Below are 288358 nucleotides of genomic sequence, written 5' to 3'. Positions count from 1 at the left end.
GCAGTATTTGCCTCAAGGGGTGATTAAGTTTGTTATAAAACAGAGAGAAGAGTTTATATATTGAGTTTTTCTCTGCTAAATACAAAAAGAAGTGAGGCACAGCTGTCACTGTATGAGCACCACAGTGATTTCCTCTCTTCCTTTACATCCTAGCATAAACACTTACGATTGAAAGTTAGTGATATATGAATTGCAAAGCTGACCAGATGGTTAGGCTAGGCAGGTAACTAAGTGAAATGAGCCACATTCAGTGTTGTATCCTACCAAATTCATTTGGCAGATATTATAAAAATACCCTCTCTTAGGAATAATCTGGCACTGTGAAGTGCTTCCACCTCTGACTGAATTGTAAATGTTTTCTTCTCTACCTACATCTGTGGAGCTACTGAGCCTTCACTGAAGTGGATGGTGTCTCACCCAGCATAGAGTCTTTCCCATTCCTGTCTGGGGACAGTTTGTTTAGTAGTAGACCTCTGTACCCTGTAGCTAAGAGCACCTGCTATGGAGCTGGAGTCTACAGAAGTGTAGTGTGTAAGACGTGTTCTGGATTTTTGCACAGGCAAAATCACAGAGAGGTGAATGTCTGTTAGTTACACATGTTGCCTTCCATCTTGCCACCTGTCACAAATGTAAGCACCTAGATGTCTCAATAGACACATTAGAGGGAAAAAAAAAAAAAAAAGAATAAAAAAGGAGGGGGGAGTAAATTAAAATGTGCTTATTGAGGTGACCCAAAGCCTCAATGACACTGATGGACCAAAGTCACCTGGTGTAGATAGTTCTTGTAATACACTGTGTAGGTGTGGATTTGAATTCTAGCATTGCATGAGCCGGAACTTTTTTAGCAAAACACTTTTTCTTTTCAAAACTGAAATGTTATGAATCATTGTGAACTTCATTCCTACTCCTATTTCGGCAATGATTATTTGGGATGATTACGTGGGACATTTTTGTTTAATGACTTTTATCTGATAATCATCTAGCAGATAGACATCTATCAGCAGTGCTCTATGCTCTTTCCTCAGAGCTTAAAGATGGACTAAAAGACTATTTGAGTTTCTATGAGCATTGCAATACCGTGTCAGGATCATAATTTTCTGATGGAAGAGTTCCTTGTGTGCCCAATCTAGTCACAAGTGTGAAACACATATTCCCTTTCGATTAAAATGCCTAAATAATTAAGAGTAGAGTTAGACATCTAACCATGCTAAAATGCCAAGCCCCACTTTCAGAACTGATGAGGAGTCCAGCTGATTTGCACAGCTTCTCATGATCCAGGAAGGCTGAGACTTCAGATACACATTCCGATGACATCCATGTGTCAGCCAAGTCTCCATGCCCAGCTGAACATGCATCCCTTGCATGTGAAAAGCAGCAGCAAAACTTACTAAATTATCATAATTTAATCATGAAGCTAAGCCCTGTATCTCCTTTCAAAATAGCCCATGCTTTCCTATGTTGTTCAGGAGCTTCTGACAACTTCACTCTTTGTGCTGTTAAATAAAGAAAAAGGTGGAAACTTAAAAGCTGCCCAACCCTTTGTGTATCATCTTAAGCCACCTTCTGATAGTCTGGAAAATCACAAGAAGCATGCCAGAATGACCACTTTCAATAACAGCCATTAATGTTCCTCAGTAAAAGTAACTTGCATCTCAAGAAATAGAAAGTAGGTATTCACTTCACAGATGAGTTTTTCAAATTAAGCTCTTCCTATCATTCCAGGAACATAAGATCCAATTTTCATTTCCCTGTTCAAGGTCTAATCAACATCTGCAGAGACAGCACTGTGTTATTTGTGTTTGTAGAAATGTGAATGCACCTCCCTTAACTAATGAGCTGAAAGGTTTTATATTGATACATCTGAATTTGCTATTAGGGGTTATAATGAAGTTAGCAAGGCAATGGATTAAAGAGCTGTGTAGTTTCCCAAAATATAAGCAGAGGGTTCGCATTGCCTTTGAAGAGTGAGGCTTCTTCTGCAACTTGTACAAACACTAGGACTCAATATCAAAATGGAGCACAGAAGGTTTTATTTGTAATCTTTGACTCAAAGTGGTTTAAGTTCAAACTGCTTGAAGTGAGGGTCTAGTCTAAGCAAATTCTCTGGGTTTCTCCCACAGATAGTGAAGAATGGCAGGTAGTTTCAGGTAAGAATTCATCCTTCTCATCTTAAGAAGGGAGTAGACTGCCTGTTGACAGTGCTTGTCTTTGTTTGTGGATCATAGATAGGCTATAGGGACTATAGGGATCAGAACAAGTAACTTTTCGGTGCTTATTTCTCAGACATACGTAATCAAAGTGGGATTAATCCTAGCCCAAAATGAAGGGCTGTTGAAACAAAATTACTGGAGGCAAACACACTTTGAGGTAACACAGAAACCATTGCCTAATACAGTTGAAAACAAATTCCAGAAAGAAAGAAAAAAAAATCAAAGCAACTGTGTATAATACAGACTACAAGGCTCAGCCCCATTCTCCACATACAGACATCCTGGTAAATAGCTCTTCTTAGAACTGCCAACCTTTTACAAGTGGGAACCCCCAGGGATCACTACTGGACCTAACACTGTTTAATATCTTCCTAAGTGATCTGGATGATGGGATCAAGCTCACCCTGATGAAGTTTACTGATGATACCAAACTGAGTGGGGAAGTGGACATTTCAGAAGCAAGCGCCACCCTCCAGGAAGACCTGGATAGTCTGGAAGAGTGGGCTAAAAAGAACCTTATGATGTTCAACAAGGACGAGTGTAGGGTCTTGCACGTGGGAAAACAAAATCCAGGAGTGGAGCACAAGCTGGGGTCTACCCAGCTGGAGAACAGCTCTGTGGAAAGGGACCTGGGAGTCCTGGTGAACAGTAAACGCAATATGAGTGACAACTGTGCTGCTGTGGCAAAGAAAGCCAACAGGGTGTTGGGCTGCATTGGTATCATGCTGGGCATCACCAGCAGAGACAAAAAAGTCGTTATCCCACTCTACTCAGCGCTTGTCAGGCCACACCTGGAATACTGTGTTCGTTTTTGGTCCCTGCTATACAAATATATGTGGGCAGGCTGGAGAGTCCAGAGAAGGGCCACAGATATGGTCAAAGGACTGGGAAGCCTGACTTATGAGATTCCAACTGGACACAGGAAGAAAATCTTTCACAATGAGAACAACCAGCTACTGGAATATTCTCCCCAGGGAAGTGGTGGATTGCCCAACATTGGACACTTTCAAGATTCAGCTGGACAGGGCCATCTCGTCTAGACTGTCTTTTTACCAAGACAGATTGGACCAGATGATCCTTGAGGTCCCTTCCAACCTGATATTTTATGATTCTGTATCATTTCAGGTACTATACCAAAAGTCAGCCACTCCCCAAGAAGTGTAGGGGTCTCCTGTGAGTTTTGAGTCATGTCCTGCTAATCTTGTCCCTACTAGATGGATAGTTCTGTCCCTACCGAAGAGACTCTATAATATCTCTAAAGGCAACAAAAGCCCATGTTTGTGTAACTGGATCCCCTCCACAGTACGCTCTAGCAGCCAACTACCCCTTCTTCGATAGCCTCAGCTCTGGGAGTTTTTGCAGGTATGGAATAGGAGGAGATACACCAACAGTATTTGAAACACAGACCCAGATGAAGCTTGCAAATGCCTGAGAATGGAGTATTTTGAAAGCTCCTGTTATTCTGGCTCTTCAAGTAAGCTGCAAACTTTATTTATGTATGTATTTATTTATTTATTTCCCCAGACACAGAGAGTTTCTCTTCAGTTTCTGTGTCAATAGGAGATTTCTCCACAATAGTGTTTGAAATCCCAGGTATAGCTGCAGTTTGTATTCATGTTTAGGAAGGGATTTAGGCTGAAAAGTGAAACTGTGTAAGAGTGTCTCTCATTTGTCAGCAAAAAGCACATTGCAGCAGGATGCTGAAAAATGGGTTATACTGAACAAAGGGTTATTGGAAACCAAAATGCCTCCACCATCCACCTTAACACACTGTCTTTCTCTTTGATCTGTGATAGGCAAACCTCTGACATTTTTGACATCTGCGAATGTAGAAAAGAAACAAGTGGTATCTCCCATTGAAGGAGGTGAAAACTGGCCCAATTTTCCTCTCCCACACATAAGAAAACAACATGATTTTTTTTTTCAAGTTATGCCTATTGTTGCTTGTCTTTTCCCAGGCCAGACCAGCTTAGATTATTTCAAACAAGTTCACAATGAGTCACTAAGGGAACTGACAGGAGGATAAAAGGAAAATAATTATTAGAGAGCTAAAAAGTAGAGAAATAAGAAGCTTTGGAAGTTCACCTTGTGCTTGAAGGCATTTTGGTTATATCAGTACACACACACACACACATTTCTGATCTACTGAGATGAGATGTCAGCAGCAGAAGCAAGCAAGAAACTTCAGAGAGATTTGCAATCAAAAACAGCAGCATTGGAAAAAAATGTCACTGGGACATTCATAAAACAAAACCAAAACCAAAACCAAAACAATACAGATGCAGTGCTTAAAGCACTTACCAGAAAAAACAGGGTCAGACAGCCTTGTCTTATAAAGATTGCCTCAACATTAGAAAAGTTCTTGAAATGTGAATGACATACTAGGTGACATCTACTGGTTCATCAGCTTTACAAAGGCTGCTTCCCCAGAGTCTCCACCTGCTTTATCCTGCATTTCTTGCACAACCATCAGTGATAGAAAGACACAAATGACACTGCAGGAGCATCTGTGGCCTTCTGATCATCCATAGTAACTAATGTCAACAAGACTAGTGAGTGCCACAGTTGCGTGTGAAGAGCAAACTGAAATTCTTCTGCCCTGCAGCTGAGGAGATCCCCTTGAGGGGTAAGAACAAATTGTTCCGGGTACCAGGTCACTTGGAAGCATAAGCACAACATATGCACAGAGACATGCAAAATCAGTTGGGTTGGAGGTGATTCCAGTGCCTGTTGGCTGGGTAACCTGAGTGTGGGAAAGAAGCTGAATTTTGCATTCCTGCAGGAAGTAAACCAAACCACATATCTACTTGGGGTCTAGGCGAAGACCCCAGAAACTTGCCAGTTTCTAACCATTTGCCATTTTCTTCTCACTGTCTCTTGTTTTCGTTCAACTGTGTGTGAAAGCACTGAAGCAGCTTGTTGCTCTGCTACGATTGCCAGCTGTCTGAGTATATGTGGCACAAAAGCAGTTTTGGTGCTTGGATAGGAAAATATTGTTGGCTGTGTTGGATAATGGCAGATGGCAATTTCCCTTTTTCTGTCATCACATAACACATTTTCAGTGAGGTGTTTTAGCCAAAAAATGAAAACAGATCATGTGCTATAAGTTTGTCTTGACCAAATCTGAGTCTCTTTCTCTACCCTCATCCATTGTTACATCATTTCAGTTCACAGTATCACAGTATGTTTGGGATTAGAAGGGACCTCAAAAGATCATCCAGTCCAATCCCCCTGCTGGAGCAGGAACGCCTAGGTGAGGTCGCACAGGAACATGTCTAGGCGGGTTTTGAATGTCTCCAGAGAAGGAGACTCCACAACCTCCCTGGGCAGCCTGTTCCAGTGCTCTGTCACCCTCACTGAGAAGTTTTTTCTCAAATTTAAGTGGAACCTCTTGTGTTCCAGCTTGATCCCATTGCCCCTTGTCCTATCATTTTTTGCCACCGAGAAGAGCCTGGCTCCATCCTCATGGCACTCACCCTTTATATATTTATAAACATTAATAAGGTCCCCCCTTAGTCTCCTCCAAACTAAAGAGACCCAGCTCCCTCAGCCTTTCTTCATAAGGGAGGTGCTCCACTCCCTTAATCATCTTCGTTGCCCTACGCTGGTTCCCCAGGACCTGGACATGGCTGCAGCCCCCAGCAAGCACAGGTTATTATCCATGGGCAATATCGACAGCTGCCTGGGAAGACTGTCATCACCTGGAGGTACCCTAGAAATCTGCACCATTTCTCTGTGCTTATTTCCATTTCTTTTTCACTTTGGTGAAAAATGCCTTCTGCAGTATTTATTCCTTCAGTGAGCACATCCTGTGCTGAGTCAGGAAATGGCAATATATGAGGTAATTGTACACAGCAGGCAGCGCTAAAGGGCTGTGATACTCGCCAAGTAATGAACTACAGTGATAGAAAGTAGGGGGTTGTTGCTCCCCCTGTGCAAATGACAACAACCTGTTATTGCATGACTGCACAGTTTTATTTCCACAAAGCTCTGGCTGGCACACAAAGTGGATGGTATCCAGTTTATGAGTAATCTTACAATTTTTGTTGTCCTTTTGTTTTTATTTACCAAATGCTGTATAAGTTCAGTTCTGAAAAAAAAAAAAAATAAAAATGACATATTCTTTTCTTTGTTGGCCATTATGTGGCATTTATGACTACAGTTTTTAGCATTTGACAAATGCTATTTTTACTGTGGTCCTTCAGGTCAGAAAGGGACCCTCCTCACTCCTATCAGATGAAGTGTGGCAGAGGTAGATGGAAGAAGAACCTTGCATGAACACTGTTGTCCTGCTAGCTGATGGCATGAGCCTCAGGTGCAGCAGGAGCAAGGCTGCCTTCCAGCCTCCTCTGCTGCACCCACACGATCCAGACATCAGGGGCTCCAGCTCATCACCTTAGCAATAGTCACTCCACAGTTCATGGCTATGGCAGAACTGGGCTTGTCTTCTTCAGCAGGGATAGGGAGAGAAACCAGCTCTTGGGAACTTCATTCAGGAATCTTGAACAGGGCAAAGGGGACCATTCTCCTGCATGACTTGCTTTGCTGTTTTCCCATAGACTGTTGCTTTAATCAGAGGTGAAAAGTTGCATCTTAAAAGCAGCAGCTCCATAGACTGGTCTATCCTGGGTGGGAGATAAGACCAGAGTTCTCTGGAAAATACAGGAGATGTGATAGAGACAGTTAGCAAGTTGGTTCCTCACCAGAAGGTAGGGAAGTGGAGTAATATTCAATGTCTTTGGTGATTTCAGTGTTAACATAGCTAAGGTTTAGCATTTTACTTTGAAAGATTTTTTTTTTTTAAATGTACCAGATGCATTTCAGTTTAGAACACAGAGTAGTTCTACCCTTTTATCACCTAATTGTAGGTGATATATTGTGTCTTAGGCTTTTAAAATATGAATGGGAAAATGCAAGGACCTTTCCTCTTCCCCTTCACCACTGCTCGGGGATAAAACAAGGTCCCATTCACATCAGATGGGCTCATTCAAGGACTCATTCAAATCCATGTGCTACAGTGCTGGGCCTTAAACACAGTGTCTTTGCTCTGGCTTAGTGCCTGAACTCAAGGAAATGCCCTTCTAGGAAGCTGTAGGGTCATGACAGCTTTTAGTGTCATCTTGCACTAAGTCAACAACGGGGTAGGACACTCAGGCACTGGGTAGCATTGTGGTAGCACCTGGCCTGCAGCTGGATACCCATGAAAAGTGCTGTACTATATAAACCCTGCAGACTAGGAGCTATGAGATCTGAGTGTAGCTCAGCTCACAAACCACTTAAAAATACCATTATCTGTTATTTTTCCCCTTTTCCTTCAACCAAGGCATTTCCTTTTCTCCCTTATTTAAAGCTGACAAAAATAGAGAAAACAACTTTGTAAACATTTTGTCATATCAGGCTTCAGCTTTGTCCTAAATTTTGTATTCTTTCATGGCCAGATAAAACCAAACACTTTGTTTTATTTCAAGTAGTTGCAGTAAATTTTGGCATGATTGGTATGACTTAAAAACAATATTTGGTTTCTCTAATTTATTTTTTTTCCATGAAATAAGTTATGTCTATTTTTTGCTGTTTTATCCCACTCTATGTGCCATTCTTTTCCAGTCACCTTGACAACAGCAAGGCTAAATGCTGAGCATCAGAAGGCTGTTTCTTTCATATGGTGCTATGAAAAGTTCCCCAGCTAGCTGGAGTGATTACTGTCAGGCTGATTATTGCCTGATGACCAGATTGTTCTGTGTCTAAAAAGAGGGTACAAGTATTCTTCTGTGGGCGTTTTCCTTAATGAGTCTACATAGGACGCAGTTGTCGTTGATGATGTTGTGTTATCATTGAAGGGATCCGACTTGTGAAGTTTTCTACTTCGAAATATTTTGGGTTTTTTTTTCTGAGATTTTAGCTAAATTAACGTTTCTACATTTTCCGGTGTGCACTCTCTAACCATTCCTTTAAGTTTTCCTTATTCTATATGCCGTGGACATATATGGCAACTTAAGACAAGAAAAATTATGTTGACAATCCATGGTTTATTTCCTATATGTAATAAATGTTAGTCTAGACCTGGAAGAAGTAGACCCATCTGCCTGAGGTACAGCCAGGTCAGGTTTTTTAATCTGTGCCAGAACATCTACTTAAATATGAGTAAAACAGAAATTAAGCAGTTGGACTTCTGTGCATTAAACCAGCTAAAGAAATGGTAAATATTCATTATCACTATATTGATATTTTATGTCTGTATAATCTTAAAATGACAAAACACTAAAACAAAGTTATCAAAATTCTAAACATAACACACCACTAGCAACATATGGAGCACTTTTGAAACCTTTCTTGCTGCATGTGACAAGTAATAGGAGAAAAAGTAAGCTCTAGAGAAATAATTTCCTATTTCATTTTATTTATATATTTGACCCAGCTGTTTGTTGTAATGAGCAGTAGATGTTATCAATATATAGGAATGCAACCAAACATGCATTTAAGTGTTGAAGCAGCAATGCTCACCTGCACCTAACTAGGTAACATTATAAACATTAATATGAGATCAAATCATGGGGTTCCAACATCTGTTTTACAACATTAGCATATGTGTGCAAACACACACCCTGCTGTATTGCCTTTCACAGCCTTTCTAAAAGGAAGCTGTATTATTTGCCAGAATAATCTGGGTGTTTCTAGAGAAAGGCCACTTTTGTAGAAGGCTAAGGCCCTTTGGATTTCCAGAAATTTGGGTGTTCACCTCCATCTCTGAAGCATCAGACTGCATCTCCGTGGTACCAGGGGTGCAAGGCTGTGAGTTGTTGGGGTGGTGGACACGGATGCTCCACCTTGCTGGGATGGAGGTGCACCCTGGCATGCCAGATGGCACAACAAAAAGCCGTGAAGCTCCTGAAACCCCCACCCATTCCTGGACACAGAATGGCACTTTCAGGTTGTGCCTCCAACAGCTGGTGGGGGGGGTTAGCCCCTGGGACACCCTGTGACGCAGGTAGGACAGAGGTGGCAGGAGGGTGGCAGTTAGGAACAAACAAGCTACATGAAGCTGTGGACCATCATCCATCATCTAAGTAGGTCACCCAGAGCCTCCTGAGGGCCTGGTCGCCCTTCCATCACAGTGCCACTTCTGTATTCAGGGCCGCAGCCTATTTAATGATAGCAGCTGGGGAGGGACAGCCGTCTGTCTCTCTTGGTCTCTCTCTGACTAACCTCAGGCAGCTGACGCAGTTTTGAAAATCGAGGAGAGGCGGCTGACTCACTGTGACGCTGAGAGCATCGGAGGAAACGTGCCAGGGACACCTCAGGGATACAGATTTTGGTCCCAACAGCTTCACCCTGTACCTCCAACAGCTAACCTCAGCAGCACAAGTTGGCTGGCCAGGGTATTTTTATTACTGAAACATTTATTTTTAGCATTTGGTCTGTGATAAGGCACTAAGTCCTAATGACCACAAACAATGCATGATTAATGTCCCAAGCAGGGCAGACTGCTATAAAATTATATATTGCATTTTCTATTTGAAGATCCTAACTTAGTGAGTGAAGTACCCATCACTGGGAGCCCTGGTACTCCCATCTGGACAGAGGCAGGCTAAGGAAGAGAAATCAATAAGCTCTTGAGGGAGAAAATAAAAGATGAGAGACCTGGAGAGGAATTAAGTGACCGAACAGAAAAAAAAAAGAAGGAAGGAAATGAGGTTTTTATGGTGTAACACTCTTGCTCACTGACTTTCTTCACTACTCACTTAAGGATCCCAATGGAGCTGCTGTCATGGCTATGCACAAAATTGAGTAAGAGCAGGTTTTTGTACATATAAATATTAGAACAGAAGTCTGATCAAGCATTAGGTTTCTTTTCTATTTCAAAAAAAATGTTTCTTTAGCCGTTTTCTTAGTATTTCCTTCTCTTAAACAAAACAATTCAGTGACGCATTGTTTATAAAACCCAAGCAGTTTCCACTCAATGTGGTAGGAGCATACGTGTAACAGCACAATGTTCGTCTGGACCTCTCCTGCTGTGTTGGGAATGGGATTATGTGCATTTCCCAGGGACTCTGGAACATAAATGTCTCAGAGGTGACCAATTCAGATTATTTTATAATGATTTTTACAGCTGAGCAAAAGAACAAGAAGGGTGGCTGCTCACAGATCTAGAACTCTTCACGTTGCCTCTGAAAAACTTAAACCAAAAGCTCACTGGGGAAAATGAAAGTGATGGTGAGCAGTGTAATGTGACTTTCCAGTTTCACAGAGAAAATGTTACCTGCATTATGCATTCCCAAAGCAGCACAATGTGAGGGTTTGACAGCTTTCTGTTGTGATTTTAGTTTAGTACTTCTATTTTGCCTCATAATGGTGAAGGTATCTTGATTTGTTTATTTAAATACCCACTTAAAAATGCAAACAAATAATTGTATTTACATTTGTGTTCTGTTGTATCAATTATCTTTCTTCCTGTGAAAACTGTAACCACAAGTTGACACAGCATTAATAAGCTACTGTCAGTGTAATTAATATGAAGAAGAAACACATTTCCCAAAAGAACACCTAATCCTTTTCATTTCTGTTTATCACAGCAGGTTACTAGTAAACAAATCTGTGTTTATTTTGCTCTGTTTAACCTGTAGCACTCTTATTTCCAAAACAGCCTGCTACTATATCTACTAGGCTACCTATATGTACAGCAAGAACTGTGTCATCTTCTCATTTGCTTCTGTAGGGGGAAACTAATCAGTGTGGCCATAAAGGAGCAAAGTCTCAATATCTTACCTGACTGAAGGAATGAGCATTGTTTTAATGTGGCAGATCATTTTAAGAAACAAGAATAATGACAAGATACTTTATGATATTATTAGTAATAGCATATAGGTTTGACACACAGGAAGACACACAACTTCAGTATTCTGTATGGTTATACCTGCACTTTGTTGTCCTGGTGCAGGTAATTTCTTTTTGCACAGCTAAATAAGAGTTGTGCAGCTGAGAAAGTGTTTGTTTTTGAGGTTTTTTTACAGCCTTCTGAGGACTTTCATGCTGATGCAAGAATTCTGGAGTCAGTAACACGTCATTCAAACCCAGCTTTTGCCTCAGTGTTGATAAGCAAGCTCAAGCAGCAAGCTTGAGAGGAGCCCTGCAGGCACCCCACGAGTGCAAGGATGGGTGATGACCTGTTCCTCTGCTGCAGTGTCTGCTGGCTACCTCTGAAGCAGCTGTGCCAGCCATTTCCCTCAATTCGAGAGGTTAAGGATGTGAAAACGTAATAGAAGATGAATGGTGCTTATGTGGACGTGGAATAATAGTGTTACTTATAAACACTGAAGCAGACACAGAAAGTCTAAGAGCAATATATTAAAGGAAAATTTAAATGCAGACTGCTAAGTCAGAGTTTTTTAATATCAAAAAGTCACTTTTATAAAAAAAATTATCTGTCTGCCAGTCACTGTAGAGATATTCAAAATGCAAATGCATTATATTGAGATAGCATCTGGTATTTCCAAAAAGAAATGCAGGGCACAGAGCCAGTGAGTTGCAGGGTTTCTGTGAGGATACAATGCTGATAGTCAAGGCTTTTGAAGTGATGTTCTACCCAGAAGAGAATCACTCTCAGCCTGACTCGGGATGTTACTGTTTCACCCCAAGCAATTTCATGCCACAAAATCACGGAAGTGATCTGCTTGAACAGGTGATCATCTTCATCCAGGTCTTTCATCCAAGCTCTGCTACCCATTAACTACTAAAACTACACTGTGCCACTTCTCAGAAGCCTGAAAGTGACTGTGTTTTGGTGGTTACTCTTAGGCTTGATTCTGCATCTGTGAAAACGACCAGGGAACAGTAAGTAACTCTGTTGGCAGTACTGGTACTATTCAAAGAAAACCAGTGCCTGTGGCACCATGAGGAAGCACTGTGCATCTGCTTATCGCTGCACAGCACAATTCCAGCTTCCCTCATGGCTATCGATCTACCAAGAAAACACTCGCAAGCTGGAAGACTACAAAACAGCTTGTGTCAGATGACTAAATTTTTATCTTACCAGCCTGTCACACACTGTCCAAGTATATTTCTAATACATATTCCGTCCACTGTCCCAAACACGATTCATTAAGGTTAACGATTCTTCTGTCTGCATGCATCAGTCATTCTAAGCTGCATTAGTTCAACTCCAGTGTATTTAAGGACTTATCATTAATTAAATACAATTCGTACCGAGATTTGTAAATGTAAAGTGCTATCTAAAGACTAACTATTAATAATTGTCAGTTCCTTGTGAAAATTATAGAAGCACATTCATATTTCCCCCCCATCTTTGGGAGGGGATGTAATTTTTCCATCCTTGGGGGATGGAGGCAATTTCTCCATCAAATTTAATCTGGAGAGAGATGGGTGTGAGTCCTACAGAGCAATTTCCTTCACACTCCTTTGTTGGGTACAAGCTGTGTGTTGCACCACATAACCCCCTTCCCTGTCTATTGCCTCATTTCTGTGTGCGTGCTCAGCAATAGTGTGCATTTTCTTGGGAGCCGGGGCTTTCACCTCATCTTTCTGGAAATGTCAAGTGCTCTTCATCATGGGATTTGTGTTTTCTGTACTGTCATTATGGCTTCATATGTGATTTTGTTCATGAAGGGGCAGTGTGGGACAATTGTCCTGCTGCTCCCACAGTCCACCTGCAAATGGCCAGTCAGCCCAAGCATCACATCTTGCTCACACTGGGCATTGCATCCACTTGCCATTCAGAGAAACAAAAACAAAGGTAACTATGAGACAGAGAACTTCTTCCTTCGGGAAGATGCAGCAGTGGTGAGGATACCAAATTGAGAGCTGCTTGTTAGACCATTTCCACACTTCAGGCCCCAAAGTTTGTTGTTGAGGATTTGCTGAAATGAGATGCACAGACCATTTGCTTTAATGATATTTGTGGAGGAGCATAGCACTGTATTCCAAAGCTGTTATGATTTCTGTGGAGAACTTGCCTCAGGGATATTACTGCAAGGTTGAATGAGTCAGTGTTTGGCAAGTCAGAGCTGCAGAGCTCCACAAGTGACTGACTTTGGCAGAAGGTAAGTAGATTTCATATTATCCTTTCAAACAACGCAACACTTAAAAAACTTCTAGTTTAGATGAAGAATACTTCACCTAGGGGATTCCTAATTTTGCTGTGGGCAGGCAGGACATGCCACATTTCCACTCCTTTTCCTGACCATGTTGTCTACTGGAGTGAAGAACTCTTCCAGTCAACTTACTTCAGGGAAGATGCTTCCACATAGGATGTCTTGATGGGAAATAAATTTGCAAAGGAATAACCAGCAGCAAAAACTAGGAAAATAAGAAATTCTTATCAGAACTAGTAGCGACATTTATTTCATTCCCTATTTTGGTGTTGGTTTGGTTGGTTTTGTTTTGATTTGTTTTCTTATGTTTTGTTTTGTTTTTCATTTCCCATCACATCCTTTCACATGTAGATCATTTGTTCTGACAGTGGATGACAGTGTCAAATTTTCCTCCCCGCTTGAGGAGAGTTTGGTGGAGCTTTGTTTCTATTTTCAGTATCAACATGTCTTCTGTAGCACACAGCTCATCACTACTGGCCATCAAATGTTTACCCCAAAAAATATATACAGTGCACTGGTAGACATCATCACCCATTAGTAACTTGTTTTTTTTTAAAAAAAAGTATATTAAAAATAATTAATGATAATTAATGCCATTTATGGGACATATAAAACCATTTTTACATGAGATCATTAAATATTAAACTGTGACATTTGCCACTGCTGCACATATTAGGTATATGTGCATGTTCCAACCAGGAACTAGAAGGTTTGACTTTTAACTAAGGAAAACTTTACTTTCTGTTGTTGTGTATGCCATAAAGTATAAAATATCTTTGATTACATTTCCTGCACTACTAGAACTTGAATGAGAACTTTTGATTTGTTGTGCAACTCGAGAATCAGTATCTTGTTTGTTCATAGAAATATTATTCTTCAGTCAATTCAATACAAAACAGACCTGTAAATTTAAGCATCCTCATACTATTAAAAATAAGGCAAATAGTTATTTTGAGTAGCCCATCACAAATCCACTCTTAATTATGAAAATATTGATAGTGGTTCTTCTATTGTTTTTTGTATGTGTGAATTTTTTTCTCAAACTGTTGAAATAGTACATTTATTCAGCACAATAAAGAAACCTTTAATTAAAATCTAAACCACCCAATCTTATGAAACAACCTTCAAGCACATTTGGCTTTATACTGTCACAGGTAAAACCTACACCTGAAAGGAAGCAAACAATGAGACAACAGAGAAATATTAATACAATTGCTGCCGCTGAGAAAGTGTTTCAGCTACAAAGACTGTGAGTGAAATAGATTTGACAGAAAGGAAAAATGAAATGTAGATTTATCATCAGAAAAGAAGAAATACACAGCAAACAACTTCCTGATGATACTAAAATGTAATAAGCAAGTTTTAATATGGTCTGTTTGAACAATTTTAATCTTTTTATTACACTTTTGGTTATGATTTTTCTTCCAGGCCGTTTCCCTTCAAAATCCAGACAAACCACTTCATAGTGTATTTTACAATAAATATGACTAGGAAAAGTCTTCAGTGAACAAGTTGGTTTAAGAATATTCTTCAGCGGATGGTATTTGTTTTCGTGGCTGCTACTCACATTTTCTCAAAGCTCTGGGGAGTTCATTAACACTTTTTCAGCTCATACTTTTTATCTTTCAGCAGTTAATTTCTGCATGCAGAGAATTAATACTACACACCAAAATACTTTAAAAAAGAGAAAAAAAATGAATGAATCCAAGTGCTCAACAGAAATGGCAAATTAATCCCACCTTTACTAAATATATGTTGTGAAACCTGAATAAATTTACACTTAGGAATATGATTTATCTCTTTTTTTGCTTCACCATCACCATCATCTTATAACACATCTTCATTTGGTGGGACCTCTCTACAGAAATCTTTTCAAGTCTTATCATTTGCCTTTGATCCACATTTGCTTGGTGAATCCCATCCAGTCTTCATCTGATCTCCATACTCTGTCCTCATCTTGCCTGCCACCCAGGAATAGCATCACACAACTGTATGTGTGCACGGTGGTTCAAATAGAGGTGGATGTTTGTGAAGGGTTTAGAAATGCAAGTTGAGCACACAGATACATGCACACAAATATGTGCATGTGCTTACATTGATTTATTATTTTAAAGAAGAATTCTGTGGTGTAGCTGTAAGTTTTTATGATTCATTAACTGGTTCTTTAATTTATTCATGTAGTTTCACTCTGAACTCTTAAGCTATCACAGATATTTTATATGATAGTACTTAATTGTGTTCATCCACCAGAAATGCTGATTGAAAATTAAAATGTTCCTGTTCATTTCTTTCTGGAGATATGCACCCTGAAGATTAATAGATTCATTTTTATTATGTACATGAAAAAATGGGCCTTGGTAGCATTGCAAAATGATTAAATTAATAGTTCTATAACTAGAAGTCCTACCTGAAGCCATTAGTTTGGGTTTTAATGGGTGTTCCAATTTAGCCATGACCAGCTCACTAACAGTTCTAGTACTTGAGCTTTATCTTCATTTATTGGTTTAGTGACCTGAAGAAAAAAAGATCAAGTTAAATTTCCATGAAGAGGTGCTTAAACTCATTATAGGTAAAGTAAATCCATTAGGCAAGCGGTAAACTGCCTTACACAGCCTTCATCCTGGTGAGGCCCATTCCTACATTTTCCTGGGAAAGGAAGAGTGGAGGTGGAATGAGGGATCCCATAACATACTGCATTAGAATAGATGAAGGGTATTTTCATTTCAACACATCGCACCACAATATGTCGGTGCCGGTTGAGTGAGCTGAACAGATGGCAAGGCTGTCCTTGGTCCTCTCTCTCCTGTCCTCAAGGTTGGCCTCAAGGAGCTGTGAGAGCCATCTCTCACCTCCTCTCCCCTCTGCCTTCTTTCTGGAGAAGTGATGTTTGCATTCCTTTCCCTTACAGAAGTGGACCAAGGGGTTTGAGGGGCAGAGTGAGTGCCAAAGCTTCTTGAGAAGAAAAGATCCTGCAAGGCTTGAGCACCCTATAGCCGCCCAGGGCTACCTGACAGCAAATATTTCCCTTCTGACTGTCATCCTCTCTGATGTAAAGAGGGGTAGAGAAAAATGAGACTGAGTCTGAGATTCACAGAGCTCCCTGCTCTTTCCTGGCTGAGGGAAGTTGCATCACAGTTTCAGTGTCAAAGGGCGGGATTCATTCACTTTTCCTTCTCTGCTGAGACTCAAGGGGAGAAGGTGTGATTGGAAGAGAGTGCTAGAGAGGCACTGCCTATAAGGCAAGCATATCAGAGAAATAAGACCTAAAGTCATGACCTGCTGAAAATCTGGGGCCCTCCTGAGCATCTAGATGTGGCATTGCCACTTTGGGCAATTACCAGGCTGAGCTGAGGGAAAGGAGAGGAAAGGGAAGAGGAAAGGGGAGAGGAAAGGGGAGAGGAAAGGGGAGAGGAAAGGGGAGAGGAAAGGAAAGGAAAGGGGAGAGGAAAGGAAAGGAGAGGAAAGGAAAGGAGAGGAAAGGAAAGGAGAGGAAAGGAGAGGAGAGGAAAGGAAAGGAAAGGAAAGGAAAGGAAAGGAAAGGAAAGGAAAGGAAAGGAAAGGAAAGGAAAGGAAAGGAAAGGAAAGGAAAGGAAAGGAAAGGAAAGGAAAGGAAAGGAAAGGAAAGGAAAGGAAAGGAAAGGAAAGGAAAGGAAAGGAAAGGAAAGGAAAGGAAAGGAAAGGAAAGGAAAGGAAAAAGGATGGAACATTTGGTATAGCTACCCATTTAACTCCAGCATGCCTTTGACCTTCAAAGATAACAGCAGATTGTTAGCTTTCAAATTCAATGGGTCTTTCCTAGTTGAGAACTGAATGTTAGGTATCTTTGGCTGTCAGTAAACTCATTTATGACTGAATTAAAATGAAAAGGAGTTAACATGGTACATTCTCCCAAGCAGATGTCAGTCAAAAGGCTGGGTTTAGTATGTTGGGCATGCAACAAACGACTGTGAAAACCCTTCACTTGCAAATAAATTTGTTTCCAGACATTGTGTTTTTCCAAGTATTTCAGCGTTTGAATACCACGCATCCTACAATGTAGTCATGTACTGTCTTCCTGTGCCAAATCAGAATTCCTGGTTGACTAATGGAAAAGATTCTGTTATTTCTCGGATTTTTTTCTATCCACATTGCATAAGATCAGTCATTAAGGTCTTCACTAATACAGTTTTTACCAAAAATGTAATTCTTATGCTTGAAATTAAGTTAATGTGTGTGAAATGTCTTCTTTTGCTGGAATAGATTTACCTACTGGCCACAGGCAAAGAAAATCAAGAAAAGGAAATACCCTTCTGATTTCCAGAATCAAAAGAGAGAGCAAAGGGAAAAATTGAGTATGTTTCTAGATTTTATGGTTTGCCCTCACCCCTAACATTGGGACTAGCAGTCATGCACTATGTAGAAGCAAAGGCAGGTAAAATATCCTGAGCACCAGATCAAAGTGGTTTTGGTAGCTTCATTTGGAATTACACCAAAACACACAGAAGGAGCATTGTATCTATTTGCAAATGTTAAATATTTAAGAATTCAGTGTGTCTCTCTTCTCTATATGCACAGGTATTACTACTGGGAAAAAGTGATGCTAGTCCTAAGTTCAAGCCTCATGCCCAACATTCCCCAACTGGCAAGTTTTTAATTACATTAACATTCACATCTGTTTGCTTCAGTGTTCCTAAATTGAAGATTAATTGTCATCATGTTGAAGTTCTCAGTGTCACAGGATTTCTATAGTCATCATTCACAATACTTTCCAGGAAGTAATTATGAAAGAAATTCCAGCTGTTGGTGTGGAACTCTGGAAGTTGATGAGGAATAATTGCAGGGGGTGGGTATTAATGATTTATACTAACAACAAAAAAAAAATAACTTAAAATACTTCAGCTGCTTTATTAATGTAGTTATTAATTCATTTTTGTTATGCTTATGAAGAAAGATGCATTATCTCATAAACATCCTTTCCTAAAGACTGTGCAGTAACGGAATGATGAAAGAGGCAATGGTTGCAGCAGCAGGTAGGAATAGGAAAGATGTTGTTGTGCAGAACAAGATAATGAACACCTCAGACTCAGAAACAGCATCAGAGACTCTGCATTGCTGCTACAGATTTCAACCTTTCCCTGCAACTGCAGCTGCTTTCCTGTTTCTCCTTTATTTCTTGTTGATTATGTATTACAGGCAAACTTAGCAAGCTCTTGAAGTCCAAGGGTCAGCAAACCAGGCCAGGTAACAGAAAGCTCAGCAACTACTACAACAACTCCATGTGTTGGTATACAACGAGCACCTGAGCTGCCATATAAGACACTGTGAAATCTTTCCAGAATATGGATATTTGCTGTTGATTTTTTTTTTTTTTTTGTCAAGGAGAAAGTCTAGACGCTGGTGTTGGTGACTTAAATACCTGACGTTTATCTCATGAGAGAGTGAAGAAGGCCATGTTCTGGTAAGGCTTGGATGTGCTGCCAGTGCAAAGTTCAAGCTTAGTGCCTATGGCACTGAGGCTTTCAAACTGTTGCTATGGGACTTGTCCCAAAGCCAGTCTCAAGCAGAGATAGGCTGTCTCTGTGGTTGTATGAAACCCCATGTAACCTTCACCCCGCTGAGTTACATCATCCCACAAAACTGCCCTGCACCAGCATTTGTTCTGAGCTGACAGAGAAGTAGTTCAGCTCCTAATTACCTTACCCAGGTACGCTCCAGGTGAAGAGAAAGGTACTGCAGGCATTTCTCACGGGGCTGCTCACATATGTTAACTTGGTCCCTTGTGAGGCAACAGCTCATGGTTCCCATGCTTGCTCTGCATGACCCTTTGTCAGGACTAAACTCTCACAAATGCTTCACCCTGGGGGTGTGGACACTAGGCAGACATAACATGGGGAAATCAGAAAGCAGAGGACCAAGGTGGTGGAAAGGCAGGGCTATGTTCTGAAGTCATGCATTAGAAGGAGGACAAAAATTGGACATGTTCATGGATCAGCACTTGGGAAGGAGTTTAATTTCCTTTGTACAGAAAAATTTAGCATCACACTTCCTTGGATTTTACCTGCTGTTCTTTCCCATGGTGAAACTTTCACAGGCAGAACTACAAGAAGATGGCTGAGCTTCAGCCATCAATCTTAACTAGGTCTCATCTATTTACAGAGGTCACGTTCAGTGTCTACCTGCTGCTGTTACTTCTCTGATGCTTGGTCGAAACAACTTCTGCCTGTCCAACATCCTCTAAAACATGCAGGAGTGCCTGCTGCTTAGAAAAGATTTGTGCTGCACCTGGAGTGCATCCACTAATTTGTGCTATTACTAGTTTGAAGGCTTTCAGCAAGATTCTTCTCGGTGTATTTGATCCTCTTTGGCCTGCAGACAGCAGAGGACTTCTGTCCCTCCAGGTTGCCACTTCAGCAGGCAGCCTGGCTATTGCTCTGCACTGAGATGCACTGGCAGAAGGGGTGTCCCCTCTGTGTTTTACTGCCCTCTTACTTGCATGACTGTGAGGCAGGCACAGAGACCTGAAACCACCAGCTGGAAGAGGGAACAAGACATTATTTTCAGCAGCCTTAAATGAGGTTAAACTGAAATTGCAGCCTCCATATCAATACAAAGTTATTCCCATATACTTAGCAGAATTGGTCCATTTGAGCTATGACCTTGTTTGTGGGGCAAGTCACATCCAAACAATATGAAGTTCAGGTTTTGATCTGTCCATTACATGCTGGATTACAACTATTTCACCAATTATCTTTCAACAAGAATGTTCTATTCATGCCTAATCAAAGTACCGATATTTCATTGCCATCACAGCGCTGCCGTCTCTGTTCCTGTCAGGGGCTGCTGAGTATATTGTGACAATAATCGAGTTCCTCACAGCCTTGTCTGAAATTCAGCGATTTCAGTGCACAGAGGGATTGCTGGGACTGCCTGGATCAGAGCTGACTACCAAAGCCCACTGCTGTATCAAGATTACTTTGTGCTGGAAGCAATCAGCTGCTGGTTGAAGATCATTCTGTGCTGCCTGCAAGGATGAGGATTTATAGGGAAGCCATATATTTTGAGCATTTGGACAGAGTGGAGAGGGAGATGGTTAAAGAGACATCATAAGATCATATCTTTATTAAGCATTTTAGGAGTAATCGATTACTTTCAAGAAGAGCAATGAAACCATTTTAGGAGCCTCTGTTTTCAATTTGCTTGTATCTGGCAATCAAAAGGTATAATAAATCTGTGTGGGGGCACGATTGACAGGCTGACTTGCATTATGACATGCTGGAATATCATAAAAGCTTGATCTGTTTACTTGTGTTAAAAATTGTAAAATATATGCTGACTTTTTGGAATCAGTGGCAAGCACTGCATACTGGTTGGGCACAAACTCTCCATGTCTCAGAAGACCAGCAGAGCCTGAAACCACAAACTGGTACCATTTGCCCATGTGGAAATGCAACCAGAATAATCTGTTTGAGACATATCTGCCTGGAACCTCTTACAGTTTGTCAGAATGCACTTATCTCATACCTGAAGCCTGTTTTAAGGAAATGAATTTAATTAAAGTGTGTGGTAAGGAGTTTAAAATGCAAAGAAATCACAAAATTCCCAGTGTCACAAACTGAGAGGTGGCTGGTGTATATTTTCCAGAACATTTGGGATTCAGATACATACCTGTTAAGGTCTGCAGAGGTATCACAGTGAGCTGAAACCCACAGAAACAAATTACAAGCTATTTCAGAAAACCTCCTTAAATGCAGAATCAATTTCTTTAGGAAACCAGTGGTTCCAAAAATCTTGTCCACTTCTTATATCTACACATGCCTATACAATGCAGAAAACAGCTCTAAGGCAAAGGAAGGAAATTTTGTGCAAATCAATTCTTTCCCATAAGTGATTTGGATGACCAGAGTGAGTTTTAGTATCTGATCCATTACTGGTAAATAGTTGAGCTCTAGCCTTCAGGATGGTGAAAAGTTTTTGAAATATTCCATCCCACCCCTGTTTACAAGGGCATTAGTTTTTTACATTTTTATAATCTTCTTTTTAAAAGAATCAGGGAAGGTTCAAAAAGATTCACTACAAAAGGTTGCAAAAGGTTTAATACAGTATTACAAATAATAATTGCATAAATAAGACCTTGATGGTGAATGCAAATACAAAGTCACCCTAAGTGATTTTTGTTCCACTTGATTGTGTTGGTTTGTTAGATTTATTATTGGTTTACAACATTTTGGCTTCATTTCTATCTCTTCAGTTATTGTGGCATCAAAAGCTTCCCCTCCCCTACCATTGAATCATTAGCATCCTCCAAAAAAACTCTAATGTACAAGCTCTACCCCCAAATTAACATCTAGTGACAGATAATAGCAATGAGTAGTTAGTTAGCAATCCTTATCATTGTGACTTGGAAAGCTGGATGCTGAGCTAAGCCATGTGGCCTGAAGCTATAGAAATACAGATTTTGTTGCCTCCCACAACAGGTGGGCACTGAGCAAGACAACTACAGAAAAGGTCTTTTTTTTTCCCAGAATCTCTCTTGCTTGTTGTGTTGGGGGATGTCAGAAATACTTGCAAAATCAGACTTGGTTTAGTAGCTTAACTAATCATAAGAGGGACTGAAATCCTGGATTCCTGATGATTTTGGTGTTCAGTGAGGACCTGTGATCTTGGATAGATCTGGGGTGGAAGGTGCCACCGAGATGACTCTTTTAGTGAGTGTCAGATCTAGCAGGATCCTGCCTGGTGCCTCAGAGAATAGCAGAAGAGACGAGTTAATTCAAGTGGGACCCTTTCCACTCAGCCACCCGCCCAAGCCAGAAATCATTACAGCAAAGCCAGATTGTATTGCCTGAGTTACAGGGGCAGCTTTGGTCAGTGTACGTCTAACACTGAGACTAAGCTGCCCCCAAACCAAACCACAAGCTGGCCTAAGCACAGAGGAAACTGAGAAAAAAAAGGAATACGAGACATTTCTATGTTGAATGTTCACCCTAGCTGCAGCAGTGTTTGATGGACTTCTTGTTCAGCAATTGTGACTGAAGGCACATCCTACTGGTTAGGTTCTTGCTAGTGTTGATATGAACAATTATTTTAGCCCTGTCAGTAAATATGGGGATGAGATTTTTCCATGCTACGAGGATGCCTCAGATTAACTTGTTTGTATTTACTTGTTTGGAGACAGGAGGAACATAATCTCAGCTGATACAGTTTAGCCATTTCCAAAAGTGAGACAGAAATTCTGGAAACCTTTATCTGAAAAGCTCCGTCATGTTAGTGTTCATGGGTCAGCTTAGTCCTGTTAATTGTGTATAAAATGTCTGACCTGAATGGGATCAACAAAAACCACTACTGATAGGATGGTGGGCTTGTTCTCCAGGACTTTATCTGGATGGGATATACTAACAGTTGTGTCATATAAGGCTTTGGTTTAGAAGGTGACTTTGTGCTGTTCAGCATGACTTCACTTCTTGGCTAACTCTCCAGTTTTACTTCACACTTTGAATAATGCTAAGCCATAATGACTGGTGCCTGGCTTTTTCTTCTCACAGTATTGTTCTTCCTGACTAAATGTCCAGAAGACAAGTTTGCTTCCTATCTCACCTGACTGCACTGCACTTAGCGAGGTTTGTTTTTAAAGTCTGGTGTCAGCTCAACACTTTTCCTAGAAATGACAGCAACACCACTGAAGAAGGAATTAGCAGAAAAAGATCTACTGATGACCCTTGCAAAAATGTTGTAGAGAGAGAATCTCACACTGAGATGCCTTTGTGGTCTTTGCAATGAGGGATAAAACATAACTCCTTTGTCTCCCTAGGTTTCAAGTAATACAGCACTCTTGGAGGGGCAAAGGTTTGTTTCTACTATTTTAGTATGAATTTCCAAGCTGAGAATGCTTTGTTTGGTGTAAAGTTTGACTTTTTTTTTTTTTTTTTAAAGGAGACTGATACACCTTCGCACCATCAAGGTTACATCTGAATTTTGTAGTGCTGGGGCTTTGTGTCACTGAAGGGTATGGTCTGATTGCTGAAGACTGCAACCTGCTGGAAAAGGCAGCCTGTACTGTAGGAACACTAGGACAAGGAAATGGAGAGGAGGATTTGGAAGTTTATGCAGCAAAGACGTTTAATTCAAAAATCTCAGTTAACTCAGAAAGTGATACCATACTGCACTGCTTAAAAAGAGAATCTACACAGAACAGAGAAGACTGATGCAAAATCCATTGTCAGTAAAGAGTTACTCTTAAAAACATATTTTGAACTTGATTTCTGAGACAATTGCAAAACTAAGAGTGTCAATTTTTAATATACTTCCTCCCACCAAAGAAATCCCTCAAGAATGGGTCACAGCACCTGTTTATAGGTTAAATTAGTGATGATTGCAGTAATGCTACACGCCAAACTGCTACATAAAGCTTGTTCAAGTATTACAAATTGACAGTTATTTGTAACTCAGTGGTCTCTGAAGGTCTCTGAAGTGATGCACAGCGTTATGGCAGGAGTACCAAAGCATCCTCAAATTTATTGGCATGACGGAGAGAAAAGGCAGTGAATTATTCTCCACAGTCTACGACTTACAACATATCAGACAACAGTATGTGATTTTTATTATGAAGAGTTGATTGTGGGCCAATCAAGCTCTATTATGATGCACTGGCCGCTGGCATTTATAAGAAATTGTGGAAAAATATTCTAGATAAAGGAATGCAAATGGACATGGAAAAGCAAAACAGAAAGAACAATGAGGCACGTAGAAAAAAGACAAAACACATAAGGCAGGAATTTTTAGGAATCTGCTGATCTTCCAGGGTTCAAATGAGAGAACATTCTGCCACCTGTGTGGTCTGAGACAGTGTACCTTCATGGGTCATGCTGAAAGCTTGAGGTCCAAAATCAGGCACTGGATGCATCTGGTCTCTGTATGTTACTTTTTGTTAGTTTTTAACAAAACAACTTCCATGATTTCACTGTGCATCTGCTCCTATCATGGGGCTAGGATTCATGCTATGTCATGCTATAAAAGTAGTGTTGCTACCGTAACTAGCTGTGAATTACCATACGGGTAACCTCTGACTGAAGCTGGCATTGCAACAGAGCAGGAGGCAGGATATGGCTAAAGCTGCAACAGAGGCAAGAGGCAGAATAGAGGGAACTGTGCTGAAGTTTGATTACTTCGCCAGTAGTTAGTTACAACCCTCCCAGTAAATCTGGCTGTGCTGCTTACCTTATATTTCTCCACATGCACAAGCTGATTTTAAAGGCAGCATTTGGGGAACAGCCTGTGGTCATATGTGATTAAAAGAAATAGTGGGTCATGCACTCATGCAGACCAGTGGCAGAGGAAAGGGTGCATGTACACTTGGAGCTGAATGTTTCCTTTTCTTACATGACCACAGTAATGTGCATGAATAATTCCCTACTAGGGAAAATAAAGAAAGAAACAAGCTCTCCCAGATTGCAAAGCATGGCAGTTCCTTAAAGAAACTGCCTGCATAGATGGTCCTTGAACACCCCCTGGAGATATGTGCCTGACAGAGGGTTGGAGTTCTTGCAGCATCCAAAGACAGGGTGGGAAATCTTACAAAACATGCACTAAGACCCCTTAATCTTAGGTCACTGCACTTCTCTAAAACCAGGTTGTAGTGTGGCATTTGGATTTCTAGGTCACTCTGGTCACACTTTCACTGATACACAAGGTCTTTGTGGGGTTTCAGGCTAATCTGCCTTACACCAGTGAGGTGGTCAAAAAAGTTCTCAGTGTGAGGCTGCTTATCCATGAGCTGTTCTTTGTCTTAGTCAGCAGCACTGAAATGCAGTTTCATTTCTCTCAGAGGCTTCAAAGTGGGATTGGCAATCTGAGATGTACAGTAGCAAGCTGCTTTAGCACAAACTCCTCTTTGCTGTCTCTTTAAGTTGACCAGTGTTAGTTTACGACATGTTTTTCTGGACATGGGGTTATCATCTGCTCTGTCACTTTGACAACAGAAGCACTAAACAGCTGGGGTTGGAAGGGACCTCTGGAGACCACCTAGTCCAACCTACCTGCTAAAGCAGGTTCACCTAGAATAGATTGCACAGGAATGTGTACAGGCAGGTCTTAAAGGTCTCCAGAGAAGGAGATCCACAACCTTTCTGGGCAGCCTGTTCCAGTTCTCTGGCACCCTCAAAGTAAAGAAGTTTATTCTCATATTCAGATGCAGCCTCCTGTGTTTCAGTCTGTGCCCCTCATCCTATCACTGGGCACCACTGAGAGGAATCTGGTCCCACTTTTGAGACATTGATAAACATTTATGAGATCCCCTCTCAGCCTTCTCCAGGCTGAACAGACCCAGCTCTCTTAGTCTCTCTTCATAAGAAAGGTGCTCTAGGCTCCTAATCAACTTTGTGGCTGCCACTGGACGCCCTTCAGTAATTCCTTGTCCTTCTTAAACTGGGGAGCCCAGAACTGAGACACAATACTCCAGATGTGGCCTCACCAGGGCAGAGCAGAATGGGAGGAGAACCTCCCTCAACCTGCTGGTCACACTTTTCTTAATGCACCACATGTCCTTCTCATCTGTGAGACATTTGCCAGCAACAAAGAGCCTTGTGTTCCCTCTGCATGAAGCAGGTAAGACCCTGTTCTTTCCAGTTACAAGCCCAAATGATGCTCATTTAGTGATTCTAGGTAGATGTTAAAAACACTGGCAATTTTAGAGGGAAAAATCAGCATGTAGCTGCTGTTATGGAGACAGGTCAATGTGTAGCTCAATTATTTTATACTCCACAGAACATCTTAATTTCTTACAGCACAATATGGTATGTGGACTGAGGGCAGCTCAGATTAACTAGGCTGTCTTTGCCCTGGAAGGAACTGAACGGTGGTAGTTCATCTCCAGCTGTTGTGGTGGAAACAAAGAATGCTTTTATTATCTGCAAAGCTTTTGTGTATGTGTCTTCTTATGCCTGGCTCTCATTTAGAGTCAGTCTTCTTTATGTTGCTGCAACTATTCAGAGGGAACTGAAATTTCACTTGCAACCACTTTTAAAGGTACTTCTGTGCTGCCAGAGCGGCCCCAGAGGCTAGTAGCAAGAGGACAAAGGCTAAATGGGACCTTTGCAGCACCTAACATACAAGAACCTCTCTGTGTTGGAGGAGAGACCTGTGTGTCCATCCTTCTTACACTGATGAGTTAATAGCATCTATCCTAGCCTGAGTGGGGAGCAGCAAAGTCACCTACAACCAGCCAATTTTGCATCCTGTTGCATCAGTCAGCCAATGCTTTAGGCACTGAGCAGGGGCTACAGGGGAGAAGTTCCATCTGCTGTGTAGGAAATTATCATGAGTGAAGGCACCTTATATCTATGCCTTATGAAAGAAAACCCTAGAGCAGAGCAAGAGTTGCTTACTGGTAGGGTTTTGTTTGGTTGGTTGGTTTTGTATGTTTGATTATTTTTGCTGTTACTACATAAAATACAGTAGCAGTCATAGAATCATTTAGGTTTGAAAAGACCCCTAAAATCACCAAGTCCAACTGTAAACCTCAAAGTCCTCAGGAATCAAACGCAACTTCTCAGCTGAATGCCCCATTGACAATACAGACTTGTGCATGCTCCCCATTTTTGTTAATCTTAAACTCTTTTCCAGCAAGGTGGCACAGCCTCGACAAGGAGGTGCAACCTGCTGATTGAGATGCTCTTGTTGGCAACTGAATCCCTGAGGGCAGTTGTCCCACTCTTAAGCAAACACTGTGACCTCTACACCTTGGAAAGGTCTAGGGGCATGGAAAGGGACAGTGCAACAGCTCGCACCACTGCTCTCAATGTCAGCTGCTGGTTTTTGTGCTGAGCTCTGTTCCTTCAGTTCAGCAGGCTCAGGCAATGATGACTGGAGGGAGCTCATCCCTTCCCATGGGCAGAAGCACCCTCAGCTCCCAGATTTCAGTAGGTTTCAACAGAAACAAAGGGTATGATCGCTTAGCCTAGCCAAGAGAGGAGCACCTTGTGGCACAGGGTTATGTCCAGAGCATAAGCAGTTTTTCATGTCGGACAGAGTAGACCCAGTCACCTTCAAGGCAGTGACAGTCAGGGTGTCAGAGGTATCGTTTTGGCTGTAGCTGAATTGAAGTGCTGCAGCCTTTGTCCATTTGAATTTATTGGATAAAATGCAAATCTAGTCCCTGTTCCCTTTTGGATAAGTGTGCATCAAAGCACTATCTTGCGAGGAGTCTGACTTCTGTGTGAAATGTGTCCACAATACATGAGTAAGTAGTAAATTTTGTGCCTAGGAACTAAAATGGTGAAAGTGCCCTACAGGCATAGCTTAAAATGAGCTACTCTCCTTCAGTACTTGCCGTATGCACACAATCAGGTATTCTTCATTTTCTGCTACAAGATTTGCCTGGTTTAATTTTCTCTTTGCTGTTGAAACCTATTAAAATAAAATGATGGAGCAAGCAACTAAAACTTATAGGTGTAATGTTCAGTTGTTTCCATAATCACAAGAAAATAAAGTCCAATGGATCATGTAATATAAAAATGAAGAAAATCTGAGCAGTGTCTCCAGCAGTATCTGTTTAATGAATATAAGATAGTGTTGAAGACAATATTTCTTGTTGCTGGCATTTTATAATGCGATGAGGACTGCATTATGCGCAATATAATTCTGGTATGTGTTTTTTAATACACTTTTAATGAAGAAATGTAGATCTCGTGGCTTTAAATGAGTGCATTCTTCACTTGTGGATACAAACAGGAGGAAGAAAATGGCTTTTGGGAAAAAAAAAAAAGGAAAAAAAAAAAGAAAAAATAAAAGGGAGCATCTTCTATTACAAAAGGAAGAGAATAAAGGGGACCTTTCATGGAAGGGGACATTTGGGATTTCCACCTTCTTTTTCACCAGCCACACAGATCTCTATGTAACCAAGACAGTTTTGGAAGATCTTCTAGTTCTGAAATCTAGCTTCAAACGCTTATTAGTGAGAACACATTCAGCTGCTGTTGCTTTTCAAAAAGCACTCTTACAGATCTTTTCACCATTGTATTGTCCGTTGGTTATATTCCTGCAGAGCCAGGGCTCTCATGTGAATGAGTCTATCCATGGACATTTATATGCATAAGGTAGTTGCTTCTAATTTGTTAGTTTGGGCTGATGTCAGCAGGAAACTGTAGCAAAAATGGTTGCTGGAATGCCTTAATAAGGTTCAAAGGGATTTCAGTTATAAATTATATTTTGAATGTAAAAAAAAAAAAATAAAAACAAACCAAAACTAAAACACAAAATTAGACCAAAAGTTGGTTTTTTTTAGTAGCTTCTTTGTCATTGTTCCAAATTTCACCACGGGAGGCATATACGCAGAAGTGAAAAATTCATAGTACATTGCCCTCTCTGTTGGAACTGTTGTCTTTCATTATATAAATAATTGAAATGAACTGTTGAAAGATTGGGTGGGTAGAGAAGGCCATCTTTTTCTTTTAATGTAATCCATTTTCCTTTAGTTCCTGTTACACATTAGAAGTATGTAGGTTAAAATACTTCCTGAATCTTTTCCCAGAAGTATCAATGTGAAGTTGCTTTTTCGTGCCTTGGTCACCCCAGCTGAGGAACAAAGCAGCAGTCTGCTGCAATTCATATTCTGTAACATTTTATGCTAATTAATTCCAACCCCAAACAAAACTAAGGAGAGAGAGAGAAGTAGTGAGTTAAAATAATAAAACTAATACTTATGCAAATAGGAAAGAACATTCCCCAGTGGCTGGCAGGGTTAGCACACAACTCATTTTTTCTTCTCCTTATGTTCCCTTTTGCTTCCTTGTTTTATTCATCTTGTTATTTCTTCAAGAAATCCTGGACTGAAGAGCGAAGCACAAATACAACCATTCAAGCACACTGACTGCATGCATGCTCATAGTGGGATGCTTCACTACACTGTGGTACATGATGATACATGCCTGTCTCAGTTGGGAAATTCCTAACCAGAAGGACGTTTTGATACAAATAAATGTGTGTTATGATCAATCCCAACCATACCTGTGAGCCTTCCCTTGGAAGTAAAAGTATCTGTATTTACTATGTTTTTTCTCTCTTAAAGACCCAAGTGGCTCTGCAGATGAAATCACAAAAGGTGATACTTGAACGGACAGCACAAGCCTAGGAGACCAAGTTGGCATTCCCAGACCTCAGGGAGACTCCTCAACACCATATCTTCAGGGTAATGCTATTTTGGTCTTCTTCCCTCATCCTTTATGTAGGGATTTAAGGGTGGTTAGGTAGCTAGGGAACATTCAGGCAATAAAATATAAATGAAAAAGCTCTGTTAGGGGTTTGGCCATCATTTTGTTTCTTCTTGCAAACCTATCCAAGGCACTGTATCTACAATCTTGTGTAATATATCTCAACTTGACAAAACAAGTGGTCACACCCTGTGTGGACAAGGGGCTATCTATTTTAAAGATGGAGGAAACCTGCATACCAATTTTAAATAACTTGATTTATGGCAGAGGTGTCTCATTATTCAAATTATGAGTGTTCCCATTCAAACCAGACAAACCAAGGAAAAAATTCTAGTAAGTCTTTCTTGCCACTGTATAGCCCAGATACATCCCAGCAGGAAAGTCCCTACCCCAAAGAAACAAATGCACAAACAGTGTCCTTGGCATGTGTGCATGTGGTGTACAGTGCATGGGGTCTTGATCACAGTTGCTGATGCTGCAGTACAGCACTTAAAAAATAATTGGAGCAGGTCTCCGCTGCTTAGCTCTGCTCAGTTCTGATGTGTTAGATCCATTATAGCTGATGGAAGTGCAAGCTAACAGTGAATTGAAGAGGTATGTGGACAGAAGAGTCCTTTGCCTTGCAGTTTTTGGGAACAGAGAACACCCTGCTTCTCCTATCTTGCAAATGACAGACAAGACATTTTCAAGCATAATGGATTTAAAATGCCAGGTGCAATCAAGGGTGAGACTGTGAATGCAAATTAACTGTTTTGATAAGTGCATTCTAAATACCAAAGACAAATTATAACTTCCCTCTCACAGCAATTCTGCTGTGTCAGGTGAAAGCAGCACAATATCCAGGGAGGCAAGCAGAGGATGCACATCTTTGCACTGCAGTTGGGGCATAGGCACCCTTTGTAACCTTGGAAGGCAAAGGGGTGCCGTGGTTATCCGAGAAAAGAGGGAAAGCTCTGATAAAAGTTGGACTGAAAAACTACACTAAAGAAAAAACAACACTAAACAAAAAAATTTCCTGATGTTTTCTTTAGTTACTGGTTCTGTCTTCTTAAAATATTGTGTAGCGTGCCTTGACTGGATGGAAGGCACCTTCCATCTGAACAACAAATAGGTGGTTGCAGATCCTGTCAGAAGAAGCCTGCTACAGAAGCCTGCTGTCCAGGCCTGCTGCTTGATGTATCACAGCTATTCCCCAGCACATGCCTGTTTCTTTTTTGGCATCACTGAATTACTCAAGCTGTGCTCTGGAGTCTGCCTTCTTCCCTACTACCACTTTGAAATTACTAATACTTCATTTTGCTTTAGAAAGACAGTCTTTCACAAAAGCAGAGATGGAGACTTTTAAATTATTCAACCACTCTATGCAAATAGTAACTAATTTTTGCAATGCCCTGGTGAGGTAGATAATTATATGTTATCCTTTCTGACAGGCAGAGACATTAAGTTTGAATCACTGGCTCCAGACCGGAGCAGAACTTTGAACTGTATTTTCCTGGGCTCAGGTGAAATTTTGGATGAATCTTTTGTTGATCAGAATACGGTTTTTCATTTTCCACTTCTGTCTTATCAAGAAACCAGGCTTGGAAGAATAATCTTTGGCTGAGCTGCTAGAATATGTTAATAAATGATTCATTTGAACCTTTCACAATCGAAAATGACACTGAGAGTATCATAGAAATAAATTTTTGAGGGTAGTTGAGTCACCTGGGTTTCATTGCAATTAATGACAAAAGCCGATTCTGTTACTCACCCAAATTTTATGTTCACTGCCGAAAATGCTATTCCTACAACCTCTGTGAGTGATCTGGCTGGATGGATCCAGCTATCTTTCTGGTTTAGGGTCTTGTTGTAGATGAGGTAATGTGGTTTTGGTGTGTAAGAACTGTGTAAACCTGGAGCGATGTGCACCCATGTTAGGTGCAGACCCTCAGTAATCCAAAATCAGCTTGTGGTCTGAAACAGGTTTTGCACCTCTTCCAAAATCTGCCACCTACAACAGCTCAATTATCTTGTGAGTGACTCACTGAGTTCTTGTGGCAGTGAGCTCCCACCCTAATTAAGGGAACAACAACCTGAAGTCTTTCCTTGCATAGCTTTAGTGTCCCCTTCCTACCTTCTCTGCTGTTCCTGACTTCCCTTTGACCTGTCCCCACCTGTTTGTACCCAGGCTAACCTTCCCCACTCATCACATTTGCATGCTCACCATCACTCTGAAACTCTTCTGCATGATTCGAGACGACCAGAGGGATGCGTGATGCAGCAACACAGGGGTTACACAGCAGTGCTATGAAAAAAGCACCATTTCTTCTCCATCATGATATCTTGCTAAACTGCTGGTCTTGAGACCAGAGGTGGTCTCTTGCTGGAGATGTCAGATTGCACTCACTGATGTAGGCAATCAGCTGTGCTGTTTGATCTCTAAGTACTCTGGGATAGCCACCTTCAGCCCTGAGCACATGATGCTCTGATACTTAATTACCACTACAGACATCATCTCTAGTTTCAAATCAAGGTAAGAATCATAGTCGTGAAGAAATAAGGGACTTGTCAAGCATTGCACAAAGCTTTGGTCTTTAAAAGTACACCCAGCCACATCCTCACAGCAACTCCAGCACTATAGAAGTCTTGAATATTTCTGAAATATTTTTTTCTGTTTGTTTGTTTGATTGTGTGTTTTTTTTGACAGGAACTTACAATTTTTACATACTTCGAATGCTCATTTTTGAAAAATAACAGTGTTTCCTAATGAAGTCATGCACAGATCTGTGCCTCAAACATCCTACAAGAGATGTCTTTAACCACATTTGATAGAGATGGAGAATATGAGGCACAGAAAGATGTAGCAATTTGATGAAAGTCATTCAAAGTCTGCTATGATGAATTAAAATCAAATTGAGAAGTGAGTTATCCTTCTGCTTTTCTGGTATGCTCTTCACTAAGCCACTTGGTAGCTGTGCTATGGTTCTGCTTGCTTACTTTAAATACAGCATTTAGAAAGCAGAATTCAGTTCCTCTAGCAATGCATGTATGCATGTACAAGCAGGTATAACATGTATCTCCTTAAACTTTATTTCCATGTCAATACATATCATATTTCCATGTCAATACAGAAAACTGCCATCTGTTGAGACACAGGCAATTTTTGCTACAATGCAGGTAGGGTTTAAGTTCACAGCAAGTGTACAGCGAGACATGCTCTTGCTTTAGTAGTATCGTTCATTCTGGATCTCTAAAATGGAGGATGGACACTTCCACTCCAGTATGGCAAGATTTTTTTCCCCATTCTAAAAATGCAAACACAAGTACTGTTTAAGATGACACTCTTATCAAATGGATCTAAGTCATCCTTTTTTTTGTTTCCAGTTCCCATTGTCAAGATAGGATCAAGGATCTGCCTGTGACTTAACTACCAACAAGTCAATACAGTTAAATACTAAGTCTCAAATTCAACAGATTTTGTGGGTCATTATAATAACTCAGGTCTTTAAGAGCACATCAAAGAGAGGATCTCAAGAGAGGTCCCACAAAGGACAAGCAGCCTGATTTATCTGGTTTTGCTGGAACCACCTCAACACATTTGCTGACTTAATAAACACTCTTTGCTCCTGCTGGCTGGACTCAGTGTTCACCACAGGTGATATTTACCTCTGAAATGCATGATGACTCCCAATTAGACTTCGGGAGAGGCACATATTTCAATAACAGATCAGTGTCTGAATGTGTCAGCAACTAATTTTACCTCATTCCATATTTAAGTCTTTTAATGCTAACACTGAAAACAAAGGTTCCGTTAACAGATTTAGAGGACTTATCTAGGACAAGTAAGAGCATATCAACCAAATGCATCGTTGCTACTCAGGCCAAAGACTCCTTAGCTCTTGGAAGGTGTTTGTCCCCAATAGTGCAGTTTTTTTTCCAGTATGGGTTTACCCATCTTGTTTTCAAATGCATTTTCTCACACAAGCTGCCGATATTTGGGCATTCCTGTAAGTGTATGCTTGCTACAAGATCTCTCTCTGGACATATGTCCCAGGGCCATATGTGGAACTGGGAGCATCAGCTGTCAGAAAGGATCACAAAGTCCTTGTTCTCATTATCAGAGAATTTCATCCTGGCCAGAGGATAAATGAAAAGCAGTACATAAAATTGCTGTGAGTAATGAAAAACAGTAAAATTCAAAATATTTTAAGTATTATGAAAAACATAGAAATCCAAATTCAAGCACATTTGTAGAAAATTTAGGCATACTATGCAGGTTCGGTAGGTCCACCCTTGTGAGCGGTATACCAGTAGAATGTGGTATTCTGGTGGCTTTAGATATTCACATAGATCTAACTTGGCTCAGGCTGGAAAACTGAGGAGCTTTGCTTTGTTTAAAAAATTGGGAGCTTGACACTTTCCTTTCTGAACAGAGTGAAAAGAAAACCATTTTTCTTAGAAAAGAGAACATAGGTAACAGAATACAAGAATGTCCACCTGTACAATGATAACCTGGAAATTACTCTGTGGACAGAAATCAGCTGAATGAGATGGTAACATAAATGTCTGGCTGTGCTCCCCAAGACCCAGGCAGCTTTTTGGACAAATAGGTATATGAAGTAATATCTTTCTCTCCCAGAAGGGATTATCCTATTTTATATGTTTAACCACATATTTATCAGTCCAAAAACAGAGGTGTGAATTTCAGTTTGAGTCTTCTATTTCTCAGAAGAATGCTTTAATCCTTGAGTATGAGTTGATATGAACCTCAGTCTCTTTTACCCTTGAAATCTTTTCTGGGCCTAGTAAGCCTTTTGGATCAATACACTGAGTTAAATGAACCTTTCCATGGAAATTTTCTGTTTCACCTAGCTGACAGATTTTCTTTGAAAAGACTTACAAAATAACTAAGTACCAGTATTACTCCATATATGCTGCATACATATGCCATCTATTCTGGCACCCTGTTTTCACAGATATATGTGGGTAGACCACAAAAGAGCAAACAGTATTTCCTCCAGTTGTTTTTTCTGATTCCACTTAGATGCTATACACAAGGGATAGCTGAGAAATTCCTTGTGCTGTATTTCCCCTCTGGAGAGATTTTTTTTCTAACTCTGAGCTGTTCCTGAAAGGAGATGAACAACCAAACCTCGAAAATACTGAAATGCTGCCCCTAAAAAAAAAAAAATCTCCTTCTAAAATAGAACAGCTCTAAATATCAGAAAATCTCTTAAGAGAAGTTCATGGTGTCCTGACAAGTCCACCTGACTCAGCATGGAATGGGAAAAGGATGACCAGAAACAGAGAGTCCCAACACTCTGTCATGAGTGGCCCAACTGTTTTATGATCTCTAATTTCCAGTGGTTTTGTAGCATCCTCATAATGCCTGACAGGTTGATTTCTAACTCACAAACAGAATTGAGACCTACATAAATGTGATGGTGAACTTGAGATGTCATTTGTCAACAAAATGTAGAGTTCACAAAAAATAAACAACAACAACAAATATATACATATAATGACACCAGGCACCATCACAAAAACATGGGTTTTCCTCCTATTTATGTATGTTCCTAATTGTTGTCCCAAAAGAAGGCTCCAATATCAGGTGGGTGATGTTAATGGGGATAATAGCTGGTGGATACAGAGGATAAGAAAGAAGAGGAAGGAAAGTAACTGTGAGAAAGGATAGAATTGTTTGAGAAATTGAAGTGTAAGTAGCCTAGGAAGAATAGCAAAAGTAGTAAAGAACTGCAGAAATACAGAAAGTAGGCTTTGGAGTAGTCTCTAAAATCCTCTTTGTCTAAAGAAGATAAAGTGCTTGAAGAGGGTATTTCACAATATGCCTGTAAGTTCTTGGTCTCAAATCTCAGGAGCAGAAAGCATGTTCCTCACACCTAAAATGGGTGTAGCTAAAGTGAATAAGTAACAGCCTCTTGGCTGTGTGGAGGACTGCTGGTCAGCTACCAAAAGAAATTAAAATAGACTGTTCACCACCTATACAAGAACAGAAGGTAGGATTTCTTCTCATATAAAAGTCAAGACTCAGATGTTACAACTCCACAGCTGTGGCAAATGACACAGACTTAAAATGTGCTTGTAAAAAAACTATTAACAATTACCAACTGTTTCAAAGCCTTCTCTCTCCCCTCTAATTCATGGATGTTTCTTAATCAGACTATTTTTCAAATGTGGTTACTAGTTAATGAGAACCTTCAAAAGAAAACAGAGCTAAATTGACTAAGATTGTAAAAAAATGCCTATTTTTTTCTTTTTAATTCTTGGTGCCAAACAAACTGATATTTTCCGTACTTTCATAACTTATTTTAGAAAAGTTAGTTGTCTCCAGAATGAGTCTCTGCAGACAAACAAGAAGACAGAGTTTGGTATCGACACACCCACACCCAGTCAAGTTTACATTCTCAGCTGCTCAGCATGGGTATATTAGTGCAGGAAAATAAGTACTTCTTACTGTAGCCACAGTTCATAACAGCACTGTAAGTATTTATCACTCATTCCTTTAAGCACACTTTCCCAATAATGTAATTATGGAGCTACCTATGAACCTTGTATTCCCTCGTGCACATTTTTATGAAAAATGATGTTTACAATGCTCTTGCTGCCCATGTATGAATTACTTAAACTTCTTTAAGCAGGTGTGAATTGGAACTTTACCGACTAAAGTGCACAGAGCAGTGAAGAGAAGCTTTTTCCCCTGGAGACTTTTTGATAGAAGGAAGCCCAAGAAGTATAATGCTGAGGGGCAAAGAAGAGGCACAGTTTCTGTCACTGGAATACATCCTAAAGAAAATGGATTTACTAGAACTGGAGGGGGAGAAGAGGGGAAAACAGGCAAGGTGCATGGCAGGAGCTAATTTCCAAGGAGGGCACTGCCACTGTAAGAGGCATCAGGGAAGAGTTAGGGCACCAGTGAGAAGTTAGAAAAGTCTGGAAAAAATATGATAGAGAATATAAGAACAGAAACCTAACTGAATGCTTTGAAGTTATGTCAAATGTTAGATAGAAAAAGGGAAACTAGTTCACGGGCCTAAAATGACCTACGAAGTGAAATTAAAAAGTCAGTGATCGAAAGAAATCCTTGATGCAGCTCAAACGTCTAAGAGATAAAGAAAGAAAGCCAGGAGGAAGAAACTGCAGGTTACAAAAACACAGATTAGCCCATGTTTCCCTGGGTATACCCCTTACTTTCTTCTTCCTAAAAATCTGTTACAGCTTAACAGTTCAATGTTTCTGGACTCCACCTGGCTTGACCAGAGGCACCAGGATCCCCAAGGTTCCTGACCCTGCAGACTCCAGGTTGGTGGCACCACATGGAAAGCTGATGCTGCCACCCACCCCCTGCTACCTTGCCACATAAACCCAGTGGTGGCTTGCACAGCTACTGTGCACCCTGCTTGATGGATGTGACACTTCCAGAAAACCACAGCTGGCAGCAAGGTGCCAGCATGCAGCAGCTCCATGGTGCATGTGCCATATTAGAGAGGTCCTAAGAGTAGTCAGGGTGGAAACTGGAACAGCTTTGATCACAAGTTAAGCAGAAGAAAAGGAGAAGGCAGGTATTACCTCATCTGTGTTTTTAAGACTCTGACGTTACTACCATTATAACAATTGGGATAAAACCCAAAGAGCATCACAAAGTGTAAGTGTCTCACTGTCTGCCCTGAGCAGTGGGACACAATTATTAGGATTCTTTGGCAATCTCCAGATTTTGGCTCACTAGCTTGGCTTGCAGGGGCAGGCAGTTGAGGGTAAGAGAAATTATGATGGTAAAATACAGGAAGGGAAAAAGATACAGCATGTCACTTTTCAGGGGGATTGTTAGTCATAAGGTAAGACAAATATGGTCTGTCAAATTCACGCTTTTCTGTGCTTTCCTACATACGTATCCATGTGCACACAGATATGTATGTAATCTTTCAGATGCTTAGTTATAATTCAACAATTTATTAGAAAGTTTCTTTGCTGATACTTTGCACGTTTTATTCCCAAGACAAGAGAAAAGAGGTGGAAACAAAACTGTTCTCAATACAAATCAGATCAGCCCCTTCAGTTTCTTTGTTATGGTAATTGATAATTACAGGAAAAAAAAAAATCTTAATTTAAGATGAAGATTGTTCCAAGTACCTTCCCTACACGTGATCTGTCAGCAGCCCACCTTTGGATGACACCTTTACTGGAGGTTAGAACAGGTCACACAAACTCTCTGAGCAGCCATGAGCCACAGGTCTCTGCTTCCCTTTCCCACAGCACCCAGGAAACAACTGATGCAATACTGAGACCTGAGACAGCTGACATGGGATCCAACAAGAGGCAGCTGATTGCCATAGTATGACATACTATGTCCCCACTGTTCCTCCCAGTGCTGCCAGTGAAACCACCGGGAAAGCTCTGGGCCAAAATCAAAAGCTTAAAGAGGGTTAACCCCTCTCAGGGAAGACTTGCTGCCTGGTCCTCCTCTGATGGAGCCAGACAGACGCTTGCCCCCATGAGGATGATGGCAGATGCAGGTAGGGGGTGCAGCGTCCATGCACACCTGCCCCCATGAACAGGACCTTCACAGTAGTTGAAAAATCCTACCAAGTTTCGTGCCCACCTTCTGAACTTCAGCAGGGCGCTCCCTGAGTGACTGCAAGTGATCCCCACCCTCCCCTGTCAGCCTATGTAAATGTCCCTGAGAGGAACTTAATATCCAGCTGGAGACATGACATGTTTCTGACCAGCGTCAGGTTATGCCAATTGCACTAACTACCAAATTCAGAGTTGGATTTTGTACCCAGTTTCTGTTTTCATCCTGGCTTGAAGCCTTGGTCAGAGTTACAGGGTTCTCTGTGGGCTTCCCATCAGTGCTCTTGACACTCCCCCAGCCTGCAGGTGAGTTTTCCTGACAGCCTGGGGTAAGCTTTGCTCCCAGCAATGTGGGGGAACTGCTCTGACAAGTACCCGGGGGCTTCAGTGGCAGTGGGGAAATGGCCAAGGTCTGAGGGAGGACTGTTAGAGATATTTCCCCAGCTGCTTAATTATCCGGTTGCCTTCCTGGCCATGTCCCCTCACCTAAGTGCAGGCACGAGTGCATGTTTGCACACACGCATGCGTGCAGAGCAGCCTTTTCTAAGTTCAGATTAGAGGGCTGCTATTCAAAACATAGATTTTTATTTTTTTTTTCCTGAAGCAAACAGGTGACATCAGTGACAGAGAGATTAGATTTGGATAAATTGGATGTAGGCCTAATATTAGGCACTTTTCAGAGCAGAACCAAACATTTAAAAAATGGTCCTGGAAAAGGGGAAACTGTTCATATTGCAGAAAATTACTTACTAACCCTGCTGAAAGGAGTCATAATTTGATTCAAGGATAGCCTTGTCTCTTTATTTCCTTCCAAACACTTTTGGGAGCTTGCTTTCTAATCTTGACAAGATACAAGTGGTTATGTATGCCTATTTTATACTTTTGTGCACTTTGGGTGGGTTTTTTTGTTTGTTTGTATGTTTTCTTTTCTTCTGAACTATTATAAAAAAGGAAACAAAGAAAAACTCACTGATGTGAAAAAAATTTCAAGCTGAACTTGGGTGTTTGACAGTGTGTATAGGTGTGCTGAAATAAAAATGCAGCCTCTCGGAAAATGTAAAACAGGCATTCCTGCACACTCTAGGATACAGCGCAAACAAAACTGCCAGTAGGTAATGAATATTGTCAGAGACTGCTGAAGCTCAAACAAATACTTTACACTGTTAACCAGGGGATGTGTGAACTCGCATGCAATCACAGATTCTACAGTACCATTTTATAAGACTTTGTATTTGTCCATAAAACCTTTAAATGTAAATGTAGAAGGAACTGACTGTGTATGTGCAGTGAAAAATACCTAGCAATTACCACACACCAACAGGAGATATTATAGTCTGGAACTGAGCGAAGTCGGGGTCAGACCTCACCTCCATTAAAAGGCTGAGCTATATTCCATATAGATAATGTGAGAAAAGCTAACATAACCTGATGTTATCTGAACTTTCTGGTGTGCAACAAACACTTTGTCAGTTACTGGTAATTTCTCAGTTATAATGGAGTTAAACTGGAATTGAATTGGTATTTTAACTAGCGCTTTTCAATCTGGTTTTGCTTTAGGAGGTTTTTAAAGAGTTGTTTTGGTGTTCCTATTAATTCTTTCCTTTATCGTAAAACTTACAACATTGCACTCTCTCACTATAGATTTTATTTGTACTGTGTTTATATAACATGTTGCATCAGAACTAAAGCAACAATTTGTGGTAAGTGGACTCATATGGGAACTTCTCAGAGTGTGTACTGCCCATGAAAAAATAGTCACTACATTAAAAATAATGTTTACCTTACAGAACCACAGCGGTTTTGAACTCTGAGTCACATGCTCTCTGTTTTTTTTTTTGCTTTTGTCCATTTGAGCCCCTGATGAGGGCCACCAACACCAGCATCCTGTATCCCTGAGAGCCGATTCCCCTGGCACCGAAATGCAAAGCTTTTTGCTGGAGCCAAGGCAGCCACTGTGGATGAGGAGCTCCTGACAAGGCAGAATTTTCCACAGAAACAAATATCAGGTCCTTCAGCTGCAGTCAGGCAACAAGGAGGGTCCCGTGACAAAATCTCTGACCAAGAGCTTGCCTTGGGAGTCTCACTTTCACCCATCAGCAGCACATTAAAGGTTAAGCTGTTATTACCTCCCAGCCACCCCTCACATCTTGCTTTATCAGGCCAGGCTGAAAACTCACAACCACTCAGTTGCTTATTTGGGAGCTGTTCCCTGTCCCTGCCAGGGCAGCATTGAGAGAGGAGCAGGACAGCCAGCTCCAAGGGAGTCATTCCACTCATCCCATTTTATCTGCTGCTGGCAGGACTGAAGCTGCTTCTCTGTCCAGGCTGCTGAAAAACTCACCGGTGCAGGGTGGCAGAGCACAGCACCAAGTCCTCACACATGTGAAAAGTATCTTGTGGGTTCCTGCAATAGTTTATGCTCTTTCCCCTGAAGAGTTTATGCACATCCTCGGCATTTCCTGATGCACAGCTGCCTCCCCATCTTGTATGAAGCCCAGTGTAAGCCATTCCCATTGGACGGCTCTCCCACACCATTAGTGAACAGAGTTGGGTCATCCATCCAGGAACCAGGACCACAGTCACAGCTGTCCCTACATTAAGCATGATGGCATCTAGCCTGAGATTTCATATGTCATAATTTATTTTTCATTTTGTTGGCAACTCTATAGTGCTACCACTTGCGTGAACTGTCCCTCACGTGTCCAGTCACAAACTCTGAGCATCCTTTGGAGAATCTGGACACACAGTCCAAGCACACCTGGGAAATTGGAGTGGTAGCAGTTGCTGTGACCTGCCTGCAGAGGTCCAGAAACAGCAGGCAGGCAAGCTCTGCATGTGCTGATCAGCTTACAGGGACAGGCAGATCAGATGAACAGCTTGTGCCCTGCACTACCTGCAACCGCAGTCAAGCCAGTGCATTTGAAATGTGTTCAGGCCATAGCTCATGGGGTGCATTGCATGTGCCCTCGTGTTTCTCTCCAGGACTTTCCAGCTAGTCTAACAGCAACCCCATTTCTGCAGCCTTGGTCTCTAGAGCTGCATGTTGCAACACACTGGCCTTCATCCTGGTGGGCTTTGTCCATGTTGTCACTGTAAAGGCCTATATTTTTCAGATATAAACAAATGTCAAGCATTAGGTCACTGTTTTTATAGAATCAAACATTTGGTGCAAAATCACATTCACACTTCATTTACAAGATTCCATAGCTCCAGAGAAATCAGGAGCATTTGTTCCAAACCACAAGAATATAACTGAGAACAGAGATGGGGGGCAACTGGGAGGGGTTATCTGAGTGTGTTTTAAAGCCAGTTTACAGGCCAGTAAATGCAGGTGTATTCGTTAAAGCTGTATCCAGAGGCTGCACAGAGAGAGGTGAGTGTACATTTGCAGACCGTAAAGCTTTCTAATGTTATTCAAGAAGTGTAATACTGAAATTGCTTCCTCTGCCCTTCATGAAGATGTAGTGTAATGTATGGCAGAGGAAAGTCACTGCCTTTGCTCAGAGACAGCTTACACTTTTTAAGTGGCTCCTGCACAGCTGAAGTCAACCAACTTATGCCAATGAGAGCAGAGTCAATACAGAAAATTGTATTTGTTTAGCTCAGGAGGCTGGAAGTACAGGTGAACAATGCAATAGCAGAGCTTGCGAGGGACCTGGACATCTTTTCCAAGGACAGACATTTGAGGCAGGGGAAAAATCCTTCTAATTTGGAACCAAGAGACAAAAATTTCAAACTTTACACTACCTAAAATTTCTGGGAAATGTTGACTTGGTACTTAATAATTCTCTTATGAGTCATGTTTTAGCAAGACAACCCCCTTTTTTTTTCTTTACCTTAGTGGTTAGTTTCATTTTCAGTTATGTCATACAAAATGTAATGTAAATTCCCATAAAACATTCAGTGGGAATCTCTTCTGCCTAACTTTTTGACTTCTTGCAAACGGTATACCTAAGAAATCATCACATTCCTGAAGAATGATATCTTTTATGCATATAACAGAGTTACAGTTCTGGATTTCTGGGTATAGTCAGAAACAAATCCTGCATTTGATAAATTGCAGTTTGGAGGGTCAGATTAGTTCTCTGTTGGAGCACATCCTGGGAGGAATAGGAAACACTTAAGGCAAGAGTTTCTGTCCTCTAAAGTTTTCATCAGTATTAATTTGCAGCTTCCTTGGTCTGTCTTGCTTCCATTTTTTCTCTATGAGCACTGGGAGAACTGGTCTGCTAGAAAATTTCAGCGAGATAGAGAAATGCAATATCAAAGCAGAGTGTAGCAATATGAATAGGTTTTAACAAGGCAAGAAAGGCTCAGGTTCTGCTTCCACTCTTCATAAATCTTAAAACCCTAAGAAACTCCACAGCACTGTGATTGCAACTGAGAAGTAAGTTTATTCCTGTGAGGTGAGGGAGGTGAGGATGTACTTGGGGCTGTCATTTTACAATACACAAAAAATAGCCATAAAAAACAACAAAAGAATTCCTGACACATAGATTGCCAGATCTGAGTGTCTCCTGGAAGGCCAGCATTGGTTCAGTGCATCAAAAACATCTCAGTAAAGGTGTTTGCTATGTGGAATTTGCTGTATTTCACATTCAGAGAGCACCCAACTGATTTAAAGTGTTATTTCTCACAACATGTAACAATACACCACTTTATAAAAATATTTTGTTTTTTATTTGCATTTCTTTGTACAAATGTATACAAACATATTTGTATGTGTATACTTATACAAGCTACATTTAGGGCAGTGTTGATAATTTGTTGGATTTTACCTTTCATTCCTTTACTTCTAGATTTGTGCATCTGTTTGGATTTCTCTGAGTTTACCTTGAATTAGTTGCCTGACATGGGGGTGCGATGCCTTTTGAGATGTTTTCTGGTCTCCCACCTTGCCTCCAGTGGCTGGTCCAGAGAAGCAGAGCTCCCAGGGACCTGCCAGTGCTGTGCAGACCTCTCTGCTACCCGAGGGTGCCTGAAATGGCACTAAACACCTGAACGGCTGAATCCTAATTTGCAACCCCCTTACTGAGGGAAATAATGGAGGGAGAGAAACATGAGACATTGACATGGAAATTCAGGTTTCTAGCTGCTGCTGCCCACGTTGCCGCTTTTGCAGCCTTGCAATTGCTTCCTAAGTGCTGCTGCTCCATGGCTTGGCTTTTTTTCTACACTGCTGTTAGAGCTGCCTGACAGGAGCTACAGCCTTTCTTTTTCCTGACTGAGTATGCTTGTGTGGGGTTGGATTTAATCAGGCTCCCCACGGGAACAGCTCCTAGGTGTTCTTGGTTCCCTTCCCAGCCTGGTTTCTCTCTGTGCTGCAGACACTGAGATCCAGGTGCTGGGATTACGTGCAGCGCGTCCCTGCAGTCCACACAGAGCAGGATTTATGATGCTCAACAGCATCAAAGAGCCTCATCTGTTCTGCTCACCAACTGCAGTGTCTTGCTTGGGCTGGAAATGGTTCTCTGCTTGCCCGAAGCCCACCACTCAGGGTGACCCCACCACCCTAACCCATCTCCTGAACCTTGATTTTGACTCCTCTCTCTCCCCAGTTGCTACTCAGGACAAAATTGTGTGGGTTTTTTTCATGTAATTTGAGAAAGCCTAACACTTGGAAAATACTTATGTGCCAGAACTGCATACATATTTGACTTCACTTACAGGAGACAACCATCACTGGCTCAGACAGAAAGGACCTCCCAAATATTTTGGGGACAGAAACGGAGGTGTGTGAATCACAGGACTTGTCAAGCTGGTTTTAACCAATGCTCCCTCTTGTCCCATCTCCTGTGTTTGGTGATGAGGCATCCCAGTGATGCTGGTGCTCCTTTCCAAATGGGAAAACATATCCTAGCCTCCTCAGATGGGGATTATTCTGTACCCTGAAACATGAAATTTTAAATTCCTCCTATAAGCACATTTTTTGAACCAGGAAAAAAGGGAGAATTATAAGAAGTAAAATATGTTATTAAATGGGAGCTGGCATGTGTCAGCCTTATTGATGGGAACTTGCATAAAATGTGATATTACTTCATTCCTGCTTTAATTGAAGATATTTTCAGCCTAAGTGATGTGTAACTGCTCAGTGATTTAGTTCTCTTTTATGAATAATTATATTACATGTATTCTCTCTGGATATTTCCATTGATACATAGGATAAGCATCTCTTAGAATAGCCTATAAAGGGGTCAGGCGGTTCTCACTTCATTGAATCTTTTTGAAAACAGCACATTTTGCCTTCTTAACGTCAATGGTTAAATTAATAAATACAATAAGAAACCTTTCAAATGAGAGGAACATTCCCTCTGCTTATGATCTAATTCCCTGGACACCCACTTACTAACGATTTGACAGGAGTAACATGAAGCTACAGCATTCACTATGTGGTTCATTTTTTATCAAACAAGACAGAAAGAATGAAGCCTTGTCTGTGTTTGAAAGCTGTATCGTGTTTCTGCCATTTCTTTAGGCAGTCTTACAGAAACCTTTCAGTTCTCCCGTTCTCATCTTCTGCAGGCTAATGTATTAGCAATAGCTTTTTAATGATTAACAAAATGATGGTGATTTTTGCATGAAGCATAGGAAGAATCTCATTCTTACCTGTGTATTCATGAAACAACCAATTTCAAACTGTGATTAAAACAGAAATAATTACAAACACTTCAACAAACAAAGAAATCTTGAAGAGCTATATTTAATATTAAACACCACACAGAAAATTTCCCAGGCAACAGGCCAAGCTGAGATTAACTGGATCTCTTTTAAGAGGCGTTTGTAATGTAAATTTAAAACCAAAGAGTAAAAAACACTTTGACAAACCTTTACATTATTGTCACAATCTGCATCAAGACCCAATAAAATAATAGACAGGAAGGCTGCCAGCATCCAAGCCATGGTATGCAAATGTCCTATTCTGCAGCTCACTGATAGCAGCTGGAGAGCTGAATTTAAAAGCACCACTTCAAAGCTTTCCTAGGAAATAATTGAACACTTAATGATTTAAAAGTTCCATGATCCATGATAGCTCTAATGCCAAATTGTTGTTTAAATTAATTTATTTAACTAATGATCAACACACATGTCTGGAAGATGCATCGGGGTGGGAGGGGGGGGCATCTATTATGGTGATGACTAAAATCAGGCATGTGGTGGGACACAGAGCTTGTCCCAGGGCACTTGGGCAATCTGGGTAGGCAGTTGGCTCTGGATGAGGTGAAGAGTCCCCCTTTCCAGATCACAGAGTTACTTCGGTATCATTTATTTGGTGCCAACTGGGTCTGCTTCCAGAACAGAGTGGGAGGGAATCTTTCTTCAAAATGCAAGAAAAGACCCAGACATGCCCACAGCAAAGAAGAAATGGATTTTACTTAAAGCATTGCTGGGTGCCTTTGGTGTTTCAGTGTCAGCTAAGTTGGCTCCTTTCAGCTTGGGGGAGAGAAGATGGGAAGGTCAACCAGCAACACCAGGATGGGGCAAGTAGAGGGATTTCCATCTCTGTGCTCGAGGTGTGGGACAGAAGGAACTCCCTGCAGAGCTGGCACAGTGGCCAAGGGACCCAGGGGGAGGCATCGCAGCAGGGAACACTGCTTGGGCAAGGGGTGTGAGAGTGTGCATGGGGAGAGTTGTTCAACAGATAAAGATCCACAGAAACTTCTACAGCTTGATCTAGCAAATCACCTCTTGCACAGTTTTGAGGCCATTTCCCCTTCCAGAGCAGTTATACTATTGCTTTCCTTTTCCCACCCTCTGTCTCTGGTTATTTAGATGAAAAAGTTGGTAACACATGGGCTGTGCCTCTGCAGGTGAGCTCAACAGGCTTAACACAGCTTTGCTCTGAAGTCAGTTAGCTCCTGTGGGAAGTGAGAAATAGCAATTTAAGGAGATAAACTGGGTAAGAGAAAACAATCAATCCCAGACTCTGATTCCACAATGCAGAAACCCTTCATTAAAACTTCAGTTGTATTTTCTCAGTGTACTGATGCTGTCAGTGAGGACGTACAAAATTTATGAGGATTCTTGATGGAGAAGTGAGGAAAAAGTGACAGAAGCCTTCATGCTCAGAAAAGGTGGGAGAAAGAGGCATAGGAAATGATAATTCACAATTTCTCACGTAGTGCTAAGGGGCACCCATCAAAATGATGAGGCAGCCCATTTAAAACAAAAAGTAACTCTGTTCCACACCACCTGTAATTGGAATGTGGCCTTCATCACCATGGTATGTGTACCTCCATTACATGAGGTGAAGATTGCCGTGACTTCCTCTTGTTTCTACTCACTTCCTGTGCCCCAAGGAAACTTTGTTTGCACCACATCTAGGTATCTGCACTACATGTGGTGTGACTTGCCACCTTTGCTACTCATCTCTTCTGGTCCCAGGGCTTGCTGTGACTTTGCCTGCCCTTCTATGGGTCAAGCTTGAAGTATGTTGAAGGGTTACTGCAAAGATGCTCATGGTGCCACAGCCAAAGTAGTACTTGCTTCATGGATAAATAGGAATTTTCAGCTGCTGGGTCTCTCACTTACAACACGTGGCCTCAAAAGGCTGTAAGTCATGTTTGAGAGCCTTGCAGCATGAAAGGGGGAAAGAGAAATTCCAGCTAGCCTGATCTTGTAGAGAGATTCACCCTTCTTTATAAATGAGTCTCTTTGTACCTATGAAACATGTTTGATCAGATTCCAAATCATGGCAGTGATTAGTGCCAAGTGGGAAGCTGAGGAATAGAGGGATGTCTTATATTTAAATATTTTACCAGCCCTTCATCTGGGTTAATATTTTATTAGCAGCAAATATGCCTCTCTTCTAAGGAGTCTACAACTACTGTTCACCATGGTGAGAGCCAGACTATGGATGGCCTTGCACAAAGGTAGTACAAAAGACAAAGAACTGAGGGAAACGTGGATGCCACTCATTTCTTCTTGTTTAAGGACGGACTGAACACATCCACATTGGTGGGAGCTTGCGTTCTCTGTTTCTTGATTTGCAAGTCTGAGCTACACAATTCATCATTTTCCCCATTCATGTTGCTTTCTGCAGTAGAATCATAGAATCATAGAATGTCCTGAGTTGGAAGGCACCCACAAGGATCATCAAGTCGAACTCCTGTCCTTGCATATGACAACCCCACAGTTCAGACCACGTGTATGAGGGTGTTGTCCAGTCTCTTCTTGAACACTGTCAGGCTTGGGGCTGTGATACCTCCCTGGGGAGCCTGTTCCAGTGCTCCACCACCCTCTGGGGGAAGAAACTTTTCCTAATGTCCAACCTAAACTTCCTCTGGCACATCTTCCTGCCAGTGCCTTGGGTTCTGTCATTGGTCACCACAGAGAAGAGTTCGGTGCTTACCCTTCCCCCTCCCCTTGTGAGGAAGCTGTAGACTGCAATGAGGTCTCCTCTTAGTCTCCTCTTCTCCAGGCTGAACAAACCCAGTGACTTTAGCTGCTCCTCATACAGCTCCCCTCCAAACCCTTCACTAACTTCATAGCCCTAATACATGCCAACCTTGTAGCCCAGTACATACCAGCCCCTATGTAGCTCTATGTAGCTGCATCATCCTAATGGCACCAGGCTGTTGGGTCTGTGCCTGATTAGGATGGTGCTGGCAAGTCAGCTGGCAGGTCAGTAGGATGGAGAGGTTTGCAACATTATATGTAAATGTAGTTCAAGCCTAGGTCCAACAAGGTGGTTGCCAGTGGGACAGACATGCACAGGATTCGTCTTCCTGTATTCACTAGCACGTTTCGTTGCAAAGGATTATTGGCCTCTCCTTTTGTAGGGAACTCAAGTGCAGTGAGCTCTGGCAAGAGGCAGACCACCAGGTCTCTGACAAGATCAGGCATGGATATAGTAGGTCCCTTGAACACAGCAGGTATAGGTAAGAACCACTATTGGGGGAAATCCTGCTTTTTTCTGTGGCTTAAATCTGTGAAGCTGAAGCCAAGCTTTCAGTTAGTTTCTTGAGTGGACTTTGCATCCAGAGGGGTGAAACAGTGGTGCCACCTCCATAGTCACCCATGTACCAACAGAACAGAAGTTACATATGTGACTGCACAGTCTGGGACATCTCCACTTCTGGAAAAGCAGGATGTTCTTGGTTCACCAGGCACTCTTAATATGGTTTCATCTTGGGATGTCTCTTTTCTTCTCTTTGCTCTCCTCTGTTTCTTCCATTTAAAGGAAAGCAATTCTGTGTGTGAAGAACAGGCTCTTGAAAGGTGGTTTGCTTAATGCTCAGAGCACAATGGCCAGAGCAGGATGCAGGAGTAGACTCTGTTTTGTGCTGCAACCTGATCCGGCCATGAGCAACCATCTTCAGTATAGAAAATGTACGTAATTGTTAAAAAAAAAAAAAACAAGACAGTTTCTCTGGCCAGCTGCCTCTGAGGATCGCATCAGTCAAATGGCAGCATAGGGGTGAGTTGGCAGGGTGCACGTATGGGGCTGTTTACAATGATGATGTAAATCATTCACTGAAAAAAAATGATATATTAAAATAGGTGACTGATATATTAAAGTAAAATTTGTTGAGGAACTTGACTGATTGTGTGATGCTACCAAATCCTGAAACCTTCATTTTCTTGTATTTTTGTGCATATCTGGCTAGCCAGTTACACACACTCTTATTCTCTTAGAAATACTGAAATTATTTTCTTCCATTATTTCAGTTGAGAAATACACAGCAGAATATCTGAAATTTGCATTAAATTTAGTATTTGTAGAGATTGTAGTAGACACTAGGGTCACCCTGCTTTAGCTGCTTCCTCCATTCTTTCATACTGTATGTCCTAATAAATTAATTAAAAAATTGGGGAGCCCTCCAGTGGCTAAAATTATAGAGCCTAAATTACCAGAGTTTTAAGGAGGTATCCAAACATCTGATGGTGTCTCCAGACTTCACAAAAATCTATACAATTTTAACATAGAATTTTACAAAATGTTACCTTTTTACAGAAGAGACAATTTAAAAAGGCCGTTTCAGTTAACTACACATGAGGTACTTTGGGAAAAATTTCCCTATAAGCTCTTTTCAGAAAACACCCCCAATGCAACATATAAAATACCAACCTCAAGTTCTTAGTCATCTCCTTTTAAATGTAAACTTCAGGAATTTGATAATGTTCTGCATTCAGTAATAAAATTGTTTTCCTACCCCTCCGACAGGTACTGGGTATTCTGCTTCTCATTCCCCCCCCAAAAAAACCTGACATCTATGTGTGGGGGAAGTCAGACTCTTGACACTTTGACAATATCTAGACTGATTCTTCAAAAGCCTATACATTGCAGATTTATCCAGAAATTATGCCAGCAAACGTTTCTGTTAAAAGAATGGAGAAAAGTATGCAAACCTAAAAGCAGGTTTGCAGACCAGAGGTATAGCTTATTGAGGTAAACAGGAAGTGCTGAGGGACTCTGCTCTGGATCCTCCTTGATCTCACTTCTAAAACGCACATTGATTTCCATGAGAGAGAGGAGATTTGGAATAAAAATCTGTGGGGAGGTGTTGTGAAGAAAAATACAAATTTTTGTCCTTAAGACAGTGACTATGTCCTACTACATGCTTTACTTTTTTTTTTTTTTAGATCAGCCATGAAATTAAGCACAGAGGGAAAATAAGCAATATTTTTATACACGAGGACATTTGGGACTATTTCATCTGTGCCTCTTTCCAACAAACTAGGAAACAGACGCAAAGCTCCTTTAAGTCGATACCTTCTGGCTCAGGCTCTTGGAGAGGGATAAGTGGATCAAACTAAGAAAAATTCTAAATCCCCTCTTGAGACAGGAGACCATCTTTGTGTGGGAAGCAAGTGCCAGGCTGCTGGTCGGCTTTGCTGTTGAGCAGGGTGGAGATACCCAGACCAGTGCCTGAGGTTCCGGACACCTACGGTGTGTTGTCAGCTGCAGAGCAGCTGTGAAGCAGAGACAGTCTGGTCACCAGCCCAGGAAGCTTCCTGCCTTCTAATTAGTAATGAAATTACATTGGTGCCTTGAAAGACTTCCCGGTACTATATGTTTTTTTCCCCCTCCTCTCACACATTGCAACAGGTTTCTCTTGCCTTGTGTATTGTTCCACACACTACAGGTGATCACAGCACTTTGTAGGCAGCCTGAGACAATATCCCATCTCTCAGAGCCTGCATGGTGGGACTGTCTTTATGCATACATTTCCAGTGATACATACATTTCCATTTCCATCATGTTCCTAAGGTACAACAGGAGGGCTGCCCCACAACAGTGGTTTATCTCAGGGTATCCATCACCAACCTTGGCAGCACTGGGCTGCAGGGAATGACAGCCACCATAAGAGAGCTGAGGCATCACCTTTAACCTGATGAAAACATCCTCCTTCCCAAGTATGACGATGGCAAACTTCTCCTATGGTGCACCATTGCTGCCAGCTGCTGCTCTTGGTTAAGAGCAGTCTTGAAGGCCCTCTTCTGACTGCCATCACTGTAGAAGGCCAGCAACTCTTCCCCAAAGAAAAGGAGGTACACAGCACAGCCTTCAGTCATCTGCACAGGCACAAAAATAGCATGGGGTGCCTACAACTTGAAAGCGGTCTGTGTCAAGAGCTGTCAAAAGCTGTGGTTGCCACAGGGATAATTGGTTTGTGCCAGCTGTAGTTGATGGATACCAAGCTGATGAAAGGAGACAGGATAATATGCCTTCTGTTCTTTAATTAAGGATTTTCTAAATCTGCATAAACTGAAAGCTCTGGATAACGAAAACCACACAAATTCACCCTGATATTCATAGTAATGAGAGAATCCTGGGGAAACAGCATTCCTCAAAAAATTTGTGTGTACCTACAGAAAGCACGCCCTGCACAAGAAAAGGCCATTTGACGACGCTCTTGCCCTTTATTTCCTGATGAACTGCTCCCTGCAGATTAATGCTTGTCAGAATCTTCCCTTATCACAAGGGCTGCAATCTTTACTTAATACCCTGAGGGAGGGACATCTTGGGTTATTTTGCACAGAGCAAGTGATTGAAATACGGCAGTAAACCGTTAACATGATCCCAAAAGTACTGGCTCACAGCCCAATATCTTTTCTACAGTCATTTTAAATAAGGTGATTAATAGAGTGTCAGAGAGCAGCTCTGTATACTGAACACTACTTGAAGGACTGTAAATAGATAAAACCCAACAATCAACAACCATGTGTTGAAATAAGGACAGGTACCCGAAGGGTGCTGGGAATCTCAGTTGTTGAATTCTACTTTTATTGTTGTTAATAGTAGGTATCAAGAGGGGATGAATAGCTCTCAAGTTAAATTTGCTGCTAATCTCATAGTAGGAGGCAAAGACTTTATCATGCAGGCAATAGCCTTATCTGGAGGATATAGTAATAAAATCCAACCTGGACAACACAAGCTAATACACGCAGAAGAAATAAAGAAATGTGTAGCTGCTTGACAGAGCTGAAGGTGTTTGCAAAGCAGCAATATTGGAAAAGTGCTGGAGGGGATGATGTAGGGCAAAGTCAGGAATCCATCAGTAAGCTCACAGTGTGGCATGGCAAAAAGACAGGGCAGTTTGTAAGAACAAGGCTTATGGTTGTGAGTCTGGGCAACATGAGAATGGTGACATTCACCTCACAGCACTGACATGCTGGGGAAAAAAAAAAAAAAGACCATTGCTGTGCCATCAAGTATTAAACTTGTGAAGAAGGGGATGTTGATCTCAGGGTGAAGGTTTTCTCTCTCACACACCTGTCTTGCTGAGTTCTGCCCCTGCACATAGCTCTCCCAATTTTGGGAGAAGGGACCTGCTCCTGGGGTCAACTCCATCCCAGGAGGAGCAGTAGTGGCAGAGTTGTCCACCCCAGTCAGGGTTCCTGGGGCACCTGCTGCTGCAGGGGGGCTGGTAAGTGCCCTGCAGCCCAGCTATGCTCTGGTCCTCAGCTGCAGAGGTGATGGGCATCATCAGAAGAGGTGACAGGAAAGGGAATCCAAGTGCAGCATTCCCAGCCACAGATAAAGCAGAATGGTTAGAGGAAAGGAAGAGGAGGAGAAGTGGGGCAGAGGAAGTCAGGCAGGCCTGCTCTGACTAATTCTGGACACAAGGCTGGTCTCACATCTATGGAGATAGTGCTGACACCTCATAACTGTGGTATCACTCAGCAGAGGGCACATCCATCCTCATCACAAATATGAGAAGATAGAAAAAGATTCAGAGAAGGGTAACCAGGATCTTCACAGGTGTGGAATGGCTTTTACACCAGGAGTAGCCAAAGAGACCAGGAGTCTCCAGGCGAGGAAAGGACATGTCCAAGGATAGATGTGCTAGAGGTCCACCAAGTGGCATGGGAAGATGGGTAGGGAATGACTTGTTTGTCCCATGTGAACTTGGTGTCCCACTGTGACCTGGTGACACCAGAGGGTGGCCAGGACAGAACTGGCAAAAGAAAATGACTCTTCACAGAGATGGAATAAAACACTCACATTCGATAAAAAACAACCGGGTGAATTCACAAACATACACTGCAGGCATTTCAATACGAGAATAACCCTTCTGGATTAGGAGCTGCAAATTTTCAAAGGCTGGAAGAATATTCTGGGAAAACATGTCTAACCTGTTCTTGCTTATGTGTCCGCTACGACCGTGGTCAGAGGCTAAATACTGGGCCAAACTGACAAATAGTCTGACTCAGTACGTCACTCTGATGTCTGACACAATGTATACATGCCACAGGTTTCCCTGTACATTTCCTCTTGCCACAGTCATAGAATCATAGAATGTCCTGAGTTGGAAGGCACCCACAAGAATCATCAAGTCCAACTCCTGTCCCTGAATCTGGCAAGCCCACAGTTCACACCATGTGTCTGAAAGCATTGTCCAGTCTCTTCTTGAACACTGTCAGGCTTGGAGCCATGACACCTCCCTAGGGAGCCTGTTCCAGTGCTCCACCACCCTCTGGGTGAAGAATCTTTTCCTAATGTCCAACCTAAACCTCCTCTGGCACATCTTTCTGTCATTCCCTCAGGTTTTGTTGTTGGTCTCCAGAAAAAAGAGATCAGCACCTGCTCCTCCTCCTCCCCTTGTGAGGAATCTGTAGACCGTGATGAGGTCTCCTCTTCTCCAAGCTGAACAAACCAGAAGACTTTAGCTGCTCCTTGTACAGCTTCCCTTCCAGACCCTTCACCAACTCATAGCCCTCTTCTGGACACTCTCCAGTAGCTTTATATATTTTTTATCCTGTGGCACCCAGAACTGCACACAGTGCTCCAGGTGAGGCCGCACCAGTGCAGAGCAGAGCGGGACAATCACCTCCCTCACCCGGCTAGCAATGCTGTGCTTGATGCACCCCAGGACACTGTTGGCTCATGTTCAACTTGCCATAGACCAGAATCCCCAGATCCCTCTCCACAGAGCTGCTTTCCAGCATCTCATTCCCCTGTCTGTATGTACAGCCAGGGTTGCCGTGTCCCGGCTGCAAAATCTGGCACTTGCCCTTGTTGAACTTCATGCGATGGGTCATTGTCCAGATCCCTCTGCAGGGCCTCTCCGCCCTCGAGAGTGTCAACAGCTCTTCCCAATTTTTTGTCATTGGCAAACTTTCTTAGTATTCCTTCAGCTTCCTTAGTACTCCATAAGTTCCTGTTGCCACAGTACAAGAGCTGCACCAGGTCACTCCTGGTGCTTTCCTTGTCTCTGCTTTTCTTGAGACACCTGGTCATGATCAAACTACATGTTTCTGTGCCTCCAGTGACTGTCTCTTCCAATGGTCACTATCTTCTCCAAGACAGGGCAGGAAATAACAGAGAGGAAACTGAGTATCTAAATTGTAGAAAAAGAGAGAGTTTTTTTTTCTAAAGATCTTAGCACTTGCATCTTCTTTCTGGTAGGAAGTCTTCCTGAAAATTGATTCTCAGTTTCCTCCACCTGTTCGTAGTTTCCTCCCCTTGTTCTGAAAACCACTTTCAGGTCTGGTTGATGGCACTTTGGTTGTAGTTCCCACAGTCCCAGCCTCGGTCAGTGCAAAGCAAGCCACAGACAGACCATTTTTCAGGGTTTTCTCCACAGCTTCCAAGTGATGAGTTGCTTCAGGTCCTAGACACTCCTCCAGCTAAAAGTAATGGCTCTTGCAGGACCCTGTCTTGTACCAACCACAAAAAACCCCAACATCCCCCAAAAGCATATGCTGTTTGACTGCACACTGCTACTGAGTCAGGTTATCAGGTTACGACCACTCTCCTGTCCCAGGAGCACTGGGCTTGGATCAATCCCTTGTTACTTCACAGGTGAACCTGGCACTGGCAGCTCCCCAGGGCATGCACTGCATATTCAGCTTCTCTGTTTCTGCCCCAAGATACACTCTGGCTGCTTTTGAAGCTTGTAAAAATAATCAATAATAGATTAAACTGCACGTTTTCTTCAGGCACTGGGTCTGCTTACACATAATGAGGAAGGCATCCTGAAACTACAGAAATGCTTTGGTTAAACCTAAACCTAGAGGTTTTTTTATCTGCTAGCTTTGTGATACTGATTTTATTGCACTTTGGGGATAAATTTAAATCACTAGCACAGTTTTGGATGGATTTGCTTTTATCACATTTGGAAACTGGGGGCTGTTACCCCCCTTACACTATTTCTTAATGATGTGCTTTTGTCAGTGAAGATGAGTTGGTAAAGACATGAGGATTACATTTAAATTCAGCTGTATTTGTAGTTTAAACATGCAGGAAATGAGATGAGAGGAAGAAGAGCTTATGCTAATCCAAACAAACGGGAGAGCTAGTAACATTTTCAGATGGTTTATTTGAAATCACATTAAATTCTGTTTGCAACCTGATGCATCTGTGGAACTAGGGCCAACAAAATACACTCACCTGTTGTAATACAACCAGTCCTGGGCTTTTAATGAATGTGCGCAGCCACAGGGATGCTTAAATCATGTGCTGCACACTTAAAGCACAATAGAATTTATTAAACTAATCCACAAAGCCCATCTTTTAACACATTCAGGTAGGCAAATGAAGGCAGAAAGATGGAAGTGACCAGCTTGTGGCCCCACAGCAAACCTGTTGGAGCTTGAACAACAGTGCAGGAGCCTGGCATCACCCTCCCAAGCCCCAGCTGTCCTCCCAGGACTGCGGTGAGACTGTGTGTTGGCATCCTGAATGAGCGATAAAGCACCATCAGCAAGCAGTGTGTCTCCCAGCTCTGAAGGAGAGATTACATTGCAGAGGTAAACAAACGCTGCCTGGGCAGCCAACTAATCACTTCTCTTTGAAAGGCAGTGTTGGCCTTGCTTCACACCACTTAAAAATCCGCTCATGTGCCTCTTTGGTTTGGCTGTTTCTGGGAGGTGACACTGGCTCCCTGTGCCAAGTGTTCCATCAACCCTAGTCATACAGCCTCCCAACTGAGTGGGACGGCTGATCTTGAAGCCACTGAGGAGATGAAAGCCACAGAGCCCCTCTACCATGAGCCAAAGATTTGACTTTTCTAGTTGCAGGGCTGGCAAGGGCAAGTGGGACTGTCTGGTTTGTGCTAATTTTGTCCTTCAAGCCCAAGGTAAAAGAAAATGGATAAAAGATGGGAACTAGAATAAAACATCCTGCCAGGGATTGGTGGGGTGTCTCTCTTTGCATGGGGAGCTGCTCCCGTTTAGACTCTGGAGATGCTGCCAGATCTACAGAAAGAGGACACTACCCGACATGTATTCACCTTTTCAGTTGGCCTGATGAGCATTTCTGGGAAGAATCAGTGAGGGAAGCTCACCAGCTTGCTCACAGGTGGTTCTCACTGCTCCTCAGTGTGCCCCCCCAACACAAGACACCAAAATGACACTATGCAGCCATTCAGAACTGTGCATGCAAAGTCCTTCTGAACAGAAAGTGGTTTTTTATTTTTGTAGGAAATCATCCTCTCCACCATTATGTGTGTTAAACTGATTGTTTGTCTAATAAACATATACCCATTTGGGATCTTTGGAAGCATTTTATGTACTTTTCTTTCTGTTCCTCCTCCTTAGTCCTTTAAAGCAAGTCTCCTGGCCTAAATTTGCAATGCTGAAAAAGGTGTAATGACATTTCCAATATTCAATATTTTTGTTGTAACCATCTTGAGAAAATATTTTTTAATGAAACACATTTACTATTTCTCATCTCTGTGCAATCTGTCTGATTTTCTAACTCTTTAAAATGACAAAAAAAAAAAAATACTGTTCAAAGATGCTGGCCCAAAGCCCATTACACCCACAAGCTGTAGTTTTATTACATGAAATGTATGTCTAATTCTCCATACCATGGAATTATAACCTTAGTTTAACGAAGAAAAAAAATCCGTTACATAAGTAATCCCACCAGAACATGGAATTAAAGGACAAATCCAATCTAGGCAACTCAGGGAAGTGGACCTGTATTTACTCTCTGAGATTACCTCTTAGCAAGTGCTAAGATACCACAGGGAAAGGTGCTGCTATAAAGAGAAAACACATATTGCTGGAGATAGAGCTGCTCCAGAGTATACCAGAAAATAATAATAAAAAAAAGCCCATAGTACCTAATTTTGCAAGATGCAAAACAGTTCAGGTAAATGTTAAATGATCTAAACTCTTGATTTTGGTAAAAGCTAAGAGTGCTTTGCTATGCCACCAGGCTAGGCAGAAGACGGAGGAGGATGTGCTCAGTGCTTTTAACAAGAAGCCTCACACATGCCAGCTTTCTACTGCTATGGATGGGATGATACTCAGGCGATATTTCTTGGTGAGTTGTGGGTAGTTCTGCAAATTGCTTTCATGACATTGCAGCAATTCCAACAGATAATATTTTTCTTCTCTTTCTTTTATAAATCACTCATTTGTGTCTTGTAGGCTTAGAAATATAATCATCACCCAGTTGCATTGCTCAGTATAACATTATGTTTCTTTCTCACGTTCTCTAGTGACCTAATCTAACAATGTACAAATACTTCTTGGTTTCACTGTATCTACTTTTCACTTCCTGATACCACAAACCACTCTCAAACAATAGATGAACTATTCCTGTAGCTCTTCTTTTCCCAAAAATTGATGTAGTATCTCCATTTTGAATATGTCAGTGTTTCCCAAACTGGCATTTTTCAAGGGTCTTCATGTTCTGCTTCTCAGCACGCCTTGTCTTGTGCTCCTGTCTTGACAATGCTGAGCAGCGCAGGGGCTGGTCTCTTATCTCACACCTTGCTTCCCTGGGGTGTCACCGGCCAGGTGCTCCTCTGCCTGTCCCACCAGCAGAGCCTAATTCAAGGGCAACATCAAACTCCTGCCCAGGAAAGTGCCACAATAGCCAGGTGTACATCACCTTTCTACAGGAAGGCACAGTCCCCTATTTATTAGTGCTGCTCCCCTTTGTATGGAACAAATAATTGAGGGCAAGAAAGAGCACAAGAATGAACTTGCCACAAAGCCAGAGTAAGCTGTAAGCTGGTGAGTCTGTGCATGGGGAAACAGGATCTGAGATGTGCTCCAGGGGAAGGGCTTGGAGTGCAGCCCGTCCTCTGACCCCAGAGGAATGCTGTGGCTGTGTTGTCCCTTGGTCACCCGTGAACTCTTTCTCTCTTCCACTTGGTGTTTAGCAATGACATGAAAAGAGTGACAGCTTCTCCGGGAGAGGCATGAGTGCACCAAGTCCCATCTTTCTGTGTGTTACAGCCTGGGGACGCAGGAGACACTGACCTAAGATATCTTGAGCAGGGGAGCCTTTTGCCACCTGGCTGCATGAGCCAGCTACTGACATATTCAAAACACCAAAATACTTCAAAATTACCAAAGGGAGGAAAACACAATTTTAAGCATTCATTTCCAGAAGATGGTACGAGTCTTGCAAACTTTTAAGAGTGATAGCTCCTGGCACTCTGCCCTGAGATGGACATGGCTTAAAGCATTCCCTCTCCTAAATGTTTTATTTGGGTTACTTTGTAATCTTCTCAGTAGGCACAGTGACTCCTCCAACACCCACCAGCTGCAGTATGGGTCACTAAGTCAACCTGGGCGCTACCCTACCTGGGACTTAGATCTTCTTAAACGTGAATGACCTCAGCTACCACTCACAGAGGATTCTAAAACAGAGAAGAGCAGCTGACCACACAGTGACATATGAAACAAGCCCCCAAGAAAGCAAGCACTGGTCATACAGGCCATGGTGGTGGCAGCCAACACAGAGAGGGCGTTGCCCAGTTTTGGTCTAACCACACTGTTTTCCAGCCCGTGGTGAGCATAGCTGCAAGTGGGTGGCCTTGCCAGCAGCACCAGCAAGGCATCAGGCAGATAGAGCCCATGAGCCATGCCAAGGGATGTACACAGCTCAAGAAGGAGTTACATTTCACAGCCGGTCATTGGTGGCTGCTTGGCCAGTAAGGTGCCAGTGGGCTGCTGCTTGCCAGGAGAAGAGGGGCAGCCAGCCAGCCAGCCCAGGGTTAAGACAGGCCCTTGGCAAGGACAGGCAGGCTAATTATAGAATAGAATCATGGAACAGTTTGAGTTGGAAAGGACCTTCAAAGGTCATCAAGTCCAACCTCCCTGCAATGAGCAGAGACATCTTCAACTAGATTAGGTTGCTCAGAGCCCCATCCAGCCTGACCTTGAATGTCTTCAGGGGTGGGGCATCTAGCACCCCTCTGCACAACCTGTTCCAGTGTTTCACCACCCTCATTGTACAAAATTCCTTTCTCATGTCTAGCCTGAATCTCCCCTCCTTTAGTTTAAAACCATTACCTCCTGTCCTACCATAAGAATCACTGCTAAAAAGTCTGTCCCCATCTTTCTTATGAGCCCCCTTTCAGTACTGGAAGGCCACAAGTTTCGCCAGAGCCTTTTCTTCTCCAGGCTGAACAACCCCAACTCTCTAAGCCTGTCCTCATAGGAGAGCTGTTCCAGCCTGCTGATCAGTTTTGTGGCCTCCTCTGGACCCTCTCCAACAGGTTCATGTCTTCCTGTGCTCAGGGCTCCAGAGCTGGATGCAGGACTCCAGGCAAGGTCTCACCAGAGGGGCAGAATCACCTCCCTCAGCCTGCTGGCCATGCTTCTTTTGATGCAGTCCACTGATGGAAGAAGATCCAATTTAACAGAACTTGGGTGCACCACCAAGCATGTGAGCACTTCTAGGGCAGGCACCTGTGTTCAATTAGAGCCTCACACAGCAGCTAGCTCAAGGGCTTCTCTCTCTGCTGAGCTGCTACTGGTGCTTCTTGTTGCTCCTGAATGGCTTCCTCCACAAACACCTACCAAGAATATACACAGAATATGCAGCAGGTAACCTTTAACTCCTCCGGACATGTGAATCTGCTTTTAGAAATGGTAGCAACTTCTTGCGCCTGTTTCATTTGTCAGAGAGCTGAAACAAACTAGTTATGTTGCTGCCTTAAATCACTGATGAACTTCAAGAGAGTCCATATTTTGCTATCTGAGGTTTGCAGGCAAAAGTATTATTCTCATATCAACTGGTATCATTTGAAAAATAGCCCAGGTTTAGAACATACAGTTTCTTTTTTAGATCTGGAGTGGAAGGAATTAATACATTTCTTTTGCAATACAAGTGAATCAAAGTGATTTTTTTCTCTTGTTTTGATAAAACTTTTTAATTTTTTTGCAGCTGACTTTCACATCAGGTAAACATCAGGAAAAAAAAACATAATGTTTTCAGTTTTCGTTAGTAATGGAATAAACATAGTCAAAGAAGCATTCACAACCAAAAGTCATTTTGCCATAAAGATTATATATTTATAACCAAAAAAGGCATGTTTCAGGCTGGAATCGGTTAATGAAAACTCCTCATTCAAAGAACATACACTCACAGCCATATTCAAAACCTATTGAAATCAGCAGCTGTATCTCAAAAGTTCCAAATGATCTTTGAACAGGTTCCTTTTAAAAACAAAAGAAAACCACAGGGCTATTAAGGTGAAGCTCCTCCTTTGTTAGCTCGATTAACAATAGCAATTACAAACCTTTAACTCCTTTCCTGGCTCTTGCAAGGAGCAAAGTAAAAGTTACTGTGGATATTTACTCTACACTGTAAAAGTTCAAAAGAGGTGTGGTACCAGATACTCCAAGTTGCACTGTAAGGGCTCCAGCAGCTCTGGAAGAGAGATCAGAACTACGATTGACTCTCACCCACTGCTGTAAATTCTCTCTAGTCAGTCACTGTCAGGGTTATTGTAGGAGAATGGCTGAGAAGCAGATGGTTCCATCTAATAGATTTTGCAGGCTCATTTTTAAACAAGCGAGGCAGTCAGCACGGATAGCAGCAGCACTAAAAACGTGATGCGTGTCCCCACTGGTTGGTAGGCTGGTCAGGTAGGCAACAGCAGCTCCTACTGGGATGGGTGACAGCCTGTTTCTCAATTCCTGCAACAGCAGCACAATTTTCTCCCATACCAGAAAATGTCTCCTGGGGATGGGGAGCCAAGAAGAAACCTGGCAGATAGGAAGAACTAAAAAGCATAAGGAACGTATTCTTCTTTAAACCATCAGCTTGGATCAACTTTGATGCTCACTGATACAACCCGGTGTAGGATTGACAGGTCCTCTTTAGTATGCATAACTAACTAGGGCTAATTGATAGATGGCGCTGTGGGTGGTTTTGCAGTTCTCTGTGAGTCTCTCTCTTTCACTTCCTGACATCTCTGGCAGCTCTTCTCAGCACTAGGTCAGGCAGGCCCAAGTGAAATGCCGAATATGCTTCCAATAGCTCTTGCCACCAATGGCACTCTCTTATATGTCTATACGCACATATGCATTATCTATGTGTGCATTACTATTAGACAGACCAGCTTTGCAGCTATGCCAAACGCCTTTCCTCTGAAGTGTGTACTGAACCAATTTGTGTTATCGGTAGAATCCAGGAGAGAAAAAAATATGTGTCTTTACAGATTCCTGTAAGTGAATTACTAACGTATTCTGGACACAAAAGTTATTTTTCTCACATTTCTTCTATTTCATGAATGAAGTAGTAGTGCACACATATTCATGAATATATTAAATTGATCGGGAACAGTTATTCTGTTTTGGGTAGTAGTAAAAATGGTTATGTTTTACCCACTTTTAGCCTGAGAATCACTGTGGAAATAGCCACTCAAATGTTTAGAAAATAGATACCTAAAAAACAGAGGATTCCTTGAGTTCCTGTGTGTCAGAACACTCTCTTCCTTTAGAAGGTCTGCAGATAGCATACGCAGGTTTCCATATTTTTTCCTATATTTTGTATAGACTACATTATATATAATAGTTTATGTAAATATATAATACATTTTACACATTTTTTAAAATATATAAAATGTACCATGAAGCAGGTAAATTATTATTACAGTCATTTTGCCTCAGAGCAGAAAGTCCCAAGAAGTTCTACATTGCAGGCCAGTGCAGATGGTGTGTTGCAGGACACTTGCCAGTATAATAAGGCAGATGTTTTGCAGGACTTCACAGTTATCCATGGGGAGAAGGAAAAAATTCAAAGAACTGCTAAGAAAGCTTCATAGCAAAATCACATCAAGATTTTTTCTTTATCTCACATTGCAGGTTATGAAATTTTTGAATTATTTTTAAGCAATAACTTCCTAACTAAATTTGAACATTTGTTGGTTTGCTCTCCATCTACATTTTAGTGTAAAAGCAAACCATTTGGCTGAACATCCTTGAAAAGCTATTTTTGGTATGTATAACTAACCACAACTTGCAAATCTTACATATCAAAATGCGACGCAGCATTTCAAACAGTTTAAATACCTTTAAATGTGTAATCACTTCCAGGTTGCAGAATGCTCCATGGGAAATGTTTAACATTTTAAATAGAGAGCCTTCGCTGCGAAATCAACCTTGAAAAACATGACCATTGAACACCTGATAAAAGGTCATTTTGCTCAAATACAAAGCCCAATTCACTGACAGACAAAGCAAAACTCTTGATACAACTATGTTATCTCCCCATTTGCCTAGACAAGCCCAAGCTAGTGCCAGGTGTGATGGCTACAGACAAAATTAATGCAAATTATGCACCACTGCAGGAAGGTGGAGTTTCTAGAGCTCACGCTCATTGCTGGCCTGTGCTTCTCCAGGCTCCACCTGTTTGAGGATACATTAATTATCTATTAAACACATCCTTTATATCTTTTCATTTGCTTCTGAGTTTTTCCTGTTAGAGTTCAAAGGCAGCTGATACCTTCTACCTTTGAATAGGAATGAAATATGTGGCAATTTTGGGAAAGGGAAGAAAAGGAAATCACCTCTCTCAAACTTCATGGTTGAAACTGCTAATGTATTAGTATTAGAGATGTTGTTTTGTGATAGATACTTTCTCTGATAACTGTTTCCCAACACATGCCTTCCTCAGGCTGAGGGAGAAAATCTGTAACTTCAATGAACAAGTGTCTAATATATCCTATATGCCCCAACACTATGGATTTACAAGTATATGCTCTTGCTTACATAAATATTCTTTGCTAACTAAAAATAGTTCACCACAGATATGAAAATGTAGAATCCAAATAGCATTTTTAATAAAATAGTGGTACGATTCAAACCCTGATGTGTTTGCTTACTGAAAAAAAAACCTTTACGTTTGTGGAGAGACAAATAATTTGCTTGCTTTCAATACACATCTTATGGACTGAGAATGCCCTTAATTACTATTTATGGAGCAAACCTTTGAAAACCGGAACATTTGTAGCAGCACTCAAAGCAGAAGTTATGGGCTTTTGCTGTTTTTTTGCGTATTTTTCCTATAGCAGGTGTTTGGCCTACAAAAATAAAGTAAGACAAGAAAGACCTGTGAGTCTTCTTCCAGATTTGAGAGATTTGGTCTATTATTGTGATTTCAGCACAGGCAGAATATCCAATTTTGCTCACAAAATGCAGACATGCACTCCTCGCCCCAGGAGAAATATGCTTCAAAGCCCTGATCTGACTTACAGATGTGGGCAATTCTATCCTTGCAGGTGATGCCATTGAAATCAGGGAGACTTCTGTTCTGATGCAGTTTCTAGCAGCTGGAGATGTACTTTTTGGATTTGGGCCCTTGGATATTATTTGAAACATGTTGTGATATGTTTACTCGTGGTGGGTAACACATTACTCTGTGTGGACTCCTGGTGACTTCAAGGAGTCTGCTCACAGTGCACGTACCCACTCAGCAGTCAAAATCTGGCTTCAGGCACAACCTATACAATCACAGCAAAAATTTCATTTGAGCTGTGTTTGGGGAAAGCCCTGTGCACCTCTGTGGGTGACAGTCATCAGTGTGTTCGGTGCTGCTTCCTAGCTATTTCTTAACATAGGAGGGAGGAAAATCAACATCAACTCTTCTTTTGAGGCTACAAGAATCACCAGCAGCACATTTCTTGCAAGATGCTGTGTGCACCATTCCTATCTCTTGTAGATTTCTAGGTCCTGATCAATGTGCTGCCCTGCCCCATTTAGAAGCTTGGGTGAAGATTTTCCTGTGCTTTGAGTGCATTTGGGGCACCGGAGTGAGATGCCTGGCACAGAAGGCTGAAGCTTCTAGCACAAATAAGAACCTCCCAGCTAAATTTAGGGGAAAGTCCACAATACTCTATTGATTTCTTTTTCTTCTCAGCACTTTATTCAATTTCACATTGCTCTAGAAGGATAACAAAATGATTAGACTCTGTGTCCCATTTACCAGGATGTAATTCCAATGGAGCAACTGCCTGCTTTTTAAAAGACGTGGGCTCTCCTCGACCATTTTGTCCAAAGTTGCCATGTGCACAGAAGCAGGTAAGAATTCCTATATTAATATTCAGTGAAACACTAGTGGTTATATGGCTGTGCAACTTTTAACAGAAAACACCAATGTTGTGCTTACAAATGCAGGGACTTCATCCTACTGAGACATTAGTCAACTTCTGTCAGAGTATAGACAGGTATTTTTCACATCAGATGCTTTCACATTGAAACCACATGATTGTTCAAAACAAACGTAATATAAAACAATGAAAATCCTTCTTTTGGAAAGGGAGAGGACGAAAAAGATTATGAGCATAAGAGCCTCTTGTTCCATCTTAAACATTTTGGTGAGAAATAAGAGTCTCGTCTCATGCTTAAGACTGAGATATAAATAATGTTAAGTTTTGGCCTCCAGGAAAACCATATGTCTACACTGCAGTCACCACAGGTCGTGTGAGTAAACCTGAGTTAGGCTTCAGCTCACTGGCTGGATTCTGCTCCCAGGCCTGACTTGGCAGCAGGGAGCTCAGTGCAGATTTCTCTCTCCTATCAGCCAGGTCCTTGGGCAGCATCACCACCACACCTCTGGTCCAAAGAGTGCCTAAGCCAGCTCATAGCTTTGTCTCTCTGACTCTAACCAAGGTGAAGAACCAGTGCAAACAGAAAAAAAAAGAAAAAAAATAGGGGGAGGAGAGGTGCAGGGAGGGCTGGGGGCGAAAAGGAACAGTGAATATTATAAAAACCAGTATTTTCCAGAACAAGGGCAGTCACAGCAGCTGCTCTGGGCTAACGGGTGAGCCACAGGTTAGGACTCTAACTCCCTTTGCTACTCAAGGTCATCGGTTTATTGGTCTGATCAGGCTTCCCTGTTTCATTTCTCCTTTCCAGGAGTGGCAGAACTGGCTGCCCTGAATGTTTTTCTCCCGCTGATGTAGAGCAGATCAAATGAAAGCTGAGAGAAAGGGGAAAGATAGTGGCAGCAGAGAGGAACTCACAAGGGAGGAGAAAGCAGAGCAAGGTCTTGGATGACTCACACTGGGGTTTCAGCAATCACTGGCAAGTGTGGCCACTGGTTACTAGTCTTTCATTTTCAGCATCTGAAGTGTAGGAGACCATGGACCTTGAGCAAACAGCAGCATTTGAAGGCTGAACCATGCTAGCTGTAGCATGGTACCCCTCTGCTTTTCATTTAATGTAAAGTATCCTTTCATTAACCCTGTCCCAGAAGATATCAATGGCAGAATAGCCTGTCCTCATTTTTGTCTCCCCCCTGCATCAGTTACACCCAACTCCTTACATGTCCATGGATTTCTGGTACCATTTTGGCCTTGTTTACCAGACAAAGGAAAATACCAGGGGGCTAAACAAGTCATTTTGTCTCCCTTCAGCACTTCTCCAAACATCAGCATTGAACATCCCATGGAAGTGAAAAACCTTATGGTCCCCCCACTGGGGGCTGTGGCTGCAGCTGTTGTGCACGCTCAACTGCCAGTGGGTTCCCAGGCAGGCTGGCAGGTGGTACCGTAACTCCTGAGGGTGGTGAAACACTGGCCCAGGTTGCCCAGAGAGGTGGTAGATGCCCCATTCCTGGAAACATACCACGCCAGGCTGGACAGGGCTCTGAGCAACCTGATCTAGTTGAAGATGTCCCTGCTCATTGAAGGGGGGTTGGACTAGATGACCTTTGAAGGTCCCTTCCAACCCAAACTATTCTGTGATTCTATGATTCAGGCACACAGGACAAAGTAGACACAGCGGAGTATTTCATAGCTATGAGATATGCAGTTACAGGCACAACCAGCTTGATGCTTAGGGTTATACAGACACAGAATTATGATGCAGTTTGTTACAACAGTCAAAGACAAATGAAACCCATGTTCCTCCTTCACTCACCTGAGGCCATGGCATACTGAGCTCCTGGCTTCGGTTTAAGTATAACTACCAAGGGGTGATACAAGTGAAGTTGAGATCCTGCCCTACATTTTTTTCTACCCCCTCCGCCTCCCTCTCCAAGTCAGAAAAGTAAATACAGAAAAAACTCCACAAGAAAATTTGAGAAGTATGTTTTTATAAAAGACTTTCCAGAAAGTAACCGGTGACTAGTATTACCAAAGCAACATGAATATAATAGGTGAACTTCAGCAGTAAATCACAACCATGATACCTATGCCTTAGGGTATTAAGACGTGATGTAAACTTGAGAGATTTAGAGGTGTCTGACTACAGGTATTTGAAAGCAGCATCTCATTAAAACAAGGGGACAAAAATGAAATAACACTTGAGTCTTCAAAAAGCAGCTGCATTCTGCCACCAAAAAAAAAAAAAAAAATAAAAGATATGTTCTTATCAGATTTCTGATGTAATCATGAGCCTGCAACATGAGATCCTGACAGTGCGCTACTGTGCTAAAATCCATACCGAAAAGTTTCTGTGATTTTTTTTTTTTCATTATTTTTAAACAAGGGAAAAAAATTACTGAGGGTGGCCACAACTAGGTGAAATGACACGCTTCTTTCCAGGGCAACAGTTCAACTGGTTCCAACTGGATATAAGGGAAAATGAATCATCTTAAGAAAATTAGGCATTGGATCAGGTTGCCCAGGGTTGTTATGCAATCTCCATCCTCAGAGCTGACCCTGATTGGAGCAGGAGGTGGGACCTTTTGTGTCTTTTGACCTAAATATTTTACGTTCATCTGAATAGGTGGGTGATGACCCTGCTTTGTGGTGGTTTCCTTTTTTAACATGTGGAAAGGGGTTTTCCTTTCTTATTGGGAAAAATTAAGCCTTTTGAACATTCACATGAAAATGGGAGGTGTAGGAGTGTCAGCTGCACCCATCTGAGCCTTCTGGCTAGGGTGGTGGCTCAAAGGTGTGAGACCCAGCTTCAAGTCTCTACTTCGTGACTCAGAGTAGAAGTTTGCATCCTGCATCACTCCAGATGAGCTGCAAACGGCACACCATTGGGTCAACGTTTGCATCAGCTTGTTAAGCAACCTTGATAGGTTTGCGGTCACCATTATGTTTTTGGCTCAGGGAGGCAGCATGGTTTGGGAATTCAGTCCTAATCCACCCCTGAACCCAGCAGCGGTCAAAGGTGGTACAGTGCCTGCTGTGGCCTGGCCCAGCCTCAGAGGCTGCTGTAACTTGTTTGTGGCCCATTTTTGTTCACAGGGCAGCTGTCTGAGACTCCACAATAGCCTGAGCAAGGTCACATTGCCGATTTCTTCCTTCTGTGTAGTACATACCTGGCATGGCTCACTTCTGGAAAATGAATATGGGATAAGAAGAGATGTCAGAGCCCAGATCAGTCACCTTTGTCAACTTAAATACAGAGGTTGTAATGGAACCCTAAGGAGGGAGCAGTGTTTTTAGCATCTCTCTGAGAGTCCTTTCAGTGCCTTCAGAGGCTGGCTTTGTTGCACAAAGAGCTCCCAATGGCTAATTCTGCCCCTAAAACTGTCTCCTGCGGCCTCAAGCACAGCATTTCACCTCTCTGTTGCAATTTTTTCATCTGTAAAATTGGGATAATGACATTTTACTAACTCACAGGACTGCTGTGAACTTTAATTAAGACAGGGTTTGTAAAATGCTTTAATGAGGGAAAGGACTAAGAACAAGTAGATTATTTGTTTAAGCTGGCTGATGTGGTACTGCCAGACTTGCCCGAATAACTCAGGATGTGTATGTACACACTACAGATTGTTATTTTGTATGCCTTCAAAGATAAGCATTGCAGGGCTTGGGTCTTGGGCAGGCAGGATTCAGTGTGGGAGTGCCTTTTCCTAAGCATACTGGTGCGCAGCACTTACATTCACTGCCCACTTTCTTTTCCTTTATTTCGCAGACAGCAAACAACTTCGATTAACTAAAAGCCAACTTAAAATGAGGTACAAAGCCAGATGGTGGGATAGTTTGCAATACCAAGGACTGAATGCAGAATGCCTTTTCTGATCCCCTGTTTCTGAATATAAGGAAAGCCACAGGTGCATATGCATTAAAGGCAGGAATCGAAACAATTTCTGTATTGCCATGGGAGTATTACAAGGTGACAACATTGCATCCAAACGCCTTTTCCTTAGTGGGAATTGTTGCTTGCCAGTCCTAGGGTTGCATGGCTGTTTTGCTGTCACCGCACAGCCATGGACCCTCCTCTGCCTTGGGCTGTAACTCAGGTAAAGTGGATGAGACAGTTTCTCGCAAGCGGCTCTCCACAGGAGGCTGCACTGAAATGGAAGGGACTGTCCTGCCTGCTGTCTCTGACTCTTCATATATGCTTGGACTTCATGTCACTCTCTTCATTATGCTCAGAAGCCATCCAGCAAGGCTTTGGGCTTCCGGTAGCACTCAGCAGAGGGGTGGGTATAGCATAAAAACAGTGTCTTGCAGGTATAAGTCTACCCAGACACTGCCTTTCATTTTGCACCTTACAGCAGGCAGTGTGTGATAACTCTGTCATCCTCACATCTTTCTTCCAACTCCTTTTGTACTTTGGGGGCTCAGAAAGACTTTACTGCTGTGAACAATTGAGTAAGTGGACAAAGCAAGGCATTCCCACAAGAGGCAGGACTAGAACCAGCACTTCCAATCTGACAGCCAAAGGTAATTCAGGCTGAAGCTGTGCCTCTGGTCCCTCAAATGGCTGGAGGCAGGCCATCACAAGGACAACACGCCTCTCTGTGGGGACCCGTCACTGTCCTTCTTCTACACCTACAGAGGTGGAGGTGGCACTGCAGCCTTGTTCAGGGACAGTCGCTCTGCTCTATTCCTTCCCTGCTCGTTCACCAGGAGCACGAGAAAGGACCAGACCTCCAGTTAATTCATCTGGAGCAGTGGTGAGGCTTGGGACTCCATATGCTTCTTGGAGGAAGATTTAATCAGTTTGGCTCTTAATACCAACTCGTTGCTCTTTGATCAAGGATTATTTAAGCTGTTATTGAAATATTGTGCTCACACTTCTATTACAGCTGGTATTCACAGGAACAATGCTCCTCTCTAGCTGAGCAAATAATGTTGAGCTGTTTGTTTTAGACAGAATTCCACATATTCACTTTATGTTACTTTCACACTGCTGGTCAGGAACAATGATACTTGTCCAGGGCTACAAATCATTACTGGGAATCATATTTTGGTGACATTTTCAGCAAGCTTCTGTGGTGCAAATCAGTTTGCAGCATTTCTAATTCTTAAGCATTTCTTTAGGAATTAGACATCCAATTGGCTTTGGGGTTTTCTCTTCTGACAAGTGCCAGACTTATTCCCTGGCTTTCCATTCTTTAAATTTTAACCATGTTTGCAAAATGTCAGACATCTAAAACAGTTTTCTTTTTTTTCAGATATGAAAGATTATTGTCTGGAAAAATCAGCAGCCACTTATCTAGCTAAATCCATGCTGTTTATTTGCTGACTCTACTACAGACCTCTTGGCTCCCAAGTATTCTCGAGATTAAGCATTAGCACAACATCTTTTTTTAATTTTTAGGCAAGATTGTTCAGAGCAGCAGATAGAGAGTCAGAGCAATGATTGCAGACCAAGACTAATGATTTTAAATGTTTTATGTCGCTGCTCAGTTTAGATCCCTACACATGGACACGCATGAGAGATGCTTAGTCCAGCCTGAAATATCAAGCTGCTGAAGTGAGCTACAAGTCAGGCATAACAAATTAGTAGATGCAATTGATAACCACAGACTTAGGGCAAAGTTCCTTTCAAGTTGTCGTTCTTGTTCTTTGGTTTTGTTTGTTTGTTTGTTTGAAGTGTTCCTGCGAAACACTTTGCTCCTCTTTTTTCTTTGTTTTTAATGAAGATGTTTCCAAGACATAGGAAAAATAAGAGAACTCCAACTGCTGTCCCACTTAACAGAGAGTATTTGCACTTGTTGAGATTTGTCATGCATTTGAAAACTATTGTGTGGCAAATCCAATAATCCAAATTGTTGCTTGCTAATCCAATTAGGCATTTTGATTAAACTGTGCAAAGTTCAGTGCTGCTGTGAGTTTTTATATCTGGGGTTTGATTCATTTTATTTTATAATTTTTGGGTGTCATCAGATGACAGAGCCCTAGCTCAGAAAAACAAAGGTGTCTGCTTATTGGCATACTGAGTGGGTAGCTCTCAAACATTCCTGTTATTTTTCCCTGAACAGCCAACCCAGATAAAATTGCAGATCCTATCATTAGCAAAGGCATTCAGTCCATTCCTCTGTCACCAGCATGCTCCTGGCTGTATATTTACTTCTGGTTCTTTGTGACCTTCACCTAACCTTCAAATCTGGCCAGAATACTCTTATGGGATCTGGGCCCAAACCTATGTGAGAGTTTAGTTACATTGACACAGCCCAGAAATACACTGTGGGTGGTGCATATGAACTCTATTAATTCCATCTAAATAAGGCAAATGGAAGTATAACAAAGCTGTAGTTGCTTTGTATTTGATAAAAGAGCCCTACTATTCAAACATAGCCGTCACCCCACAACATGTCTCCCTACATCAATTCTTGTGTTTGTGGGAGAGAACAGTAACTCTTCTACAGCCACACATGGGAGCCCTTTCCCCTCACACAGGAGACAGAGCAACCCACAAAACACCCTCCTCTTCCTAAGCAGAGCTAGGGGGAGGCAGAGAAGCAGCCTTCCCCCAGAGAGAGGTCTGATGAGCAGATACACCCCAGCGTGTTGCTTTCAGGGTCAGCATCAGCTTCAAGCCAGCAACCAACCAGGCTCCCAGGGTGCAACCTTTCCTCTTCCCTATGAACGAATAAAGACATTTCTGAACCAACTAGAAGTGATTGGCCATCCTGTTAGGCAAGCAAGTTGAACATGACTCATCGCCATCCACTTGTAGATGGGACATTGGACCTTGCCCACCTCTGGATGGATGGGAAGCAATAGCAGTTCAGCTCCCTACAGGCATAGGGGTGGGACAGGCACCCATATCCTCTGATGCTTCTGAGGAGGTAGACTAGTATGGCTTTAACTCACTTCCATGCTTCTACAACACCAGGTAGCCATGAGGGAGAATAGAAAGCAGTCCTATGAGCTCTGGTATTTTCTTTGCCATGCTCATACTGTCAGATTAATTTATTTTATTTTATTTTCTAAATAGTTTGATAATTTTATTTCAAATTATTTGGGATTTTATTTTGAATTATTTTTAATTTCTTTCATTTTGAATGGCCTTATACCTCCAAGTGTCTCCTCCAAATCTCTCTGTTTCAGGAAGACTATAAGGGGCTCTTTTCCTGCTGTGATGTGGCATGTTAGACAACCCTGCTGTTTGATGGGTGGAGAGCCAGGTTTCATGCTGGCAGTGGGGCTCTCATCAACCGCTGATTGAGATTTGTAAAACTATACATTAGCTGATATCTATAATTACGCTATTAACTATGCTTGCCAAAGGAGGCAGCAGGAAGACGGAAGTCAGAAAGCCAAATACGGAGCGTCATCCTTGTTAGCATGATCATTAGCTCTGTCCTGCACTGTCATTGGGGATGCACTTTACCTGGGACTGGATTTCAAGGTCACCCATAGACACCAGCAGCCTGGCTGCCTGTCCGTCATTATGTACTCCTGATGTGGAAAAATCAGCATTGGTGTCTCACAGGTTGTAGTATGTGCTCAATCGGTGGTTTTACTCTGTAGTAAGGTTATTTATGATCAGCACTGTGGCTACGTCTCTGCTCACCCTTTTCCCATGCCAGCTGCAGAAGCAGCCGGGGAGCTCTTCTCACTCCTCCTGACACTAGTTCTGTATCTCAGAGTGAGAGGTATTACCCCTGGACGGCTCCCAGCTCTCCCAATTGGCTGGGCACAGCTCCAGTTTTGGATCCAGTTTAGGACCGCTGCCAGGTTTATCTTATCTTTGGAGGTTTTTTGCCTGAAGCCAGGTCTGAAGGTTTTTCCATCCTTACGAGTAAGTGGGATTTTTTTGTCTGACATTTTATCAGAGGAGGCTATATCACTCTGAGTGCTCTTGCTTGTTTTTATGTAAACAGCTCCGTGGTCTGTGTAGATGTGCCTCCAGGCAGGTGTAGGCACACTTTAGGAACTGAATATATAACTCAACTACACATTTGATCTTGGCAAGCAGGGAGTTACTTCACTGTGCAAGAGAGAGAAGGCTCTTGTTATGTAGATAGATAAGAGGCAATTTTCCAGAGCTACATCTCAGTTCTGGCAATGTTCCTATCTGAGTTATTTGACTCTAGAGGAAGATGTTTCTGTTCAATGAGTTTTCACCCTTAATGAAAAACTCAAATTGTGATCATTGGGCCACAGAAAGAATAAATGCATGCTTAGTTTCAGTGTTTGAGGGAAGGGCAATGCACAACAGGCCACAGCACAACATTCAGAGAGAGCACACAGTGGCACAGTGATTTGGGCACTAGGTAGGGGCTAAGCACAGTCCCCTTTCTTCTGTTGCCCTTGGAAAATGAAATGGAATCATCTTTTCTCCCCGTGCCTAAGCAGGTCTTTCACAGACATTGACTGACTGAGGGGGCTGGGCACATTCATCCAAAACGCAATTTTCTGATAAGGTGGTCTCTCAAAGAACTTGTGCATCAAAAAGTAAACGCACATCTCTGTTGCATTTTTTTTAATCTGAGAGGTAAGTCTTCTTCCCACAGTGACGGAACCCTGGGTAAACTCCTTCTCAGGAGCCCAGCTGCTCCTAATATTAGCTTGCACCATTATGCAAAGGTAGCTCTGGTGTTCCCACACTCTGATCCCAATCCTGACCTACCACCACATCCAACAGCTGCCTCCAGCCCGTGCTCTGCCACCGTTTCTGACCCCATCACTGTGATCAGCTTCTGTCTCTGCTTCAGTTCTGACCTGGGTTTTTGTGGCTTCTGTCATACTGCGTAATTGTTGCAGCCTTGTGTTTGAGATACTCTGTGCTCCAGTTTTCAAATGCAGTCAAATATTAATTGCTGAGAATACACAACATCAGTTGCTAACATTTAAGAGAGATGGTGAAAGCAAGATTTTAATCGTAATGCTTTATCTCAATGTCTACATGTAAACGTAAATCAGCAACTTTCTGTTTACATTTTTGGGATAACTGTATAAACCTGCTCAGCCATTTCAAAAGGCATTAAAAAACCACAAAACTCTGTTTTTTTCATTTTTAAATTTAATCTCCCAGCAAAGCCTGAGAAGACACTAGAGCTCTTGACAAAACTCCATTTTCCAAAAGTCCACATTCAAGAGACATACCAGTAGCACACTGAAACTTTTTCACTCAGGTCAAATAAAATACATTGGCTCCAGTTCTCCATTAAATAGGATCCCAGTCTGAATACAATGGAGGTTGGGACATTTTCTTCCCACTCTTCAAGAGGCCCCCTCATCTCCCCAGAGCACAGGAGGGGAGCAGCCAATGACCCTCACTGCCTGCCACAGGCTCTGTTTCAGTGAAGCAACTAGAAATCTTTGTTGCGTATCACTGATCGTCTGCATTGCTCCATGCAGGCCAGACTCAATGGACAAATGTTTACAGCCCAGTCTATTTTCCCATTTCATTTTGCTCAGCTGTGATGGTGAGAATACTTAAATATACAAACAGAGAATACTTTTGGTTGCCTGCCTGTTAGGACAACATTTTTACGCCTGCCTCCAAAACTGTAAACATGGGAATCAAACATCTGTTGTGCTTTCAGCAGGAGAAGGGATTACAGTGATGCACAACTATTAACATTTTCTTTATTTCTGGCTTGGATTTTTTTTTTTTTTTTTAATTGCTAAGAGTTTTAACACAATGATCCTACACACAATATAAAAGAACCTACATTTAAATAGGCTTACAATTATTTTCACTATATATTAATAATTTGGATGACGCATGTCTTATTCTTTCATGAGCTGCCAGTGTAAAAAAAATCCTGTCTAGCCCAGCAAACTTCTCTCTGCATGGCTTCACACCAGTGAACAAGAAAGGAATGCTCCTTGAATCTCCAGGCTTCACCTCAAGCCACGCAGTGACTTTGCCACATCTGTAAGTGGCCCCATCTATCAGGTTTTAAGACAGATGTTTTCTGCACTGCAGCTGTTAGAAGAGTTCATATGTTCAAACTTGTAAAAGAGTCAGGCCACTGTGTTTGAAATATATCTGCACCCAGTCAACTGAGTTCAGGTGCGGCTGAAAAAATGCCAAGTATTTCAGAGAAAATACCTATGGGGCTTATTGTTCTTATAAAGAACGAAGGTGTGTAAATGGTTTTGTTCATTTCAGGCAGAATTTGCTTTGTCAGCCATGGGGTTTTTTAGAGTGACTTCATTTTTAGACAGATTTCGTGTATGCTTTGACTTAGACTACACCTAAGAGAAATTTAGGTAAACACAGAAATAGCAATTTCTGTCTTTTCAGCAATGTGTTACAATGTTGTCAAAGTTACCAAGCTTTCTTATGAAAATATAATAAAAACATTTATTTATAAGTGAGTATTGGGATATCTACAACATTAATTGTTGGAGCGAATAAAGGACCCTGCACTCCGATTCAATGTGAATCACGCTACAGCCATTTATTACAGAAACAAGCCTCCTTATATATGCAGCTGTTCTCTGATCACGCGTCCACGCTCCAAGCATGCATTCACTAATTGGATATCATCTATGTTCACGAGCTGCCCACGCACCGGAGTCTCACTGCTGATAGGTTCATTGATTTACGTCATGTTGAGGCCCTGTTATTGTAGAACTGCCTCACCACCACAGCAGGTCCTGTTTTCTGCTTTCCGAGGTGGTCTTGAAATTCCTTTGCGCCTGGCTAGTTCAGTAACAAATCTCCATCTAATAGAAACCCATCCACAATTAATCATCCTTTTTTTTTAACTTGCCCTCATCGAGATGTGGTACCCAGCACTTTGCTGTATGCCATTATGCCACCATGCCTTCTGACCAGAAGCAGTCCTTCATCAAATGTCTTTCGTCGTTTGTTTTTTAGAAAACACATGTCTTTCTGTATAACACTCTGACTTTTGAAAGATAAGACAAATAAATTGATTTCTCTGCATGCTCGGAACTCACTGTCTTTTCTCCTGATGAAATTAATACATATTAATACATATTTCCTTCCAGTGATGTAAGGAGGATCTTTCTGATCTTTCTGCATGCTCCAGCCAGTCTACATCACTCAACTTTTGTTTTTGGGAAAGGGCTTCTGAAAATCTGCCAGAAGTTTTGCCCAATGACTCCAACTAGTATGGTATGATTTCCCATAAGCATGGGAAGATCTCAAGAGGAAGAAGAACCCTTTACTACCCCCAGCAGCATCATGACTCTTTCTGTGGCCTAATTACCTCTCCACCTTACACTGCCATCATCTGACAGAAGATCTAGGGAGAATAAAAATGCATTTATGGGACCAGAGAAAGAAAACATTCTCAGAAGGGCATTAGAGTGCTTTGATGCCATTCTTCCAAGACTGCATAGGACAGCGTGCATAGCACAGTGCAAGGAAAGAACAAGAGGAAAATGTTGGGCAAGAAGGAACCTCTGTTGACAGTTTATGCACATATTGATATTTGACAGAAGAGAGGAAGGAAAGGAGAAGGATTCAGAAAATGTTTCCTTCAGCTAGTGCTGTACTTCTTGTGAAACAAAACCCCCACAAACACAGTCGGAAAGCAGCATGTCAGAAAACTTAAGTGATCAAGTAGCTGTTAAGTCATTTAACATCTTTAAAATATTTTTCCCCTCCAGGTCATATACTACAAAGACATGCTGCTCTCCAACCCTACATGGATTTTTTTTACTGTAAAATAAACTTGGATTTGTGTCTGACAACCAATCTGGGAAGTTAAAGTCCATATACACACAAGAGAGGACTGTATGCTGCTTCATCAATATGCCATGCAGCAGCAATGAAAAACAGTGCTACGGGATGAATAAGTGATTCAGTCCACCTTTGATTTTCCTCTTTTAAACATCAAAGAAAGTTCTACCTATGTGGCAGATTCTTGTTCAGTGAGGAGTAGATGGTGTTATTTCATTTTATAGTCAGATTATCAGACAGATAGAGACTACATTTTAATTAATATATATTTTATATTCTAAAAGGAGCCGTATACTGTCTAGGAAAATTCAGTTTCTAAAAAAACAAGAGTTACAGAACATTTTTACTTTATGAAGCAACTTTTCAATAATTCAGTAGTTTGATTCCACATCCCTCAGGTTTCTGCAAAAACTGTGCTAGACAATATAAGTTTACCATTTGGAAATAAACATGGTATTATTAAAAAAAAAAAAAAAATTTTGTTTAAACTATGGGCACTGACAGTTCAGTTTTTCAGTCCTGATTCTTCCTTCCTGTGTTCTTGTTAGTGGTAGACAAATAAACTAGCGGTAGGAGAAATAAACTGACTCAGTAGCCATGTCAGTGGCTGCATATTTTCCTTTTTTGTTGCTTTTCCCTTTCTGTTCCCTTAGAAATACTTTTCTTGACTCAGCTCTTCATTTGTTGACTGTCTTGTCTCCAACAAGTTCCTCCTCTTGTAAGTACAGCACCCTGTCCTTCTTCTGTCCCTTGTTCTCTGCCTCTGAAGAAGTCCAAGAGATGAAGAGTCTCCGTCTGCATGAGGAGAGGATCTCCTTTCTGCTGCCAGCATAACCTTGTGGTAGGGGAGTAAAAACTCTTGAGCATTTGACTAAAGCTTCTTTTAACACAGCATTGAAAACTTTTTCTTTAATGCTTTAAACCTAATAATAGGTTCGAATAGAAATAATTTCTACGCATCGAGGCCGGTACAAACCTGATGAAATCCAACTAAAGTAAAGAATATCTGATTCAGTCATATTGAACCTGCTTATTAGGTAGTCAGGATGCATTGCAAAGTGTTCACTCAGCAAGAAGCATTTTCTTTCTGTAGATTTTCTAATTGAAAGTGCTCTTACATCTTTATCAACAAACCTCTCTGCATATACTAGAACAGCTTTTGGAGTGGACACACTTATTCTGGAATGAGTTACTTTTTTTATTTATTCCAGCAGATTTTTTTTTTTTTCCAGAATACAAGGATTAACATAAACAGCAATATCTTCCAAAATTCATGCCTACTTTAAGACTGGTATTATTCTAAACGGAGAAGTATTAAATGTCTTTCTTCATGCAGTTATTTTGTAATACTTCAAGGAGACAGTTGATGTACTACAAAGGAAAACCCTGACTACCTATGATCATGTGGTGCCTTTTGCAGGAACACATCCACTAGCCCCAGTATCATGGCCACATGATTTGCATAATAACTTTCTGCCTATCCCCTTTCATATTTCCATTACAGTTGTATAAGAGAGAATCTTAGTATTTTTCTCTGCTGTTAAACAGCTGCTGCATTTCAGTGTTGGTGAAACAATTCTGCATATTATTTTCCTCTTTTTTAGTGATAGTGCTTTGGGATTTCTCTAGCTGAAAGATGGCACAGAAATGCAAATTATCCTTAGCTGTGTAACTCAGAATTACCTTTGCATTTTGTTCTTGATCTGTACCTCTATAGAAAGCAATCCTGAAAACAGTGACATTAGGTGTGCTCATATAACTGATATGCTTTTGGGGAAAATGAACAGATTGGACTGCCAACTGCCATATGAATATTGTAATCCAAGGAATGTTCGTGCTGAAAAGTATCCCCTTTAATGAATTTTTGACAAAACAATTTAATCTAATTTATCGGTTCAGAAAACAAAGCCCGGTAAATGTATGTCATACCTTCTCAAGTTTCTTTTTCCCCAAAATTAACAGAGACATTTGTGTTCACATCAATACTTGCTCTTTGAATCCTTTTATATAAGTTTCCTTTAGTAATGACTGTAATAAAATATATTGCAGCAGAGGCTTGTAAAATATAAGCCTGCTTAAGTTACTCAGTAAAGATAACATTTCTTCAAAACTGCAGGAAATCTATCTGCATGCAAATTAAATTTAGATCTCTCCTTTGCAGATAGTTAAAGTCTGGCAGACCAAGAAAAATCCATAAATATGATTGCAGTGACAGAAAGTAAAATAAGAAAGAGGTCTCTGATGTCCAGGCAGCACGTGTGCACCCAGCGCAGGAGAAGTCTCTTTGCAGGATGGTCAGTGGTTTGCTCCCCATCCCCATTAGGTGGCTGCCTCCACTACAAAGGTTTCCAAAAGCAACCAGACAAGATTTGAACAAAACCAAAACTCTGAATGAGAGGGCAAGAAAAAAGCGCTTATCACATTTTTATTGAGTTATTTAGCCATGACCAGCAATAGTGTCTACAACAGTTACAGATCTTCCATCTTGCTGCTACTACACAAATGTCAGCAACGATTTTGATAAATACTCTCTCATTTACATCCTGCTTAGTGCTATGGCAAAATCATGGGTAAGGCTGGTTACTTGCAGGGGTTGCTTCCACAACTGCAGTATGGGTTAGTACAAATGGTTCACCCAGGTCACCCCCTTTCCTCTTGTAGGACTCCCAGGGGAGACTGGAGTAGTCCACAGGAGGTAGATGTTGCAGTGGAGGGCTATTTTGACAAAGATTGAAAAGCAATGCTCGTAACTACAGCACAGGTAAGGGCTGAATGTAATTTTGGGACTGTACAAATGTAGGAGTAGTTATATTTACATAGTCCTAAAATTACATTTGGCCATTTGAAGGCAACCGCAAGGCTGACACGGCCCCCAGTGAAAATGAGTTTGACACCCCTGCTCTAGGGCTTGCCCATCTCTAAGAGAGTATGTAGATGGGTGGAATGTAAAAGTACAAACCCAAATGTAAATACTAGGTTAAATACCTCTCATCTTGCAATTAAAGTAATGCGTCATCCTGAGGACCTACAGTTGCTCAAGGATCTTTTTTCAGGGCTAAAGATAGCTCTGCGGGTAACATGAGACAAAATAACAGTGGAATTGTTTTACTCCAAGAGAGGCTGGGTACTAAGGAACCAGCTTTATTTCCTGCCAACACCACCTCCTTCCAGAAGATCCTTTACTGTGAGCCTTGTCTTCTATTGCTTAATATGAGATTTAATGGGACGTCAGACTCTCTATGGCTGTTATCTAAACACGGGACTGCTTCTCTGGTATGGCCACTGGCCTGCGTTATTTGTGTGCTGTTAATACAAGTCAAGCAAGCCTAGGTTTACGTATTTTAAAGTATTAAACTTCTGTCTTCATGTCAGATGTTGAAAAAGACAAAGGGCTGAAGCCTCACAGCTGAGTAAAGACAGCATTGCAAAAGACTTGCTCGGTTTTCTGCCAGGCCAGTCCTGAGTAATGCCAGACCTCCTTTACACTCCACTCTCCTTTGCACCAGAATTGCTGTAGCTCCCTCAAGAGACAATGGTATTTGTGCTGAATTTCCAGCCCTTAAGATCATTTGTGCTGCTTATGGCACACAAGCGAGCTTCATGGGACTGTGATACCTTTACAGTGTTCAAAGCAGTAAAAGAAGCCCAAGGTATGCTGCACCACTCAGGATCTGAAAGAAATTTCCAATTCTGCTTCCAGTGCAAAAGAAAAAAATTTGTTAACAACAAAAAAAAGTCTACTCTGGATTGTGAACATAGCAGGCAAAGATTAGCACCTTTTCAATCTGTTTCTACAAGCTCTTTTATGCTGCTATACAGCGCAGAAGGGCTGTGGATGCAACTGTGCCAAAGATCATGCAGTTTAGTGACAGTCTTGGCTGATGAGATACTTCAGACCTGATCCAGTGCCCTGAAGAAACACAGAAAAGGATGCAGAAGCAGCAGGCAGTTACCTAATACTATCAAGTCTCAATAAAAAATGACAAGGTGAGACATTTTGGCAGGCTTTCAGAATACCTAATAGGACAATGCCTGTGTAAACTGGCCTGGAAGCAAGGTTAAGGGAAATAAATCCACAACAGAAGAAAATTTCAGAAGCAGCAAATTATTTCAGTTCAAAGCCCCTTAGATTATATCTGACCATCGAGTGACAGAATTAGTCCCACCGATTGTTTCCACGAGACATGATTCACATCAAATATTTTATACATAGCAATTCAGCACAAGTGCTCCCACCCGAGCCAGAATACATAAATATTTAACTTACTGGCTGAGCGACTGCCAATTACGTGGTGTGACAATTTGTACCTATGGATTTGCTATGACACTTAAATAAACCCATACTCAGCCTCGCTTATGGCTGTAGAAACGAAAGGAGTCAAAACCCCTGGAAGCTCTGGAGGGTCTGATTTTTCCACAGGGCCACGTTCTCATATGTGTTTCCTTAAACCACCAGCCCACAGTGATCTCAAAGGCAAATGCGGGAGCACTTTCACCCACCGGGCAGCCGTGTTTGCGCACGGCGGGGGAACCGGAGAGGTGCTTCCCCGCTCCTCTCTTCGGGACCCGCCGCTTCGGGCTTCCCCAGCACATGCGGGACGTGTCCTGCTCGCTGCGCCCGGGCTCGTTAGTTCGCCGTCCGCCCCGTGTCGCTTCTTAGCTGGCTGTTAACTTCCCGCAGCCCTTCTCCAGCCCGTCCCACGGGCCGCATGCGGCAGACAGGGGGCAAACGTGGGCCAGCAGAGCCAGAGCAGCGAGCTCGGTATAAAGGACGGGCCGCTCCCGGCTCCCATGCGTGCGCGGCCGGGCGGCGGGTCCTGACGGGCCGCACTCCGGAGCAGAGGGGGCGCCCTGAGGCCGCAGGGCAGGCGGCAGGCCCGGCCGGGGGAGGCCCCGCAGCTCCGCAGGTGACACCGGGAGCGCCCCCTCCCCGCCGCCCCTGTCGCATCCCGGGGGCGGTGGCGAGGGGCAGCCACCGCGCAGACGCCGCCCCACCGGCCGGAGCGATCGTCCCACCTGCCGCGGAGCCTGGGCAGTTGCAGGAGGAGCGGCGCGGCTTGGCGCTTCCCCGCACCGCGCTGCGGCCGGCGGCGATCCGAGCTGAGGCGGAGGGAGCCGGCGGGCCGAGGGCGAGCCCTGCGGCCCCGCCACCACCGCGGCCACCACCACAGGTGGCTGCCTGTGGCCCGCCTCAGCAGCTCCCCCTGCCCGCCGCTCGGCTTCACCCGCCTCAGCGCGGCAGGAGGGGCCGTGCCGGCGGCGGGCGGCGCTGCAGAGGGCGGAGCGGGCGGCAGGGGCGGGCCGGCCGGCGCCCGGCGCGGGCTGGCTCCCGGCGGGCGGCGCTGCTGCGTTGCTCTGGGAGGCGCCGCGGGGCCGGGCGCGGAGCTGCGGGCTCGGGGGTGTGAGCGGCCGGGCAGGGCGCCCCCAGGATGCTGCGGTTCCTGCGCAGGACCTTTGGCCGGCGGTCGATGCAGCGCTACGGGCGAGGAGCCGGGCGAAGTGGGCTCGGCGGCGAGGGGGACGAGCGGGACGGGGGGCTGCGAGGAGCCGCCGCCGCTGCCGTCGGCTCGGGAGGCTTCCCCTCCTCGCCGCACCCCGGAGGGGTCGTGCACAGCGCCGGAGCCCCCGTCCACATCCCGGCGGCTGGCGGCAGTAAGCCGGTGCTGCAGTGCCGCGTCCTGCTCCTGGACGGGACCGAAGTCAACGTGGAGCTGCCGGTGAGTAACGTGCGCTTGGCTCCCCTGCCTGCGAAACAGCGCTTGCATCTGCCTTCTTCCGTCCTCTGCATCGTCGCCCCCTTCCTGGTGACAGGTACCTGTGTGTCCCGTCCCCCCCACGGCTGCACAACATTCGCTGTTCTCCGAACAAGCCTCGCTAGTTTCTTCCTCCCCTTCCCGGGCGTCCTCGCCTGCATGCACCTGCTGCCAGGTGTGCGGCGTGCCTCCCCGCCATGACCGCCGCTCCGCTCGCCCCCCGCTGCCCGCCCCCTTCGTGCTGCCTGAAACCGTCTGCGTCCTTTTTCCCGGAGCGAACGTGGAGGCGGGCACCTGCTCTCCTCCCCCGCCGCAGCCAAAAAACAGCCCCCTGCAGCGATGCCTTGAGCAGCGCCTTTCCCAGGAGGGGCCGCTTCTGTGGTGTCTGCCTGGCTGCTGGGGGGCGATTCCCGCACCCCCACCCGACGGCACCGCCGGCGTTTTAAGGGGCGGTGGGGAGACCGGAGCCACTGCAGGGGAGCGGTGCCTTTGGCTTCCTTGTCCTCCGGCTTGTAGCCGGCGGGGGCGGCCCGTATCCCCGCGGGCAGTACCTGTAGCGCCAGCGGGGGGAGTGGGGCGAGGCCGCGCAGTGACCGCCGCGGCGGGGGTCTGCGGGGGCGCCGCCGCCTATTTCTTGTTTTCTAACGCCCCCAGCGCCCCTCTGCCGGCGGCAGGCGAGCGGGGCTGGCAGAAAGGCCGCGGCGGCCTCCCTCGGGCGTGAGACGCGAAGCCGCGCACCGCCGGCGCTGCCCTCCGCTGGGGGTCGCCTGAGGAGCTACCCCCGTCCCGGGCAAGCGGCCGCCCCGTGCTGGGGAAGGACACTCGGGTGTGCAGGGCGGCGGTGCCGGGTAACCCCCCGGGACACGCCCGCCTGGCCCCCGCGGGTTCGTCCGCCCTCCAGCCGCTCCCCGCGGCTCCTTGGGGACGGTGAGGACCGGGGGCCGTGGCTCGGGCGGCTGCGTGGACGCTGCCGCCGCTGAACTTTTCCCCCACTTGCCGCTGTGCCGGGGGAATGAGGAAGGGACGGTGCCGGCCTGCGGAGCTGCGTGTGTTTACCTGCTTGGGGAAGTAGGGTGGCCTTTGTAGGTGCTTCGGTATCCCCAGAGCCCGTTGTGTGCCTTTTTTCCTCTTTTAAAGGAAGTTGCGGTGTGTATTACTAGCTTAGAGTTTGGGTTTTGCCAGACCTTCTTTCCTACAGCTGCTAAATATCAATACCTGTCCTTTTTGGCTGACCTTTTCCCTCCCTCTTGAAAATCAAGTTTCCCATGAAATAACTATGGAAGTTTATCATATTTGAAAAACATTTAATCATCTCTCCATTTCAACCCAATTAATCATCAGCGATTAAGCTTGGCCTACAAAAGCAGGTGGGGAAACTTGCTAATAATGAGTGTAACAACCTGATAAATTGCTCACTAATCTCCAATAGTGTGAAAGACAGGTTTTTTTTTTTTTTTTCACAGTACCTTTTGAATCTTGTTAGGTGGCTTTCATATTAAAAATTATCTGTGTATATCGGCATCATTTCACTAAAACATGGAATTTGGCAGCCCTATGGTTTCTGCTTAAGAGAAACTGAAGAGATCGAGTAAAGACTCATACAAGTGAATATAGAAGTATGTGAATGGAGCCACCTAGAGATACTTGCTGCAGTTATCCGGCCTCCCTTACCTTACAGACTAGATCGCGCATTTCCAGATATTGGAAATACTGATGTATTTCCTCACATCTCCTTCACAACTTGCTGCAGTCCTTCTAACATCGCGACACGAATCTTTTTTTAAAGAGGACTTGATGAATGTTATCAGCATGCTAAGGATTTACCTATAGAGGTCTATGTAGATAAGCTTAGTAAATATTTTGGTTAAGGTTGTACTCATGCTGGTTTATCAGAGTTCAGCTTTTGCTGGAGAGCCTGTTTAAGATGGTCTGTGTTTTTAAACCATCAGAAAATTAGGTAGTGGCACTCTTCTTAGTCCGTCAGGATTGAAAGTATATGGAAATATCTGCTTGGTCCTGTAAAGAAGCTGTGGAGCACTCTTGCTCGAATTTCACCTCTAAATGAAGCCTAGACTGCCAGTGTTTTCAAAATGTGACCTGCACATGTGGTGGTTGTAGTTCATTTGTCCAAAGACAGGGTAAGAAGTTGGTGTCTTTTTTTCACTGGAATCTGTAGGCTGGCGGATGACTCTGGAGCACATAATAGCTGTCAATGTTTTGAGGATTAAAAACTGTTCTGTTGAATTACATATCTGTTCCTCATGCTTTTTCCCTTTCTTTCACAGAAAGTAACGCCCACACTGAGAATTAGTAAAACTGAAAGAGGCGTTGCACCATTTATAGAAGTTGATCGGTAAAGTTTCTCTGGGCTTTGCAGCTCTAGATTTTATGGGATTAGAGTCTGAAACAGAACGTGTTTTAATACTCAGAAGCTGTGGTACATTACTGGTTAAGATGAATGAATTGAGTAACATCTTTTCCACTTAAAAAAAAATAGTGTGTGGTTGTTTCTCTCCATTTCAGCTCAAATGTCATGGAAAAGGAGGGAGTGTGGGCTTCATCACCAGTGAGCAGCTTACCCATGAAGTATGTAGATAATTGCAGAGGACTTCACTGTGACGCTGGTTGTATTCGCAAGCACTTCTTTCAGGAGTTACTGGCATCTGTAATATGTGCTCTTCTTACTACTTGCTAATGTTACACTCCAGTTGTCTTTCCAGTGGAAAAGGGAACTTATTGATATTAGGACATGATACTCTTGTAACTACAAATTTTTAGGCTGCTAAGACTTCACTTAAAAAGAATTGAAAGGTTTATTAGATATGAAGGACTACAGGGTCGATTTATTGTATGGAGTATTGGCAGAAAAGACATGACTATGGGAAAACTTTAGCTGTACATGTAGGAAAAAGTTTCAGGATTTTAGTTGACTTTTTTGAGTGGGTTTTGTTGTTGGTGGTGGTAGTTTTTTCATATTCAAGTAAAGCTAAAACCGTGAAAGTTTTGTCCAGATTAAATGTGTTGGGCTCTGCCACAGTGTTTTCTCATATGTAGGGGCTGGTGATGGTGTTGGAAAAATTAATCCTACATCAGTAGGTTGATAACTGACTTTGGGGTTAAGGTTAGCGTTTATGTGACAGTATCCGTAGTAGAAACTGTGCATCTGGTAAGCTCTTGTCTGCTCATGATGGTAACAGAAGTAGAGATCTATCCTAATCTCAGAGTCCTTCCTCAGCTTGTCCTTCTAGGCTGTACAGCAATATTGTGGGCATAGTCATGTTTTCTCTCTGCATTTCCACACCCACTCTCTCCTGGGGCATTTGCACTTTATTCTTTTTATCGTGCGTCCTCTGCCCTTGGACTGCCCCGCCTGCTCTCCTGCCCTCCCACGATGCTGTGTACGCTTTCACTTAAAGGTGTCCTCTAGCTTTCCTGAACTTGTTTCGTACCCAGCTTTTGCCATACAAATGTCAACATTAAATTATTCTGAGTACTGCAGATACCCCTGGATAATAGTTTCTATACTCAGCATCTGGCATGAAATTTCAAGGATGCTGGCTTTTCTGTTCACTCTTAAGGGAAGAATCGTGTACTTTGAAAGTATTCTTTCTAAATAGAATAATGTACTGTATGGCTTTTTAAACGCAGGAGTTCCTCAGGGCCCTGTATTGAATGTGGGATGCTATTAAGGTTGGAGCTGTTGTATAGGAGTGAGTGGCAGTTGACCAGTTCTGTTGCTGTCGGGTGATTTCCCATGGGAAGGGCAGCACAAATGGTGTCATTACTTCCTCTTGACCTGACACCACGTCTGCACATCTGAAATCTAGTTACCAGAATTGATGCAAGGAGAAAAATACTTACATTAGAAATGACCCTTTCCTCCCTCTCACATAGATATCGGTGTGTTTCTTTTTACCATTGAGAACCTGGTTAGTATCTTTTGTGTTGCATCTTTGCTTCCATTTGAGGCTGTTAGTTAGATTTTGGAACTCAGCTGTAGGTAGACGGAAGGTCACTTGCTCACTACTGTCAAAATAATCTTCCTTCTGTTTCTCCAGAGGACTCATGACTTGAACAGAAAAATGGTTATGGATGATGCTGTGTTCTTACATAAAGAATGCGGGGAAAGAGCATTGACATTTATGCAGCGATGATGATGCCTGCTAGTTAATATGTACATGGAATAGTCTATAGATGGCTCTCGGGTGAGGATTGTGGATGAGCCAAATTTTTGTTGACTTTAAGACATGGTTGCTGGCATTTCTAAAAACTGACTTTCTGATTTTTAATTCACTGCATCTTACAAAAGCTTAAAGGGAGGATATGAAAGATGGCTATTCAGTGGGACTGTCCAGAGTAGCAGGAATTAATATCCTTGTTCTTAATGCCACTGAAAGCAGTATTCTGTGATATGATGGGGGAGGATGGGGAGGAGAATAAATACATGTAGGGTGTTCTTGTGTTTGTTTGATCTAATGTAAGTTTACTCAACTGTGGAAGTCCTCATCCTGCAAAGCAGATACAGGATACCTTACGTTTTCTGTGATGTGAAGCCACAGCTGTCAATGTGTTGCCTGTCATCAGTACTCTTTTCTAAAAATCTCCTTGCTCTCATAAATTTCTGTGTTGCTATGAACATCATTACAAAAATGTGTGCAATGTATTATAAAATACATTATGTTTAATGATTAATTTAATGAATAAGTCAAATCTATGGATTGTTTTCAGATGGATAGCTTTTGTATTATTTCTTTGCCTTCCTTTGGTGTATCTGTTTATAATTATTTCTGCTGCTATGGAAACACTTCAGGATAGGGATAGTAAATGTTCTTCAGTACGTTTTTCTAATCTCTAATCTTCTGTATCATATCCCTTTCTTGTTGGAGTAAGACAAACATAACAAAACTTGCTATCTGGCCTCTGTGCTTACATCAAATGTAAATATTAAATTAACTCTTGAGTAGTCATCTCTATCTTGTGATTATTGGTTATTGTGTTTGGCTTTCTAAAGTTACATATATCAGGAGAGAAGTACAACTAATTTTTTCTTTGTTTTTCCATCACACATGGAAATGCACAAACATGTGTTTGTAAACACTTGGATTCAAGCCATCCTCTGGAGTCTCCTAACTGAGGTGCTACCTCCACCCAAACACATATATATTTTGCATTAGATGTGGGACAGGATTTTTTTTATTCTTTAAAGCTTTTATCACTTATGAATTTAATAATAGGCCTTCTTTATGAAGAAGTTACCTTTGAACAATATAACATTTTCCAGCAAGTACTCTGAATTTTAAAAGCACATTCGCAGCACTGGAGAGGCCTCTTATGTTCCCGGACTCCTGTGGGTACCAACACCTGTAATCCCCTTCATAAACTGACCAAGATCCATTTTTAGAAGGGGGTATTTTGCTTCTGCAGCTCATGTTGAAATGTCTGTTCATTACCTTACAGCTCTGATCAAGTAACTGTAGCTAAAACTCAATATGTGGTCCTCTGGCAGTAGCCTTTAATTATGTTACATATGTACAATATACTTTGATGCATTGCTGTGTATACTGCAGCTGTGTGAAAAGCATCCATAGTGGAATCATATACAGAATCAGGGACATTCGCAGCCCCAGAGAAATAGGAATGAGATGGGGTGTGCACATGTGAGTGCACCTGTGCTTCAGGTTAGGTTCTTGAGAGAGAAGAGGGAATTTTAGACGCTTGGCATGTTCAGCAAATGTGCCCAATAAATCTACAGCAGATAAAAGACATTTTAATAGTACATAGTAAAAGAGGGAGACAATGAACAGCATTTTGTTTTGGCATATGTTAGATAAATTCTGCTTGTGAGTTCCATTAGTTATTTATGGAAGCCAGTACCATTTTTCAGTGCAATACAGATAGACAGGATAACAGAATCGCTGCTGCAAAGAGCTGACAACCAGTGAGGGGGAGAAAGCCAATGATGAGAGCAGTATACTGCAAAGACAAAAGTATGAGCACCTGGTACTGATTCTGTGATGGAGAGCTTATGTGTTTGAAGAGATGGGGAGAAGATAAGGTGGTTGTATGCATTCTTTTGGAAGCCGTTTTACAATGGCCTAGAACACAGCTATACTTAGGAAAGTAACCATGGGAAATGGATGGCTGGCTTGTTAGCACAAAAATGTGTTTCAGTAGCAGCTGCTTGCACCAAACTTAACTGTGCAATCATGAACACTGGTGAAACTCTGAAGACCACCATGGATTTGAATGGACATGGTCAATAAGAAGGAAGCTTTCAGAACAGTAGAAAATGTGTTTATTTGTAAGCAGTGTACACCTAATACGTGTGGTGTTGTGAGGGGGGTGTTTGTTTGGTTTTGTTGTTGTTCGTTTGGGGTTGGTTTGTTTGTTGGGGTGTTTGTTTTGTTTTTCCCCAGTGGTTGTGTTTCTAGAGTAGATTGCTGGGTAGCAAACCTGTAGATTCAGGCTCTCTGTAGTGGTCCTGAAGAGGAAAAAGAATGTCCAGGATTGTAAAAAGTTCTTACAATGGAGGTTTTGTTTGGATTGCAGAAGGTAATACAGGAAGAAAAAGGCTGAAATGTTGAAGAAACTAGAAATGGTATGGAAAGTATGGCACGTCCTGTCTCTCCAGTTCTTTACAGAAACAGAGAGGGGGCAGAGATCTCTATCTAGTCTTGCTACTCTGTGCATGCTTTCCTCCCTCAGATGCTTCCTTGGGCTTCTGCTTGTAGCCCCTCTGTAAATATCTCTTCCCGTAACCATCTCCAAGAGGCTGACTTCATTCTGTGTTGCTCCTTCTCCAAGCATAGGTGCGTTTCCCTATTCACGGCTTCTGTTTTTAAATTCCCACCCATTCCCACCCGCCCTTTGCAGTTTCCTCCCTGAGCAATTTTCTGAACTTTTTGGTTTTGTATGTGTGTGTGTGTTTGTTTTCTTCCCACTCTGTTTTCCCTATCTGTAAAAGCAGTTTTCTTTGCATCCCAGGAGCAGCCACACAAGCTGTGTAACAGTTCGTCATGGAGAATCTCTTTGATGAGCACTAGGAGTTTCCTTCCTTCTGCTTTGGACCTCAAGCATACTTTTCTGTCCCTTTTCCTCCTACCAATTTGATCATTTTTGTGGCTCCCTGCAGTTGTCAGAAATTTGAAACGCTCTCTAGTCCTGGTCCTTCCCCAGAAAAATGCGTTTTCCCAGCTGTGGCCAGGGTTCTGAACCATGGAAGGTCTGGGGCTGACTCAGCTGTCCTGATGAGCGAAGCATCTGTGTGTATCAGTGCACAAATGGTGCAGGTGACCAATTGTCCTGAGCATTCCCAGTTGTAAAGCAGACATTAGGGGAACGTTGGTAGCAATTGGTAAAATAGTTAATCTGGAGGCAACAAATAGTGTGGGGAGGAGGTTGAAGGAAGGGAGAACATATACATCACTGAATTTGTAGACCCTTTGCAACGTGAAGTCTAAGTACAGATAATTTCTTTTACATTTTGCTAGAAGGATGAAGTCAACAACTGTTAACTGTACATACAGTGTTGCTGGGTCAGTATTTTAAATTACTTGAGAAACACTTGGGTTTGTTTTTTTTGTACCTGTTTTCCAATGCAGACTATGGTTAATGTTCTTTTATTCTTTCCACATTAGAAATCAAGGAGTTGAAGGGTACTGAAGTGTTTAGAGTGACCATCTGCTCTTCATTTGACTTAGTAGTTCTGTTTATTTCTGTGCATCAATTTAAATATGTCCTGGACCATTAGCTATATTGTGATGAGATTATTTTGAAATATTTGTTGGAGTTTCAGATTCAGACTCCACCTACAAAGCATGAAAACTATTAAGAGTTAATTTATATTGTCTGTTTATGTTTTTGGTCTGTACAAATTCAGGTTATTTCCCTTCCTTGTTGTTATGGAACCACAGATAGTTTATCCAAACAAATACCAAATGTTGTCTCTTTTTTTTTTTTTTTTAAGTATACTGACAAACACATTGAATTGAGATGTTACTGTATTTCATGTTTTTAATACATGCGGTACAGTTTATATGATAAAATAGAGACTGGAAATCCTAACAAAGTTTAATGTACACGAAGTACAACAAATAACGCTGCACAAATATGTGCAGAGCATATGGCCTTTCTGTTGAAGTACCTGGAATTGTATGAACATACAGTATCAAACACACAATTAGAAAAGCAGTGTTGTAACTTTGAGGTTGTGACCTATAATTAAATTACTGTAGACTGCAACATTATTTCAAAGGGCAGCATACTCGAAAACGAATTATTTTGTGGCTGTTTGAAAATAATGCTTTTCACAGTAGCTCTTCATAGTACTAAGGAATTGATTGTATGTGTTATTTTAATTGGTGTTTTATAAATACATATGAAAAAACAAATGTAAGCTTGAGAGGAATTTTGTAGCTTAGCAGTCTTGACTGGGAAAACACCTGTTTCTTTTTCTGCCTAAGCTGAGACTAAACAAGGAAACCTTTTCTCATTTTTAACTTGGAAGTTTCTTACTGTGTACATTTCACTATGTGACGGTCTTGTGGATTAGGTATTAGACAATATGCAATTTCAGTTGGCTGTGTTTAAGTTTAAACATTTTCCTAGGCTGTGAACAAATTCTCATTTTAATATTGATGGATAAAATAAACATGCTAACTGCATCACATCTTTTTTTGTTGGTGTTAAGTCCAAAGAAAAGGAATTAATGTCCAAATGTTACCTGCTTTAATTGTGCAAGTGAAAGTTTACACATTTTCTGAGTTCTATTAAATTTTACCTTATTCTCCCTTGTTCCCATCCAGAATTGGTCAAGCCTGTTTTCTGTCATTTAAATAAGTCTCTTTTGTACCTCGTTAGTGAGTCTTGGAGCTGTGATATGGTATGATTTTTAAATTGAGGGCTTAAATTTATGTAAAGAGATCAAACCCAAGAACTTCAATTTTTATAAGCAGATCTGAAAATGCCAGTACTCTGTACAATTGTTGTGTTGCAACAAAGATCGCTCTTCAGCATAGATGCGGATCCTTACTCAGTATTGTAGGTTTTGTATTCAGGATACTTACTGAGTAGAAATTCTTCCTGAATAATGAACCTTCCATGAGTGCTTGGCTTTGAGAGATGATGAATGATGAGTCTGTTGTCTCTTTGAATTAAGCAAATAAGTGAAGAGTGGTGGCGTTCTTCAAAATAGGTCGTATCCCTAGGACAGGCAGCACCCTGGAAGTGTAAAGTCCCCTTGCCTTCTTTGATGTTGTGATTTTTAGATGCTGATTATCTATCTGTGTGAATTCAGAAATCCTGCTGCAGCTCTGTGGAGGGAAGAGCTGGTTTAATAGAGCAGCAATATAACTTGTTTGTTGTGCAGAAGACTTAATTTTCCTCCCTCGTTCTGCTATTCCATGTATTGAGCTTGATTCAGTTTTTCTTTTTCTTTCCCTGCTGTTCAGCAATGAAGAGAGGGTGACAGAAGGTTTTCTTATTTGTTCCCAACATCTGCTTTCTCCGTGTTCCCAGCCCTGTTCCGTGACTGCTCCTGAGCCTGTGAGTCTCCCCCATGGAGGCCCCGTTGGTAGCTGGAGCTCAGCTCACCTGGCTGCACAGTGGCTCCATGTGTGCCCAGTGCTGCACCTTGGAGTTCTGCTCTTCCAGTTCGTTAGAGGATGTTAATTTTGATGGGTTTTCTTTTTAAAGGGGGGACCTGCTTACTAAGATAGCAGACATCGCTCATTCCTTTTACAGAAGCCGGTGAAGCCGTTAGATGTTGACTGTAGCACTTGCCCTTTTCTACTTTAAGCTGATAGTTTAACTCAGGTGTGTCAAACTCATTTTCACTGGGGGCTACATCAGCCTCACAGTTGCCTTCAAAGGGCTGAATGTAATTTTAGGACTGTATAAATGTAACTACTCCTAAAATGTAACTACTCCTGGCTTAACCTGTCATCTGCCTGTATGTCTGCTCTGCCTCCTTTCACTCCCCTCCTCTCATGCAATATTTCACAGTTGGCTTTTCTCTGTTGGGCAAACAGTTGCACAACTTGTAAAATAGAGAATCAAACCCTTGTTTTTAGGTGTGAAAATGGAGGGAGCCTTTGCGGCATCAAAATATGTGCCACACTTTGTTGCAAACAGTAGGCACTTGGAGGGGAAAATTCATTTTAGTTGATGGATTTTGGTAGTTCGTGAGAAGGTGTTTAATATATTTTAGGAGGACAATTGCACAGCATATATTTTTACAGTGTTCTTACATTTAGAATTGGAAATAAGCTGAGGTTACTCACCACTTTCACTTTTTCCTCTTGAATGCTCTGAGCCATCCGTTCTTTTGTTGGTGTTGCTTGCAATTGCTTTTTTCCTGTGTAGCTTGCTAATGCATTATAAATTTATCCTATAGTAAAACCTTACTGATGCATCATTTCTGGCTTTAAAAATAAAGGTGTTTACAAAGTATGGGGAAAATGAGGAAAGAGTTCGAGCATTTGTCTGTATACTAGCAAAAAATAGACTGAAGCTGGTGACTGTGTTTCTCAGGGGGGAGTAGATTAGAAAAATTTAGCATTGTGAAACAAAAACAAGTGGGTTTTGCTGTTTCTGAAACTTGCTGGCAGATATTCTCATTTTCCAGTTTCTGTGCTTGGATTTTGGTGTATTTTCATAGTAAACACCCTGCATATTTTAGTTTATAACTTGGTTATACAGTGTGCTTTTTAAAAAAGTTCAGCTGTTTTGGCAAAGATTTTGCTTTTAGAAATATGGCTATGGCCAGGAAAGGGGACCTTGATTTCTTCCCCCCGCATGTTATGGTATTAGGTACTGATAAAGGTATTAATATTTCTTCTAGAACAATTTCATCTTACTTTGATAGAGAGAAATGTATCATCTAATAGCATTTCCAGCATGATCATAATCTGAAGAAATTGTCAGACAAGGCAAAAATATGTCATCTTTCATAAACAGAAAACATTGCTCATCAAAAATTTCTTGCAGAAAGCAGATTTTTTTTCCCTGTTAAAATTTACAGTTTCTCAGCATTTGTGTGATACCAGGAATGGACAACTTTCACAGGTGTTTCAGTAAGCTGAGTGCTCGAAGGTTTCTAGTAAGAGAAAATAGTCTGAAGAAGCTCTATGACTTCAGAGTGACTTTCAGGAGCTGTTGAAAGTGGCGAGCTGAAGTGTGAGTGCTATCTTGAAGGACAGCCCTCAAAAAGAGCTTTGTTTCTTTCGCTTTCAGGATTTCCAAGGCATCCTACTGTTTACTGAAATAAAAAGTTATTTCTTAATTTAAGGCAGATAGAGCTTTTAAGTAATACCAAAATCTTCAGCAGGGTGTTCGGAAAAGCTGTTTTTTGCAAGCTACGGGGCAAATGAATGGCTAGGTTGCAAGGAAGATAGGGCAATATTTAAGGAGTACAAATTCCTCTTTATTGCATGTGCACTAACCTCAATAACAGGATAAGGCTGTCAAGACTAGGGCAGCACTAAATGACTTGCGGGAGCTACCAAATATAGATCCCGTGAAAAATCCCAGGCCTGCTAGAGAGAGCAGCTCCCCGAGCAGTGCCGCCTGCTTTCCTGCAGGAGTTTTGGGTCAGACTCTAAGAGCCTGTATGTATCTGGGAAGAAAGCTTTTCTCTCACTTTCCTTTTGTGAGTCTTAGAAAACTGCCAACTTTTCATACCGGTTTGTAAAATGGTGCAATATTCTGTTTGCATTGCAGAGCTCAGACAGGTGAGATGGAGAATGAAGTTGTTCTTTTGTTTCAGTGGTTTTGTACATACAGTGAAAGCACTCATTGGAAACAAGCAGCCGGTTAGTTGACTGACTCTGGTGCAATGCAAGAGCAGTTTGTGATGCTGAACTAATGTCCCTGAAGACAAAATATGAATTCAGTGCAGTTCCAGAGGGACAAGATGTGACTGCTTTGTCTGCTTCCAAGACTGTCACCTGCTTTGCTTTGTGTTCTGTGAAATTCCAGACTTGGATAACCTCTGCACAAATGGTAGTGGAAGCTCCTTGAGACATGAACCAGGGTGGGTGCAGGGCAAATGAGGAATGTGTGCTCTGGAGAATACTTCTAGTTCTGTCCTATATGTGGACATAAACTGCAGTGCTAATGAGCTTGGAGTGGTTTTATAGCTAAAGGATAAGTTATAAATGCAGAAACAGGCACTATAGTTAGTGCCAGGAGGCAAGCGTGCAGCTTTTGTTTCAGAGCTAAATGAATTTATGGTGCTATTCAAAGCGACTTTTGTATCTCAGAAGCCCTCGTGAGACTGACAGTTCCTGCTGGCAGTAAGGAATGGAATTGATGTTTGAGGTGGCTAGTATTTATGACATACTTTTTCTACTTTTGTGCATGAGTAGGTAGGGAGGGAGACAGTTTTCTTATGGCCTGACTAAATAAATACAAACTTACACATACTAATGGGACTTCTTATTTTTACAACCAATAATTTTTCAAAGGGAATTGTTAGAATGATTTACAGAAAATCACTAATATAATTATTGTTGCCTGTTTGTATTTTTTTCTTCCTTCCCTATGCCCCTCCTCTCTCTGAAGCCTTGGCGGTTTTATTACCACTTCAGTAGAGCTCCTGCATTTGCCAACTAAGAAAGTTTGCTTTGGGTAAGTGGATAGCAGAGGTTCCAGCTGTGTCTGTTCCCATTTGTTCCTCCTTTTAACGTATTTTCTTAAGGCTGTTATGATGATGTTAAATGGAAGTCAACTGACTGCTTTCCCTAGACATCATTTGGACTGTCTCTCTTGAAATTATATTGGAAAGTTAGTCATATGGTTGCCCAGTAAATGAAAAGGTTCTGAACTATAGTTCTGTTTTAGGTCAGAAAAGGATCATTGTGAACACTTAATCTGTTCTCCTTCCCTGATCAGTCTCTATAACTTCTTCCGAGAATGTGTTTTAAATCTGTCACTTTTCAGCATCAGCTCTCTCATTGGATCTCATTAGTTTGTCTACCTTTAAGAGTCTTTAATGAGAAGCAGTTACTTATTCAGGTTGTACATGGACTCTTCAGAATAAAAGGTCTTGTATTTTATCTGATATTTTTATAGTCCCTGTTATCCCCAGTCTTGGTACCTGAGCGGGCATGCAATAAAAAAAAGTCCTGGGACTATGGGGAAAAACATTGTCCACATGAAGATATGTGAAACTCCCATGCAAGCCACCTCTTAGTCTTATCTTTGATTGTCTAAATAGATAAAATGAAAAATTATTTACAGATGCATTTCAGACTCCTAATTATTCTTTGTAGCTCTTTGCTGACTTTTTGCATAGTGTGCAGACATTTGAGCTGGGCACAGCAATGTTGTTAGAATGGTTTGCTGAATGTCACATGAAATTGCGTTATTCCTTACTTAACGTTCCCTTGTTATGCATTGAAGTCTCATGTTTGCTTTCTTGGCTGCAGTTTTATACTGAGAGCTCATGGTCGATTGTTCTTCTGTTGTTACACCAGGGTTCTTAGTGCTGCTGAAATCCAGGGCACTGTCTTTGACTTAGTGCAAGGATGTCAAACTAATTTGCACCGGGGGCCACATCAGCCTGGCGGTTGCCTGCAAAGGGCCAAATGTAGGACTGTATAAATGTAACTACTCCTACATTTATAGAGACCTAAAATTACATTTGGCCCTTTGAAGGCAACCGCCGGGCTGATGTGGCCACCAGTGAAAATGAGTTTGATACCCCTGTCTTAGTGTGAAACTTCTGTTTCTTTGTGCGTGTGTGCTACAGTGTGTTGATGCAATTCTTTGTCCCCAAGAGATGGAAATCAGTGTGTACAACCAAGGCCCGTCATCTCCTGCTACCGTGCCAGTTTTGAAGAGTTCAGCAGGAGCGATTTTTTTATTAGTTCTCTCCCAGGGAATACTGTCTGGTGGTTGACTGTGAGCAAAACACTTCAGGATTGCGCTGACAGTATTGCTGGCTGTCTTCCCTTTTTCCCTTCCTGATTGTTTTTATTTTTATTTTTTTTTAAATCTGCCTGTCTTGGACTACATCTATTCTAGGAATGCTTATGCTTGCTTTTGCTGGACTGTCATAGGCTGTGTTTTGAGAGTACAGGTGTTTCATGGTCAATATGAGTTCAAAGAGTTCTTGGCTTCTCCTTCCCATCCCCGTGCTGCAGGCAGATACCTGCCTTTTCAGCTGTTTGTGTCACTGTGTTGAAAACCAGGTCAGGGATCAGATCCAGGGATGTTTCACTCTGTAATATGCTTTTGCAGCATTGAATGTCAGAGATTTGTTAAAGATAAGGCATAAGTAAGAGACCAAACATTAGGGAAAGACCTGACAAGCGCACAGGAAATCTTTAAGGCAGAAGTGCTGTAAAAGCCCCTGTGTTGTTGAGTTGGGCCTTGAGGGTATAAATAATCACTTTAGAAATTGTTTGATTCACATACTTAGTGCTCTCGTAGTTCAGTCATGTGAGTGCTCCTTGTCTGCCCCACTACAGTCAGACAGATCAGTATGAACAGGACAAGAAATGCTCAGTTGCTGCAGTGGTGTGGTTTAGTGATAGAAGTCATGGCAAGTAACTCAAGCTCGATATGCGAGAGCTCATCCATGTCAAAGAGACATGATACAGAAACATATTCTAAGGTTCCTTATTGCTCCTATCAAATAAGTGTGCAGTCGTATGGAGGAAAAGACTTGTTTTATGAAACTTCATTTTCTTGAAACCATCATGAGTTGTACAAATTATGCTGCTATTATTTAATTTTTTGCTGACTTGACCCAGCCATCTCTAATTTTTATTTTTGGAACCTAAACAAAGCTGATACTGAAATTAGAAAGATTCTAGGAATTTTAGAGAAGGTCACCTTCTTCTGTGTTCCATCTGTGGAGTTTGAAATAGAACCAAGGCCAAAAAGATCTTCTGGTGCTCATTCTTTGATGCAGATAATCTTGTAATGGAGTACTTCTACACTCCTTACCACTTTGAGGCTGGCTTCAGGTGAGGTGAAAGATGACTATGCTGTTGAAGGAAAATGACATTTCATTGAGCAGAGCTTGGATTCCTGATCTGTCATTGATCCATAAAATTCAAGTGGTCCCAGTTTAATTGTATATCTTTATTTGTAGATATTCCAGAAATGAGTCTTGCTGCTAGTAAAAGTTCAGTAATTCTCGATTGTGACTAAAATGGAAAGGTAAGAAATACAAACTGAAGTTTCTAATTTCTCAATTATTTTTAGTTTAGTCTCTCACTTGGAAACTGAAATGTGGATGAGTTTAACTTCATGTTGCGTTTTCCAAATTAACCTTACAAAGTTTAACAATTAAATGATCACATTTATGGATAGAAACTTCGTTTAAGAACATGATCTAAACCAACACTTTTTAAGAAGCAGGTGGGAGATTATTTATGTCTTGAAAGCACAAATGGACAGTTCTGAATCATGCTGAAAAAGTTCCAGTGGAAAATATTCTGTTAGCTCCAAATCCACAAGATACATTAGAAAGACGGGTTTCAACTAGAATGACAACTATTTTAAACATTTGAATAAACATACTTTTTTTAAGGAGGAAACCAAGGAAACAAAGTTTTGCTTTGGGATTTACTTTCTCATGACCAACTAGTTGTGCTGTTCTGATGGCTTGTGAAACAAATCCAGTTTTCAAAATGCTTGGGAAAACAGAGTACCTGTGCATTCGGGGAGTTGTGCTGCAACTCGAGGGTGAGGGAGATCACCTTGCCTCCCTGTTTTGGGGAGCTGGAGGATGAATGCATACTGACTGAGGGCTGAGAGGTGCTGGTTCATGGGTGAAGCTTTCCAATTTTAAACTTGATTATTTTTTTTCTTATTATTTTTTAAGCGTTGGGCATTTGCTGCGCCTCTTGTGATGCTCCCAAAGCACCTTTTGGAGGTGTTTTACTGTCTAGATAGTAAGGTGACAATGTCTGTAATCCCCTTCTGAACAGAAAGACTTGAGGCTTTGGTAAACTTATGCAGAAAGATTACTGGAGGTTGCTCAAGACATTATTGCCTTCAGCTGTCTTGCTATGTGACTAAACTAGCAGAGGAATGTGTGTGTTCCTGTATCTTAGCCTGTCTGTTGAATAACCAGATATGAGTTTAAACTATAAGATATGGCACTGCAGTGACTGAGGTAAAAGTGTATGTTCTGTGTTGTGGAGGAGATGGTGATCTCTAGCAGAGTCACGGGAGCACACGCTATGCAGAGAGCACTCAGCTCTTCAGCAGCTGCAGGAAGATTGCCAGTTTGGGCCTTCATCTTAATACAGAAGCGTCTACTCCTGCAGTGTGCTTCACCAGCAAAGAGTTGCCAGATCCTTTGCTCTTGTGTTCCCATGAGCTTGCTGGATTAGGTCAGCAGTTCTGTGCCTGTAGTGTGACGGATGCCACAGGAGTCGAGCACTGTTGTAGTCCTCTGAGGAGCTGGGAGCAGCAGTTGCTTGTTCTGTCAGGCTTCTTGGTATGACTCTGGACTGCTCTTTCTGCATCCTCAGGATTCCTCTGTAGGGATTTTTGTCTGGGGAGCCCCTGGAAACTGCCACAGATGTACTTCAGGAGCAAATTTTGAATTTATACTGGACAAAATGGGATCTGAAACACTGTCTGCAAGAGAAATGGGGTCTTCATTGGACTGATAAACTACAAAAACATAAGACATAGTCTGTAGATTCAAAGCCTCCTGATGAGCATGCGATTGAGGAAATTGGTTTAGCTGTAGTGCTTTTTTTTTATCTGGACTTTGTTCTAGAAGCAGAATTTCACCTTACACAAATACTGGAAGTTGACTAAAGCTATTGCAGTGTTACAGTACAAAGTTCCTTTTGCTTTGACATTCTTTATTGTATTGAAGTGACTGTCTTGTGATAACCTTGTAGGGTGGAAAAGATGGGTTTTCCTTGTGGAACACCCAGTAAACCTAAATTAAAAACTCAGAGCTTTTTACATGAAGCTGGTCATGAAGAATTTGGTCAACAGTAGTGCTGAAGCACCGACAAAGCTGATAACTTACTAAAATATTATTCTATCTGTATTACAACTAATCTAGATAGGTTCTAGATATTCTAAGTATGTATTAGTGACTTTTTACACACTTGTAATCACAGGTAACCAAACATTTGTCATGAGCTTTTCAAATTGGTGGATAAAATTTGGTTTTATGTTCTCCCAACCTGAGCACTTTAGGTTCACAAAGTGGAGGGGTGGGGGTTGGGGAGGCAATTCCAAATTAATGAAGTTAAGCCCTCTGATTGCTTTGAGATTTTTATTAAACATTTCTGCTGATTTTTGGAGGGGGAGGAAACAAAGTCCTCATCGGAATTTGTAGAAGTTTATGACTTGTCTAAACACACAAATTACTAGTTCACTCTGTCAGTGCAAAAGAAATCAAAATAGGCAAAGTCTAAATGCAATGCTTCTATCTTGTGCATTATCTAAATTGCTTTAATGTACTTTGTTTACAACTTTACCAGTTTCCAGAAAGTAGGTGTGTGCTTATAAATTGGCAAACTTCTCTCAAATTGGTTTCACTCTAACTGCTGGGTTCAGAGTGTGCAGTTCAGATAAACTAGTAGCATGAGGGCTGTCTGCAGTTGTGACAGGGATGACAAATCAGTCCCTTGTGCTATTTGTGTGTTTATAACTTTGTTCGTGTATATGTATATAAGCTTGTATGTGGTTTATTATAACAACGGGTTTAAGGTAGAGAACTAAACTAAATCTCAGTGTACTTTTTGGTAGAACTGCATTGGCCCTAGGGGTTGCTAAAACCCTGTAGCTAATGTCCTTCCCTCTAGAAATAAAAGGAAAGCTTTAAATATGATACTCTGATGCCTTTAGTTGGGTGTGCGAGGCCCCAAGTGTAAAAGGTTTATAGTAAGTACTTCGTGCATTGGGTAACTAGCTACAGTGTATAAAATGGTAGTTGGTGCTGCTTCTAATATTTTAATTTACTATCTTTACATGCTTTTTCAAGGGTAGTCTTGGTCTGGAAAGTGACATTCCTGTAGTGCCGTGGAGTTGAATGTTGTTAACTGAATCTTACATTTAGGAATTGGAGGAGAGGAGGAACAATCTCTTCCTTTCTTCTATTCCTCATCTCCTTCTGTCTCTAAGCTGATTGTCCTTCAAATTCAACCTGATATCTCATTCAACCTAGACCTTTTTCTTAATTTTGTTTGTTCTTTTAGTATGTTGTCACAGTAAGTTAATGATCAAGATTTTGGCTACTATCTGAGTCTTAAATTTGCTATCAGCATGGCATGTGTAACCTGAATTCTTAGTGGCTTTCTGTGTAGGTAACAGATTGAACGGAACTTAATATGCTCAAGAGAAGGAATTCAGATCATGTCTTTTCTTAAAGATACCATTTAAATGGAGCTGCTTTTCAGGCTGGCCCAACACTTTTTTAGGTGTGGTGTTTGTTTTGGGGGGGGTGTTTGTGATTAGTAGTTTGTCATTGTTTTGTTGGATTTTTTGGGTGTTTTTGTTTGTTTGTGGCTATTTATTTATTTCTCATTGATAAGGATGGGGAAGGGCTATTACCTACCGGGTTTTATTTTTCTTAGTGTAACCTCTAGTTCGTTCTTCTTCCCTGTGTTCCTTAGCAGTATTTAAAAGACAAGCAAGCTCCACTCTTTTGATATGTAAATCTCTAAGAATCTGCCAACTGATCGCTGCAGCCTTCTCCAAATTTCATGCTGCTGACACAGGAGACAGCTATTTTACTGTGATAACCCTTTCCCATCAGATTCAGCTGCTTTGGCCAATATATTCATGACTGTGCATTAATGTGACTGGTGCTGTAGCTGGATTTTTGTCTTAAAATGGGTCTAGCAGAGCTAACGTGTCTTCCCCAGTGATTGTCTTTCTCGCACCGGTTCTGTGTGCTTTTTGTCTCATTCTCTGAATTTGAAATACTCTCTGTTCTGGTATGCCAAGCTTGCAGCAGCATTGTTTTCCAGCCTTGTGGACAGAATGTATACTTGCATAAGTACTGTGGTGGCTGAGTCAGTCGAACAGTACTTAGTTACCTTCTCCCATCCCCAAAAGCATACTCTTTTCTCTTGGTGCTTTGTGTTGAACTTCATCTTTTGTTACAAATGTTTCAAGGCTAAAACTTGAAACTTATGATATGAATTGTGGTTTTGATATGAGGTGACAGTGTGTGGATGCAGTGTTAGCTGCATGTTGTCTGAACTTTATCTGGGATCTTGTTTTTGAGGAATCTGTCTCCTTCAAAAACCAAACCTGTGGAGCAAATTTTGTTTCTGTGGAAGGCATACCCTAAGACTGTCATCTATAAAACATCCTTTAAGAACAAGACAGGAGAATGATGCTGCCAACCTGAGACTGCTAATGTAATTTTACACTACACTTTAAGCGAAGTAGGACTGTTGTATTTCTTTTGATTAGATGAGATGTTTTAAATGGGCTTCTATGGAGACTTGGCAAATAAAGTATTACCAAAACAATCAAGTTGTGGAGGCATTATGATGCTCTGAAGTTTGGTACCTCGGCATGCAGAGCTTGTTTAACCTGAGGAAAAACATTTGACAAGCTGTTCTGCTTAGGCCTTCTAGTGAACAAGACCTTGTCTTTAGGATCAGTAAAAAAGAAAAAAAAAGTCAAAAGGTGGGTTAAACTGGTTTTTATAACCTTAGTGATATTTGGATTTAGTTACATGGAATGTTAAGCATTAACACATGAAAAGATTACTGACAAAATACTGAAATTAGAAACCGAACAGCTTATAGCAATCTGTTTGAAGTGCATTTTTCTAAACAAAGATAAACTCTTATATTTTTGTATTAAAGGCAGAGATTGCATTAACTGTGCTGGAAGCATGTGTAATTTATCATAATTTGTTTATAATAGTAAGAAAATGTTACAAACTATGCAACTCATCATAGTCATTCTTCTTTTTAACACGTTGAATTTGCATACTCATGCAGCAGTATTGACAAAAAATAACATGTCTTCAATTTGCTGCACACTTTTAGAAAAAAAAAAATCAACCTGAGATTGTCAAGTGTTTGTTTTTCCTTATCCTTAAGAATTTGAAAGAGTTTACAAACGCAATCAGTGCAAATGTGAGATGATGTGAGTTGGGCAAGGGTTTTTTTAAAATACATAAGCACTTGGTAAATTTGAATAAAATCTACTGCGTGCCTCATTGATCTTATGCTTACAAAATGCAGTAACTTGGTGGTTTTACTCTAATAATACTAAAGCAAAGCTGTTGTTCTAATAAGACTTCATTATGTATGCTTTGTGACTATCTAATCTCTGTTTTGAGTTACCATGACTCATTTGAGGATGGGCTGTGATGAGAAACGAAACTCAGGACACTTCATTTATTTATTTATTTATTTTACATTCTCTTCCTGAAACCGTTGTACTTCTCACATGAATTTTTAATGACCGTTTCCTGACTTTCTGTCTTAATTGTATGTTGGTGTTTTCTGTATTTGCTTTGGGCAAAGGAAACTCCAAATACAGCTCTGGGACTTAAAGATCTACAGAGTGATAAAAACTTAATTCTAAATCAGTAGATAAATAAACTGGCACCAGTTCTTAGTACAGTGTTGGGAAAACTGTCTTTGACGTAAAAGCAAATCTGAACTTGTAAAGATAAATGCCAGGTTTATTTAGAAAAAGACAAAAAAAAATACATTGCCTTTGTTCTTCCAGTGTAGAGGATGTACTTTTTTAGTTTGAGGGGAGAAGTGGAGGAAGAAAGAAAAGATTTGTAGTCAAAGTCAGACTTGAATTCCTGAAAGAAAAAAATTCTTTGATAGGGGAAGACTTGACTGCTGTCATTAGTATAATCATCTCCTATGGTCAAATATTTTCTGCTTGCCTTTGTTGCAGAGATTCTGTTATAGACAGCCAGAGGTTGAACTGTCATGCATGCATTTTTCTAGTATTGGATTTTTTTTTTTCTTAAAAATTTTATGCTAATTTTTTTTTTTTTTTAAATCAGGGTTGTCATAAGGTTTCTGGAAGCTAATGAGACGACAGCCTCTGCTGTGGAAGGTATGGTGTAAAGGTTGGGAACCTTGTGTTAATTTAAAATGTCACATGAATAGAAGAGCAGTAAAAGTGAGAGGAAGGGCAAAGGCGGTAAGAACGTGACTCTGGTGGCTGCTGCAGCATGTGCTCACCTTCAGTGACTCCAGATCACAAGCTCGCTTTGTTGATAGTCATCACCTCAGTGCACTTCTGCCAGTGTCATAGAATGGAGCAGGGCTCCTGCCTCCTAACTGATCACACTGAATGTTACACTGTGCTGATAACAAATACAGGCAAGGTACGCATCTATAACATACTCCAACCCTGATTCTCCTTTCTACACCCTCCCTCCTGCAGTAGTTGTGATGCTTAGTAATAAAGGTGTTCACAAGCACCTTGTACAATTGAAAGGATCAAATACCGATTATGATGCTATTTTGTTGGTAAACTGGGATGACTGTGCCATCTTTCTTATGAAATGAAGGATTCTGGTAGCCCAAAATGAGCAAAGAGGAACATATTTAGTAGGGAGCAATATCTGAATAAGTTCATTACTTTAACAAATACAGTTCTCCTAGAATGATTTGGAAGAGGCAGCCTATACAGCAAACACCAGTCATTAAATGCTATTATTTATATTGTCCATTTAGCATGAGTGCCAATCTTCAAATAAAGTAAGTTGATGGGAACAGATTCAGGTCAACAGAGTTGGTTTTATTCCGGATGTTTAAGGGATTATGTTCTTTTAGTTCATGTTGTTAGAAGCTTTTTGCCAGGAAAATGCATCAAAGATGAAACAAATCAACAATATGAACTCTATTCAATAGCTAAAACATCCTACTTGGCTGCAATATTTATGTATTGAAGTTGAATGCTTGTCTACTTTTCACAGGTCTTCCAAAGTAATCAACATGTATGTATTGTTACATAGTAATTGAAACATCAGCAATTTAAAAGTATCTATTAAACCTAAAAATGCCAGGCTTGAGGAAGCCATGCGTATGTGTGGTTGCTGGAGCAATTTGTCATTCGAATTGATGGTGAAGCCTTTGTTGAATGCAAATGAACTAGGAAAGAACTGATCCAGCTGTATTGTAAGTGGGTCTTAGAAATGAGTATAAGGCCAGTGTTCATTTATACTGAAAACAGAAGATAGCTGCTTGTGATGCTGGAAGGATGTTTACTTGTTGCATTATGATGTTGTTTTCCCAAAGGGTGTGAGGTAAGGAGGTGGGAAGCAAGAAAGGGGGAAGACACTTAAGGAAAAGCTGTAGTATGTCCCCTTAATTAAGGGATCTAAGCAAGCTGATCTGGTTGCATACTGTTATTCTTGATACTAAATACGAGTGGTCTTAGGACTGCTATGTGTGTAATTTCAGTGAATTGTAGTATTTTGTGCCTGGGTACTTTTACCTGCAATGGATCATTTTTTTGATGATGTGGATTTGGGTATACTGAGATTGCTCTTTTCATTCAGTAGCATCATGTATGTAGCCTATATGGTCTTGCATTCCCCTGCTTGAAACCATATTTCAGGTCCTCTTTCATTCTAGTTCTTGGTCCCAGGGAGCTGCTGGAGTCCACAGCACTATATTTTTTAACTCAGGAAAACAAAACTAATATTTCTGGACAGAACCAGAGTAAGATAAGTATTTCTGAGTTTATTGTGGTGCCAACAAGCTGAGACCTGCTTATTCCAGTGCTCCACCCTTGTCAGGAGGCAAGCATGCAGTGCAAACAGTGATATCTCAATAGGCCTTTCACCTGCCCAGAACAAACACAGATCTGGAAGACTATCTTGGCAGGTGATATGCAGCCAACCATGATGAACTTCTCTTCCATAGTTCAGATTCAGTGTAGATCTCTTTATACAGAAAATATCAATGTTTTGTGCTCTGAAGCAGGTGTCAAGCTTCGGGCTGCCTTTGTTTTCTCAGTCTTCTTGATGCCTACTTCTTTTAAAGTATGGTTTGAAGGCTAGGGATTTGAGAAAATGGAGAGTCAGTTCAAGTCTAGCAGTCAACAGCATTTGGATGTCCCTCAGGTTCACTATCTTATTTGGAAACCAGTTGGTTAAGAGAGTAGACCAAGACTGGTTCACCATGCAATAGAAAACTTTTGTGAGATTACATAACTGATAAAAGTAGGTGTTTTTACTTGAGCTAATCCCTTACAATGTCACAATTTAAACGTTTCTAGGAGGGATGTTTTATGGTAGCTCCAGTTCCCGTGTCTTCAGCAGTTTTCAGTTGCTCATTATTGAAGCTTACTCCCTGAAATAAATTCAGTCTGAAGAGCTAAGTAAGCTGCTTTCTGCTTTACTTAACTTGGATTAAAGTGCTGCTGTGATCCTTCTACCTCCTCTTCCTCCACTTTCCAGTTGCTTAGCATGTTGGGTTTATTTCAGTTAAACCAGAATGTTAGTTGCACTCATTTTTCCCCAAGTCACTTCCACACATGGGAGATCTACAGGTCCATTAGTTTTGTTGGCAAGCAAAAGCATGAGCAAATGAGGACTTTGTTCCTGTTTTGTCCAAGGAGACTACTAGCTAACAGAGGTGCTCTTTTCCACTTCAAAAAGGGGCCCTGGCAGCATCTGTATGCATGAAAAAGTGTTTGTGTATTGGATGTCTGCAGGGCTGTTGCTTCATCCTGGATGTTCCTTTCCCCAAAATAACTCAACAGAAGCCAAGTTCTTTTGTTCTTATTTGGGTGGCTAAAGGTAGCTGAGACTCAACTGATTCTTATCTTGCAGACTTTGAAATTTACTATTTGTTGCCACAAGTGGGATGAAAGTAGACAGAATGGGGGGGAACAGATCTTACACAACCAACCAGTGGTTGTTCAGACCCTGTGTGAGTCTTACTTGGCTTGCATTCCTCCTCTGCCCCTGTTTCTTCAGCATGGTTGGTGCTGAGATGAGGCATTAGTGGGACAGCAGAGATTAAGCTACCTTTATATAGAAGCTACACACATCTGGGGTGATGGAGAAGTCCCAGAGTCTGTGCTCTGCATAGGTGAGCAGTCTCCATGGACAACACCAGCTGGATACTGCCTGAAAAGTCTGAGATGCCTGGGAGGTGTGGAATCTGCAGAGATGTGATTTCTTCATAGAGACCCAGACACTGAAGAAAGGTAATGGTGAAGAGCTTTTTTTCCTGGGTACAACGTGGCACCGTATTCTGCTTTTCCAGGAGTGAGTGAGAGCATAGAGGCTGCTGAGTTGAGCACAGGTTCAGAACAGGGGAATGTTGCTGGGCATTGAAATCAAAATGAGGGTTCGATTCCCTTATCTCCTGCCTGCCTTCTCCTATCTCCTGCAGAAACTGCAGCTAAATTTTGCAATTCTAACCTTTGGTATATGCCTTCTCATGTCATAATGTAATCTATTGTATGATAATTAGCCATCCAGAATGTAACAGAAACACATAATGACTTTTATGCTAATTGTGCTCTAGACTTAATTTAATTTCATGGCTAAATGTTTGTATACGGAGAAAAAAAAAATCACAGCACTATCCACACAAAATCGATGCATCAGTTGCAGATAGCTTTATAAACTTGTTTGGTCACCACAAATGGCTTTTGGCAAGATATTTTATAATCTGTGCAGGTACCATGCTTGTTTGTGATAATGAGATGAGGTTTCTGAACCTGCACGTGTACTCACAGGGCAGGTTTTGTTATGCAGGGACAGGAGTTGGGCTCAATCTTTGAGAGTCCGTTCCAACTCAGGACATTCTGTGATTCTATGTTTCAAGCTAAGGTCCAGATTTCTAGTGGGGATCTACTTCTGTTGTACTCTGACAAATCTCCAGCCGGTTTGCTTTGCGTTTGTGCTCTTCCATCTCTTTTTAATCTCTCACCGTATAAATATAACTTTGCTGAAAGCATCCAAAAAAGTGTTTATTTTTTTGATCTGTTATGTAATATAGGTATGTGTGACGTGTCATGTAGTTGCTGAATGAAAAGATGGAAGAACTAACATTTCCTTAGAAATATAATCCGTTTTCTTAGAATGGCTGTTTAAATAAATGAGAGATTGTTTCTTCCCCCCTCCTCCCCTCAAAAAAGGCTGAATTAATGGATGCTTTCATACCAGCCCCTAGGTATTCTGAATCTTAATTTAAACTTGAATGGGGCTGGAATGTTGTTTGTTCTTGTGTGTGTGCAATTTGAAAAGGACATTTACGCTACAGTTCTTACTAATGACACCTGTTTGGATTCCTTATTGTTTGCTTTTTCTGCTCCTAAACGACACACACGACAGGAGGGTGGCCTTTTATTTATTTATTTATTTTTTTTAATGTAATTTTGAAGAAAATTAATTTGGATGAATTTCTTGATGTACTTACTCTTAGATGTTTAGGAGTTACACTCTTAGAATAAAGGACCTTTAATCTTGTTCCACATAAATATTTACATGTTGGTTTGATTTTTCTGAATGCAGTAATTTTTTTTTCTTGAAAGCTAATAGCATTTTAAAAAATGAAAACAGTTTAATATTTTTTGTAGCTTTTATGAATGAAAATGAATTACTAAGACAATTAGAGCCATAGGAATGGTGACATAGCTAGCACAGATAAATATATTTTTCCTCAAAATAAACCTGAATTGTGTGGAATACTTCTCTGCCAGTAAAGGTGCTAATATCCCAGATAGCAGAGAAGTTAGAAGTTTCAGTAAATTAGAGCATTTTGAGTATGTAGAAACTGGCCTGACTGCTTGTAATAAAGCAGCAGTGTTTCAGGTGAAAGCTGAACCCACATTCCAGAATTATCTGATGTGTATTATCAAGAAAAGTTCCTCATATGTTGGAGGAAATAAAAACTCAGTGCTATTAAATAACCTGGAATAAAGCAGGCTTCTACCAGTCATAGCTTGCTTGTAGCAGAGTGTAATACACAGCAGAAACTAATATAGAAAGAACCATTACAAACCTGAATTTCTGCATCTGAGTTTTGGGTGTTGAAACAGTGGAGTGATAACTGAGGATTTGCTTCTGTGCTTGGGAGCAGACAGATATGCAGTGACCCAGAATAAAGAACACTATTACTAGCAATAATATTGGGAACAAATGCAGCTTTCTATAAACTGTGTTCCCAATGAAATAATTAGAACTTTGCGCAGGCTTAATGGAAAGCACTATAGACCTCTGCCTGTGCTCTACATTGTCTACGTCTTAAAACTTTACAGGCAACTGTTTAACAAATTGGAAAAATAAGGGATTGAAACAATAGCAAAATCAGACTGCCTGCCAGCGCTGAGTTATAGTTATTTCTATAGGTTGTTGCCTTGATTTTATTTATTTATTTATTTAGTTATTTAAATTTGTTCTTCATTTGAAGCTGAAGTGTAGCTGGTTTATGTGCCTTGGAGGGTGGTGGTGCATGCCCAAATTTCACTTCATTTCAGTTGGGCACATGCTTCTTTGGGCTGCCTTGTAAATACCAACCTCAGCATACGTGTGTTTCTTTTTCATCTTGATGGCATTTGTTTTGCTGTATTTGATCTTGGCATGCATATATGTATTAGCTCCCTGGTAAAGATGAGTCACATCTGAGACACTGTACAAGTGCAGTGCTGTTTATCAAGTAGTAATTTCAGACTTCATTTAAATATATTTCAGTTAGCTTGAAGGTGTGTGCATCTTGAAGAACAGGCTTGACAAGATCTTGGAGTGTAAGTTGTAGCAAGGCAAATGTGATCTGTAAGGAGTTATAGCTCTGAAGAGGAGTATTAAGAGTTGTTGAAATGATGCAGAGAACAGAGGAAGGATTTGCTAGAAGATGAAAAATACAGAAGAAAATGGAATAGATAAAGTATAAGACAGCTGGGAAACAGATTGCTCAAGTCAATCTTGAAAAGAATAATATAACTTTTAGAAGGAAAGTTCTGCTATTTACCTTAAAGCTAAGCTACTAAAAAGGATGACAAAAAATATATGAAATAGAAATTAAAAAGAGGACTAAACAATAAGAAAAAAGTGTTTCAGTCTTATCCTTTTAAAATATGCCTAAGTGCTGTGGGGCGTTGTCCGTTCTCATGTATGTGTGGATGAGACTTTGGTGGTTTGAACCAATCTGTCAGGACCATCTTTGCAGTTCGTGACTCCTTACTCTTCCAGTAAAGAAAGGAAAGAGTATGTGTCCCCTCTCTCAAATTCTTCTCACAGCAGTGGTAGGGAGACAGATTGTAGAAACCGTTTAATCTTTTATCTTTCTTAGGAGCCATACACTGGCTTGTCCTTTGGTTATTTGGTAGGAAGTCTTACATTCCTGTTCGTGTCCCTTAGCAAAGGGAAGTGCCAGGTCCTGCACCTGAGGAGGAACAGCCCCAGGCACGGGTACATGCTGGAGGCTGATGGGCTGGCAGGCAGCTTGACAGAAAATGACCTCGGGGTCCTGGTGGACACCAAGTGGAACATAAGCCAGCAATGTGCCCTTGCTTGCAAAGAAAGCAAATGGCATCCTGGGCTGCATGAGGAGGAGTGTTGCCAGCAGCTGGAGTGAGGGGGATCCTTCCCTTCTTCTCAGCACTGGTAAGGTCGCATCTGGAGTGCTGAAACCAGTTCTGAGCTGGCCAATATGAGAGACGTACAGAGTAACTGGAGAGAGTTGAGTGAACGGCTGCTAAGTTGATTAAGGGACTGGAGCATCTGTCATAGGAAAGGCTGAGAGAACTGGGGGTGTTTTGCCTGGAGAAGGGAAGGCTTGGGAGGGGTCTTATCGTTGTGCATAAATACTTGAAGAAAAGGTGCAAAGAAGATGGAGCCAGGCTCTTTTCAGTGGTGCCCAGTTACAGGGCTGGAGGTAGTAGCCATAAACTGAAACACAGGAGGTTCCTTCTGAACATCAAAGAAAGCTTTTTAACTGTAAGGGTGACCAAGCACTGTAACAAGTTGTTCAGAGACTTCATGGAGTCTCTGTCCTTGGAGATACTAAAAATCTCTCTGGACATCTTCTTGGACAACCTGCTCTGGGTGGCCCTACTTGAGCAGAGGAGTTGGACCAGATGATCTCCAGAAGTCCTTCCCAACATCAACCATTCTGATTCTGTTCCTGACATGAGCATTTGTTAAAATAAAGAACAAACTCTGAAGATACCAGGGACTTGAAAGGCATTTTGAACTGCAGAAATGCAAGTTATGGTCTTCATTTACCCATGATACTGGAATGGAATGAAGTCTCTCTGGACTATTTGTCAATCTTGCTCTTGCAAGTCATCAAAGGCAAGAGATCCCACAACATCCTTAGATGTCTTGTTCCTTTGTTTCAGTATTCTGCCAATTAAAACTTTGTTCTAATCCAAATCATCCCAGCTGCAAGTTAAAACTTTCCTGTTAATTCCAGAACATCGTTGATTGCTGTCCGCTACATAACACACTTCTATGTATTGAAGGAGTATCGGTTTAGATTGTTGTGTCTGGCCTGTGGGTTCTTAGGAGGCAGAATAGCCTTTTGCATTTTTGAGGCAAACATCCAACATGTTACTTGCTCCTCATAAGCCATGTTTGCTAAAACCATTATCCTTGCAGTTCCCTCAAGTGCTTTCTTGTTACCTGTCAACAGCATGGAGCCCCACACTGAGTATGGAATTCCAGCTGTAATTTGTTTTTTATCACTAAGGAACTGTAATTGCATTCCAGACCACAGTGGTTGTCTAGGATAGCGCTCCCTCTAGAAATGGGACTTGCTTCTTCGGGCAGCAGTCTAGTATTGGTCATGAGTAGTTCTTAGTCCACTGTGAGCACCCAATTCTCCCCTTCTGTACTGCTTCATTAATTTATCTCCTTCATATAGTATTTTATATTTGGTGGATTGTTTTAATTTATTTTTGTGTGTGTGTAAACCTCTTTTGGTTGATACTTACTAGTGCCACTTTGAATTAATAATGTAATCTTAAAAAAATAATCTTGCTACAGAATTGTTTATTTTGGACATTTTTGCCTAAGTTGTTTGAGCTACAGCCTGCCTCGATGCCGTCTATAGATGTTTAAAAGCATACCCAGTCTGTCATCCGAAACACTAATTAAACTGTTAGAAAGAATGAGATCCAGGAAATAACTTAAAATGGCCTTCTGGTGGTCATTTAGCTGCTGTCTTCCGAGTACAGTTGATCAACCAGATAAGTCCCCACAATGTTGTATTTTAGATCATGTTTCTCTAACTTGTTTATGAGATTATTTAGGGAAAATTTATGTTGGGAACCTACTAAGATTGGACTATACTTCACCCGTAGCGTTCCTTTCAACCTTCGGGTTAATTGCTTGGTTGGAAAAGAACAGGCTTTAAGATTGAGGTTAACATCCATCTTGATCCTCCCCTCAGTTATATCTTCTGCACTGTGGTCCTTTGGACTCTTAAGTGGGAGGCTTGGATCCCTGTGAAAACCTTGGAAGTAATGTGTCTTGTGGAAATAGTTGCTTTTGTTTGCAGGCGTGAAGGGAGGGAAGTGACATGTTGCATACTTCTCTGTGAAGAGAAGCTGAAGTACTGAGAATTTGCAGAAATAATCCATTCTAACTATGGAAAGAGGGCAGTCTTGTCCTATTCTGATAAAGGCCACAAGCTGGAGAAAGTAGCACTGAAGAGTTTTGGCTTTTTATTTAAGTAGTAGGATGGAAGAAACTGTGTATTAATAGCCTTCTAGCTTTTAAATGCTGTTGTCTTTATACTATTTGTTATAACATTTCCTAGATAAATCAGCTCCACCCTAAGATACATTGAGAATAAATAAATTTTAAAAATATTTGTCTGGGACCTTTATTCTAACGGAACATGGTACATTATTTGTATATCAGAATTTGGGTGGGTGTTTTTTTGTTTGGGTTTTGTTTGTTTTGTTTTTCTATGTTCCTTTTTAATGTGGATTTGCTTGTTAGTAATGAGTCAAGTAATACGGTCCAGTACAGTGGAAGGGCTTACTGAAACTGCCTTTTCGGAGTAGACCATTTAATATTTGAGGGATTTTTCCCTTTCTATTTATCTCACTGAAGTGCCACTGTGTTATTATGAGGATTTATTGAATGTTGCTGTTTTCCACTTCGGTGGTAAGTTTTCTCATAGAAGAACTGATTATGGAAGTAGCTTTCATCATCTGGTGTCTTAAGCTGATAAAGCGGAAAAAAAAAAAAAGACTATTTTTAATAGTAGGAACTTTTAAAAAATGGCAGATGGAAGGTTGGTTGGCATTCACAGTGCAAAGCTTCTTTCTAACTGCTGATTTCTAAGCTGTTCAGGCACCCATGGACTGTTCCCTCTGCTTGACAGCGAGGCTGTGCAGATGCAAAGTCCTGCAGCACTCTGCATCTCTGGAAGAAGCAAGACAGCAGGCATTTTTTAGGCTCATGTTGGTGAGGTATAATTGAATGTGGATCTCTCCATCTATAATAGAGATGAAAGATTCCCAGCTTGGCCCCTTCTGGACACAATTATAGAGGCAGTAAAGCAGATGCTTCATGTAGTGTCTTCGAATCATCAGACACCTCACCATTTGCTCATTTTTATTTTGAAATTAGTTATTCCAACCTTCTGCAGAAAATGCCATTTCTTTCCACCAGAAAATGCCATCTACTGCAGAGATCTCTGAGCATATATTAAGCATTGTTCTGTTGACTGCTGGCTAGTGCAGTATTTTTATTAGCCTTTCTACTCTTATCAAAAAAGGATCAGGAATTGAAAAACTGCTCCCTTCTCTTTTGGGGTGGGGCGATGCTGTGGTGTGTGTTCTCCTGTGTCTCATGTTGCAACATACTGACTATTGTTGCTCTACTTTCCAATACAGAAGTGTTTTTAAAATATTGGAAATAATTTCAAATCCCTCCTTTATCAGTAGATACAGATACTCATTCTGACCTTTTTTGTCACAGAACAACTTTGAACTGTCTTGATGGGGAGAAGTGTTTTCCTTCCCTCTTTGAATTCAGATTTGTCTTTGGTGTAATGTAAGTTCAGGGGCCATAACAAAATGTCATAAGGTGATACTTTGTAAGCTACTCAATGGTAAGATCCTGAAGTTATGAAACCAATTGGATTTCTTTAGTGGAAGAAAAAATGTGGTATATAAAGGGGTACAAAACTTCCTTCTTCAGAGGAACTTTAACAGGAAAATGCTTAGTATAACTAGAAAATATTCTTGTTGTTGGAGGCCTTTCTGAATGCTTCCAGTTCAAAGTCATATGGATTTGAATGATAGTCCAAACTCTTACTCAAACCAGAGTTCAAACAAAAAACTGGTTTAAATTCCGTTTTAATTCAGACTGAAGGCTTTGTCCTATCTTGAAAACTTAAAAGGACTGAGATTCTACAGCTTCTCTGGGAAGCCTAGTGTGAAGTTTCTTAGTATATCTAGTTGGAATCTTTCTTATTTCAGTTTACATCTTGTTCTCTTACCATGCACTTCAGCAAAGTTTCTGTATTTGCAGTTACTTCTGCTTAGGTGTTGGCAAATTGCTCTTCTGTTTCCCAAATCCTTCTTTTCTCTGGGCTAAACAAACCCTGTTCCTTCAGCCTTTCATCACAGGGAAAGTGCTGCAGCCCCCTCATGATCAGTGGCCCTTCACAGTACCTTCTCTATTTATCAGCATTATTCTTGCACTTGTGCCAAAACCAGATGCTGTCTCCCAGATGTGTTCCAACCAGCATTGAGTAAAGAGGGATCATCACAGTATCACAGTATGTTTGGGATTGGAAGGGACCTCAAAAGATCAAATCATGAGTTCCCTCAATCTACCTGCTGTGCTCCTGTTGATACAGACCAGTGCTTGTTGGCCTTCAGCATCACTGGGGTGTGCCTCTGGTTTGTGTTCAGCTTGCTGTCTGATGGGAGCCTCGGGTCCTTTCAGCAGGGCTGCTCACCAGCATGTACCACCGCAGGGAGTTAGCCTGTCCCAGGTGCAGAACTTGGTATTTGTTTATGTTTGAATTTCATGTAGTTCTTACTGGCCTATTCTATTCCTATAAGGAACTACTGGAGGGAGTCCAGTGGATGGCTACAAAGATGATGAGGGGCCTAGAGCACCTTTCTTATGAAGAGAGACTGAACGAGCTGGGTCTGTTCACCCTGGAGAAGAGAAGGTCAAGAGATAATCTTATCAATGTTTATAAATATCTCAAAGGTGGGTGTCAAGAGGATGAGATCAGACTCTTTTCAGTGGTGCCCAATGATAGGATGATGGGCAATGAGCAGACTGTAGGGGGTTCCATCTGAATATGAGGAAAAACTTAATTACTTTGAGGGTGCCAGAGCACTGGAACAGGCTGCCCAAAGAGGTGGTGGAGTCTCCTCTGGAGACATTCAAGATCTGCCTGGACACATTCCTATGTGATCTGCTCTGGGTGAACCTGCTTTAGCAGGTGGGTTGGACTACCTGATTTCCAGAGGTCCCTTCCAACCCCAACCATTCAGTGATTCTGCCAGCCTGTCTAGGTTGCTTTGAATGGCAGCACTTCCCTTGAGTATTCACTCCCTAGTTCAGTGTCTTCCAAGAACTCAATGAGGATGTGTTACAACTTGTAACTGGCCTCTAGGTAGAGTATGAACTGATAACTATTGGCTTTTGAGCCTGATATCCAACCAGTATTTCATCCATTTGGTAGTTAATCTAGACCGTACTATACCAACTTGGATTCAAGGATGCTGTCAGTGACAGATGCTGAAAGCTGTATAGTCAAAATAAGCAACATTGGCTGCTCTTTTCTCATCCACAGATCTAGTCTTTTTGCCATAGCAGCTAATTAGGTTGATCAAACATGATTTACCCTTGGTAATCCATGCTAGGGTTTTTCCTCGTCATCTTTGTGTGCCCTCTTGTATTTTCCAAGAGGAAGTGTTTCATATTTTCACTCTGATTGAAGCAAGGCTGACCAACCCGTAGTTCTTCAGATTGTGTTTTTACCCTTTCAGAAGATGCATGCAGTGCTTGGTTTTCCCTAGTCACTGGAATCTTCTCCAGCCTCCACAGCCCTTTTGAAGTGTCTCAAGAGCTGTGAATTATTGGGTCGATCTGAAACATCTATTCAGTGAATGCAAGAGTCAAAAGCTTCTTAATGAAATTACTTTTCCCATACTTGTTTGTAAAACAAACCTATGGTGACTGTTTCCTGCCTTGAAGTACTTGTAGACAGAAACAAACAGTGGAGAAATTGAAAATGTATTTTTTTAAATTAAAATTTACTAACAAAATGAGCATTTTCAGAACACTTACAGTTGAATATCTGGATGTTATAGGTCAATCCTTTTTAAAAGGCACAAGTACTTTCTGCCATTGGTTTCTGTTTGTGTCTTTCTTTTCATAGAATTTAATGTATTCCCAAAATTAAAGTTTTATCCAGTAGAGTTGCAGGGTTGTAATGTTGTGAGGTTGCATGTATGGGTGGAACACAGTCATGGATAGGTGTAAGCTCTTTAGGAAGGACTGGAAGGAAAAGAGAGGGAAAGCTGCACTCTTAGTTAGCTCTTTGTCTGCATAGAGCTGTAGTATGAAAGCAGAAAAATGCTTGTTGAGTCTGTGGGGCAGAACCAGAGAGGAGGGACCACAAGCAATATTGTTTGGGAGTTTTTGCAGATTACCTGACAAGGTGGAAGTTGTGATTAGTGTTTTCTGCAAACAACTAGAAGTCTCATACCTGTTGTCCTTCCAGAGGCTTTCAGCCATCCAGACAGCTGCGGGGAGAGCCTCAAAACTTAGGGCAGACAATGCTGGAAGTTCCTAGAAGGTTTAGATGGTGAATTCCTGGCAGCCAGGGCTAATGCTCTGTTTGACCTATTTTACCACAAGGATGGCAGAAACTGGTGGATCTTGAGTTAAGTGATCATGATATGACTGAGTTCAGGATTTGGAGAAGTCTGGGAAGCTTAGCAGTAAAATAAGGTCTGTGGACTCTGGCTTATCTGAGGATTTGCTAAATAGAGTACCTGGGGAGGCAGTCAATAAGGGGCTTAAAAAGAAAATTTAATATTTTTAAAGAAAATGCATGGACAGCTCAAGAGCAGACCATCTCATTTTCTAGGAAGATCAAGACTTTGAGCAGAAAGCCCACTTGACTGAGCAAGAGTTTTCTCGATGAACAAATCCACAGAAAAGGAGCATATAAGAAGTGGAAACATGGACCAGCAACAGAAGAGCAGTATAAAAGCATTGCTCTCAGGTATTTAAAGAGGAAAACTCGAAGGCCAAAGTCCAGCCAGGCTTAGAGCTAATGAAGATTAACAAGAAGGGCTTCTACAGGTATGCTAGTAGAAAAAGGAAGTTCAAGGAGAATGCAGATCCACTGATGGGGTGAGGGAGACAACCCTAGTGATAGATGGTGTGGGAAAGGTGGGTGTATTCAATGCCTTTCTTGCCTTGGTCTTTTCAGGTGAGAGCCAGTTCTCATACCTTTGTGTGTACTGGTACAGACTGGGAAAAAGATGGGCAGAACACAGTAAGGAGCAACAGGTTAATGACTACTTGAAGCAACTGGATATATTGAGATCCATGGTGCTGGATTAAATTCACCTGAGGAAACAGAGTTTGCAATGTGACTGCAAGGTGAAAAATCATAGAAGGCTGATGCCACACCCATCTGCAAGAAAGTTGGGAAAAACTGAAAATTATAGGCTTGACAGCCTCATTTCAGTTCCTGGAAGGATTGTGGCTTGTCTCCACTTGGGTTCCATTTCCCAATATATGGTCAATAAATTAATACTTAAAGTCAAAGTGCATTTAACAAGAGTATGCATACCCAATCTCTTTTTCTTCTGTGGCAAAAAGGCTGGCTATATGAATGACAGAAGAATATTTTACTTCTTGAGTTTACTAAGGCTTTGAACACTGCCTGCAACTACATTCTCATTTAGAAATTGAGGCAAATATGGGCTGGATGAACAGTCTGCTTAATGGGTTGAAAGTCTGCTGGATCATTATCAACAGCTTGACATCCAACTGGCAACTGGCTGAGTGCAGTATGCCAAGGGTTGATTCTGGAGTCTGTATTTTTCAATACCTAGAGATTTGGATGATTACATTATTTGAAAATGACACTAAATTAGTGGGAGTGGCCAGTATGATGTATGGCAAAGCGTCAGTCCCAAGAGATCTTGAAAGACTTAAGGACTGGGCCGTCACAGATTTCATGAAGTTGAACATAAAGTGGGAAGTTGTGCACCTGAGGCTTAACAATACCGTGAATCAGTACAGACTCTGGGAACTCATGGTCTGAGTGGCAGCTTTGCTCAAAAGGACTGCGGGTTGTGGTTGAAACTAAGTTGAATATGAACCATTAGTATGCTGTCATTGTCAATAAATCTGGTACTGTGCTATATTAGGAGTGTGGCCAGCAGATCAAGGGAAATTATTGTTCTTCTGTATTTGGCACTGATGAGCCTCCACCAGAAACACACCTTTTGGGCCCACTAGTTTAAAACAAATGGTAAGAAAGTGCAGATCTTTCAGTGGATGATTACCAGGGTGGTCTCTATGACGTGCAAGGAGAGGCTGAGGGGAGTGGGCTTTGTCTGATGTAGATTAGGCTACAGGGTGATCCAACAGCAGCCTGCAGCTATTTGAAGGGTAGTTACAAAGAGGATGGAGTCAAGCATGGCTTGGTACTGGCAGGTGATGTAACAATACAAATGCCTGTTTTCAGCTTGGGAGGTTCACATGGGATATTGTGAAAGACTTCTCCACTGGGAAGATAGCATAGCGCTGGAGCAGGTCATTTAGAAGAACCATGAGAATCTCTACCCTTAAAGGTTTTGGGGAGTTGGTTGTACTATCTATCCATCCATCCTTATTTTGTCTGGATCTGCAAGACAAAGGATATATTGGAGCCTCATGTCCTTTGATAATTTTACGTTATTTTCTTTTATTTTGTTTGAGAGCATGTGTGTATAGTTGTGAAACAACTCTGAATTCAGTGGAGATGCTTTACCATCCTCTAGCAGCGTGCTTTAGAGTTAATTAATGTACTTCCAGTGTGTAGGGAGAGAGACAGAAAAAAACACAGTTGCATCCCTTTGAACAAGAACGCTTTGTTCAGCGTTGGCACCAGCAGTCTTTTGGGCTTTGTCCTCAGGGAGCATGGTAATCTTTCTGGCTTCCAGTTTGCAGTCTGGCTTTCCTTTTTATCAAGGGACTGGAGTCTCAGCAGAGTTCTACTAGGCAGTGCGTTTTTGTGTGTGTGGGTAGGTGGGTTTACTTATTTATTGAATTGTTATAATTTTTTTTGTCTTCCTTATGATGATGAGAAATTTCCTCCTAGTAATGGAATTCTAATGGTGTTGTTGGAATACTTAATGTCCTTATAGGTTTTATTGCGTTGAATCAGACGCTTGACTGAAACCTGGCTGAGAAAGTGGGATCCTAAGTGTGTGTAGATATCTTCATATGTGCACTCATGCACACATTTGACTACTTGGGGGAGTTGAGAACTCCTCAGAAGCAGTTTTGTCTTAAGCTCCTTGTATTTCACTAAATCAGTATCTTTGTCACAAGGGCTATCTCTGTCAGTGCTGGATGGCAATTCAGGTTCATCATAATAGGAAGCAAGAAACTTGAAAGCAGTAGAGAGCTTGTGAATTCATAGAGTATGTTTAGTAATCCCTATCTATGGCTTCAAGAGTTAGTAAAGACTATGTGTATTCATACCAGAAGACTGAGTTTACTTTTTAAGGATAAATGTTGACTTGCTGCAGCAGCATAGTCCAAATCTTGTGCATGCTATGTTCAATAAGAAATAATTCTGTATTTTTACTAGTATACCACTGATTATTCCCGTATCTTAGTTGCTGCTTAATTATTATCTTTCACAGGTAGTATCCCGTATCTCTACACCTGCTACTTTTGTCTGGAACTGATAGCATTTTTATAATAATCTTTTAGTCCGGCTATTCCATAGTAGGCATGTGTTGTGAACCTGAAGCACAAAACCTGAGTTACTTGTGAGTTTGTGTTTGAAAGCCATAGCAGGGTAGTGGGTTGTGTGAGGCCTGTAACTTCCTTTCTCTTTAATTTGAGGCACTGGCACTTCAGAGTTGGTTGCACAGTTTTCTGGAGCTGTTTGCTTGGGCAATCCTTTGAGTATGGGCTGTTGATTCAGGGCCTTCTGCCAACTGGTTGCTCAATTAATTTCCCTCCTGTACCTTGATTCTTGTCTTGCAATCTGTTCTCCAGTACAATTATTTACACATGCATGAATTTTGTTAGTTTTGGAAAATTCTTATAAGTTTTAATAAAATTGTCCATAAAGATCTTGTCTGCTTTATTTTTCTAATGCCACCTACTTTTCCCCTCTGAGGCCTCCAGATTTGGCTTTTACATTTGATTCTGTAATTAAAGTTCTTCTTAAGAAGACACTTAAACTTACAATAACCATGTTTAGGCAAAAGTTACATAGAATGTCTCATCTCAAGTCTTACAGCTGTGCAAGGCTTGTAGTATAAGCATCTGGATCATGTTAGTGGTGTTCCACCAGGCACCGTTAAGCGATGGTGGTACTGGGCACTGCAGGATCAGGCAACAAGATAAATTCATGACCTTAAACAGATCTTGTAAAACTTGGTAAAATGTGTGTGCCATCTAATAGAAAAAAAGGCATTTGTTGTATTAATATTAGCAGTCCATGTGAGTCCCAGGCTAGTAGAAGATGACCAGCTGGTTTCCTGTCTTTCTCCACATTGTGTCTTCCCCAAGTTGCATTCCTCAGTTGTACCTTGTATGTGTCAAAACTTACACCTACTTCTGTGGTTTTTGTCCCCTTCTCTGTTTTACTGCTGTCTCCTCTTGACTCCTAAATGGTTCACATAGTTGCAGCCTTCATTTACTCCTGTTAAAGTCTTTCTCCTCTGCTTCATATCAGAGATTTCTGATTCTTTAGTTTCTGGATCAATACCATATGATCTGTTAGATGTATACGCCTGGTATTGCGTGTTTTATTTGCCAGGCAGCTGATGAGCCTCCTATTTTTAACATGGAAAAAAATACTCCTTTTGTATTAACATCATAACACTGCACGAACAAAAGATTATTTGGTTCTACTAGCACCTACGTTGTCTGAAAACAACTAAGATAGATTTGATCAGTGTAACAAGATGCTAGAAAAAGAATGTGGGATTGATAGGTGAGCTGCTACATGGTACAAAAAATACAGATGCCACCTACAGATGTTGAAAAAAGTGATTTTAGTGCATGATAAAACTATGGTACGCCATACCTGTTCCATTACATAGTGTTACATGTGTGCCAGCTTGTTCTGACATGCCAATAAAGCAGTTCTCCTTTCCTTATGAAGCTTTGCAAATAGTGCAGCATATCTGCTGGTATCTTCCCAGGTGAGGAAGATGTTTGCAATTTGTGTAAATTCTTATCTTTAAGTATGATGTAAACATCACTAGTGAAAAACACCACTGAGTAGTCTATATAGTAAACTCAGTTCTTACTCATCTTGATAAGTTAGATTCAAGACTGTCAGTAGATTATTTTTCTTAGGGATTTCTTTATTTTGAGCAATGTCTTTGGTATGCCCTTTGAACTCTTTTTAATCTTCGATGAGTCAGTCTCTTTATGCAGTGGAAAATGATATGCGTTTAACCTAGTTTTTAGTACTAATACTTAATAACATAAGGAACTTAGCCATAGTAGTTCTAGCAGACATGTTCTACTGTGGTAACTTTGCAGACCTCCTATTCTGACATTGTTGCTCAAATTCCTGAGAACTTCCTCTTTCCCAGGTGCAGAAGTTACTCCAGAATAGAGTAGAATTGTAGAATAACCTTTCCATGAGGGAAGTGGAATGTCAGTTATCTTATAGAGAGATGCATTCCCAGGCTTCTGTGGCCAGTATCCAAAAGGTAAACAAGCTGTAACTCATTCCTTCATCCGTGTATCCCTTGCAGGGTCTTGAAGACAGCTGGCAGCTCTAAGGAAGATAATGTTTTAGGCATTGACTGTGTGTATTAAAACAAATTGGTTAGACGTGCACCTTTCTGAAAATTGTAATTTGATCTTGTGTGTCATGAGAGCCAGATGTATTAAACCAATGTACTTTTTTTAAAAAAAAAGCTTGCTTTTTTAGTTAGGCTTCCATTTTTCATGGTCTTGACTAAATAGATGTTTTGGAGAATAACTGAGATGTTTAAGTTAAAGCTTGATGTCTACCATTATCCCTCTACTTCAGCCGGTTCCCACAGCTTGATCCTAACCCTAGTTTATGGTTTATCATGAAAATTCAAAGCAACTAGCAGCTTTAATAGTGATGAAAGCTAGAGGACAACTGGGACATAACATAAGAAAATGCTTTGTTTTGAAATGCTGCATTGTAAACAAAATGCATTAATTCAGTATGAGTTACACACAAAGTCAGGAAAGGCTTGTTACCAACAAACTGTCAATCTGATGTCTGTTCATTTTCAGGAATCTTAAATTAGGGAGTGGGGGAAAGTGGGAAAGTTTGACTCACATGGGTTAGGAGGTAATAAGTCTAAACCTACGTTTACATTTAAAGTAATGTAAAGCTTTAAAAATGTTTTTAAAGTGTTAAATATTTGTCATTTGTTAATGTTGTGCTTCCATGATTCAGTGGGGAAAATGAATTCACAGGGAATGAGAGAATAATTCAGGCTGGGGAAGGATGATTTCAACTACATGAGACTTTGCAGCCCCTGGATGTTGTGAAAATGGGGCTGGGAAGTGTTGATGTTGCTTGCAGGCATGTGTGTGCTCCTCACTGATTCTCTGTGGCCCATGGAGTCTTGGCATTTCACTTGGTGCAGAATCTCTGAGGAGGAAGGAAAGAGCACTCTCACATTAGAATAACCTGTAATTTTGGTGGATTGTTTGTGTCAGTAAATACACGATATTAAAAACAAACAAACAAACAACAACAAGTTGTCTTTTAATTGGAAACCCACAGTTATTGAATAACACAGCAGAGTCATTTCCTCCTCTGAATGTTGGGGGTGGGGGAAGGAGGATGGCAGAGACAGACAAAGAAGCCATCCTGTTTCTCAGAGCGTGAAAGGGTTTTTTTCATTCATTGAGGACATGAATTCAGTACTCTGTATTGTGAGAAGAGAGTATTGCCTTTCAGTAATGAGTATGACAGATGTAAGACAACCTTGTCTTGAGCTAGGACGGTAAGTGACTGAGGTGACTTCTTCCTCTCCACCCTCACCTGGAACACTGCCTATTTTGAATCTCATACCAAAGGCCTAATAATCTGTAGATGATGTAGTAGGTCAAGACTGTGCAGTCTGTAAGGGGGGTTAGGCATCCATACTGGTTTTACATGGCAAGGTTTTGTTAGCAGGGGGGCTGCAGGGATGGCTTCTGTGAGGAGATGCCAGAAGCTGCCCCCGTGTCAGATGGAGCCAGTTCCAGCTAGCTCTAAGACGGACCTGCCACTGGCTAAAGCTGAGCCCATCAGCAATGTTGGTAGCAACTCTGTGATAACATACTTAAGAAAGGGTAAAAAAATTGTGCACAGCAGCTGTGAGAGAGGAGTGAGAAAACTGTGAAAGAAACAGCCCTGCAGGTACCAAGGTCAGTGCAGAAAGAGGGCAGGAGGTGCTTCAGGTGCTGGAACAGAGATTCCCCTGCAGCCTCTGGTGAGGCCAGCTGTGTCCCTGCAGCCCATGGAGGTCCACGGTGGAGCAGAGATCCACCTGCAGCCCATGGGGAACCCCACGCTGGAGCAGGTGGATGCCCAAAGGAGCCTGTGACCCTGTGGGAAGCTCCCACTGGAGCAGGGTCCTGGCAGGACCTGTGGCCCGTGGGGGACCCACACTGGAACATTCTGGTCCTCAAAGACTGTGCACTATGGAAGGGTCTCACGCTGGCACCATTCCTGAGGAACTACAGACCATGAGAAGGACCCACATTGGAGAAGTCCATGAAGGGGTGAACTCCAGGCTGGAGCAGGAGAAAAGCATGAGAAGGAAGGAGCAACCAAGACAAAGTGTTAGGGACTGCCCCTGTTCTCCAGTGCCACTTGCTCGGAAAGGACGTAGAAGAGTCAGGAGTGAAATTGAGTCTGGGAAGAAGTGGCAGGGGTACGCACACATGCAGAGGGAGAGGTGTTTTTACTTCTGTTTTTATTTTTCACTATTCTATTGTTATTAATTGGCAATTATTTAAATTAATCTTCCCTCGGTTGAATGTGTTTTGCCCATCACAGTAGTGATCTTCCTGTACTTGCCGTGACCTGATATGGAATAGGATCCAGCCTCGTAACACCATTGCAGTCCTTTCCTGATCTCTGGTTTGTCGACATCCTTGTGTACTGCCTTCACACAAGTGACCTGCACACCTCGACTTGGTGTCTTCCAAAAAGTCAGTGAAGATGTGTTTCATCTCTTCCTCCATATGGTAGATAAAGGTGTAAAACAAGATAGGTTCTGAGATAGATGCCTGAGGAATTCCCTTTACAGGTGGTCTCTAGTTAGTGTACAAACCATTAATCACTATCCTTTGAGCCAAGTGATCCAGTCACACACAGTAATCCACCTATCTAGACTGTAATGTTCCATCTTGGATGAACGGATGTTGTAGGAGACCATGTTGAAAACCCAACAGTCAAGATAACTAACTTTTGCTGATCTTTCATCCAAGATTTGAAAAGAGGGCATAATTTAAGATCTTCAGTATACATGATTGGTGAGTGATTGAGCATTCAGTTTATCGATCTCTTGATCTGAATTGCTTGTTTCCCCCCCAACATACGGTATTTTCTATACAATGAGATGAAAAACTGAGTTTTTCTTAATCTACAGACTCTCTGGCTGTATCAACAGTCATATGTGCTTTGTTTCATAGCTTGAATAAGTTTCATCACATGCCATGTGTTTTTCCTGAATTGACACAGCTGAACAACTGAGTTGACACTTGTCTTTCTGGCGTGGTTGGTACAGGCTTGTATTTGGTTGCAGTTAAAAGCTCTGTTGGCTACATGGGTATGACTTCGAAGTCAGCTGAATCTTGCATGTCATTTAAAAGCCATTAGGCAGCAAAATTGTCACTGTGGTCGGAGTTTGGCTTGTGTAACTTTGCTTCAAGAGAAGAACCAGAGTTTGTTCTTGACTCTATTGTCCAAGCCTGGAAATGAGAAACATTGTTTCTGTTAATGATAGAATAGGGAATTAGGGCAGCAAAATCTGATCCTCCAGTGACTTAGTCACTATTTGAATAGTCAGAACACTTTGTATTAATGCTGATGGTTTAGGTTTAATTGAATGTTGATTGAATATTTAGTTGAAGTATTATGGGTTTGTGGGAATTCTCTGCTCCTGTGTTCGCTTTCATTGTGAAATAAAATTCTTCTGAGACAAAGAGCCCCTTACTAGTTTGGGGCTTTACAAACAGTTTTTGTTAGTACCTGCACGGAGGCTGTCTTTGCAGCTGTAAAGAACTGGCAGGGCAGCCTTTGCTGGGGCCACCACAGAGTGATTTCAGTTGTAACAAGTTCATTATCCCTCCAAATAAAACCTATGCCGGGAACTGTCTTCATGTTACAGTGGCTTTTGGATATGGACTTGGCCATGCTAGCAGGGTCTGATATATTAATATTGACAGGAATTGATGCATTTCTTGCTGTTTGTTTCCTCAAATTTAAAAAGAAAAGCCGAAGAGACCATGTTGCCGTTTTAAACAGCTAAGATGGTTTTGATCTCCTCTGTCTTGAGGTCCAGACTCTGAGCAAAAGATTTTTGCAAAACATTTCAAGCATAACAAAACTTCTGTTGAGCTAAATGTCCAGGTGGAAAGAACCAGCCACAAGGAATGCCTCATTCACTCCTTGCAGTAAACTGGGAGCATCACCAGCTTAAGTGCTACTCAATCTCTGTTAATCACTGTGGCAACAGTGAAGTTTTCCTATTAAGCTCCTATTAAGGCATTGTTAAGACACAGGTAAAATAAGCAAGCTATAAAGCTGATACTTTTTTTTAATTTCCACTATAGTTCTTTAAATTGTTTTTTTTTTTTTTTTTTCCCTTGACATGTAAATGGCCAGAATCTATTTAATGGCATGGAGACAGGCAGGGTAGCCAAACCTCAAAGAGAAAGACAAAACTCACATCTTCCTGTAAATTACTAAAAACTATAGGCTGCTGCAGATGGGTTTTCAAATCAAACCATATGCAGGATAGCCTTGCAAAAATTGGTAATCTATCTATATTCTCTGGGATGTATGTACATGTAGCATGTACCTTTGATCATGTGCTTTCATTTGTATTTTTGCCTAGAAAATTCTGGAGGCAATCTTTCAAAATACATCCAAAGGAAGTGCTGACATATGATATTCCCTCCAAGCAGGCAGCAAAAATTGCAGCTTGCAGGGAAACTGATAGGGGAAAAGTCTGACACTTCTGCAGATTTGTGATTCCTCTTTTCTGTCCATCTTTTTTGAAAATGTCACTTTTCCAGATTCTGATCAATACTGTGCCTTTCTGCATACTAACTATGTGGTCAGAGGTTTTGTTAATAATCACTCTGGTTTTTACCTTCTCAGCCTCTTAGCTTGATTGGATGACCTGCTGGTTGGCATTAAATGTAAGAAATCAATTTTATCTATACCCTGCTTGCTCTTCTCCTCATGTTGCAGTCAGAACTTCTAACATAAATATGTTTTTTCTTTAATTAAAAACCAAAACAAAACAGGCACATCATTGCTTGTTCATTCTTCAGAATGGAAATAAACAGAATGTTGGGCTGCCATGCCTATTTCAGTGCTGTAAGGTATCCATTTCTACTTGACATCCAAATATTTATAACAGAGCAAGATGTTAAATTCTCTAGCATGCTGAGAATGTAACTTGGCTCATAAAATTCCTTTGCAGCAGTGAGGAGATTAGATTGCTGGAGTTCATTTCAATATAAGAAACCTAGGTCTGGCATTAGGTTGTGGGTTTTTTTCATTGAGCAGTGGCATTGTCTGAGCAGTGATTTCTATAAGCTTGAACTGTTGTGCATTCTAACTTTTTTTGGTTTTTAATTATACTTGTGAGGTTTTTTTTAATAATAAACACATGCCTGGTTCTATTGCATCTTCTGTCTTCCCAGAAAGAAATGTAATTTGTAGTGATCTTCCTTAATTGCATATACTTGGCTAATTATGTTTGTGTTTAAAAAGAATTATGTCTTCCTGGCTGCCCACTAAGTAAAATATTTTTAGTGGCAAACTTCCCTGGTCTTTCTCTGTTCTTTAAACTGCTGATTATAAACCTACCGTTTAAGAGGTTTTACTGACTTTTCTGAATCTCTGGATTTCTGATTCCCTTCAGAGAGAAAAAAATAATTGGAGTTGATTCTTTGGAGAGGCTTGTGAGTTAGTGCATGAAAGAACAAAGAGTGAAGTGTGCTGAAGTCTGTTGGCTGTCTGAATAAATAGGTAACTTCTACAAGTTTGTCTTTGGATTTTAAATCCCTAGAGCTTCTGAGGAAGGACCACCTTAGAGCTTTGTCCTCAGATTCTAAACTACCTTTGTGGTCACCGCTTCTAAGTTTCACATCTTTGAACTTCGTTTAGTGGCTGTAACTGTCAGGGTGATCAATAATGAATAGATTTATATGGAAGGTTTAGCACTTTATAAGACTTTGTGCCAGATAAGGCATGCATGTGGGATTAATCTTCTGCTGTTAAAACTTCCACAAATAGTATGTATTATTTAAGTTAAATATATGCACAAGGAAACAATCGAATGTGAATTATGTGAATGTAAACAGCATGTGATATTTATGCCATGAGAGAGGAGGGGGTTTAAGGAACTTCTAATTTTATCTGGACGTAAATAAAAGTAAATTCCCGCAGCACATGTGATGTGGTATTTCTAAAGGAATCTGCACCTTTTTGCCTTTACAGGTCCTGTTCTATACACTAAAAGCAGTGATCTATAAGGCATTGTGTAAGATGCCTGTTTTTAGAGCAACCCTTCCAGGTCTTGCCTCCCAGCCACCACATGGCTTCGCGGCCTCCTCGCTCCATTACCCAGTGCTCCAGAAACAGCTTTTGGCACAACAGGCCCTGTCCCAGGCTGTGCAGTGTGGTCCATAAGTGAATGTTTGTGTGGGGAGGGGGTTTGGAAGTGCTGTTGGTTTAAATCCATAGTGGTGTTACACTGGTGTAACCTCCCCGTGTGGGCACTTCTTTAGTGGGTGTAGAGCTGTGCAGCTGCACTGACAAGCCTTTGGGGTTAGAGGTGGAAACAAAACGTGTGGCTTGGCTGGTGGGAACAGCAGGGACTGTATAAAGTACTTCTGCTTCATATTGCATGTATATCTGCCTGGGCATAACTGCTGGTCTTAGATGCATCTATGCCAGGCGAACATTGCCAGTAGACCCTTATCAGTAAACTGTTTCAGACAGTCATATGTGTCCTATTATAAACAAGTTAAAAAAATTGGGAAGAGTTGAGTCAGGCACACATACATGCATATTTATATGGAAGGCTTCTGTTTGTATGGAAAATTCTGTTTCTACAATTGCATCTATTTAAAACCATTTCTACTCATGGAGCGTTGAAATGCAGGCATACCAGAAAGCAAAGATGTCTTTTGAAACTTTGGTAATGCCATTAGCATAAGAAAACAGAGAGTCTTTGCTGAATTCTCCTGGGATTCTCTCCTCTAGTAGCATTTGCCTCTTTCTTCTTGTTCTTCTTTTAGGTCAGCTTAGCTTATGCCGGTGTTCAGTGTTATTTCTCAAATGCAATTTAAAGTCATAGCCTAGAAACTTCTCTGGCTCTCCAACAAAATGACACCTATATCCCACCCTTATTTGTGCAGGAGAGCAATGGGCAGATCATGCAAGAGAAGCTTAATGTTACGTGTTTGATGCTGTTTTCCCTTAGAAGTGGCTGCCGCTTCAACACCCACAGCTAAGCTTTATCAGCTTCTACTTCTTCCTGTGGGGGTGCAGAACTGTAAATTATATCTTGAGTAGAATCACATAGTTTAAGCATTCTCAGCATAGGTTTTATTTCTCATTCTAGCTACTTGGTGTTTCTTCAGCTGTGTGCTTGAACCTGAGGTGCATGTAGTATTTCTGGCAGATCAGGAGAGGGAGCTGGCAGTCTAGGGGTGAAACAGAGTGTTCCTTCCATACAAATAATTACTTTTGTTTGTTTGTTTTGTTTTGTTTTTTAAATTGTGCCTCTGAGTGTAGAAATGTGATGGATGGGGTAACCTGTCTGTATCTGAAATAACAGGAGTCTGGACGAACTTCTAGAACACAAAGTTACAAGTAAGGATTTTTTTAATGAGTTTGTTCTGTGACTGATGGTAGTTTTTATCTGTGGCCTGAGGGTGCCATTTCGAAGTGTTGACAGTGCTTTTCTCTTGGAAGAGGTCTGTGTTGCCAGTAGTTCATGTAGGTGATAGGGACAATAAACAGAAACTCTCACCTTCCTCAGAGTCCGATAAAATAAAAATTTCACTGCTGATATTAATGTTGCCAATAGTAATTGCACTTATAGGACACCCGTTGCAGTACTATCTGCTGGCTCTTCATGTGGCTTTTGGAGACATTAAAGGCTCTTCAAAGACAAAACGCCCTTCAGACGACCGCTGACTTGATAGAAACGCAAACTGGCCCAGCGCAAGGGTTTCCCCACTGGGCTGGGTTAACCTTGGCCAACAGCCAGGCTCCCACCCAGCCCCTCGCTCAATCCCCTCATTAGCAGGATGGCGGAAGAAAATACGGAAAAAACAGGAACAAGAAAGCTCATGGGTCAAGATGAAGATGGGCTCAAATCCCCTCCTTCACTCCTGACTTGTACCTGCTTCCTTCCCACTGCCGTCAGCGGCCAGTGGGTCCATTGTGGAGATGGCTGGAACCAGCTGTGTCCAGTATGGGGCAGCCCCGATATCTTCCCTGAGAAAACTGAGTGGTGAATTTCTCCCTTCCAGATAATGTAAGTTTTGAGACATGATAGTTTCATGCTCCTTTTTTCACCACCAAAATGGACTTCTGAGGCTCTAGGTGTGCTACTTGAAATAGTTTTTGAAGGGCTGCACTGTAAAGCTCAGTGAAAATGTGCATATTCAAAAAAAATCAAAACTCTGTTGACCTAAAGAAAACGGGAAGAGCAACAGTAACTCCAAAGTGTCAGAAAATATTTAACATTCAAATCTGTTTTCTCATGGACCAAAAGGCATGCCATATGCAAATAAAAAGCCTCTTTTCATCATCAACTATGATCACTTTAGAATGAACCAGTTCATTGCATGCTGAAGCAACATTGTGGGTCAAGAAACCAGTTTCTGGCATAGCGCTACGCGTAGTTACTTTTGCTTTCTCTGAGAGACTGCAGATAATAAAATGTAGACATTAACACCTTGTGAATACTTTTAACTTTCCATTTAGCTATAGCTTTATTCAGCATGACTGTAGATAAAGGTAGCAGCAAACAATCATTGAAGCTTAAAGAACATTTTAAAAATAAGTACCAAGGCCTCATATTTGTTCTGAAACTGTTTTATTTTCAGGGAATACTCTTTAATTTAATTGCCTTGATTTTTGTCTTGCTTTCATATAAAGTTAGCACTGTACCGATCATTTTACAGAGGTAGTCTACTTGTTGTACTTGCCTACTTGAGGAAGAGGCACAATGTGTTTCAGAGGTGGGGAAGGAAGTGTCGGGAAGCACGGATGCACAAGCTGGCAAAGGAAACTCTGTACTCACCCTTCAAATCTCAGCTGACTTTCTTGAATCTGTTTTATGTTTTAAGTGTTGCTGTACACATGATGTTTTTCCAACAGGTTACTTGGCATGGTTTTGGGCTCTTTAGTGATCGTTCTGTATGTCAGGTACTTCCCTCTCTGCTATATTTTTCAGTATATTTTTATTATGCTGTGCTGTTCTTCCAATCTTTGATTAATCTCAATGAGTTTGTACTTTATGAATAATTTAAAATATTTTCTTCATTCCTATTACAGAGCTTGAAAAGAGCATATTATTCTTCCCTACCCTTAATTATTTTGGGTTTCTTGTTATTTGGGGTTTTTGTTTGCTTTGGTTTTGTTTCTTTGGGTTTGCTTTTTGTTGTTGTTGTTGTTAGTTCACAAGTGACCTCCTAGCAGGTAGAAAGCTTAGGCTAATACAAGAGACTTTGACAATGTCATGCTAGCATGGTAAAGGTATCATGATGTGACTAGAAGCCCAGTGCTATTTGGGTTTATGTAGCACCTGGTACCTATAAGACATGGTGATCTAGTTATTTGTTCTTGTTCAGGCTTCTCCTCTGTAATAGTTCTATAGACTTTGTACCTTCCATCCTTGCTGTCCTGTGAAAAGGAGCAGAGGTGCTACTTGTCTTTTCACAGTCATTAATCCTTAATTTCATCTACTTTAGCAGGGAGTGAACCCTGATTCTTCTTGCCAATAATTGGTGGAGATATGAGAGTTTAAATGCTCTTGAGAAATGCTGCTGTGCAACAATAATGAGGTTTACTATACTCACAGTTTGGGGATTTTTTTTTTTTGTTAATCTCTGTCTGCAAATTCTCATTGGCATCTTAGTTGCAGAAAACCAGCTTACTTGCACTGTTACGTGCCAATCTATCAGCAGAGAGAATGTACTAAAACAGTAGTGCGCTGTTTCTTTATTTGAAGTTCCCCCATCCCCTCAATGGGATGTGACACGTGAGAGTTCTTGTTTCTGCGAGTCCTAGTTTTCTCATAGACTTTGGGAGTAATTTGAAGGCAGTGGCTTCATTTGTTGGTTGGATTTTTTTCTTTTTTGCTTTGCTCATAAGCTTCTTTTGCTCAGGAAACAGTAATTTTAGTTTGAAGTATTGACAAAAAATGACGGGGAGCAGTGTGTTTTCAAGGTTATAATAAATACGTGCTAGTCTGGTGGGTTTTTTTGCTTCGTTTTTTCTGTTCTGGTCTCCTGATGATGGGCTGGGGTTTTGGTGGTGTATGTATGCATTTGGCCTTTTTTTTCCAGCATGAGGTTAAGGTGGTTTTGACTCTTGTTTTTAGCTAATTTCTCAAGGGGGATAGAATGAATTTTGTTGTCCTTCAGCTAAAAGTTCACATGCATCATCAGTTGCATTTTCTTCTGGGCATGTTCAGGAATGCTGCTTGTTTCTATGGTCCGTATTACATTTAAACATAATTTGCATGCAGCATCAGGCTCTGAAGCAATGATGCTTTTGCTGCCATGACAGGGTGAGAAGCTTAATGGTTATTTCATCAGTGTCACATTTTCAAGTGAGCCTGGAGCCAGAACTGAAAACTGGAAAATGGTTGACTGGTAAGAAAATAACATAACTTCACATAGCTTGAGCAAGTTAGGCAGCCTCATGGAAGTATGATGTGTTAAGAAATAACTTGCTTTCCTTTAGTCTTAACAGTGAATTTATTGTATATTGACAGAAAGCAATATTTGCATAATTACAAGCACAAAAATGCAGCTCTCTACATTGTTATTAATCTGTTCAGCAGATCCTTTGGGAGGAGGGTGGGATGGGCACCCAGGTCATGGCTGGTTTGCAGAGAGCAGCCTGCCCTGTGCAGAGTGTCACTTCTGGATGATGGCAGCATGGCAACTGGAATTTGAAAAACTGTTGCCATCTTTGACAGTACCACCTGTAGCAGCTGGATAGCACAGTTTTCAGTGCAGCTTTTGGAAGCCCAGCTGTGGCCTCAAATGTGTACTTGGCTGAAGCTGTTAGATATTATAGCAATTGTGCTCTACCATATCATATGCAGCTCTTTTTAATTAAGAGCAAGCTCTGACATGTCTCCAAGAGTCATGATCCAAAGGATGACTTCACTGTAGTCACATACCCCCCCCAGTGATCAAGCTTAGAGGGTGCAGAGGTGGTTGTCCAACCCTCTTCCCAAAGAACCTAATGAACAGATTTGTAAAAAAGTAGAAAGAGTTGCATTTTTTTGTATTTAAAATTGTGCAAATATTGCTTTCTTTTGGTACAGAAGAATGTGTTTGAAAAACTGAGGCCTTGAATGTTAAGAAAGCAAGTTAAAGGACAGATGATAATGGGCACCAGGAGTCAAGGCTAATTAGAAGGCAAGATGGCTTTATGCATGTTTTAACCTGTACTGTGTCTGAAATGCTGGAAAACAACATTGCCAGTGGCTGCTAAAAGGCAAAGCAAGCTCTCACTACCAAGCGACATGGCCAGCAGATAAATTGTAGATTTGAAAAAGGAGTTATTAATAGGTCCATTTTAAGAGGACCAAGAAGAACATACTGAGCTACTCTGTTCCAGGAGCTGCCAATGAGAGGAAATGCTCATGCCTTTGGAGTAGAGCAGTATCTGGCCTGCAGAGCAGAGGATTGATAACTGCAAATGCTCCTTCACTAATTTACTAGAAGCTAAAACCTGCTATCTGTGACCATGAGATCATAGAAGCTCACTTTGCAAAAATATTTGATGTATTGCAGAATACATAATCCTGTGCTTTCTTTAGAAAAAAACACCTAAATGTGCCTTTTCTGCTCATTTTTCCTACTACTTGCTATTCACTTTGGGACACATTACAGTTAATTGGCTTTTACCTTTTTCTTGGCAGTAGCTTTTTTCCTTTTCTTTTGTTATCATTTTGTCAGCTTGGAGGCTATTCCATGTACTCTGGCCTATTTGACAGGCAGTTTTCCCAAGCACAACTTCAGCTCTTTCTGAAATCTGTAAATAGTTTGCAATGCTGTAGTCCGAGCTCTCTACTATGACTCAATGATTTCAGCCACTCCACTTGGGTTCACATAATGCACTGTGCTTGGTTGCTACGTGCTGCACTTCAGTTTGGCCAAGTTGCGCACAGAGCTCTCCAGCTTTGCTGTGTGTGCTCGGAGAGTGATCGATGGCATTCTTGCACTGTATCTGCACCGAACTGGGATTTTTCTGGCTTCTGTGTCTGCTTTTGCTGCCCTTTGGCAGAACCTTTCAAACAATCCTGGAAGAGCTAAAATCAACACTGATCAGCCTGTTTGGACAGAGCCAGGTGGCTGATGAATTCATCCTTCATGCCCACCAAAAGCATGTTAAACACCTCTTGCTTATTCACATGTCAAGTCTGGAAGAGTTTCTAATTAGATAAGTTAATCTTTGTTTTGTCAGGTTTTAGCTGACAAGAATTTCCATAGATTCCCTGAGACTGGAAGTCTTTGGCAGCTAAAAATTCAGCCTACTTGAAATGTGGGCCATGCAGCTGTCACTGTGGCTCTACAAGGTGGTTTATACCTGTGCCCATTTGAGTTCATGTAGGAGGACTCATCAATAAGTCCTCATTAAATGTATGAATTTTCTTTAATGTCATGATTCATGGTCCTGAAGAAAATATGATGAGGGGTTATTTGAGAAGTACTGCAAGGAATGGAGGAAGCTGGAATGACATGGGCTGACTGATGTGAGAAACATCTTATTTTCTCTTTCAGTAGTTGCCCATTATCATGAAGCTTCCAAACCTGCAAGTGCAATTCAGTCTTTCTATGTTTCTTCAAGGACGAAGAGACAAAAGAGAACACAAGTGACTGCCTCGTGGTAGTTCAGTTTTACCTTGGGTTGCAGCTGTAGTTTTGTTTGTAAGCTGGACACCTGAAATGCCTCCCCCCCATTTTTGCCTGGGAGGTTTCATAGTGATCACACAAGTTCTCTTGAGTTTCAAGGAACACTCCAGCAGAAACTGTCAGTGGTTTAATTGTTGAATTTTTTAAAATAAGCAAACAAAAACTCCAAAAAACAAACAAGGTTTTGCAGCTTTCCCTACATCACTGTTCCAAAATATAGTAATTTTCTTAACAACAAAGTAGTAACTGTATGTAGCAGTATGTGTATGTTGTTTGTTGCCATATACTCCCTTTTTTGAGGTGAAGTTATGCAGGTCTTTTACATCTGACAGTTCTGAACCATCTGTCTAGCAAGATGGGGCTGTAAAATATTCCTAGTTTAAGGTTGGGATTTTTTTTAAATGTATCTTCCAAAAATATGCACAAGTTGAGGGTCTGTAGAGAAAGTGTGATTAGTTAAATTCCAGCAGATTGGATATACTTTGATTTTTTTTTTTTCTTGTATGAAATCAGTTTCATGTTCTTTCTGTGGTACCAGGTTTTGACCAAAGAAGCATTTTTTTCTTACCTTTTGTGTTATCAAGAAGGAGGAGAGGAAGAAAAGACCATGTAAATCGGAAGTTTCTCGTAATACGAACATTTTTTCAGTTGGAGACCACTTTTATGCATGTGGCATATATATTTCGAGAGGAAAAAACCTTATATTTTGCCTATACCACCCATTTCATTTGATGCACAAGTACCAATTTAGCAGTCCACAATCTTAACTCCCTAGATTATCAGATAGTGAAGAGGCAGAAGGAAGGAGAGCAGCTTGTCCTTTTCTGTTAAAAGAGGAAAAGGGTTAGTCACCTTTATCTCCCCCTTTAGTGTAACATCTCAAAGAACATTTTTTTTGTGAGCGATTTGTTGGCTGCAACAGCTTTACAGTCTAAATGGTATGAGTTGCTGGGAAAGCTCACTTAGTGACAAGTTAAATGTTATAATCTCCTGTAAGTTGTGTATGTAATACTGCGTTTTATGGTCTGGCCGTGCAGTGCAGAGCTGTTCTCTGTATAACATGCATGTTGAACATTAACTACTGTTTGGGTACAGAAGGTGGAGTGTGCTCTCTTGTTGCTATTGGGTGTGTGGCAGTAGAAGATAAACACGCTGGGAGTTAATGCCACAAAACAAGCAACCAGGAATAAGAGTGATCATAGGGCATCAAATCTGCCTCTTTTCTTCTAGTTTTATGAATTCCCGATGTCTTGCTCTTTCTTTTTTATTGCTTTGGAGTGTTTTCTCCTCCCTCATTTGAGCAGGATCAGTTTAACTTCTGTTGTGCTTTGGTGTGGCTTCTTTTAAAAAGCACTGAATTTACTGCCTATGAGAAAATATGTTCTGGATACTTTTTGGCAAACATTGTTTGGTTTATAGCACTTACTGTACATCCAAAGATGATGGTTTCTTAGCAATGTACTGCTTTAAGAAGCTGCTGTATTCTCATCTTCTTTCAATAGCATGTTGAAATTTGATTAAGAAAATGTGTTATTCACCTCTTGCCTTCCCCCCTGTAAAATAATAAAACAGTATCTTATGATGATAATTTCATGCTTAAGTTTTTGTGCAGCTTGTTTTATTGGAGCTCCTCATTCTGTTCTTGAAATTTGATAAGATTCAATTTCTGTGTTTCTGCTGCTTTGTTAGCAAAACAAAAAAACAAAACCCTACAAAACACACACCAACAAAACTCAACTTAGGGAAAATTTGCTACCTACACCTAAGCTTGCTCCATCTTCTTGGAAAAGTAGAGCTGAAACTCTTCATCTCGTCTCTTGTTGGAGAAGACAGGTTTTAGACATATTGGAATCCTGGACAGGATTTCTGGCTGTTGCAATTGATGCCGCTTTTATGAGGACAGCCAAACTAAAGGAACTGAATGCAATTTAGCTTTTCTTCACCTGAAATAATTAATTTTTGCTACAATTTGGGACGAAGCGGCGATGTTTAATATGTTAGAACTTTAAAAAAAAATCCTCAAGGATGGATGAGGGACAGCAGGCACAAAGGTGGTTCCAGATCTGTACTTCCCTATGTAAAATACACTTGTAATTTCAGTCTCTTACTGAGATTTATGATCATCTCGTGTGTAGGCAAGGCATTTTTTTTTTCCTCAAGAAGTTGAAAACTTCCTTCCCTAAATCACACAACAGGGTTTGCATGAAAAATTGGTTTGTTATTCCCTCTTCCTCCTACCCATATGTAACCTCCAAGCTTTGCTGCTTCTAGTGTTTGAAATTGAAGTACTGGGTATCTAAATTCTTGGCTTAATCTCCAAATGGGTGCACAGGCCAATGCAGCCTAGCTTTAAGATAAGCTAACTTTTCTACTAGTATCTGTAGCCCATGATTTGGATTAGTTTTGTTTCCATGCCTATGTGTTTCAGATGGCATGCCAAGTAGGATTTGTATTTTTTTTTTTTTTTTTGCCTTTATTTGCTTCACCAGTCAAAGGCTTTAAATATGATTGCAGTTAGCAACTTTATTGAAAGATTCCTATCAAATCCCATCCATTTTCCTTGCAGTGCTCTTCAAGTGTAGCACAGCACTGCATGACTGCAGTTGATCTGTGATAACAGCCCGCAGATTTCAGGCAGCGTGTCAAGCGAGCTTTTACTGGAGAATTTGGCTTCCTGGGGCTCAAAAAGTTGGCTCTGTGACTTAGGACACTTAAGGACATAAACCTTTCCTTTCTCTCCTACATTTTGAATTACAGAGAACTTTGAAAGTTTTTCTTTGAGGATGAAGTCTGATGCTGTTGGAATAGCTGCAGGCAGGAACAACATTTTACTGTATCTTTCTTGAAGAAAACAAAAAGAAAAGCCAATACAATTATTTAGAATGAATAGAATTACTATTTAGAGATTTTTCCCATTTTTGATCTCCTCTCTACCATTTGAACTTAAAAAGAAACTCACCCAAACAAACAAACCCACACCCACCCAAAAAAAAAAAAACACTTTCTTTTCTGTTACAGAAAAATGCAAAGGGACAGGAGTTGTTTGACCAAATTGTCTATCATTTGGACCTTGTGGAAACTGATTACTTCGGCCTACAATTCATGGATGCTTCCCAGGTTACAGTAAGTATAACTTGAGTTAATGTTTATGTTCTGCAGTAGTTCGTGTTGCCTATTATAAATGTATTACTGGTACAGTTTCATGGAGAGATGTAGGCACCTTGTTTCCCCAAAAATAGGACAGTGTCTCATACAAATTTTGCTCCAAAAGATGCTTCCTTTTTATATGTCTAGCTGCCTGGACACTATTTAAATTGACTTTTTAATGAACTGTAACTAGGGCTTATTTTTGGAGTAGAGCTTATATTTCGAGCATCCTCAAAAATCCTGAAAAATCATGCTACCGGGGTAGGTCTTATTTTCAGGGAAACAGGGCATTAGGGGATATACTGCTGAAATAATTGATATCATGTTTAGTTCCTGCACATAAAGCCAGGTCCTTTAAATTAGTTATGTCATTTTTTTATGATGTGCACATGACTTGATCACACATGAGTGAAAATACAACAGTTGTGGGCAAAGAAAAATGCGCTTTATGTTTAATAAGCTCGTGGTATTAAAAATGGGCTAAATCTCTTGCGAGTAGGGGTTTCTTGTAACTCCTATCTTTGCTGTTCCATGAACAGATTGTGTTGCAACAGAGAAGAGTTTTCATTCTCTATTCAGTGACCCCCACAGTTGAAAAAAACAAACAAACATACCAAAAAAACCAACACAGATGTAGATTTACAGAAGCAGGTAGATAGATATTTTAGTAACATAGGCTTAAAAGACTGCAACTTTGTGGTTAAAGTGTAAAAGTGTATTGCTGTGTATTTAATAATTACCTTTGTTCACCTTGCATGTTGAGGTATCAGTATGACAGCAGTTTGGGTTGTAGGTAGAGAATGTACAGACTTGGAATACCATTCAAGTGTTTGCTTTTAGATTATCTGGTCAGTTCATGTCATTTCCATAAAGCAACAGAAGTCATGTATTCTGTGCTATTAATAAAAAAATGGGAAAATGTAGCCATAATATTGACATCTTGTGAAAAGTAGGTTCTCACTATCATCTCAGAATTCTCAAATTCTCAGCTTTATTGTCTAGCAGCATGGGTCAATGTAATTAGGTCAGATCAGTGTTTTATCAGCTGCACTGTGATCTATATTTTACCCATGAATTCAAACAAGCAGGAAGCCTGTCCAGATATTGTAATGACTTGATGCTGAGAAAGAGAATCTATGCTTTTGGGGAGGACAAAACTGGTATTATCCATTTAAAGGTTATCCTAGTGTTCCAGTTAATTTAAGAGTATGTGATTATCACTGGAAAATTGTTTGAATGAGGTATGTTCATAATGGGTTTGGGGGTTTTAGGAAGTTCAGTGTGTGTTCCTCATAAAATTTATATTACATAAATTGTGTGTCCTTTTATGATGGATCTGGTGATAAGGACACAGTTAATAGAGCAGAGACTGCTCATAGTAGGAAAAAAAAGAGATTATATTGTCACTGATTGGGAACTTGATAGCTAGGAATACTTACCTAGCAAGGAGGTCTGTAATGTTTTGGAAAACGGGAAGCAGAAAGAGAGAGTGAAACAGCATTTCGTAGGAAGATATAGGGCAGAACAGAAGCAGAAGACCTGGCTGAGCAAGCAGAGCACACTCATTTTCAAACTATATTTGAGATCCCTGTGGGCCCCTTCCAACTCAGGGCATTCTATGATTGTATAATTGAAGGGCTCTTTTGAATGGTAAGGAAGATGGAGACATGAGCCAAGTACATTTTCCATAGATAATAGCTCTGTCCCTGGTGTTGGGGCAAAAGGTGCCTACACATGCCCATGTTTTAGCTTTGTTTGTATGCTATTTATTTACTCTGTATTGAGGGGGAAGAGGGGGAAGCAAATCATGGCATCTACAGTTACAAGAGGGATAAGGGCAATGAACAGCTCTGCAGGCCCTAAAAAAGCCAACATTGCTTGCAGCGCTTTGGTAGTAGGGTTATGGTTTCCTGGATTAAGAGGAGTGTTAAGGGCAGAGTTCTTCACCTTCCCTGGAGTTCAAGGCTGAAAACTCTCATTTGGATGGGTTTTTGTCTGGCTCAAGCTGGGCCGAGAGTAGAGCTTAGAGAGCTTCAAGGCACCAACTTTTCTCTTCCCCAGCACTCTGTGTAAAATGGTTCCATGCTTTAGCAGCTTTCCTTGGTCTGTTTTGAACTTGTGATCCACTCATTTAATTTGCATATCAATTAGTGCATAGCCTACATGTGCTTCTGCTTAGTGCCAGCCCAGCCACACAGTGACAGTTGCAGAGCTGGGAGATTAAAGTTGTGTAAACTCCATGAGGCTCTAAGCCTTTGTCTTTGTTAAGGGCCTAACATCTTTAAGCCACCATTTTAATGAGAGAACACAGAATAGTCTTTGAATAGTAGAGATTGCTTCTGTGTGCTCCAAGACCAGCAGCTTTTTGCCAGCGAGTCGGGACAGACCGTGTCGATAGCTGTGACTTAAAAAAGGAAATCATGGTTAGACCTTATCTGCTTTGTAATGAGGAAAAAACCAAAACAAAACACAAAACCAACAAACAAACAAAACAACCCCCCCCCACAAACACGCAAAAAACACCTTTGTTTGAACAGCTTATTTTTAGTATACTCCCAGAAATAATTTTGCAAACAACTTTAATGTTGTGAAAGGCAGGATGTCAGCAGTAAGACAGTAAATACTGTGAAGTCTGTTTGGTGAACTCTGCATCAGTTTTTATTTTGTGCTGTTTGAAGATATCAGTGAATAAAAGGATGTAGACAATTGACTAGTAGTTTATTCAAAAGCAAAGTTTTGGGTACTGATGTACTTCAAGTTACCTGCTCTTAACTCCAGAAGTAGTAATATTTGGGGGAGAGGGGTTGTTAACTATTGTTTTGTTGTAAGTATTGTTAGTGTGTGGAAGAACTTGACCTAGTGGAAAACCTTTATTCATAAGTCAGGTTTAAAAAATGGCACAGATACATTGACTGCTGATGTTCAGCACCTTGACTGATCACAATTTACAGGTTATAGTGAGGAATAAATCTGCATTTTACTATGGTTGCATTATAGTAGCTTTGGTCCAACTCTTTTTTCTATCAATTTGGTATAAAAACTCCTGAGACTTAGTGCTCTGCAGCTGTCCTAGTGGTGGGTCTTTCATTGTTCTCATCCTTTTAAAAATTTCTATTTTGCTGTATGTTTAATAGTATGCATAACATAGTAGTACAGTGGGCCATGCATGTAATTTATAAATAAATACGCATATATTGGAAACGTGTGCCCAAAAACTTCTTTACTTTTTGCTTTATTGAGAAAGGTTGGAGACCACTGCTCTAGGGCAGCTCTAGTGAGTCTGGGAACATTCTAAGGCCCTTCAAATATTTCCATTGTTTTGTAATAAAAACTGTGCTCTGCTTTTCTGTTCCTCCTCTTTGCGGCAGGGCAGGAAAAGAGAAAGAGAAGGAAAGAAGGAGTTAAGGAAGGAAATGAGAATCAAAGAAAGAATTTCTTCTTCAGCTAATTGTTACAGGACTTCAACAGGGAAGTGGTGCTTGGGCTGCTGGAAAACTGTCACTCTTATGTAGGAGGTCTCTGCAACGGTTGAGGAAATGTAAACCTTACTGGGTTTTTCATTACCGTTACTATGGTGTGTGTGTTCTAGCAAAGTGGGAAGCCTTGAAAGGCTTAGTTGAGTTTGGAAGTATCAATAATGAAATGTTGTGAGACCATACTGTTGAAGTTGAGTTGCCATGAGGAAGTATCTTATTGATCTTTGCAGAAACTGGTTGTGTGCAACATATTCTATAGTTGGTTTGGGTACTTGACATTTACTTTAACTTGCAGGTAGCTAATGTTTATTCATCTTCTGTCCAGGCTTGTCCTTTCTTTGTCTCTTATTCCAGAATATCATAAGAAAAAGGGCTTCTGTGTTTTACAGCTCCTTTTGAGCTGCAACGTATTGTAGGATTCTCTCAGGATATATAATAGGTCTGTCCATTTCTACAGTTGCATTCTTTCTTCTAGTTGTCTATCCTGTAATAGAAAAACATAGATACCTTCCCAGCTGCCCCTCTTTCATGGGAATTCAGAATGGAGGGATTGCCCATGTTGATTGGCTTGGAATTTGCTTCTATTTCTCTCATTATTATGTGTTTGATCACAAGTATAGAGTAACTGAGTGGGAAGATTTAAGATAAATCTTAAAATTATTTTTTTTTTTTTTGCTTTTTGCAAATGAGCTGTTATAATCCTTGAAGTGTGAAGTGTGAAACTTTAGTTGGGAATGCATACATCTTATTCAGTGATCCTCTAAGGTGGGGGTATCAAACTCATTTTCTCTGGGGGCCACACCAGCCTCGTGGTTGCCTTCAAAGGGCCAAGCGTAATTGCACAAGTAGTTACATGTAGGAGTAGTTACATCTATACAGTCCTAAAATTACACTCAGCCCTTTGAAGGCAACCACGAGGCTGATGTGACCCCCAGTGAAAATGAGTTCAACACCTCTGCTCTGAGTCTTTTAAGTCCTTTATGTCTGATCTCTAATGTCACAAAAACGCCTTGGCTTGAAGAAGGTCAGTATGGAACAGCCTTTCCCAGATGGGTAGATATATTGCACTCTGCAGCCAGTTGAGCCATTTTGAGGGTGTGTGTGTGCACCAAACATATGTGACACATTAGGAGGCACTGGATTTATGGCATGTGCACAAGACCTTTGTGCAAGGACAGCCCATGGCCATGGCTACAATGGGGGCCAGAGTTCCCTGGGGCGAAGAGAGTCAGGACTGAACTGCAGCGAGCTGTCATCCTTGCAAGCTCCCTTTTCATCTGAAATTTTTTAATATTGACCAATTCCTAAATTGGGTTTTGATCCCTTTACTGTGAGAGGTAAGAAGACAGTGGAGGGAGGAGTTGGAGAAGGGTGTGTAGAAACTACAACAGGCTTTTGTGAAAGCAGTATTCCAAGAATAAAGATAAAAAGGGAATAAAAGGGGTAACAACTATGTCGTCCAGACTGGGCTTAACCAGGATCCAAACACTGAGATCCTCACCTATATGGGAGGTGGTAGCTTTGTGGCCAGGTATTTCTGGGAGGGTCAGTATCATGTGTGCTTCATGACATAAGTTTTCAACAATGCAGTGTGAGGGTGGGGCGTTAAGCAAGTTGGACTACAAGGAATAATACCAGAATACCTTTGTTTTCTCCACACATCATGAACTAGACTCCTTGATGTTTCCACAGGTATTAGGTCAGGGCCTTGGAGGGACTTAATGCTTCATGACTACTTCTGCTGCATCTGAATTTTCTTTTTAAGGGCTCATTGTTATTCAAATCAAGAGTTTTTTCAACTGTTTGCTTTTGATATTACTGCTGTGACTTCTTAAGGCTGTGAGGGATGTGGAAAAATGATCAGCTCAAACCAGTTAATCAGCCTTATAGTGTGATATCTGGGAGTATTTTACTTCTGTACTGCTTAATACTGTAACAACAAGTGCTCATTAGGCAAAACAAAATAGGGATAAGCCTTATTTTTCAATACACTGAATGTTGGGAGTAAGGGAGCCTGGTAAATATTTTGATAATGCAAAAGGTTTCCTTTTCTACTTCTGGTAGAAACATCCCATTTCCCTAGGAATAAAGTGTACAATTCAGCTGTGACTCTGTTTCCACTCCCTTAATCTCTCTCATTCCTCTGGATGGTGACCTCTTTGGTACTGTGGTTGTTGCAGGATGTGTGTTTGTGGATTGTAGCCCAAAGCAACAAATACCAGTTGCAGTTGGTAGCTCCCAAGACCTGTGCAGGCAACAATATCCTGAAGTACTCAGTGCTTCAGTTACTGGTAGTGACAGTGGTATGAACTGGACAAGGGCAATGTGACTGACTCCACAGCGATGTGCAACACCTGATGAATGACTACGTCCAGCTGTGGCTGTCCAAGGCTATATTGTAATCTCTGAACACTTGGTGAGAGACTCCAAAACACTAAGAATTCCCAGAGTATCTTCCAGTAGTACTTACTGTTTCCAGGGAGGCTGAAGACAATTTCCCTGGCACAGACTTCAGAAGCAGCTGTACAGGGCAGGTGGCTGTAGTACTGTTTATCAGTTATGCTTCCCCACCTCTCTTTTAAGTGTAGAGAAGTCTCCAATCTATCCAGGACAGCAAACAGTTTCTACTGTTTTCTTTTGTCTTTGTACAGGACTGGAACGTAAGCTGGAGTTATTTCCTTAGTTTTCTTCCACAGATTTAGTTGGGTTTGTCACCTGTTTGTTACAAATCCTTTCAGTTTATTTTTTGAGTGTTTGGACAAAAGTTTCAAAACTAGAGGTAACTTGCTGTCACTGTTTGATTGCAGGGTGACAATAAACTGTGGCAGATGCTTTATTAACTCCATCTCCCCACCAGGCCTTCCCCCGCTCCCGACTTCCCACTTAGGAGAGGCGATAGGAGGAAACGAGAGACAGACTTGCAAGTAGGAAAAAAGTTAAAAATGTTTTACTGATGCTACTAATTAAATAGAGAAAATAATACAAAATCGATCTTGAATTCCCTAGCAAAGCTCAGCACTGCTCCAGCAACTGCAGGACAGGGACCCAGAAGTCCTGGGTTGGACTCTGCAGCAAACAAGAACAGGATTCAAGGATGCAGGGTCTGTGACTGGGCCTCAGATCACAGGGATGGCAGGCAGAGTCTTCCCCAGATGCTGGCTATAGTCAAAGAGAGAGCGAGACCCTTGTGATCACCCACTTTTATATGGTGTTATGATGTGGATGGGATGGAATACTTAGTTGGTCAGTTTTAGTCACCTGTTCGGTTTGCTCCTCCTTGCTTACGGGACGTGCATCCTTATCAGAGACCTTGCATACCATTGCTGTGTCTACCAAAACATGTATCTAACTTCAGAAAAGTGCAATTACTAAGAAGGACTTAGCTGAAAGAAAAATTCACTAAAAGGGAAGCTGTCTTGTTTTTAACAAAACCAGGACACTTGCTTTTTATTGCTAGATTTTATCTGGAGTGGTATCAGCTTTAATTATCTGTATAATAAATATAATGAGAATTATGCTACACAAGATAAGGTATTTTTATATAATTTTGTGGGTTACTTTTTTTTTTTATTGCACCCCCCTCTCTGGGATATGAAGTTTCACTGCCAAGAAGAGAAATGGAGTGATCTTGTATGTACTATTGTTTTGTATGTTAGTGACTGTCTGCGTTCAATTTCAATTATAAGTTCTGCTGCTGTCACCTCAGTTCTGCGAAGCAAAATATTCATTGGGCTGAAGTAGGTTATCACATGTATATGGATTAAGATAATGGTCTTGAAGGATGTCCATGTAGCGCTCCATTTTTCATGTATAGTCTAACCGGACTGCAGATAAACCACATCATGTGTCAGGATGATTCTGAGATGGCTCTGTGCATAGTCAGGCTGGGACAGGCAAGACTTTCATGAGTGCCACAGAATATGAGTTTGGAGGTCCCAGTTAAGGCTGGTAAGGTCCATGAAGACCTATTGGTGCCCTCAAGACACTGGAGTTAGCTTTTATGGCTTTGTACTTCCCAAGATCCCAATCCAGAACTTGTTTACCACAGCTCCATTTGCCCTTCTGCCACAGGACTGCGTTGCTTGCACTGTCCAACTGCTTCTAAGTTGTGGGAGAGAGCTGCCTTTCTTCATGAGGCAGGAGACAACGTAACATGAGAACTGGTAGCACACAGAATAATGCTGGTAGAAAGGGACTGCTTGAGGCCAGCTGGTCCAGTGCCTTGTTCAGAGCAGAGACAACCTAGAAAACCAGTGTAACTTCACACTTTGGCCAGGTTGCTCCTGACACCTTTGACAGTGCTGACATGGCACAGTACCACTGTGCCTGGGCTCCATTCAACAAGATGGTGCCACCAGTATTCAAGGAGGGTCTAAAACAAGATTAATCCACGGAGCTTGAAACTCTTGTAATTATAAGATCCTGCCAGTATGTTACAAAAAACTGGTCTCATCTGAGCCCAAACACAAACTCCTTACCTCATTAATCCCAACTTGGTCTATTGATGTGAAGGCTATCTGAGCAGAAGGTGCATTTCTTGTTTTTTGTTTTCTTCAAGTCAAGTAGGTGAGATTGAATAACAGCATCCTGAAGGATCCCTCTAAAACTTGTCTGTCCAAGCTCCTGCTCAGAGCAGCCCCAATTGGATCTGGTTTCTCAAGGCTTTGTTCAGTCATGTTTGGATACCTTTAAGGATGATGGCTCCACAGTCCCTCTGGGCACCCATGCTTTGTCTGAGTAGCCTTGTGGTGACAATCTTTTCTTTTTGTCTAGTTCAGATTTCTCCTGGGTCTGGTGCCACTTGTCCTTCTGCCACAGAGCACCTCTGAAAAGAGTCAGTCTTCATCTTCTCTACAGCCTCCCCACAGGCAGCTGAAGTTACCAGTCAGGTCCACCCCTGAGCCTTCATTCTTGACACAGACCAGAGGCAGCTCCCTCAGCCTGCCCTTATATGCCCCAGCTTTTCACCAATCCAAAGACCCTCTGTTGGGCCCACACCACACTTATCAGTGGGTTTTCTGGAATGGGCAGACCAGGAAGGGACACAGCAGTCCAGATGCAGTCACCAAAGGGCCAAATAAGAGAGGAGGGTTTTTTTTTTTTGGTTTATTGGGATTTTTCATTGCTGTTTGTTGCCCACTCTTGAGAAGGACTCCCAATGAAGCAGCTAGAAGGGCCCTTAAGGATAAAATCCAGCACTTCTTCCTGGCAGAACTGCTTCTCCAAATATATTGTGTTTTCCTGTCAAAGTTTTGGTAGCGGGGAGGCTGTAGGGCTTGCTTCTGACAGAAGATGCCAGAAACTGTCCCCATGTTGGACAGAGACAGTTCCAGCCAGCTCCAAGACAAACCTGCTGCTGGCTAAAGCTGAGCACATCAGCAATGTTGGTAATGCATCTATGATAACATATTTAAGGAGGGGTAAAAACTGCTGAAAGAGCAGCTGAAAGGAGTGAGAATATGTGAGAGAAACAAGTCTGCAGACACCAAGATCAGTGGAGAAGGAGAAGGAGGGGGAGGAGTGCTCCAGGTACCAAAGCAGAAATTCTCCTGAAGCCCATGCAGGAGACCATGGTGAATGGGGTTGTTCCCCTGCAGCCCATGGTGGTCCACAGTGAAGCAGATACCTATGTGCAGCTGATGGAGGACCCCACATCAGAGCCAGTGGATGTGCCTAAAGGAGGCTGTGACCCTGTGGGAAGCCCATGCTGGACCAGGTTATCTGGCAGGACCTGTGACCCTGTGGAGAGAGGAGCCCATGCTGGAGCAGGTTATCTGTCAGGAACTGTGACCCCTGTGAGGGTCCCACACTGGAGCAGTCTGTTCCTGAAGGACTGCACCCTATGGAAGGGGACCCACAGTGGAGCAGTTAATGAAGGACTGCCGTCTGTGGGAACAACTCACGTTGAAGGAGATTGTGTAGGACTGTCTTCTGTGGGAGGGACCCCATGCTGGAGCAGGAGAAGAGTGCGAGGAGGAAGGAGAAGCAGAGACAGCATGTGATGAACTGACCACAACCCCCATTCACTGTCCTCCTGTGGCGCTGGTGAGAGGAGGAGGAAGAGAAGATGGGAATGAAGTAAAGCCTGACAAAAAAGGAGGAATGAGGACAGGTGTTATGTTTTGTTCTTATTTCTCATTATCCTACTTAAATTTGATTGGTAATAAGTTACATTAATTTCCCTGAGTTGAGTCTGTTTTACCTGTGAGAGTACTTACAGAGTGATCTGGCTGTCGTTATCTCAACTCACGAGCCTGTTGCCATATTTACTCCCCCTGTCCAGTTGAGGAGGGTGGCTTTGATGCACACCTGGCAGCCAGCCATGGTCAATCTACCGCACCAAAGCAAAAGCTGTCCCTCTTAACTTCTGTTGCTGTTTGTTGTACACTGCCATGGAGGGTCTGGCTTCATCTTTGTGGTGGCTTAACCCAAGATGGCAACTAAGCACTACACAGCTGCTTATTCACTCCCATTTGGTGGGAGGAGGGGGAATCAGAAGGGTGAAAGTGAGAAAACTCATAGGGCAAGATAAAAACAGTTTAATAGGTAAAGCAAAAGCCACACATATGAGCAAAGCACTACAACAAATTAATTCACTGCTTCCCATGGGCAGGCAGGTGTTCAGCCATCTCCAGGACAGTCGGACTCCATCACATGTGATGGTTACTTGGGAAGACAAACACCATCAGTCCAGACGTCCTCCCGCTTCCTCCTTCTTCCCTCAGCTTTATATACTGAGCATAACATCATATGGTATGGAATATCCCTTTTATCCTTTGGGGTCATCTGTCCTGGCTGTGTATCCTCCCAGCCTTTCATGCACCCTCAGCCTCTAATCACTGGTGGGGTGCTGTGAAGCGGAAAAGACCTCGACTCTGTGTAAGAGCTGCTGAACGATAGCTAGTGCATCCCTATATTATCAGCAGTTTCCAGCACGAATCCAAAGCATAGCCCCATACTAGCTACTATGAAGAAAATTGAATCCATCCCAGCCAAAACCAGCACATTCTCCACCCCTTATTCCATACCATTTTCATCATGCTTGGGTCCCACGCTATCTATTACATCCTCAATAACCACCATTGCTCTCCCTATCCTTTGATATATTACACAGATACCATTCTCTTTATCTATGGGTCACCCTTGTAAAACGTCCAGAAAATGGCCACTGAGTTAATTTAGTCCATGGTTTTGGGCTCTGTCTGTTATGGTGGTCACTCAGGACAAGAGAGGTGGTGTGTTGCCTGGATTTGCTGGGCACCAAAGTCAGCTCAAGCTGGGTCACTGCTGCACTTAACTGCTTCTTGTAAAGCTTGTTCTCCATTGGTTCAGGTGGTTACTGCAATAGTACTTGCTGTAATGTGAAACTCAAAGCCCAAGTTACAACAGCTTAAAGGTATTTCCATCACAGTCTCCAGTGCTGTTCCCTTTGGACCAGACTACAGGGTTTAATATTGCAATGAATTCCTTCCCTTGCCTCTCTCCAACTTGGACTTATCCACAGACTGCAGTCCCTTAGGGGTGTACCTGCTCCAAATGGAGCTGTATCTATGAGCCACAGTGTCTCCAGGGGTATATCTGCTGCAGCAGAGACTTGTTCACAGCCACAGTTGCTTTGAGGCTTGCCTTTTCCATCATGGCCTTCTCCACGAGCCACAATGCCTTCAGAGATATACCCACTCCAGTGTGGCCTTAACCACAACCACAGTCTTTTCAGAAGTAAACCTGGTCCAACATAGTACATACTCTGTTATGGACTTATCCATAGCTACACACTTTGAGGTACTCCAGCATGAACTTATCCAGAGCCACAGGTGCTTTGAAGAGTGCCTTCTCCAGAGTGGACTTAGCCTTGGGTCACAATCTCTTCAGAGGTATACCTGCTACTGCATAGATGTAACCACAGCCACAGATACTTGGAGATGTACTTGCTCTGGTGTGGGCTTGTCCATGGCCACAGATGGTTTGGGGTGTACTGCTCCTGCATGGACTCATCCACAGGTCATAGTCCCTTTGAATAGGATTCAAACAGGAGTTCTAGCCTTTTCAGTACAGCAGCACAAAACCAGCAGCAATGCCCTGGCCATCTGCCAGCCCAGGTGCATCACCATTGCTGTTATATTCCCAGGCACAGCAGAGGAAGATAATAAGCAGTAAAGCAAGCAGTGGAAGCAAAAAGCAGTCACTAATGAGCACAGACTCTAATATACAGTGAGGCAAGCAAGCCCCATGGAAAGTACAGAAGCCTGTGAATTAATAGCTAAATGGCAATGACAGCTATAATTCCATCTAACACATTCCAATCAAAACTGTTACTATCTTGAACCCCTTGAGACCCATGTTTGGTTCCAAAAAGGATTGTTGTGGTTTAGCCCCAGCCAGCAACTAAACCCCACAGAGCTGCTCACTCTCTCCCCTGCAATGGGATGGGGAGAGAATTGGAAGGGTAAAAGTGAGAAAACTTCTTATAGGTTGAGATAAGAACAGTTTAATAGGTAGAGCAAAAGCCATGCACACAGTCAAAGAAAAACAAGGAATTTATTTGCCGTTTCCCATGGGTGGGTAGATATTCAGACAGGTTCCATCACACATAAAAGTTACTTGGGAAGACAAACACCATCATTCCAAATGTCCCCCCTTCCTTCTTCTTCCTCCAGCTTTATATGCTGAGCATGATATCATATGGTGTGGAATATCCCTTTGGTCAGCTTGTGTCATCTGTCCTGTCTGTGTCTCCTTCCAGCCTCTTGTGCACCCTAGGCCTCTATTCACCAGCTGGGGTACTATGAGAAGCAGAAAAGCCCTTGACTCTGTGTAAGCCCTGCTCAGCAATAACTAACACATCCCTGTATTATCAGTTTCTAGCACAAATCCAAAATATATCCACATACTGACTACTATGAAGAAAATTAAGTCTATCCCAGCCAAAACCAGCACAATCTTCAGTCACCCCTTTGGTAGGTTTCTTATCCTCACACTGAAACCACCCACTCTCCAGGCCCCAAGTACCTTGGTAACCCTCTGAGAGTCTCCTCCTGTCACCCCAGCACAGCAGCCCAATGGAAGGCATGCACTCTCCTTTCCCTTGGGGATCAGCCTGTGGGTTAGGAGTACTGTAATTGTCCATGTTGATCTCACAGAATCATTATTTAAATTTTTTATCCAGGCAATTTGGGAATGTCTTTCTGTGTCCCAGCTCTCTCTCCGCAGTTTGGAGTCGTGAGTAACCCTATGGAGGTGCACTGTGTCCCATCTTCCTGCTTCCTATTGAAAATACTAACCACTGTCACCCCTGGTGTTCATTAAATCTTGAATTGTGTCTGAGCGATTTATCTAAAAGCAGTTTTTCTTTACATCTGCATTTTGAAGAGGAACATAACTCTCTAGGATTGATCAAATAAACTTATATGAGTATAAAGAACCATCTTCTCATTGTTTTAAGCTGTAAGCTCTTGGGAGCTTATACCATTTCCAAGTATATGCTTGTGCAGTCCCTGAGTTTCTACATGACCCTAATTCTCATTTGGTTTTCTGTTACTACTGTAATAATATTTAAAAGGTGACCTTCAGAAGGAAAGAGGAAGGGGCCTTTTCTCCTCTGTTACTTTTTAACTTTATATGTGTAGAGAAGTCCCCGAATTGTGGTTTGGTGGATAGGGTTTTTATGGACTTGTTTTTAGTGATTTGCTTCCTCCCATGTGTTACATATGTTTTTATCTTCTCTGCTTTACAAGGCCATGTGGCTTACAGCAGACAACCTGATAGGATTCAGGTGCCTAAGAAATCAGACAGTGAGAAGGCAGTTGAAGGGATAATTGACTTCTGGTTTTAAAGGTGTTATCTTTTGTTTAGCACACCTTTTCTGAACCTGAGCATTTAGCATGGTTCTCCCTCCTGCACCTCCAGGTAAGGCTTGAGAAAGCACTTAAGCAGTATTTTTCAGAGAGAAAATAAAACTTCCAGTAAGAATTAATTTTCTCATACTGATAGTTAAATATATAAGTAGGCATAAGGGAAAACATTCTGTTCAAAACATTTTTCATGCCTTTTAAACTAGCAAAATAAGCCAACCAAAAACGGTCAAATGCAATTTTTTTCCTTTTCAGGTCACCTTTGAGGGCTGTATAAATCAAGACAAGGATTTTTACTTCTTTTAGGAAGCAAGTGGAGAGGTGGTGGAATTTGCAAAGCTCAGGTGTGTGGTGGGCTTGTGTCAACCTGTGGTACCCCCTCCTTTCAGTCTTCAGTTGGCAGTCACTGTGGTCCTCACACGGACTGCTCCAGTAGCTATAGTTTACCTGCCATGTCTTGATGCAAATACATCTTTCCTTTGCTGCATGACTATTTTGAAAAAATATTGGTTGCTACTGCTTACAGAATGTGGAGGTATTTATTTTTTCTTCTTCAGTTAGATCAAAAGGGGAGCATGTTGAGATGAATATGTGCTTCCAGTATATTAACAATTTTTTTTAATTATTTTTTTTTTTAATGGTGGTTTTTTTCATATGTAATTGACTGGTGTGCGTTTTCAACACATGAATCCCAGCCAGTGACTACTGGTTTATGTCAGTTAAGACCACAGAAAACATGGTTCATTTGGCAAAACAAAGAAGTTAAACAGGAATACTTTGGAGATCATCCAGCATTTGAACTTCTGGTTTACCTGACAGAATTAGAGAGACTCCATGGCTCTCTGCAGCTTCCTGAGGAGGGAAAGCAAGAGAGGGAGGTGCTGATCTCTACTCGGTGGTATCCAGTGACAGGACACACAGGAATGGTTCAAAGCTACGCCAGGGGAGGTTTAGACTGGACATGAGGAAGCATTTCTTTACCAAGAGGGTGGTCAAACACTGGAACCGGCTTCCTAGAGAAGTGGTCAATGCCCTAAGTCTGGCAGTGTTTGAGGCCTTTGGAGAATGCCCTTGATAACTTGAAGTGGCCAGGCAGTTGGACTAGATGATAGTTGTATGTGCCTTCCAAATGAACTATTCTGTTATTTTCTAAAGTAATCATAGAGTCTTGATTATCTGCAGTTCAACCAGGTTTGGCTTTTTTTTCTTCCCTTACTGTGGGCAAAGTAACTTAGACACTGTCTTCTTATCATAACACAGTCCTAAACCAATTAATCCCTTTCCTCGTTGCTCTGCATTGATACTTTGTAGTCCAGAGTAGATATGGGAAATGCAGCATTGTACAGTTGAAATGACCGTGGTCAGCCTCAATTCTACACTGTGAGATCCATAGTTAAGTTTCTTTGATGAGTTTGGATCCTGGAATGACATGCAGTTGTTTAACCAGACTGCAAGATAGGCAGAGCTGCAGTCATAGGTGCTGAGAGAGCAAAAGTCCCCTCTGGTTTTATTCAGCTTCATAGTGAGACTTCAGAATTGATTGCTTTTGTTTTAGTGTTCTTGAGTCAGCAAGTAGTATTTAGCGAAGCACAAACCTTTTTTTGGCTTTAGCTAGAATGCTATGAAATCTTCAACTCAATTTTTGGAGGCTTTCTTCTGGCTCTCTGACAAGTGTTTTTGATGTCATTTTCTACACCGTGGAGGTGTTCAACATAACTTCCTACACTTCCAAGGTGTTCAAGGCTTCAGAGTTCTCACTTGCAGCCTTCATTGCCCCATGAGACAAGACTAGCTTTTCTTGACACACGTATTTTGTACCTGCTTGCAACAACTGGCCAGACAATTTAGGTGAATAGGAAGAAGAGGATGGCAGAATTTTTTGAGCTCAGAGGGACGTTTGGGAAGCTGGTATGATTTCCAGTGTGAAGAAGCTCTCCCACATTATCTGAAGTGTTGAAATTCAGCCTGATTTTCATAGAAGTTGCACAAAACACAAAATATCTGACTTTTAAATTTATGTTAGCTCACAAATCTTCATGAAAACTGACAGGCATGGGAACTCCAGGCCAATAACGCTGTCAGTCCATGTCCTAGCCCTGTAGTTATATTTTGTGTGATCTGTGTGGTGACCACATCACATACAGCCATGATGTGCAATGTGGGATGGAGATACAATGGCAGCTCATTCTTGCTTATGAAGAGAGGTGAGTTTAATGCTTGCTGTGTTTTATCTCCTGGAGGAGTCTACCTCAGGCTGCTTGGATACCGAGAATGAATGAGTTTCCTATCTAGGCTATAGTCTTATTTAATGGTCTCCACAAGTAGTTCCTAGAGTCTCCTTACTTATTCTAAACCTTCTTTGAAGTATTTACACTTCTAAATAATCAGTTTGAAACTTGCTGTTACTCATGTTTTAATACATCTGGAACACCATGCGCCAAGATCCAAACTATCAGCTGTTATTTCATTGGGAATTGCTATAGTTCAGGTTGTGCAGTACTTATTTCTGAATATGTTATTAACACAAGCTACAGATTAAAAGTTACTGGAGGATTTTTGCCTGTAATATAGATGTTATTCATGTTTGGTTTTATTTAACATGAAGCTACATTTTTCCTTTAATGGAATCAGTGTATTTGTCTTTCTGAGTGGTTTATCTTTAGCCAAAATAAATATTGAGGAGAAAGACATTTTTGTAGCTGGGTATTTGAAGCACAAAACATTAGTCTGCCCTGGAGGTGTGGAAGTAATAGACTTGTATAATTTCAGTTAAAAAAAAAAATGAAAAAGCGCAGTTTCAATGTTGATATTTTTTACTTATCAAAAATTTGTAATTTCACAAATCCTCTGTGAACTGCTGTGGTTTCTGGTGTCATTTTTTCATAAGAAAGCAAAGTAGAAACAGAATAAATTACTTGCAACTGTAAGGAATATATTTGTATGAGCTGTTGTAATATTTTATTTCTACTTTGGTAGAGGTTTCTCAGACTGTAAGGATGGATTTCTTGGCAGCCTCACCTAGGGGTGTCTAGCAAGTTCATGCAAGTAAAAGGACCTTCAGGATAATTTTTCCATTTCTCTTTCTTTTTTTTAATCTCTACTCTCATATACCTGTGATAATTTTTTGCCTTGGCTTGGGACATACTTAGTAAATCCGTACTAGCATTACTATCCAACAAGTAATTTTTCAGATTTATTTAGCTGTGGTAGCATGGTGTTAGTAAGGAAAGGAATATTTTTTTTCTTCTGTGATTTTGTTCTATTGTACTTAGTTTATTATTTTAAAGTAAATATATACATAAAGATAGAAAAACATGTATTTCAAGAATGTCCAAATATTGTTTTATTATCTTGTGCAACAGGAGTATTTACATGGGGTTCCTTCAAATCAGATTGCAGCCTTGTGTAGGATATTGCAGAGAGACAGTCAAAGATTTAAGGTGAATTAATATCATAGAGTGTTTCATGATGCTCCTCTGTAGATGCGACTTGCACTGACAAGAGAATGCATAAACTTTACTAGGAAGTATACTTTTTTGTTATTGTAGTTGAATCAATTCAAGATTTTTTGCCATTAGTTTAAAAAAGGGAGGGGGGTGTGCATCAGTGTTCCTCAAATGCTTTTAGTGGAGGTTAAGTCTTCATCCTTATCTTGAAAAAACTTGGCTGTGGAGCAATGGAAGGTGGGACAGTACAGGATCTACACCAGGAATGTCAAACTCATTTTCACCAGGGGTCACATCAGCCTCACAGTTGCCTTGAAAGGGCTGAATGTAATTTTAGGACTGTATAAATGTAACTACTCCCCGGTGAAAATGAGTTTGACACCCCTGATCTAGAGGGTCTCTGTCAAACAGGGGAGATTAAAGGAGACTGAAAGCCGGAGGTTTGGCCTGCTGTCCTCAGGAACACTTGGGTAACAGTTAAACCTAGTGACGAAAGGGTATTTTCCTTACACACCACTGGTTTGTGGCTTTGGAATTCAGATTTCCTCTCTGGAACAGTGAAAGTCCCGTAGCAGTAATGACGCATTCAAAGGTCAAGCTTTCCCCATTGAAAAATGTTAAGTTGGTAAATGGGCAAATAAACGCTTTCACGAGTGTGTAGAAGTTTAGCAAATAAATTCCAGTATTACCTTTTAAGAGATTTTTATCTGTTAAACTTTACTGTAATTAGTTTATTGTGTCAACAAAATCTTGAAATGGAACTGCTTTTAAACATGGATTTTCTTTTTTTAGCATTGGCTGGACCATTCAAAATTCATTAAGAAGCAAATAAAAAGTAAGTACCATGTCTCTGCCTGTTTATTTGGTTACTTCCTTAAGAATTTGAATGTGGATTATTTGAACGTGATTGTGAATGTTTAAATATGGCCTTTAATGGAATAAATATTTCTTTAAAAATAGCTTTTATCTAATGACTAATTGGCTGACTGTATTATATCTAAATGCAAGAGCACTTACAAGTAATAGATCAGCCTTCAGTAGCCCTCATTAAACATGTGCTGTTTATCTGAGGCAGAGTAGGTTGCCAGGTGATTTCAGTCTGATCTGAGAAATCAGGTTGCCTGGACACAGATTGCAGTTTCTGTCACGTTGTCTTACCCATAACAGATTTTGTGGGTTTGTTCTATTTTTTTTTTCCCAAGAATAAATGGAGTATATTTCATTCTGTAGTGGTTACCCTCTTGGATTTGTGTGTGTGTGTGTGTATTTTTTTTTTTATATATATAATAAATAAAATTAGCAGAATTATCTACTCTTTCGTCACAGGGAGTTTTTGGGGGTTTTTTGTGGAAATTGGCTAAGGTGGCAAGTTACTCCTGGATCTCTAATAATCTGGTTGCAGGTTCGGGTACAGTACAGCATCAGCACTATGTTTTGTTAATATACTGCTGTTGGTAACAGCCATAGGCCAGCTGATAATTTCACTTGTTTGGGATTAAAATACAGAATTTTGCAAGGAAGTTGTTGACCCTCTTGCAGGACCTCACAGAGATGGATCTTGATTGCTTCAGTTGTGCTTTGCCTTTCTCATAAGTATCGAAATATCTAGAAAATTTTTGTGACTGATGCGGGAGTTGTTCTTCAAAGGCCTTCAGGACAGTTTGCTTTCAACCCTTGGTGTGTGGGTGTCAGTCTGCTGGAATACATGGTAAAGATATCTGCTATGGGTGAGGTTTTGATGTTGACTTTCTCCCACCTTTTCATCACATTGTAGACTGCTTTACCTCATGTCACTAAGGGATTTGCAGGTGTACTTTCTGGGATAGCTTTGTCCTTTCCTTGATCTGTCTTAAAATGTGGAAAGCCAGTGGTTCTGTAACACCCTCAGCCAGTTTAGTTGCACTGTTTTGTCTGTGTTTAATCTGTCAAGGACCTGTTTTGAAAAGAATCATAGAATAGTTTGGATTGGAAGGAACCTTTCTAAGTCATCTAGTCCACCCACCCTGCAGCGAGCAGGGAGAAGAAGTTGGCCAAGCCCTGCCCTGAGAAATGCTGAAGAGGGAAGCAGTTTGAGTGTTGTAAAGGTCTGTCTCCCAACATGATACTTGTCTTTACTTTGCCTTGGGCAGGTGCCTTGAGAAGAGTTCCTCTTCCCTGGTAGATGTTGCTCACTGCTCTTTTTTCCCCAGCAGTGGGCAAGTAAAAGTTGTCATCTCACTGATGCAGACCTTACCTGTGGTGCCAAACTGCTGGCCTAGGGTACCACAGCCTGTCTTCTAGGAGCTCTCCTTGGAAACAGTCACAACTCTGATTATTGGAGTTTTGGCTGCACATCATTTAGCAGAATGGATCATTAGTGGACATATACTGTGTTGATGCGGTCTTACTGAAGACCTTAGAAAAGTGTGACAAAGTGTCATTTTTTCCAGCACTTTATATATCAGCAGGCTGTTGGTCTGGAAGGTGAGACTCAGGCAGATAAGGATGCGTTGGTCAGAGTATCATGGTAGCTGGGTAACATTTTATTATCTGTGTTACATAGAAAGTCAGATCTAGTGTTCACCTTCTGACATTAGAAAACAACAATTCTTGCAACTCCACTTCATGGAATTTGTTAGCTTTCTGTGTTCATGGGTATCTTCCAGAGTCTACTCCAGCACTTTTCACCTTATTTATCTTACCTTTTCTCATTCATGTGTATCAATCGAAATCTGATCTTTTGGGTGGGTTTTTTCTTTTTTGGAGTTGCCTGGTAACAAGAAGCATCACCCTCTCCCTTCCATCTCCCCCTGGCCCCAGAAACAGGCAGTGAACCTGGGACTTGCTGTCATTCACAGTGTGTGACAGGGCACACCTCTTTGAACAAAAATGTGTTTGCCGAATGGGCTGTTGCTTGGTTAATCTATTTTTTAGAGTATCATAATGGATGGTTATCATGGTTTTTTTATTGCATGCCTTTTTTACGTTAAAAGACATCAAATATTTACCACTTTGAAGAATTTGAAAAACATACTTAGTATACTTAGTTTTGGGTTTCTTTGCTTGGGGGGTGGTGGGTGTTGTTCTTAACAGAACCACAACTACTGTAAACTTTTTTTTTCCCCATTTAAAATCTCTGCATATACAGTTGGACCTCCGTACACGTTGCATTTTCGAATTAAGTACTATTCATCAGAACCGAACAACCTTCATGAGGAGTTTACAAGGTAGGAACCGTGCATGGTTAACTGGGTGACTGACAGAGGGGTAAATGAGACATCTGAGGTACATAGGGTACCATAAACAGTTGATTTGAGCTTTCTTACTAAGGGTGGTCATTTTTTATGACTTCTTAGGTGTTTTTCTGCTGTCAGAGAAACTTCATCTTTTTTATTTGCTGCCAAAAAGCACTCATGGGCCTCTCCAAGTGTTTTAGTCTGTAGGAGATGCTGTGTTCTGGTGATTTGAAGTCAGCAAAGAAAGGCAGTGTTGGGTAGGGAGAGCTGCAATCAGGAAACAGCTGTTCTTTACACCAGTGACGCCTGCCATACATCTGAGAAGGTTTTCCATTGAGTCCTACTAAAATGCCAGTGCTCTGCTTTGTCTCCTTGCTCTGAGACTTGGGGATAATTTAAAAATGGTACAAAAGCCACAGAATTGTGGGAATAGACAGCTGGAGTTCTTGGTTAACAAATGGTTGACTGAATCTCTTCGTTTCCCCACGAGTTCTCTGTGGTGCAGAAGGTGTAAAGGCTGCATTGTATAAAGCCACCTTAGAATACTTGGAGGTCGTGTTTTGGTCTGTTGGGGTATTTTCTGGGTTGTGAGCACTCTACCTTTCTGAGTTCTTAGCACCCTGGTCTGATCTAGAGAATATTCTGAAAATTAGGAAAGGAGCAGCTGGAGGAAAAGGGTTTACATAAATTTTGTATCTGCCAACTTTGTGTCTTCTTTGTATAGTAATCATCTGTCTTAATGTTATTTTATCTTTTTTGTTGTTGTTCTGTTTCTCACCGTAGGGCACTTTCTGTGTCTTCTCATTTGCTTGGCAGTCAGCCTAAGGTGTTTAAAGATTGTTGGTTGTTGTAGTTCAGGTGCATGTGATGTTTACCTCAACCTTATGCCTGCAGGCATATGTTTACTGTCTCCTATCTGCTGTGTTGACCGTTTATATTTTTTAACTGCCTGAGATAAGATCAAAGAGCTAATTGTCACCACCATATGAAACTAATGTGGAGGTTTTAATACCAATTTAGCGCAGCCGTTGTTAATTCAACAAAAGGGCATATTCCTATACAATGTATAATTAACACGTAGAATTCCCTGCCACTTATGTAATAGAGTATTAAATCTCAGAGAGTCCAAAACGCTGGATGATTGGGGGGCATTTCTAATGAGAAAATGCAGTTAAATTAGTAGGAATAGTATACATATACATAAAATTGATGTAAGTCTTCATATATCAGGGTTCATGTCTGACAAGTATTGCATTTCCCCTGTGGTCAAATTATTCCATTACTGTCTACCTCAAGATTTCTTGCTTAATCCTCTGAAGCATATGATCCTAGTCTCTGTGAGATGTATGTTTCTGAGCTATGTGATCATCGCTGTGATCAAGTAAGACATTTCCTCTGAAAGTGATCTAATTATTGCTGAAAGGTGACATTTCAGAAGGCTATCTTAATTAGAAAAACACTTTAGTCAGCTAATTTTCAGTGTTACGAAGAATTTTTTTAAATTATAAGCTTGACAGAAAACCATTGTGAAATTATGGAAGGAAAATTTAAATCAGCCGGAAATTGATTTTACAGTGAAGACATAGTTGCATTTTTCTTTTTTTGTTGGAGAAAGAAATTCTGAATATTGATGGGTTTTTTAAGAACCTTTATGCTGAGCGGATCACATTTTCCATGTAGCATGTTGAGTAAAAAGTGAAGATTAACAGCTATATACTCAGAATTATTCCAAGTGGAAATGGAATGGACGTAAAATGAGGAAGAAAAATTATCATTGACAGTAACCATGTACTGGCCTGTTCCATGGAGGTGTTCAGATTTCCTTCTGGAGACTTGTTTTCTAGTAGACTTCAGTTTTTAGAGAAGCTGTAAACATCATATTCTCATAATTAGCACAGTAATGGGGAAGTGTTGAAACCCTTTACCCACTAGTCTTTTTCCAGTTTATAAATACCATTGAAATCCAGTGCATTTTGGAAGACACATTCTGTCACTTTTGTGAGACCTGATTAGTAAGTTTAGTTAGAAAAACAACAGAGGGATGTGTCTGTACCTGTGTGTTGTGGAGAATTTTCTAAGGTATTTTGCTGATTTGAAGTATCAACAGTTGAGCTGCTGATGCTTAGCCTGCATGCAGAAAAGGAGCAAGAGTAAGTCATACCAACCCAAGCAGAGCTGCAGTGCTGCACAGGCCAGCTGGCACCGAGAGAAACACTGCCCAGATTTTTCTTGCAAATTTAGAAGAGTTCATGGGATTGTGAATCATCAGGAGAAGACAATAAGAACAGGAAATATACTTGTCTACCTTAATCTATGCACGCAAATACCCAGGTTTGATTGGCAGGTATTATTAGCCAAGTATGTGAATCAGAGATGTGACAGAGCTAATGTGGATAAATCTGATTCGGCTTTAGTGTATCATGAGAAGTCTTTTTAATCTTCATTTGTTTTCCTGTCTGATCCCAACTGTTTGTCTTTTACCATGCTCACAGCTTTTCCTCTGTGGTACAAAACACTTTGTCTTTCTAGCATCCATTTTAAAGATAGGAGTAGCTTACGTTTGCGTTTACTGGGCTGACTCTCACTTGTCCCTCGTGCTTTCTTTTCTCATTATTTCAAGTCTCACCCCACAGTGTCCAGAGCAGTGCAGAGCCTGCCTGTGCCATTGGTTCCTGTACCGAGCTCTTGTGTGGCCTGGGGCACTCCTGCATGCCCCAAACCCCAAATCTGAGTGGCTATGAAACATGAAGCATGCCTAAAGCTGGAGATTAGCAAGAGCTTAAAATACTACTGCAGTTTGAAGGCTGTAGATTCCACTTGGCCTCCTACATAAATGTGTGAGCTCCATGGAATTTGGGTTTCTCTTATTCAGAACCTTTCTGCTATTTTAAGTGAAAATTCAGCCTGACCTTTTGCCCAGTTTGGACTTTTTCCATGTTCTGTATTTCTGTTTGAGAAGGCAGCCCTGAAGTCTTCATGCCTTTATCTGCGTTTCGTATTTAGATCCTATAGCTCAGTTCTTGCTTTAATTGGGCAAGACCCAGCTCAAAAGAACTTTGAAGTGTCAGTAACATTTAGGTTGCTGTGGTGTGTGCTCAGAGTAGAGCACAGCCCTAAACAGCAAGGCCAGTAGGTGAAAAATACTCTCTTCTTTTGATTTTAGTGAAAGCTATGGGAACTTCAAAGGTTGCAGGATGAATCTCGGTGGTCACAAAGACCCTTTTATTTTTGTTAGAGCAAATTAATGAAAATGTTGTGAAATGGATTGGAATATTTTTCCAGCTGTTGGGGCTAGATGTATGACATTATGTATACTTTTGACTTTCTGAATTTTTATTTGTCAGGTACCTGTTTGTATTACAGCTCCGGCAAGACATTCTTTCAGGGAAGTAAGTACCTCTTTGCTCTTGCAGCTGTAATTTAAAGTATTTAGAATAGTTAATCTCTTAGCGATTTAAAATTTTACTTTAAGTATGTAATTGTTTTAATTCTTTATGGTATTTGTGCAGATTGCGAACACGGTTTACAGTTCCACGTGCATTTTTTTCCTTTAGAATAGAGAGATATATGGCTTTGTGTGCATCGTGACTGCATTATTCACAAATAGAATGGGTAAAGACCTTTGATGGATTGATCAGGTGATGGAAATGTATAAGGAAAACAAGGACTGTCCTGATTTTTGTGGCTTGAAAATGCAACATGGGCTTGCCTGCCGTATTTTTCAGTATGGTAGGTAAATTAGAGGAGAAAAAGTTGATGAAGTCCAACACTTTCTGTAGAGGTCAACTTTGCAAGAATATCTTGTATGTTCATAGTCTCACCCTGGCCAGTAAATTCACACCTGCTCTATTTTTCTTTTAATTACAAAAATCTCAAAAGTACATGTTCTAAAATATAGTGTTAGTGCAAAAGTGGCATCTTAGTGGATTTACTGTTGTCCCTATTCGTTCAGGCTTGCTTTATGGTGGAGTGTATCATATGTGTTTAGTGCTAATAAGAATGTACTGAATTAGGAAATAATCATATGCAAGTAAAAAATAATTGCAGATGTTTTGTATCATTACTAGCTTGTGGAAATTAACTTTTCCATTTCATATATCATAACATTTTTTCACTTTATTGCAAGCAGAACTCACTGAGAAAAAAGATGTGATTTTTATAGCGTGTGTTTTTTTTTTTTTTTTTTAAGACTGAAATGTCCGTATGAAACTGCTGTTGAACTGGCAGCTCTGTGTCTCCAAGGTATGCAATCTTTTGAAAGTTGTTTGTCCTAATGTATTAAAAAACTTACCAACTAGTTTCTTTTCACTCTTTGATACTAATGATTTCTCACTGATCATTTATAAATGGCATTTGTTTACCTGAGAAGAATTATAGGGAGATCACTTTCCCGCCTTCCCTCCATTCAGAACTTCTGAACTACATTAGCGAAGGGGAAGGACCCTCAAAGGCTCAGATGGACAAAGGTTTCAAGGAAACCAGGGGTTGACCAAGAAAGAAAGAGCCCAAACAGTTCCTCACTGAGGGAGAAGCTGTGGGGTGTGCGCAGTGTTACCTTCTGAGCTTGAAAAGCTGCCCTTCTGCGCAGGGTTTAGGGCAGGCAGGTCCCTGTGGGTGGAGTGGCTGATGGGCCCGTGCTCAGGAGAGCAAACCTCTGCTTTGTGTGAAATGGGAGATGCTTACAGGGCGGGAGGGACAGGATGGCAGGTACTGGAGAGAAGAGAATCACATGGAAAGGTAAGAGCTAAGATTACTTCTGGGTCAGAAGCAGGGGTTACAAGATAGAAAATATCCAGGACACTAGGTTTCATTAGTTTGTTGTAGGAAAAAGTTGGGGTTTTTTTATTGCTGAAAACACATTAATACAAATATTTTATTCTGTTTCGGGCAATTTGGTTTGCAGATGGGAAGGAAACTTGTGTAATGAATCTCAAATCACGTTAATTCTTTTCTAAAAGAAGGTGCAGTGATCTGGAACATTCTAAGCATATTAGCAGTAAAATGAGTCGAAATGAAAAATAATCTTCCTGTTCTGCTGGTGGTTGGCAATGGCACATGAAGTGCTTAGGAAGAGTCTCTTAGTACGGGAATGGAGATAACTCAGTGATTCTAGATGGACTTGACAGTCAAAACTGGGATTTCAGTTCCAAACAGCAACAAGTGTAAATCTTAAGGCAGTGAGTTATTTCAGTTTCCATCTGCACCAGTCTAGCACAGCTCAGATTTTTAGGTGTGCAAAGAACTGCTGGAGGCAAACTCCATTTGTCTTCTTGAGATGGAGAGAATCTGGAGCCCATATTTGATTCATTACTTCAATTTTCACAGACAAAAACTGCAGTACCCTGACCTCTGGTCTAAACAAAGAGAACCAAGCAAAGGATAATAGGTTGATGCCTCAACATTTTGGATAGTAACAGGCACCTGTGAATGTAAATGTAACACAATAGCCATCCATCATGTTTATAATGTCTCCAGCCAGGTGCCAAAACTAGCACTTCTTGACACTGTCTTTGGAAACCTACTTAGATTGTGGTAGAATTTTTATACTTTTCTCCTGTCTTTTTTCAGTTTCAGTTTGCCACAATTTTGACATCATCACAATCATTTTCTCCAAAATTATTATGTTATTGCAACTAATTAATTTTCTCTGCTGTCACATGCTTTAATATCACATTTAATATAACATTTATTACATTGGCATTGGAAGCTTTTCATTAACCAGAAGAGTTTAAAGAAATGTCAAATTATTATCGCCTCCTCAGTAGGGATCATGTTGTCTGTGAAATTCAATCTTACTCCTTAGTGTTGGTTTCCTAAGAGTGAGGAATAAGTTATAAAAGGCTATTTAGGAATTGATGCTGTAACCCTCTGAAAGGCCTTTTCACAGGACAGCTTTAAACTTCATTCATTTTCTTTATCAAGGAAGTTGTTCTGTTACAGTAGCTCTCTCTTTCTTTCAAGCAACAGTTTCCAAGGCTGGCGTTTTGTGTGAGTCATCTTCCAAACATAAATGGCTGGTTTCTTGCCAGTCCCATGAAGGAGCTTCTGTAGCGAATAACATTGATCTGCAGTGTGGGGTAACTTGTGAAGGAGATACATAATCACGTGCTTCACTTAGGGTTGATCTACAGAAAGACTGTAACTGCTAGAATTGGGTTTTGACTACTTCATGAGCCTTGCATGGCTTTTCTATTTAACCAGGTATACTTTTGAAACTACTAATTAACCTGAAAAGGAAAACTTATTCTCAGATCTCCAGTTTTCAATTCTAACCATAAGACCCCTTCATGGGATAGTGCAAACTTCTTTTTTTCCTTCTGTGTAAAAGAATCAACAATATATTTGCAGATAAACATGTTTTTTTGCAGTTTTCAAAAATGTCCAGGAAACCTCCTTTAAAAATGTCCCCCAGTTTATGCAGTTATTTATTAAACAACACAAATAATGTATATAAATATGTTCTGTAACACCCACTCACCAAAAAAAAACAAAACCAAAAGAGACCGGAGGAGGGGCATACCAAAGCATGATACTTTACCATAAAACTGCAGATAAAAAGATGAATCCCCTGCTGTGCCTTTGTGTTGAAAATATTAGTGCTGCTGAGCCATTCAGGGATAGTAATTCCACCAGAAAGACACTAGTGAGGGAATCCTCGTACAAAGCCCGCACTTCCCGCCTCTTCCCGCCCCTGTGCAAGGAACCGATGAGGCTCTGACTGGCTCTTACTCTCAAGACCTATTTCTTAGAGATCAAAATGATGACATGGTTCGTTTGCCTCAGAGTGGAAAAATAGAGAGTGCAGCTCTTGCGAGTGGTATTTTTCTTGTACCTATATTTCTGCCCTAGCTTCTCGGTGTATCTTGTGTCCTACATGCTTGTAAATCTTCTCATCCTTACATGTGCTTTTTACAGCACAGCCTTCATTCCCCATCTTCTCTCTCAGTTAACTAGTAGAGGAATCTCCTGTGTTTTTCCTAGATGGTTGTCAACACATCAGATTTCGCTTTCTTAATTTTTTTCCTGAAGTCCTCATTGCTAATGTGTTTGTTGTTACTCCCCCTTATATACTGAAGACTGGACTGCCAGTAATTCTTCACAACATCTGTGTTAAATAGGCTTCCAACTTAGATGAAGCAACAGTAGAGCTAAGATATCTCTGTTAAAGAAAAAGACATATAGATAGGAATAATGTAACTCACCATGGAAGATTATTGGTGAAGAGAAAAAATGTGTCTGAGGCCATAGTTAGAAATGAACAACTGTGAACTCAGTCTGTTTAATAACCTCAGGAATGCTGTATGTCTGAGCAAGCTCAAGTGCTCAAAACCACCTAGTAGGTATATCAGTCAACAGATTACATTTTGAGTGTAACTTCCTATTTTTGAAGACTGAGAGTGAACTGAATTTTTCCAACTGTTATGTGCCCTGAAGCAATAAAACTCTTTTCTTCAAGGGATTTAATTTCCGTCGGTGTGTTTTTGGTTTTTGGGGTGTGTTTTTTTTGGTTGGCTTTGGTTTTGGGAGGGGTTTTCGGTAGTAGTAGTAGTAATAGTAGTAGTCGAGAAACACCAACTGACCTGGTTTGGAATCGCATCATGTGTTAGGTAACAGGTGGTATTGCTGAACAGTGTATTTGCTACTCAGTTTGTCTCACAGCCCCACAGCAGTGACATTGCAGCCTCTTCATGTAGTTCAGAGGTTCCAGGAGAAAAGCGTGTTGCAGGCACAGGACAGTTAAGGGTGTAAGGCAACGAGATGCTCAGCACTTGCATCTCCTGTTGAGCTCAGTAGAGTTTGAAAGTGTTCTTCTCCTAGGAAAGAAGATATCAGGCCCTAAGGAAATAAGTAGAAAATGACACCCCAATTGTGTTAACGCTTCAGCATTTCTTTCCTTAAAACTTACTTAATCTGAATATTACACCAGCCCTGTGCTTTAAAAACAAACAAACTTTATCAGTGGTTTCTTGAGACCAGGTATTATCTTCATGTTTTGACATGAATAGTATTGTAACAAAGCATGCAATAGAGTGGGAAGTGTTTTGAAATGAAAAGTATGACCTCATTGCCATGGGAGGAAGTTTTGAAGTAACCTCTTCTGAAATTGTAGTGCATTGATTTTTTTTTTTTTAATTAGAAACTTCATGTCCTTTAAATACTTTAGAATCCAGAGAAGTGGCTTCAGTTAAGCTGGTTTAGTTATAACATTCTTCAGTGTCAGAATTCTGTACCATAACCTCACACTGCTCTTGCAAATGGATTTGTCTGACTTTTGCTGTACCATCTCGTTTGAGTTTGTGGGGCTTTTTTTAACTTACAACATCAGCACAAGTATATTCATCTACAGCATACTTAGAAACTTGTAAACTATCATTGTCTTTGTGGAGATTATGGAATTAAATGTTTCTGGTCAACCCATGATCTTCATTATTTTAAGTTTTCCACTGATTGATTGCAGCTGAGCTGGGAGAGTGTGAGCACCCAGAGCACACACCAGAACTCGTGTCTGAGTTCAGGTTTGCACCAAACCAGACCGAAGCAATGGAATTTGACATTTTTCAGAAATGGAAAGAGTGCAGGTAAGTTACCTGTGTTGGAGTGGTGTTTCTAGCAACAGGAGGTTTTCTTTTCTTCCAAAGTCAAATGTGTCCACAAGAACCCCTTCAGCAAACGTAAAATGGCGATTATGTTTTTCAATTGAGAAGAATTCTAGACAGACCTTGAACTATCTCCCTCCTTAGAAGTGGGAAGTGGTGATTTAGGAAAGATTGTTAGGGTGAGCTTTTTTTTTGTTTTTCTTTGGGTGATTTCATAACAGTTTAAGCAGTCTGATCTTTTTTCTGTTTGAATTGGAGACAATTCTTTTTCTCTCTTTCATGCATGCACATGTAAAGTTTTGTGTTTGAGCTAGTAGCAAATAGATTTTTCTGTCATTTGTTAATGAATATGGTACATTTTGGTGGTGTTGTCTTACCTGAACTTGCAGTCCTCATTGGCAATTTTAGACCTTTTTCGATTTTTGTCCCTCTGATATGTTTTCATTTGGAGGGAACAGAGTAAAAGCATAAGCTAAGTGTGATGTACATTAGTGTCATTAAGACTGAGGGCCCAAAGAAAACAATTAGGGGAACGAATTTTAAAACAAATTTCCTACCATAAAGTTTAAATAATTTTTATGTTCTTAGGGGGAAGAGCCCGGCACAGGCCGAATTGTGTTACTTGAACAAAGCTAAATGGCTAGAAATGTATGGTGTAGATATGCATGTAGTTAAGGTAAGATCCATGTTAAACTTTATTTTATGAATGTGGGGTCAGAACATTGAATGGAGATGCTGCCTCAGGCCAAACACGACTTAGGGACTTTCCCTTAATTCAACTGGCTGCCAGTTAACATAAATGTTTAATTAATGATTCGAGTACTGACAAAAAAAAAAGAAGACAGTAGAAGAAAGACACAAACACCTTTCCTCCCCCTTCCCCAGCTCAACTTCGGTCCAACACCTCTCCTCCCTTCCTCCTAGTGTCAACTCCCCCTGTTTTCTCTGTGGGTTACACTCAGTCCCTCCCAAGGCAGCCAACAAGGCTGCAGTCATCTGCACAACAGTTTCCTTGTGCCACATCCAGCTTCTCACTTGTTTTCCTCAGCTAGCCAGTGCTTCTTACTGCTCCTCTGCTGCTGCATGGGTCACCCATGAGCTACTGTCCCCCAGGGCCATTTCTGCCCTGGTACAGGTTCTCTGCAGGCTACAGTCCCTCAGGGCTGTCCCTGTCCTGGTGTGAGGTACCCACAGGCCGTGACCCCTCAGGGTTGTCCCTGTAATGGCGTGGGTCAGTCCCTCAAGAGGTGTCTCTGTAGTGGCATGAGTTGCCCCTGGGTCATGGTCCCTCAGAAGAACCTCTTCCTGCAGGGAGAGGCTTCTCCCAAGCATACGTCTCCAGCCACATCCCCACAGTGTCCCTTTCCACATGCCTTTTACCCATGTCCCTCGAATTTCTCCTTCTGCATCTCCTTCTCCTGGCAGCTCCTGCTTGCTCTGGAACACATATGAGCCAAAGTGTGGGCTTCCCTGGCTGCAGTGTTGGTGCAGGGCCATTCCTTGGGCATCAGAGCCATCTGAGACAGCACACGGCCTCCTCCCACACAGGGCACACTACACTCTCCTTTTGCCAAAACCTGCCAGTTTGTACCCAATACAGACGCATATTCTGCTCTGTTATGTTAAAAAACATGCAAACCTTATTGTTTAGTTTAAAACCCATGGATTTTGATGTACTACTGTACTGTAAGTCTTACACACTCATAATGGCACATTGATTATTTGATTCTGTGCTTGCTTGCAGGGAAGAGATGGTTGTGAATATGCTCTTGGACTGACGCCAACAGGCATATTGATCTTTGAAGGAGCCAACAAAATAGGCTTATTCTTTTGGTAATATGTTTTTGCATTATATGTCTTTCTGTTAAAATGATGAAATCTTCCTCCTTTACATAATGGGGTCTTAATTACATTTTGTCCTGTAGATTGAATCTACAAGGTTAAATCTGGAGGTAAATTAGCATGGTTAGAAGTACCACTCGAATGTGAAATATTTGTTGGAGAATAGTCACATTTCCAGGAAATCTTACTTTTATTATGATTCCTGAAGTGCTTCAGTGTTGCAGATCACTCATACATTTTGGAGGATTCTCTTAGATTACAAAATATTATTTTTCCCTTAATTTTCTTTTCACTTCTTGTGTTTAGGCCTAAAATCACAAAAATGGACTTTAAAAAGAGCAAGCTAACACTTGTGGTTGTAGAAGATGATGAACAGGTAACTTTCTTCCCTTACTTGAGCCTGATCCAACAAAGTGTGGTGTGTGCTCAGGCTGGTAAGAACACATAGGAGGCTCAGCACACTGTTGGCCCAGGCTGTATTTCTCCTGCCAAGGACAGTAACTAATATCTTGCATGCCAACTTCCAAAGCTTTTGTTTCTGCATTTAGGGCAGAGAGCAAGAGCACACATTTGTTTTCCGGTTAGACAGTGCCAAAACGTGCAAACATTTGTGGAAGTGCGCGGTGGAGCACCATGCTTTCTTCAGATTGCGAGCCCCAGCAAATAGTAAATCTAGTAGATCCGACTTCATAAGGCTGGGATCACGCTTCAGATTCAGGTATTTAGCGAAGTAATAGCAATATATTTGTGTTTATGCAAAGGGGCAAGTACAGCATCCAGCAAAAGGTAGTAGTTAACTTCGTTTATTTCTGTATTTTAAGTGGACGGACAGAGTATCAGGCAACACATGGGACAAGGTTACGCAGAACTAGTACATTTGAAAGAAGACCCAGCAAGCGATATCCTTCTCGAAGGCATTCAACTTTTAAGGGTAAGTGTTTGTACACGTGTTTACTGAACCGGTCATGCAGGTGTCCTGTTACCTCATACAAATGTCTTATTACAACCATAAAATCTGTACCACAGTATAAAAAGAAAAACATGTGAGACCACCTAAAAAGTCAGAATATATGTGACGATTTTTCTCCAAAGCCAGAGTCTGTTGTTAATTTCTACCGTTTTTAATCTCTGTCTACACTTAATTGTTCCTTCTGCATCTGTGGAAAGGAGGTACCAATGGGTTCTTTTGGTGCTCAGTTGAGGAGGGAAGAAAAGTTGTATCAAACTCACTGAGGAAAAGCATGTAGTATTTTCTTTGAAAACGTGCATTTTCCATGTAGGTGTGACAGTGTCCAAAAGCCTTGCTGACTTTCTTATCTAGCCAGACAGTTTTAGGGTTATTGAGCAGTCTCATTATACAGTTACTGCTGCTTTGCTCACTATAATAGTGTGTTATTCATCTATCCAGACTCTGACCTTAACCAGCTTTCTCTGGGAGTTGAAATGTGCTGAATTTGAATGGAATGACAAGGAATTGATTTCCCTTGTGGTTTTGTCATTTGTCCTTCAAGACTTAAGCTAAGTTTTTTATTCCTTGAAGAAAAGCCTAGTAAGTAACACTGCAAGACAACCCCCACTAAATTCTCTATTACTTGAGGCTGGACGTGTAGTTGCTGTGTAGAGCAGGGTGAGCTATCATTCCCTTAGGATGTCTTTGCACCCCTTTGCATTCCTAGAATAAAAACCTCAGTTCCATGAAAACTTCTTGTGGTATTACAGACACACTTTTATTTCTCATGTGCAATGGAGGGAAAACAGTAGCAAGCATTCGTGCTTTCTAGAGGCTGTAACACTCCCCCCACCCCTTTCCTTAGTACATGTCAGTTTTTATGGAAATGCAAATTACTTAAATTTGTAAGACACTGTTATGTGATATGAGAGTCAATTATAATATATGGTAAGTGGGGATGATTTTGTGAGTGGAAGAATAGATTATTTTAATTTTATTTTTACAGTAACAGGATCTGTCAGACCTGCAGGTTATACCTTATGTCTCAGCACTTCTGTACTTACGTCTATGAGATGGGGGGAGAAGAGAGTGTGACTTATGCTTGGTTTGGTTCTCTGTGCGTGGCAGCCAGGCAGAACTGCTATCATACCCAGATGATCTCCCTCCAGGGAATTCAACAGCATATTTGTTAAGTTAATGCAAAAACTCCCTTTAGATTATTGTCTTTCATGCATCTCTTGGCCATTAAGACCTATACCTTGTTGTAGCCTACAAGCATTGGATTCTGTCCTAGCTCAGTCTCTTTGAGACTTCTACGGTGTCTCATTAAGCTTGTCATCCACTTTCTGCATTCAGCAGAGACTTGGATTTTCAGCTGTATCACTCAGCATATTTTTCAGTGCTCTTGAAAAATGCACTGTTTGTCAGGAAAAATAAATTATAGATCCCAGTTATTCAACTGCCTTCTTCACTGTTCTTTCCAGCCTGTCCAAAGCACAAGCCAAGACCTTGTTGCTCAGGGTTGCTCAGAACCTTGCTGTATTCCCAGCTGATGGGATTTTTGGCCACCATCATTCACTGTAGTAACATACAGACCATTACCAACTTCAGGAATACTCTGGTTTCTGTAAGATGCAAAATTGCTTTGAGAGTTAGCTTCTGATTTCCAAGGTATTGACATGGTAGCTACAGCAAGGTGAGAAGAGTAGTGCTCTGGTTGTGTAGAGCTCACTCTGCCAGAAGTCCTGATTTTGTGCCATCCAGGAAGAATACTCTTGTCTGCTGTCATCGTTGATGGGCTTTGACTTGCAGAAACAGGGAGTTTCATGTCTGTCTCATAGTTTATGGACTCACAAAGGAATGCTAGAAAGCACAGGGCTGCTCATGTGATCGTGATGCATTTGGACAAATACATCTGTGTAAGAATTCACTTAAGTTGTAGTGTAACATCCCAATCACAGTAGCTGCAAAATTATGGATATTTCAGATGTCTTAAGGTTTTTTTCACCTATCTTAAGGGTTTTTTTTGTTTTTTTATTTTTAAGCAAACAATCCTGTGAAAGCAGCACAGTTGTGGTAAGTGACTGCCTAAGTTCTCTCTACCTCTCAATTGCTCTTGTCAGGCAAAAGGGATTCTGAAGATCATTTCTGCATCAGGATTTGTTGACAAAAATTCTCAAGTGTGGGAGAATTGCTTTGGCATCTCTCATTATGCAGTACCAGATTCTTCTTGGGGACTGCATATGAGACTTCAAGTGCTTCCATTTTTTTTTTCTCTTTTTGTTTGAGATCAGACTAAAGTAAAGCATATTTCCTTCTGCTCATTGCTATTATGCTAACATATTATTTGTTCATGTTTCATAAATGTAAAATGAAGAAAATAATTCACCCCCTCTTTCTTGCACCCTGATTGCTCTGGTGTGTATCTCAAATAAAATATCAATATCCTTAAGAATATGAATTTTACTTCACTGTAATACCTCCCTGAAGAGTGGAATGCTAAGCTATAGGTAATTGTGACAGATGCATTGGTTCCATAAAACTATTTTTTTTTTCTTCCTCAGTGCTAAAACTACTCCTGAAGTCCATAACTTCCAGGTAAGAGCATAATAGCTGTTGAGGAGAATATTGCCATTTTCTTATTTATTAGTAAATATTTTTGCTCTCTGCAATTAGTACAGCTGTTTTGCTTTTTGCTTACCTTTCCTTATTCTGAGGTGAGGTTCTCTGAGGTCTTTCAGAAATAAGCAGCATCACACTAGGAGTTAAGGGGAAAGTGGAGGGACTCCTCTCTTTCTTCCCCTGTGATCTTGGGTGCTCTGCAATCCGAATATGCTCCATTTGCCACCCCCCTGCCCTGGCTTTCCCATCCCAGGTTAAAGCCTTTGGGACTGTGAATATGATGGACCCCAGGAGACTGCTCTGTGAGCAATGCTTTTTTCTAGAGCAGCATCTCACATTGGATGATCTGTGACAAGAAGTTCAAAGCTACAATTATCTCCCCCATCACAACACTTAAGGAGTTCATTGCTGGTCAAATGTGGAAGGGTTTTGTTTGTTTTTAATAAAAGGAAAAAGCTCCTTTATACGCTTAAGGGAAAAGCCTTACCTGGTTTTCATCTGTGATATTAGCAATTAGTGCTACTGAGAAAGCAATCTGTGCTTTCATCCAAACTGCATGCACGCATGAAAACTTAGTCTTAACACTTGTTTTTATTAAAAGTCTCAGTAGTGATTTTGTTTCCATGTTTCTTCTCAAGATGACATGGATATGAGAGAGAAATGCTGTCACCAAAGACAGGTGACCTTCTGAAGACTGCTATTATAATAGTAACCTTTCTCACTCTACACCTTTGATTAAAGCTGACATTCTTTTGATGTGCTCTCTATGAGAAGCACTAGATGTGCCAGGTTGTCTCTCAAGCAGAAAAGCAATTTTCTTTGCATTTTCCCATCAGTGTTTCCCAACAAGCAAGTTCCTCACCAAGAGGTCGCATGTATATGCTAAATGGCATGGGAGAACATCTGAAACAGTGGGATTTCTAGGGCTCACAGGGAGCTTATTCCTCGTGGCCCCAGAAAAACAAAAAGTTAATAGGGATTTTTTATATTATTTCATTAACTACCTTCAATGTTTTTACTTGCAGCCACAGTATCATCCTAATATACATCCTGCTCAGCCACACTGGCATCCACATACACCTGTGAACGTAAGGTAAGCGGTCTTCATGAAAAAGATGATTACTTCTTTCTTTATCTTAATCTGTTGGCTTGAAGCTTTGGTGGATGTATTGAGCGATGTTCTGCGCATGAAAAGCAAACATAAGTTAGAAACATGTGATGTAGAGGCAGTATTAAGTAACTTCTATTTGGAATGTCCTAATCTCCTAGGTGAAAATTTTTTTCGGGTGACTTTTAATTCAGAATTTGAAATACAACTTCAGTGTGTTATCCATAGAAAGTGTGTTGGATGGGGAAGACACTCAGTAGCTTCAATGAAACTAACTGCAATTTGATCAGTATTTAATCTCTTAAGACAAAGAAGAAACTCATTTTAGGGTACAGTTATGAGTTAACAGATTCTTGCATTGCAGCACTTTTTCATATTTTGTAGAAATGATTATGGAAAAATAACATGTACACAGAACAGTGTATCAGTTGCTTTACAGGTAATTAGCATTAGTGAAGTTATAACATTGAGTTTTTGAGAACTGTTCCACAAAAATATACCTGTATGTGCTATTGTGCAGTCTTCTTGTATAGTATTTTTTTAACGAGTAATGAGAGAAATTGAGTGAAAAGTAATTTTGGAAGAAGTTCAGTCCAAGTTAGAACTGGCATGGTGGAATGCACAGTGGAGGCACACACCTGCTGGTGGATGTGTGTCCATGCGTGTACATGCAATAAAACTCAGCTGCTATTTTATCTTAATATAAAGTATCCTTTTTTAGGTTACTTATTTTTTTAGACAAATAATTACTGTCTTGTCTGAAACATACCAATACCCTAATCTTCATTCCTATTATTCTCACATTTTTATGTTCTTAGATCAGAATAGGTAGACTGCATTCTTAGCATAGGCAGGCTCTGGAGATGAGGCTGAGATTGGTCTGAGAATGCAGGAAAAAGGCAAATATGTTCTAAGAAATATGTACTAGGTAGAGAAGCAGACATACTTATTGTCATCTCAAAATTCCTATCATGCAGCATAAAGCAGATACTAAACTTACTCTAGAAACAGCGACTGTTTAAATTGGGTAATTAACTTTGGCTGTACTTCATGTTCAAGATTCTTCCTCTTTTTAGGGTTTACTAGTCCATTCGTGTGTGTGTATGATTTAAAATGTACAATTTCACATTACAAAAAAAGTGGTTGCCAAGAGAGGTTAATGATTTTATAAATAATTTGAGGTTTTGCTGAAATTTTTCTAAAGATTTCTTCACTTATGTTAAATAAATAGTCAAATAGTTCACCCTGGAGCAGAGCGATACTGAAATAAGCACAATAATGTATTGTAATGTATGTAGACAACCTCCCCTTTCAGCCTCTCTGCTGCCTGGGCAAACATTAACGTCAGTGAAATATGAACAGTGGCTTTTTTTATAGCCAGGCTTGTAAATCTTAAAAACATACTTAAAAGCTCAGTCATGCAAGTTCAGTAGAAAAAGGTGCTCAGAATTTTTGTCCCAGTCAGGTAGCAGTCGCAATGGAAGAGCTGAATGTTTCACATCTTGGATAGGCTGATTGGATAAACCACAGGTGCATGAAATTCTTTCTGCTGGGCGTACAAGTCTGGAATGGGCCAAGGGCTGAAATGAAACTACCTGTGCAATACCTGTTATATACGTGGGCTTTTTTTTAATCTTTTATTAAATAATACGTGGGATTGAGTCTCAGTCTTCTTAGTAAATCATTTCAGTGAAATTATTTGTTTGCTGTTCACTTAATGTTCAGTCATCTGAGAAAATTCATTCCAATTAACAGTTGTCATTCTATAACTTCAGAGTATCTAAAAAAAAAATTCAAGTCTAAACCTGCCTATATTTCTGCTAGGATAAAAAAAATTACCAACATAAAAAGTGCAGCTTCAGTTTGGTAATAAGGAATCTTGAGTATTGTGGTTTCCTATATAGTGTTCAGAATTTTTATTTATTTATTCCCCTCCCTACAGTGGTTCAGAAGATACTGTAGGAGTGGTTGACGTTAGTATCTCCAAGCAGCAAGAAATAATGAACAAATAAGGAAAAAAAAATTCCTCTTAGTACTTTTGCAAGTTTCACTACGTAGTCACCGAGAAATACCTGTACTAACTGTAAGCTCTAGGTGTTCGTCTCAACAAAATGTGACCGTAACTTACAGGCTGCTTCAGAGTAATCAGCTGCAGCACTGCTGAAGGAGCAGCAATACTTACAGAAGAGTAATTTTCATTCTTGATAGGATTGGCTTTCTTAATTTTTCAGGCCTTAGGGATGCATTTTCATGAGCTCAACTTTTTGTATGATCTGATTTATTTTACTTGTTTGTTGTCCACGTTTAGTTTGCCCATGGCCTGCTCCTCCCTCCCCACCGTCCCTCTGGGATTCGGAGCATTGATGCAGGACACTTGTCTACAACACTTGAAAACTCAGGGGGTTTTTCATGACTGAGCTCTGACTCAAAGGCTTTTGAAATCAGCCAAAAGATTCCCAGCTGCTTCAGTGGCTTCTGCATCAGACCTGTAGGTCTGCCACCATTTCCTTTCCTGACTGATAGCTGTCCTTCACACCATATGCATGCTCAGCACTTGCTGTATGAACTCATGTTACTGTGTAGCTCTCATAAGTTTGCTTCCATCTCTCACTAACCAATAACTGTACAAATGGTACAGGCCACCCTATCATGATGACAGGCCATATTGGAAACCCCCCCCAAGTGGAGAGGACAGCAATTTACGCTATATCCAGGAGCAGAACCAGAAGAATTTAGGAGGAGTCCAAAGTATGCTGTACCAAGATAAACTCATGACGACCCTCTGAAAAGCAGTCATCTTCATTTCACCTGCCATCTTAGACGATCATTGCATTCCATGGTCCTTGTCTGTCTGCAGTATGTGTACTGTGCATAAAGTGTGTGTCTTTGTATGTACGTCCATCCTTGTTTAGTGTTCGTGGACATTCTTGGGAAAAGTGTTTTCCATATCTTTGTAAAAAATCTTGAAAAACTTCTTGTGAAAGCTGGTAAGAATTTTCAGTGCACCAAGACCAGAAATATTTCTGAGGATTTACATTCTACTTTCTGAGGATTTACTTTCAAACCTGTGACCCTCTGCCCGCTGTTGAAGATCAGCCGTTTGTGCCTTAGTTATTTTTACTATCTTGTTTCTTTTGAGTCAAATTAATAGATGAAGATGAACCTTTGTTTTTTAGTTGACATGCAAATAGGAGATTGGAGGGAGGAAAAAACAGAATTCACATTGGCAATCAAAGTGGCTTGTGGACCACCAGCAAAGGGAGCCTACTGAATTAGTCATAGGTCGGGTGTCATTTGTTTTTAATTTTCGTGTTCTGCAGCAAAATAGAGGTGCTTGCATAACTTCAAAAACAAGTATAGGGAAAGAACACTATCGTAAACTTCATGGAGTTTGTGTGTTCCTTTTTTGACTTACTGATTATACGGATAGCATCCCCTGAAACCATACCTGCTGCTATAAAGGCAAGAATGTTAAAAACGAATCCTTGCTAACAGGGTGCTGCTGTCATCTTATTTTTAATGTGATTATGGAAGTGAACTATACAATCGCATAAAACTACCTACTGATAACTTTTCTCTGAGTGGATTCAAAAACAGCTCATGATCGGTATACTACCAGATGAGGACAATCTAGTGAAATAGCTCTATTTTTTTAAGTTAGACATTTGCAAAGTTGAATGTATATTTTACAAACCTAGGTCTTTGAATAGGCTTGGCTGATATTTTGATCACTTGTTCATTTATTTTTTTTAAACTGGAAATCATAGTGCCATCTTCATTCATGCATTTGTTTTAATTAGGACTTAGATCTGTGGTCTCTCCTAAGTTGTTGGAATGAATGGATCTTCATTTGCGATATTTTTAAAATGAAGTCATTTTTAACTTGATTTTGATAAATATACATTTATAAACAGCTATAACCGTGAATTTTTTCAGAGCAAATTTGATAGTGTATAACTTTTTGTGAAATATATTTGTTTACAAATGCTATCTTTTAATATTTGTTTTGATCTTTTCTGTTTGTGCTAAGTAAAAATAAAAATTTTCAATCTTCTTAATTCTGGTTATGATGCATTGTGTATTTTTGAAAGTTTTTGGGGGAGGGTGTGTAGGTATGGTACACCTTGTGCCTGTTTTGCCCTGGAGTCCCTAATGCTGTGCTGGATCCACATCTTCAGTGTAGTCTGTAGAGGGGGGGAAAAACAATAAAGCAAGTGTGCACTGAGACGTGAAAGTCCCAGAGTAAGCCTAAGGTGGGTAATCACAGAGGCTGACTTCAGCTTCCCCAGGCTAATCTTCCTCTGTGTCAGCAGCATTTTGTTTGGGAAAGGAAGAAAGAAACTTTGTTGGAGCCATTGCAACAAGAGCCTAATTAAAGTGCTACTCTGAATGCCCTCTGGAAGAGGATTTTTTTGGATAGTCACGTTGAAGTGGAACATCGTTGCTTCACAATTCACACGCCCACGTTCATAACACAGCATCGTTCTTGTCATACAACTTCATGGGCTTCTGTGTGGTCCGTTGTCAGTGTTCCTCCTCATCGTATGTTGTCATCTGTGGTTTGGTTTATTGCTGAAGGTGCACTGAACGTGAGGGATCTCCCTGAGCGGCCTCTAGAAAAGACAGCACAAGGTGTAACTAGTTCTTAAATGTTAAAATGCCTCGTACAGGAGCACACAGGTGAAGAACAACCTGGGGGATTTGCGTGTTCTGCTGTTTGTGTGTGTCACCTGGAGGGAAGCACTTGTCATTCTGCTTTGCTGGAGAAGCAGCTCATGCATTCTGTGCTCCCCTTCCACTTTTTCACCCCACATCCTCCTTGCTGTCTGCAGAAATCAGCACAGTCACCGAGCGATCAGATAGGTAAGAAGAGATCATTTTCTCTGTCCTTTCTTGCTCTAGTCTTAGTTGGCTTCTTGTAGCAAATGGGCTGGGGTGCGGTTGGGAAAAGAGAATGTTTCTACCTCTTTCCTCTGTGCCCCACCTGTGCAGATTATGTTATCTGAACAAAGATGGATACAGATGCCCCTGCACTAGGTAGTATAAATAAGTTGCTTGAAATTTAAAAGCAAATTTGGGGCTGAGGAGCATCCTAAAATTAGCACACTCGTTACTTACAAAGTATTGTTTTTAACAAGTGACTAATACAGACCTTGTGATGTCAGGAATACTATTTTGTCTTTGAAGCAACACAAAACACTGCACATGAAAACCAAATTACGTGGGTAGAGGGGAGAGAGAAAAAAGGTAGAAAATTCTTGGTTAATTCAGCTTTTAAATATAGTAGCACCTTTTGTTTAAAAATAAAATATTGGGAAAGCTCTGGCAATATAAATCTATACTACATCCTAGGTTCATGCTGCTACAGGAAGCCCCTGGTAGTTTATAGGAACACAAACTCAATACAGGGACTTCAATAGCCCTGGCATGTTAGTGTTTGTATGTTGTGTTGAATTATTTTAACTAGGAGTTCCTCATGAGGAAATGCCACATGATTTTTACCAGAGAGCATGCTATGCAGTCATTCTAGATACAGAGAAATTAACACATTTTGGATGTGTTCTAACTATACAGGGAAGTTTAAAAAAAGTCCTTGCAAACTGCCTGAAGGAGATACCACCTTCTGAATCCACATGAAGCACATTCACTGGGATACCTCTTGAATGGTGTGTGAAAAGTTTCCCCACCCTGTTCTAAAGTCTGTTCATCGTGCAAGTCTAAAATCTTCTTTTTACAAGTCCAGCATACACTTAGAAACTCTTCTGTAATCTGATTACAGATGACAAACACTATCCTCGCATCATCTTAAGGGAGTGGGGGTCTGTGTCTGTGAGTACGGTGCTAGGATCTGAGAAGTTACACTAATCTGAAGTCCTGCCTGTAATTGGCTTCATTGTTCCCCACACAGGAGAATTGCTTGATACATCTTGGCTGAGGGTATCTTCAGACCTTTTCTGTGCATACCTTCCTGTGGTGTTTGATAAAGCTGGAAATCAGCTCTTCCCCAGCAGAGCTCAGGACTGGCCTCCCATTCTGTGTATTCCGATTTACAGTGGTGTTACTTTTGTTCTGTAATAAGTCTGTAATCCTGTGTCCTCTCCCCCAGGAACTGGTGGGCTAATGGAAAAGCTGGCGATACCACATCTGTAACTTGGGCTGAAATATATCACTCTTCAGCCCCAGCTGGGCCCTGGCATGCAAACTAATGACTAATATTGAATACTGAAGCATGATACTGAAATACAATGAAATACAATGCTGAAAGAGTTGGCACTTTTGGTAAATTGTCTTAGTGTGGGCTTTTTCTATAAACTTTCATTTTCAGCTATTTTTCTCTTGCTGATGTGAGTCACAGGCAAAGTGAACAAAAGGATCAGGGTTGGTAATGCATTTCCAAAGCTGGGAATCAGGCGTTTGCACACTTAAGGAAAAGAATCGACAGACCCTTTTATCAGTGAACCCATACGCAAATGGACCAAAAAGAGGATTGCTTTCTTACATTGTGGATGGGAACAAAGCATATATTATGGCTTTGTGATGCAAAACATCATTTTTTATCTTCCTTCTGGGTGAGTGTTGCAGAAGACATTTCTTCAGCCTGCAAGAGAAAAAGTGTTAGATCTTGCAAGTAATTTTGAAAATGGAACTTCAGCTGCTTGCAAGGAATTAGTTGGGGAGCATCTTAAAACAGGGAAAAAAATGAAATGGAGTATATCACTTGCTTCTCAGTCATCAAATTTGGCTAAATGGAGCCCTCTGAGAGTGAGAAGGAGACAGTAGAGTGCCGCAATCTTCTATTTTCAGAGGAGATTTTTCACCAGTCATTCCAGATTGTGTATCGAGCAGGCAGGCTACTACTACCTAGTTCGAAGAAGAGAAGTTTCAGTGCGTATCCATCTAACCTGATGCACAAGATCTCTGCAAAGACTGTTGATGATGAGTAGTTTTCCTCGTACTTTGCAAAGGAGAGTTAAGGAAAACCAACTTGTAGGGGAACACTGTCACTACAGCATTGCTAATGGTAGCCAAAGAGACTGGCCAAGCCAGAGCTGCTACAGACCAGCTGGCACTAACAGACATAAAATAGGAACTGTATTTTTTGCAATTGGTCTCAGACTGTGTGTGTTGTGCTTTGGAAAGGGACAGATCCACCAGGAACCTCACTTGTTTTGTTAAGACGCTGCTAGCCAAGAATCTCTTTTGAGAACCAGCTTGAAGTCGCACTCTGCTCATCAAGCCTCTGCGCCGTAACCCAACTTATGCAGCAGTGTAAGGATCAAGATTTCATAGCATTTCAGGATAAAGACTTTTTCCTGCTTTACTTTCAGACTGGAAATTACTGGAAAATGATAGTGCTGTTAGATGTGCCCCCAAGTTTTAGTGTTGAAGAACCTGCAGGAAAATAGGTCCTCCTTTCTCAGCTGGCAGCAGGCACATAGATCCAAATTCTGGACAAAAACAATACTCCTTGAAGTAGATAAGAAAAAGCATTATGTAAAGGGACATGATTTGGTGCTAGACTTTGGTTATGGTTGGATTTTATGATCTTGAGGGTCTCTTCCAACCAAAATCGTTCTATGACTGCATCTTTGTCTCTTGCATTACAAGAATACATTGCAAAGCAGTGTGTGATAATAATTAAGGCCTTGTTCAGCTTCCCTTGTTTTCCATGTACTGTTCTACCTTGAAGTGACTGGCCAGACAGGCTTCCTTTCTGAGTTCATGTGCCGTTGCTCTTGTTGTCAATGTGTCACAAAAAGAAAAAAAACCAAGCAGATAAAAACTTGATTCAGCTGGAGTTCCTCCCTTGCTATGAGTCACCTTCAGTAATAAAGCTTCTGCAGACTAAATGCTGTTCTCAACTACTTACTAATGACTGTTTCCTGACTGTCCTTTAAAGCAAAGCAACTTGTTTTCAAACAGTTGGTTTCACAAACAGTAATCTGAATTTTGCTGAAAAATACACAAATAAGCTGCTTCACTTTGCACTGTCCACTGCATGTATTAGTAGGCCACTGCAGAAAATGCAAGCATGTCTGTAAAAACTTGCATATTGCTTTTAATTTCAGCTTGTAATAACCTTCAATTTTGAACTAGAGGGAAACATCATGTTTAAAAAAACTAGAGAGTCTCCCATCCAACTTTCCTAAAGATGGTGACTTTTTTTTTTTCAGATAGAGCCTTGGCAGACTTGGTACAGGGGCAAGATTGGTGAAGTTGAGAGGTTCCACCAGCCTGGTATCTTAGACTAAATGTGACTTCTTTGTTTTATATTTCTGGAATAATGGCTTTCTCTTGCCTCTGTGGGACTGCTTCTTTTGGTTTGATGGTGTCTTATTTTCCATGATCTGTGGCATGTATATTTTCAGAAGAAATACATTTCATTTTCTCTCTGGCAGAAGCAGCATTCGTGATGACATCGCATTTTCTGAGAACTGAGGAAAATTCCAATTTAAAAATAAGATAAATATTGGGATGAGACTGTTGGGGAACCAGTGGAAATGCCCCTGGGCTTCCATTTTCAAATTACCACCACCATTACATTTCCACTTTTGATTAGTTTTTATACTTTCTGTCTTCTAAGTTTGTAAAGTGCTTGGTTTTCTTTTCCCTTTTCCTATTCCTTTTTCTTGTAGTAGTATGACCTTTTGCTACCAACTGTGAAAGAGTAAAACCTCCAAGAATAGATGTTTCAAACAGGAACAGAAAACCTGTAGTTCTAGGCTTAGCAATGTCATATGTTGAAAGATTATAAAAACCAATTTATTTTTTTTTAAATGAGGCAATGAAAAACATCTTTTACTTCCTGCATTCTGAAGATGAAAGAAGTAGCCACACCTAATTAGTAGTAGGAGTTAATGATATATGGTACAATTTAAACTCCAGTTTAGAAGCTAGTTCCACCCCCCTCCCCCTGGTCCTCCCTCCATACCCGCTCCCCCCCTACACTAAACCCATAGAAATCTGTGCTGGAATTATAATTGCAACAGTTTACCTGCCATTACAAATCTCTGCAACTTTGAGATCCTTAGAGAAATAGAAATACAAAACGTTACTACATCTCCAGTGCCTTCGAAATTATATAATGATGTAGCAATGAACTCACTAGCTAAACAGATGACAAAGTAGCTGTATTCCTTTTTTCACCTCCAGGGGCCAAGGAACTGTGAGGCCTCAGTGGTTTCCCTGAGCTGAGTCTTTCTCATCAGTAGGAGCTCAGAAAAGAAAATGGGCCAGGGACACAAAAAGCTCAAGTAGGTGGTTTAGGAGTAGCAGAGTTTTACAGTGGAACATGTAATGAGAGGAACTTGAAAAGGACAAGCAGTGAAGTCTACTAGACCTTTAAGATCATCAAGTCCAAGCATAACCTAACTCTATCACTAAACCATGTCCCTGAGAACCTCATCTATACATCTTTTAAGCACCTCCAGGGATGGTGACTCCACCATTTCCCTGGGCAGCCTGTTCCAATGCTTCACAATCCTTTCTACGAAGAAATTTTTCCTGATGTCCAATCTGAACCTTCCTTGGCACAACTTGAGGAAAGAGGCAAGGGAACTTTTAGACTTCAGTGTCTGTGTCTTCAGCGCCCAGAGCTCACTGAATCGATAAACCAGGCTGATTTGAAGCAAGTCTTCAAGGAACTTGAATGTAAAACTGCTTCTGTATGAAAATTTTGAGCCCAGGAGGGCTCTGTTTGTTATAATTGATTTTCAGGTTCTACTATTGTATTTAATGTGTCTCTCTCCTTTGCAATTTCTGACTTTAAAAAGAAGTGTGAACATTGTTTCTTGCTGTAACTCAGATGAGTTGCCCAAGTGTTGCAGTGAGAACAGAGATAGGACAGGTTGCAAGTTCGTAAATAAGAAAGCCCTTGCTGTGTTAAGTGATTGATTTTGTTGTAGTTCTACCTGTTAATATTGTCCTCTGAGCAACTAAGTGAAAAATTCTATCTTATTACTTGCTGTACATTGTACCTGTTCAGTGGTTTTACTGGTAACATGTTAAAAGGGCAAAAATCTATAAACTAAACTGAAGTCATTTTTGTAGCAATGGTGTCAGGTATGTTCATGCTGGACTTTAAAGTTACAGCAAATTACTGAAAATTCAGAAGACCATATATTTCTTTGTAAGGCATTTGCAACTTTCAGAATCTGCATACTTTAGAAGTATGAAATTTCTACAGTTTGATTAATTTATTGAAAAACTTTTTTTTCAAGGAATTTCAGCTTTTTTAGGGACAGAGATGGAAAGGAGAGTTTGTAAGACAGGAGCATGTTATTAAGGGAAGCCAAATCCAGTGGACTGGCTTTAAGGCAAAAGTGATTTAACCTTCCTAATCTGCTAGAAGTGAGGCTGCTATAGTTCCTGTTTTTGAGACCAGCCTGTAGAGTTGCTGAGCGTGTATTTCAGAGATGTAAATACACGTACACACATGCAGTCAGCCATGCAGAGCCTTTACCAGCACGCATGGACACAAACAGCAGCACACAAACGTGGGGCAGCACAGAGAGCTCAGAAGATGCCCTCAACTGAAGTGATCAGGGCTTGACCAGCCAAGCATGCCTACCAGCAGCTTGCCTACATGTGGCTGGTCCCTTCTGTCCCCCTCCTGTCCATTTTTCCATGCTTGTTCTTCCCTAATGCACACAGATTCTCCTGGTCCCTTCCTCTGTCTCCTCTCACCCCTGCTTTTTCCCCACATTACTCCCCTTTTTGCTAAGTCTGGGCTCAAATTTCCCAAGGCTACCTAGGTAGTTTGGACCTTATGTGATATTACTGATATGTTTTCCTGGGAAGTGCTGGCTTTGCAAGGTTGTCCTCACCAAAAAGTCCCCAATACTCCCCTTCAGTGCTCTGTGAATTTGGGCCATTTCTCATGTAGCTCTCCCATAACTACCTGTGAAATCTGGCAATCCTTTGGGGCACGCTTTGTAAAGTTTGTTAGCTGCTTATGCTTTCCTCTGTTATGTCCAGCAATTTATTCTGTCACATCCCGTGGTTTCTCATGTCCCCCTTTCAGCCTGGAGAAGAGGAGGCTAAGAGGAGACCCCATTGCAGTCTATATATTCCTCACAAGGGGAGAAGGAGAAGGAAGCAGGTGCTGAATTCTTCTCTTTAGTGACCAATAAAAGAACCCGAGGGAGTGGCAGGAATATGTCCCAGGGGAGGTTTAGGTTGGACATTAGGAAAAGGTTCTTCAGCCAGAGGGTCGTGGAGCATTGGAACAGGCTCCCCAGGGAGGTGTCACAGCCCCAAGCCTGACAGTGTTCAAGAAGGGACTGGACAACACCCTCAGAAACGTGGTGTGAAGTGGGGTTGTCATATACAGGGACAGGAGTTGGACTCGATGATCCTTGTGGGTCCCTTCCAACTCAGGACATTCTATGATTCTCTGTTAGCTAAGCCTGTGCCACCTTCTCTGCCTGCAGGCTTTGTCAGGCGTGTAATACTGAGGAAGGGAGAGCAGGACAGGGATGTGCTTAGCGTGGAGGACCTGAGTTGTTTAATGAGTTAAGTGGTAGAAATGGCTGTAGCTGGTGAGCAACCGAAGATCAGCAGCAGGCTGTCTTGGAGACCTAAGTTCCTCACTTGTTTTTGCTCCTATTTTAGACCTGAGTTAGCTTGCTTGGATTAGCCACTCAAGTTGTTTTGTTTCCCAAGGACAGGCATATGTTGTCTGCCTGTGACTGAATGGGGAAGGCAGCACTGACTTGGGGGAGGATTTAATCTGTTTTAGAAAACTTTGTGTCTGCTTTTCAGCATTTTTCTCATCTGCAAGGACATCTGGAACAATGAAAAATTTTGACAGGTGATTAAATATCATTAGCTATCATTGTCATTAATTAAAACTATTTGTAAATGAAGAAAAGCAAGTTTAGTTCCCCAGTGGGCATATTCTGCATTACAGTTTTGCAAGGCAGTATTTTTTTAACAATCTTTATGTAGATACGGTGAAATCTGTGAGGACAATGGCTTCGTCGAGTCATGATTTGTTTCTTAGTATTTTATTAAAACATGCTTTGCTACAGGCTCTTTTCTTCTCATGGAGAATTCCAGATTACGCTGCTTCAAAAGTTAGCTCAGCCTCTTGTAATGCAGGAAGCTGCTGCATATACTTTTATCTCCTACAGGAGAAATTTTCCCCGCTCCCATCACGATTTCTGGACCACTTGCCCATCATCATTTGCTCCTTCCTTCCAAGGCTGACTTGTCTATCTGGGAGAAGGCTGCTGGCTGCCTGCTCTGCTTTCGGAGGTGCCCCTAGGAAGGGATGGGCACTGCTGGTCATCCCTGTCAGCGGGGAGAGAAATCTGCAACACACCTTCCCAGGCCTTCCCTCAAGGAGGCAAATGGACCAGCTGTCTTGTGGTGTCAGGGCACAGCATGGAAGTGTAACAGTGCTGTCAGCTTTAGTTAGACCTCTCAAAGTTTAGTTAGCCAGTTCTGGCCGGCAGAGAGGTTATGTTTACATGGTGCTGGAAAAGTAAAAACAGCATAAGCTTGTTTTCAGTCATCCCAGTCCTCCTTGCCTTAGGAACACTCATTGCTTTTGTGTGTCTCAGTCCTTGCATGAAAAAATGAAGCTTCATCCTCTCTCTTTTCTAAGCAGTTCTCCTGCCATGGTCTGTGTTCCCTTCTTGTATAATGCTGAGTTCTCTAAAAGTCTTTTGCTTCAACCCAATGGTTCTGACCATTAGTTGATACTCATACAGAACACCACCTTCTTCCTACCCCCTGTTTCCTCTTCATTCCCCTCCACAGGGAAATTTCCAGAGTATGCAAAATTCCTAGGCTCTCTGTGCGACTTTATGTGCTCTAGCAACATAAAGGGTGTGTGAGATTCTAAACATGATTAAAGCAAGTTTGGCTAAAAATTCATTTGGGTTTGTTTGTTGTTATTTTTAACTACTTTTGAAGCGTGAGCAGAGAATAAACTCAAAGTTTGGGGTTTTTTATTGTTTTGGGTTTGGTTTTGTTTGTTGTTTGTTTTTGTGGGGTTTTTGTTTTGTTTTTTTTATTGTTTCCAAGGGGAGAGACTAAGCCCAAAACTTGTATGTTTGACTTAATATAGCTGTTCAGCCTCATCCCCTCGGCTGCCGCACTGAAGCTTCACACACATTGTCTGCTTTCTTAAGATTTCTGAGAGTCCTCCATGCATGCACTTGATTGAATACACATACATGTTAGCATACATTTTAACAGTTCCACTGACTGCCATTTTGGAGCACATCTAAAGCCCATTTCGATGTTGGGGAAGGTATTGTTGGGTGAAATGTCTCTTGTTAGGGAGTGACATGGTTGGGGGAGCCTCCCAACACATTCAGCACAAAGCCTGCAGCACAGGCTGGAGCTGCTGGAGGCCACACAAATAACCATCAGCCTTGGGCTGAGCTGCAGATGGAGGAGGATGGAGAGGTGTTATGGAGATGTTTGTATAAAGTTTGGGGTTTTTTAAATACTAGGAAATGGCAGTGGTTTGGTGCAGAAGCAGTGTTCAAAGCAAAGAATAGAAGCAGGTGTGGTAATCATTGAAGTTTGTTTATCGCAACCAGATCCAGAAGCCTGGGATTATTTTAAACCATTGTTCAGCTATAGCAGGAAGGGTCTAAGCTCAGTGCAGTCATCCAAGAGGCATCACAGTTTGAGGCTGCTTTTTGCTATTGCCCCACCAGCCTCCTCAAGGAAGAGAGAAGAGAGCCCTGCCACTTGCTCTCCAAGCGTAACTTCAGACAGGTGGGAGAGGACTACAAGAAAAGCATGGAAGAAGGGGACAAGGACAGGGTGCAGGACTAAGCCTGCTCTGGGACACGGGTGAAAGATGTTTATGCAGGTCTACATGGTTATGTTCTACAGGAGAATGAGGATGGCAGCTGGGAGGATGGCACAGAAAAGTGATTACTTAAAAAAAAAAATCTCTTGTCACTCACAGGTGATAGCAAAATGGGAGGTCCTCTCACACCAGGCCTGTCATGAATGAGAGAAAAGTCCTGAACAATTTATGATCTTAGCACATGAAAAAGTTTAGGATGCAGCTCAGGAGGAATGATAGTATGTTTGTTATGTAGGGGCAACCTGCTTCACAGCTGAGGTTGTGGGGGGTGGAAACCTGACCGGTTTAGGAAAGGATCTGGTATTCTTCAGGATCAGAAGTTGAACGAGCCAACAACTCCAGGCTATTTAGGAAAAAGCAAATATTAAGTTCAAGTGTGTTAACAGGAATTGATCCTGTAGGACATGGGAAGCAACCCTTCTTCTTTACAATGCATTTGCGAGGCCTCAACTGGAATGGGATGCCCAGTTCTGAGCACCACATGTCGGAGGTGGAGCAGGGGACAGTGGGGTGGATAGGAATGGCAATATGCATCAAATCCGTAGGAAACGTGACCTGTGAGGGATAACTGAAGAATTCAGGGTTCTTCAGACACTGAAGGGAGATGTGAAGAGCCATTTTCAAAAACACATGTTTCTGTAGCAACAAATAACTTGTTGACTGTGTCTGTGATGGATTGGAGAGGAAATACCTGGCTTAAATTGCAGTAAAGTAGACAGGATAAACAAAGAAAGTGTAGGCATGGTGAGGTGCTGAAATCAATTGCACAGGGAGGTCATGGAGTCTCTGCTAGTGAAGGTGTTAAAGATTCAGTTCAGCCAATCAGTTGGGGTAACATAGGCCTGCTTAGTTTGGTTTTGAGAGGAGAGGTGGATAATTCAGTCTTTTCAAATACCTTTCTGTTCCTCATTTTTCTGTGATCTCCTAACACTGTTATATGTGTGAGTTGTAGGCTAGAGGCATAGTTTGGTAAGGCAGCAAGTGGCTGAAGCACATAAAATGTAAGAATGTAAAGTGAAAATAGCATTTAAAGCAAAGGATAAGGAGTGTAAAATTAGGATAGAGGACTGGTAATGTAAATATTTTTTATTTAATTGGAAAAGTAATCAGGAGATATATTCTACTTGCACTGTTCTTCAATATGCTGCCTTTTTCATTAAAAGAAAGTAATTATGTGAGTTTAAGGCTAAAGGCAATCCTAAGTGTCTTGTGAACTTTGAGTGGCTTTTCTGAAGGTTCAGGCTTCAGTATCTGAAACCTCAGGAGTGCTTTGCCTGAGGGAGGGACAGAGAGTGAAGAAATGTTTTCTTCCTTTACATAATAGCCTGTAGGGCCCTGCTTCATTTTCCTTGAAGAACAGGAGTTGGTTGTCTAGGTAGCACCTGGAGCTTGTTGAGAAAACTACACAGGTAAATAACAGAGGAAAAAGGAAGCATGCAGGACAGCCAATTGACCATTAGAAGGTAAAACAAAGGTGTAACATTGGCCTACTAGGAGCGGCAAAAGACAAATACAAGAGAAAGGATGAAAACTGATACCTGTCCATGCATGTGCGTGTCTGAGAGCATTATGTGATGTCTGGGGAGCACGTATGAAAATGTGGAGGGCTTAGGATATGGTCGGAAATTTGGTTCATTTAAATTAGTGATTTATTTACATCAGTGGGTTGGGAAGGATATATGAGCATAACCTGTTCAGGTAAGCCAGATAGAAAAAAGTAATAGAAAAAAAAGTTAATGCAGAAAGATGTATTGAGGGGGAAAATCTCAAGTCTCTAGATTTAAGGCAGTGGAAGAACAGAAAAATAAGTGAAAAATAGATGTGACGTCACTGCCAAATAATGATGCCACCTTGTAGAAACCACACTAAGATGTCCAATGTGCCTCTAAATTATACAGTAGGGATTACACAGAATAGGGATTTGGACTACTAATGATATTTTTGTTTGGGTGCTGTCAGCTCTTCTAGTAAATTGGCTCTGGGGCTGCTGCAAGCCCGGTTGTTTATGATTATTCAGTAACTCATCAGTCTAACGGTAAATCTGTACAGAATTCTTAGGAGGGAGAGAGGGATGGTACGGGTACAAAAGTCTTCCTCACCCCAGCCCCATACCCATCAGAAGTGCAAGAGCTGACTGACCACTGAGATGAGTTTGCTTCAATATCTGACCATTGCTGTCCTCCTCAGAAGAGTCCAGGTGACCGCATCCATTTTTCAGATGGGCCAGCCGTTTCAATGTGGATTTCACTCGGAGTACGCTGCGTGGCCATTGACATCCTGACCTTTCAGTGCACATCTGAACATCAGCTTTGCTAGGCTACCTCTTTAGTTCTTTAGTCTCCCCGCATTTGACATCGTGTTAGCACTCTTCTCTGGACAGTCAAGAGATAAGTCTTGAGACTTTGGTGCATGTTCAACCTCATGCCAGAGGAGTTTTTGCTTATTCAGTTGCTCAGGTCATTCTGATTTTAGCATGGAAGCTACCCATAGCAACATAAGGAATCAATGTAAGGATTTGGTGTGATCTCATTCATTTTGAAAAGACCAGTCAAAAATCTGCTAAGCCAGCCTGCCAGCAGGTGAAATGAGTGCAACTCCAAGCATGTGGGGTTTTGTGTCTTGAAAAAAAAATTATTTGGAGACTAAAGAAAAAAGGATGTGCTGAGGCTAAAGCACAAAACTGATCTTATTTCCAATAAGGGTTTTAAACTGTGTGAACAAAATCAGTTATCCTCTCAGTCAAAAAATGTCACTTCAATGCAAAGAGCTTGGAGGGAGAATGCAGGAAAGCTGTTACAATTAGTATGCAATCTCATTAGCCTCTACCATTTCCCTCCAGTGGGCACTTTCTTGATATGATTATAACAGTGAAGATATAGTGCAGTTTCAAAAGACAGACCAGTCCTGGATTATCTGAGCTCACCAAAGGTGTCCCCTGTGGATCAGACCCCTATTTGTATTGTTTCCTTAAGGCAAATAAGGCATCAGAAGTGCCTTTATTGGCAGTCAGTGCTACGTGCCGGGAACCTGACAAGATTAATACACAGAACGTACCCCTCCCCACCTTCTGCTTTCAAAAAGTAACCAGTGTTATTCAATTACTACCCAGTCAGAAACCTCATGTTGTCAGAAGTTGTTACGAAGAAGACAGTGGTTATTAATGATGTACTGAGTTGCGTGCTTCAGCATATCTTTGGAAATGATACAGATGTGTTTATTTGCAGAAGACTGGTTAATTTTGCTTTGAATGAGTAAGTAATCTGCAGACAACATATGTAGCAAGTAGCTAGGTATAATTTATTCATTGTTCCTTTAATTATTCTGTTTGTCTTTATTCCATATTGTCAATTTTTCAGCTGCTCTTAGTAATAAAAGCAAACTGAAAACCCATGCAGCTGAAGATACAATTTCATTAGCGTTTTTCAAATGGGCAGGGGATTCATCTTTTCTTGGAATGAATTGATTTACTGCATCTACTGTCTAATGCAATATTATGGAATAAGTTAAAACCTCATAAAAATTTTAAGCACTCCTCTGAGAAAAGCACAGTCAAGTCATTTGCAGCATCCATACAGAGTTATCTCAGTCTTTTTCTAGAAATATCATTTCTAGAAATTCATCACTATTTCAGACAATAAACTGAAACAACATCAGTTAAAACTATTGACGAAAAACAACAGTGTCATTTGACACCTCCGAGTTAGAGATGATGAATTAAAATTTCAATGTGTTTCCATTTCTCCATATATTGTAGACTGACAACAGTTAATTTACCGGTTAATTTACCAGCACAGGTATGATTCCTTTTGACAAAGTGCTATTTTGTATGTTGTGACCTGTAAAACACTTCCTTGCCGATGGAATCTTTATCCATTTTTTCCAAAGTCATGGATTTTTTCATGCAGCTATTTGCACCATAAATTTGGAGGCCAGAACTTACTCAGGAATGTAAAGCTATTCTGGGACTGTTCCTTGGTCTGCTCTTCTGACAGTTTCACTTTAAAGGAGTTATTGTTTGCTGCCTGACCACTTCCCTATCCCAGGTGAAGTTGCAAATTCCTGCAGGACAAATTTGAATGCTTTTGAGAGTCGTATTCCATAAGTCAGTCAGAATTTGACTCAGTGTAAGAGTCTGGCAGAGATTCTATAGTGTGTAAAATAAAAATTAATTCTGATATTCAAGTAATGCCAAACAAGCAGAAGCATCCTTTTCCCTCACCTTATGAGTCTCCTGTTAACATAAAACTGTAAAGATTTGGGATATACCTCATTAAAAATTCTATTTACAAAGAGCTGTGCGTTTTTTTCCTAAGAAATATTGCACTCTGTCTCTCCAAAAGTACAATTTCTCTTACTGTTTACCTCTATAATTTGAACTGAATTTATTTTGTAGCTATCCCTTGAACAACAGTGATCTGCATCAGTTCAACATTGAGGAGAATGGTGGAGCACCATATACCACAAAAATGCCTGCAAGGCACCACCACCACCACCGTCATCACCACCACCACGCGAATTACGGTGCCCTTGCTCCGGACAGCAAAGACATTGTTTCTGGAGTTCCAAACCCAAACAGTAAGTCCACTGCCGTGAATGGCATCTCAGTGACTGTACTGCTTCCAGTTTTGTCTCTGGCAAGCAGGCAACAGAAAGGAAAACAGCACGTGTTTCAGTTTTTCTTGAAGAATATGCTTCCTGTTATTATTGTTTAGCTTTGTACCATGTGCAAATGAGACAAGATTTTCAAATTTCTGGCTTTGCTATGGGGTTGCGGGATTTAGTGTTAGATTGGTGTTCCATAGCTGAACAGATGCTCAATTAGTTACAGATACTGAGTCTCTGCCACTGGGCAGAGGGTATTTTTTCATTGTTAGAATTTATTTGTATAGTTTCACAAACCTGTCCTCATCCACTGTTGTCTTTTGCTGATCTGCCCAGCTGGCCTTCATCCATCATTGTTTCGATCTGACACTGGCTTTCGTGTCTGGGCACTAACAGCAGAAATTTTGGAGCACTGGGCAAACAGCATCTTGCTCTCCATTGGGGTACCGGGAACAATTCCTGCTCAGCTCCAGATATCCCGACTGGAGTATGCTTGCTTGCTCAATGAATAAATTTTTGGCATGTAGAAAGAAAAGATTAGGAAAATCTATCTGTTCCTGCTGCGACTTTAGGGATTTTGTGTGTAAGTCTCTGCTGCTAAATCTGTACAGGGCTTTTTAAAGGTACATAGTTCAGCTAAATGTTGGTAAGTTTACACAGGAACATCCCTGTCATTGAGCAATTCTATTTCTTGCTCTCCGAATTTATAATCTCTGCACTCTGCAGTGTGAGAGATGCTGAAGAATTTCAGAAGATGGGCAAAACAAGGTATGATCTACTATTTTCCTTGCCTCAAGGGGACAGCAAGTTCTGTGCCCGGTTTTTGCCGTTGTAATTGTAAATCACCCTGAGATAGGCATCCATTATGGAAACTTTTAGCCTGGGCAGTTAATCTGGCAACTTTTAAATTCCTGAAACCAGGATCTTGTAATGGGTGGTGCTGGGTGACCTTGACTGTAGGCTGTTCCACCTCAGCAGTAATGCACAGGCACCTACCTTGTACGGACGCTTTTAAAAAGACTTTGTTTCATAAACGAAGTGCATGGGGCTGGCATGGCGCACCGCCAGCAGCCATGGAGGCCCAGCTCCTACACCACCAATGGCTTCCTGCACTTCGGCCATGGTCTGTGGCAACCGGTGATGGCCAGGAGGGTGGCACAGACCACCCTGTTGTGTAGCTGCTGGCTGACTCGCCCTGGCCATGCACGTGCAGGGCCGTCAGAGAGCTGCCATGGGTGGCCACGGAGCTCTGGCGGCAGAGGGGTGCTGGGGAGGCTGAGCCAGGCAGCCTGGCCTGGGTTGTCAGCCTGGTGCAGCAGGAGGTGGTGACCTTTCTGGGGGGTGTGCCAGCCTGTGTTTTTCTTTCCCAAATTAGAGTTGAAGCATGCCAGGAAATTCAGTCAGAGCCAGCTATGCTGCTGCTGAGTCTCCCCACCCTGAGGCTGCACTGCTTTCCTACTCCTTCTTATTGGTGAAATAACCTTAGAAAATAATGGCAAACATCAGGATTAGTTCTGTTTGTGCCTGGCGAGTTTAAACGTGGGACCCAGGAGGCTGCATTCCCCCAGACATGGGGAGGGCAAGCTCTCTCCCCCAAGCCCCACACTGCTCATGGGGCACAGCCTTCCTGGCCTGCCTGGCATCTGCGATGCTCTGAAGGGGACTTTGGCAGCTGAGACATGCTCCTGGAGACAGATGTACCTTTCTCTTCACTATGTCTGCTTATTGGTGGTTCATGCTAGCTATTTGATTAGAGAATAGGGAATCAGCTCCGATTCCTGACATAGCCTAATGCCAGACCTGTGCCCACACACCTGGACAGAGGCACAAAGCAGGTGTCCCTTGAAGGGCCAGTTCCCAGTCAGACCTGGCGTGTTTACGCCATTGGAATGGTGGCAGTATAGATACGGCCACTTCCCTTAAAACAGAGTCAAAGTTATTTATTTGCAGTTTGAGGTGACACATTTGGGTGCCTTTTCAAGGTTGGTGCTCAGTGGGTATGGTTTGGTTTGTTTCAAACGCTGCTCAGGCTGTTTCAGCTGAGAACACTCTCTTGTGGACAGCCTGTGGAAAAGGTTCATAGTTTGTGTGTGTTGAGGGTTTTGATTGTGGGGTGACAATAAAACCATGGCAGATGTATTGTTAACCTCCACTCTCCCCTGCATTCCCCCTCCAGCCTCTCCCTCTCCCCTCTTCCCACTAAGGACAGGCAATTGGGAGGGAAAGAAGGGCAGAGAGAAGAGCGTTGGAAAAATTAAACATGTTTTACTAATGCTACTAATAAGAATAGAGAAAATAATACAAAATATACAAAGCCAATCTTGAAAATCCTGGCAACTGCAGAGCCGGCACCCGAAGTCCTGGATTGGACTCTGCAGCCAACCAGAGCTGGATTCAGTCTGTCACCAGGCCTCAGTTTGCAGGGACGACTAGCAAGGTCCTCTCCTAATGTCAGCCATAAGCAAAAGGGACGAGATCCTCATGATCTCCCACTTATATGAAGTATTCACATGAATGGGATGTTATACTCCATTGGTCAGTTTCTTGGTCACCTGTTTCTCGTTGCCCCTCTCATGAGAGGTGCGTCCATGCTTATCAATAACTTTCACATTCCATTGCTATGTTTACCAAAACATGTATCTGGTTCTCCAGGAAAATGCAGCTAATTTGAAGGCTTTAGCTGACAGGCAAATTCACTAAAAGAGAAACTTGTTTTTAACAAAACCAGGACAGTGTGCCAAAGGGGTTAGGAGCAAGCTGGCTGCCAGTCAGTTATCTAGGACAGCACACGTGGCAGAGTGCGTGGGACAAGAAAACATCAGGCAGAGAGGAGACGCTGTTCTGTGTCGGGAACCTGGGGACACAGGGGACAGATGTCTGGCTCCAGGCTCTGTGGAAAGACCACCGCTTGGACCATGTTTCTCCCTAACCCAGGGACACCCCTGGGGAAGAACATGCTTGTGACCACAATATCTCAAGTGGAAATGCCTGGAAAGTCAAAAGGTCTCATGGGGGAATATGCTGTCCTAGTGAAAACTCCCCCATGAGACTGACAGAGGTAGGACTGTGCACACCAGCACTTTAGTTTGGCTACCTTTTAGTTTTTAAAGTGACTACAGGCGGTTTGTTACTTATTCCAGTTCCTATGGACTGGACTCATCTCTGAGCTCTGAGCTGGTTTTTAATTCATCTGAAGGGGAACATGGAGTGACCTACTTTGTGTATCCAGCATTGGGGGTGAGACAAGGAAAAAGCATCTGCCTTTCCTCCAATTACACCTATTCTGATAAATGCCAAAATTCAAGCACAGTTTGCAGGACATGGGCAGGAGAGAGGGAAACAACAGTATGCCCAACCAAGGTTCCCTTTAAATACTAGTGCATGTTTCTCAGCAAACACACAGCCTGGGATTTTGTTACAGAAAACAAAACCGGGCCAGACCTGCCTGATTTTTCACATTCCAAGTAATTTGTCTACTTCAATTACTGGAAGAAGTGAAACCTGGCAAAACAAATCTGACGTGTGTGTTTATGAAGGCAGTTCAGCAGAAGATGTTGTTTTCCTGCATTCAGACTGATTATTGTATTTGCAATGCTGCCCTTCACCTCAAAGCTAACGTACACAGGTCGTATCTTTTTATGCAGCAGATCTTCCCCTGGTGTATTCACAGAATCCCAGTCCCAGGGACCACTGTATTCAACAGCAATTAGACTTACAGTGCCAGCACCGCCTCACAGAGAGAGTGAGCCACTTGCTAAGCCTAATTGGCATGGCAACATCGTGCGTGGATTACTAGGTGTATGTGAGCAGACCCACCGGCAGCAGCTGGGTCTGTCACTAAAAGCAGATGCCAACAAGTATGTGATGGACCTCACAGAGTTTTTGTGGTGGAACATGATGAATGAGAAGAGGGGGCCCAGCTTTCCTCTCGAATACTGGGCTGAGTTTGCAGGTTGTCACTTGCAAAAAAGGCATCCTTTAATCCTGAACTGCTCACTACAAAAGCCCTTGTGAAACCCTGAGCAGACAGTCGTGTAATACAGACTGAGTTTCAGGCTGAAAACAATGCTTTGAAAAATGATGGTGCTGCTAGATCCTTTCTTGAAATGAAAGCCTGGTTTTGCCAAGAGTTAAGCTGTCTCAGGAAATGTATGCCTTTTGCAGGACTTCAAGTTTTTGCCTTTTTTTTCAATCTGTTTTCGAGGTTGAGTTAAAAGGCTAAACTGGCTACCTTGTTTTCCACAGCTCTCCCTTTAAACAAAAAAACAGCTTAAAAGTCAGTTTTAAATGTTAGCAAACTTGTATAATTTAAAGAAGGCACTTTTCCCCCTCTATGTTCTTTCTCAACAGGAAAAGAGAATGACTGTGTTTCTTCAAACCCACCCCATCATCGTGTTTTATTTTACGGCTGTGCTAATTTATTCCCAGGTGTCACCGGGCAGTTTTGCAACCTCACATCCGTGGAAGCAGCTGTGATGTGAGAAATGCCGAACTCTGACTGCACTAATTTGTGATGAGAGACCACCAAGAGGAGGTCAATGCTGATATTGTAATCCCTTCTAGGACATTATTACCTCAGGGTCTGATAATGTTTCACCAATGCCAAAACCAGCTCTTTGCTTATATCCCTATAAGCTGGTTTTAGCAGTTTGTCTTTAGTCAGCAAAGCCCTTAATGTATATTTAAATAGCTGTAGAATCAGATCTTGAGTGAGTAATATTTAATATTCTTAGGACAGCTTAAGAATCTGATCCAAACAAAACCACTGTCAGTGCGAAGTTTTTATTGATTTCAGTGGGCTTTGAATCAGACTCCAGAGATTACCAAACTGTTCCCTACTGTTGCTACCTAGAATCCATGGCAAAAAGAAGAAAAACAGAAGGATGCAGGGATTTGTTAAATCATCACATGATGAAGCTCATTTTTCTCAGAGTACTTGGAAATATACCTATAAATGCCACACAGTCCCCAAGATGTTGGCAGAGACCTTTCAGGGTTGTCTCAAAAAATATTTTTCCTTGTCTTTCTGTGTCGGTGGTTTGCTCAAAATCTCTGTTGACAAAGCACAGCAAATTCCTGACAACAGTCTTAAGGAAGCTGGCATATAAATAAAGATATCTGAGAGAAGCCAAAAGCTATACTCTGATCTCTTTACACATCACATGTTCTGAGAGTGGCACCTTGGCTGCACAAATAATCCCTCTGGTGTCAATTGAGTTTTAGAATATACTGGGCGGGGGAGGGGTGTGTGGAGAGGGGTAGAGAGGGAAGTGTAAGGAAAAAAGCATGTAGCCCAAAGCTGGCAAAAGCCCTGCTGAAATGTAGGGATGGGAGAGAAGGAGGAGGGGGGAGAATTGTTTGCTAAATAGAAAAAGGAAAAAAAGATTTGACAGGCATAATTATGAAACATTTTATATGGTCTTACAGGGAAGATGGTTCGCTGACCTCTGTCTCTTCAAATGCAGCTGAGTGTCTTGCTCTGCCGTTCTTCTCTAGCCTCCCCTCAGACTGTGTTTTTTTCTTTCTTTCTTTTGGGCATCTTTCAGAGCTGAGCTCAGGACTTCCCCTTCTTTATGATGAAACCTCTCATCTGAAGAAAATAGAAACGGAGAGTGTGAAGGTAGTTGGACCATGGCCAGCCCTCCATGTCAGCATGAACAAGGTACAGCACATGCATATGTACTTTCACATATATATGCTAGAGAGCCCCTTTGTCACTTCATATTCAAAAGCTGCAGCTTTTTCATCTCCAATTCAAATCAACATTCATCTGCAATTGGCTTGCTTTTTAATCACCTCTCACCATCTCCTTGTGGGACTGGGGTTTGATTTTTAGATTTAGCATTTCCTTCAACTTTGCCTTTTAAAATTTCAGAAGCTGCTGCAACAATGTTATGATGTAGTTTTAGTTCAGTTGTGAAGAGTTAGTCATCTAGGCAGCCCAGAGCTGTAAAAAAATAACAACACTTTAAGTGATAAAAAAAAATATCTTGTTTTGCTACATGAGGAGTCTGTGTTATGCTTTAAACCCCCCCTGGCATCTGATGTTAGTGGGTGTTTTATGAGTGAGTTTTTGCAGGGGTGGCAGAACAACTGTGTCCCACTGTTTCAGCCACATATCAGAGGCCACCAGGTTGGTAGTTCCTTGTATCCATGTGAGGCAAAATCCACTTTGCCTGCACTGTGGAGTGCCTTGACCTGAGTCTGGATAGAGCCACAGGGACCTGGAGCTCTGGTTTGCAACCACATCAGTCCTGAGCTGAAGCCAGTGAAGTCAATGAGAGCATTGCCTCTGGCTTCAAATGAGGTGGGTCTGGATGCCCAGTGACGATACAGACCTGTTAAAAGATAAATGGTTTTTTTGAGAGTTTTCTGCTAGTTCAAGGGGGAACTCAAATAAGTTACTTCACCTTGGTTTACAGCCAGCCTTCTGTTGTTGATATTATTTCCACAAATTTCAAGGAAGTTAAAATCAAAGAGGGGGTGGCAAAGTGTATAAAAATACAGTCAGAAGAGGGCTGTATAATCTTTTTTCTGGATGAGATAATCTGGGAAATGGAAGTCAGGACTGAAAATCAGTGAGTCAGATGTTTCCAAAAAAAATAAATATTGGAATATTTTTTTCAAGATTCTAGTTAATTGAAGCTAATCCATAATACACTGGTTTTCCATCATGAAGATTTGCTTGAAAAGCCATGTTCAGGGTGTGTCATGGGGTGGTGGTGTAGTTTAGCTGAGGACCACAGTCCTTATGCTTTATGAGTCCTCATGCTTCATAAGGCAATGACCTATGTCCTGACTTTTGGAGACTTCTGAATTAACATATCAAGGTGGAATATTTTAGACTTTTCCCCAAATCTATTTGGTTGTCAGCTGTGAGAAGCTGTCATTTCATCTGACTTGTTGGTTTGAGTGGGCATAAAAAGTTAAATCGTAAAGTAGACAACCTGCAGTGAAATGGAAAATAAGTCTTTTTTTTTTTTTTTTTTTTTCCCCCGACGGACATTTATCAAGTTCTTCTTCTAAAAATACCCTGGCAATAAGTGCAGTTTTTTAAAGACAAAGCTAATTAATCATTGTTGTATTTTGCCAAAGGAAAATTCTGCATCTCATGGATTCATCCAGTGAATAGCCAGGTATTGTGATAGAAGCACTGTAGTTCAGAAGTAATTATTATACTAATTTTGCACCAGACTAATACTCTGTCTTAACCTCAGCTGAGAACATTCACTTGGGTGCAATGTCCAAAACATGCTTTAAAGAATGGTCCTACATTATTGAGCTTTTTGACAGCTCAGTTTGACACATACAACAGGCTAAAGTGTTGACCATGGTGCACAAGTGGATAAAGCAGCCTGACCTGTGTTATGCAAAAGATTCAAGCAGATGGTTTCAGTGGTACACTTGTGATCTCAAAATGAGTAGATTTATGGCTCTTTTTCTTTCTTTAAATGAAAGCTTAAAGCACTTTGGTCCTGTATTCCACCACACTGTGCAAGTACTCCCAATAGAGTCCCTGCGTCTTCTGCCTGGCAAAGCCTGACCTCTAATCCTCTCTCTCTTCTTTCTTCTTTGAAAATCCATGGAGGGTCAATTCAGCTCTTCTGTAATTAATGGTTTTCTTTGGCTTGTCCTGACAGCCTTAGAATCTTGCCCACAGTCAGATGGATTATTTATTTAAGGACTAATTAACAGAATCCAGTACCACAGCAAGTCATTTCTTCACAATAAATGCAGCTGCACAGTAAATGCAGCCTGTGTCTGCTGTGATGAAACTCCCATCAGTCAAAGTTTACTTGATGGAAAAGTCTTGCAATGAGCACCAGAAGCTGCTAAATGCTTCAGTTTCTGGCAAAAGCTCAGCAGAAGGTAAGGCTAGAGACATGGGCTGTCCAATGAAAAACCCTCTCCTGGCAGTCATAGAGGCTTTGGTTTTAAGAGTTGGGCAGCAATCCTATGTAACAGCAGTTACCATGTGAATGCAAACGAGGCCAGTCCCCCAAAATTTATTACAGTTGCCACTTTGAGCCATCTGAAAATTGTACGTGCTCTTTAAACATGCCCAGAGTCACCACCAGAAAGCACCTCAACAATCAAGCCCTCACTTTACAGGCTGTGGATTATGACCAACAAATCATTCTGAAGTTCTTTCTCCCCTTGCTTGTGGTTTCTTCTTCAAGCACCATCTTCTGACCTCAAGCCTAGTGAAATGTGTACACAGAGCTCGTAAAGCTAAAACAAACAAATGGCAGGTCTTTGAGCTTTGTGCGGAGCCTGGAGTCCCCTCAGCAGATGGCCTCTCCAGTGAAAGAGAGGGACATGCTGTAAATATTGGGCTAACCCTGGACTGAAATGCTGTGGAGCATTGCCCAGCACAAAGGCAGCGGGGCAGGTTAGACAGGATTGAACAGCCCTGAACTGTGACAAGCATTTTTTGCTATGAGTGTGGCCTTTAAATCTCCTTTGGTTATGGAAACCGGATACTCAGCCCAGCAGCAAACAGGTTTTAATGAGTGGTCAGTGTGTCTGTTTTCTGGCAAAAAATGAAATGTTAACAGTTCTCCTGCACCACTCCGTTGATTTCTATTCTACTAAGTGCTTTTTATTCCCTAGTTTTGCATCATCTGAAATAATATACTTAAACAAAACCAGTGAAGCAGTTATGAAGCTGCTTCATTTGTTCTGTTTCTGAAAATAAAGCAATGATTTCCACATCTATTATGGAGTCCTAACTTTCACTCCCCCTCTTCCTGTTGCTAATTATTATTTTTTCAAGCAAAGTGCTTTGGGGCTGGAATTTGTCAGGCTTAATAATCAACCCATAGGAGAATTAACGAGAAATTGGGTAAATTAGATTCAGCAGTTAATTAATTTGATTGTCCGCTACAGCAAACTTCATCTCATGGGAATGATGAATGGATGTGTCCAATCTCTTTTCCAGAGCTATTTGGTACAGTGGACGTGTCTGCCCACTTACTGAATGATAAAAGTCAGTTTCAACATGCACTTCATGCCCTTTGGTGCTACTGGACTTCTTAATCTCCAGGAGAGACAAGCCTAAGCCTTGTAGCTGTGGTTGTATTTCTGATTTTGTTTCTTGTAAACCTTTCCATAGAAAAATATGTTCTCCCATTCTCCCTTGCTCCATGTGTGTATATTTATGTATTTACTATAAAGCAAATAATGTATTGCTAGCATTTCTGAAATCTTGAGAGTCTAGTAATTATTAGTCCAGATGTAATTATTACACAAAAAGAAAGAATGCTAATGTAGTTGAAATTTTTTCTACCCCTTTTTCTGGTGTTATTCTCACCCTTCTGCTCACCTTTTGGACCTTAAGGTGGGTGATTTGTTCTGCTGGTGGGCAGAGGGAGCGTTACGATGGTTATGTTCATGGTTTCCACCCTAGGATCCACTTCGGGTCCTTTTGTGTGTTTACGAACATGCTTTTTACACCTAGCTCTTTCTTCATTGATCTACATCTTCGTGTTACACCCAAATTTACTATACATGGTGGCTATTACATATATATGCAGGGTACTATGTCTTCGCTCTCTTCACTGCCACTAAAACCAGTTTTGTCCAGCTCCAGGTTTGCGTTTCTTTAGCTGACCATTGATGAGTGGTTTATAATGGTGGCGTGTCCAGGGCCAGCCCGTGCCCCTGGTGCTGTCACCTCATGCCTTGTGCTCCTCTATACCACCTCCTGTGTCTCCACTTCCCAAGGCCTCTGTTATCATACCAGCCCTGTGTTGCTTATACTACATCATTGTCTTAAGAGTCATAACTTTCTCATTCTACAAAGAATAACTGCTTGTGCTGCTGTTTTCTGTATAAAATTATTGCTGTTAGAGCTAAACCTAGTCAAACAAAGCTGCAGGCAGATCAGGAAAGATTCAGAGAAAGTGAGCCTCATGAGCCTCAATGGCCTTGCAAACTCTGTCCAAACCTCCTGGCCATTTGATAGTATGACAATGCGATATTGCAGGGCTACCCAGTTACACTGCTGACTGCTTGTAAACAATACCACCTGCAAAAAAAATTACCTGCCCTGCACGTGACTGCAAAGCATAAAGCTACTACAGTTTCAAAAATCATCTGTGGTTTAAAAAACCCCACAAACCCCACTCTCTTTGTTGATATATCTGAGACGGTTCTGTGTGATACATTGATCCAAAGGTATATACCTAGGGAAGCGTGGCTACTGTGACTCAGGAAGGCTATCATGAAGCTTGGCACTGACAGAGGCAGGATCCAATAACATTGAGCAATAGCATTTTATAAAATAAATTTGATACCAGGAACTAAAGAGGTTTGCTCCAAGGATATAAGTAAAGCAAGATTTATTGGGTGTTAGATCTTTCATCAGACCAACTGATAGTTGACCTGAGGAAAGTCTTGTGTATCTGACAGCTTAATGAGGGGTTTTGTTTGTTTGTTTTTCCAAATATATTTTTTATAATAAAAGATACAGCTTCTGCTTGCAAACTTTGCCTCAAATAAGAAAAACACATAATCATACCAGTCTTATCATTATGGTGTCTGTTCATAGTAGGTGTTAGCTACCACATGGAAAAAATTCAATAAATCTCCTGGTGGAAAGGGAGTGAAAGAGTCTGTAGATTTTCATGGACAATTGAAGATGTAGTTGACACCCAGGAAACAGAAGGGTTTGATCTTACATAGCTAATATGCATGCAGAACCTATATATCTGTGTTGTTTTCATTAAAATTTTGTCTCCCAGTAGTAGTGATGGCTAGCCACAAACAATAAACCTGCTTTCTTAAACAAAATATTAATTCTATTCTTCAGACATCTCCAGTCAAATACATGTTTTAAACATACTGTTTGGCTAAGAAGAGGCTATTGATAAATTCACAGAGACAAAAGATCATGAATTTGTTCTTTGTGCAATGTTTGATGTAGAACAGAGCATAAACCTTTTCAAGCAGAGAGAATGGAAATGCTAAGTGCAGGAGTGGTATTGCTGTGTTTCATGCAACTATTTTTATATTCAGTATGTGTACACAGTATTCAGTTAGCTTTGCAAACCAAAGCCAGTGTCATTGTTATCTAACATTGTACAAATCAGCCTTTGGTTCTAGTAGCAGCAAATGTAATTGAATTTAAAGTAAATATTTGGGAGGAGAAAAGCAAACCTAAGACCTCAATTACCCAAAGAAAAAAAAAAGGTATGTAGTTTTATATGTGTATATATCTGAGCTTGCTAAGCCCACTTTGAGCAAACCCATTTAAATGCAGTTCTCCAGTGTTCTGTTTCTCTGGAAAAATAAATTTCTGCATCGGTGGTGAAAGTGTGAACACATGGTTATTTTTTAGCACCAGCAGAACTGGAGATGGAAAATTGGAGTGTTATCAGGTATCTTAATGTGTTTTTTTCCTCATTTCTAAACCTTTTAGGATTATCTTAGATTGCAATTTTAAGCAAGAAGATTATTTCTTTCAAATGCAAGTTTAACTCTCAGACATTCTGTTGAAAGGGACATCTCAGATTTTTCAGGATTACATAACAAGAAATTATAAAATTGGAAGTTTCATTAACATTATGCCATCTTTAGTTTCCTGATGACTTCCACATAGAATGCTCTTAGTCATAAATGAAAACAAAATTTGAATGACTGGCAACCTGGTACAACATTTGAAAACCCAGCTGCTATCTTTATGCTTTACTCATCAGTGCAAGCAATTAAGATTCTGGAAATGTAAGATTTTTTTATTATGCAGCAAAATAAAGTAGATTACAGCTTTCATTCTTGCAGCAATAGTGTATAGAGATTCCTAATGCAGGCAGATTTTAGAGCTTTGATTTTCTTATAAACCAGTGTAATGAACCATAGAAGGTACTGTATGGGCCTGTATAGTCCTAAAATACTTTTTTATTCTTTTGCCTTCTTGATGATAATTATACTTTAGGAGTTGAATTAGGGGATGAATGAGGTTTTATGTAAAGATTAATGGCATTAAAGAACAACAGGAACTTCTACAGATGCTTGGAAGTGTGAATACTCTGCAGTAAGGAGATGGTACTTTGTTTCAGTTCACGTTTAGTCTGTATCTTCAGTGCCATTGCACATCTCTGTGTAATAGTCTCGGCTTATCAACTGTGGGAAAGCAGAATTCAATAATGTTCCAGGATGTGCTGCACTGTGGCAGAAAAGTCCATCACTGCCAAGGCTGGCTGGCAAAGAAGTCTCTGCCTTTCACATGTGTTCAGAAGCTAGAAGAGGTCTGGTTCAGGTGGAGCACTCCCAAGCCCCATGTGGGATCTGTGTGCAGTAGCATTGCCCGTGGGTCAGGGGCAGGTGGTGGCCTTCAGCTGCTGACTCATCATCTGCTAAACATGCTTGAAGGTTGAAACCCTCATAGTCTGACCCACACAAGGGCTAATGCAAATCCGAGTGCCCAGGAATAGTTTCCAAGAAGGCTGCAACCTCCGGCAGAGGCAGCAGCTTTTCCTTTTTAGCCAGGTCAGTGAGCATCACCATTTGAACCTCTCAAGTTACGAGAATCTCAATGAGAGACTTGCACACCACACCCCACACTTGGAACAGTCTCCATTACGTGATGTCATCTGATCTAATCCTCACTGCAGCAGGAGGTTTTGACTGTTTGAGGATAGCCAGCTACAGGAGAGCTCTGAGGGCTTTTCTCTTGCTCTTGGTCAACATGTGCAAAAGTGGGAAGGGGAGGAGGAAGAACATAAGGACTGAAAAATATCCATATCCATCTGAACAACAGTTAGATGGGATTTGGGAGTTTTTCAAGTTATGAAACAAGATTGTATCCTAAACAAGCATTAGTTGTCTTGATTTAACTAGGAAAATACAGTTGCTTAAACTTATTCAACCGAAATGATATTTAAGAAGCATCCAGTGTTAAAACACAGGTTGGATTTTGCATGAACTTTAGAAATGCCACTGCTTAGAGCATTGTTCTTTCTGCTATTAGAAATCAATGTACTTTAAAGTTGACAATAATAGCAGCCATTTTGAAGTGTATAATAGTGCACTGTGGCTACCAAGACTGTTGGTCAAGGAACAGTTGCGCTGTCTTTACACTCAGTTTTGTCCTTTTGATTATCTCTACTTCTCAGCTTCGTGAGTGTGCCAGAAAAGCCACCCTTGGTAAATGTTTGCTGGAACAACCATTATATTCAAGACCGAATAGATGACTACAGTTCCATGAGTTGATCCAGCTAGATGCTACCACATTTTATTTTATTTTATTTTATTTTATTTTATTTTATTTTATTTTATTTTATTTTATTTTATTTTATTTTATTTTATTTTATTTTATTTTATATATGTATTTTCTTTTTATCTCTTAGGAGAGGAGTAGGGAAAATAAAAAGTTTTAAAATATCTTCCATTAAAAGCAGCAAATGTGGCTAGGCAAATAGACATGTAAGAATAATTAGAAATTTGCCAAACAAAACAATCTCACGATGGGCAATCCTTTAACAGACAGTTGTTCAAAATCATACCTGGCAGCTGTGGCGTTTTGGATGCAGAAGTCTGCTGGACCAACTTTGCTCACACATGAGAAATATCTTTCGGTCTCGATGGAGTTCTGCAGAGGTCTGGCTTTTTCCCTCCCCAGTGTTTGCAGCACAGTTTCCTCAGGGAACATAACTGTATTTGTGATTTGCTTAACTTGCAGGAAGTGTACCCCAAATCTTGTTCCCTTTTCTCTGTGATTGCTCACAGACCTGAGAGAAGAGTCAGTAAAACTGTAGCTGCTGTCAGCCAGTGGGATGCCATGGAGGAGGGCAGAAGGAAGGGTAAAGGAGACAGGTTTTGAAGTTAGAGGGCTAATCATATTGTAATTTCAGTGGCTAAAAAATGACCAGTTTTGTCTTGAAATACTTTGCCAGAGATGAACCTCAGAGATGCCTGGTTTACTGATGGCTTGCATCTGTTTTGGCTGAAATGTTAATGACAGCATTACATGTCTGTTCTGTCTGGGTATATACAATGAGAATGGAAAATGAAGGCATAATCTAGGCTATTACTAGCTTGTAATTCAGGTATAATTTCCAGGAAGAGCAGAAAAGTTTGCAATGGCTGTTATGCCATTGGACAGTTCTTCTTCAAAAATATATAAGGTATTACAGTTTGATTATTTAAGAGTTTGTGTTTACAATCCTGGTCTCATACATACCCTGTTTATTTATACATTAGTATTATATTGTCCTTTTTTTTTCTCTTTCTCTTTTTTTTTTTTTTTTTTTTCTGCATGAAAGGTTTTATTCATAGTGACATTTCTACTGGATGTAGGTTGTTCAAGGCACAAACCTTTAGCTCATGTTTGAACAGGTCACTAAATGAGCTGTCCTGAGATTTCAGATTTCTGATCCAGATCACTGTGTAGGTAAAGGGTTGAAACAGCAAGTGGAAACAGCAACAATGTTTAAACTCTCTGGATTTTTCTTTTATTTCTCATGAAGGAGATTTTGCTTGGATTAAAAATACTTAGAGATCCCTTCAAATCCCTCTGGCTGAATTTGCAAAGCCCCTTTATGTTCTTGGGGTGGTATAAGACCACGGTTCATTATAGCTGAGCATTGTGAACCTTTCCCTCTTGTGCCTGCTGTGGGATATTTTGAGACAATGTTTTGCTTCCTCAGTGTGATCACAGGTTTGGGCAACCACTCCAGGGCCTGACTGGGATTTTTTCCACCTTTCTTGACTCTACATCAGTTTCTTGCTTCTATTACTTCAGGCTTCCCTGAGGCTTTTTTTGTCATGAAAATAGTATCAAGTGGCTAAATATTTAAAAAACTTTTTATTGTAAGATATATCAGAGTCTGAACATGGATATTGGATATCCAGTATTGATGAATCAAGTTATTACAAGTAAAAATTTGACCTTTCACCATTTTGTTAACTCATCTTTCTAACATATGTCACTGTGCCTTTTATCTTAAATCTAGGGTGAAGACAAGAAAGTGTCTGAAAAGACTCTTCATGCCCCCGTGTCACCTTCCTCTGTACCTGACCACATGAAGTGCAACATCCTTAAAGCTCAAGTGGAAGCTGCTTTTAGAGTGGGTGCCCAGGTAACCTGCGTTCAATATTTCACCTTTCTAGTTTTGGCATAGCTTACACCAGTTTTCCAAAATCATGTTCTTTCCTGAAGAACTACCTTATTTTATCTCAAGTATCCACATTGACCTAGCTTTCTCTAACTGCTCTACAGTTTCTTCAGGTAACTAAGAATTATTGATATGATGGAAGTAGGAAATTTGTACTGACTGACATGATTAATACACCAAAGAGAGCTTGAGAAAATAGGAGAGAAGGCCCTAGGAAATCTGAGTGTTTTGATTTTGTCACTGTAGCTTTTACCTACTTTCTAGCTGAGAAACAATAACCTCTGGAGTTTTCTGAGGCTACCCACCACTCAATGCAACTGCAGTTCAGGGGGTTCTAAAGATAATATCCGTGCATCCAGATGCAGCCTTTCTTTTAGGAGATTAACTTTTGATTTCTGAATGTGAAATATTAGCTACTCTATTGTTTTCTTGCTTGTCTGTGTGCTTTGAATTAAATTTCAAACTGCTATTTTCACTGCTTGGTCAGTGTTTGCACCACATAGTTGTCGTCTCAAAATGACCACAAGTCTTGTAGTAATGCCGAGCAACTGAAAACTGCTGCTAGATGGCATGACTGTAAAAAAATAATTTCCCAATCATAGGTAAATCTACGTGAATCTTACAATATGTGATTCTTTTTCAAGTGTAATTTGTGTACAAAATACAATGCCATTTGTGCCAAAAATAAAGGCAAATAGAATGCTTTAGGAACAAAAGTAGAAGCAGAAAGATTAGTATGACTCTTATCCCAAGTCCCTATGGTATCCTTGTGCATACTGTTCCCTTTGAATACAAATTATGTTGGTGTTTCCATTGCTTTGTTTCTTTTCACAATAACATCAGGTCAACTTACCCTGCAAAGGATTTTGCTAACAATCATCCTTGTGTGTTTGTTGTTCCCTGGTAGATCTTTCATCTGAGAGCTAGATTACATCTGGTCTGGCTAGACCTAGTGAAGTATCAAAATTTGGTTATTTTGACTGCCCTAGTTTTCAGGAACAGAAACCATAAATCTGTCAGCATGTGGGGGAAGGAGGTTGGGATTTTTTCTTTTAGTTTTTGCTTAAAGCAGTTCTCTCACCTCTCTGAATTCTGTGTGGTATCAACTGTGTTTTATTCAGCGTATTTCTTGTTTGATTGCCCTTGGGTTTGCCCTCTTTTTTTTCCTGTGTGTCTTTTCTACAGGATGTCATAGTATATTTCTCACGTTTGCGTTTTCTCCATAATATGCCTAATGGTCATGTTTGACTGGATAGTTAAAGACTGGATGCAGTGTGTGCTGTTGCATTCAGAATACAGCATTACTAAAGCGAGATACAAATGTGCTAAACATATGCATCTCTCAATTCACCTGCTCTGCCTCGATTTTTCACCCTGAGGCTTTCCAACAGAGAACATCCTGGGTTGCTTTTTCATGCATGCCGTAACTGTATTTTTTAGCTGCTGCTATGTTGTAAAGAAGTTTCAGAGCAAGCTGAGCATTCATTTTTCCCTTCTCAGCTGTGCTGTTTTGCACAAGACTTTAGCAGTCAGATTGGATTAAGTAGGTGTTTGTAGGTTTGACCCCAATGAGAAAGGTCTTATGATTTCAGGGAGAAGCAAGGGAAGCAAGGCTGTTGTAGGAGAGCATGTATTGTGCAAAAATAATGGCATACAGTTCAGTTTGAAATCCCTGAAGCTTTCAGCGCTAACGATGTATGGCTTAAGATTTATAGCCAGTAAGTTAGGACGTCACCTTAGTAATGGAAATCATATTCAACTCCCTGCTTAGCTCCAACATTGCCTTTTCAAGTAGAGGTGAGTTCTTCTGCACTTGAGGCCCCCTTCTGTCAAGTATGAAAGATTAGCCTGCCCAGATACATTGCAAAAATAAGCAGGCAGAGACCAGGCAATGATCAGCTGTTACAGTAAGAAGCTGTGGCTAGACAAGCACCAGGAAGGGTAGGCAAAAGGTCCAGGGTGAAGGAATGTATACAAACACACCATCTACCACCTAGAAAATGGGAGGGGGGAGGGGCTGCAGGAGGTCCCAGTAAGCCACTGTACCTGCATGCCATAAACCCGTGTGGTTATCTTCTCTACTCCTCCACACCCAAATGACTAGATGAACACCAGTTGCTAAGCCGTTTTGCAGTGCCAGTTCTGTCATCTTCCAGGAAAAGTGAGCTCAGATGGCATCACACTGCTCATCATTTTGAGAAGCAGATAATAAATGGTTTTCCCACAGCAAACAACCACTGAGCTCTATGTATTCCTCCAGGGCAGTGGTCCTACCCCTCTTTGACCTCATCTGACATATCCTTCTGCCCAGTATATCTGGAGGACTAATCCTGCTTTCCCCTGCTCAATTCTATCTTTTGACACCAGTTCCATATTAAATCTCTGAGAAGTCCTGCCTCCTGGCCTTGTTCTTAAAACTCCAATTTCTCATCTCTTGTTTTCTGTGCTGTCATATTCCAATTTACAGGGAGCCATGGCAAGAAGTATATCTAGGTTCCGTAAGGCACAGCCTATATTCCTTGAGCTGTAAAGCAAGACAGGCTGATATTCTTCATGTACAACATCAATCTTCCTTTATTTCATGATATCACAAAAAAAAAAAAAAAGATGAGGATTTGCTTCTCCCTGCTTTGTAAAAGGAAGGAGAAAGAACCATACTCTGTGTTTTGCATGCACTATTTGAAATGAAATGTTCTTTAAATGCCCCAAAAATCTATGGTCTAATTCATTCTTTATGAAGCTTCATGGGGCATCTTCATTACACAGTTAGGTGTAAAAGCATGAGAAAAATATCGATGCGCTGTAGGATCGGATCCAAAATTAACAAACTGTTGCTTGAAATATTTGTAACAGCTCACTCTCTCTAAGCAGTACGAATATTTTCAATACCATATGCTACTAACATCAGGATGTGACAAGTTTACAAAGTCACCTCCTGCATGTAGTAGAAGAAGCTGTTTCTTGTTAATTCTGAGAATGAAGTGGATTTTTACAAGTGGAAAATATAAACTGAGACAGGAAATTTTCGGTAGTTTTCTTTCTTTATAGCAGCTAGACACCAACATAAAAGAGAGCCTTAGAAATGAATTATTCCAATGCATATGATTTCGAAAATAAAAACAGGGAAAATTATGCAATACATTTGAAAATATATTCTGGAAGATGCTTTCTGCACTTCTTCATTTCAGAATTATGCTGAAGAGCTGTTTAATGCATTCATAGGGGGCAATACTCCATCTCCCATGGCTATAGTCCTGACTTAGAGACCAAAAATTTGTAAGTTTATGGTGCCGATCACTAAGCCCCTGCATGTCCTTTAGAGTTACAGAGCAACAGGAAACTAACACGAGTGAGTTTGTTTATTTGGTGAAGATGGAAATATTTACGTGCTGTTCTGCTAGCTGGAGAATCAAACTACCATGTGCTTGGGCCTGCTAGAAGCTGAATCCAGGAGCACGCTGCTGTAAACACCGCAGGAGAGAAAAGTGAGGAATCCATACATAACTGTGGGAAACTGTGGTTTGCACAGAGCGTGCCATACAGTGTCTGTAGGTCTAGAACAAAGGAGCAGTATTTCACAACACACCTTTCAAACTGTGCCATAGGGATCTGCCACCTTCTAGCTGACAGACTGCATATCACAATTCCCACATAATTAAGCTCCAGGAGAGCACTAAACACTGTGAAGCAACTGAAGTATATATATATATATATATATTTTTTTTTTTTTTTCATTTATTCCAGATTCTTCATTTGAGAGGGAGTGGTATAAAGCAGCAGTGAGGAGCTGCCAGAATACAAAAGACGAGCTCTCCCTGGCATTTAAAGCCCTTTTGCAGCTTGCATGAGTCAGTGCTGATATGCTGTGATTGATCAGACGACTTGTTAGTATCACAAAGAGTCCCTTTTGCCAAACAGTTCATAGCCAAACTGATGGAGGAAAGATAGTAGCAGGTTTCGGATGCTATTTATATCCACGTTGGCTACAGGCAAATCCTAATTATCCTTCGAATTAAGCACAGGCTCCTGAGCAAATGTACAGCTGTCTCAGCAGGGCTGTTTTCTTTTGGCAGTCAGCGTGTGCTGTGTTCTAGTAGTTTGTCTTCTACAAGCGGTGTTTGTATTCTCCACCTGTTAGTCAAGCTTTTCTAAATCCTTGGGATGATGTAAGTCTAGCAGGTTAGGAACTGAGATCTGGTTTCTCATAGATACCTGTTGCAGCTGAGTTTTGCATTGCTCACATCTTTCTCTGTCTGCAGCCAAGGGATCACCCAACCCATTTTAAAGATACATTTTTGCAGTGCAGTTTATGGAAGACAAACAGAGATGACATTACCACTGAGCTGTTCCTCACTGAGCATCATGGGTTGTTTGTTCAAAAAAAGGTGGTGGGAGAAGTTATTTGCAAAAAGCACACAAAATCCCATTCGCTTCTGCTTTATCAACCCCAAGGGAAACTCTTGGCTGGGGAGAAGTAACTTCCATCAGACAGGTTTGGGTTCTTGAGCAATTGATTCTTCTGCCTCAATTCTCAGTAAACAATGGGACATTTAGGCTGAACAAAGGGATATTCAGTCCTCTAGCCCGTTTCACACACTAACTTTCTTCACTAGCTTATACACATGTAAATTTTTAGGTCACATTGATAGCCATCTCTCTCTTTTTCCTCTCTGTCCTAGAAACAGATACGGACTGATGATCATGTCATTTGAGTATTGCACATTTGTGAGTAAGTGCAGGTTGCCTGTGTTGTCTAGAGTTGCTTGAGGAAAGGACTGGGTTGTGGTACAGAAAATGTCTCAGGACATGCACAGGTAATGGTATCATGCTGCAGCCTGTGCTCTCTACATAGATGCAAGCCATGTAAAGCAAATGTAAATGAGACTGGGATCTATGCATTATTTATGGTAGAAAGGGTGCATAAGTGCAGTGACTCACAATGCTAGTCTGTCTTACCTACATTTTCGACAATTCTTTGCCTTTTTCATTGTGTTGTCTCCTTTAAGGATTGATTCAAGTGTAAGGACTTGTCGAAGTTCATGTGCTTTTGCCATGTATTTCTAGAAAAAAATTCACTGTCTGTATGTGAGCTGGATCTTTGGAGATTTATTCACTTAAGGGGATCTGGATTCAAACCCTAATCAGGTCATGAATGAAAATAGAGTAGGTGAGGGGAAGACACTTGAGGATTTATAATCTTATGCGATCTTTCTTATAATAGGACTTAAACAAATCCTTCTGCATCCCCAGAGGAGTTCTTAGCTTTCACTAAATGTTGACTTAAGAGTACCTTGAAAGGATCAGCTTTTTCAACATTTTAACCTCTTTCCATCATGAATTAGGTGCTGTTTGCTTCCCTCTCCACCCATCCCTATTCACAGCATAGAGCTACTGCACAATTTGACAGTCTTCTCACAGAGATCAGAACTGGAATTTCATGAGTATAACAGGTCACAGCTGAGGTGTTCAGGCTGTGGGGGCAGCTTGCACAGCTCCTCGTGTACACGATGCCTTCTTTGCTAAAGCTGTTGCTGTTAGTCACCCACTTGGATGAGCAATAAACTCACTGGCAAATTTCAGGCTAAGTAAAAAGAAGCAACTGCACTGGGACTCTCGACTGGAACAGCAGCGAGTGCAACATCGCGTCAGTTATAATTGCTCATAACAATGGAATTTAAAAATGGCTCAGCTTCAAATCCTCTGTGTTCAGTCGCTATGGGGAACAGGTTTGCTCAACTTTAAAAGCAAGGCTACAGCAAATGAAAGGTGTCAAAGGTATAAAAACACAAGACTTTGAATGTGTGTGGGCCAGGATGATCAATATATGATACATGGCAGCTCATTAGAAGTGTGTCAGCAATGATACCTCAAAAGCAGGGAAGGAACTGAGCTAATGATGCAGCAGCCTTGCTGAGGTGCAGAAGGGGAGGGAGGATTTAGATAAACAGAATGTGGGAAAAGGGAAATCTTTAATTTATTCCCTGGGATACTGGAGGCAAACGTGGCGGTGGTGTCACAAGCCCGTGACAACACATTGTGAATATGTCAGCTATGTCTCCTAGCTGGCGTGTCTGTAAGTTCCAGTACATGACGAGACAAGTACTGTTAATTGCAGTGATGTGTAGGAGCCCTGCCATAGCCCAGGAGACATGTGGTGCCAGGCCCTGTTCACAGGGGAAAAAACAGAGTAGTCTGTTCCCAAGAGACATAACCATGATGCTTTTCTGCCTGAAAGGATGCATTTGACATATTAAATCACCAAGGTAAGTTTGCTTTGGCAGGGCGTTCCTTCTGATGATGTGTTGCTTAGCCTGTACTATCTAATGAGATCAGCCAACAATTGACAAAATGACAAAAATGTTGAAGAAAGCTGAAAAATCTGCTATGCTTCAGGCCTCCTTAGCATCATTAAAGAGCTAGATAGAGAAGTATTTCCAGGCCACTGCAGAGAGAGCCATTGCTTCCTTGCCTTTGAAGATCTTCAAACATGTGAAAGCTCTGTCACTTCCCTTTCTGTAACTGGGAACTTTGTGAAATTGCTAAATAAGAGACATCACATGTTTCATATGAGCCTTCCAGATCCTTGCCTTTCTCAGAAGAGAACCTGACACCCTGCCTTGGCTGCAGGGATCAGATTCTTCATATAGTCTTTTCTGCTGATTCAAGATATTGCTGTTGTGGATCAGATGGGATGAGAGCCACAGTGATGCCCCTAGTGATGGAGGAGAGGTACAGAGGTCACTGTGGGATCAAGCTGGAACACAAGAAGTTCCACTTAAATTTGAGAAAAAACTTCTTCTCAGTGAGGGTGACAGAGCACTGGAACAGGCTGCCCAGGGGGGTTGTGGAGTCTCCTTCGCTGGAGACATCCAAAACCCGCCCGGACATGTTCCTGTGTGACCTCACCTAGGTGTTCCTGCTCCAGCAGGGGGATTGGACTAGATGATCTTTTGAGGTCAATCCCAAACATACTGTGGTACTGTGATACTAGCTCCCCAAGGTGCTTGCTTGAGGTTTGACTAACACGGCCTGCCTTGTCCAGTGCCCCGCTGGAGCCTCACCAGTCCGCAGTTCCAGCCAGAATTAGTCATCCATACAGAAGCACAGAAGGCTGCAGCCATAGTTGTGTCTTTCCTGTGTTCTCGCACTTGGTACATGCCAGCGCAGCCAGTTCCCATGTTGAGGTCCTGTTTCCTGTCATCCTGGGGCTGATTCTTCAGAAGAAAACAGAAGGAGCTGCTGTTCACTAGGCAAATCAAGCCACTGGGGCTTTTGAATTCTTAAGTGCAGTTGCGCCTTTAGGCCAGAAAGTGTTCCCATCCCTGCTGGAAAGCTCAGCAGGGCCTGTCATAGCGTTCCTGGAGCATCCACCCCCTCTCTAAAGCTCCAAAGGACCTGGCTGCCAGGACAGCAGCAGTTATGGGTGCTCAGGAGTCAGCTGAAAAGCAGTCTGAAAACCGTCACAATCAGCCTGGCAGCCAATAGTCATATTGCTTAGGCAGCTGCCATAGGAATATTGCTTAGGCAGCTGTGGGCAAAATTTGATATTACTTAGATGCTTTTCTCCTCTTTTCATCCTTTGGTGAAACTACTCTTAGCAGTCATCTATGAAGAGAGCCTGTACAATGACATTTCTGTCCAGGCATGTGTCTTGTCTCTAGTATGATAAAGTAGTTATTTAGCTTTGTTTCTAACACCATCCAGAAAGTTAATGGCATATGAAATTGAAACATTAATAATTTTTCTTTTGCTCTGGGCCCAGTGCAGATAAGAAATGAGAATGGCATGGTGTGGATGGATTATATGGATCGACCTTTAATTTTGTTTGTTTTGCAGTCTGGTAGCCAGAAAAGCCAGCTTGTTTCTCTGGGTAATTATTAAATGAATCTGCTTCTGTATAAATGAAGTTCCTGTGTTTGCTTTGCCCTGAAACAGCTCTCTCTCAGAGCAGGAACCTCTGGGTGAGGGGAGAATCTGCCTTAGTTAAGGAGATCTGAGCAGCTCCATGCTGCTGCCTCTGTCCTTACACAGCTCAGTGCTGGGCTTTCTGTGGGTTACAGAGCTTCTGCCCAGCTCCCCATATATGTTCCCCACCACGTACGTCCTGCTAGTCGTGGCTGAACTCCCTGGTTCCACTGATGGAGGGGGCATCCTGCAGTGGGAACCCAATCCCGGCCCCAGCACATGCAGTTGTTTCCAAAGGAAAGCAAACCATCTGGGAGTTATATCGTGACAGTTGTGTACAAGTGTAACCTTTGTTTTACATTCACATCTTTTCAGTAAGGCTGAGGAAGTCCTTGTGTGGTTAGTGAGTGTGATTTGCTGAGTTAGGAGGAAAAGTAAAAGAAACGTACTGTCTCCTGATGACTTGTTGACTTCCTTCTGAAAACAAGCAAACCAAAACCCAACAAGTAAAGCAAGGGTGGTACAGTTCCTGATGGCTGAAGCCCTTTGTGGAAATGTTTGCAGGTATAGCATTTCCCTGTGTCTGTTCATCCACAGGCATGAAGCAGAGGCATCGGGCAAGGAGCATTAGCCCATCTTTGTTAATATGCACCTGTCAACAAACACCCGTGGCACCCTGTGTGCATGCCTGCATTGCCTGAGGTTGTTCAGGCCTCTCCATTTCTTTATATGCTCAATCTCTCCCTTCAGTTTGGAGTGGGATTATTTGCTCGCTGGTCTGTAGTGCTTACTTGTGGGTACAGGAGTCTCTTCTGTTCCATAAAGGATGACTAATAATGGAGAAAATTAATACCAAAAGAAGTTTCTTAGGATGCTGATCATGCCATTTAGGAATATACCACTTCTTGTGGTGCAGGATTAGCCTTCCAGTGCACAGAAGGCAAAAGAGAGTGATAATGTAGTCACAGAGATGAGAAGAAACCAAGGGTCAGCTATTAGAGACTAATACAGTGAAGCCCTCTCAACTGGCTAATGAGGTCCATGGCTTATAGTGTTTAAGTGGATGGAATTTTAATAATTTTGCCCCTGGTCACAGCCACTGAGTTGCATCCTTGATCTCCATATTCTCTTTAACGTTGTCGTGTTCAGATGCATCTTAAAATGCAGCTCAATTAATATGGTGAAAATTGGAATACACTAAAATTTATGGTTTTAAAAAGTAGCCAGTTTGACACATAATAAGCAGCTAGCTTGTCAGGCTTAACAATAAAATGTTGTTAAGACATCAGCATGGAAGAAGAGACTCTGTATTAAGTTGCTGACAGCTGGATTCATGTTTACAGCTTTCAGAAACCCTACAGCTTTATAAAAAGCATTATAATTTCTGTAGAACAAAGAAATATTACTTCAGTGCTCATCTATGCCAACAAAGAATGATTTTTCAATGCTTTTTCTCAATTCCTTAAAAAACATTTTCTTTCCTTTCAAGAAAGCACTGGATTTTGAATAAACATGCTAGACAAAGCTACGAGAAGACTAGTAAAAAAAAGTCTTCTAAAGATGAGTTAAATTTCTTAAGGTTATGGATTTATTAAAATTTAAAAATTGCACTCCTGGTCCTCAAATTCTTCATGATGTGATGCTAATTCACTGAAAACCTTAGTCGCAAAATATTTGGTGGTTGAGTTATAATGGTGGTGATGGTGTTATTATGTTGCACATTTATCTGAGTCTTTAATGTTTAGACCATTTGTCCAAGACTGAGGAAATCTCTGGCTGAGGAAGATAAAACCCAAATACCTAAGAGCACTGTGTTGGGGTGTAGCTTCTCCAGTACCTACTGCTGATCCTGTTCTCCTCTGAGTAAACTAGTTGTAAACTAGCTTGCTCTGTGTAAACTAACCCCCTCGCAGAGGGTCAAACCTGCTGATGGGGTTCAGGTTCTTTGCTGCTGGTTTTGGTATCAATGTACAAGGTGCCACAACTCTAACAGGAAGGGTTACGGAGAGACTTGTCTCAAAACGCTCCCTAACCCATCATCTCTGGTACTCGCCTGGGCTGGATTAGGCCCAGGACAGAGTTCACTTTCTGCCAGGCTCCCAGTGGTTCCAATTTAATTACCCATACAGTTAATTGTGTGTACAAGCTGGAACAGCCTGTTCTCACACAAGAGGGAAATGAACCTAAAACTATCACAACTTGGGCAATTTCCCCAAACAGTAAGCATCCCTACTCATGTTTTGTAGTTCATTGCTAAGGTATAGAAGAAACTTGGCTTTCATTTTGTTTCTTTTTCTTAAGAGCACCCTGAAATGGAATGTAGCAGTTTGTGTTGAATGAATGGTCTCACCTCAAATTTATAATATTTTTACATGCCTGTAAAATCCTTTCATCTGGATTTGATGGATTTGAAGGAACCTGTCTCTTCCTTTTTGAAGAGGATGAGACTGACATATTTAATTCCATTTGATCTGGACCATTGGCTTCAAATTATTATGGTTCAGATATTGAGGACTGAAAAATCACTCTGTCAAAGGCCCAATCAGTTCCCTTCTATCCATTTAGAGAGGGAAATGTCAGAGCCTGTCAAGTCCATTACTGATTTGGAGATACTCTTGTGTCTTCAGCCGGTATTTTCTGTAGAGGGGTGCAGTATTGCACTGACACTGGCATTTACACATGAATTGTGGAACCCTGCATCTCAGTTGAAGAGTGTAATCTACCAGCACCTACCCGAATTGGGCGTTTCCTCAGTAATCAAGCAATTTTCGTGTAAGTAATTTTGCAATACTGGTATTTTTGACTCTATAGACAAATGTTATGTGAGAGGCAAGATTCTGTAATTTAGCAGAGAGTCACAGGGGTTGAGATTTTCTGTGAATTGCATGTACAGTGTGATTATATGCAGGGGATCTCATTTTTCAATTATTTTTTCAAAGACTGAATGAAAAGTTGGCATCATTATTTTGATTAGGCTACATAAATATTTATTATACTCCAATTAAAAGAACAACTCAACAACAGTGTGTTTTCCTGGGTTGATTTTTATAATTTCTTCCAAAATACTTTTGGGAAGAACTGTGAATATCAGTGTTCCTTTCTTTCTCCTCCTTTATCCCTGCCCAATCTCTTTCTAACACTGTTGCTCTGCACATTGTACATTGTAGCTCATCACAGTGACTGTCACCTGTAGGAGACATAAAAAAAATGACTGTGCCTTTTAAACTGGGGTGCTTATAGGATTTTTTTTTAATAAACAGATGTATTATCATAAGTGTATGGATGTTGTACTAAACTTTGGCTCCTTCTTTTAACAGGCTGTGAAAGAAGAGACCTCTTTTGTAAACACCAGTAAGACCTCCAGCCTGCAGGACCCTAATGTAAGGTCTGTTGCTTCTTGTCTGTAGGGAAAGCATCAAATAAATGCGTGATATAGTGAGGTATTTTCCAAACATTATCTCAAACAGGTATTACAAGTCAATTTGCTAATCCTCGAGTTCACCAAGAAATGATATGAGGTGTCTATCAGAAGGGTGCTGATTTTATACACATATATCAGATACAGCTGAAGAACTAATAAAAGCTCAACTTTAAAAATCAGACCAAGTGTATATATTTAAACAATTAACAAAAGCTGAAGGTAAAAATCAGGTCTAGTGACAGACTTAGAAAAGCTCATATAAAAATTAATCACTTTTCATAACTTTTTAATCAGAAATGTGCAAGGTGTCCAAACTGGAATATCTTTGTCTTTGTGTTTTTCTGATTTGTAAAAGTTGTTGGTTTGTTGGTTGCTTTGGGTGTTTTTTGGTTGTTTTTGTTTGTTTGTGTGTTTGTGGTTTTGAGTGTTTTTAAATTTTTGTTTGTTTGTGGGGTTTTTTGTTTGGTTTGTGGTTTAGTGGTTGGAGTTTGTTTGCTTGTTTGCTTGTTTGTTTGTTTCCAGAAGAAAAGACATTTGGTATACAGCCTTCAGAAAAAATGGCCCAATTGCAGGCAGTAGTGACTGATTTGGATCGTACTTTTATTCTTTTGATCTTTAGTGTTCATTCTAAGGGGAGAGTTTGGTGAAAAGAAAATTATGGATTTGAAGCGTGGCAATCACACTGGCTGTTATCAGCTAATTAAGCTAGTGTATATGCTTTATGTATTTATGTATATGTAATAGATATATGTACCAGGAGCAGTAGTTATCTCATGATTTTATTTTATGACTTTCTGGTGGTGACTCTTGTGACTGAAAGTGAACATTTAAGCATCTTATAGGAAAGGCTGGATGAGGGTTAATGAATTATGTTCTGAACTCAAAAAGAAACAGTTATGTTTGTAAAATTATGTCAACCTTTCCTTCAGATGTGTACCTTTTATATGAGGTGATAAATCAGCCGTAGTCTTCAAAACACATTTTGTTCAAAAAGTCCTTTCTGATCAGATTGGACTAGCAGAGCCGCTACGTTTGCTTAGTGAAAGCAGCTACCTAGAGAAGAATGGTGAGGATGGTTGATGGTGCTGGGGCAGGAGGAGACGTGAGAGGCGATGCTGTTGCTTTCTGTGGCAGTCCCTGGCTTGCCTGCAGCACAGCTGCGATTCCCAATTCCCCACACATCTCTCAACCCATGACACCCTCCAGGGCTGTAACTTCTAGCCCTGGCAGGCTGTGATTTTCCTATTTGTGTGTCCAAGGGGCTGCAAAGTCTACTTGATATTTAGAATCACCCACATTTCTCCTGTGCCATTGCCCTTTTTGGACCTTCACAAAACTTTCTTAGGACCACTGAGAAAATTCCTCATGTATGTTACACAGTGACCTCTTTCTTTGCTTAATAGAAATGGGTTTCATGTATTGTCTTTGCCACAACACTTTGTGTTGGGTTGCTGTCACTTCCAGAAGCGGTTCAGGAGGACCTGGCTTGTAAAGTCCTATGTGATTTGGATTGCTTTCCTTACTCACCTTTGCTGAACTTCTGCATAACACCTGTAGAAAAACCTCTTTATTTCATGTTTTATAATAGATTCTTTCCTTCTTCATCATGCTGAGCTGTAAATGAGTTATACTACTCAGCATGAGTAAGGATGGCAACCTGGATGCAAAACTAATTTTACTGTTTTCTTTTTCACATGTCCAAGCTTATAAACTCATAAAAGCCACTTTGGAGTTCTCAGTATGCATCAGTCTGGTGTATATTTGTCTAATATTTATTTTTATCTGGTTTATGTCAAGCATTGTTTCCTCTACAGTCGGTTGTGCCAAATGAAATGTTATTGTTTTATTGCTTTGTGTCTGTGTCCTGGAGGTGCAAATATACAAGTAATCAATATTCAGGGATAGACCGATTTTAACAGCCTACATTCAAAACTCAGAGAATAATGCAAAATAAAATCAGTGTCTAACCAATTCTCTTTCTCCTTCAAGTGGCTTCCCTTTCTCAAGGAACATACGTACCCTTGCAGACAGCCAGCATGTGACGTATTTGCCAATAACATCCTCTGTAATCTCTATTTTGTGGACTTGAATGGACATAAATGAGCCTTTGCTCTGCTATGAATTGCATCTGAGTATAGTCAAGGGTTTGTTCATACTGGTGAGACAAGTTACTTGGGAGTTTTGCTTTTCTTTAGTTGAGAAATACACAAGTATCCTTTGTGAAAAAGCCATCCCTACAGAATATAATTGCAAGTAACCATGCAGCCATTCCTATAGACAACATCTGTGTGAACGTTTGAGGAATGTTTGTTTGCTAAAGTATCTTGGAAATTGAAACCAGTATCTTTCTCAGCTATTAAACAATAGTCCACTCTTTTCATACAAGAGATTTATAGCAGGGACAGTGACTACATGTATTTGATTACTGATGACTACACAATGTACTAGCAAAATGCTCTATTTTTTCCAAACCCAAGACACTGGGAAATTTGCTCAGGCTAGCTAGTAAGCAAACAGATGCAGGTTTGATCATTAACTGAAGCATGAATTGTTCATACAAATAGGGAAATAGAAGGCGATGAAGGAGGACAGTAGTGCTTGTTTGATTAAAGAACTCTACTCTCTTTGCTGCCATTTTGTCTGCTCATCCATTGCCACTCTAAAGATTACATTTCTAATGAATTAACTGCTTGGTTATGGCCTGTTATCCCCCTGAGCAATTATTTTAGCATCTGCCACAGCAGACTCAATTTGGCTAACAATTACTATGGCTCTTTGTAGAATTAGTTCTGGTTCAACTAGTAATTACTCATATGTATGTGTGGTATAGGCACTTTTACTACAAGCAGGTCTCCAGTCATTTTGTTGGTCATGGCCTGAGAATGATGTGTAATGTTGTGCTTATGCAAAGTCATCATATACTAGTCAATTTATTCACCTGTGTTCTGTGTCTGTTAGCAAACTGTGGATCCTTCTATATCTAAGCCATTTTAAATTTGGGGAAAAACCCTCAGCTGAAGCTGAAATTGCACTATTTTGTCAGCTTTCAGGAGGGGAAAGCTTGTGAAATTTGTTCTGTCATTTGGTGCACAGGCTGGAAGTGCAAGGTTTGTCTCCTGATCCTCCTTGTTAATAACTAACCTGTACACAACAATTGAGCTGCAGGAGGATGCAGGACCACAGAAGAGTAGGATCTTCTCTCTGCTTTTGGGGAGCAGTGCTGTGTGTCTCTATAGCTTTCCCTCCTCTGGATAGGATTTTTTTTTTCCTCCCAGACTGTTTCAAGAGCTGGTTCCCACATTCCATGAGGAAAAAGCTGGTGACTCAGCACCCCAATACGTGCTGCAGTGTCCTAGCTTACACTCTCCTTATTCCACACTTAAGACTGATATGGTGCACTATGAATTGGGACACAGTCGTACATTCCCCTTGCTGACCCTGCAGCTCTGCTGATAACCCCTGGTAGAGCAGCAGATCTGGACTGAGGCAGCTGGGGAGGTTGTGCGGGCTGCACATGACAGAGCTCTCAGCTGAACAAAGTCAAATGAGGGCAGCTAACAGGGTGGGAATTTGAAAAGCAGGTTAAATAGGAGAGCCATGACTTATCTTGATATGACTCAGGAGTCCTACCAAGAAGAGTTTGATGTGTCTTTGTTACAGCTCTGTTGTAACAGACTTGAAAACACACACATTTTTGTCAGCACCCAAGTAATACGTACAGAGAAGTACAGCCAAGCTATATAGTTGAGGCATAAGCATTTTGGGCAAGGCAGAACATAGTGTTGATTTACAGAAGAAATACCTGGAAATTTGTGTTATTTATGTATTTGCATTATTACGCCTTTTATTCTACCTGTATTGAATGAAGAAGAGAAAAAGTTAGTTTGCAGTTACCACCTTGCAGAGTGAGGCATGCTTTTTTAAAGCATGTAAAAATATGTTTGTGTGAACATCAGTCTAGTTCGGAGTTTACAATGCAAATAATTTTGCAATGATTTTTAGTGGCCCTTCTTTGGGATGTAGGTTCCAAGTCTGCAAGGGAGGAAGCGATCATCCCTTATATGACCAACGAGAGGAATTAATTTTCCACTAGAGCTAGAAAGGCCTTTCTAACAGAACATTTTCTTGTTCAGTGTTGTAAGAGGAGGACCTGTCATGGTGCTGAATGGGCCAGAAAGGATTATGAGGAAGTAACAGAGGTATTTCCCTGTCTGTTGGAAATGTCCTTGCACAGAGGTATCTAACTCAGTGTCCAGATAAGTGTCAAGGGAGACATGTTCAGGGAGAATTCACTGATTAGATTTCTGATGTAACTGAGGTTCAAGATCACTGCATGTTCTTATGTATGGTTTTGGTAAGGCTCTCATCACCTGTCTCCAACTGGAATTTTTTATTTCTTTCTTTTAGCCTTGAGAGATCAGGGTCCAGGATGTCTGCTAGAACATATAAATAATAAAGGAAGTATTATGATTTATTGTAGGAAATATAAAATGAAGATGTAGTTGCCCAGTTTCCTCTGGTCCTACTCTCCTCTTGATCAGAGTTGCTACTCATCTAGTGATCAGTGATGCAGAGGTTTCTCTCCTGCAGTATATCAAATGAAGGCGGATCACAGGTCGGTCACCTCTTCACCTTTTTATAAACCTCACCCATTTCTTAATGAAGGAATGGGCTGCTACAACGATAACCTCTTGAACTTCCCAGAAATTCCCCACCTAATTGCCAGCCTGCTTCATTTTTTAAATCTGATAAATATATGGCTAACCTCAGAACCCCATCAAGATAATACCTCCCATTATTCCTCTCCTTATTCAAAGCTTTGCCAGACAGAAGCACCATCTGTACAACTTCCACAATGCCTATACATGAACATCTCCTGAAAACTCTTCTGTTTTCTCTCTGGCTGTGACCACCTGGTTGAGCCTGTAGTGTGTATCTATGTGTGCATGTGCACACAGATTCTCATACACAGAGTTTGGCTGTATTTAACATAGAGGTCTACACATTTCTTATTTTGCTCTCTCCTTCATATATGGCTGATTGTAATCCCTGGTATAACTCTGCTGCACCTGCTTCAGGAATTCCAGTTTGTGAAAAATTAGACCAAACTAGTACAGACGTCAGGAACTGCTAATACTTTGGAACCAGACAAAATACTGTTCTCATGTGTAGCCTCTTTGCCAAGGCAAACCTTCCTCTTGGGACGAGTGAGACAGCGGAAATGTTAGCAAAAATATCTGAAGTTAAAGAAATTTTGGTAAGCAACTGAAATAAAATTTGTAAGACAGTAATTATCTGGTGTTTATCAGATTTGCTGATAATTTACTTTTTTCTTCATGGTCACTTGGAGCTCAGGAAAGTTTAGATATGATTTGGGTAATCTGGCTAAAGGTCCTTTAAGGGCTTGTACATGTAAACACTAACACTTTCTTCATCATTGGTTAAATGATAGTCTTCATTTTGTCAGTAGCTGTTTACTGTTACACACACAAAACTATTCAGATGTTAAAATAGTTAGATACAGTCTTTTGAGGTTATGTTTTGAAAAATTGAAATAGCAATTGACATTGTTTCTGAGAAATTTTGTTTATTGTAGAATTATAGAACTGTTGATTAGAAGGGATGTCTGGTTGTCTAGTCCAGTCTCCTGCTCAAAGCAGGACTATCACCAACACTAAATCAGGTCAGACGTGGCTTTGTCAAACTGGATTTCAAAAACCTCCAGGGATGGAGATTATACAGCCTCTTATGCATTAATCAAACATGTAAATGCAAGTTCCTGCATTTCTGAGGTAGCTGCCTGAGTGTTGTCAGTGAAGAGCCCTCCTCAACCAAAGCCCTCAAGTTGGCTGGTCACTTATTACTGTTCTTGTCGCTGTTGCCACTTGCCGTTGTGCAGCATGTGGTACATTTATGGACTGCAATATTTATTTTCCCATATAACATGCTTTTGGATTGCTACCAGCTTTGGCATGCTTCACATCCCACATGGTTCAGGATTTGTCTGCGGATTTCTTTCTGTTTAGACCAACTGCTGCATCACCCTTTGTTGATCCTTGTTATCCAAATTATCTCATCTTTCATAAGATTGCAAATAGAAATATTCTTCTTATGTGGGAGTAGGTATAAGCACCAGCTGGTGCTTTGTGCATTCATTTATTCTAATTTTCTTTGTAAATCTTCCCATCCAAAACCAAATTACGCTATTACATTAAGACTAATTACATTAGGAGCTGCTCAACACGTAACATAAAATTAAATGTTTTCTCACAGAGCTTAGTGATGCTGCACACTAGAAAAGAAGGGTGGAAAATATTAAATTATATCAAGTTATACAGGGTACAGATGCATCAGGAGAAGTAATCGTAGGCAGTCTTCTGAATGCCCAGCGCAGAGTAAGCTTTTCTCATACATGTTGTCAGAATGAGACTCCCCTGCTGTGGTTCATGCATCTGATGTACCACTAGGCTTTGTGTTTGGCTGCCTTCAATTTATGTATGTCCTACACCTTTTTTGACCAAAGTGATGACACTTCTTATATATAAAATTTGTGTATCATCAAAGGAAGAATATCACTCAAAGTAATGTCTGCATTCTGGTGCTTTTCCCTTTCCTTTTTTACCTGCAAAGGCTATATTAATATTTGAATTATCCTCTCTTTGTATCTGAGCTAACATCCTGCTGAAGTACCTGGTGCAGTGCGAATCTCAACCAGTTTTTTCAGAGAACTTTGGCTCTCTGCAGGTGGTACGACTATATGACCAAGGTGCAAAGCATACTGCTGTTTGCTTAATTTGTACACATTTTGCATCTGAAACTAACACCTCAGTATCTGTCTTTATACATACATTTCCAGTGAAAGTCAGGGTAGCTTTCCAACAGCATATGGGCATGTGCACAGGGAGTTTGTTCTACCTTGTCCAACAGTATGTACTCTGCACACTGACTTCTCCTATCAGTGACACTGACTTTAGGCTCTTTGGAATTATAAGACAATATTTTTTAAAGAAAAGAAAAAACAAAACAAAACACCAAACTTTCCTTCTGGGGTGGTAGTAGTATTCTCAGAGATGTGGAATTTATTGTACAGCTGCTTATCAGCTGCTCAAGACTTCGAGGCACACAAACCGATTTTTATTTAGAAATTTCAACTGGTAGAGATGGCTGTAGCCCACAAAGCTCTCTTGGACACTGCATCTAACAGCAGTTATTACAAAGACTGCAAACTGACACCAGGTCTTTATGTCTGGGGCCTTACCCATGAACAGTTTCCAGGTCAGTAGTTTCTAAGCATCACAGAGCTGAAGTTTTGGACCAGCCATCCGGTGAGAGCTGTGGCATTAACATTTGGAAGCTAAGAATATGTCACCTGGATGATTATGGGCAGCTCATTTCCTCAAGTCAAAGACTTCTGTTCTCTAGAAAAACTGACACATATGAAAGAACTTTTAGGCAGGTCAGAGTTGAAGCTGATCAAAAATTATGTGCTCCGTTTTACCTGACATAAGCTTCATTGAATCCAAGCAGGTTGTCTTTTCTTAGAATCAGAATGCTCTCAACTCTATGAGGCAGAGTCTGAAACTTAACATTTGAATATCTCCTCCTAAATGTATTGTCAAATATGCTAGAAATCTACAAACATCATGTATGTTAACTTCTGATTTTTCATTCAGTCTTCATCCTCAAAAATGAAAATATTCATTCTCCAACTGAAAAATTTCAAGCACTATTTCCAAAAACAAAGTGAATAACTAAATACACATCAGCCTCGCCTCATTGCGGTGGACAGGTTAATGGATCTGCTAGTGTGGCTTTTTACAGGAACCTCACCCAGTAATTTCTGCATCAAAGTCATAACTTAAAGCTGAACTCTTGCATACCCTTCGCATGCCAGTCTGCATTAGAGACTGCAGACAGAACACCTAGGTATGTTCTTTGACTTCATTCCAAGTATTAAAGACCCCTTTGACCTATTGCCTGAAGTCAGATGCTGATTGTTTGCAATTGTATTCTTAATTTCTGCACTACAGAGAAAGGAGCAGCACTCAGACCTTTCAGATGAGGTTAAGTAGACGAAATACCCCACTCGAGGCGCATTTCTTCGGCCATGTCCCTGAAGCTGCACCTAGGCTCTGTAGAAACCACAGCATTTATAATGGCTGTCCTGGGTGCTTTATGGAGAGGTAGAATTTGTAGCTTAGTTTGACCTTACATACTGAATGTTGACCTGCAACATTACTCAGAGCTGGGGGAAGAGAACAGTTACTGTATCATCATTATCTGTCTGTCGGACCACAGGAGCATCACATTTTCTTCTAGATGGCAGATACAGTTCCATTACAAGGACAAGGGAGGGGGAGTTATTTTTTCCTTTAAAAGAAGCAAAACTCAGGTGAGGAGGATAAGGAAAGCTGGTTTTGAATCAGGCTGCTCTGCTCTGTAGGAAGGAGCTTTGTTGTACATCTGCAATGTATATACAATCTCAGCTAATAAATAAATAAATAATTGTTTCTTAGCTTCAGAGGGCTATAACTTTGAAAAAGAAATTAAAGTGTGAAACCCTTAGAACACAGACTGAGAAAAGGTTTGTGTGTTTGTGTCTTTGCTTAGCTTGTTAGGCTATGTCTTTGATACACAAGAGAATGCACCTACCAAATATTTTTCTTCTTTTCCTTGCTTTTTCCCCCCAAGATTTCACTACCATATTCCCACTCAAAGGGAGTTCTGAAGCCCAATATCATCCAGCGTTTTTCTTCCATGACCTGAAGGCAGGTCACCCTTCAGGCAGATGGCTGTATCCTTATAAATCATGGAGCTTTTAGCCTCCACTTCTTGGCCTTAGACTGTGAGTGTAGAGGGAGAGAGATTGTTCCAGATGGCAAAAAAAAGGCACAGACAAAAGCAAAGAGGATAAAACATGATAAAGACAAATGCAGAAAGCAGGTTTCCCCAGCAGACTTTGGTGGGTTTAAAATTCTGAGCTATACCTTCCAGGGAAAGACAAGTTGCTTTATCCCTTTCAGCTTACACAATCATTTGCTCCCACACCGCCCACCTGCCATGTTTCGAAGAATTAGGGAGGTCTGCCCAAAGCCAGCTCAGCAGGGGACAGGGAAAGCACGTCGGTCTGGAGAAGCCACAGTGGGCAAAGGGATGGTGCAGGGAGCATCATCATCCCAGGCCTGCAGACGAGTCTCCTCATTACAGCTGAGCCAGGGTGGGACTTCTGAGTCCCTCATCATGAGCACCTACATCACATCCCTGGGGAAGTTTCAAGATGAGAAAGTGAGTATCTGTGGTCACTTGAAATGTTCCAGTGTGCATATTTTTTTTTGTGAGCAGTTTTAGTTTCAGTTGCTGCTACTCTGAGAACAAAACAAATTTCTTGGTTTTGTGGGGATCTCTCTCTAGGATTTGTTGATGTTTCTGTGCAGGTTTGTGAAAGGGGCTGAAGCTAGTTCAGCAGAGCCTGCTGGCTGCTGCCCAGGAGCGTGCCGTGGCTCTCCATGCACCAGCAGTTTCTGATGATCTGCTGCTGTTCACTGACACTCGTGGTTGTTATTGTCATTCTCACCAAGAAGTGACAGATTTTTATGTAAGGTGCCAGGTCATTAAGTAACTCTTTCTTGGTTCAGTACCTTCATTTTTGTGCTGTAGTGGTTAGATACTGATACAGAACAAATGTTTCTCATGAATTAATGACACTGAAATAGAACCTTATAAAGGAACTGTAATACACTGCACTTTTCCTTTTCCTTTTCCTTTTCCTTTTCCTTTTCCTTTTCCTTTTCCTTTTCCTTTTCCTTTTCCTTTTCCTTTTCCTTTTCCTTTTCCTTTTCCTTTTCCTTTTCCTTTCCCCTTTCCCCTTTCCCTTTTCCCTTTTCCCTTTCCCTTTCCCTTTCCCTTTCCCTTTCCTTTTCTCTTTTTTCTTTTTTCTTTTTTCTTTTTTCTTTAAGTCTGAGTACTGCTGATCCCCCAACATTTCAGCTCAAATAAGTTACTACATATTGGACTTTACAAATGGTTATATTTGCACATAATGACTCTATTCAAACAGCCAAAATGGTTACAAGGCTTCTCTTCAAGAGTCATATCTTTCTATATAAGATAATATACTCTGCCTATACAATTCAAAAGACAACAATAGAAATTATTCTGCTTTACAGTTGCTTCTTTTTCAGGAATATCAATGCAATTTTTGTAAGAGTTTGTGTGATATTAAAAGCCTACCATTTTTAAAACACAGATCAGTTGATCAAGCTGAGCTTTTCTTGCATCTGGTTTCTGAAGTGAGAGCAGCAACAGTTTTGAGCATGTTCACACTGAGAAAGAGCGTTTGGACATGAAACAGGAGCTGTCACAGATGTTTTAGGCTAGTGTGGAAAGAGCTAACCTCACAAGGTTTTAATGAGGGCAACAATCCAACCATGCAGTCGGTAGAACTAGTCTAATATTTCATCTCTTGATTACGGTAGACTGGATTCAGTCAGCCGCTTTGCATGGAGACATTGCCACCGCTCCTCCTCATTCAGAGGGAGCTGCAGTTTACACCCTGGGTAGCCTGCAGCTTCCCAAAATGTGGGCTTCGACAGTGCTTGTGTCTCGCCCAGATGCCTGATAAATATCAGGAGATAGTTGTTGCATCCAGTGTCTAAAAAGAATGATGGAGAAATTTTATATCAAAGGGAAAGAAGTTTTTGCTCTTAAAATTGCATTGCTTTTGCAAAATAAGTGAGTGGGATACTTTACTAGCATGAAATAAAACACAAAGTTTATCCGAGTGGTTACAATCACTGGAATAGGAATAGGTGTGTCTAGTATTGCTCTATCTTGGATTTTTTGTTGTTGTTCACTTGAAAATTTGCAGCAGTCAAAGTAAGATCTTAAGTTTTGTTGGATTAGAGAGTTGGTCCTGTTTTGTCCTCAAACACTTTTAATCACAGTTGAGTGAAATTTTTTATGTGAAACTCTTTTCAGCATGAATCCAGCCTTAGAACTTTAAAACATTTCATATATACGAATCAGTTTCATAACTTGCTTTGAAATCATTATAAACTCATTTAGTTACAAAATTGCACAATAGCTTTTCAAACAAAAATCTGATTTTGGCAATTTAAATAACTGCTGAGAAAATCCCACCTCCTCCCCTTTAAAAAAAAAAAAAAAAGCAAACCATGGGAATCAAAAAGAGATATGTAGGCTTTGTAAAATGAAACTTTTTAAAGGAACTGAAATTATAATTTCAAATTTTCTTTTGTGTGAAAGTATCTGATTTTGTTTCATTACAGATTATAAAGTTTTCTTCAGAAATTTGAAGTAGTCATGAACTGGAAATAGATCTGTTACCAGCTTTGCTGTTCCACACTCTGCTGTTTTCTGAGCCCCCTGAGAGTATTAGTGTGTCACTTGTTATTGTTTTGAGGAAATGTTTTTCAACTCATGTGTAGTTTATGCCACTATTTTTGTTCCTGCTTTCACTGGGTTGATGAAAAGGTTTAAAACTTGCAAGTACGTTCTTATAAAGGTGTTGGAGAATTGTGAGAACTACTCTTTCAGAGCAAGAATTGCAGCTGATATATTTCAGAGGATTTGAGCTGAAAGTAATGACATTACACACATTCGCAACTCTTGGGGATGTGACCATCAAATCCAGTTGTTAAATGGGTCGTAACATATTTATCTTGCTTATGCCAGAACTTGAATTGAAAATCACTTTGGGTAGATTGAACTAGTATTTCTTTTAAGTTGTCAAAAAGTTGCCTTTGGTTGAGCAAACAAAGGTTTTTCTAAGAAAAAAATAGACAGAGCAGTCATCCACTCTGAAGCCTGACTTGATGAAAATGATACTAAGGGCTTCCATCATAATGTTGATTCACAGATTTCCAGATCAGACATACTGACTTCAAGACAAACAAGATGGCTTGAGCTTTTTCTTTGCTTATCATCCTCTTATTTGCCAGCCAAACAAACTCAGCAAAAGGTCTGAAAATCTGGCTAGGTTGTTCTGCAGTAATCTCATTGCGAATCTGAGATATAAATGATTGACCTTGAAACTGGAATTCAGGAGAGGAAAAGATATGAATCCTGCTGCTATCTGTGCTAACTTCTTGAAATTAAGGTGATCAAAAGGCAGAAGAAAAATCAACAAAGATTGTGAAGTTGAGTTTATGATTTATGTATGTCCTTTGTACTCATACTTCCCATTGTTCCATTTTATGCTCTGTGACCTCGCTGAAGACTAAAAAACACATAGCAAAACTGAAGATACAACCTGAGGGCTATGTCACCCTAGTAGGTTCTGTTGTAGCTGGACAGCAAGTTCAGAAGTTATCAGGGGGAGTTAATGAAGTTTAAAACCAACAGGAGCATCAGAGGCAACCAAAATTGTGAAAATTAAGTGTTCTTATATTGTTATAGCTTTAGAAGGCTGATACTATGCAAGTAGGCTCAAAAAATTCAGCCCAAATTGATAATATTAGGGACAATATTGTACCAGTTCTGCCAATTCTGGATGTACCTCAGTGCATGATCAGTCCCACCAGCGATCAGTAAAGATGCTTAAGCACTAACTTGGTATCTGACTTCAGATTAGATGGCAGAATACAATTTTAAAAATTATTAATCAAGACTTTCAAATTACTCTTGTACTGTTTGGCATATTTATTGTGTTTATTGCATTTGTAATACACATATGGTGTATTTAATCATAATGTGTTGCTTCAAATATAAGTAATATTTAAGATGATTCATGCATCTTCATGCCACTCAAGCTCACAGTTGATATGGCTTCCTCACGAGGTTATAAAGAATCTTGTATTTAGTATTTATGCTATTTGTATTCAAGTCTTAGTTAACTCTATTGATAAATGGTGAAAGAGAAGATCTTTCTATGTGGGTATCCTCATTGCCATTTCTATCCTTTGCTGGAGCTCTGCAGATGTATTTCACATTTATGAGCATCTGAAACATGTCTGAGTTTTGTCTTTTTCTAGCAAGTATCCTTTTCTTGGATCTAATCCATTAGTTCATTTCTCTTGAGCTGCTCTTTCAAATGCAGAAGGATAATGTTTGATTTCAGGTAAAAACTATTTTAAGTAGAACACGATTCACAATTAATAAAATAGTATTTCTTAAAGGTATTTTTTCTAAAAATATTTCTGACATGACTCACTTGCTGGGCTGTTATTAAAATGTTGTATTTTGAAAACAGTGACATTTCCACGTGGTGTATTACATACTCTCTGTATTTGTAATCAGCTGCTGCTTTTATAAATGGTATGCAATGCACAGGAGGGTGAGTTTGCACGTCCTTTTCTGTTCATGCACACTGGCCTGTGAACTATAAATGGAATAAAAGGATGAACTTCAGTGGGCACTTGCCACTTTGCAAGATAAATATGTGTTGATGAGTTAGAACTTTGTTGATATGCCTGAAGTAGTTTAAATAAAGACTGTGCTACATATATTTTTCTTGTTATTTTTAGAAGTCCAGCTCCAGTACGACCTGAAACGACGCCATCAACTGGCCCAACAGAAAAGCAGGAGATTAAAGTTTCTCGTGTGAGGAAGTTAACGAGGCAGTACAGTTTGTGAGTAACACATGCACTATCTTTATTTTTTTTGCCTACTACAGCTGAAAATGAAGGGGGAAGCTAATTACTGCTCTAGCTATGCTTTCTGAAAGACATGAGTGCAATTGCATGATAATGATCTTATATTGATACTGTTCCTTTTGTCGCCGAGAATCTTTAAGCTTTTAATACGAAGTAAATTTGCTATCTCTATGCAGTTGCTCATCGTCAGAATGGTAGGCTCTCTCCCTTTTTCTAAGCTTATAGGTTAGGAATTAAAGACCTCTTTTTCACAAGAAATGTCAAAGACCTGGTGTGAGCTGGAGCAAGCTGCTCTGTCTGCTTTGTTAGAAGCCCATTTGCAGAATGAGGAAAACAGTCCTCAATTGCTGGGTGGTCAAGCCCTGCTGTCAGCTGTTCCCTCTCAGAAAGTGCACTCTCTCTCTCTCTTTCTCTCCCTTTCTCCCTGATTTTGCCACATGCAGAAATCACTGAGCCCAGTACGGGTACAGCCAGCAAATTTTGGTCTCTTAATTCTGACATGAATGATCCTATGTGTAAAGGGGGCTTTGGCATCCCCTTTACACATAATTCATCCCATTTGAGAGTCTCTAGAGATGTGAGGTACTGAAGAGATGTAGAAATCCATTTGTTAATTTGTCCCTTGTGTGGAAGGACAGACAAGGCCACCAGAAACTAGAGAAAGAAAGAGACAATGTCAGCATAAACTTATTAGTACAAGAACACTAATGCCATAATGAAGAAAAAAATATGTATGTTTTCTATGTGGAATGGCGACTGTTCGTCCCTCCAGCAATTTAACATCCTGGTGTCTCTAAATATATAGCAACATTGGCACAAGTTTTCCTTCTCTCCAAGAGGATTCTAATATCAAGATGTAGTTATTTTCTGTCTCAGTATTAAAAACACTAGCTTTTGCTATGAAAAAAAAAAAAAAAAAAAGGACCAGTCTACATCACTAAAATTGAAAAATTATTTAGGTAAAGAAACAGAAGAATGAATCAAGTTGTAACTAGGAGGAAAATGAGCAATTAGCCAAATTGTCCAGGAGACCAATGCTGATATATGGGAACACACAGCCACAGCCTGGTGAGCAGGCCACATAACATACTCTTTTTTACTATGGTAACATCAACCAGTATGATTTGCAAATGAGATGGGAGATGGGAATTGACAAGTCAAGCTGGGAAGAGAACCCAGAATCCCTTAGTGCTTGCTAATCCTGAAGGTAATGTGTGACAGGGAACTTGGCAACGTTTGGTAGGAGCAGTTTCCCAAGACATGAATGAAGCCTGCTCACTCACTCTGCCCAGCATAGATCAGACAGCAGCCATACTTTTCTTGAACAAGATACCACTTCTACTACCTCTTTTTTTATTATCAGCCAGGGGAGGGGAATCTCCTGCATATTTCAAGATGCATCTGATTTTTCAGATTTTTATGTAATGCAGGGAGCAGTCAGCAAAGGATCAAAGTGAGGGAACCAGTTATTTAATACTGTTTATGTGACAGGTAATCAACAGGATACAATGGCTGATCCTATTGTTTGAGCACGCTGATACGTAAGGACAGGCAAGAAATTAATGTCCTGTTTCAGGTATAGTCACAGGTTTTGTACACACACTTGGAAAAGTTTTTGATTTAGGTTTTAACTTAAAGAGGTCATCAAACTTGGTCCTCAAATACTGCTACATGGCAAACAAAGAGAAGAGAGTTATACAATGTAGACAGTTTTGATGGAAAGGGTACCTTGGCAATGTTATGTATGCAGAAGCAGAACATTTCCCATGTGAACACTGAAGTAAGGCAGTAGGATAAGTTGGTGTTGAAGATAGCAAGGCTAGTGAGAAATCAGTTTTTAAGAATGTGGGTGAAAAATAATGCTCTATGGTAGGTTGGGGCTGAAGAGGATGTGTTTGTCAATAAATAGAAGGTGACAACCAAAGGAGAGGTATAGGTAAGGACACAGAATGATGAAAATAGGTACCTCAAGCAGTCATCCCTGAAGCAGAATGAGCTATTCCTCGATCATTCTTGTCTGAGAAAATGTTTAGCCAACTTGTTATTAAAGGGCAAAGAGAAAATCCTTCAGACCGAGACTGATCACCTCCCTTTTGTGTACTTGAACAGTATGCCAGTCCCCCAAGAGCTGTTGAGCACCTGCAGAACGCATGACCCCACACCTGAGAATGACACTGAGGAAAGGAGGAGAGGCTAAATGAAAGTGAGTGAGAGGTTGTCCTAAAAAGAAGGAAAAGGCTTCCAGGGGCCAGTGGGAGAACAACTACCACACAGAATTCAGCAGTGTCTGGGAAGAGCAGAATTTGGGGAAGGCAAGAGCTGAAGTGATGAATAATGCAGTGGGAGGCAAGTGAGATGGAAAGGAGACTCAAGGCAAGGTCATGTGGTGGAAAAGGCAATGGTGTTATTACACACACAGAGAGAAGCAACATTTAAATAGTATATTTTAAAAAAACGTATATATTCAATAGTGAATTCTCAATTTCTGATTGGTGAGTTTTTGATGAACCAGTTCTGAGCATGTCTTGCCCCATGTGGATTTCTAGTTGTCTGGTGTTAGGCATGAGGAACAGCACATAAACACATCCAAACACAGGTGTCACCTATGCTACAGCTGTGTGTAGGGCCAAAGACTCCCTAGTTAAAAAGACAGGCTGTGATTTTTAAATATTTTTGAGGGGAAGACCCACATTCTATTCCATTTTAATTATCTTGTGTCTGGAATGCAAATACTAGAAATTCAAAGAAATAGTGAAGGAGTACTGTGAAAGGAATACAGTGAAGAAGACCAGTTCTCAGTCTTGTAGCTAGTATGCTAATAGCTTGACAACTGACAAGACTGGACCTTAACCCAGGTTTGTAGACACTAAGAAGCTTTTCTGACCTGGCAAGTTCTTGACGATTTTCCACTTCCTTGTATTCAACAAAGCAGCTTTACCCAGCAAGGATGGGGAGGGTGCCAGTGTATTCCTGCTGAGAGTAGTGAGCAAGGACAGAGAAAATGTCAGCTACATGTTTCTGAAAGAGAGATTAACTAGGTCAACAGCCCAGCTCTGGCTTGTTGTGTTAAATAAAACATCTATTGAACAGGTCCAAAAGATTTTGTGTTATATTTCCAGCATAAAACCAGTGTATTGTACAGGCTCTGGTGCTGAATTCTATCCTTTCCCAGAAGAAATAGAAAATGGAAAAGCATGGAAAAGATAACATTAATCACCATAGCTTTATAGCCTAACAAAAAACCACTGCTATCACCCAAACAACCCAACATAAGGCTGGTGTACCCTGTATGCCATGTAGTTTTGAAGTACTGTGTTGCCCAGGCATGTTACCTTCAAGTAGCACTAAATCAAATATAGTTCTGTTCTGAAAGTGCCTGTCAAACTGGCATGGCGGGTGTCTGTGCACTCTGACTATCTAACTGGTAGTTAAAATTGATGCCATTTTATGAGCAGAAATAAGTTTTCTCATCGTTTTCCCCAACTGTTAAGCTGTAGTCTTTCCTTTTTACACATTATTCCCAGTAATAAAGGTTTTGTAGGCCAAATTGTGACTGTTTACCTCCATGGAATTGCAGTTAGCAGTTGGAAACATCTTGACTCAGGGCTGACTGATCCCGATGATTTATAGTCAATGGGGCTCTACAAAAGTAAATGAAGGTATAATATTCTCTACTGGTTTTCATTTAGTGGTGACAGTGGGTGAGAAGGAAAGAGCTCAGCTTGATGGCCTAGAGCCCAAGGGAAACGTACAACCTGGTTTTAAATAAAATGTTTTCTCTGTAGATGGAATAAATGGGATAGGAAAAAGACACCCTCCCAAAAATGTTTTTGAAGAGCTCCTTTTTGGAGTCAATCAAAGTGCATTAAAAACACTTTGAAAACAATAGCATAGACTAACAGCATAATGGCCGTCAAATATTTCGTTGGTCTAAAGCCAATGAAGCACATGGTCCCATGAATAGATCTAACCAGATCAATTCTTATCAATATTGCCAGCCTCCATAGAAAAGAATTAACATTAAAGCACGATAATATCAAATAAGTTCATTTATTCATATATATGTTCTCCATAGAAACACTACTTGCACATCATACCCGTAAGATTTCTGTTTGCAGATGAGAGTTGCCTAGCCAATCCACTTTTTGAGGATTCTTTAAAGTGTAAAAAATCTAATTTACTTGAAAAGTCAGCCACATTACAGATGGAAGAGTAAACAGAACTTCACTCTGAAGCACTGCAGCTGACACACAGGTTACCAGTGCCTCCTCCAGCACAAGTACAGTCGCAGTTCGGTGACATTTTCCAATGAGAAGGTCTGTCTGCTTTTATCAACTGCAGTGATGAAGATGATCTTCCTCCAGCACTGGCAGCAGCAGCAGCAGCATCAACACCTGTGTCCTCAGCATCTCCCGGATCACAGAAAACATGTGCACCACAGACATCAGAAGGACAAACACAGGTTTCGCCTGGTGGCAAGGTAACGTGGAAAGAGATGAGATTATGTCAGTTGGGAGACTATGCAGGGAGGGTGGTAGGGAGTTGCAGATGACAGGTTTTTCTTAAATGGAGTAATTCTACATTGGGGAGTGTTTTTTAATGCATAGTTGTAGTAATAATTTTAACCTGTTGTGTAAGAACATATTTAGAGCCTGCTCCAAGACCCAGCTAAAATCAATAATAGTTTTTCATCAACATTAGGGGGCTGTGAATCAGGATTAAATTAATATTTACCTTGATTTCAAAGGTGCATGATTTTGTAATCTGTCTTTCCTGAGTAACCATTCTTAAAAAACATGTTGTGAAATTTGAAATCCATTTAAGGAATTAAAACAAAACAAAACAACAACCAAACAAACAAATCAGAATTATAGGAATGATTTTTTTTTCAGTGCTGGGTTTCTTCTTTGCCTTTAGAGTTCCACAGATGCTGGAAGTACCTTTGCTTTGGAGCCAGGTGACCTCCTGATGGATTTCACAGAGGCCACACCTATGGTAAATAGTTTCAGTTTGCAACCAGGAAAATGTAAGGGTTTTCAATAATTTGTCTGCAGCTAAAATGAATGGTATACTATGCAGTGTATTGGATAGTGCCCAGGAATAAAGTAAATCTCCTTGATATTCAGTGATCCTGAGCATCAAACTCACCTCAGCATCTCTGAAAATCAATCCACATCAACAAATATGATACTGATCCTCTGAATGCAATTTTTTATTGTTAGATGACTTTTCATGTGTCTCTCCTACCTGGGTATCTTTACAACTTGCTACACTGGTTTCGTGAGCTTCTTTGTCACTTTAAGGTAAATTCCTAATGTGATCATAGATTTGCTTTTGGGAGTTGTCTGAAAAGTCCCTTCTCTCTGCAAGTTTTGTTCAGACCTTACCCAGTAGCCAATCCGAAAATGTGTACCTGCACTTTCATGTTTCATTAGCAGATTGCTTTGTTTCACTTTAAGGCAAAATAGTCTATAACGTGTTGATTATTAACTTCTTTTTTTTAGAGGTATGTGATTTGTGGTTTTGCTCAAAAGCCAAGGAGACATGCTGGTTCCACTGAAGTCAAAACGCCTCTTGACTTCAGTGATCTCAGGCTTTCACTTCAGGTTCCCAGCAGATTACTTGAAAGAGCACAGTATGATCCTTAACTTTTTCTGAGTCATCCCACATTGAAAATAGCTCTGATGGCAGATAGCTCCTCTGCTGCCCAAAGCCATTTTTGCTGTCTTCTAGAAACCGTGTTTAAAGCATACAAAAAGCATGACAGGGATGGCACTATGTTTTTGCATAAACATTTTTTGTATTAAGGTACTTCTGTCCTGGGTGTTGCTTTCACTACATGATCAGGTCCTAGTTTACAGGATTGGAAAGGTTCTGTGGCAATGTGCCAGAGACTGTATGGTACCTGTCTGTAAATAACTGCTTGTGTCCTCTTACCACTGGATAAGAGATGTGGCTTCCTCTGCAAGTCTGGTGAAGTGAAGGCTTATCTGTCCCAGGCTCCTCCTGGCTTGCAGAAGGGATGTGAATATTCAGCTGTGGCTTTTTTGCTTCAGAGGCACATTGAGGTGGGCATGGGCACAAGTGGAGATTTGCTGCTCTGGGTGGGAAGACAGGTTTGATACAGGGGACTGGGCAGGAGCTGGAGAGCAGCTGAGGCTGTCACTGATGTGCTACAGTCTGGGAATGGACAGCAGCCCTAGAAGGACAGAGAGATCTGCACAGCTGTTCTCTCTTACACAGTTTTGAGCCTGTGGGGTTGTTTCTTCGCAAAGTCCTTAAAGGCACTTGATGGTCCCTCTATAAGGTTCAATAAGAATGTTCTTCACCTTCTGTCACAGTACTATTGACACCCACCCTGTTCCTGCTGAGCCCCTTCTTATCTTTGGCCTTCAACCTGGCTCTGCTGAACAGTCCTTGCACACCAAGATTTTTATAGTGCAAATTTTGAATCTCTGAACTGCAGCAAATTGAAATTTAAAGGGCCTTCTAGTTCCTCAAGTCCCTAGATCTCTTTGGTGGGAGAACTATTCCAGTGCTAGCATCTGCAATGAGAGCACAGTGCTTACTGCTTATCCACTGTATAGGAGGGACCCAGTTTTGCACCTGAAAATACCATTGTAGCCTGAGGTGTGTCTATGTAAATAAGAAAGTTTCCATGGAACCCCCTTGAAGTGCTGAATGATGAAACTATCCCATTCTGGAAAATGATAGGAAGATATGTATTTAAAGTGAACAATCCCACCCCAGCACCATACATTCCTGGGGGAAGGGAAAATTTAAAGACAGCGAAGGGAAGAGAGAAAGGGGTGTAGCATTCTGCAGCCTTTAGTCTGTAGTTTGAGTTGACAAGAAACAGATAGACTGAAACTGAAACTACCTGAAATGAGGTTGTAGCGAGGGGGATGTTGGTCTCTTCCCAAGTAGCAAGCAATAGGATGAGAGGAAACAGCCTCAAGTTGTGCCAGGGCAGGTTCAGATTGGATATTAGGAAAAAATTATTCACCACAAGGTTTATCAAGCAGCGAAACAGGCTGCCCGGAGAAGTGGTTGAGTCACCATCCCTGGAGGTGTTTTAAAGACATGTATATGTGGTGCTTAGGAACATGGTTTAGTGGTGCACTTGTCAGTGTCAGGTTAAAGGTTGGACCTTATCTTAAAGGTCTTTTGCAACCAAAAAGATTCCATGATTCTATATGGGTTAGTTTGTCCTTCTCTGTATTAATAACAGGTTTGTGGCTAAATTGTGAGCAATTATCCTTTCAAGTTTACTAATAGATTTCTTATTATTAAAAACACCCTACTGTATCTTACTGTATTATTAAGAATTTTTAAAAAATGAGTCATGGAGAATTTAGCAACTGACCTGCTCAAGGTAACATAGGTTTGGGTTTTGTTTCCATTTAACAAAAGTCAGCATTACACATTTTTTCTTTTCCAGCTGAGGATACAGGTTTCTTTTCCCTAAATATTTTACCCAGTCATGCTTTCCACTTTCCTACCCCCCCATCCGCTGACATAATTTATCACGCTGTATGTTCATAAGCTAACCTTCTGTGACTTTCTTGGTTTTAATATTTCGGAGACCACGTACTGCAGAGCATCAATCAACCCTTTTTGTTTTGTTTAGCGTCTATAAAGGTCAGCTTGCTCTCTACAGAGCAATTATTGTTTACAGACCTTTCTCTGCAGTTTCACTGGCTGCAGGCGGCTCTCAGTTGAGGTTTGAATGGAAAGTTTACTTTTAAGGGGGAGAGGCTCCAACCGAAAGCAAGCTAAGGGGAAATGCTTAACTTGGATCCAGTCTATTTATTTAATATTTCTGTTGTGATAATATGGGCTGTCATTTGAGGGTCAAGATCATGTACGGCTTAGCTTCATGTTACTGTCAAGTCAGTGGCAGTGTGCTGGTTTTGCATGCTATGACCTGGCCCTTGGGAAGTTGCTTGTTGATTTTACCTATTTGTTTCATATTCAGTGACAGGTGCAATATCTAAAGGTGTCATTCACGCTGCCTGATTTCAGGTATTTACCTGAGGTGAAAGGGCTGGAAGTTCAGGTTCCTACGTGGTCAGGGGTTTTCCTGCAGAGGGGCATTCAAACAGCCATCTTCTCTATGTCGTCTGGACTAAGGCACCTAAAGTGGATGCCTAAAATCAACTTATTATTTATGTTTTTTAAAAATTTTGGTCATGATATATGCTGCCAAACTTCCCCAGTTCACTGGAGAGCTGTTAATTTGAAGCAGTTTCAGACATCCTCTCTTCTCTTCTATAGCCTTACTGTCAAAGTGATTAATAGTCACCGACACAGCTGCGTGATCTTCGTTGTTCAGTGCCTAATTATTGATGCTTCCTGACGGCTTTGGGTTTTGTCCATGTTTTGCTGCTGTTGCCCATACATGCTGAGAGTTACAGCTAGAAGTGGAGCTCACAAAACCAAACTAACTTATAAAAATGAAAGGATTAGTGAATGGATTGGATTAATAGAATTAATCCAGGCTGCCATGCAGGGATCAGAGCAGTCAAATTTGTCTACTCAGAGGAGCTACTGTGATATATACAAGAACCAGCTGAGCTCTGATGGTCACTTAGTCATCAATACTTAGATTGCCAGTAACAGCAGGGCAGTTGCAAGGCGGACTGATTTCAGGAAGTAAGTTTGCAGAAGAATAATAAACATTTACTAATGCAGATTGCCTAGAAGGCAAGATATCCTTTTGTGCTCTGCACTCCTCAAACTGTGTGATTTATACAGGCTTCTATTCATTTTTCAAGGAAATTCTGCAATTAATTGACTACAATGCGTTACATGCTGTCCTTAAAATCATTATATCATGTGCAGAAGAAAATCTCTGTCTTTTTGTACCACTTCATTGTGAGTTTCAGCACCATACCCGGCTTGTATATAAACAAGATTCAATACTTCCTACTTTTATGTTTCAGAGAGAGCTTGATTTTTAAAAAAAATAGAGCATTAAATATGACAAATTATAGTATCACATTATAAGCACCCTTATTGTGGTTTATTAAAATTATTTGTAACACTGTAGTAGGCTCTTTCTGCCAGCAGACTCTCTCGTTTCTAGCTTTTATGGAACTGGAAATCAAAGCTATTCTGTTCCAGCTTACAATCAGTGTGATTTGTGACACAGCTGTGAATGCAGAGGTTTTTTGTTTCATTACAGAAAGCCCAATCCTAAGACCCTGAATGAATGTTACAGCTGCTACACCGTGCTAATGAATACCTTCCCAACCAAGAGAGAAAGACGATGTGCACAACTTCAATTTGACCTAATGGAGTATGACAAAAGAGATAAGAATTAACAGTCTTACACACAAAATGTAGTTATTCCTCAACTTGGACTTGAGTTTGTAGTGCAAGGTGGATGGGCTAAAATCACAATGTGACTAAATCACAATCACATCTGAAGAGATGTCAGAGAGCACTGATTTACAGCTGGCAAGTGCAAACTATGTGTTCTTATTTCATGCTGTATCCAGTGAATAAATTTCTAGGGCTTCACTTGCCACCTATTGGTGGAAAACAGTAAGTAGAAAACTATTTCGTAACTTGAGATACAACATTTAAATGGTATAAACTATGAATATGTTAGCTTAAAAATGAAAAATAAATGGCCTTCAGTGTAAAGCTAGGTATTTTTATTTAGGATGAGTTGGAAACAAATATTTTTTATTTCAGTAATAGCATTACTAGTGTAAGGATTTCACTGAGTCTCACTGAGGAGCAGAGAAAGAGGAGAACGAGTAAAGAATCTTTTCATTCCATTCCCATTTAATATTTATTATATTGATAAAGATGAGTTGATTAGATTTTTAGTTGCTAAATTTTTATGACAATATTGCAAGGTTGCAATAAACCAAATAACAGTGGGAAATGAGTTCAGTATTTCTACCCTTCATTTTGAAGATCTTTTCATTTACTGTGCAAAGCAATTTTTCAGTGGAAGACAGGCAAACATATCCAACTCTAATAGCTCCATAAACAGTCCTTTTGGCATTTAATTCTAAACAAAAGCAGGAATAATGTAATTGAAAAGTAATATTTCATAAGAGCATTATATGGCATATATCTACCATCTAACTGGGTGAAAGAATAAATCAAATATCTCTGCATGCCTCAGAAGTCGCTAAAACGTTTCAGTGAGACACAAATTCATTAATGCTTTATTTATGGTGAACTACATACTGAAGATAAAATAGGTCTTCTAGAAAACTTAAGAAGTCTTTGTGATATATTTCAGAATTCGAAGCTTTCTACTTTTACATTTTCATAACAACAACAACAACAAAGATTTCTTAGTACAGAAGAATTGGAAGCAATAAATATGACCTGGATTCAAAGGAGGACATTGAAAAAGTGTATTTTCTAAACCAGCCTCTCAATTATCAGTATTTGCACATTCAAGCTTATATGCAATGGCCAATTATGAGCAAAAGAATTTGCACAAAGAAGCAGTTTGTCTGTTATAGGTAGTTGTACATACAGATAAGAACTCAAAGCAGTAAACAACATGTTAAATGTACATATATTCCAAGTTTCAAGTTCATGTCCTGTAACTCCCTATTAAACTAAGAAAAAGCAAAGAGCAGCAATTGCTAAACCAAACTAATACAAAAAAACCCAGCTTGTAACAACAGAAAATAAATCTAGTTCCATAGGATCTCAAGGAATACTTTAAACTTAGCAGTATTGCAAAGGAGCTTTTTTCCGCTGCAAGAAAAGGGAGTCAACTAGAGAAGAAGGCAAGTTGAAGGGAGACACTGTGGCACCCAGTCAAATTGAGTGTGAGATATTTGACTGGGGGTTATCAGAAAAAGCTCTGTGCTGCCTGCAGTGCATGGCTCCTGGGAGCACACAGGCAAGCAAATCAAGAAAATGTAAATTACCTGAGCATCATTTGAGTTATAGAAAGCATGCTAACAACTAGAGAGCAGACTTAGCTCATTTTTAAAAACAGTCATGCCAATTGGGTAGCCAGGGTAATGAATGAATACATTTTAGATTGGACTTGCACACTCTGATAGCTGATTCTTATAGTCTGCACACATAAAGCACTATAAATAGGATTTACAACTAATATGTAGCTCTGCATGTTCAAGCATGGGGCTTTCCCGGTGGATGCCAGTCTCACAAGCAGTCTATTGAATTACTAATATGCAAGTTAACTGAGTGTCTGGGAATGCAGTCAGACTCAGACTGCCTGTTGGATCTTAGTTTAAAATTCACTTAAAAATGTAAAACTCTTTGACTGCTACCCAACTATTTGTGGATTTGCTCCCACTCATCCATTATAGAAGGACACACAGAGTCAGTGAAGAAACAAAATGAGGGAAAGCTAAACAATGAACTGTAAGCATCTAGATTTACTTTTTATTTCACTTCTACTTTAAATTATTTGAATTTGTTTGTTCAACTAATCTTTTTCCCAATTACGTGTATGCTGAGCAGAACAACAACTTGGTGCGCTCTGTACATGTATGACAGGTGGTTCAACTCTTCCCTATTTTTTGACTAATTGAAAGTGAATTCTGCAAGAAATAAAGGAACCACAAGGTGAAATTTATTGCTGACTTTGCACCAGTGGACGCTGTGATAAATTTGATACGAAGCGTACATGAGCAAGAAAAGCTACCAAAAAGAAGGGAAGGTGTTAAGTGGAAAAAAAGTGCAGACATGATGCTCCACTGTGCCTATGTTGTATCTTCACTGTTTTAAAACACTGATTGACACACTGGCTAACTTTTTATAAAACTTGAGATGGAGGTAAGGGTGGAATGTCAGAAGGCAGTTTGGATCAAGAGGGTATAAGCGTTTACCTGGAGAAGTGACAAAATCTGCTACATACAATTACTTTTAGTCGTCTCTGTACATTTTAAGATGCTATCTTAACTGTCCTCTGGCATTCTATGTGCCTGTCCCATGCCTGTAGATACTATAAAATAGCAAACACTTATCCATATTCTGCCAGGTCATGAAGCAGAGCTGTTCCTAGAACTTAAACCTTTGGCTGGACTCCATAGTAGGCCTGCCACATGACAGCAGCTCATTTGAGAAGACATTTACACCAGAAGACTGGTGGGTCTTCTACCACTTGTGTGCCTGCAGGGAGATAGATTCAGGAAAAGAGCTTAGAGAACTGCTAGCACTCTGTAAATAAAGTCTGTGACATTGTTGTCCTGCAGCAGGATATTTGCTGTGCCTATTTGGTGGGTGGTTTGATGGCCATTTACAGACTGTGAAGCTGGAGGATTGAGGTTGTGGTGTCACAGCTGTACCTGTACCCACAGGTCTTTCTGCAGATGGGTGCTGGATGGTTTCATCCATCCCAGCTTCTTTGGTGGGGTTGTGACAGGAGCTCACTGATCCAGCTGAACTCTCACCCCACAAACAAAATGACTTAGTGTTAGGTCAAGTCATCTGTTTCACAGATACTTCTCCTGAGGACCCTAGGAGCGATAAAGTACATTTGCAAGGAGTGTAGTTTCTGGAGCAGTACTCCAAATGGGACTGGTGTAGCTGTTGCAGTAACTTTAAAATGAAGTTTCACCAATTTATGAGAGTGAGTCTAGGATGTGCTTGGCTGCAATAACAGTGACTCGAGGCCAATTAACAGGCAAGATCCTAGAAGGCTGCTCCCTAATGATGCAGAGCATCTGAAACTGCCAAATAAGCATATCCAGGGCATTGCAAGATTGTCTGTGTGCTTCTCTTTTTGTGTAACTAGTGTAATAACCATTTTTATTATAGTCCAAAGCTTTTCTAAGTGCCTCTGAAATTACATAGATTGCCACCACTTCAGCAGTGGTTAAGAAAGTCAGAAAACTGGATGATCATAAATATTATTGTAGCTTGAAAAAAAAGAACAACAACACAAAAAATGAAAAAACACAGACAAAACACCCCAATCTCTCTCTCCTGCCTCCCCATCAAAAACACGATTATTCCATGACACTAACAGCTTTCTCTTTTGCTTGAAATCAATGTCAGAATAAGTGAAGGGGATCAAGTAAATGCAAGCAAACAGATTTTAAACTGGCTGATATCTTCCTCCTGCTGCAAGCTGAAAAGGCAAATCTTTAGCATATCTTTTAGAACCTGCATATTTTAGTAAATCAGGTCTGATATGTTCAACCATACTTTCACTCAATATATATTTTTTTATTTCAGATTATTACTTCACTTTTCAAGTGGATGTGTTTCATGTCATTAGCAGCAATAAGCAGGTGCAACATCTGCCTGAGAAAAATAATAGTGAACAACAGACAGACAGGGCTTTTCAGACATGGAGCATCAACTTTTGGATGTATGGGCAGAGTTTCCTTTTCCACTCTGCAGTAATCTGTGTCACAGAAAAATATTCAGCTTCTGTGCTAAAGCCTACATGAAACTAGCTGTATCTTTTTATGTTTGGTCTCAATGAGACAAATATAGTGATGAAGCTATTACGTTTCAAAGTGTTTTGATAAAGGCATATTATATCACCTTTCCTTTGGTCTGAGAAGTACAAAATTCCTTTTGTCTCAGCAACTGTGAAGTTTGTAATCTCTCTTCCCCACTCTGATTAGTGACAATTGCATTTAGACTCCAGTGAGTAGCTATTGTGTGTTTGTTTTCTTTCCAACCCACTAATGAATTGATATATGTGTAATTCTAATTCACATTTTTCCAATGTGATAGCAAGTGTGATGCTAACTGCTTGGCTGTTCTGTGGGATTTCAATTGAATGCCTCCAAGCTCCCACAGAAAATGGAAACATCTGCTTTCCAAGCTGTTTTTTAACTGGCTGGGTGACTCAACTTGTAAAACCAGCAAAAAAAGCAAGTAAACTTTCTTTCTTTTTTTTTTTTTTTTTTAATTTGCCACTCAATTGAATAATCAGACCTGACAGGGAAGCTTATTTTCTTCTTCTTCTTCTTTGATTAAAGTAAAATCTACTTGTCTACATTTTCTTTCAAAACGTGCATTTTGTAAAACATCATGAACCAAATATAAGAGAGTGTTAAACAGGGTGGAGAGAAGGATCAGACCAGTTTGAAATGTTTTTGTTTTAGCAGTTGTGAAGTGTTTCAGTTTTGAGTAATGTTTGTTAATTAATTTCAATGAACTCATGTTTCCAACCAAAATGCTATTTCTAAGCTAGGCACTGAAACCTCTTCTGATTAAATGCTGAAATTAAACCATGTTTAATTATTTTTTTTTTTTAAGTATAGAAAAAATTGAATAAAACCCAATTCTTTTGCAGCAGATTCCATTTGAATGAACAGGCATTTTCTGATGAAAATTCCTAAGCAGTTCCAATAGCAGCCTCTTCTGATGAGCCAGCAGCAGTACCTCAGTGACCATCGACTTTCTCTTGTCACCTGTCTATTGATTCGTCCTCTGCTTTTTACTGTTATCCACAACAGTGGGAAAATCCCCTACCGAGGCATATTATCTATTTAATTTGTTGCAGTCTATCTACTAGCAAAAAAAAACCCAAAATCATTGGCTTGTGAGATTTGTGAGATTTACATCAGGACAGATCTTTTCCTTCTCCTTTGTACAGAGCCTAATGAGAGCCTTATAACTCAGAAGAGTGGCAATAGTAGAAATAACCAGTAAGTTGAATGGATAAATTGAAGTTTGCATAAATCTCTGCATGTCTGTGGCAATTCCACAGTTCCTGTGTCTTGTCCCAAACACTGTAGACTATAGATGAAAACTGTAATTTAATTGTGGAAGAAAGAAAATAAGAATTGCTTAATTCCAGCTAATCAACTAGTATGGTAATTGGATTAAAAACCACTGAACTTAGTAGAAAGTGTCCTGCTCATTACCTCTTGTATCACTCTCTGAAAAACAAAATGCTAAACTGTTTTGGGCTGAGGAAGAAAATTTCTACAGAGGTAGATGTCCTGTATGTCCAATTTAAACCTGATGGCTATAAAACAATTCTCACATACTCATTCTCACATACACATGCTCACTTATTCATTGGAACCTGGCCACAAAACCATTGCTATGGAAAAACTGTGGATTTATGGCTTTGCTCTATGGTATGATGTTCATCTTGTGTTCAACAACCCAAGACCAAGCCCTCCTTCTTGGAAGATCAGCCAGTGAGGTTAGGAAAATGAACCTCTACAAAACTTGTTTAGCAAGTGAATATCATTTATTGTTCCTCTACCAAAAAAAAAAAAGGATAGAGCCTTGCAAGTGTTTCAGTGCTGTGGAACATCACCCGACCTCTTTGAGCAATGTATCAGATATTACCAAGTTGGATTTTGATGAAGGAGCTGCCCATGCCATCTGGCACATTCACCAAGCCATGTGCACATGCTCTGCTGAGAACCCTGTTGGCAGCGCTGAAGGTGCGAAATCCTGTGCCAAGTACAGTGGGCTCCTGACCACCTAAATTTGTGCACAGTTTGGCACTCATGCTGCATCTGAGTTGAGCAAACGGTCAAAACCAATGATCATGAAGCTCAAGCACTCACATCCAGATAGAGCCTATGTGTTTGCATCAGTGGCTGAGCTGCCCAGGTGTCAGAGTTTGCTCTCTTCAAAGTATCTGTGGTTAGCAGAACCCATGCTTGCATGTGCCTCTAAAACGATTTTGTCTTTCAGATCTCTCTTATCTTGCTGCTAGCAGTTTGGAAAAAAGGTTGAAGAAACTGTGCTTTCTCCTTTCCCACTCACCAAGACCAGGGGCACTTAGGCAGTGTGGGTAAAGGCTTTTCTTCACATCTGCAGTATGGTTGAAGTGGGCATATTCCTGTACCAAGAACAATTAGTTCCTAAGAGAGTTCATTAGAGAGCACACTCTAAAGGCAGTAGGCACAGGATTACAAAAACAAAACAACAATAATAATTAAAAAAAAATAACGACCCCCCACAGGAAAAGAGAGTATCCTGAGTCTTAGTCTTCAGCTACCTCAGAGCTCTTGGGAAGAAGTTAAAAGTAATTGCTGTAAGCTCCCTCGTTTTTCCCCAGTTATGAAGTTGAAAGGACCAGTTTCTGCTTCTTTTACGTTTTAGGAAGACTTCAGGGTTTTTCTGAATCAAATGACTTAACTATAATCTTCCCAGAGACCGTATCATTAGCAGATGTTGCCAGACAACTGTGCTTTGGCCTCCTCCATCACCACATGGTGCTGGGAAGGGGTGTTGGAGGCAGCAGTGCTGGAAACGTGTCTTGCTGGAAATCCCCAGCTCCCGGTTTGGCTTCCCTCTGAATTCCTGCTGGGATGGGCAGGGAGTCACTGACCGGGAACCAGGATCCGCCTGTGACCTTTTATTCACGATATATTTCTTCCCCCTAATAAGTGCCACAAGCAAACCTATGGGGAGAGGACTGTCATTTTTTGGCTCCTCTACCACCTCCCTTTTCCTTTCTCGTTCACTGCAGCATTATAATCTTCCTCCGTTGCTTTCACAGAGATGTCTTTGATAATGGATCTTCTGGATCCTTTGCCCAATAAAGAAAGAATGGGGGAGCAGAGCTCTGCTCAAATTATAGAGGAGCCTTCTGGCATTGAATCTACTGTCACTCCTGGGGCAAACAGAAGAGTTTTGTACTTTTCATCTCAGTCCAAAGTAAAAGTTTACACTCTGATTAAGGATAGGTGAGAGTGAGCTGTGTGCTAATAGCCCTAATTGATTGGGATTATCCCTTGGCTGGGACTAATCTCTTTAGCTATGGAACATGCCTGAGTACAGTGCCTCAGACTGGGAGACTGGCTCTCAAAGTAGCATCCAAATTTGTTCTTGAAAAGATGGAAATAAGCTGTGAAAAGTAACAATAAATTTATTTTGATGCTGGACTGCTTTAATGAGGGACTCAACAGACACAGAGGCATCTGATGTGTTTCATGCCACTGAAGTGGCAAAGTATTACAACACAAGTGTTTGAATCTCTAAATGTAAGCTGTTGTGTTTGAACACAAGAAGATTTTACTTACAGTCAAGACAGAATCTTTGTGTCTTTTCAAAGCTTGGTGGCTGGCAAGATGAATGATTCCATAGCCAAGGGCGGCATGAGGTTATGAATAAATAGATTTTTATACATAACATCACAAAATATTTAGTGGATATGGGATTTGATTTGTTCATGCACAAATCTTAAACCAAGGAAAACATTGTTCCTTATAGACTTAGCTTCTACTCGGGTTGGTCTTACTGATAGGATCACATAGTTTCATGTTCACTACATTTAAAGGAGCAGTGCTCTGTTTCCATGATGCATGTTGGAAAGGGTGGCATGTTATGATGGGAAAGGATTGTTGTCACGTAGAAGCTTAATTCAGAGCAGACTTTTAGAGTAGCTAGACTGGCAAAGTGCAGCACAGCACAGCAGTCAACACTCCTGTGTGTATTTGAGTAGATCCCAATCCACGAGAGGTCACCAAAATTTGTAGGCAGATGCACAGATGAAGGCTGCAGTACTCACTGGGACTAGTCACATGCTGAAGTTGAAAATATGCTAAGTGTCCTTCTGGACAGATATATAGAAGTAGTGCACCAGTTTGTCATTTTAACACTTTTCTGCAGCTCCACTGACTTTAATCTACCTGTGCTATTCTTTTCCTTTAGAATAATGAACTGTATAAACTCCTGGGGATTTCGGCAGAGCTCAATGACCCAGAAAAATAGGACAGAAAATTAATGCAAAGTATTTCTCACTAGCCGGACATTCAAGGAGACCATGATTGGTTGAGTTTCTGGACACTTAAGGACTTTCAGCCAGCTTTTGCTCTCTCACGAGTAGAGATTGATTACAGTAGAAAGGCAAACTACTTGTTTGTGTTGGACAAGGGTCAGGCAGTGCACTGTTTGCATCAATCTATCACAAGTTTTCAGTAGAGGAATGTGATCCTGATGCTTTTGAAAAAATGCGTGTATGTTATGTGGTTATTAGTCAGCGTTTGTTGAAATGTCCCTGGGTTTGAAGTCTCTGTGTTAATAAGACATGGTGAAGCAATAGTTATCGGATGATGAGCTGTCAGTGTCTCTGCTTAGAAATAATCAGGTGTGACTAGTGGTGGGTTTCCATCTGGTACAAAATGCATGTACATTCTTCTTGCTGGCAGTGAAATCAGGAAATAGATGGCTTACCCGGGGCACTCTCAACTGGCAGGAATCACAGTACTGATTTCTTCCTCTTCATGTTATCCATCTTTAGTGACTTTCTTCTATGAGAACAGCCTCCATCCGCAGAAGATGCCACTTGATTTTGTTGACTGTGCGCACAATCTAGGCACCTGGCACTGGATCATTGCTGATTTCTTTGGTAAAGACCAAGGGGCAAAAAAGGTAACTTCTCATTAGCCATCCTAGCAATGCAACTAACTTACTCTGCAGCAATGTTGGAGAGAACCCATATTCAGCAAGTATACCTACTGCTTTTTGTTTGCTTCACTTCTGTGTTTTAAACAAAAACCAAGAAAATGCTGCAATCTTTAGTTTGGATTTTAACCAACGCATCAAGACTATGACATACTTTTGCCTTGCCACGTTTTCCTCAGGGAATGGTGACTGGGCTGACAGGCCATGCTGAGGTTATGTGCTACTTAAGCCTGCTCACCTTCACAGCATCAGCAAGAGAGTACCAGAAGTCCTGAAGACTGTGAGATCATGAACACTGTCTTGCTTTTGTCACATCTGAATTGTTCTTATTCTGTATATTTTTGAAGAATATCTTCTCAAAGTCTCAAGGCAAAACTACCTTGAAAAAATGATCCAGGACATGTATTCCCATCTGATGTGCTGTAGAGATACTGGGCTGATTTAATGACATTACTACTATCGTCCCCCTGTCTCCTCCCAATACCTCTGAAATAATTTTGCTAGCAACGCACACTTAAAGTCCTTAGAGAGAAGGTCAACAGAGTGCTCCATCTTTAAAGGCAGCATATGAGGGATTACTAGCACCGACATGATTTCCAGGGCTGCTGTGGCAAATTAGTACAAAAGTTAGTACGAGGATCCAGGATTTTATCTGAGGCATCTTAGCTACTGTGTTTTAGGTAGACTTGCTTGTAAATAGTGTATAGTTTGTACTGCAGCTACAAGCTATTGTGTGTTAAGCATCTGTGAAATGCTTCAGCAAAGCCAGACTGAACTGTGTACATCACTCCCATCAACTCCCTTGAGCACCCATGTGGGAGACAGAGGTCGCTGGAGCACAGCCAAGGAACCACACAGCCACCTCCTGGAAATGCATCTGTGTTAGCAAGAGTTGCAGTCACTCTAAGGGGGGCAAAAGTATCTGATGAGAGGAAGGTACTAGTCCTATTGTACAAGGACCCAGTGAGACATCAAGAACATGGTGTATGCTGCCAGGCACATTCTAGGACAGGTGGACTCAGCCTGCAGCAAGGTCCAGAGAAAGTCTGGTGCACAGCAGTGAGCAGAGGAATGGCAAGCTCACCCTTTTAGGAGAGCCAAGACAGCTTGGCACAACAAGGACACTGTGGAATGGACATGGCTTTCAAGGTGGAGTTTTCCTGGTTTACCAAAAGGGCTTAAGTGCTACCTGTGAGGAGGGGGACTCTGTATTGCAGTCCTGAAGTCCTGTGGAAACACGCAGTTGGAGTCACACAGTTGGATTCACTTATATTGTTATTTAGGTGTTAATGATTGTGATTTAAAGCATTTCCTCGAACTCCAGTCTCCACCAGTTATTTGCAAAATGAACAAGGGAAACCTGAAGACTGAATGGAGCTAAGAAGGAGATTTCCCAGTGTTATCTCCCCAGAGGGAACGACAGTAACAAGGGAGGTTCTGAACACATAGTGTTTCCCTGTCTTGGCAACTTGCACAGAAATTCATCCTCCTCAGAAACTTCACATTTGGTGCCTTAGGGTGTTTTCAATGGTACATTTCTGCAAAACTGCCCCTCTTTATTTTGTGTGAATGAAATCCATCTGCTGACACTCACACCTGGATATAGTTTCAACAAGTGGGAAGAATCCTGCATCCCATGAAAAGAAGGTGGCCTGGGAAGCAACACAGGTGGGATTCACACCGAGTGTGGTTCATCAATGATTTTAGTTTACACAACCTTTTCCAGGGCTGCTTACCCAATGGTATTGCTGATTTTTGTCTCCATCCTGCTATAAATTTATTGGACTGCACTGGTTTTATCTGGTTTTCGCCCTGTGCATTCAGGAAGTGATTATGCCTGCTTAACTATCATGCCAGTTTTGTTGCCACATACAAAGGGACTGAACTGGAGTTGACGTTACCCGAGTGATCACTGGAGCCAGGAAAGACTCCCACTCAGAAGAATTTGTTTGGTCATGGGGGTATTGCACAGTGAACAATACAAGAAACTCTTTACTTTTTTGACATAATTATTAATTTCAGCCACTGAAATGGTACGACAGGAGACAAGGAGCTTTACCGAACAATGTCAGAGTCTAAAATCATATCACTGATTGTGCAAACTGGGTCTAATGGATGACTGGTGTTTTTTAAGTCAGATCACACATCGGGACTTGCAAATGCTATCACAATGTACTTCAGTAGTTTTGTCTGATGATCTTTTATAATTTGACGAGTAGAAACAAATCTCTGTGCTGTTTGAATGTGATGATATTCAACGTATAGCATGTATTTTCAAATAAAGCACCACAGAATATTCCTCTGGCTATATGTGTATACTGAGAGCCGTGTTTATGACACTGCTTCAGGTGTTAGCAGCTCTGCTTCTGCTGCCATGGACAGGAATCTAGTGAAATGTTTGGTCTAAAGTTTGTCTTCCACCTGACCAGTAGACAAAGTGACAGTGCAAACCCACTGAGATCACGTCCTTCAGTCAAGGTGCAGGGGATGGGAGTGAAGCAAAGTGTCAACAGCAGAAAATGTTACTGGACCATTGTAGAAGTTGTGGCAGGGCAGTGAGTATACTGACTGCCCTAAATGTAAGAGAATATATTCAAATTAAGCCCACTTCTCCCAAAAGTAATTTCTTTTGTCACAGCAAGGACATTTATAATAGTCCCCTCTGAAGGAAATACCCAAAATAACTGTTTTTATATCAATTAACATGTTCCAACTGCTGAGTAATTTTCCATAAGTCTCCTGCTGTTTTCATTTCAGGTGGGAATATTCTTTCTTTGTCTCCATTCACTGCTGTTTGCTTTTATGAGAGCATTACAGGTTTTGGGGTTTTGTTTTGGTTTTCTTTGTTTTTTTCTCTCCTAACCCATCTCAAAAAGTGCTTCAGGAAAGTACAGTTGTTTTTACTGAGATTTTAAATTCTGCCCAGACGAACTCTTTGCACACATACAAAGAAAAGGTAAAGGTTCTTGTCCTGTTGTTTCTTTTCTTCCTTCACCTTCCTTCATTCTTTCTTGCAGTATCCTTTCCTTCCAGTATATCAAAGAAAATTAGTGCTGTTAATTCTTTCTGGTGGTGGCAAAGACACCTCCAAAATATGCCTCCAATGGACACCTCCAATGGACAGCTAATAATGCAACAAGAATCTTTGAGCACCAGCAGAAAATCACCCAAGGAGGAATAAAATTTCACTCATTTTCCACAAAATCTATGTGACTGTTAAATGGAGTGGTTTTCCGATTTTTCTCCTTATAGATTACTCAGCCACTGGACTTTTCCTGAGACTGTGTTGATCCTTTTTGTAGTATTCCTTCCTTCCTTCCTTCCTTCCTTCCTTCCTTCCTTCCTTCCTTCCTTCCTTCCTTCCTTCCTTCCTTCCTTCCTTCCTTCCTTCCTTCCTTCCTTCCTTCCTTCCTTCCTTCCTTCCTTCCTTCCTTCCTTCCTTCCTTCCTTCCTTCCTTCCTTCCTTCCTTCCTTCCTTCCTTCCTTCCTTCCTTCCTTCCTTCCTTCCTTCCTTCCTTCCTTCCTTCCTTCCTTCCTTCCTTCCTTCCTTCCTTCCTTCCTTCCTTCCTTCCTTCCTTCCTTCCTTCCTTCCTTCCTTCCTTCCTTCCTTCCTTCCTTCCTTCCTTCCTTCCTTCCTTCCTTCCTTCCTTCCTTCCTTCCTTCCTTCCTTCCTTCCTTCCTTCCTTCCTTCCTTCCTTCCTTCCTTCCTTCCTTCCTTCCTTCCTTCCTTCCTTCCTTCCTTCCTTCCTTCCTTCCTTCCTTCCTTCCTTCCTTCCTTCCTTCCTTCCTTCCTTCCTTCCTTCCTTCCTTCCTTCCTTCCTTCCTTCCTTCCTTCCTTCCTTCCTTCCTTCCTTCCTTCCTTCCTTCCTTCCTTCCTTCCTTCCTTCCTTCCTTCCTTCCTTCCTTCCTTCCTTCCTTCCTTCCTTCCTTCCTTCCTTCCTTCCTTCCTTCCTTCCTTCCTTCCTTCCTTCCTTCCTTCCTTCCTTCCTTCCTTCCTTCCTTCCTTCCTTCCTTCCTTCCTTCCTTCCTTCCTTCCTTCCTTCCTTCCTTCCTTCCTTCCTTCCTTCCTTCCTTCCTTCCTTCCTTCCTTCCTTCCTTCCTTCCTTCCTTCCTTCCTTCCTTCCTTCCTTCCTTCCTTCCTTCCTTCCTTCCTTCCTTCCTTCCTTCCTTCCTTCCTTCCTTCCTTCCTTCCTTCCTTCCTTCCTTCCCTCCCTCCCTCCCTCCCTCCCTCCCTCCCTCCCTCCCTCCCTCCCTCCCTCCCTCCCTCCCTCCCTCCCTCCCTCCCTCCCTCCCTCCCTCCCTCCCTCCCTCCCTTCCTCCCTCCCTCCCTTCCTCCCTCCCTTCCTTCCTTCCTTCCTTCCTTCCCTCCTTCCCTCCTTCCCTCCTTCCCTCCTTCCTTCAAGTCAACTGTTCTTTTAAGCTTAGAAAATTCTCAACTTGCCAGGTTGATTATTCTAGGCAAAGAGATACTTGTCCAAAGTAGTTCTGCTATAGTAATGCAACTTGACTTTTCAGGAAAGAGGCATTTGAGGTTGTGAAACAAACCCTCAGCATGGGAGATGCCACTAGAACACAGAACACCTTCACTCCCCTTTCACGCCATGCCCCTGTAACATGACAGTTATTTATGGGACCTGCTTTAAAGGTTGTTTTATGGTTGTGACTTTGGCTGCAAGACTGTTTTCTCCCCTGCAGAGAGAGCAGGTGTGCTTGAAATCAAGTTTTATATTTAAAAGTCTCTCTGCACTGTTATCTAGAGCACTGCTCTGCTCTGTTGTTGCTCATGATATTTCTGTAGCCCCTGTGACACCAGTTAATCCCTTTTGCTCCCGTGGAAGAGCCTGACTGTGCCAGAAGGTGCTCATCTGAGCAGCTCTGCACCATGGACAGGATTGCTGCTCCACTTGCCACCACAGGGATTTTTGTTCTCAGTCATAAATGTTAAAGCTGTTACTTCTCTTGTCTTGTCTTGTACCAAACTAGACAGAACACCTCAGCACCTTGTCTGTAGGCAATCCACACACTAGCAACTACTGCGTTTTGCTAGCCTGAGCAGCTACAATTCAGCCTCACAAGACTGTCCTGCACACAGAGCTGCCCTCCTCCTCTTCCCTCTCCATTTTCCTCTCGTGTTTGCAAGCCCAGGTGAAGCCTGGGAGCTCCTGAAGGTCTCCTGAGGCTGGAGGAATTGCAGGTTTGCAGTAGATGGTGGAGATGGCTCTGCTCTTTTTCCTTTCTCAGTCCCCAGGTGACATCTTTCAACAGATGCCACCACAGCAGGGAGAAGGTGCACCCAGGAAAAGTTTAGGGACTGCTTCTGCCATGTGAGTCAGGAGGTGTTTAAAGGTATGATATGTCTTCCTCCTAGGGCAGGGATAAAGGCTATGTATTGTGTGGGGAGCACATAGTATTTAGGTCTTCACCTCCTGTTTTGGTCAGGAAGTTGTTTTGTTTTCTGAGCTACTCTGAGAGTTTTGACTCCATGCAATAAACTCAACCAGAAGACAAGGTTCAGGAAGAGACTCATGCATGATGCTGCTTTGCTTGTGTAGTGGGGTGGGGTAAGAATCACAGAGTTTTCTTCCTCCTCCCAGGTGCTGGCTACTGCTGCTCTCAGCAGCACGCTGCTGGCCATGGTGGACATCCAGACCCTAGTATATTCCTGGGTGAAAACACCTTTCAAATTTCCAAATGCAGTTTCACGTAAACCAGTTGCTTAACTGATACTTTCCTCACTACTATCATCCCAACCTGCATATCCTCAGTCTGAAAAGTGTTCTCAAATAATATAGAATTTTTCTGCCGTTGTGTGGATGAGGATGTTGTACGTGCTTCTTACTCAAAAGAGCCAAGCCATGAATAGATAAGAACCTCTCACTAGCGCTGAGGAGCCAACAACAATGTTGTCTCTGCTTTGCCTGTGGGAGCTGGCAGCGGCTAACTCGTGTCAAGGCCCCCAGCCAAACCGATGTACTCTGTTGTGCCATTTGAATAACAGTGGGCTCTTCTCAAGAGGAAAAAGGATGAGAGAAAGAGCAAATCCTATGGATTGAGCAGGATGATTTCTGTTTGTCACTCTTAAATTGAACACAGGTATGTTTTTTGCCCCTCTGCTCCTTAATTTCTGTTTTCAGTTTCTTTAAAGTGCCAGAAATTGGTGGGTTTAGAACCTAGAGAACCTTTCATTTGTTGAGATTATTTTATTCCTGAGATTAAATAAGCACAGCTCCTCAAGAGAGGAACTCACACTGATCGCTAAGGCAGATTAACCATTTTTTTTGCCATGTTTGATATATAGACTGGCCTTGGGCACATCCACAGATTGCAGTACTGATTTTGCAAGAGCATGTTTTGCATGGCTGTGTGCCACAATATGCAGTCAGGGCTGACTCCTTTTATGCACCTCTGGTCCCAAATCCCAGTGGCCTCTTGAATATTGTTCTGCACAATTTTTCTTTTCTGTATTCAGTAACTGTGCTTCATTTCCTTAATGAGATCAAACTGCAAAATTAGAGCATTTTTGGCTGTAGCATATCAAACTCATACTGAATATGAACAACCAGGTTCTTATGGCAGTTTGCCACTGGCTCAGAGATTGTGTTTGTAACGGAATGCACTTGTATTTTAGACTGGAACATAATGTACACCCTTCTTAGCCTGAAAATGACATCTTGGACTCATGGGTGTTTGCTGTCCCTCAGAAGAGTGAGAGATGCTACAGCTGCCCATGTTTTGCATTGGCAGACTTGGCTCTGGGTATGACATAACATCACAAACTTGCAAGGACCTATTGCTTCGATCCAACTAATAGATTCAATCAGCAACGTAGCATACGTGCACTTTGCTAAGAGACATGAATATAGGACTATAAAAGGAGTGCGAAATTTTCCTTAATCTGTTAGCATAGAAAATGATGATTTAAAAGAATTTGTCCCTTGCACAGTTGTTTGTTCATTTGCATCTGTTTAATTGACTTATAAACACCTCTGTTCTGTTAAAAAGGTATTTACATACTTAACTGTGTCTTTGCCATCCATACTCCTCATGTGTAAGAAGCCTAACAATTAATGCCAAGATTAATTCCACATGTTTGCAGAAGTAGGCCCAGAGATGGCTGGTGATTTCCCTTGGCATCCTTATAAGCCAATATGTTTCTGTTATTTTATTTACAAAATAAACAGTACGCATTCACTTAGTTATATTTGACGTCATAATTTCAGCTTTTGCTTTGGCCTACAAGTGCTCAGGTCCCTTGGGGTAGCTTTCCCTTTATTATACAACAGTTATATAGCTGTAGTTAGTGAATTATGCTTGAAGACGTGCATAACAAACAAATGCACAGCAGTTTCTGTAACAGAGTGAAAAACACACCTTTACAGTGAAAAAAATGCCTTTTTCCAAATGGAAAGCATGACGTGCAGTTCAAAGTTGCTACCTTTATTTGATATTTGTTTCTGTCTTTGAATGAATTAAAAAGTCTGCATTCTAGAGAGGGAAATCATGGGAAACAGTATTCACAATGAAGTGGGTCAGGGGTTGTTGCTGCTTTTAATATTTCTTTAATTTCATTTAACATTTGAAATTATTTTAAGGGCAGAAATGACTTCCAGCAGGGCCTGGTCACACCAGGGACCATACGCTCGTGGACTGAGCCCTGGGAGCTCTCAGGCTTCTTGGCATGTGGACGTGTTGGTCTCTCACCTCTCCATCCCCAGGCACCTTCCAAAAATCCTTCCTAAGCTCATCCTTTATCCACAGCCCTCCTCTTGACACAGGACCTGAAACAAGCAGTTGTCCATGGTGCTTTTTTTTTTTTCAATATGGTTTTCTTTCTTGATTGTTTGTCTTTGGCGGCAACTGTGTAACTAAAAATTCAGAAGTCCAAAATACGTAAAGCAAAAGTTCTTTGGCCAAAGTTCCTGCACTGCAGAATTCTCCCACACTCCTGTAACTCCTGTTACGTATTTTATTAATAAAATGTAGTACTGACTGAAGGAAGCAGGTCATGATCCAAGGGCTGTTGACAGAATTGGAAGATACATTGTATGCGGTCAGCTTTGTATTTGCACAACAGATTCAATTCATGGTAAAATTAATCTATCAAGTTTTCATATTTATGCTTTGACCATCATCAGGTTTCTGTATGCGTTTTTGGAGGCGTCTTCTTTGGTCTGGTCCAAGCACTGCTGAACTGCTCTAATTTGTTGGATATGTCACTGTAGTTGCAATGCTTTGCTGCTTTTTTTTTTTTCTTTTGCATTTTTATGCTCTGAAAGTAACATCTTTTTCTTTATCTTTTTTAAAGATAAAGACATTCCCTGCTGATACATCTAATCCTTTTTTCGATCCTTTTACAACAGTACCACAGTTTTCTGTAAGTAGAACGTACAACTAAAAAACTGTGTATTTAACACAATTTCAACTGATTTCTTAAGTGTCAGAAACTGATGCGCCAAGCAGTCATTAAAATTAAAAATTAAAAAAAGATAGATTCAACGTAGAAATTAGAATGCAAATTGGTCAAATATTCCCATTATTCAAAAAATTAACTTGCCTGCATACAGACATTGCTGCTTACTAGACAGAGGACTAAGAGCTAAAGGTAGAAGCTCACAGCTAATGCAGTGAATCCCAAAATGTTGTTCAGTTCAGGACTGTAGAGGACACTTGCAAAGCTCCAGAGCATCTTCCTAAGGAGCAATAAGGGAGTGGGAAGACTTAGTCCTCTGTCTAGAAATTGCATGGCATCCTGCCTGAAAGTGCCTGCTGTGCCATCACAAGAAAGGGACTGATTTTCAATGAATTTATGTCTGAATTTTAAGGAAGAGTTATAGTTAGTGTGCTGATGACTACAATGGTATCCTTGTATGAACTCCCATGTTTACTTAGTAACTTGAATCAAGTATTGAAATTAATTCTTGTTAAACTTTCACAGAAGTTGGAATTTAGGGTTTTTGGTAAGGTAAACTGCATACAAACCGGAAACAATTATTTGACAATTTAGAAAATAAGTCTAATTGAAGTTGTACACTAAGGATAGAGGCATTATATAATAAGCATGACAAAAATATATACTCACGCAATTCAGAGCATTTTAAAAGATTTTTGGAGGATTTGGTATAACTGAATATGTGGGACTGATTATAACCCTTTCTGTCCGTTCCAGTGTGAAAAGTGATTCTGATCTATAAGAAACACTCTCTGATTATAATTATAAACTACAGTAACTATGAAGCATTTCAGAATTTAACCTTGATTTTTACTGGTAGCAGCAATTTATAACTGGCATATAATCAGAGATAAGTAACTTCAGTCACTGTTGGGCCATGGGCAGTAACTGTTTGCATTTTATGATTTAAAGAAAGATGCATTTCATGATTTAAAGAAAGATACTTTCACAATAAACCTGATCATGAGATTTCATCTACATGTTGTTTTTCTCCAAATAGGTATTTTTAAGCTAGAGCTAGTTAGGTTCCCCATGCTGTGTCAGTTCCACTGTTGAACTCTAATTAAAGGTAACTGAAAATACACAGGAATATGTCACAACACCTTTTCACTAGGTCAGCCAAGTCTGGATAGTACAAATGTGTAAAAGTTAAACTTACGATGTATCCATCTTTCATAGTACTACTTTATATGAGCAAAAAAGATATGCCCAGAATATCTTTCCCACTAATTAGTAACAGTTGTCAGGAAATTATTTTTCTGCCTATGACAGTTGTGATGAAAGCAAAATTTAGGAAGGCTATAGAAAATATTTTTTGATCATTGGAGTGATAGAACTTTAAGATATAAAGAGAAGCTACCCTGGTATACTTTCCCACAGAAATTTACATCTTGCAGAAAAAGTTTGTTTCATGACAAATTCAAATGTTGAGATTGTTATTATGCTCTGTCAGGAGAGAAGAAGCAAAGTAAAGATCAAACTGATCTTTCTGAAATTTCTTCCCCTTCCTATAGAGTCCCATTTCCCTGGGCAGGGTGGAGGGCAGAATCCAGGTCACAAATATTTAAAACACCATTACAATAAAAATTTAATAGTGTGTGATCCATCATACATTCCTTTAAGTGAATCATGTAGGATCATCTGTTGCAAACCATCAGCTACCTAGAGAACTGCATAAGGATGGGAAAACAATTAGAAAGGTTAATTGCACTTTGGTCTTGTGTGTCATGGTCCACCGTGCCAGCCCAAAGAGACGAGCTTCTCCCCAGCAGTGTTTCAGTGCATCCTGGTGCACGGGCCCTGTGAGGGCTGGAGAGGAGCTGCACCACAGGCTGGAGCTGTAAGGGAAAGGTCCAGATCAGTCCTAGGACTTGCAGTCAGATCTAACATGGAATGTTTTCAGGTCACACACAGTCCCAGATGGGAACAGTTGTTACTTTTTTATTTTTTTTCCTTTTCCTTGCTTCCCCTTCACTTTTTTTTTTTTTTTTTCCTTTAAATGTTATTGAGGGAAAAAAAGTTATGAATGCTGACTTTTGGAAGAATTTACCTTTTGTGTAAGGCTCCCAGTTTGGTGGTGTATATGCAATTATGTTGATATCGTCAGAGGAAAAATTTCAAAACATTCTTGCCTGGAATGTTTAAAATCAAAGTTAATGCCAGGAACCCCTCTGAATTTTAGAGATTTTCATAGATAAATGACAAGCTTCATGACCATATTCTCAGGCTGGTATGAATCACATAGACTTAAGTTAATTAAACTACATCTGTTTAGACCAGTTAAATATTTGGCTCAAACATACTGTTCAAGCAGATATAGAAAAGAAGATCTTTGGGTATATACCACAAAAACATCATCCAGAGCAAGCACACTTTAGGACTCAGGACAAATCTTCAGCAAGTGTAATTTGCCATTGCTCTGCTGATTTCAGTAAGGCTGGGAGAATTTACATCATCTTCACAGAGAGGTGCCTCCTTCTCATGCCATGAAGTAAGGTCTGGCAGTCCTCAGAGGATGGGGAGCCTGCATGAGGGACAACACCAAGTTCTATATCCCTGTAGGCTAAGGTTGAGTTTTAAAAGCTGAATGACAGGAAAGTTTGAGGAGGTTGTATTAGTCTGTATTTACACACATCATTGGCCGAGGTTGGAGGGAAAGTTTCTTTAGCTGGTTTTACATTTTCCATTTTACTGATTTTGTGGAATGAATGGAATTCCCTCTGTTGTTTTGGAGAATATGAGATGCTTTTAGCTGAAACAGGAACGGAGATATTAAAAACTTACAATAAGCAAGCAAACTTAATACAGCCATTCTTTCTTGGGCTCAAATAGTTGTCCCACTGATTAAACTGATTAGTTTGTGCTTAACATTAATCCTATGTGGTTTGCAGAATTTGAAAAATAATTTAGACAAGGAAAAAAAGTTGCTATTCCAATAAATATTATATGCTCCCTTATGATAGTGACTTTTCTTATTCCCTGCTCCAAAGTCTGAACAAAATTCAGAAGAGAATGTCAAGAAAGTAATGCAGCTGATACCAGCAGAAGTGCATCCTAATGGTCCTGATGCACTGACAAACTGCAGTTGCTCTATGCTCTTCCCAGGGCAGGGTCATACCTGCACCACAGGCACTAGTCACTGTGATTTGGCATGAGAAATAGTCTATGCCAAAGAGCAAGACAGGGTTGTTTTATTTTTAGGGATCCTCTCCCTCTAGTTGTATAGGCCAGCACAGTCTTTGCTGTAAGACTGCAGCGCTAATGTACCTCACCTGAAAGACAGGAGATGGTTGCTTGCTGTTTTGTTTTAAATCGGTGCTTCCAACATTGCCTGTCACTGGATAGTGTGGAATATTTCTCTTGGGGCACGTTCCAGTTCACAAATATGGGAAAGGGATGGAGTCTTTGAAACCCGAACTGCTAGAAGCCCAGATGCTGGCTGTGACAAAACACAGAGTAGTCAGAGGACCCACCAGCAAACTGTATAGGAGTCCTGAAGAATACTCCAGAAATGCCACGTGGTCAGCGTTCTGCGTTTTCTTAAGAGAAAATGCAATAATAAGTGTTATTCTCCAACCTGATTGTTTCTTTTGTCCAGCCACTGCCAGTCCTGTACATGGAGTTTCATGTCACGTAGTGCATGTGGCCATCAGGCTTGTTCCTCAGGCATAGCCCTGAAAAAGCCATCAGAAGAAGTGGCTGGTCAGCATCTACAGAGGTTGCACTGAGCAGCTATAGCTACAGCCTCCCATTTGTGCTCATTATTAGTTGTTGTTTGGCAATGAATTGAGTGGTGAAAGTTCGCAAGAGCGGTAGAAGCTAATCTACACTTGTTTTTTTTCCTTTCTGTGTCTGTATACATTTTTTTGTAGGCAGAATTTACAGACAGCAAATTACAGTGCTGTGGGGTGCAGTCGTCTCCTAAGATAACGCCACTAACTCCATCGCCTGTTCTGAGATCTTTGGCAGAGACTATACCAACTCCAACGGTTCAGACAATATACACATCGCATAAACCAATTTCGCTGGCAGACAGGTACTGTGCAGTTCTTTCACAGAAATACTATGATGCTCTCTGCATTAATCAGCTTGATTTCTTTTTCTGTCATAATTACCATAAAGTACTGTTTCCCCTGATACCAAAAGATTTCCTGTTGCTGCTTGACACCTACATCTGAATAGAGGGGTTATGTAAAGAAATATCTATAACTCATATCTGCTTTGAGAAAAAAAAAAATGAAACAAAACAAAATAAACTAGCTTAATTAACTGCTGCAGCCACCAGCCTACAATTTCTATGGCCAAGGGCCTGGAGAGAAAGGGTTGTGAAGATTTTCCTCAGGCAACTCGTTTTGTCTGAACCACAAAGGTTTTCTTTTAATAATTGCTGTTGCAATTTGTTTTTTGAAATTAAATGTCCATGGGGGAAAGTTGAGGTTGAGAAATGTCTGCTCTTCTAAATGAAAAACAGGCAGTATTTTTCTTTCTTTTTCCTCTTTTTGGTTTTTTTTTTTGAGTAATGTCAAGCTACAGTGGTCTTTCTTGTAGTTTCTCAAAGAAACAACAAATCCCCCCCATCTTTCCACAGGCAGACTGCTTTCAATTTTCTATTCTTCCATCCTACTAGTTTTACATGCTGACTTCTTTTTCTAAAATTTAATCAAAGCTGAATTTCCCAAGCTGATAATTTACTGAATACAAATGTAGGAGTGAATATACTCAATACTTCTTGAGCATAAAAAGTCCTAGGCTTATGCTGAAGAGAAAAGTATTTATTTGGCATCATAATAAATCAGGCTTTTTTACTTTGGGACTCACAGTGAATTCCCAATTTCATTTGTTAATTATTTTTTGCAGATGTTGGTTTAATTGCACCTGCACACTTGTTCAACGTTGCTAACTCATCTAAAAATTTATCATTCCAGTGAAAATATAATTCTGAAGCTGTAGTGCTGAACTCAGCTTCTATAGGATGTCTCGAGCACAAGGGGGTGATTCCACCACTCCTTGTCCATGATTCGGCTGCAAAGTTTCTGCGCTGCAGTTTAAATCTTCAAACTGCTTTACAAGCATCAGATACCTAACTCTCAGAACAACACAGTAAATAGTTCTGATTTTTTTACCCCCCCTACACTATTCATTAAGAAATGAGATCGCTAAGCCAAGGCATTCCCAGAGCTGCAGAGCCTGTGGATTCTGGAGTAGTTTAGTGTGTGAGAGCAAGGACTTCAGGCTCTGCTTCCCACACCCTAATGTGTGCTCATGAAGTAGCACTGCAGTAAATTCAGAGCATATAGATGGCCCCCAATATCAAACCATGCTGAGGAGCAAAAGGCTTTAATACCAGTCTTTTGTAATGGCATCTACTGTAACTGTTTAATTTTTAGAGTCCTAGTCCAGCTTTCCATCTAATTCTATGATTCCTTTGGAATCAGTAGCCTTTAATGGGGGTGAGATTAAGTCATAAACTGTTTTGCCATGTGGGTCTTTTTATGTATTTTTTCTTGCTTCTGTTTGCTCTTCAGAAATATCAAGCGGTACTTGTTTTTGAATCAGCCATCAGTTATCAGCCTTTTCACTGAATTGAGTCTGACCTTTTTCCCTCTCCTTTGGTATTTTGGAAATGTTAATTATTTTAAATTGAAATCTGAGACGTATTGTTGTTCCCATAATTGGCTGTTTGTGCATTAATTACACAGTGCTGAGACTCTGAGGCGTGAACTTGAGAGAGAGAAAATGATGAAAAGACTCTTGATGACAGAATTATGAAATCCGCACTTCCGTCAGATGGAGAATGGATTGGGGCCTCTCATGTGCCTTCTGTCTGTTTACATTCCTCTGCTTCTGTGTACTCAACATAATGCATCAGGAAAATGTGTGATATTCCTGGCTCGCCTGGATTCACCATGGTTGGTTAAAATTAAGTCTCGGCTAGACTTTAACTTGAAGGAGTTCCTTTATTCATTTGCTGCTGGGAAATAAACCTTCAATCCTTTATCTCTCCTGAGATTTTATACTATTAACACAATTAATTTCAGGTTTGGATTTGGTAAATCTAGGGCAAAAAGGATCAGCAAGGAGCATACTGATTTCTATTGGGAAACACTGTTCTGTACATATGTTAATAAGTGCACAGAAATTAATGTTATGCAGAATATTTTGATAGTAACATAGAAAATATGTCATTTTGTACAACTGAAAATTGCAATGAGCTACTGCTATTTGTTAAAGAACAATTTTTAAAGCAGAAGAATGATTATTACATTCTAACCCCAGGACTGTTAGTCTCCACAGAAAAATAAACGGCTGTCTTATTAAATTCCTAACCTTAACCTTTACTCAGAGATATAAATAGCTGCAAGGGGGAAAGACACCCCATCATACAGGTATACGCACCCAACACTCCCTATAGTTTGTCATCTTGACCTAAACCTTCAGCTAAATCTTACTGTATTTCCATTAATGAAAAAAATCAGTTGTTTAAAGTAATTTGCTACTGACTTTCTAGCTTGATACTGACTTTTTTATCTCAGTGAGAAGTTTTACTTTCTCCGGGTTGCCTAGGCAGTAGGGCTTGCCCACTCTTGGACAGCTTCTGCCCCAGCATTGAAGGTTGCGATGTGGACGTAGCTCACGTGGGGAGAATCTTTCCCTTCCTGGGTAGATAAACCACCGTCCTGACTGATGTGAATTGATTGATCACTTTAAAGAATAATAACGAGGATAGTTTATGGCATAGCTGTGTCTATACTGATTTTTTCACTCTACTAATCAGCACGTGTGTACCGGCAAACCTGTGGAGGGTCCAGCTGACCATACGTCCCATTCACCTCCAGCACAAGAGCAGCTTCTACGTTCAGTGGAACTATCTCAGGCATCAGGTGGGGTGGGTGGTCCAGCGCTAGCAGAACCGCAGCCCCAGGGAGGGTGTTTATGGTATACAGGTAACGCTACCAACTATTTCCTAGGAAAAAAAAAAAAAGAAGAAAGAAGTTCTCCTTTTTCCCCTGTTCAGTAGTGCAGGGTCATCTAGAAAGTGACCAACAACTGACAAGGTACTCTTCCAACAGGAAAGCTTTTGTGCATTTTGTATGGCTGAAGATGTATATTTTGCTGTTACTCTGTACACTATGTTCTCTTGTTTGTATTAAGATAAAATATTGCCCTTAATTTGATACTGATTACGATGGCTTTATCTCAGCTTAAGCAGCTTGTGTGGAGGCTAGGAAGTGATTGCTGTGAGGCTGGGTTTCCTTCAGAGTTAGCTTGTGCTCTTTTCCTGAAATGGGAAGTTTTGAGAGCGTTGTAGGACTGTGGATTGTAATATGGAAATACAAAATGACTTCTCTGTTTTATATTTACCGGAACAAATTAGCATTAGGGTCCCCAGCTGAATCCAACAAACCCAAACCTTTCTGGTTGCCATAAAATGGGGCAAAATAAATAACACATTTGTTAGAAACTCACAATACAAAACGTAATGAAGTAGCTCAACATGAGCAATGGGCACAAGGAGCCACAGAAACACACCTGGATTGCAGATTTCAGGGTGACTTTGCTGGGTAATCAGATACAACTTGTACACTGTCCACCTTCTAGTTATAGTGCCAGGACACTTCTGTTCCTTATGATTTAACGGGCCACTCCAGCAATCCAAGGTTATTAAAAATGGATTAGGAGCATTAAATCCCTGTGAGGAAATCAGAAAGGAGGGGAAAGTGCAACAGACACACACAAAAGGCTGCATCTTTTGTGTCCTGTTACTCTTTCCTCACCACTTCCCAGAAGGTTCTGGGGAAGGGACCAGTGGCAGCACATTTCATCTGCACTCAAATAAAAGTGAGCGTTGTGAAGACCAAATAAAAGAAAATTGTAATTAGAGATGCTATTTTGGTAGATGAAAGCTAAGTTGGGCTGGGAAGAGTGCAGCACTGACTAGTTGAATCTGGTCTGCCTGCTGTTAGGCAACCCTCAGTTGTGTGCGGACTGGCGGCAGCTTCACCAAGTCATTGCCAAGGAAAACCAGAAAAAACAGATCTGAACATACACCTCAGTCGTACTGATTGCCACAGGGTGGACTTTGAGAACCGTGCAATACGCTTTCAGGTTTGGAGACAAACAGATCCAATACCCCTCATTAGGGCAGTCTGGTCACATAAGCAAAAGCCTTTAGCAAAACTGAATGCCTGACTCAGACCAGCCCATCAGATGTTCTGGCTCGTAAACAAGCTATTAGTTCATTATTTTAAATGCAAAGTTTTGCTCCTGTTGTATAAAAATTCTTCAGCTGAAATATTCCGAACTGGAAAACGACAAATGTGAACAAAGGTTACTTCACAGTGGTAAGGTCTCTACAGCTGAGGGGTGCTCTGGCGTAGCTGAGAAAGAGCAGGGACACCTCCTTCCTTGGATCCCACCAGGAGAAGAGGGAAAGGCTTACGTGGCTGCTTAGTTCCTGTGGGACGTTTTTCACAGAACAACTCCAAGTATGTTGCCTTGTCTTGTTTTAGTGTCTTCTCCACTGGCTACCACCGTTCCCTATTCTGCAGTCTAATGGAGCTTTATTGAAACTGTTTTACTGATATCAAGCTAAACTTTCAACTGTGGAATGTCATCACCTTGTTCTTTCTTACTATGTACCTTCTTCAGCCACACTTAAGTGTCTCAGTTTTCACATCCTCTGAATAAACACTCCTGCCTCACCTCTGGTTGGGAATTACAGTGTTAGGACACCTGTCACCCAAAACTACCGTAACCAAGACAATGTCAACAGGAACATATGCTGAGGGGCCGACAGTCTAGATTGCCTCTAGAATTCAACTTTACAGGTGTTACAGGATACTCTGCCTGAGGGTATGTCTGTATAATAGCGCGGAAGTATCTGAGCTAGCTTTAATGAGCTTGCATATGTAGTTGTGGCAGCATGAAGCCCAGCACAGGCTATCATTATCATGTACATTGACACGTGTAAAGATAACACATCTGAACAGCAGCCTTCTGAAGCATGGTCTCCAGAGCTGGTGACAGAAAAGGATGGCTGAAAGGAGTTAATCTCTTCGGCTCTCCTGGGAGAGGGTTCATCTCAACTAATGTTAATATGCTCAACTCTCACTTGATGAGAGATCAAAGGAACTGCCTTCTGGAGGTGCCTCTGACTTAAATGTCTACCTTTATATTGCTTAAATTTAAGTGAGATGAATCCTGCTGTCCATCGCTCTGGTCAGGTCTACCTTGCAAACCCTTGCCAACATGGCTACACCATCCGGGGGTGCTTTGAGGTACGATTTGTGATTGACGCAGCTCTGCCAGCAAAAGCCTTGCACGTTAGGTGTAAATACACTACCAGAAACACCCTGTTGTAGGTAAAGCTTTTATCCCTTATGGGGAGTACAGAGAGCTGGAGTAACTTATGGTGGAATAAGCACAGAAGCATCATTGGAGTCGTGCCCAGTCTGGGAGTAGCTGGTTGGTGAAACCTCAGCTTTTAGCAGTGCCCCAAGCGATGCTCTGACCTGGTCAGGAGATCCCAGCTTTCCAGTGTGAAGTCTCAAGTGGCAGAATGCAATGTTGTTATGTTTGGGTGATTCCAGCAAAACTTATTGGCCATTTAAATAGCTATGCAAGGAGTTAAATATTTTCTCTTATTGCAGTCTCTTATGGAAGCCAAACAATTCTGCTTTGTTTTTGTGTGATTCAGCTGTTTTCACTGTTTTAAAAGGACTGTTTTTTCTTTAGAAATGTTGTTTGAGATCCCACATCTCTATCAGATCCCACAGTGTGTGCAGTTTTTTTCATGTTTCAAACATACTTAGACCCTGAAAGTGCAATGTTTGAAAATTAACTCCTCCAAAGTTTCAGATCATGGCTTCACAACTCTGTTGCAACAGGATGCCTACGTGCCCATTTGAAACAGCTGGCAATGCAGTGAAATGTTTCATTGGAGGCAGCATCATGTTTTGTTTGAACTGTTTACAAATATTTCCCCCCCCCAATACATTTTTGGTTCATTGGCTACAAAAACCTACTCGTAATTATGCAATGGGATATTGTTTCTTTGTTACTTTCTTTTCTTTCTTTTTCTTTTTTTTTTTTTTTTTTGATGTTCTGATGTTCAAGGAGTTTGCAATAAATATACTGAGGCTGATCTGTAATTGCATGTAAGGTCAGTCTCACAACTGTGTTTTGTAAAGTTAAGTGCCGTAAAAGAACCTGTAGATGACATGGAGAAGGAGGGAAGGGAGAGAGCAAGTGGAGGAGAAGGCTTCTTTGGCAGCTGCAGCTTTGATCGGTGGGTAGCAGCTTTAAAGGAAGATTGCTCACACCATTTTGTTTCATCTGAGTAGCAGCGTGTATCATCAGACAGTGTATGACGGCATTTTGTTGAAAACATGCCGAGAGAGAAACTTTTACGGCTCAGCTGTTTACCTGTTCCTGTATTCATGCCTGCAATAAATGAGATGAAAAATAAATCACAGAGTCTGAGCAATTTGTAGTCATATCAGTCATCTAGGATGCATGGGCCAGTATGCCAATTAAAGGACACATTTGGTCGCTAATAAAGTGGATCCAACTCATAAAAAAAAAAGAAAAAAATCCTAAAGAAAAAACATAATTTCTTCAAAAAGGCCAGAGGGTTTTCTCCAGCTTAAAGTTACAGACCACTGTTACAGGTTGCCAGTCATCTGCTGGGTCACTAGCTGGGACATGCTTTGCTGAATACCACAGCTGGAAAAATACTGGCAGGATTTAAGGTAGAGAAACACAAAACATGGCATGTTGCTGGTCTTTCAGCTGAGGCTCAAGAGGTGGCAAAATCACTACTGGAGTGGAGGGGTGAGCAGAAATGTTCCTTTTCACACAGGGCTGAGAGACCCCAAGTTCTTAAACCGCTGCATGCAGAAAAAATAAAACACAGCCAAACAATCAAACAAACAATGACAAGCCAAACCAAAAACAAACAAAGCCTGTTCATTGTAAACCGTTATTGTGTTAACACAATTAAAACATTTAACTCAGATTATTGCCCTTGATTTTGCCATTTTTAAATGTCTAAATGAAAAGTTGCTTCAGAATGAAACATTTCCATTATCTTCTGTTCGAAGATCTCTAAATCGGGACGTTTTGACATTAACTTTCCCAGTGCACTTGTGAAATGAAATCCCAGTAACATTCACCCCATATCCTGAGGTTGCCAAAACTCTATATTCAGAAGGAATATGATCCCATCCCAATTTCTCCAGCTGGGTATTCATCTATTTTTAATCTCTATGCAGGGAAAGCAGGAGGAGCAACAGATCAATGTTCTTCTCTCAGTACTCAATTTATACCAAGAAAATTGATTATCCAGCCAGCAAACCTAGTTAATTAATTCCCCTTAATACATGTCTTTGCTAAAGAAATAGTGTTCTGGGGCGTAGGGGAATGAGAAGCTGTGTGCTAAAAGGTCAGCAAAGACACATGTAATTTGGCAGCAACTGAGAAGTGTGAGGCCTTTGGAGATGTATATCTGAACAATTTTTTGGTTTATTATCAGATGGCTGATCTATGGGACTGGGCACTAGATTGTTGACATACATTCTGTTTCTCAGTGGCCATGCTCTCTAGAGCAGAAAGCAGAGTTTGAATGACGGCACTATTACCTTGGGGCAGGGGGGAAGATGAGGCTGTAGTTACCACCCTGGCTGTGTTGCATGAATCCTGCTGCAGCAACGGGGCAGGAAAGTGCCTGCATGGGTGCTGGTGGAACAAACCCCGGCCCTCATGGAAGGTGATGGCCATGCTCTCACCAACCTTGGTGAAGACTTTGGGCATGGTTGGCACTGGGATCCCCACACTCAAGTGCAATTTGCCCTGAAGGGCAACCCTGCAGTAAACCCCGTGTCAGGGCTGCCTGTCACCAGACCTGCTGGAGGAGATGCCTGGGAATGAGGGAGATAAAAGAACCATTTCTCTCCCCCAGCCACCCCAGGACAGGTTCATGGGAGCATCCCCAGCTCCTGGTGTCAGATGAGGAAAGTGGGTTTGCCATTTTAATGAGAAACTGGGCATGAGATCAGCTTAGCTGTGGTATCAGATGCATTTGACAACCCTGACCATTGCAGCTTATGCCGTATGTGCTGCCAGTAGCACATATGGGATGGGTGGTGTCTTCTGTCACCAGGCTTTAGGGTCTGCGATGGTGAAGGGAGAAGGGAAGGAAACAAAAGGGAAGAAGAGAGCAGCAAACAACCTACATCATCACCTGCAGAGTGGCCTGATGGCAAAGCACTGCCTAAAATAATGTTTGTCTTTTCAGTTTACTTTAAAACTACATATGTAAAATTACATCATTACATAGGCAATATGCAATTGATACTAATTATATATTTTTTTAATGAATATTTATACAGTGTGTGTAGTACACAATGCCAGTGATAGCTCTGCCATAAGAATATCTGGCACTGCAGTGAGGCGTAAAAGCCACACGGATCTTTAGTGTTTCATGCACTGATTATTCAGCTCTGCAAGTGGAGAGCCACTTACCTTCCTGCGTCGCTCTCCCTCTGCCTTTCATTAGCAAACTCTTTTGGAAATCCAAGGAAATCATAGCACAAATTCTTTGAAGATATTTAGTTGTGAAGAACTCAAGCATCTTATTTTCTTTTTTTAATTATTTGCCTTGCTGCTTTCGAAAACAATGACAACAATAACAACAACAATGCAATTTCTGTGCTAACTGCCCCCCACTCTGCTCTGGCTGCTGGCCCCCTCCAGCAGTGCCAGGCCTGGCAAGAGCATGGGGTGGCTTGGCAAGAGGGAACAAGGGTTGTTTTTTGGGGGGACAGAGGACTGCCAACAGCCCCCAGCACCTTCTTCCATCCTGGGGTACACTTGTGGCTGTGGCTGACACAACTCCTGCATCTTCCTGCAGACCCAGGGTCACCCAGGGAGGGCTTGGGGCTGGGGAGACGGCTGAGAGCTGTGGGTGCTTGTGTATGTGAGAGGCACACGTGAGAGCTGGGGCTCTGGAGATTTTTGAGGCTGCGTTGCTCTCAGGTTGGGCAGGTATGAGGAGATGTCAGCGTTAGAGGCCCTCTACCTTCATGTGTGAAACTAGGGACTTAATGGCAAGTCTTTGCTCATGGAACAGAGTGAGGCTTGCGGTGCCTCTGGCAGCATGGAACGAGACCAGCAGCACCCTCACCACACTGGGTCACCCTCTTTTGTAGCAACACAAGGACAACAGCCCCTGAGAAGCATCTCCACGAAGACTGCCGGCATATGGAAACAGGGAAGGGGAGTCATGGAGCTGACTTATCTTCACAGCCCAAGAGCACGCCCATTTTCCATTTCCAGCCTGACAAGGCTCAGTGTGGGTTCTGGCCAGCTCGACAACTTGCCTTGGTTATCACAAGCCACCAAGAGCAGAAGCTACCTCCTCATACCACCTGCTCCTCAGCCCTTTCATGTCTTTCCATGCTATCCTGCTAATCCTCCTCTGCCCAGCATTCACCCTCTGACTGTTTCATGGATACCTGCTTCCTTCACTTCCATGAGCATCCCTGCCTTCCCACACAAACACCTCTGACTTTGTTTGCATTCCAGATGAAAATCTTTTGCATTTCTGAAGCCCCTTGACAGCCCTTGCTTTCCCTGATCCTCAGTAGGCACTTCTTCACCCACACTTGTCTTCTACCCTTCCCCCATGTCTCACTCATCTCTCCATCTCCCCTCCATCTGTCCCACCCTGCTACCTCTGGCCAGCTCTACTCACCTCACAGTTGCCTCCGTCTCCTCAGATGGCTTATCTCACTGCCTGGTCATGACTATCAGGCCTCCAGCCTTGCCTGAGAGGTTTTTCTTGTCAGCCAGGAAAGGCTCATGAAATGTCCTCTCGTTAGGGACCAGCTGCCTGGCAAAGGTGTGCCATCAGCCACAGCTGCCAGGGGCTCTCCTCGGATCAAACCTAAATATCTGTGGGTGCAGTGCCCAGCCTTGGTGGTGCTCCTACCTATTCCAGGGCACCAGAGGCAGGAAGGGCATGGAGAAGTATTTTTAAAGAGGGGGGATTGGCATTTGGTCTGCTCTTAAAATAAGTTATTTTGCTCTCATGTTTTGGAGGGTCAGGCTGCATTTGAACAAGGCATTAGTGAAAAGAAGCACTCTGAAAAAACATGACCACAGATACTCTTGCCTTCCTTCTTTCTTCTTGCTTCAGGTAGTATGTTTCAGCAACCTCTCCCTCGTCTCCAAACTCCAGAAGGGTAGCCATGGCCACCCCATTATCCCCCTACAGTTAGGTGAGGTCTTCAGCTATGCTGCTCCATATTGTTTTGCTGAACTTTGAACCGCTGGGAAGAGATAGAGGATGGGGTGGAAGAGGAAAAGGTCTCGTATCTTCAGAAAGCCAAACTGCCAACTCATGAATCCCCTTCAGATGCTCTAAAGTAAGTGCTTTCTTCCCAAAACAACACAGATGGAACTAATCTTGCTAGATATTATGGTGGGATAAATAATGAGCGCAGCCCAAGCTGGATGCTTTTCTTCTTGTCTTCCTTCTTTTTATTCCCTCTTATTTTTTTCTTTCTTAGGTGCACAACTTCTCACCCACCAAACCCAAGCTACTGCTCTGGTAATGACATCAATAACAAACTTCTGGGTTTGCCCACCTGGTTTCACAGGAGAAACACACCTTTAAGTCCCATGAAACTGTTTTAATTGTTTTTTTGACTTTGTGTGTGCTGAGAAAACAAAACAAAACTCAGGCCTGTTAGAGCCGTATCTAACAAACCAGAATTGTTAAATACCTTCCTGGAGCAGGAAAAATCCTTCCTCTGAAAGTCAGAAGGATGTTTCCAAGCAATTTGCACTCTTTTGCCACTTGTAAGATTTCCACCTCCCATCCTCCCCCAGCAACACGGTCCTGGTTTCCTCTCTGGAAAAGCTGCATTAGTGCAGTGACTTGAACCCCTGCACTTCTGGTCCTGTGTCACACCCACAGTGGCTTGAAACATCTTCCCAGACAAGCGCTGTCCCCACAGCTGCTGCTCCATGGCCTGCCCAGCTCAGCAGACCCACGCACTGGGAGGTGCAGTTAAGCTTCTGACTTCAGTGCATCTGATGGATCCCATTGTAAGACCCTGGTGAGATCAGCCATGGATTCAACAGAGAGTAGGTCTTAGCAGACTGGTCTTCAAGGGGACACGTCTCTTAGCTGTGTGCATTACTTTCTAGGGACATCCTACTCCTGAAAGAAACCTTTCTGCAACACGAAGGGTTGCAGCATGGCTCAGTGGGTCTCCAAGGGTCACCTCTGCCAACATCAAGCCACTCTTCCCAGCAGCCTGTTCACCCTTGCTTGCCGGACCCTGGCTTCACAGTGGTCTCTGCTTGAACAAAGCTCTTGCAGGACAGCTTTGCTTGAAAACACTTACAAGGACACTTTGCCCAAGCCCCAGAGAGGAGCTTTAGGCATGCAGGACTTGTCCCTTGCAGCTGTGGGCCATCTCAAGGCAGCTCCGAATAGCCTGAGCAGCTCTTGGGTGTCCCATTCTGGTGCTGCTCTCTCTGGTGGGGAGAGCCCAGCACAGCCCTTCTTCAGCAGGTCTAGTGCTGAAGTCCAATTAGTGTTATTTATGCTTATATTGTAACTGAAAGAAAAAAAAAAAAAGATGCTTCAGTAGGTCAAAGTGTGTGAAGAGATAAATGTAATTGCAATAAATGCAATAAATGGAAAGATACCACTATTTAATTAAAAATATACGAATTATGCATGTATATCTTCCACAGCCTGTAACTCTGTGTGCTCAAGCAGTAACAGAGTACACTCAGCTCTAGCTACTGTGCGAAACACACGGCTGCTTAATTTCTCACTCACACCCCTAACACTGCCGGCTGAATTTTCACCAGGAGTAAGCAAGAACATTTGCAGGGTTTGCATGGTGTCACCTGGCTTTTCTGCTCTCTCAGACACCTGACAAGGGACGCAAATCTTGTCCCACCAGTGTCCCTCCCAGGAGGATGGAGACTGCCTTTTGGGTAACTTGTACATCAGACTTAAAAAATCATGCTTTTTTGGGGGTGCAGAGTTACCAGGAAAGAAAGGAGGGGGAAGTGGGGAAGGGAAGGTTCCTGGTGTACTACCAATACCTTCCTGCTGTGGGGCCATGTGGGAGGTATCATCCTGTGGTTTTGGGGCGTAAAGCCTTATGTGGGGCCCATGGGCTGGCCAAGTACTGCAGCAGCACAGCAGGGACTGGACAAGAGGACAGGGTTTGGTGGTGAAAAGGTCTCAGCACCTGCAGGTCCTCAGAGGATCCCAGGGCCGGTGCTGCCACCCTCACCTGTGCTTCCTGATGTCACTATCAGATGCCTGGAGCTCAGCTTTCAGCAAACTTACTGCAAGCTATTTCATTAATATGGAAGACTGTCATTTTAAAACCCTTTGCTGCCCTTTAGGGTAAACAGAAAATCTTCCCTGTCAAGGTAGATGGTTGCTTTTTGCAGCATTGTTGAGCCCATCCCAGCAGATTGCAGCCAGGGCTGGGCCATCAATCTTCTGCTAAAGGCAGCTTCCTTCTCATATCTTTGTTTACCAAATGTAGTGGAGCAAATTCCCACGAAAGAAAACAGATCCCATTAGTGTTTGTAGAAAATTCAAACTCTCCATTATGAAATTAAAACAGGAAACTAAGCAATTGGAGGGGGAGCAAGGCTCCTTTTGCTAATCACTTAATAGAGGCCCATACATCTGGTCATAGCTTGCAATAAATCAAGCCTCATTATCAGCCAGATGTGCAAGCTTATGAAATCTGAATCCAAGTGTTCATCTCTAGCTAATTTACTGTTGATTTGTTTCTCATTCCATGCCTTGCGGAAAAGAGAATGGACAAGATATTTTGTTTTTTTCTCCCATGCTTATACAAATTCTGCCTTTTTCTTCCAGGGAAACTTTGGCTGGGGTTCAGCAAGGCTCTTAAACACATGCCCAGCTTCAGCATGGGACTGGTCTCCCCAGCCTCCCTCCAAAATAGATGGGGGTAATTAAAAAAGTCGCAGTGAAAGTGCTCGTCTGTGCTGCATGCTGTGCCAGCCAAGGCTTTAAATCACGAGATGTTCTTACCAGGCACATTTGGTAACTTATGTTCGGCTCTTTTCCTGCCTGTTTTTTTGCTGATGACAAAAATAATACATAGTGAAGGCGAGAAGCTGCAGCCTGCTCAGAGAAAGACAGGGGAGTTATTTTCCTGTCTGTACCCGGCACGGTCAGGTTTGGATAAATCCTTGGGGCTGAGCCTCCCCTGTCTGGCTGGCACCAGCTTAGGATGTGGATGGACCTCAGCTGCTGCATGAGGGTGGAAGCTGCAGGGAGGCTGGGGCAGAAGCCCTGGGAAGGAGGGTTAGTTGTGCACCATGCAGAGGAACAGCTTGGCTAGGCAATTAAATTAAAGGAATCTGGTGCCGTGGACAGGCCCGGGGATGAAGTGTTGACTGGGGCAGCTGGGTGTCTCCAGCGACCAGGGTTCACGAGAAGGAAGAGCAAAAAGCAGCTACAGCCCAGAAGGGATTTTTTTTTGCTTGGACCTTTTGCCAGGGTATGCTACAGGGTGTGCACCCCATTCTCTGTACCTTGAAGGCAGAGGAGGGCTGGAAGTCATGATGTGAGCTACTGTTGTTTATTTAGCGTCATTCCTCTCCTGGTTATGTCCGTGTTGCATGTGCTGGTGCCAGCCTGGGTTCACTGCGAGCTCTGGCTCCCCTGACAGGTTTGAGGCTGCTTGCAGGTTGCATCTGGCCCTGGACACATGCTCAGAGGCTTTTAGGGATGCTCTGGGATTTCTTTTCTGAACATGAGATAGATAATCAAGCTCAAGACTTGAGTGTGAAACTTGGGCGAGGAAGAGAGGACTTTGAGATAAGTCTGGGAAGGTGATGTGTTTCACAAACTGAGTCTGTGGGAGCTTCTCACTCAAATGTGGGTCACATCAAAATATATCTGTAGCCTGTGGCTTGCAGAGCCCAGAGGATTCCCAGATGAGGAATTGTGAAGAGAAAAGCAAATGCAAGGATTTTTATGCTTCTGAACCTTACTCCGGCTGCCAAAATAGAGTGGATTTGGCTCCACACCTCAGACCCATGTTATATGCTTATGACCTACAACCTACACCTTTGCAGGAAGTCACAGAGAACTGGAGCACAGTCTCTATGGAGATGCAGGACTTGGAGAGAAGTCTAGGAAGGCGATGTGTTTCACAAACTGAGTCTGTGGGAGCTTCTCACTCAAATGTGGGTCACATCAAAATGTATCAGTAGCCCCTGGCTTGCAGAGCCCAGAGTGATGTTGCTGTTTTCCTTCTTTTCCTCCTCAGGGCAGGGACCGTACCTGCTGTCATAGCAGTCATGTCTGCTTTCTAGTGAGGGAAAGGTGGGGAATGGTTACGAGGCCTCACAAAATGTCTTGTGGAGACCAGGGTAGCTAAAATTCAAATGCAGAATGAGAAGCTCATCCCTCTTTGTTTTGTGAGCATTTCTGAGAGGCAGTAAGAATCCAAACATAAAGCAAAACCTTCATCAATGGCTGCGCAAAAGCCTGGTAGGGGCTGAATCATTTGAACAGGGAGAAAGCACTTACAGAATCATAGAATCACAGAATCATAGAATGTCCCAAGTTGGAAAGGACCCACAAGGATCATTGAGTCCAACGACTGTCCCTGCATAGGACAACCCCAAATTTCACACCATGTGTTAGAGGGCATTTTCCAAATGCTTTTTGAACACTGTCAGGCTTGGAGCCATGACACCTCCCTGGGGAGCCTGTCCCAGTGCTCCACCACCCTCTGAGGGAAGAACCTTTTGCTAGTGTCCAACCTAAACCTCCCCTGGCACATCTTCCTGCCAGTTCACAGTATCACAGTATGTTTGGGATTGGAAGGGATCTCAAAAGATCATCTAGTCCAATCCCCCTGCTGGAGTTCCTCAGGTTCTGTTGTTGGTCACCAGAGAGAAAAATTCAGTGTCTGCCCATCCTCCTCCCCTTGTGAGGAAGCTGTAGCCGCCATGAGGTCTCCCCTCAGTCTCCTCCAGGCTGAACAAACCAAGTGAGTTTAGCTGCTCCTCATGCAGCTTCCTCTCCAAACCCTTCACCAACTTCATAGCCCTCTTCTGGTCACCCTCCAGTAGCTTTATATCCTTTTATACTGTGGTTCTCAGAACTGCACACAGTGCTCCAGGGGCTTTGCGACCTCTGGGTCACCTCTGGGTACTGGGAAAGCACAGTGGAGGTCTTACCAGTCTCCCATTTCTCTGAATTGGAGAAGAGGAAGGAGACAGGAGAGTTGCACCAAAGTCTGCATGGGCAGTGGAAAACTTTGACCGCTTTGTAGTTGAATTTTACATGTTGGTACAAATAGATGAGCCCAGCATGATGTGTGAACTTGTGGGATTCATTATTTTTATTATTTATTAATAAAATGGCATTTAAAGCATGTGTTGGCAAGTGAAAATGGACTTGAGAGAGAGGAGAAATACTATTCCAGCTCTTTTTCTGCTTTGAAAACAATACAACATAGCTTTTGGCTTGCAGAGTTACTCTGTCATACTTGACTTATCTCTGTGTTTCTGGGTTTCTCTTACTAGTGTGCACATGATCGCAACAGAAATTAACTTTAAACAATGGCATTTCATCTAAAGCATCTACATGGAAATGAGATCTCTTCAGAAAGACAAGCAATGGACATATAAATGTCAAGTGGATATTGAATCCAAAGAAGTGTGAGCTCTCAAAGAAAGAGGTATAGGGAAATATAAAGAAAATCCTTTAGTGGACAGACATCGGGAAAACACAGCATCTGCCTCAGGACAGCCCAGTGTGACCCAGTCTGGAGCAATTTGATTGCTACCACAGGAGATGATGTTTAAAGACCTAACCTTGAAAAATCCTGGTTGACCAGCACCATAAATAGAGGTCTTGAACCTGGGAAAATGTCAAAACTGCAGGTGCTTAACAGAATTTCTATTGGGTAAAATACCAGAAGGATATAAAGAACAGCATACTGGTTCTGCTCTTGTTGTCTGGAGACAGTTTGGCTATAGAGAGCCCAGACACAGCCCCAGCAAGTGCATAAGCATGATACATTGGCACTGAGGTGCTGGGGATCCTTCCAAAGGCAAAGGCTGGCAATTAGCATGGGATCACACACAAAACAGGCTGAAACCCACAGTCAGGGCAGGCCTGCTGAATGGACTTTCCTTGCCTTTGGGCTCTTGCAAGGCAGAGAGAGGTCTCACCACTGAAAAACACTCTAAAATGGACAGAAACTGTTGGTAGCACAGGTAACTGCAGGGGTACCCACAGTCTGCAGGGGGGGAGGGGGCAAGGAGGTTCCATCCTGGCAGATCTTCCTTGGCTGAACAGCTCCGGGGGGATGGACACCAATGTAAATCCCTTTCCTGTGAGCACAAGATACATCCTGCAGTTGGTGGGATTGTTTATGAACTGAGGAGAGGAAGAAAACATTGCCACTACTCTGAAGAAAGCCCGCCATTCAAAACTGAAAGAGCCCTCGCTTCTCCTGAGAAAGAAAACTTGAGGGCAGCTACTAGCCAGGGGAAGTCATACCACACTATGACCAGTGTGTTTGAGCAATGCTTATAGAGAAACCAGGAGGATTCAAAAAATTCCAGGAAGTTAAAAGGTAAAATTAGAATAACTCCCCTTACATACATAAACACTCACGCCTGCACCTGGGAAGAAACCTATATAGTATCAATGATGAATAAATAACTGGGTCTATTTGCTTTGGTGGCTTTCCAAATGTGCTGGACAAGCTTTTATTCATAGTCATACCTGTATTCTCTAATTTATTGACTTATTTTCCTTTCTGCCTGAAGGGTTTGCCCTCAGCCTGCTCTGCTTTGTAATTCACAGAGGTGGTTATGGTTCACTGGCATTTTTAAGCTTCATTGAAGTTTTCTGAACAATGGCTGCATCTCATGCAGGGTAAATACGCCTTCTGCAGGCAGAGCTACCTGCTCCATGTGAAAGCCAACAAGGTGAGGTTGCTCATCCATCCCATTGTTGGGGGTTTGCAGTTTGCTTTTCTCCAGAGCTACTGTGATTTGCAAGAGCAAAAGTAGAAACACAACAGGCAGAAAAGGCAGCCAGGAGACCACAGGTACAAACACCGATAGCATCTACTTTGATGTCACGCTCAGGGGAAGGAAGAATGTGGGGGGCCTTTATGGCTGGGAAAGGATTTGGAAGAAACTGTCTTTCGATTTGACTTGTACCATGACCGCAGAGACAAGACTTCATGTACTGTGAGGAAGAGGGAGAGAAACCTTGAGAATGTCTACTACTATTTAGCTTAGGAGAAAACACAGAAATCCATAATCTGTTAATGAACCACACTGCTGTGTGGGTTGGGCACCAAACCTTTCAAAAAAATGCTTTTCATGAAAATTAGACTGGCTTCAGGGACTTACAAAACCATCCTCCATGGATGCACGGAGCCAGTTCTTCTGGTTTTGGAGGTAACATCTCTTGGAGAGACTTGTGGTATGACTCAAAACACAGTTTGGTGTCCTAGAAAAATTGTATGTTGATTTTTCCAGTGCTTCCCTTTTAACATTTCAGGTGGCCTTAAAATATAACCGTGATGGTATTGGTTGGAAGAGATCTCCAGAAGTCATAAAGTATAACTTCAGCTGATTAAAGTATTAAGTATCAACATCTTTCAGTAGGTCAGTAGCTTCTGATCTTTTATAACTTTTCTGTGGGATTCCCTCATCCCTCTTATCAAATACCAGTCAGAGCATTCAACGATGCTCTTGGGAGGACTTCCAGCTTTGAACTGAAGTGTTCCTCTCCAGCTGAAAGAAAGTAGCTGAGGATGATGCCCTACTGAAGGCGACTCAGTTTCTGTGGAATTTACAGCACTGTGCTGAGCCGTTGCACAAAATGCAGTGGAAACACCAAGGCCAAGAAAAGAGTTGGTGAGAAGTCAGTAAGGTCTTGCTGTAGCTTGAGCAGGGTTTCCTTACTCTGTGAAGACTGCGGTGATGATGGTGGTGGGAGGTTTGATCTTAAAATCCATTCTAATTCAAAAGAGGGAATCTGAGGAAAATTGTTCCTTAATGTTACTCAGACCTCTGCTTTTGCACTGCTTTGTGTGCCCAGCAACATCGTAGGTTAGGAGAGAAGGAATGACACCATCAGTGGAATGTCATTTCTGTACTGTCAGAGCACATCTCTTACCACCTCCTTTAACAAAGAAACAGAGACAAGTACATCTGCTTTTTTCAAACTGCCAAAAAGCTATTCATCCTGTTTGCTTCCTGTGAAAGTGATGTCCAGAAGTATTCAGTGTCTCTAAAACATATACTCAGAGAAAAGGAAAAAACATGCTAGTGAAATGGTTGTCCCACTGTAACCTGTGACAGTTTCAGGCAGCCTGGAGAACTGGTGAATTGAACTGAGGGCATCGTGCAGGTTGTCCTGGCCAACCGATGGAGAAACCAAGGCTGCTTCTACATGCTGGATGACCACTGCCTGCTTTCATGTGGTCTAATTCGAGCAAGATCAAAACTATGGGCAATGGTAAGCCAAAAGGCACCAGCACGAGACTGAAGGACAGAGCTATAGCTGCGTGGTAGCCAGAGCCTGTAGTAGATGACCAAGAGGAATGGGCATCAGGGACACACAGAGTGGCAACCTCTCCTCACCAAGCAAGGGGACTTGCAAGAAAGGACTGCAATAAAACGAAAATGGGGGAGGGAAGGAAGGAAGGAAGGAAGGAAGGAAGGAAGGAAGGAAGGAAGGAAGGAAGGAAGGGAGGGAGGGAGGGAGGGAGGGGGGAGGGAGGGAAGGAAGGAAGGAAGGAAGGAAGGAAGGAAGGAAGGAAGGAAGGAAGGAAGGAAGGAAGGAAGGAAGGAAGGAAGGAAGGAAGGAAGGAAGGAAGGAAGGAAGGAAGGAAGGAAGGAAGGAAGGAAGGAAGGATTATTTAGAAGAAAAAATGTTTTCTTAGGGCATTGCCAAGCTACCCAAACCACCTGCACCTGAAGGATTTAATACCATTTTTCTCAGTGTCTCCTGATCAGGTCATGTGCAGCAGTTCATTTTGCACTGGAAAAAGAAACAGAGATTCTAGCAAGCTCTTATTTAATTATCAAAACCAACACTACAAGTAGCTCTGGATCTGTAGTGCTGTCCCTTTTGTGTCCATTATGGCCACAACAAATGGGGCAAAGTAATTTGTGTGCAGCTTGATGAGGGGTGGGAGAGCAGAGTGAGTCGTGGCAATTGTGTGTCACAAAACCATATCACAGCAACAAAATGAGATGAGTAATCTTGGAGCTTGCCTTCAGGCAGCTGTCTGTCTGATCTCACAGATCTGACTGCAACTAAATGTCAATGTTTTAATACCTTTGACATTTCCTTAGCCTCAAGAGGCAATAATGAATCTTTCTTGGCTGCTTACTAAGAGGTGATTATATCAGAAAAAGCAGCTAATTCCTCTTATCTGAAGAGACAATACCGGAAAGAATCTTTTTTTCATTCAATTTAAGAGTAACCAGCAACTAATATAAGCCTAGTTAATTAACTAAAGTCATTGAACAACCCTCAGATGGATTTAGTTTCAAGTAGCAGCTAAACAGATCTAATGCCCAAGAACTGACCAAACACCTCAGGCAGATCCTGCCTTTTCTGTTCCTCCAGAAGCACATGCTCAAGGAAAAGTTGTCTGTAGTGCAACAAGCAGACCAAGGCAATGCTCAAACCTTAGTCAGCAAGACTTGCTGCAGCTCACAAGAGGGTATGAGCCAGATGCCTGCTTCTGTAAACTGGCACAGCTCTATTCAGCTCGTGGTCTGCACAAATAGCTTATAAGAAACAGGAGCAAAGAGACCCTAGTGGAAATGAGCATATATTTTCAAGGTTCTGAAGGGCTAAGGTAGAGGACTAAGCTGTCAAGTAAAGGAAGATGATGCCTGTGATTTAGACTTGCTTAGAAAAGATTACTTTAAGTTTGTAGGTAGCTATGGTGATGCAGATGTTCCTTCCTTGTAAAAAGGTGGATGCTGCTCTGTACCCACACAGATCTGTAGGACAAGATATAGGTGTGAGCGCCAGGGAGCAACCTTGCTCTTTGAATTGCTGTGGTGGGCAGCAACCTTCGAATGTAGTTGCCATCCAATATATATTCTCCCACCCAACCAGGGCAGCTACACCAGGACAAACTTAATATGACTATTGCAAGACAGCAAAGCTGAAATGTTTGTCACTTGAAGCTAGGCTTGCAAAATGTGGCAGGGCTGAAGAAGGTGCAGAAGAACCAGACTGTACAGATAGGTGGTTTAATGGCGGTGTTCCACCTTATCAAGCAGATGTTTGATTATGCTGCTGCTCCAGCACTGCTCAGTTCAGGTAAGGGGATGTTTGATCGCTTTGGGCACCATGAGATGGTAAGATTACACTGCTCAAGACATCATGGAGAGCTTTCAAAGCTATTTTTAGGTTTTTTGCAAACTGATAAAAGGCTTTTTGCAGAAGTTGACCAACCACGTCCCAAGGCCAAAGCAACGTGGTTGCACACAGCTGTGCTATAAACCAGATGTAGCACCACACTGAATTATCTGATATATTGCCACACATGCTCCTTCTTCTGGAACTGCCAGTTTAGTCAGTATCAACTTGGAAGGAAGAAGGGTTCACAGCAGAGGCGTTATCTAAAAGGCTGAAGAGTGTAAAGCAATAGGAGCTTAATCAGCAAATAGCCCTGCAACCTCTTCGAGTCTACCAACACCATCAGGGTACGTTCTCAGCTTCACCATGGATGTCGCATTGAACCGCTTCTCAGCTTGTGAAAAATGCTGTTTCACACTGGTAAAGCTCTGTCAGATGGTGATATTTTCCCTGCCCAGGGTTAGGTTTCTTAGCTGGCAGGCTTAGCACCATGTGGGAGGTTCGATGAGGTGTCACGCATGTCCCATATGCTGCTCTTCCTCTGTAAACACACAGGTCTGCAAATCTGGCTGAAAATAAAGTGAACAGCAACGCATGTCCTGCTAAGGACTGCCTTTTTCCATTCAGATGCCGTGTTTCTGTGTGAAGCATCCCTGACACAGCCATTCTGTAAGGGCTTCTGCGGCCCTATTCACTTTTCTCTTGTTCTTTGTCATTGTGAGCTAAACAGTTGACAGCTATTTTGGAGGGAAGAGGAGAGCCCAGTGGCGGGCAGAACTTCAAGGCCCTAATTGAGGAAAGGAGGGAGGTGCGTTGGTAGTCCTCTCCAGCTCCTAAACCATCATCTTCCCTTTTTGGTGCTCACTTAAAAGCTTTGCTGAATATAAGTGCACAGTAACGTTCTGGCTGCTTTGCTTTCTGCAGAATGGATAGGCTCCTTTTAACGTGGTTTGCTTCCAAAAGCACACGCACAAAAAGAAAATGTGCTTTATACACAAGCTAGCATCATTTTCTGCAGTACCTTTTGAGATCTCAGGAAATAAGTGAAAGGAAAAAATTTGCTTTTAGTTTGCCTCACTACTGCTTCTGGTCAGAAAATTAAACATTTGGAAAGCCAAAAAAATAGGCTTTTCACCTTTTTCATTGAAATATGAGCACAACAGTTCAAGTTAAAATGTGAACAATGGAATAGATTAAATGAATCTTCTCTCAAAGATTACTTTTAATAATGACGTGATTCTCTGCAAGGAAAATGTTTTCACCATTCTTTTAAAAATCTCAAATAGAAAAATAAATTGTATTTTGTATCACTTTAATGCCATTGAAGAGAGGGATGTTTTTAATTAATACAAAAATCTCCTTGTTAACAGTCTTGATTAAAGGGGCTTTTAAATAGTTTATCTGCCTGGCTACATTCCACCCTAAAGCTCTGTAGAGGAAGATGTCTTTCATGTTGAATTTAAATGCTTATTATCCCTTTGAACCCTGCCAGTCCACTTATTTGAAATATTATTCTTCCCTTCTCGCCTGTGGAGTCAGCCCACCAAGAGATTTTGGTAATGTCACTCTCTGGGGAACTCCGCTGGCTTATTTGACCCTTGAGCTAGCACCTGCGGGGAGTATTTCAAAGCTCACTGTGATCTGTTGCCGCATTTCGGTGCCAGCTTTACAGCAGGGACGTGTGGCATCCGTGTGGTTGCATCACCTGCAACAATGAAGCCTTGATCTCATCTGTGGGCCTCGTATGACAATAACCACCAGTAGCTTAAAATAGCAATCTCAGTTCAAGACCACATTTCCCCTGTGGTACCCACTGAGCAAAAATCTGGGGGAGGGGAAAAGGAAATGGGATGGGCAGGTTCCTGAAAAAACGTTGTTAGATGTGAATGAGAATAATAACCAGGAAAGAGTTTTGTTTGTTTGTTTGTTTGTTTTATTAAAGCCTTCCAGTTTTTTCCACTGGTAGCGACCACAAATGTTGCCCTAACTCACTTTCTGCTTTCTTCTGTCACATGCTGGAAGCAAGGCAGAGCACAACTGGCATCACTTTCAGTGTCCTGTGCCTCTGTATACATTTGCACCCAGAAGTGCTTTCTTTTTTCCTCACCTGTGACCATGCCAGATTAGGTGAGTAGCTTACCTGAAGGATACACAGCTGTGCAAATACAGCCATGGGTGATTGCATTTGTTAGGAAAGTAGGCAGCTTGCTCACCCGTCACCCCAGAGAAAGCAATGAACCTGGTCAGGGCTAATGAATGATACAGTTTGCTGTGACTGAACTGCTCCTCTGCTGCCCAGTCATGGAGGTTTGCAGGACTGATCTGTAAACAAGAGCTGATGGCAGCAAACAGGAATTGTTATTTCAGAGTGCACAAAGCCAAAGCTTCAGTCCCCTGCACAACCCCCGAATGGTCATCGTACCAGCTCCTCCTGGAAAGTGCAGAAATGAAAGCACTTGATGAATGCATAGAAATGCTCGTGGTCTTTATGTAAGAAGAGGTTTCGCGGCCTGTTTCTTATGCTAAAAGATTATACGCTTTGCTGTTTCTGTTGGCTGAGCAGCACACCTGATGAGCTGGAGCAGGCAGCAGAGTGAGCTGCTGCCTGTCACAGTTGCGTGCAGGCAGGGGATGAAGGTTTCCTGCCTGCAGCAATCTAGCAGTGGGAGGGGGCAGGTGGGCCTGCAGGGAGGAACAGCCAGGACTGAAGAAGAAATTCTGAGGTAGAAGAAGGTGCTGAGAGTTTACAGAGAGCACCCAGCACCCATTCTGGCCCACTGGCAGCCCTCTTTTGGGGTCAAGTACCTGTCAAGCCCTCCCAGTACAGGAATGGTTAGAAGGAAAGCAGTACAAGGAGATGAGACATCTGATGACAGAGGAGAGCCAGTGAAGAAAAGGGGATTGATGTGAGGGTCAATTGTTCAAACAAGGATCAAGGAAGCACCAGAAATGTTTATTTTTATGCTCCTTCCTACACACTTGTTAAGCCAGCACTTGTTGGCACAGCCTACGTTGTCCGTGTGAGCATCCCTCCGGCCTGTGGCCAGCTGTCCTGCTAAACGTTTCACATGCAATATCTGTAACAGCATTCCTCTGTGAAATGGGGCAGGATGACTCTACCTTTTGAAACTACAGTGCTAGGGAAGAGCTGGAAGAGCTCCCTTCTCCCTCTGAAGTTGAAATACCAATTCCGCATCCCAAGTCTACACAGGTATCCCAGTTCCCTTACGAGAAATGCAAAATGCAATTGGGTCCCTTCTTTAACATAATTTGAAAAGCAAAGCAAAATAGTCTTCTACTAAGAAATTGTAACTTTGCTTAGCTGTAGTTCTGAAGGTCAATTTCATAAGCACGGCGCCATGGCTGGAAGGATGCATGCAAGTGTTTAAAAGTAAGTGGTGAAATATGCCCCCGAAGTAGAGCTCAAATAGAAAAGATAAGATAAAAATAAACATTGCTCAACCTTTTCATTCATTGCAGGCTGTCAAATAGGACAGGTGCTGTGGAAAAACTCATGTGTGATTGTGTCATTAGAAGTTGAGTCATCGTGCGAGGGCAGGGAGCTGGGTGGAGGGGCTGGGGTGACTGCCGGCAACCTTAACTGCAGCATGGACTGATCTTCAGAGAAGAGCTGTCAGAAGTAGGAGTTTCTTGTGCTCTGAGAACTTTCTTCGAACTGGGAATCAAAAGCCATAATTTCCTGGGGTTAAAGCTTATCAATGTAACCAAACTCAGTTTTCAGATAATGATAAAATGTTCGGATAAAGGCAAACAAAATAAATATGAATATAATAAGAACCGTGCTATATCATGAGTCTGAGTAAAATGCTAGAATCAAACAAAAACTCTGATTCCCTAAAGAAAATCAGAAAACTTAAACCCTTTTCCTGACATTCACTTTGAAAATATTATCAATATTGATACTTCCCTACACAAGAGTTTTTATGAGTTCGAGTGTTTTTTTGCTTTGTGTTGATTTAGCAAATGTAAATGCTTCTAAAAATACTCCAACTAAACGCTGAGACATTTCATAAGAAGCAGCATTGTTTCCTACGGATGCAAAAGGTTTTGCTGTTTTGCAAGCACCAGTGCCACATGACTTTAACTCCATCCTTGAGGGGCTGCCTGGAGCTGGGACTAAAACAGCATCCAGTCCCTGTCCGGCTGTTACCATCTCATCTGGAGCCTGTGCAATTAAATCACAGCACTCCTCAGCCAGTCGTGCAGCACCACCCAGCCAGGATGTCTCTTCAGCATGTGGCCAGGGTATAAAAGGCCTAAGGGAGTGGGCAAACTGACCTCTCTTGGGGATGTCCAGAAGAAAACTCAGACGGCAGATCCAAAGTGTCTACATCATGCAGCAAACACCAGCTTAACTGCATTTCCTGCCTTTGGGTTCAGGGTTTGTGGGTGTCTATTCACATGTAGAAAAAAGATCTTGCCCCAGAGTGGCCTGAGCTGCCTAAAGCTGTCAGGTTCCAGCACAGTGACGCTGCTACTGCCTGTGAGGAATGGTGAGACAGCCTCAGTTTAATGCTTTTTTGCTATCTGCAGTTACATTTTGGGGGTGTTGACATATGTGAATATCTTACAAAGGCAGGGAGAGGGCTCTGTGCACGTACAAGAGAACTGGATGTCAGAACAGGGGAGTTTGGATTTCTCTCCAAGTACCAGACTGATATCAGGATTTTTTGCCCCTGTTTTCTTTTTTCCCCATTGATGAGCACTGTTCTCAGTAATGTTGTAAAGACTGTTCTCCTGTCTCAAATTGGCATAGCAACAGCATCAGAACAAAACTCAAAAGCATCAACTTAACGACATACTGAAATGGCTTCAGAATTCATAATATGCTCTCATATATTTGAAGTGTAAGGGAAGGGGTTATTGCACAGCATACACCTTAGGCTGTTGGAAACCTTTCCTCCCTGTGCATGTTGGCCTCCAAATAAAGATAAGCCAGTTAAATACCTGTTTTTAATTACGTTTATCCTTGTAAACATCTGTATGAAAACATTAAAATAACCTTAGGATATATTACGTAGCTGCACAGTAGAAATAGAAAACATAAGTTTGGTATTATTGCTGGTGTCACATGAAGATCTTAACAAGAAAATCCCAACCATTTATCAGTGCTACAATCTTTTTGGTTAGTAGAAACAAGAGACATGACTGTGGTTAAAGCTCCTCTCTCGAGGAGGCAACTTCTTTCATAACAACCTCCAGATACAATGTTTTTACCCACATGCTAACTGGCATATGTGTTTCTAAATATTGGCCATTACACAGTGTTCTGTTCAATAACACTGTATTTTATGAAACATTCCCGTTTCCTAGTATGTCTGGAAAAATAAACCATGTTCAACTCTAATTTAGTTGGCATTGTGAGGCTTCACTGATTTAAATATTAGTACCAGCTTAAATAAAACAAAATATTTAAATGTCTCTTTTAAAATTTAGTTTACAAGCATTTCAAAACAATATATACCCAAGCTCTCCAAAGTTGCTTGCTGCTATTATGCTATTAGCAGCCTGATGGGATCTTTTCTACATCAGAGTAAATTGTTTTATGCTTAGTTCACCCCCACATCCAAGGTTCAAAGGCTCTTACGCACCTCATGGATGTTAACAAAGCCTGCAGCGAGGCTTTGGAGAGGCTTAACTCCTTTAGTGTACTCCTTCGGTACCCACCACCTTCAGCATAACTGACTTTCTCTTCTTTTAAATGCGAGCAAGAGAACAGATTATTTTAAAGTCAATGAAGCCACTTGTGCACCTGATTCTCTCTGCCGTTCAAAAGAACACAGATAATGAACATGGACGTGCCTTTAGATAATAATAAGCAAAGAGAAAAACTTGAGGCAACAGCCAGAATTTGTGCTGTAATTTCTCTTTCACCCTACTGCCTGAGAAGCCTTTACCTCAGTACTGCTTAAACACACAGAAATCTGACTCTCGTAGTCCCACGGGTGTTTTTCAACCACAGGTTCACAGGTTGTTGGGGATTGGAAGGGACCTCAAAAGATCATCTAGTCCAATCCCCCTGCTGGAGCAGGAACACCCAGATGAGGTTACACAGGAAGGTGTCCAGGCAGGTTTTGAATGTCTCCGGAGGAGACTCCACAACCTCCCTGGGCAGCCTGTTCCAGTGCTCTGGCACCCTCACTGAGAAGAAGTTTCTTCTCAATTTTAAGTGGAACCTCCTGTATTCCAGTTTATACCCATTGCCCCTTATCATTGGTTGTCACTGAGAAGAGCCTGGCTCCATCCTCATGACACTCACCCTTTACATATTTATAAACATTAATGAGGTCACCCTTCAGTCTTCTTTCCTCCAAGCTAAAGAGCCCCAGCACCCTCAGCCTTTCTTCATAAGGGAGATGTTCCACTCCCTTAATCATCTTTGTTGCCCTGTGCTGGACTCTCTCAAGCAGTTCCCTGTCCTTGTCATTTGGGTCTACCTGCTCAGTCCACTCCTCTAATTACCTCTAATTTCACAAATTAGTTTATACACATTCAGTGACCGCAAGAGGCAGGGAGGCAGGAGGAGCCTCAAGTTCTCGCAGACTACCCGTAAGGGGTCACCTTGCGGGCTCCAGGCCTGCCGTGGGTCCCCAGGCAGTGTCCCCTCCGTCCTCCCATTTCTCGGGTTCTCCGCGGACCCCGCAATACCTCGGTGCCTTGGCGTCACCTGGCGGCCATCGGTCGCTATTGCCCAAACCGCCGCCCCCGACCTGGCCCGGGAGCCGCCGGCGGTGCCGCCGGGAGGGAGCAGCTCGATGGGGGCCCGGGGGAGATTCTGCGAGGGAAGAGGCCGTGGGGGCGGGGGCAGGAGGGAGACCGGCTCCGGGAAGCCACTGACAACGTTTTCCTCAATGTAAGGGGGCGTTACGGGGTGTGTTCTGGGAAAACTCGCCTGTCCTCTCTGATTTCTTCTCTGTCTTCCCCTACTCTCCTCCCACCACTTCCTCAAAACAAACAAACAACCCACCCACAAACAAACAAACAACAAACCAAAACAAACAAAAAAACCCACAAAAATATTAAAAACAAAACAAAACAAAGCCAAATCAAACAACCAAGAAAAAAAACAAACCTGACTAACCAACAAAACCCAAAACCAAACCCAAGCGAAAAACCCCAACAACAACAAAACCAGCTGTACTGTAGCTGTACTATAACGTGTTATCTCATTTGCAGATGACAAGAGAGACTGTCTTGCAACTTGGGCATGGGGGCAGCTGCGCTCTGGGGACAGCTGGGGGTTGTCAAGGACTGGAACAGGGAAGTCGTGGAGTCACCATCCCTGGAGGTGTCTAAAACACGCGTAGAGGCAGTGGTTAGGGACACGGTTTAGTGGTGGACTTGGCAGTGCTGGGTTAATGGTTGGAATCGATGATCTTAAGGGTCTTCCCCAACCAAAACAATTCCGTGATTCAATTCTGCTACCAGGGTGCTTCATCCCAAAGACAGACTTGGATCATGTTCCCGGAGCCTGAGCTCTGGGTGCTGCCCTTCACCTGGGCTCCAACAACCCCGAGAGAAAGAGAAAATACCCCTAATGCAGGAGTCTTTCCCTGGGCTGTTTGAAGCAAAGC

General features: G+C 41.4%; 1 protein-coding gene and 1 long non-coding RNA gene across 11 annotated transcripts; one reads left to right on the top strand and one right to left on the bottom strand.

Moving 5' to 3' along the window:
* Positions 1 to 80166: 80166 nt before the first annotated feature.
* Positions 80167 to 266790, top strand: EPB41L4B (erythrocyte membrane protein band 4.1 like 4B). 10 transcript variants are annotated; one of them, XM_065052836.1, is made up of 26 exons: positions 81090 to 81227; positions 115283 to 115420; positions 135799 to 135903; positions 153493 to 153535; positions 155828 to 155906; positions 159260 to 159304; positions 160105 to 160157; positions 164374 to 164494; positions 165101 to 165188; positions 166257 to 166345; positions 166661 to 166730; positions 166903 to 167072; positions 167176 to 167285; positions 169349 to 169379; positions 169868 to 169901; positions 170951 to 171018; positions 189261 to 189442; positions 195016 to 195131; positions 204424 to 204549; positions 215808 to 215875; positions 229396 to 229500; positions 233866 to 234004; positions 234442 to 234519; positions 256178 to 256246; positions 260194 to 260357; positions 262021 to 266790. In XM_065052836.1, the coding sequence occupies exons 3-26, from the start codon at positions 135883 to 135885 to the stop codon at positions 262088 to 262090; spliced, it is 2139 nt and encodes a 712-aa protein (XP_064908908.1). In that variant the 5' UTR covers positions 81090 to 81227; positions 115283 to 115420; positions 135799 to 135882; the 3' UTR covers positions 262091 to 266790. The 10 variants fall into 10 exon arrangements, with proteins under 10 accessions (XP_064908901.1, XP_064908902.1, XP_064908903.1 ...); XM_065052832.1 differs by lacking the exon at positions 115283 to 115420 and adding an exon at positions 102241 to 102293 and having other exon boundaries at positions 81136 to 81227; XM_065052829.1 differs by lacking the exon at positions 115283 to 115420 and having other exon boundaries at positions 80167 to 81227.
* On the bottom strand, positions 175226 to 195023 carry LOC135578574 (uncharacterized). The gene is made up of 3 exons (XR_010470366.1): positions 194895 to 195023; positions 177533 to 177631; positions 175226 to 175646 (listed from the first exon to the last, which is right to left on the bottom strand). It is a non-coding gene; the product is annotated as an uncharacterized LOC135578574 (long non-coding RNA).
* Positions 266791 to 288358: the final 21568 nt, after the last annotated feature.

Source organism: Columba livia, chromosome 2 (assembly GCF_036013475.1).
Source record: "Columba livia isolate bColLiv1 breed racing homer chromosome 2, bColLiv1.pat.W.v2, whole genome shotgun sequence".
NCBI classification, from domain to species: domain Eukaryota; kingdom Metazoa; phylum Chordata; class Aves; order Columbiformes; family Columbidae; genus Columba; species Columba livia.
This window is presented reverse-complemented; position numbering and strand designations above follow the sequence as displayed.

What these genes read in the sequence shown, in the direction of transcription:
- EPB41L4B (XM_065052829.1), top strand. Translation starts at nt 80,940, where the DNA reads ATGCTGCGGTTCCTGCGCAGGACCTTTGGCCGGCGGTCGATGCAGCGC. An exon ending in AAGTCAACGTGGAGCTGCCG is followed by an intron (nt 81,228 to 135,798) that starts GTGAGTAACGTG and finishes TTTCTGTTACAG; the next exon opens with AAAAATGCAAAGGGACAGGA. An exon ending in CTGCAGGACCCTAATGTAAG is followed by an intron (nt 215,876 to 229,395) that starts GTCTGTTGCTTC and finishes TGTTATTTTTAG; the next exon opens with AAGTCCAGCTCCAGTACGAC.